We start from the raw sequence: 288358 nt of genomic DNA, 5'->3' as shown, positions 1-288358 counted from the left end.
GTACAGTAAAGAATCAAAGCGCATAACGTCGACACAGCTGAGGCTGGGCTCCGCACTAGAGTTCTATACAGAACTACTTCTTCACTGTTGGGGGTATATTTTTTTCCTACGTCTTCATGGCAGTAGATCAATAAACCACACACATTTTGTTATCAACAAGTGCTATACTAACACATCAAAAAAGTGTTACGTTACTCGGGTACAACTCAGCCACTGTCGTGATAACATAGTTAAATAAAGTATGTAAAAGACAAAAGAAGAATCTGTAAGAAGTGCGTTAACCTGGTAACTCCAAACAAGAATAGAATGAAATAATCTTGGCATGATTTGTATCATTATCTTCGGACTTTCAGTTAGCTTCTAGCATCACATCGGCTCCTCTCACTGCTTCTCAGGTTCTTATCGCAGAAGCCAGGGCTTTCAAACCCCTTCCCTTCTATGGTCTTCTTCAAGGAACATTGTCCTGAGGTCAGTGCCCCAAACTTCTTAGCATTTAGCTCAAGCCAATAAAAAGGAGTACGCCTTCGTTTGTAATGTCTGCCACATGCCTTTCTTCTAGCTTCAATCCTAGACTTCTGAATGCATTCAAAAAATAAAATAAGTGGTGTTTTTGCCCCGGACTCTCATTTTGTACTGGTTTGTGCATTAATGGCCACACTCTTAAGAACTAAAGCACCACCTGAGAATGTTCAATCTGACTATCAGTCCGGAAAAATTTCAAATCTGTGGTCCACTTTGGTGCACACACAAATAATTATCTCAACAAGGTTTTATTTTATTAATATGTGTGGTATTTTTTAACACTAGGAGATTGGATGTCAAGTTTTTTTTGTTTGTTTGTTTGTTTGTTTGTTTTTTTTAGATTTGTTTTGGAAACTTTCAAGCAAAGAAAAGTAGAAAGAGTGTAACACGCATCCACGCATGTTATCTATTTAACAGTTAACAGTCACATTTGCTTCGTCTTTCTTTCTTTGCTGAGGTGCTCGAAAGGAAATGACAGACACCACGGCATTTTACTCCTAAATACCCCGTTGTGCGCATCTCAGAGGTAAGGACATTTTCCTACGTAACCAGAATGCCACGGTCAGTCCTACAAAACTGACAAGAAGGCCCCGCTTCTGAGGCCATGTCCCACTTGGGGAGGCCGGGGAGAGGCAGAGAGAGAACCTGAGGCAGTCTCCATGCCCAGCTTGGAGCCAACCCGGGGCTGGATCTCATGACACTGAGCTCGTGACCTGAGCCAAAGTCAAGAGTCAGGTGCCTAACTGACTGAGCCACCCAGACGCCCTGGCCAGATTCTAATTTGCCTGTTGGAGATGTTACGATAAATCAAACACTGATACACACTGGGTAAAAGAGACGGTGGGATTTCGAATATATATTTTCCCTCCATAATCAGCGTGCATTGGGGAGCAAAGGGAGTGGGACAAGGGGCCACAAAACCCTAAATACAGTCACATAGTTTTAAATGGGCTTCTTTTGTCTAATTATTCAGTACAGGTCTACACAGTCCAATCTGCACAAGATGCAAAGGTGGTAATTTTCTGTAGAGTCCAATTCATTGAAACTCAGAGGGAAAAAGAAATCACTTCTCCTTCACTCATTTAGTTAAGATTACAATCCATCGGAGGAGGGGATAACTGGATTAGCTGGGTTTTTGAGGAGTAAGAAATAAAGAGGATTTTTTTTAGAGGGTGAGGAGAGGAGAGGCTGGGAATTGACCTGACATAAATTTTAAGTCCTGCTCAGTCATAAAGACCAGGGTAAAAGGTCTCTCTTGTCCTTTTGTAGGAAATAATCAGAAGGAGAAATAGATAAGCCAAGATTATCTTTTTGCTTCAATTCCGCCTGCAAACTACTTGCTTTTCTAGTAATGATCATGTATATAGGAGTCTCTCAAAAATCGATGTAAACAAAAGGAGACAGTCAAGGGTTTTGCAAGCTCTGACACTTGAAACTATCTCGGGGGCTATTCCTTCACAGTACTGAGGGGGAGAACACTGCTTGGAACATCCTGTCTTAACCTTTACGTTCCGCATCTTCCCCTTGTCCCTGAATCCACAAAATCACCTTAATAATGTGTGTGACGTTATTGTTTTAAAATTATCATTTTAGGGGCGCCCTGGATGGCTCAGTTGACTAAGTGGTTGCCTTTGGCTCAGGTCATGATCCTGGGGTCCTGGGATCGAGCCCCTCATCGGGCTCCCTGCTCAGCTCCCTGCTTCTTCCTCTGCCCCTCACCTACTCGTGCTTTCTCTCTCTCTCTCAAATAAATAAATAACAATCTTTTTTAAAAATATCATTTTAATTGATTTATATATGACTGCAATAATTAAGGACACACACACATTTTTTTCCCCACAGAGGTGAAACTGTATGGGGAACAAGATAAAGGTGTCTCTTCCTTCCATTGTAACCAAAGCACACCATATTATCCTTTTCTCCATTTCCCCCCGCTTTTTAAAAAAGGAACTATAAGAAATGTATAAGGAGACAGTATTTAAATCTGATAGTGTCAGAATTGAGGAAGGCATGGCCATCAACACTCAGCCATATGCCACCCCCTTAAGAACCTCGTTCTGAAAGACACGCCAACATGCCCATGTGCCCATTTACAAAAATACATGCGTAAAAATGTTTACACTTGATATGATAATTTATGTAGAGGAAGTCAAAGTGAGCTGCTTCCAAAACAGGACCAAAGGAAGTGTCGGAAACCAGAACTGGAAAAGAGTCTTCAATCTTTTCCTTTAGTCACTAAAAACTTTCCAGAAAGATCAATAGATAACTTAGCTGCTGACCACCTCCCCTTACCACTCTCCTGAATAAAGGCCTCAACGCAAGAAAAAAAAGGTAAATACGCAAGAAGTAAAAAGAGCTGTAAAAGATCTATAGTGATCCTAAAACTCAGAAGTCTATCCCTGACCAATGACACTGGCTGCAGAGCCCCCCAGGGCTGACCAAAACGGACAGCCAGCTGTGCCCACATCATCTCTGCTTGCCCGCACTCGGGGATGTTACAAGAAACCACCTCTAAATAACACATACTCATACATACACCGACACTACAAAAAACTTTAAATGCCTCCCAGGAAAGGGATTTTTTTTTTCCTCTAAAGAGTTACTTTGCCAGTGAAATTTACAGTACAAGCAGGCATCCCACTGCCCAAAGAACAGAATATCTGCCTCACCTACTCATCTATTGAACACACCGATTACCTCTACCCGCCTGGTACTAGAAACATTGGTATTTAAAGTCAGAAGGAGCCTTGGAGATCATCTAATTCAACTTCTTCAGTCTGCGGAGGGAGACAAGAGAAGTAAAATGACTTACCAAGGCCATGTGGCTTTCTGAACTGATTCTCTTCTCCGATAGATGACAAAGAGCTCAAAAGAAGGAAGTGACAACTAAAAAGCCAGGGATAGGGTAGAGAATACCTACCAAAACCAAAAGACTGAGGGTTGACCTTTTGGACAACTTTTCAGAAGAAGAAAAAGAGGCTGCCCATTTGCCCCGTCCTTCTTTTCTCAGGTCACTTGCTGACCACACACCCTGCGGAAGTGGGGGGGGGGGTGGTCACCCACCTGCCCCCTGAATGGTCTCCACCTGCCTGGGGTGGTGAGAAGGCGGGAGGAGGGACAGAGCAGGACATGCTGCGGGAGGTGGAGCCTCGCCAGAACCCAGGATCGTGACTGGATCCCTACAGAGGCTCAAGTATTGATAAGGGGGCTCCTTTCTCCTGGGGCCCAGAGCTCATCGCAGTGGGTAGCTGCAGGGTACCTCTAGGCAGAGCTGCTAAGAGTGACAGAACAATTCCTACAGTGAAAAGAAATGGAGGAAAGAGAAAAAAAATGTATATAATTTTTCATTGTTCATTCAGTCTCCTGACATGGGGCCTTCCTGTCTTCTGGTATTAACTTTAATGGTCTCGTTTAACAGAATAGCTCAAAAGGAGCTCAGCTGGTGCCTATTAGGATTGACCACACTCTGGACAAATTAGAAGCTGCCTTTAGAAATTCTGAGGGAAAATGTTTGAAAGGTCCCCCCACCCCCTTTTTAAAAAAGTCATGTTATAGTTGTTAGCATGTATTTAAAAAATTTTTATAGTATTAAAATCCTTATTCTAATCTCTTAAAGTAGTTGCTAAAAACAAAGAAATCTTAATGTGTAAGTTGTGTATTTCTAAAATATATTTTAGAAAGTTCTCTTGCTGCAAGAGGACTTAGAGCTCTCTTATTAAATCCTCATAGACACCTGAGATCCCTTACTTTCTCCTCAATCTGTATCTGTTCAAAAAACCTTATAGATTTTTTTTTTATCCCTGCCACACGGTCAATCATCTGTTTTCTGTCTGCACGAAACTTAAATTTCCTTTGAAGTCTAAATCGTGTGTCCAAGCATCCAACAGCCCTAACTTTTGAGAGACAGAGGTACTCTGTGTTTTGTTTTTTTTTGTTGTTGTTGTTATGTTATTTTATTATTTATTTATTTAGAAGAAAAGAAACCCACTAGACTATTAGGATTTCATTTGGGGGCATTAGGGCCAATGCGAAGCTTCAACAGAGGCGACATTAATTAAGGCAATAAAAAACTTGAACATCTTTTCACCTATTAAGTTAGGTTCTTAAAAGGAGATGAACTTTTAGAAACACAGAAGTTGAGATAGCCAAATATCCAACCTTGGCCCACGCCCACGTCTACACGTTGGCAAGATACCTCATTGCAGGGCATGAAGACAAAAATCCTTCTGGCTGTCAGAGATACCTGGACACACATCCAGGTGTAGCTTGGAACCGTGCTATCTTGTCAGTAAATACTTCTCTAATGTTCATCATCATCCCAAAAGACAGGTTGTCAATGCTTCAAGATGACTTATAGGTTACATAGGCCATTTTTCATATATTGTAGATATGGGGACAGATCCAGAAAAGAGAAGTGCCCAAAGTCACACAATCAACAGGCTTGAAAAACCCAGAATGTCTGCCTCCCATCCAATTCTCTTCTATGCCCTGGAATTTCACCTTTCCAAAATGTTTAACCACATACCACACATACCACCTCATTTACTCCTGTTAGAAATCTCTGCAGTAGATCGAGTGCCATCCTCATTTTCCAGACAAAGAAATTGCTATAGAAGTTTACACCAAGTCACTGCCAGATTCAGAATCAAAATGTGGTCTCTTGACACCGAATTGGTATCTGAAAACAACAGTTTCTGTTTAACTAACATGTACATTTGTACTTTATATATTATGATTTCTCTTTGGTTATCCCAATTTTTTAAAGAAGCAAACACAAATAAACATATAGTATTTGATTTGGAGATCAGACTAAATACAGTTACCATAAAAAAAAAGTTCTATCACTGTATCCTCCCTACTAAGTGTTTCTGGAGAATGTATTGATAGGCAAAGTCCCTTCGGGACCTACCATCAGCTGTAATCATGGCTGGGAAGTCCAACCCTGTGGGCTTTCCTATTTCATAGCGATCATTCAATACAGAAAAAAAAGCTATATTCTGAGTCATTAGGAATTTACCAAATGAAATTGGTGCTAAGGCCCACTGAGCCTGCGGCCAAGGTCGTATGTCCTCCATGGAGATAGAGAAGTGACACCTGAGGAGGGAGACATCGCCGTGCAGGCTTAATAAGCTCCACGAATGCGGCCACTGAGGGGTTCCAATCATTGACCATTGATCTCTTCTAGACTAAATATCCCATAATCTATGTTGGTTTGCCTGACATTGAAAACTCAGAAGCAGAGAAAATTGAGCAAATACCAAGGACAAACAAAAATACAATAACAGTAGCTTTCTTGAGGTACATTTAGAGATAATGAGCCAGACTAAACTGTTGCAAACAAAAACACCGCACGCGACCACAACTCGAATACCGAGACATTGTAGGACTCCATTAGAATCACTTGACACAGGCACCTGGGTGGCTCAGTGGTTGAGCATCTGCCTTTGGCTCAGGTCGTGGTCCCGGGATCCCGGGATTGAGTCCCGCGTTGGGCTCCCTGCATAGAGCCTGCTTCTCCCTCTGCCTGTGTCTCTGCCTCTCTCTATCTCTGTCTCTCATGAATAAATAAATAAACTTAAAAAAAAACAAGAATCACTTGACACTGCCCATTTGGAAAATTGTGATCATATAAAAATTACTATATTTTGTCAAGTAGTCTGGATAATTTGTTCAATGCAAAGGATTGCAAATAGGCTTTATCAGAATTGGCAATTACCTAGATCTTTTCAAGTTTGTGGACAGACCGAAATAAAGATGTTTCTTCACCCCTTCCATTTCTCCCACCCACACCCCCCGTATATGTTTCCCTCGAAAAATATGCCTGAGTAAATCAACTCCCAAATCCAGTAACATGGGAAAAGATTGGTAGGGATGGGATCATGTTTGGCCAAATAATTGCTTCATATCAATTACAAACATAGACTCAGACATTGGGTGGAATGTGGTTATGATATGAATGGTATGGGTTATCGTATCAGTAAAGATGAGTGACATCCTTAAATGCTCATACTGTATAAGCCCTTAATACTTTTGATTAAGCCAGTCAAATGGCATTGCAAAAGTCAACAATATTTGTTTGAAATTTTTTTAGACGAATCTCGGAACTTTTTAAGACAGGTTTGAGATAGCTCTGTCAATGGTGCTATGCAGTATCACAGTGTAATTAGAGCCATGAATACAATAAATATATAAAACCAAAAGAATGTAAATGTACGTTTCAATATATTCATTCATCTCTCATTTCTTCAACCATGGCTATCATACAGGTTAAAAAAAAAAAGGTTTAGAAAGTTAACACAGCTCTGGAGACTAGCTGTAACCCAGACAAATCTGTATTAGGACATAATGTTTTTAAGTGAAAGTAGCCTGAAGAATTGCAACAGGGAAGTGATCTTCTTGTACGTTTTTCTTGACATTTGTATTTGCACAGCATCTTTTTGGCGGGGAGAGGGTAGCTGATTTTTTTTCTACCTGTTAAGTTGTGAGTCAGTGCTCATCTGAATGCCTAACAAATCTTGAGAATTAAAAATGATTTTAAAATTCTAATCAGTAGTGACAGTGAAAAGTGATCAAGTCCAGAGGCATTGTTTGTTTTTGTTGATGTTTTGGTAAATATATAGCCAGTGAAAGAGATATAGTTCATAGTTGCCGGGCATAAAGCAATAATGATGTTACTGAAAATGCTTAAATCTTTCTTATTTGGGGTAAATTTCATATACAAAGTTATTTAGCAAAATGGAATATCACTATAAAAACAAGAGAAGCTGACAAAAAAAGAAAAAAAATTATTTACCAGATGAAAGAAAGTTTCATTGAGATGGGATCCAATTTCTTTAGCAATTAAAAAAAAATCATTACTTTGGGATATTTATTTTATGTGGCATGTTGCAAACGTTTTAAAAGATAATTTTATATGTCTTCTTATTTGGCATTTTTTGAAAAAAAGTCATAAGACAAAAACTTCTGGAATAATATTGGGAGTTTAGTATGACTTAAATTAAAACTAGTAAAGGGAAAATTTTGCCAGTGCTTTCAATTTTCTAATAATAATTTTAAAATACAGATAAAAATTTATTAGGCAAAATAAAAACTTCTTGAAAATTTATTTATCATGAGCAAGATTTTAAAGTTTAGCATTATATCAGAATTATGTGATAAAATTCTAAAGAGAGGAATATCATTTAGAATATCTGAAAATACATTTTAGAAATGAACTGAATTTATGTGTTAAGCTTTCATTGACAAAATGGCAAATTCTTTAAGGGGCCAGAATATCAGTTTTTTAATACTATGAAATTTTAAAAAGTTAATTAAAAATTACATGCTAACAGATATCACTATTAAAAATGTCTTTTAATATCTAGTGAATGCATAATGGTAAATAGTAATAAAACAGTAAAATGCTATTTTACTTTCCCTCTATGGCTCTTATTTCATAAGATGTCACTACGGATTTTTTGTGAAGTCATGTCATTTTATTTTAATTCGTAAATATATATGTATATATTGTTTTTAAAATGCAACTCATTGTGATCAAGTTTTTTTTTTTTTTTTTTTTTTTTTAAGCAAGGTCTGATACTTAAACATTTAGATAGCAATTTCAGGAGATACCAGGGCTTATCCCAAACATTTCTTTTAATGTTGGTATAATTCCATATAATCGCTATAAAATCAATTACTGTGTTTTTATAATGTCAGTACATCTGTCTGAAAAACCAAAAAACTTCACAGGGCTATGTTGCCTGGGTGATGCCTGACAACTGGATGGATGTTTGCAAACATCAGGTAGCTAGAACATATAACCTTTTAGCACCTTCTAAAACCAAGCTGTCCCTCTTTAACTTTCAAAACTCGTGAGATTAATTCATTAAGAAAGTAAAGCAAAGTAAATGCAACTTGTTAACCATGGAACTGAAGGTTCTAAAGCTGTATTAGACTCTCCCTCTTTACTGATTCTTTCTATGATAATTTTTACGTTCTGCAAAATACCCCTTATTATTATTATTATTATTATTATTATTATTATTGCCCTGTAGGATGTGTGGTATTTATTTCTGTATCAATGCAAATACTTAGTTTAGTAAGATGTGATTATGATCCATGTTTTGAGTTACATTTTGCATCAACACTGTAATCTGCTGCAGCTGCTTCATGTAAGTCTATGAGTTGGCAAATAGAAAGTTTAAAAACAGTGCTATTATTTTCCTAACGTTCTTGAAAACGTTACTTAGTATACTACAGGTCTTAGATAAAATAAAAATAATCCTTTTCCTTAAATCATTGTTTTAGCAATCTTCAAAAAATAAAATGTGAGAAAAGTTCAAATTCCCATAGTTTCTGCTTCTTGCTACTAGTTTATTTGTATGTAAAAACAAAAATGCACTATTTTAATATGCATTTTAAGAGCCAGTAAAGAAATATGTGACTAGTTCTCAAATGTATATTCTATCTTTAGAATTTACAAATAAATTGAAGTAAATTAAAGGTTTATATTCCTAGGAAAGGGGACAAAAATCTGAGCAGTAGGATACCAACTTTCTTAAATGTTTGGCATTCAAATTAAAAAATGTTATTCTGCTTTACAATTTTAAAAAGAGATTAACTAAAATAATTGAAAAAGTTTTATATATAGTTAAGATTGCTTTTGGTTTTTAGCAAATGCTTTTAAATAGAATTTCTATCCAGAATATATACTTTTCTATTGTTTTACAAATAGATATAATGCAGAGTTTTTTCAGTTCAATTTTTCAAAAATTCAAATAAAAAGTCCTAAGCAATTAATGCTTGCTTAGCAGCTCTTTGCTTTTCATGGAAATAAAACTTTTAACTAATGAACTTAACTCAGCTTTCTTTTAATATTGCAAATATCGGTATTTCAAAAATCAAGAATTTAAGCTGTTTTTAAAAACAAAAGAAGAATATTAAATATTTACAATAATTTTATTCCTAAGTAAACATAGTTATGAATTAGAAATAATTCATGTTAAAAATCAGATATTGCCTGTGATTCCTTATGGGAGAAAAATAAAAAATTGTATTGGTTTTTAACAGTATCATATGTTAACTATTAGTCCAAAATTGCTTATTTTGGTCTTTTTAAACCTTTTTTGAATTATTAAAGACAGATTTCAGGACTAGATTGACAGTGAACTCCTGTAGTTATCAATTTGCCTTCATCAAAATGTTTTACTTGGCAAGAATTTAAACAACGTAGTTTGTAAGGGTAACATCTTTTCTCTGTAACTAAGCTGTTTCTTTTAAAATAATGTCCCCATAAACATGTGATAAACTATCTTGCAGTCTTACAACATATTTATAAGATATGATTCCTATTTCCTTTATCTGTGAACTATAAATTAATTGCCAAAGAAATGGGTTATTTGTTAAGAATCAAAATTTAGTTTTTCAGATTATTTTAGAATGATCTATTTTTACTTTTATTTTTAAAATACATGAAGTTAAAAATATATAATTACATCATTTTTAAAGTAACCATTAGTGTTGGCATTTAGTGATTAAGGCCAATATTTTGCTACAGGCTTTATTAAAGCTTTTGTTAAGAGTTCAAAATATTTAACTAGCCATCTTTAAAAAAATCTTCAAATATAAAATTATACTGAAAGATCTTAAAATTTAAATTTGGAGAAATTTTAGTTTTTGGTTTTGTTTTCTTTCTACATTTTGTCAATCTAATATCACAAAGTTTAGGCTTTTTGTAAATAGATAACAGCCATTTCATGTCTCCTACTTGGAAACATTGTTTTGATAATATTTTTATTTGTAGAAGAACTGTCTTTTCAATTTTGCATGTGCCTGGAACTTTCTTATAACAATACTGGAATTAATGTGATTTTGTTGAATGTATTCCACAAATCTATATTTGCAGAACAAGTGAGATAAATAATAAGCATTTTAAAAAATATTCATTTAACTATTTCTGTTTTAAATATTATGCTTCTAATTTTCTAATAGGGCATATGACAGGTCTTGCCAGTACTCATTTCTGGCTTGAATGAGTTTCAAATTTTGTTTTAATTTAAATATCTGATATATTTCAGGGACTATTAATCTATCTGACTTTTGCCTTGAAATTTGCAGTCCAGTTCAGTTTTCTGTGAATATTTATTTTTTAAAAAATTTAAAGATATTCATACTGGGTTTAAAAAATATTTTCAAAAGATTATCTATCTTTAGCTGACTAGATCAATGTAATTACTTTTGAATTTCTGAACCTTTTTAATTTCAAAGCTTTGCTGTTACTTTAGCATTTATCAATAACCATCCCCGTGTGCACTAGACACACAGGTAATAATTCCTTTCTTGATTTATATTGTGTAATTCACAAGAATATACAAATACCACGTGAACAAAACCATAGGGTATCACCTGCAGTTGACAAATAGCTTAATGAGCTTCTTTTAACTTGTGTTAAATCTTGTCATCTCATCTGGAAAAGAAAGGGACTTGCAGGGTTAGTGTTGAGAAAACTTTTCTAGGGGTGAGAAGGAGTATTACTTGATGCAACATTTGTCTATCCTTCATAAAAATAACTTTAGATTTTCTTGAAAGAAGATTCTCTAAGAGTCTTACTTTCTTTTCCTTTAAATTACACACATTTCATTGAGGTTGAATGCACAGAAAAAAAAAAAAAAAAAGAAATGTTCATGAAATTTCTCCCTGACTTAAATCCTATGGTTTTCTTCAAACTCTCAGGGTAAAGAGCAATTATCTGGTGAGTTGATCAGTGAGGACAAACAATCCACATAGTTCAGTCTCCTTGAATCTTCTGTTTTCAGTGAGGGGATTTTTTTCTTCCCCTTTGAATTATCTGAATAATTGGTCCAACTCTTCAGTTCAATTTGCATGTCTAGACAGGAAACTAGACTGAATAAGGCTTGGAAGGACTGTGATTGTGGAAACTGCTTTTTTTTTTTTTTAACTGTATTTTGAATTGTAATTCTTACTATCTTCCACATGTCATCTCACCGGCTGCTTGCATCTGAAGCCTTCCAGAAATCTTGTGACATTTTTAAGCAGTCGTTATCTAGAAATATGTATATATACATGTTTTAAAACTTGCCAGGGTCTGTTTTACTTTTCCTCTTCTAAAAGCCTACCACAGGCACTTAATTTGTCACTTTTAGGCAGAAAAATATAAATTTTCTCACAGCCCCACCCAGTTTTCATGAACAAATAAAAATAACTCTTAAAAAAAAAAAACCTCTTTATATGAAAAGAAAGTCTTTATTTGTGTTTCTTTGAAACACATTGCTGAATGACTACTTAAAGGTAACTCTTTTTAGAAAAGAACAGAATGGTTTCATTTGTTAAATATGGCATTTATTCAATTACATTTTGGTGAAATCCCTTTTTAAAAAAGTTATTGATCATTTCATAAGAGAAAAATAGGCTGCTCCCAAAAATCATGTTTTTGTAGGAATACGCAAAAAAAAAAAAAAAAAAAAAAAAAGCCTAAAGCTTTATTCATCATTCTTCCAAATGGCTAATGGCAGACTGGAAAGAGTTAAAAATGTGATTGAATAAAGATGATCAAAAGGTGCAAACTTCCAGTTGTAAGATAATCACAGGGGGTAATGCACAACGGGATGACTAGAGGTAACACTACTGCATGCTATGTTTGAAAGTTACTAAGAGAGTAAGTCCTAAAAGTTTTCATCATAATTAAAAAATATTTTGGGGGTAACTATGAGTTGCCTCAGATGAGTTCAATCCCCTATGAAATGATGGATGTTGACTAAACTTATGTGGTAACCATTTTACAAATATATATGCCACGTGTTTATGCCATACACTTAAATTTATGTAGTACTGTATGTCAATTTTATCACAATAAAACTGAAAAAAAATCCAAAGTAAAAAAGAAAATATGATTGAATTAAAAGCTCTAATAAATGTCAGCTTATTGCTCCAATAATTGCTATTGCTTTATTGATAAAGCAAGACCATGCATGGAATACTTCATTTTCAGACATTTTAAATAAATTATGCTCCCTCCAGATGAAAATCTGGAAAGAAAAGCTTTAGCCACAAATCCAAAAACCATACACCTCTTTGAATTTTATTAATTAACTGAGCTTAAAACATTACTCAAGGAACATTATTTTTCTTTGCTGTTATTGTTGAGATCCACGAAATGGCTGCTGGGAAATACACTTTTTGGCATCACAAATGGGACCTGTTCACAATTAATCAAATTGAGCTAATCAAAAGACCAAAAAAAATTTTGAAACCAAAGAGGTTTTGATCATAAATGTCATAGAACTGTTAGACCTCATCCCGATGTTAAAATTCATGAGACTCCCTTCTGAAATGGTCCTATCTTAAAAGCCATTTAGGTTTGGATGCATCTAGATAAATTCTCATCAGCTTTTCCCCGACAAAACATTTCCCCAAAGGGATGAACGTCTTCATTTCTCATATGAGGATTCCTTATTCATGCCCTCTTTATTTCTCAAAGTGCAAAACTAGTACAATTAAGGAGAAAGGAGGGTAGGCTAGGAAGTCTGCAACATCACATTTCAGAAACATGGCAAATTCCACCAATTAGTTGCAGTTCATTTCTTTATAAAATCCGGTCACTTTCTTTATCATATATCCTCTTCTATTTATTTTAAAAATAATCCTCGGGACGCCTGGGTGGCTCAGCAGTTCGGTGCCTGCCTTCGGCCCAAGGAGTGACCCTGGGGCCCCAGGATCGAGTCCCGCATTGGGCTCCCTGTGGGGAGCCTGCTTCTCCCTCTGCCTGTGTCTCTGCCTCTCTCTCTGTATCTCTCTTGAATAAATAAATAAATAAATAAATAAATAAATAAATAAATAAATTCTTAAAAATAAAAGTAATTCTCAACGATCTGCCTAATACAATGAAAGTGATCCTCCAACTTCAGATAATTAAAGCTATTACTGAGTAGTTGGGACCCACAGGGCTCTGAGAAGTCAATAGGGTTTACTAGGGATTAAAAGAGTAAAAGAGTAAAACTCCTATCCCCCAAATGTTGTGCCATGCACTGAGCTGCCTCATCCGGCATCTCCCTTCCTAGGATAACCCATCTCAGGTTTACCCTTTCCAAGGACAGAGCCCATACAACTTCATAAAACCACTTCAAACTGTTTAGAGTGCAAACTCTTTCCTATTTTTGGACAAAAGGGGAAAGACTAGAGCACGAGCTACATAACTGGTTCTATGACTCAACTAAACCTTCAGCCAGAGGCAGCTTTGGTTTTCAGAAGGGAAGCCTTTACAATTCAGCAGATGGAGATCTGCTAAGATAACCCATAAGTAGGGAGATCATTCACTGTGGATCTTCTAGTGCAGCCCCAATTTCAAAAAATGTTATTCTTTTCAATAAAAAAGTATTAAACATGCACTGTAAGTGGTGCAAATTTATAAGTCCAAAAGACTTTTTTTCCCTCAACAGTCTCAATATTCAGGAAAAAAAGACATTCATCAGATAAAATATCACCATTTCTAGTTGGGGAATTATGTCACTATCAAGAATTTGGAGAATATCGCGACACCTGGGTGGCTCAGTGGTTGAGCATTTGCCTTCGGCTCAGGCCGTGATCCTGGAGTCCCGGGACCAAATTCTGCATCAGGATCCACACAGGGGGCCTGCTTCTCCCTCTGCCTGTGTCTCTGCCTCTCTCTATGTGTCTCTCATGAATAAATAAATAAAATATTTTTTAAAATTTGGAAAATTTTTCTTTACAATGGCTAGAACCATGAATTCTAAGTCTTCAGTCCTCAGGGTCCCCAAAGGGTACAAAATTGAGTAATCAGGGTATGAACTTAGGCGTTCATTTTGAGACACACTCTTGATTACGGTCTCTTGAATCTTTTTTTTTAATGGTTTTTTTTTTTAAGATTTATTTATTCATTCATGATAGACATAGAGAGAGAGAGAGGCAGAGACACAGGCAGAGGGAGAAGCAGGTTCCATGCGGGGAGCCCGACGTGGGACTTGATCCTGGGAGTCCAGGATCGTGCCCTGGGCTAAAGGCAGGCGCCAAACCGCTGAGCCACCCAGGGATCCCCATGGTCTCTTGACTCTTGATCTATCTGTTATTATATATTCATATCTATTGCATAACCCTAAAATAACCAATCAGTTCAATCAATTCCATCAGTACTATGGGAACTAGAACAAGGCAAGCTTGTTGTTTGACCCTAGAAGCTGTATGTACAAGAGACCCCATCTAGCTGGCCCATTTAGCCATGGCCTTCCTGCTGAGGACTGAAGGAAGGATTCTTGTTGATAGGCCAACAGAAAGAAGGGAAGGACCTCAGCCTTCTCATCTGTCTCACACACCTACCTGTCAACAGAGTTCTGACTATGGACATGAGTCCATATAGCAAAAGCAGAAAGCTCACAGAAGGTTTTCCCCTTCCGAGGAACCTACAAATCCAGTAGAGAGGGAATGTATGTTTGGACTTTGTGGCCCAGTCGGGTTTTATACATTTCTTAGAAGAACCGTATGAAACTCAAAAAAATCTTTTGAAAATCCTTGTTTTTTGTTTTTGTTTTCGTTGTTTGGGTTGTTTTTAGCTGAAAATCTACAAAGCATTTTGATCACCATGTTTCTAAATTTACTGTTTGTAAGGTCCCTTTAAATTTCTGTTTGAGGGACATGGGTGGCTCAGTGGTGGAGCGTCTGCCTTCAGCCCAGGTCACGATCCAGGGGGTCCTGGGATCGAGTTCCACATCGGGCTCCCCACAGGGAGCCTGCTTCTCCTTCTGCCTGTGTCTCTGCCCCTCTCTCTGGGTCTCTCATGAATAAATAAATAAAATTTTTTAAAAAATTTCTGTTTGAAAATAAAAATAACTCTGTATCGTGTATATTTCATTGTGGTGGTGATTTAAGGAACATTATGTCTCCATGTCATATAGACTCTGATCCTCTTATGTCCTACAAGCAAACAAACAACACTTTCTCGATTATTGTTAACCTACATTATTGTTCCTGGGGCGTTTGAGCTGAATTTCTGTGCAAATGTCTTCATAACTTAAATAAATAAGCAAACCAGTGCTGCTTGGCTCAGAGGTAACAAATAGACCAGGGCCGCTTCTTGTCTTATAGCTTGCCCCGCCTTCCAAAAACTGAAGCAGGATAGTCAGACCTGATTTATGTAATATACCATGCTTAATATTTTGATGGGATGTTGTTGAGCAAAATTATGTATTCAGGAAATTCTAAGTTGGTTTACAAAGAAAAAATATGCTCCAGTTTACAGACATTTGAAAATCCTTTTTCATGACCTTGTCAAGTAACTATTTTTTCATTTTCTCTTTTCTTAAATGGTCTCCTTCTAACAATTATACCAAGCGTAGGTGACTTCAGTGCTTTTACAAATATGATTTCTTGATCCTCAGGGTTAGTCCTGGTGGTGTTACCAACCCTTGCAGGGTTATTAAAAGTTCAGACCCTGAATTGAGACTGATGAGAATGTGTATCTCGGGCCTCTTAATTCTCTAGCTGTGTAACCTTGAGCAAGCTTCATGGCCTTTCTGAGCCTCAGTTTACTTATCTGTAAAACGGGGATGATAATAATACTTACTCCACAGGATTGTTGTGAGGTTTCAAGGAATAAAAGCTCTCAGTATAGTGGTTGGCACATAGTAAGTGCTCAGTAAATGTTGGTGTTTAAAGAGAAGGTGAACAAAGTTTAGAGACATTGATGGGTGTGCCCTCAATACGGCCAAGGCCAGGACCCAGGTTTGCTGCCTTCAAAGCCAATGATGAAGCCCTCTTGCTTTGTTTGCAGTGCAGCTGTTTTAAAGTGTGACTCAGCAATGTTCCTTACTACCTTCTGCCTACATTCTGATCAAACGATAAAGCACTCTTTCCTCTTAACCAGTGGACTTCAAAACCTTCCATAGATGCCTTTGTGAAAGTTAATGGACAACTGGGTGTTGTCCTGGTACGGGAAAATGCAGCAAGGTTAAGTCATAAAGGCGAATCACTGAGAAAACATATTCTACAAAGATGAGCTTCAGTAGTAGCCCATTGCCTGAGCAGGAGGCTGTGCTGAGAAGCAAGCCAGTGAGACTGAGGCAGGTCTCAAGGTCTTTACACCAGCATATTTTGGTCCTTTATAACGGACATTCTTAGTACACACGATCCAGCTATTCTGTTCATTTAAAAGGAAAGGTACCTTGGCTTGAACGTATGGCAAGTGCCCAGAACTCGCCAACACATATACCAGCCCCTTACATCAACAGATATATATTCTTTTCTCTGTTGAGAAAGCTTATAAATGAAGCTCCTGTTGGTACCGAGGTTCTTTGAGTTTTCTTATGAGCCTCTTTCTCTTGAGTTCTGAGTGGGGCTGTTCTCAAGAACAAAATCCCTCGTTACTGCTGTGCATCTCTGCTCCCAATGTGCCTTCTGAGTCACTTCAGTTTAATTTATTTACCCTTTGGCTGCCTTCAATGCACGTTTGAGCCTTACTGATGTTGGTGGGGACTATGTCATAATCATACGCAATAAAGCTGTGGTCCTCTATTTTTAACCTTGGAGGCAATACCATTCCATTTTAGAAGTTAATGTTCTAGGCTACTGAGCCCTAAATCCTAAAGATTCTGGTTGAGTTCTGATCCTGGAATCATCAGAAACTGATGGGGATGTTTCATGATTTCAAGTTCAGCATTTTCTTACATGGAGCTTTGCAAGTGATTTGCCAGAGGAGGGATGCTCTGTTTTGTTTCTGGAAGAACTAAAAGAGAGAGAGAGATGGAGTATAAGTGTACAAACAGAGCCAAAATTTACCTGACCCTTCAGGAGGACATTTTTTTTAGTTGGATATTATTATTATGGGTGACTTTCAAAACAATAGTTCCCAAATATTTAACCAAAAATGGATGATGCAAGGTGACTGGATTTTTTTATTTCATGAAATGTCAGTTGGAAGATATCTTAATATATACAATGTAAAAAATATTTTTTGGTTTTATAGGAGGCATAAGTTGTCAAGCACTATCTTAAATTCTTCATGAAATAAACAAAAAACAGCATCAAGTTTTGAGGTTTTTCTTCAATCAGCACAGGGGAAAATTTTTTAAAAATTCTAATCCAGGATCTCTGAAGATGACACAGATTTTAATGGGGAAAAATAATAAATATAAATAAAATCAAAGCTATTTTGATGTTATTTGTCTTACGGGAAAATTCCCTGGAACTTAGGCATCTCTTTAGATTCTTCCTTCAGTGGGAGACTCCTTCCAAAAAGAAAAGAAAAATAACAATTATATAGAATAATCGCAGAACTGTAGTTGACAAGAGAAAAAGGATATACTAGTTTTCTGGTTTTAAAATGGACCCAGGTGGGCAGCCTGGGTGGCTCAGTGGTTTAGCGCTGCCTTCAGCCCAGGGCGTAATCCTGGAGACCCGGGATCGAGTCCCACGTCGGGCTCCCTGCATGGAGCCCTTCTCCCTCTGCCTCTCTCTCTCTCTCTCTCTGTTTCTCATGAATAAATAAATAAAATCTTTGAAAGATAAAATAAAATAAAATGGAACCAGGTAGATCTCTCCAAACTCAGGTCTTCCTAGTAATTATGATATTATATTTCCAAATACAAACTCCACCTATTTTGTTTTATAAACTGTAATGTCTAATGCCGTTTCCATAGACATTACAAATAAAATATGATCTTCCTCGTACATGGCTTGATCCATGTAAAAAGATACTTAGGGAGATGATTCACTATTCAGAAACCTTGCAGACAGCAGAGAGAATAGACAATGGTCCCTCCTATCTGCGAGGACATGAGATTTTATGACCTGGAAAGATGTCAGTGGAATGGACACTTGAAGGTCCATACTAGCTGCCTGGCATGGATCCTGGCACTACTTTCAGCCCTATTCATTGCTGTCTTCCTGCTGGGCGCTGGGTGACTCAGGGGCTTGGTTTTGGCACACACAGACTTTCTCCTCTGAATTTCAAAGGCAGTTTAGTTCGACAGCCACTGAACAGAGTGGTTCATGACTCAGGGAACAACTGTTTGGTGGCCAAAGAGAAATGATCTTGCCATAGTAATTGCCTGCAATCTGCTATCTTCTTCCTTCCTAAAAATCTCAAAGACCACAGGAAGAACTCAGCCCAGAGAGACAGCAACTCTCGGGTAGAGAAGTGGAAACAAAATCCTAGAGAGACCCAGTGCCTCTAGTCTGGATCAGGATCCTCACCTACCCTTCCAGTCTGACCACTCCCTCCTCAGAAACAGAACTAGTCCCAAAGTCTCCTGATACAAATTACTAATGATCTAGGAAAGTGACATTTTTTTTTTTTTGCAACAACTTCCTATAGCTCAGGGAAGATGGGTCATCACGATCGTCACCTGGTTTCTCAAGCAGTCCAGATTAAGAAGATAGGCACTGAAAATCTCCATGAGTCACTCATCAACTTTTGCCCATATTTGAAGGTCAAGTGAATATCAAAAGCGATACTGACGGCCAGAACTGATGAAATGGACGATGCTAAGAGTCCAGGGTGGAAAAATGCCTGTCTCTTCTACTGTCAAGCATCTCTCACCAGCACCAAATCCCAGTGAGTTGTTTATTGCTCAGCAAGACTTAACATGGAATTGTTTTTCAGTCTGAGGACAAGGGAGGGAGAGAGGGAGTAGGGGAGAGACAGAATTCTTCTCTAATATGAAAGCAACATAGAGGTTAAAAATGTAGTTTGGGGGACACCTTGGTGGCTCAGCGATTGAGCATCCGCCTCTGGCTCAGGTCGTGATCCCAGGGTCCTGGGACTGAGCTCTGCATCGGGCTCCCCACACGGAGCCTGCTTCTCCCTCTGCCTGTGTCTCTTCCTCTCTCTCTCTGTCTCTCATGGATAAATAAATAAATAATCTTTAAAAAAAATGTAGTTTTGGATGCAGACCACCTGGAATCAAATCCCAACTTCTATCTATTAGCCTTATAACCTTAGGCAAGTTGTACAATCTTTCTACATTTCAGTTTTTAATCTGTAAAATAAGGACAGTCCAGGCACCCATGACAAAGGGTTGTTGTGAAGACTAAATATATCGAAGTATATGAAGCACTTAAAACAATGCCTTGACACATGATAAACATCAAAAATGTAGCTAATAGTGCAAGAAGAGTTAAAACTTTTTTAAGTTTTAAATTCCTTTAATGCTGAGTACAATTTTTTAAAGAATAAAGGTTTTGACCCTTCCAGCATGTCTTCCCGTCTATTCTATTAACTTGATCTCTTTTTCTCCTTTAAATATTTTCTCTCACTCTTACTCCTTTACACACAAATACACAAAAGCACACAGTCACACTTACAGGAAAAATGTTAAACCAGTTTGTAAACACCATCTTGAATTCCACATGTCACCTTGGTCATGCTATCAGTCTATTAAAAAAATATATATATATGATATAGCTTCACATGCCTTTTCAGAGATATCTCATTTCTCAAAGATAAAACTATAACTATCTAAGATGGAGGGGAATGAACAATTGGATATGAATCATTTGGTTGTGCTACAGACTTCCACCTTTAGCCATGATGGAGTAATTAGAGACAGACTAGTCCTCAGGCTGTAAACAAATATAATACCAGAGTCTTCACACTTCGGACAACAATCCGAGAAGGAATGTGATTCCTGAGCAAAGGAAAACACCGATGTCAGCTTCATAATCACCTGCAGCTTTCTATCTACAAATACCTTCTGCACTCTGGTGCACAAAGGGATAGTTTAGGCAAAGCAAATGATCTCACTGAGCTGATGGGGTAAAGACTGGAGTTCAGGGTTGCTTAAGTGGCTGAAATTTGTGCATCAGGTACCAGAGAGAAAGAGGCTGTAGATAAAGAGAGAAAGAGCTCCAGAAATATGCATAAAAATGTCCTTGAACACTAAATTACCGCATTCATGGAAAAAAGCCTGTGAGCCCTGGCAGAGAATTACCAAGAAACTGAGCTGACCAAAGATTCCACAGATTGCATAAGGCTTGGGGACATTAGAGATCTGACAAGACAGAACAGAGAGACCTTACTGCACATACTGGGCATTCTGCTGAGACCTCAGAAAGGCAAAGTCTTAGGAGGAAGGCTATTCTAGCTCTAGAATACAAGTTACTCTATACTCTCCCCAAAAACTTTAAGAACAAATCTCAAATGATCAAGCTCATCTGTGAGTAAATTAACCACCTGACAGAACACAGAACAAAAGACAACATTCTTTAAAGGAAGACAAATAAATCTACTTGCAACAATGCAAAAGCCACAATGTCCAGTATACAATAAAAACAAATCACTAGCTATTCAAAGAAACAGAAAAATACAACCAAGAGCAAAAAATAGTCAAAACAAAGAGATGCAGAGATAACAACTGATGCTGGAATTGGTAGAAAAGGTTCTCAAAACATATTAAGAACTTTAAGGAGAAAATAGACATAATTGGTGAACAGATGAAGAATCTCAGTACAGAAACAGAAACTATAAAAAATACCAGATGAAAATTCTAAAATTATGGTATCTGAAATAAAAATTTACTGAATTGATTTAATAGCAGATTGCACACTGCAGAAGATCAGAAAACTTGAAGTGCAGAAAGTTAAAAAAAAAAGAAAGAAAAAGAAAAAATGAAGAGATCTCAGGAACCTGAGGGACAACATAAAATAGAGTAATATAGGTATGACTGGAGTCATAGGAGAGAAAAAAGAGATTGAGTCAGGAAAAGTATTTGAAGACCCAATGACCAACTTTCTCCCTGTCATTTGATCAAAAATAACAACTCACAGATCCCAGAAACTCAAATCTCAAGAAGGAAAAATACAAGCAAAATCATACCTAGACACATTGTAATCATGTTGTTGAAGCCAAAAAGATAAGCAGAAAAAAAAATTTTTTTAAGTTATTTATTTATTTTAGTAATCTCCATGCCCTATGTAGAGTTCAAACTCACCACTCTGAGATCAAGAGTCACATCTTCTTCCAACTGAGTCAGCCAGGCACTCTGAAAAATCTTTAAAATACCCAGGGAATCCAATATGGAGGAACAAAAATTTAAAATATTGCTGACTTCTCATCAGAAACAATGAAAGCCGGAAGACAATGGAATGACCTCTTTAAAATACTCAGAAGAAAAAAAAAAACTTGCCAAATGAAAATTCTATCTCTTTCAAAAAAGTAATGGCCAAATAATGTCTTTGTTTAGAAAAACAAAAGCTAAGATAATTCATCACTAGCAGATTGGCAAGATTTGCACTATAGAAATGTTAAAGGAAGTCCTTTGAGCTGAAGGTAAATTGCATGCACAAAGGAGCAAAGAGCATCATATTTATGTAACATATATACATATATGTGTATATATGTATGTGTGTATATATATTTTTTATTTCCTAATTTTATAATTTCCTTAAAAGCAATTCTATAAAAATGTGGTTTATAATATATGTAGAAGTAAAATATATGAAAATATCACTTTATAAGATTCTTACAATATACAAGAAATAGCATATTAATTCATAGAAAAATATGATAAGTTAAGAATGCAAATAATAATTCCTAAACCAAACAGAAAAAAATAAAAATCAAGTAGTTTTATTAAAAGCTAATAGAAGAGTTAGGACAGCACTACAGAATACTAAATTATTATAAAAGAAGAGGAGAAAAGGAACAAATACTGATAGGACAAATCAAAACCAAATAACAAGATGGTAGACTTAAACCCAACTATATTAGAAATTCCATTAAGTGGAAATTGATTAAAAATTCCAATTAAAGGCTGTTATTTTCAGACTGAATAAGAAATTAAGATCTAACTATGTGCTAAGGATTCATGCTTTAAACATTAACAAACAGAAGAGTTAAAAGAATAATGAGAAAAGACATAATATATATATATGACACTAATTATAAGTAGGCTGGAGAGTGATATTAACATCAGGTCTTATTAACATAGATAAAAAAGAATATTTCATAATGATAAGAATCACTTTATTAAGAAGAAATAATATTCAATGAGTATGTGCCTATTACAATGCTTCAAAATACATGAAGCTAAAACAAACGGAATTAAAGAAAAAATAGACAAACCCATAATTATTGCTAGATGTTAACTCTCCTGTCTCAGAAATTGTAGAATAAGTAGACCAAAAATTAGTGAGAACATAAGATTTGAACAGTTGTATCAATCAACTTAACCTAATTAACACCAACTGAACACTGTACTTAACAAATGCAGAATATACTTTTTTTCAAGTGTACAGGGAATGCTCACCAAAAGAGTGCATATGTGGGGCCATGAAACAAGTTCAAAGGTTTATAATCATATATGGTATGTTATCTGACCACAAGAGAATTTTTTTTTTTTAAATTTTTATTTATTTATGATAGTCACAGAGAGAGAGAGAGAGGCAGAGACACAGGCGGAGGGAGAAGCAGGCTCCATACACCGGGAGCCTGACGTGGGATTCGATCCCGGGTCTCCAGGATCGCACCCTGGGCCAAAGGCAGGCGCCAAACCGCTGCGCCACCCAGGGATCCCACCACAAGAGAATTAAATTATGAATTATCAACAAAAGTTCTAAAATAGCTCCCAATTGAACTTTAAATGAATAATAATTTTAAAAAATCATATCTGAAAAGTCGTGGAATGCAGCTAATGTATGCAGCTAAAGGAAAGATTTAAAGTAAAAAAATGTAGGGCACCTAGGTGACTCAGTCAGTTAAGCATGTGACTCTTGATTTCAGCTCAGGTCATGGTCTTGAGGTCATGAGATCAACCCCTGCCTCAGGCTCTATGTTCAGCAGGGAGTCAGCTGGAGATTCACTGACTCCCTCTCTCTCTTCCCCAACTGACCCCTTTACCCCCTACTCTCCCTCCTTCTCTCTCTCTCTCTCTCTCTCTAGAATACATAAATCTTTAAAATAAATAAGTAAATAAGTAAAGCAAGAAGCTAGAAAAAGAAGAGAAAATAAAGCCAATATGTAGGGATAAGTAATACTACTACTACTACTAATAATAATAAAGATAAAAACAGGGGCACCTGGGGCTCAGTTGATTAAGCATCCGCCTCCGGCTGAGGTCATGATCTCTGGGTCCTGGTACCCAGTCTTGAGTCAGGTGCCCTGTTCAGGGGGGAGTCTGCTTCTCCCTCTCCCTCTGCCCCTCCTCCCTCTCATGCTTACTCTCCCTCTCAAATAAATAAAATCTTTAAAAAGATAAGAACAGAAATCAATAAAACAGAAAAACATCAATAAAATAAGAAAAATTTTTTTAAAAGAACAGAAATTAATAAAATAGGAAAAAATCAGAAAATAAAATATTAGTTCTTTGAGAAGATCAATAAACTTAATGGATTCCTAGTTTGATGAAGAAAAAAAGAGAGAAAATACAAATTATCAACATAAATAGTAAAAGAGGGGCATCACTATATATCTTTCAAACATTAAAAAGATAATACAAGATTATTATCAATAACCTTATGACAATAAATTGACAATTTACTTGAAATAGAATTTGTGTCCTAGATACTGATAGAAGACAAAACAGAAAATCCAAATAATTCTATGTCCTTTACCTATGGAAGAGAATTGAAAACTTTCCCCAAAGAAAACTCCAGAGAGGGTCTCACTAGTGAATTCTACCCCAAGGAAATAAGAACAACTTTTGTAATTCTTTCAGAAGATAGAGAGAAAGGGAATACTTCCCTATTTACTTTATGAGGCTAGCATAACCCTGATAATAGCCAAGGACATTACAGGAAAAGAAAATTATAATTAATATCTCTCATGAATGTAGACATAAATATTTAACAAAATATTAGCAAATCACATCCAACAGTATATAAAAATGATGCCATATTGTGACCAGTAGAGTGTATTCCAGGAGTTCGATATAGGTTAAGTATCTGAAAAATCAATGTAATTCACCACATTTACAAAATAAAGCAGAACAGTAACACGATCATTTTAATATACGTCAAAGAGAACTTAAAATTCAACAACCATTCATGAAAAAAAAACAACAACCGTTTTAGTAAACTAGGAATTAAGGAAAGTTTCTCAGCTAATAAAGAGTATTAATGAATAACCTACAACTAAGGTCCCTCACCTCACTAAATTCAGAAACAAGACAAGAATGTCTATTTTCACCATTTCACAACATTGTCCGGAATATCTTAGCCAGGGCAACAAAGGGGGGAGGGGAAGGAAATGAAAATTTAGGGGGGAAAAGAAGCAAAACTGTTGTTATTTATGGATGACATTTGTACCAGAACCAAGGATCAGTCCCCAACATATTACTGACCACGCCACCAATCACCAAACCACACGACCATGTAGACAACTGTCAGGAAATCTCCCTAATATTCTGGGCCTGACCTTTCAGGATTTGGGCCAAAACGAGGGCAAGCAACATTGCTAGGGAGGGACTGTTTCCTGCAATGGAAAGAGCTCTGGGCTAGAAGTGCCTTATTGCCTTATTGCCAGTAAGAAATTGCGGGACTTTGATCCGTTGCTTTCCTTCATCTTTGCCTCTATCTTCACCTGTAAGATGGGAAAGTTAATCATTTCTAACTCTGAGATTCCGATTTTGGTCCTAAAGAGGCAAATTTTGTTCATTAAGCTTCCAGCCCTAGACAAAATAAGGGAAGAGGGAGCAATGCTCCATCATTCCAGGTTCCTGAGAGAACAGACAGCCCAGACTCCAGGAGCTGTGTCACGAAAATATACCAAAGATACATCTGCTTCTCACCATCTTCCCTGTCATCTCTCACCTGCAAGAGGCTTTTAATTGGTTTCCCTTCTGAAATCTTGCCTTTCTTTAATCCACCCTCCACTAGCAGCCAAAGAGATATTTTTAAGAATAAGTCAGCATATATCATTCTTCTGCTTAAAACTCTCCAGTGGCTTTCTCATTGATCTTGGAATTAAACCCAAATTTCTGATGGGCTAATGAGGCCTAAATGGTTGTGGCTCCTGACTACTCTGACCTCACCTCTTACCCTTGTCTCATCTTGCTTACTACACTCCAGCTACATTGGGCCGAACTGTGCCCCCTTTGTGTCAGTCTTGTTTCTGCTCCATGGCCTCGGTGTTTATGGGGAGACTCTCCCCCTTATTCGGGGCCTGGCTGACTCCGCTTCCCTCAGGCCATGGAGGCCTCTCTCACCCACCCTGTACCAGGTGCTTGCCTCTCTGCCCTACTTCTTAACTCTCTCTCTCACTTCAGCTGTTTCCATTGTCTTCGTTGCTCAGTGCAGTCGGTAATTTTCCTACTTAGGCTTTATCTGCTTCCTTCACTAGGACTTCATCACTCTTGTTCACAGCTGTTTCCCTTTATCTGGAGAAGTGTCTATATTAGACGTTCAATACACCCTTTTTTTAAAAAAGATTTTTATTTATTTATTCATGATAGAGAGAGAGAGAGGCAGAGACCCAGGCAGAGGGAGAAGCAGGCTCCATGCAGGGAGCCTGACGGGGGACTCGATTCTAGGTCTCCAGGATCACGCCCTGGGCTGAAGGCAGCGCTAAACCGCTTAGCCACTCAGGGATCCTCTCAATATACCTTTTTGAATGAGTGAATGAACTCTATGTCTTGCTTGAGTTGTCACTGAACCAGCCAGCTTCTGGGTCAGCCCAGACCAACCCAGACCGTTCCAGTCTACCTTTCAAAGAAAACCAATGCAAATTTGTATTATGCACAATATACTTATTAAGCATCACTTAAGTCCTTGTTCTCTGGATGTCAAGAACAAAACAGGATTCCTATCCTGCAAGGAACACAATCTAATGATGATGACAGGCCAATCATAATAATCAGTATTAGAATATTATGATGTCCTAATCATTATATGACTAATAATTATAATGCCTCAAATTTTATGTATACTTTACAGTGTTCAAAGTATTTTCCTGTGAATTATATCATTTGATACCAAGAGAGTAGCCATCTTTTTCTGTCATTGTTTTCAGCCAGAAAGGAGTCAAACAAAGAAAAGATGATAGACATATCCTGACATAGCAGAAAGAACATGGGGCTTGGAATTCCCTAGAAGACCAATGTTCATCACTTTAAAATATAATGACAATAATAACAAACACTGCTTACAAAGAACCTACTATGATCCCAAATAGCACTACATTATGTCATACAATTAATTCAGGATCAGTATATAACAGGTGGCCTCGGGAGAATAACCTAGCCACTTTAAATCTCAATCTCTTGTCCCTAAAACAGTGAAAATTTATATGGTTACTGCCAGAATCTAAAATACAATGGGTAGTTGGTATATGTAAGAAATTGAAAATATTTGTGTTATTTTCAATAATTACCCCACACACATAGATCAAAGAAATAGTACAGAAAAACCCAGAAATAAACCCACAATTATATGGTTAATTTATCTTCTACAAAGGAAGAAAGAATATCCAATGGGAAAAAGACAGTCTTCAACAAATGGTGTTAGGTTTTTGTGTGGACAGCAACACACAGATTTATTCCTCAGTTACAAGGGTGGTTCAATATTTGCAAATCAATCAATGTGATACACCACATTAATAAGAGAAAAGATAAAAACCATATGATCATTTCAATAGACACAGAAAAAGCATTTGACAAAGTACACATCTATTCGTGATAAAAATCCTGAACAAAGCAGGTGTAGAGGGAACATACCTCAACCCAATAAAGGCCATATATGAAAAACCCACAGCTAACATCATCCTCAATGGGGAAAAACTGAGAGCTTTTCCCTTAAGGCCAGGAACATGACAGGGATGTCCACTCTCACCATAGTGCTGGAAGTCCTCACCTCAGCAATCAGACAAAACATAGAAATGAAAGGCATTAAATCAGTTAGGAAGAAGTAACTTTCATTATTTGCAAATGATGTGATACCATATATAGAAAAGCCTAAAGATTCCCACAAAAAACTGCTAGAACTGATGAACGAATTCAGTAAAGTTGCAGGATACAGAATCAATCTACAGAATTCCGTTACATTTCTATACACCTATAATGACACAGCAGAAAGAGAAATTGAAAAAACAATCCCATTACAATCACAACAAAAATAATAAGGTACCTACAAATAAACCTAACCAAAGAGGTGAAAGATTTGTCCTCTGAAAACTACAAAACACAGATGAAAGAAATTGAAGATGACACAATGAAATGGAATGACATTCCATGCTCATGGATTGGATCAACAAATATTGTTAAAATGCTATATTACCCAAAGCAATCTACACACTGAATGCAATTCCTCCCAAAATACCAACAGCATTTTTCACTGAGCTAGAACAAAGACCCTAAGATTTGTATGGAACCACAAAAAAACCCCCATATAGCCAAAGCAATCTTAAAAAAGAAAAGCAAAGCTAGAGGCATCAGATTTCTGGACTTCGAATTATATCACAAAGCTATAGGTTTAAAACAGTACGGTACTGGCACAAAAATAGACACATAGATCAAAGAAATAGTATAGAAAACCAAGAAATAAACCCACAATTATATGGTTAATTTATCTTCTACAAAGGAGGAAAGAATATCCAGTGGGAAAAAGACAATCTTTAACAAATGGTGTTAGGTATTTGTGTGGGCAGCAACACACAAAGGAATGAAACTGGACCACTTTCTTACACTGTACACGAAAATAAATTCAAAGTGGATTAAAAACCTAAATATGAGACTGAAACCATAAAAATCCTAGAAGAGAGCATAGGCGGCCAGAGCAACTTTTTTCTAGATATGTCCCCAGAGGCAAGGGAAACAAAAGCGAAAATAAGCTATTGGGACTACATCAAAATAAAAAGCTTCTGCAGTGATGGAAGCAACAAAACTAAAAGGCAACCTACGGAACTGGAGAAGTTTTTTGCAAATGACATATCTGATAAAGGGTTAGTATCCAAAATATATAAAGAACTTACACAACTCAATGCCTGAAACATAAGAAATTCAATTAAAAACTGGGGAGAAGACATGAACAGACATTTCTCCAAAGAAGGCATCCAGATGGCCAACAGATGCATGAAGAGATGCTCATCATCACTTATCATCAGGGAAACGCAAATCAAAACCACAGTGAGATATCACCCCCCTCACCTCCCCCACCCCCATCAGAATGGCTAAAATCAACAGCACAATAGGTTTTAGGGAGGATGGGAAGGAAAAAGACCACTTGTGCACTATTGGGGGAAGTAGTTCATAAACTGGTGCAGCCACAGCATGGAGGTTCCTCAAAAAGTTAAAAATAGAGCTTCCCTGTGATCCACCGATCTCCCTACTGGGTATTTACCCAAAGAACACAAAAATAGTAGTTCAAAAGGATACACGCCCCCCATGTTTACAGCAGCATTATTTACAATAGCTGAGATGTGGAAGCCACTCGTGCCCACAGGTAGATGCACAGATAAAGAAGAAGTGGTGTATATACATATATGTGAGAATATTATTCAGCTGTAAAATGGAAAGAAATCTTGCCATTTGCAATGATGTGGCTGGAGCTAGAGGATATTATGCTCAGCGAAATAAGTCAGAGAAAGACAAATACCGTATGATTTCACTCACATGTGGAATTTAAGAAACAAAACAAATGAGCAAAAGGGAAAAAGAGAGAGAGAGAGAGAGAGAGAGAGAAAGAGAGACAAACCAGGTAACAGACTTTTAACCATAGAGAACAAACTGAGAGTTACCAGAGGGGCCGGGGATGAGGGGGGGGGGTGTTGGGTGAAACAGGTGATGGGGATTAAGGAGTGCACTTGTCATGATAAGCATCAGTGATTAAAATAAAAACTTGAAAACACTAATTATCCCCAAATCAGATATTTTCGAGAAATCTGTTGGCAGCAAAGGCAAGTTGTGGCCATAGCCCCACTGTCACCTGCTCCTGAGTGGAGCTGCTGGGTGGCCGGGAGATCTGTATCTGTGCTAGCCCAGGATCAGTGAGGCCCCACACCATCCCTGGGAGTCTGCAGTTCTGATGGATTAAAAAATAATCACCATAAAATCACTAGCAACTCTTAAACATAGATTTCATACAGTACATTCTTAATTGCGATATTTTATCCACTTATTAAACAAATTAATGTCACTGAGCTGCCACAAAACTGGCCCTGAGCAAGAACTCATCACCAATCTGAAATCGGGGAAGGGAGGGCTTCATAAAAAAAAGTGTCATCTGAGCTGGACCTGGAAGGATGGGTAAATTTTGCCTATCAGTTAATGAGATTACTCCTATGGGATGAATAATTTGAAAGCAGAGGATAATACAAAATATTTGGGATCCCATCTACATGTTTCTAAAGTAGGTTTATCTCCCTGGCACTGTTTTCTTTGCTGCTGCTGCTCTTTTAAAAAAATGATATTAAAGAAACTTGCGTTCCCTGAGCAATTCAATTAGAGATTTTAAAGGGGTTTGGGGGAGTTATTTTTGGTGTCAGGAAGGAGACCCACTGGACCCACGAGCACACACGCCGCCGATCGAATAGGCAGGCGCTGTGCGGATAACAGAAAATCAAATACACCAGGCTTTAGGAAGGACCAAATTTCAAAGCCTTGGAACACTGGACTTCCCTAATGAACTTCCAAGAAAATGTGCTCATTGTCTGCCAAGGGGCAATCTCGGAAGTGCTAAAAGTGTGCCCACAGGAGGAACAACACCGTGTTCCTCCAGAAGGCCTGTATTCCCGGGTGGGCCCTGCACAGGGAAGAGGGCCGCGCCACTCTCCTGCAGGCCCAGCACGCATCCCGCCGCCCGGCAAACAGGAGAAAAGACCGCTCTGTTGGCGGCACTGATTTAAAGATGCCCAAGAACAAAAGTTTCTAGATTTCCCCTGCCGCTCCTGGTCCCCACGAAGCATCCTGTGTATCTGCTTCGACAGGAGTCCCGGTGCCGAGCCCCTGCCACAGGCCAGCGCCTTCTGTAACCAGGGCAGCGAAGTCGGCATCACCATTTCCATTTTCTAGTGAGAGACTGAGGTGCAGGCCCCTCAGCTAGTCAGGGCCCGAGACACAGCTTCAACGTTTTCTGCCTCCACCAGGCTTCCTTCTAAGTTCCTGTGTCTTCTAAGTGCTTCTTAAGGCTCCTGCTGAAACCAAGACTTGCCTAGACATCAGACCCCTCACACTGCATCTGCATCCCTGTGTGCTCCCCACTTCATCTTTAACAACAATAGTCATTAATCATCAATTATTTGCCAAACATTATGTCAGATGCTGGGGGTAGGGAAATGCATAAGACGTCCCTGGTCTCAAAGATTTCCTCATGTAGCAAGGACTTCAGTTTCATGCTGGGTACCTGTGACACCATATGTATTTTTTTAAAATTCCTTTATATCCGAATCAACCTAGCCAACAATAATCGAGCAATCCAATTGGCTAAAAGAGAAAAATACTTCAAAAAAGGAATCTTCTACGGGAAAGAGGTAGAAAAACCATAATCCAAATGGTTCTTTCTAGTAACAATTAGGAATCACAAACTCTTGCTACCAGCGTTGCAAAAAGGAGCAGATGAAAACATGAACTATGCAACAATAGGTAGTGGATTTAACTTTGCTGGATCTTGTTTTCTTTATGGGACTAATGGTCTTATTGTGGGCCCATCTTGGAGTTGCCATTAAGGATCATATCAAAATCTTGCTGATGGCAGCCATGTGGCTCCACCCTCCATTTTACAAATAGTTCCAGAAAGAGAGAAGGACGCGCTTAAACCCTCAGGGCTAGGTACCAGCAGTTCAGGATTGGAACGCTTGCCTCCTGGCCAGGCCGGGGGTCTTCTTCCTTAACCAGGGGTGCAGGGTGTGCAGGAGATTGTATACACCGAATGATATTCGTCGTACCTTACACATGAAAAGGTTTTCATTGTTCTAAAAAGGGAATGCACATATGTTACCTCTATTCTGAGATTCTAACACGCCAAGAGCCCCTACGAGGCAGATTCTATTATTTCCACATTACTGATGAGGAAGGTGTGACTCAGAAGAGCCATAATATTCCCAATATCACACAGCATGCAGCAGAGAGACAGAGCGTCATCTGGGCTTTTAACTCCAATCCACTACTCTTATAATTCCTACACATTGTGTGTGGGGCAGGCAGAGAAAGGGAACTACACACAAAACCTGCTTTTTGACGCCTCAGAAAACAGCAAGACCATCCTATGGAAGGTCTGGCTTCATGTGGAAATGGGATTCTCCCCCACAGAAGGGCTCTCCCCATTAACCGAAGTCGACCCCATTTCTGCAGCTCCCTTTCCTCTCCTTATTTCCCTTGCTCTGGCTCTCATGTCAAGTGCTTTTAACAGAAGGCCTTCCAAAGTGCTTTCCTACTTGGAACAACTTTTTTGAAAAGTAATTTGGCCATTAAGTTAGCCAAAGAAATAATTAGGGATATTCATAAAATTTAGCTACAGATATTTTCATTGCTGAATTGCCTGTAATGGCCAAAAATAAATTTTTAAGTTGAGAAATTTTCCAACAACAAGAGATTGGTTAATGAGCCTGTTTTTATAAAACAAATAAAACTCTACACAGAGGCACACACTAAGATGCTATCTCTGAGCAGTAGGATGATGGGTATCTTGTCTTCTTTTTGATTAAGTGTACTTCCTATGATTTTTTTAAGTTAAGAAAATTTCATTTTAATTTTTTCAAAATGCAAATGCCATACAATTCAATAGCAAAATAACAAACAACCCAATTAAAAAATGGGCAGAGGATCTGTATAGATATTTCTCCAAAAAAGACATACAGATGGCCCACAGGTACATGAAAAACTGCTCAACATCACTAATCATCAGGGAAATGCAAATCAAAAACCACAATGAGATGTCACATCACAGCTGTTAGAATGGTGATTATCAAAAAGGGAAGAAATAACAAGTGTCGGCAAGGATATGGAGAAAAGGGAACATGTGCATTGTTGGTGGGAATGTGAATTGGTGTAGTCGCTGTGGAAAACAATACGGACATTCCTCAGAAAATTAAAAATAGAACTACCATTTAATCCAGCAATTCTACTTCTTTTTTTTTTAAGGAAACAAAAACACTAATTCAAAAAGATATCTGCATCCCCATGTTCACTGCAACATTATTTACAATGGTTAAGGCATGGAAACCACCTAAATGTCCACTGATGGATGAACGCATTAAAAAATGTGACATATTCATATATGCACACTTAGGTATCTACACAATGGGCTATTACTCAGCCATAAAAAGGAAGGAAATCTTGCCATTGAGACGACATGGATGGACCCAGAGAGCATTATGTTAAGGGAAGTAAGTCAGACAGAGAAAGACAAATATCACGTGGTCTCACATGTGGAAGCTAAAACAAAAACAAAACCCAGAAACAAAGGAAAGCAACCTACAGAAACAGACGTAGGGGTGCGGGGTGGCGGGGCAAACAGGAGGGCGGTAACGAGGTACAAACCCCTAATCATAGAGTGTGTCCTGGGGACCCTGTGCAGCAGGGCGACTGCAGCTACTGGTACTAATCGTGTGTCCAGAAGTTGCTAAGAGGGTCGATCTTAAAAGTTCTCATCGTAAGAAAAAAACAACGTAGAACTGTGTGTGGTGACGCGTGTCAACCAGATTTCTGTGACCATCTTGGGCACCTGAAACTGATGTGATGGTCTGTGTCAATTGTATCTAAATTAAAAAAAAAAAAAAAAAGACCTGTTGACAAGTTGAAAAGAGAGCATGTGCTCCTGGTCATCCTCAGAGGAACGTCGCCTCACGTCCTGATGGTGCAGTCATCAGCCCGACCCGGGCCGGGTGGAAAAGAGAGCAGTGGGCTGAGCTGTGAGCTGTGGGAGCTCAGAGCTGTGGGCACGTCCTGGGCCAGGTGTGCCCCCAAGTTCTCAGGCCTGCACTGTACGGTGCTTCTACTATCTCACAACCAGCTCCTCCAGCTTGTCGTCCGTGTTACAAGCCTCACCCCAACCTGTGGCCCACGGCTTCTAATCTGACACAGGCTGGAGACTGGACTGTGAAGGTTTAGAGTCACTTACAAAAGAAATGCTCCTGAAAGTCACCGAGGAGGTCTACGGGACTGCGCAAATGTGCAGGCTCTGACGGCTTCCCACTTTTCAGAGTATTTTACACACGCATTGATTTTTGTACTATTGCTCCCCAGTTTCCACATCTGTGAAGTGGGTGTCTTCTCACACCTGCCTCCTATAAGCAAGGAAGTTACTATCTGTAAGGCACTTGGACCCATGTCTGGCACGTACCAAGGAATGAGTAAAATGCTTGTTCAAGAAAAAAAAAGTGATTAGAGTTCAAATAAAAGCACAAGGGCTCTGAATCAGAGCTTGAAGGGCCTTGACATGAATACACTGCTTGAGCCTTGGGGAATAACCTGCAAATCTATTCCTGTCTTATTGGAAACTTGTCTGGTTTCCTTCATAGTTCTCAGGACTGTTGCACCAGGTGGGGCCACACACACACACGCACACACACGCACACACACATGCACACACGCACCCCAGTGCGTATGCCCGCACACCCGTCACCCTTCCTCGTCTCTGTCTTCTGATCCCCTGAGTTCTCACAGTCAGAACATTCACAGAAGGAAGCAACGCACCTTGGGATTTGAGATCACTTTTCTATAATGAATCAAAGTCTCTGGATATCATAACAGCACGTGAATAACTACTACGTGTTGAACGTGCTCCTTTCTGAGCCAAGCGCTTTACACAGCAAGTCATTGAACCTGTGAGCGATGGTCCGCAGTAGGGCCCATCGCCGCCGTAGGGCCCGTCGCCTTAGGGCCTGTCGCAGTCCTGCCGGAACAGATCGTGAAAGCGCGGCCTGGAGACGCCTGGTAAGGTTCCCAGGGTCTCGAAGCGCAGCCACTCCGGACCGGTGCAGCGGGAGGAAGGCCCGAATCTGCAGGTCCTCCTATGGGGCCCCGACGGGGAGATGTTGACTAGACTCAGTCCGGGAAGGATGTGCCCACTGCGGGGCCTTGCATGGGCATCTCGCAGCCCGCGTCCTGGTGTCCCTGGCACAGCGCTGTGCTCCTCGGGCTGAGTGGCTGGCGGGCACTGGGCCTGCCCGGCTCTGCCCCTAGAGCCCCAAGTCCTGTGCCCAGGCGGCGACGGCGGAGGCACAGGCTGGGGAGGGGCCGGCCGCCCTCACGAGCCGCAGGGACGGAATCATCCCTGCTGTCCTCCAGCCGGAGTCACAGGCTGCACTGGCCTCTGCCACCCCGAGCCTCCTGCCTGCGGGCACCCGGGCTGCAGACACGTGCTTGGACTGTCGCGGCCGGTGGGCGCCATTGGGCAGGGCGGGCGAGGGCAGCGCCTGCCCTCAGCGGGGCGGCCGGGCCGTGTGAGCCCCCGAGCCTGCCCCTCACCTCGGCCCTGCCCCTCAAGGCCAGCTCTCTCCCAAACAAACAAAATCTTAAAGCAGAAAAGTAGGACTCGGAGAGCGGCCTTCCTGGGATGCTGACAAGCAGTAGGCCCTGCTCCCTCGAGGGGTTCGGAGGTGCCCGGGGCAGGCCGAGGCCTCAATGTCGCGACCCCTCCCCACCTGGGTCCTGCCCAGTGTTGCCGGCAGCCTCCGAGGCACACTGGGGCACACGGGTCCCTGGCCATCTCCCAACAGCAAAGACAACCTGAAGGCCGCCTGCGCCCTGGGCCACCACGGGGCGACACAGTCTGCAAAGAACACGTGCCTGTGCACACACCTCAGGGTGCAAGGCCCGTGGCACCCGGTTTCTCCAGAGGGGCCTGTAATTATGACAGGAGAATGAGCACCTCACATTTACGTAGTGCTTCATACCCTCCAACATGCTCTGCTTTGTTAGATTTCAAAGCCACTATTATGATCCCGAGAAGCATTTATTACAGTCCATATTTTATAAAAGACAAAATGGAGACAAAGAGGTTTAACAAGCTGCTCTAGAGGACACAGCCAGTTAGCCCCTGAAATGACCCTCGGAGGGGCACTTGGGGGGCTCAGTGCGTGAGCGCCTGCCTTGGGCTCAGGGGTCCCAGGATCGAGTCCTGCATAGGGCTCCCTGCATGGAGCCTGCTTCTCCCACTGCCTGTGTGTCTCTCTCTCTCTGTGTCTCTCATGACTAAATAAATAAAATATTTTTAAAAGGAAAAGAAAAGAAAAAGAAATGACCCTCAGATCCAGAGCATTTTCTACTACTCACCAAAAAATCAATCAATCATTCAATCCACTTCCGTCCCATGGGCCACCCAAGACAGAAACAGGATAAGAAGTGGCAAGGGATTCCAGGCCCATGTTCACGCGGCTATGTAATCTTCCAGTCCCCAGAAATCCCAGGGACTCCCAGTTCCTTCCTGTAACAAGACAACCTGCCCATTCTGACCACAGAAAACCCAGCCAAGTATGACGGTTGCCCTCCCTGGGAATCTTCCATATATGGCAGCTCCCGATAGCAAATCACGAAACTTCTTGCAAAGCCCACCCTCAGACAGAGCACCTGACTTGAGGAAGACCAAGCTTCCATTCTGTCTCAACACACAGAATTAAGGGCCTGCTAGGGCTTCGGCAGGGTGGGGGGTGTAGTTGTAATTTGCTTGTAATAGAAAATCGCATCGCAACTTCTAAAATGTTCCTGAAAAGTTCCCAACTTTAAGAAATTTTCAAATCACATCTAAGAGATAGAAGGAAGTTCACATAACTCAATTCAACACAAAGTCCAGATTCCTCTTGCAGTGTGAGCTGGTGCACATCCTGGATCCAGGAAGCTTGTGGAATCATGACAAGAAGGGTCCTGTATTTGGTGCGGGTAATGGATGGTGATGGAAACCTTAGCTTTAACTATTTTTTCCATTTTGGGTTTCAATTTTTTTGACTCCATCATTTTATTAACAACAGTAGCCACTTTCAAATGGCTTTTGTGCTCCTTAAAAAAATAAAAGCATGTTAAAAATCACAAAAACAAGCTAACGTACACAATTTTCAGGCAGGTCTATATTGACAAAATAGCAAAATTCCAACAAAAGTAACATGAAATAAAGTGGACCTTTACCCATATAAACCCATTAATGCTATTTTAACATTACTCTCTTTTGCAGAATAAAGGATATCTAGTTTAATTGAAGATTATTTGTCCAGAAAATTTTGAGCATCACAAAATTCAACCAGTCTAGGCCAAAATAAATATCTAACTATATATAATAAATTCTCAGTAGTTTCAAAGAAGAGAAATAAGAAATCATTCAACATTCAGAATTATTGTTTATTTTTAAATAATACATATTAATTTTTTTCATGTACAGTGTATATTATAAGGTAAGATGTACCTGGGAATTAATAAGGAGGATGAAACATGTAGTTGCAATATTACAATTCAAAATAAGCCTGTGTTACATAATAATGAGTTTTAAACACAAAAGCTTCACATTATTTCATTTATTTCAAGTATTTCTCCAACAGCATCACAATTTTTAATTGTTGGTCACGAAATTATCAGGTTAGGACATCAGTTACATGTCTCACTCTGTATTAACAGATTATGTCTACATTTTCAGAGGCAAATTTGGATTAAATTCTTATATAACTTTAACACTGAGCTAAAAATAAACATGGAAAAATATTGGTCTGATTATTTGAAGGATTTTTTAAGTTAGAAATAACATTAAAATAAAGTTTTATGTAAAACTTAGTATGGCATAATTGGGGCATAGATTTTATGTGATCCAAAAACCAAAAACTCAATCACCAAAAACCAGAAACAAAATAAAATAAAATAAAAACAAAATAAGCTTTTAGTTTTTAAGATTAAGCCATGAAATTTTGGAATATCAATAATAATTCTCCAAGTTACTTTCTATAACCCATCACTTACACTATCTTTCTTCAAGCTGGCCAACAAATGTGTGCTTTAGGAATACCAACAAATTTTTTGTTTCTCCTTCTGTATGCATTCTCCTACTTGGAATGAAATTTTTCCCAAATTAACATAAGTCCTTTATGTTTTTAAAAGGACAACAAAATACACAGCACCCTAACAGGACAAGATGCTTGGAAGCCACATACCAAATAACAAAATTACAACCTAAGTTTTTGGCGTTTTGTTTTGTTTTATTTTTTACTGCTAAGGGTAGTTTTAAAAATCACATTTAATAGCATTTTTCACTCAAGATTTGAAAGTTCACCAAAGTACGATTTTCTTCATTCATTATTGATGTGTATTTATCTCTGCAGAGGAAACATGGAATCTGATTAATAGCGAGGTATATCTCAAATATTATTATCCTTTGGACCAAGAAGTAAAAAAAAAAAAAGTCCTCAGGAGAAAGTATTAAGTGGTGTCGAGTAGCTGCACCTCCTTACATTGCTCAAACTAGGATTCTGCTAGTCTTGATGCCGAGAACTTTTCTACATCAGTTTCCAACAGTGGAGCTGAGTGGGCACTAAGCGTTCCACAGCCTCACATCCAGCCTCAAAGTAGCTGCAGAACAGCTTCCTGAAGGCTTTGATGACGGAAGTCTTATCTTTGAGGGATGCCTGAGCAGCTCAGTCAGTTGAGCATCTGCCTGGCCACCCAGGGTCCTGGGATGGGGCCCTGCATCATCGGGCTCCCTGCTCAGTGGGGAGTCTGCTTCTCCCTCGCCCTCAACCCCTCCCTCCTCCTCATGCTCTCTCTCTCATAAATAAATAAAAATCTTTAAAAATATTTTTTTTAAAGAGAAAGTTTTATCTTTGAAATGAAACAACCTCTCTAGGGGTGCACCTGTAATCTTGACCTTTCACAAGAATATTAGAACACAATGAACCTAAAGACTAGGCCAGAGGGGAAAACCCCAGATCCAGACTCAAATCTCTTTCCAGATACTGGGCTTCTACCCATCTACCTCTTGGTGCACAAGCCCACCATGACCACAGTCACGATGATAGAGCTGGAGGGATACATGAACTCAAATAGCCTAGAGCGATTCCTATATCCCAGTCTTTACCTATAGCTCTCAAAAGGTAATGGGTTGAATATTTGTGTTGTCCCCAAATCCAATATGTTCACATGTTGGAGCCCTAAACCCTAGTGATTAAGGAGGTGGGGCTTTTGGGAGGTGATCAGGTTTAGATGAGGTCATGAGGTAGGGCTTCACAGTGGGATTAATGCCCTTATAAGAAGAGACCCGCACTCACTCCCTCAATGCACATGCACTGAGGAGAGGTCATGTGAGCACACAGTGAGAAGGTGGCATTCTTCTACAAGCCAGGGAGCTGGCTCCTACCAGGAACAGAATTAGCCAAGACCTTGATCTTGGACATCTAGCCTCTGGAACGATGAGGAATAAATGGCTACTTAAGTCACTCAGTCTATGGTATTTTGTTATAGCAGCTCGAGCTGACTAAGACAAATGGTATGAATCCCTTTCAAAATAAAAATACCTGAGTCCTGTTATTCATTCATTTGCTGATTTATGGAACAAAAATGCACTGATGCTGCTATGTGCTGGGAGCTGCCGTAGGTGGCAAGGACACAGCAGTGTGTGTTGGGTGGGGGGGGGGGGGTGCACGGAGAAGGTGTCCAAGTCCTTGTTCTCAAGGAGCTTACATGCTTCCTCAAGTTATCGCCTCCTGAGACCACAGGGAACATCACACCAAATTAACCAGTTGTACAAAAAAACCCAAATGTGTGTGTGTACATTAATGATATAATAGATTCACACTGTACCTTGATTCTAAAGGGTGCTTGTGTTTTTAAAGGCATAACCTCCCACACTCAAGCTGTTATCTCACAGAAATGGAAATGGGGCACTTGCTGGGAGGAAAATATGAACTTTGTAATGATGCATCCTTGTATTTTTTAACTGGTTGAAATGAGCATGTCTTCATTTTGTAGCTAAATATAATTCCATATTTTTTAAATTTTACTATCAGCCCCTCAATATTCCTAAGAGATTTAAACAAGACAGATGGAAGTACGTGAGGTCCAGAGAAAGATCATGAGTTAAAAGAGAGAATCACCTCGCAGAAATTCCTTCCCCAATATCTAATGAAATAACAACAAATTTCTCTAGTAACAACTAACAAGGAGAGGGGCACAGCCAATACTATAAGGCTCAAAAAGTAGCAGCTGAGAAAGAAATCAATTCTGAGGCAGAGTCAAGCAGCAAAATGGCAAGGCTCCTAACCAGCCTGACTTCTTAAAAGCTCTGGTGATAAGTCGAGCCAATCATGAGAATTCTCACTTAGAATTCCAAACCAAGTGAGAAGTAAATTGAGGATATGCTAGTATTTTTCTTTCTTCTTCACAGGGAAGTAGTAGAAACAGATGCAAGCAGCTGCTTGAGAGAAACAGAGGCCAAGGAGGCTACTTCTGGCAGAAACGGCCACCACAGTACTCTGTCCTGAATGGGGCATCGATCTGAAGCCAGAGACCATTGATCCATCAGAAGGAGATCCACACCCCCGCCCCACAAATCAGATGCTGTGAATTCCGGTATAGAACAACTCATAAAATCTCCAAAGAGGGAGCAGACCCCACACCGTCTAACAAAGCTTGCCTTAGCCGAGTCCTCTCCGCTCCCTTGATCTCGGGCTGTAGGGAAAACTAGATAGCTCTGAAAGTATAGCCCCTAAGGAAAAAAATAAACGCTACTGTGAGGTGGTAGGCAAGACATCACTCACACTACAAGACTAGAGAGAAGATACGATATGCATGGAAGGGTCAAAGCATGATCAAGATAACAAGAAATAGAATGACATCAATGGAAGTAAATGCAAGGTCCACACATGCACGCATGCACTAACACAGCACGCAAGACACACAAATAACCAGCCTGGAAAATGTAACTCAAGAAAGAAAAAAATTCTTCGCATGTGTGTTTAACAAATAACCTAATAAGAACATGAGTTCACAACATAATAAAACAATGAGGGATGCCTGGGGGGCTCAGCAGCTGAGCCTCTGCCTTTGGCTCAGGTCGTGACCCCAGCGTCCTGGGATTGAGTCCCACATCGGGCTCCCCACGGGGAGCCTGCTTATCCCTCTGCCTGTGTCTCTGGGTCTCTCACGAATAAATAAAATCTTAAAAAAAAACTAAAACAGAATGAGATGAAAAAATCAGATCTAAGGAAACAAATGGATGCCAAAACATACCATTAGAAATTAATAAATAAAAATACCAAAGAACATCAAAGACAGAGCTGGAAAGAATAAAGAACTGAGATCATTATAATATATGCATATGGAAAAGTATGGTGAAGATAAATTAAAGCAAGTCAGGGAGAGAGGCCAATAGGCATAGAGGAGAAAAATGATTAATAATAATAATAATGATGATAATAATAATAATAATAATAAAATTGGTATCTTTAAAGCAGCAAACTCAATAAATACAGTGGGAAAAAGTATTAAAAGACCTAACACAAGAAAATTTCTTTAAAAAAGTCATATCCTTGAAAATAATGCCTATTATGTGCCAGGCACTATTCTATGCACTTGATACACATTAACTCAAATCATTCCGAAGGTTCAATGAGGTAGGTATTGCAATTATTTCCATTTTACAGATCAAGAAATGGAGGCATAAAGAGATTAGGCAACTTACGAAGGTTTTACAGCTAATAATATAAAGCCAGGAAGAATTTAATCTAATAAAAAGTATTTGCTGGGTTCTAGAAATACTGAATGTAAAACTCACAACACCAAAATATAACATCAAGTATAAAGAAAACACTTCTCAGACATTCAGTCAGAAAATGTAAATTACTTGCAAGGAAAAATAATCACGCTGACAGCCATCTCCTCAATAATATTCAATGCCAAAAAGATAATGGAGAAATAACTACATAGTTCTTTAGAAATAAGGTGTAACCCAAGAATAGAACGTGCCTTCAAATATAGAGGCAACATATATAAAAGAACTCAATGAAACAGTACCAATGAGTTATTTGGAAAGAAATAAACATGCTTTCAGTGAAATTTGGCCTATTAAACAATAAATTCAAATAAAGAACTCAAGGATGGAGAAGCTATGGTAACAAAAGGAGCAAACACTAGACAACAGCTATGAATCACGGCTATAGAGTAATACAAAACTTGATGATGTACAAACAATAATAACACAGCTAAATAACAATCACATATAACGTAAATGATAAAACTATAAAAATCAAAACGAGGGAAAAGGAGGTAGGAAGAAGAAAAAGTGCTTGCACGGCAGGGCATAAATCAATACTGCTTAAAATGAAATCACGTAGGGTAAAAAGTAATGGTGGCAACATGTTGAAGTACTTCATAATTTCTTCTTGGCCTTAGAAGGGATATTTTAAGAAATGATATTTCCCGTGAAAAATGAATGCTTCATTTGAAGTTTAGTAATTTCTTTTATTTATTTTCTTCTTTTAATCTAGGTAAAATTAAATGTAATAACTCTGTTTAAAACAGTCATATGATCTCATTTTGTACGAGAGGAATAGTATCTTTAGTGTCTATCTCCATCCATCCATCCATCCATTCATCCATCTATTATTCTATTTATATATGCCTAGGAAATATTTAAAACCACAAACTATTTTTATTTTTTATTTATTTTTTATTTTTGGGGGTGGGGGAGAGAGCAGAGGAAAAGAGAGAGAGAGAGAATATTAAAGGCAGGCTCCACTCCCAGCACAGAGCCCAATGTGGGGCTCAGTCTCACAACCCTGAGATCATGACCTGAGCCAAAATCAAGAGTCAGACACTTAACTTGCTGAGCCACCCAGGTGTCCCCAAACCACCAACTATTTTTAAAAAGCATATTCCATCTTTAAAAGCAAGAACCATAAAGTGATTTTTATATAAAGAAAGAGAGTTATGATAATAGATTTGGGGAGCTGGATGGGGCTTTTAAAATCTTGGTTTTTATATGGTGAAAAAAATAAACAGAAAGAGATTAGGTAGTAAGGGACACATAAGGGTTATTGTGATCTGAGCCAACGTTCCTTCCATTCTGTTATTCTGATTTCCTATTAGGAATTTAAACAATGCATGAAAGCATCAAAAAAGGAAGTTTATTTTTTTTAAGATTTTATTTATCTATTCATGAGAGACACAGAGAGAGGCAGAGACACAGGCAGAGGGAGAAGCAGGCTCCATGCAGGGAGCCCGATGTGGGTCTCGATCCCGGGACTCCAGGGTCACATCCTGAGCTGGAGGGAGGCACTCAACCGCTAAGCCACCAGGCCGCACCCCCGCCCCAAAAAGGAAGTTAAACAAAATCACACCAAGTCCTACCATCTAGAAATAACCATCATTACCAGTAGGTGAATAACATCCCAGAGAATTTTATCCAGATATCCAGGTATAAGAATCAGTGAATAGATGGATAGTTAAGCAGATAGGAATCATATCATAAAAATGAAATGAGATTGTATGTGCTATTTACTAACAAAAGGATTCTGTTTAATTCCTAAACCACGACATTAGCCAAAGTGATGTGAGACGGCAGACGCAGTCTTTCAACAGCCGGCTTAGGGCCCTCGCCCTGAAGTACCTTGCTTCCCGAGAGGCCTACACCGTCAGGCCCACGTGTCGACGCGACCCCGGGGTCCCCTCCACACACGGACACACGACTGGTGCCCTGATGCCCTACCTCATCCTGGGGTCTGGCTGCGTCTTGTCTACACCTGCAGAAGGGGCTTCCCTAGGCTGACTGGACAGCCCCCACTGTGACACGGAGGTGGCCGCAGGCAGCAGAAGCAGGGGGCTCCTCAGGCCCAGTGACGTGAGGACAGAGGAGCAGAAGCAGAAGGCGGCAGGCCCACGTAGCCCCAAGGGAGGGGAGCCGGGGGGTGGGCGGGGGGCCAGGTGGGGGAGACGCGTCACCTCCTGTAAGCTCACGGTTGGAGGGGAGAAAGGCCGCAGCTCAGGAAAGAGATGGCTCAGTAAACAGGTGGTGGAAACTGAGACTCACGTGGGGCTTCCAGGTGGGGCATCGGAGGGGCTTCCAGGGGGACGTTGGAGGGGCTTCCAGGTGAGGGGTCGGAGGGGCTTCCAGGGGGGCATCGGAGGGGCTTCCAGGTGGGGCACTTGGGGCTTCCAGGTGGGGCGTCGGAGGGGCTTCCAGGGGGGTGTCGGAGGGGCTTCCAGGTGGGGTGTTGGAGGGGCTTCCAGGTGGGGCACGTGGGGCTTCCAGGCGGGGCACGTGGGGCGCAGCAGCGTGCCCGCCGGGGCCGGGAGCAGGTGCTGTGCCGTGCGCCCGCAGCCCAGGAGGAGCGGACGGGCCCAGCCGCACCCCTGCCCCGCGGGGACACCCGCACCACCTGGCTTTCTAGGGAGCGCGGTGGCAGCGCCTCCCTGCCCTCGAGCAACAAAGAACGGCCTCGCCTAAGGACCCCGGGCACCTGGGCCCGCTCCCTCAGGGGCTCTCCCAGGCCCCCTTCAGTCTCAGCACCAGAGCTCGTCGCCCCGGTGCAGAGCCCTTGCGGCTTCACGACGCTCTGGAAACAGCAAAGTCCTTTGCTCAGCACCCACCTCCCTGCAGCGGGGCCCTCGCCACCTCCGGGAGGCCTTTTCCCTCCCCGTCGCTGCAGCCCCGGCTGCCGCCGCAGAGCATCTCCTGCCAGCTCTGCGCACCGTGCACCTGCCGCCGCACACCTGTCCCGTGCGCCTCCCGCGGCCCACACGCCTGCACTCACTGCCCACCAAGACCCTCGTCAGCCTGCGAGGCACGGCTCACACGTGTGAACCCCTGGGCGCCCGTCAGGCTAAGCGTCCCTTTCTTCCAGTGCCACGGCCATTCGTTTGGAGCTCTCGTTAAATTTAATATATTTTGCCTTACATTAATCGCTGTTTAAGACTTTCTTGATTTAAATCTGTCCTTACAGATAGTCAGTGAATTTACTGAACAGCTACTGTGGATGCCAGGTGTTTCCGTAGACATTGTCCCATTTACCCTCCTGTTGCTGACACGTGGCCGCGTGCTCACATGGCCCCACACGTGCAAGGTTCCTAAATGTTTGTTGTATTATTCTATGAAGGGGGGGGGGATGGTTTGATTTCTGAGCTTGGGAAGGGAGGTCCTAAATTACTCTCCTTTTGGAGAGTTAATGAAAAAAAAAATGGGAGAGAAAGCTATCCTGATCGACTCTGTTGGATGACACAGAGACAGGATGAAAAATACTTAGTCTTTGTGATAATTCTGTCTCCAAAAAAAATGCCCTAACTGGAAAACACCACCTTCTCTTTTTCTCCTTGTTTTCCTTTCCCTGGAAAGCTCAGCATCACGTCTCTATTCTACCCAGAGCCAGACTTCACTAGACTCGCTGGTTCTAGCCCTAGACCAGCAACTAATGCTCTGCGGACTCCAGGCAAGACAGTGTCTCTCCCTCTGCCTCAGTCCTTCCTTGTGTAGGATGCACAGTTTGGGCTGGATGATCTTGAGCGTCCCTACTAGTTCCATAAAATCCTAAGGTTCCATGTTGATGAGCATATACAAGATGACTTGGGAATTGGCTCATTCTTCAGGCCAACCTACAAACACCAAAATGTGGAAGATTATGTAAACAGAGCAATAGATTTCTCCCTGTGTGTGCATGCTTTGTGGATGTTTTCTGTGTGTGTGCACTGTGGGTGAGAGGTAGGAAGCTGTCAGTCCATGCACGTACATTTTCAAGGAATTTTAAAATTTATTCAATGAATATATAAATAGCAAAAACATTGCTTGGTTACTCACCACTAAGGTTTATCATCTTTGTTGCTGTTCTTAGTAGGAAACTAATGAGGATTAATTGTATTTAAAATCCTAGGTACATTACTCTGACCCTTGAGGATCACTTTAAAAATCCACAGACCTATAGAACTCAACGATCAACGTTAACAAATAAGTTCTCCTCATTTACATCTAACATCTGACTCATCATCCAGAAGGATCTTCTATTGAATAAATGATTGAAGATATCAAGTGTTGATTCAACTTCTGCATAGGGAGAGGGAGGATGTAACAATCGATTTTAGCCAGATAATCAATGAAAACATATCACTCACTGATTAATAGCCAGTTGATCTGGATTCAACTATTTTTTGTAAAACCATAAATTAGACTAGACCAAACGTCCTCTCAGATGGTTTTGGGGGGAAAGACACAGCTCATAAACATATACACAGAACAACATAAGCCCGAGAACCTTCACCTTGATTTTGGAGAAGGCCACCGCAGATCCCTGCCTCCCCCAGGATACACACGCAGCCCTCCGCCCCTCTGTTATCAGAGACCACCGAGAATCAACAGGGGCGTCAGCACTGCTGGGATCCAGGTGGGACTCCCACCTTTGTTATCACGTGTTTACTTGGGATAGTTTACAAGACTGTTCGACCCAAAGCTGCATCATAATGGGCCTCAAATGTACCACAGTGGTCTCAATAAAAAGGCTCCGACTATATGAGGATTATTAATTTGCTCTAAGTAAAAGGTATTTACTCTGCAAAGGAAAAAAAATCTTAAAAAAGAAGAAAAAGGAAAAGAAAAGGAGACAACACATTTTTTTGTTTGGATAATTTTGGATGGGGCTAGGTCAGCATAATACAAGATTCTGAAGAAAAAGGAACTATCTAGAAAGCAAAGAGAAAAGACAAATAAGTGACTCAGGTACCCTATTGGTAAAACATATTCTTAACACAAACCTAAGAGAGGCAGAGGTTCTTCTAATACAGAACGCTTCCAGCTATGAATTCATTCATTAGTTCATTAGCCCTAAGAAGCCCAAACCAAGCCAGGCCACAAGAAGGGGAACAGTTTTGAGGTCAATGTAGTTACATTGATAATGATTTAAGTTTTTCAAAAATAAAAAGGAATATAAAAATTAAAAAAAAACTATCAAAAAGAAAAACTAAATTGGTCAATAAAATTTTGAGCAAAAAAATCCAATACAGTATTTTTAAGACTCAAATTCCTCATACATGTTACTATCTTTTTAGTCTATTCAATGCCTTCCTAAAATCAAATATGTGTTGAATTTACTGAAAACTTCCCCCAAAAGAAAATTTGCTCTAAATATGGTTTTAATATATTAATAAAATAGGTTTGACCTTTTTGTTTGTTTTTGTAGAAATTGCTAACATTTATTTTTCCTGAAAGATTTCTTCCCCAAAGTTGTATTTTCTTAAACTTCAGATATTTAAAAATGATTACTACTTTTTCAAGGATTATGTCATTACGAGGGAGTAATTAGGATTTTAAAAAGTTAACCATCGTTATGACTCAGAAGGCCCTTAATCCAATTATCAGGGTGAAGGATGAATAGACCTTTTCCCCTTACGATTCCTGTTTCCAGTTTGGAAAAAAGAAATCTCTTTCAGAGAATATTGATTCCTAAATTTACCGAAATACGATGGGCAAATTTGACAGCAGTAAAATTTTAAGTAAGCTTGAATATCAATTTAAAAATACTTGTATAAATTTTGTTTTTATGTACATGTGCTCCTGTAAGAAGGCAGTGAGAGAGAAGAATTTCATATATTTATTATGTGTTTAAACGTAGCTCCAATGGTTCTCTAAATTTAATTTCCTATCATCAAATTTTTTTCTTTCCTTTTTAAAATATTTTACTTTTTCTTTCTTTATACTGCTATATATATTATTTTCTTTTTTTGGTCATTGCAATATTTTTACTAACAAAATCAGTAAATAATGGTGGTTAGAATACCGAAGGTCATAATTATATTCCCTATCACTTTCCTTCTAAGGATTCAAGGTGGTTTACTAGGAGAAAATAAAATCAGTGTTCTTTCTCTTTTTATAGGATTTAGAAATTTGACAGCTGTTTGTTTTTTTTTTTTTTTTTTACCGATACTGATGCCAAACCATTTTAGTTAGTGGTTATTCCCACATTATTGATGGGATTTCCCCCATATTCAAGGTTGGAGATTAAATTTTTATTTATTTAAAGATGTTTTGATTCAGCACTGTCAGATGCTGACAACTGCACAAGTCCATGATCAGTTTTTTTAAGGAGGCAAAAAGGGTTCTAAGGTTTAATTCAGAGTTGAGGGTAACTTTTGAAAAAAAGACTTCCCTGTGTCAAAAATAATGTCAATACTTAGCTTATTTATAGGGTAGACCCCACTTTAATTTTAAATGAAACTTAAAGGAATTTATATCTTCTGAGATACTAGTCAGACTAAGCCAGCATGAGACTATGTTTTAATGTTAGATACAAATGGTTAAGTTCTACCTTCTAAGTGAAAAAGATGAGCTAGTGTCTGCTTGTGATAGCGCACACGCGCGTGAGCATGTGCATACCTACACATACAAACAAAAATACCCTAATGAACTTAACATGTGGACGGATGTTGAGTCTATGATTTCAGGGTTTTGATGACATCACTGAGCTAAGATGTGGCAATAAGCTCCCCGTATCTTTCCTTACCCCATACTCTCCATGTCACTTATTAGCTGGGGACATTTCTCCCTTATCCTTTGAGAATCTTTAAGATCATGGCGTCCCTTCCTTACCTTCAGTAAATGTACATTAGCCTCAAGAGTGATGGCATCAAAAATACAATTCTGACCCCCTCAAAGAGAAAGAATTAACAGACATAGACTTCTCTTCCTGACTTCCAAAACCTCCATTCAAAAAAAAAAAAAAAAAAAAAAAAGGAGAAGAAAAGAAAGAAAGCTCTCCTAGCCATATTTTTTCCCATACAGGTGCATATTAACAGGCAACAGGAAGAGTAGGAAAAAAAAAAAAACCCTCATATATATGGAAAGATTGCCCTCGGGCTGTGCCTGTCAGACCAGAAAGTGGCAGTGAGAATGAAGCCAACAATTGCTCAAGAAATTTATTTTAATCACTTCAGGTCTCCTCTCTTTTCTGCAGCAGACACAGCATCTTTAAATGCAACAGGTTGGTGGTCACAATGCAAGGTATGAGAAACAATGAAAGACTTGTGAAATCTTTGAAAAAAAATTAATTTGGAGCAGTTCTGTGACCTGGGTTTTTATACTTTTCTTTGATATATGATTTTTTTGAGTTATAATCATTTCTGGATATTTCCATAAATTTGATTTAATTCTATAATATGACTCCTCAAGCAACTATCAAAATCTACTACTTTGACTTCTTATAAGGCTCTCCATGCAGCCTTAAATAAAAAATGAAAACCACAGCAAAAAATATTTTTGCCAAAAAGCAAAGCAGTAAATAACAGTCTCTATCCAGTGTCATGTATAATCCTTTTGTAAGTATAAATATCACAAGTGAAAGAACCTATTTTGATGTGTTATATTAAGATCTATAAATTTTGCAATCTATGAGCATATACAGAAAGGAAAAAGAGAGATGAAATCATCTTAGTGCTAAAATAAAAACCTACAATTTATGTTAGTTAAAAAAAAAATGCTCTCAGTTTAAAATTGTACCTGGAAAAATATCTTGATAACAATTATATTTCTAACTAAAAAGTTAACTCCAAAAAAGGTCTTATTTTCAAATTAAGGAATTGATTTATGAATAGTAGAAGACTGGCACACCTCCCAAAAATAAGCATATTAATGAATTATCACATATCTCTCTGGAAAGTTATATTTCCTTTGTGCCACATGAAAAATTGATGTTTTATATTCATAAATAAAATATATTAGATATTTGAGCTTTTTTAAATGATGATCTTCATTGGGATAAATTGTCTTTAGTTGTACAAGTTGACTATACAGAAATCAAACAAAAAACACGAAATTTCACATTAAATCTTAGATTAGCTGAGAGGTAGCTCACTGAGAAACAAGATTTTCAATCATAAAATGAAAAAAAAGGTATAGTTTATTTTTAAAAGTCCCTCTTCTTTTAAAAAGATTTTCCTTTCTCTCAGAATTCTAAAGCATCATTTAAAAATTTTAAGAAGCTAGTAGCTAATCCTCAGAAAAGCAATAAACTTTGTATTTTTAAAATACCACTTGTTATTTGAAGGGATAGCAACAGTTTTCATGACCACTTCATATTTAAATGTAAATATTTCTTATATAAAGCTACTCAAAACAGCTTTTTTTCTAGACAAACTCTCTAAAAGGTAATGTCAAGGGGGAAATATCTATGAATTGGAGGATTCTGTAAGCCTGCAAATACATAAAAAGAAAAAAAAAACCCAGATGAATCCTACAGCTTCAAATGTTTTCTTAACATCCTAATTTTTTTTAGCATTTTAATGAATAAATTTTAATCCAGGAAGCTGCCCATCAATAAGTATTTTTTTCTTTTCCTTAAAAATTTTATAATAAATGACTACCTCTGTGTTCCGTTACTTACATATGTTTTAAAATTAAAAAAAAAGAAAGTTAGGCATAAGGAAATTCACCAGAGGAAAATTATTTTCCCCTTTTATTTAAACAGTATTTCATTAAATGTGGGTTAAGGTTCAGAGGTGGTGGGAGTCTAAAGGATAAAGTTTGCAGGGCTATATCTAATTCACCCTTCCTTTTAAAAATTAACTTAACTTTCTGCCCCATAATCAGCTAAGAATTATAGAATTTTCCAGGCAATTTCATTTTGGTTCATCAAACCTCTACGTCTAGCAAGTAGGTATTCTTATCTCTTTTTCTTTTTTCCTAACCCAGTGTTCTTGCCACAAATTCAGAGGATTGAAGAAGACTCCTTAATTAATTAATTAAAAAAAAAAATCACTCACTCCACTTTGAAACAAATAGTGAAACTATTTCTCTACTTGATTTTTTTTTTTTTCCTCCTCCTAACCTAAGATCTGGGCCTGACAGATGAGTCGACCTGGGGATGGTACCTCCTTTACAGAGTTGATCTAAGTTACTTGCCTGTTGCGCTATTAAGGGTCCTCGCAGTTTGAACGACCAGCTCTCCTTAGAGGCTGGGAGGCCCTCAGCAAGATCCCCTCATGCCATCACTACTGGTTGAGCCCCGGATGGGTTCACAACTTCTGGAAAACCCCGGTATGATCCGAAGGTCTTTGACTTGAGACTCATTTCCTACTTCACGACACTTAGTGACTGAAAGGTCACCGCTTCCAACTTGTGCAGAGTGACATCTGGTCCTGGGTCTGCATGAGTGCCCGCGGGGTCTATACTACATTCCGGAACTACAAGGCCATGTGGTCACTGACATTTCACCTCCCCAACAATGTCGTTAGGAAGTAGGTACTTTAATATCCCCATTTCACAGATAAGGAGACTGACTTGGAGGCACAGGTGCTCAGGGGCACGCAGCAGGAAAGAGCAGAGCTGGGTAGTAAAGCCAGGTCTCAGCAGCCTCGAGGCCCATGACTCAACCGTTAGGTTTTACTGCTCCCTCAAACTAGGCTGCCTTTATCCTCTTCTTAAAAGGCTTCAAAGAAGAGGTGTGTAGACTGCGTGTGACATATCCCTGAGCTTTTAATTATGATTTTTTTTTTAGGGCAGCCCGGGTGGCTCAGCAGTTTAGCACCTGCCTTCGGCCCAGGGTGTGATCCTGGAGACCTGGGATCGAGTCCTGCATCAGGCTCCTGCAGGGAGCCTACTTCTCCCTCTGCCTGTGTCTCTGCCCCTCTCTCGGTGTCTCTCATGAATAAATAAATTAAATATTTTAAAAATAATAATAATTATGATTTTTTTAAAAAACAAAAGAGAAGAAAAGTCACTGAGTAGAAGCAATAGGTAGGCTCTGAGTTGAAATGGAGAGTCTGTGCAGGAGCCTCCAGTTTCTATGAAAAATTGGTAAAAAATAAAAACAAAAATATCTTCTTCTTTCTCATTGGGATGGCCTAAGATGTGCTTCGCAGGTTTGGGGGAAAGCTTTGGTCCTTCCATTCTAGTGCTACCCAGAAATATAGATACTACATCCCATTCTTCCTATAATCACCCCTCCAGTTTGCAGCCAAGACTTAAAAGAAATGCCTAATGGGACATCAAGTGGATCATAGGGAGGAAAGCAAAGATTTCTCCACCCCCCCACCCCCACCATGGCATAAGAAGAGACAGATTCTAAGACCATGAAAAGTGAAGCTGGAAGAAGAAAAGAATGAAGATAAAATATGTGTGAGAAGGAAAGAGAAAACATGATTTACGACAGCAAGTGGTGTCATCTGGTCCTGTCCTTCTGTTTCTCCTTTACTATGTCCTTGGTGGGTATCACCTAAGCCCCGAAAATTTAGGACCAGATAGAAGCTGAAAGTAAAAGGGGAATGGCAAGCATCCTAGGTGAATCGCTCATTCTCACTGAACAGAAAGTTAAAAAAAAAGAAGAAAAAGAAGTATAAAGAGAATGACTTGCAGGACCCCTGGGGGGCTCAGTGGTTGAGTGGCTACATTCAGCTCAGGGCATGACCCCAGGGTCCTGGGATCGAGTCATGCATCAGGTCCCCCCAGGGAGCCTGCTTCTCCCTCTGCCTGTGTCTCTGCTTCTCTCTGTATCTCTCATGATAAATACATAAAATATTTTTTAAAAAAAGAGAATGATTTGCAAAAATAATTGTGATAAATTCAATAGATTAAAAAAAAAAAAGAACTTGAAAGCAAGGAATTAAAGGGGAATGAAACCCCAAAGAGATAATCTTTGTGTAGGAATGCATAAAGTAGAGAAAAAGATTTTCCTATCAGCCCTTCTGATTTGCTCCCAGCCGGGTAATCCTGGGCACTGGCAGGCTGTGGGGCAAATGGACAGATGCTTCCAGAAAAGATTATCTTTTATCTGTCACTCAGGGAATAGCTCTGTCTCTATGACGGCTGTTTCTAGGATCTAAGCCTTATATGCCATAGCTATATGTGTCAAACAGAACAAAAAAAATCCCAATAATAATAATTATAACAACAGTAGCATCAAGAACAATGACCATTTATTGAGCACTGAGCAGCTATGAGGCACTTTCCATGCATGATCTCCTTTCATCTTCACCAGAACCTCAGGGTTGCCAGCACTATCCCCTTTTACAGATGAGGAAATGGAAAAACCGAACAGGACCAGTTTGGATGTAGACGAATTTTTCTCTAGTTAGCCTCAGCCGCAGCAACCTGCTGCCGTCCTGTTGGAGTAGCAACCGGGCCCTGCGGCCACAGCGTCCCCTTCCCAGGCTTGCCCAGGTCAGACCCTACTGGGCCCAGCCTGAGCCTTGGGCGCGCCGAGGAGCAGCATCTATGTCTCCCTGCGTCACCTTCTGGTCGCTACTGTGGTCACTGAAGGCCCCCTCCCCTAAATGAAAAAGCCGAAGACCTCCTCAGGGTGAGGAGGGATTCCGAGGGCCCCCCAAGGGAGAGGCCCTGAAGCGGTGGCAGCAGGAAGCCTCTGCCACTGACCCCTCCACGTCCCTTCTGAGGGCCCGGGCCTAGAGACTCCTGAGCTCCCCTCCCCGAAAACCTCAGTAACACTGGCTCCGGGAGGGAGGGGCGCCGGAAGGCCTGGTCGTGACCCCGGGGGCCTGGGGTCAGCCCCTGCTCAGTGGGGGCCTGCTTCTCCCCTTCCCTCTGCGGCTCCCCCAGTCGTGCTCTGTCTCTGTGTCAAATAGGTACATAAAACCTTACAAATGAAACAGCCTGCAGTAAGTGCCTGGACCAGATCCTATGCCCGGTGCTCAGAGCGCCACCGAGGTCCACTGTGGGCATTCAGCCCTTACCTGCCCAGCTCCAAGCCAACCTCCCTCCCTCTCCTCCCAGAGGACTTAGCCTAGAAGATGGGTACCCCTTAGAAGCCCTACTGGTCCTGGCTGGGCTGGGGGTGAACTTCTCCTCTGCTCCGTCCCTCAGCTCCACGCCTGCCCTGCCTTTTGGTCACTGTCTTTCTGTTCAACATCCGTCTAGCTGTTTGCAGTATTAAGAAAGTAATAGATATTTGTCCTCCAACAAAGGGGAGCCGAAGGTCGTGACAAAATGCCACAGTGCGCTACAAGGAAAAGAAAGTAGGTGCCTACAAGTCAAGTTGTGATGATGCAACCTAAGCCTCAACCCTTCGTATTGCAAAATGTAGAGAGACTAGCTAGGCAGACACATTTTAACTTGGGGTTCCTGGCGCCTAGGGAGGTCATGAACCCCCTGCAATTATGTGTAGGATATCTGTGTTGTTTTTGTTTCCCTTTTCTATTCTTGTTTTTCTGGGAAGAAGTTCCTAGCTTCATTGAGTTCTCAAAGGGAGAATAACTTATTTCTATCTCCAACGCCTGATGCGTAGTAGGAACTCAGTAAACCTTTGTTGAATAAATGAATGGATGAGGGAGTCTGAGCTCTACAGCATCTAATTTTATAGATGGAGAAATTAAAGCCCAAGAAGGGTACAGCTGATGTTCTGTGGGGTCCTGAAGCTGAGGAGTCAGAACCAGACAGACCGAGCCCTTTCAGTCCTCCGCACTGCTAGACAGTCCCGGTGCTTTGCTTTTGAACCTAGCTGTAACTTGTGTTTCATTTTTCTTCCTCTCAAACCCATTGCTTTTTAAGCAAAGCATCTCGTTTCCTAGCCAGAAGCTGCCCGCCAGTGCCTGTCCCAAAGGGGAAGATGCGGTGGGGGAGCCCACGGTGTGGGGAGGCCAGGAAAGGAGCAGCAGGGTGGTGTCTTGGGGAAGGCGCCCGGTGGCTGCTCTTCCTGGGTGCTGGGGCCCACTCCCCACGTCTCAGACCTGCTGTCCCTGGCGGAAGTACGGAGAGCTGAACCAGTGGCATCAGCTCCGGGCTGGCAGTAAGCCTTAGGCCGAGGCCGACCAGGCCCTACAAGCAGAGGAGGTGCAGCATTCTGAAGATGTCCGAGGAACAGGATCACAGGGTCCCGGCCTGGTCTGGAAGTGCCTTCTGAGGGTCCTCCTCACTTGGAAAGTGATTAGGAGACCCTGGCAGACTTGGAACTAGACCTTACTCCCCCCCCCCCCCCCCCCCCAGCAGCTCACAATCAGGCCCAGCAGGCAGGAAGGAAGAGAGCCCAAGGCCACCCAGAGGCAAGGACAAGGTAGAGGGGCCTGGGCCCAGAGTCCCTTCACTCTGGGGCAGTTTGTGAAAGGGACCAATCCCTTGAATCCTATGACACAGCACATTTCTCGTGCTTCCTCAGCAGACGGAGGCCAACATGGAGGCTCTGAAGAGCAGGCCCTGCCGGCAGAGACAGAGGGAGGAGCCCTGCCTGGCCTAGGGATGCCTCCAGAATGCTAATGGCCAGCAGAAGAAACTTTCGGTAAACTCTTCTATGAACCCTGGCTTCCTAAATGCAAGTCATTTTGGAAGGGAATCGTTACAATGCCCTGGGTTGTGTTTATTGATGACCTTATTATTTGGCAATGGTAGGAAAGATTTAGTAAAAAAGAAAGAACCCAGAGTAGACCATAAACAGTCGGAGTGCGAGCCCCAGCTGTGTGACCATGGTAAAAGCACCCAACCTCTCTGAACCTCTGTCTGGATTTATAACACAAAAGTATTGGTCTGTATACCCTCGATGGCTCTTGCTAACTTTTGCATGCTCCAGATTATATCTAAGCAGGAGATTTAACCCACTGACAGATTTTTTTTTTCAAACATGATCAGAAGAGGTTACCCGTCAGGCAAGAAAATCCCATCCCTGTATTATTTTCTCAGCCTTCTCTGCAATGCAACTGAAATATCGGTGGGGGAGGGGGATCTAATAACCATTTGGAGTGAACAACAACCCTACTGCCCAAAGACCGATGTTGTTAACTTCAGATCCTTACATTAAAAGGGGAACTTAAAGGGAGTTAGGGTCAGGGAAGGATTTGAAGACCTTGCCCTCACTTTACAGGGTAGGACTGTAGAGGATTCCAGTCAAATTTATTTCTTCTTTGAGTTCCACTTTCAAAATGTAAACATTCCAAACAATCCACGTAGCAGTCATTCAATTCATACAGCAAACAGGCCTGTCCTATAATCAGCTGAAGGTCTTGCATGCAATTTGCTTCTGTTCTGCCCAGAGCCTCAAGTCCCCCTCAAAGATTTCCGGCAATTTCCTACATTTTGCTCACGTAACATCCAAGGATTAGCCAGGTAGCTTGCTCTCTCCCTTACAAATCCAACAGCCTTGGACTTCCAAAATTCTCTGCCAAGCTCTGCACTGAATTCCCCCATACGAATTCACAGTAGGACTCTGAAGCTCAGAAAGGCAGCTAAACAAGAGCTCGATAGCAGAGGACTGTGCTGGTTAATAGGAAAAGTAAATGTATCGAGAGTTTAAAGCCTTACCCCTCAAAAAAAAAAATCAATAATCTAAAACTTTTCTTGCCTGTCCTATGCTCAACTTCAGTGAAGGAGAAAGAACTCAACACTTCCATTTCTTCAGAGAAACTGGGCTCAGCAAATAACCTTGCCAGGCCGTACCTCCCTGGGGCCTCGAGAGGTCAGAAATAGCCCAGGAGGTCGGGGGTGGCAGGGGACCATATGCCCCACTGAGAAGTCCTGCACCCCTCAGTGCTGGGGGCCTGCACACACCCGGGCCTAAGTCCTGCCAGAGGATAAAACAGGAAGGGGGTCGTCTCGGGGGGCACTGTCTTTCCTAGTGGCCTCTGTGATGGGTGGCTTTCTTTGCCAAAAGAAGCTACTGAGGACTGTCCCCAAGCACTGGATCCCTGACTTGCTGTGTCGCATCGCCAAGTGAGCAGAGTGTGTGGGTCTCCTCGGTTGTGCCCAGGCCAAGGGGCCCTGGGCTGGGGTGTCTTTCACTCACCTGGGACTCGGGTGCTCATTCGTTCAGACTTGCCAGTCCCTGAGGCCTCTGGGACTCCCTCCTTCCATGGCCAACCCTCGTGTAGACCTCCGGCTGGCTGGCTGTCAGGACAGGTCTGACTACCTGAAAGGGAAAAAGATGGGGAGGGTTACTCTGCTGGCTCAGGAGACGAGTGACAGAGCTGGGGGGCAGGGACATTTCATGGGAAGTCAAGGAGGGAGCTGCAAAGCAGCGATGCTGATGCCCCAGGAGAGCTCTCCAGGGATGCCTGACAAGCACCCGGGTTGGAGAAGTCTCTGGGACAAAGGAGGTCTTGGCCTCAGGTTGCAGCAAGTGTGCCCAGGATTCTTGGATTCCACCTCAGCCCCTTCCTTTGCCTCCAACCTCAGGCAGCTGGGCAGAAGGACTCAAAGCAACCTCAGGTGTTGGGAAGAGGACAGAAGGGCCAAGGGGGAAAACATGGTTGTGGTCACAGGTGCCGAGGAGGGCGGAGGACTGCAGGTGCACCCTCACCCCCCCCCCCCCCCAGCCACTAGAGGGCACAAGGCCGGAGTGGGGTGGGGGTGCCTCTCCGTGGTGCCTGCACTCCTTCCTTAGCTCCAGAGACAACCTCTGGCCTTGCTCTTCCAGCACAGCCAGAGACTAAGCTGGCTGAGGGCTCCCTGGGGGGCTGCGGGACCCCTTGGGCAGGGGGAGGGGACGGGGAGGAAGGGTCTCCCGCAGTCACCCGACCACCCGCTTCTCCATAGGGGCGTGAGGCCCACATCAGGTGGCAGGGCCTGGAAGTTTCCATCAGGCCCCTGGCTCACCGGGTGACGTGGCTGTTTTCAAGAGGGGTGTGCATCAGCCGGTCGAGGGCCCTAAGCTAGCACCCCCCCTTCCCAGCAAGGCGGGGTGGGGAGGGGGAGACCCGGCCTCGGGCTACGCCTCCGCCTGCAGGAGGAAGCAAAGCGGCCCTAGGCCCCAGACTAGCCCTTACTGCGGGGGGCGGGGGTCCTCCCCTGGGCGCCCCGCGGCCGGCCCAGCCCCCCCCCCCCCCCGCAGGCCCCCAGACCGGGCGGAGGGCGAGCAGCGGGCGCGGGCTCGGGAGCTGCGGGCGCGGCCGCCTCGAGGCAGCAACAGTTGTCGGGCTGAGCGGGGAAGCCGGGCCTCGCTGTGCGCACGACGCCGGCCAGCCGCGGCTCCCGAGCCCCCGGCCCCCGCCCTGCCCCTGCCCCTGGCCCTGTCCCGGGGCGGGGGGCGCGGGGCCTGGCCGCAGTGACCCCGCAGCGCGGCCCGGCCTCCGGGGCAGGTGCGCTCTCCAGGGCCGCCGGGCCCAGCTCTGCGGGAGGTCGCGCTCCGGCGGGGGGGGGGGGGGGGGGGCGGGGGCTTCGGGCCGGGCAGGGGGCGAGGAGGGAGCCGGAGCCGAGGGGGAGCCCGGGGGACCCGGGGCGAAGCTGTCCTTAGGCTAAGGCGGCCCCTGCGCGCATCGCTCCGCCGCAGCCATCGCTCCACAGACGGCCCCGGCGGAGAGGCAGGGGGGAAGCCCCCAGGGCTTTTGCTCTCGCTCCATCTCCTTTGCACATCTTAGGGCCCCTTTTACTCTCTCAGGAAACGCAAGCAGGGAGGGAAAATCTCCTTTATCTGGGGAGAGGGGCTCTGCGGCAGCCCTGGAGGCCGCCGTCCTCGCCCGCGGAGCCTTCCCGCGGCGCAGCCGGGAGAGGGTGGCCTGCCCAGCACGCCCGGACTCCCAGCCCTCGGGCCTCCCGGCACACGGCGGAGTCTGGGTGCCCGGAGCGGCGAGGGGCACGGGGCTGGGCGCTCGAACCGCGGGGCAGCGGGGGCTGGGGCGCGGGGGCGGCTCGGGCCCTCCCCGAGAACGCGAAGCTTCGCGGCCCTCGGGTCTCGGGTTCCCCCATCCCTAGACTCATCCTCTACCCGTGTTCCTCCCTGTGGGCGCCGGCCAGTGTCTGTGTGTCCTTCTGGCCCAGTCCCTAAGGGCGTCTAGCACTGTCTCTAGCTGGCGAAGGACACGGGGCGCAGAGCACGGGGAAGGCCTGATTTGTGCCACTTGTACCCCAAGTGCCAACGACTGCAAGGGGAGGAGGGGGACCCCCAGGCGATCCTCAGCCCTGCAGCTCCGCTCCCCTCCCCAGGACGGGGCGCCTGGAGAGGCCAAGGCAGGGCTGCTGCTGCTGCTGCTAGGCTGCGGAGTCGGGTGCAAGCACATCTCTCCAAGGCGCCTTCTCTGCGGGGCTTTCCCCAGCTTTCGCCTGTTTTACCCCCTTCCGTGCTACTTAGTTTGGAAAAGGATGAGATGGAAGAGACCTGAGGCTGCCAAACGCCCCAAATTAGGTTGGAAGCAGGTGCGGGGGGTAAGAAGAGTGCGGGAGCGGGCGGCGCCTGGGTGTTCTCCGTCTTTCGGAGCTGCCCAGTCCCCGGCGGCCGCCGCACCTGCGGGTCCCCCACGCCGGGGCAGAGGGCGCCGAGGGCCTCCCGCCCCTCGCCAAGGGCTTCCCCACCCCTACACTGCAGACCCGGATCATCAGGGCGAAAACGCCCAGGACGTGTCCCAAACTGGTTCGCATCCCAGCTACTGACTTGGCCTTCAGACCGGGTCCCTTTTCTTGCAGGGGGTGGACAGGGTTATGCGGGGCGTGGGCAGGGGCGGGGGTAAGACACAACTTCTGCAAACTTTTATTGTATTTTAGCTTCTTTCCACTTCTCGGGAAACACACGCGCACCGCCTGCTTCCCATTCCCCCTATGATACAAAGTCGATGTAGAAGTTGGGGGCGGGGGACCCGCGCGGAGGACGGGCGGGTGACCAGTGCCCCCCGGGAGCGCGGGGAGGACGCGAGGGAAGGAAGGGACCGTGTCTTCCGTGGAACGCGGGGAAAGGGCCGGGAAGGCTCGGGTCGAGCCGCTGCGGGAAGGTGCGGGCTCCGGCCCTCGCTGCTGGCCGCCGTCCTCTCGACGAGCGCGCCCTCCGCGAATGCTTTTTGGGGTAAGGGCTTCCGGCTATCGAGTTATGTACAGCAAGCCCAGACCGCAAAAAGATTCGCGAAGGGCAGAGTCTGCCGGCGTCTTCGGTCCGCCGCCGCCGCCGCCGCCTCCAGCCCGGGGTGGCTCCGAACCCGGCGCCGAGCCCGCCGGCCTCCCCTGCGCGCTCCGCCGCGGTTCAGCCTTCCCGCCCCGCGCGCGCCCCGCGCCCCCCGCGCCTCCTCCACGCCGCCCGCGACCCCCGGCTCGGCCCGCACAGGCGCGAGCCAGGCGCGTGGAGGGCGAGGAGCGGAGCGCGGAGGGGAACCAGGCACCCCGGCGCCCGGCCTCCACCCCGTCCGCGCGCGCGGCGCCCCGAGCCTCCCCGCTGGGCCGGCCCACCAGCCCGCGGCCCCCTCCGGGGCTCCGCCAGCCCCGCTGCAAGGTCGCGCATCTCCGAACAGGTACAGTTCGGATTCCCCCTGCGCCCGCTCCGGTCCCTCCTAGTCCCCCAGCCGAGGCTCCAGCCGTGACTACAGGCGCTGCGTAAAGAGAAAAACTCCCCCAGAGCACTAAATAAATACAGACCAGGCCGCCCGCTCATTGGTGCGGACTAAAATCGTCACCCACCAATCAGAGCAGAGCTCACATTTCCCTTTTTTTTTTTTTTTTTTCCAGAAGGGGGAGGGAGGGGAAAAAAAATATTTCCATTTCTAATTATTCAACAAAACCCAGACTGGAACACGTTAAAATCTTGTTGTTGCAAAAAAGCTGGCCGGGACCCCTACCTCCCCCCCGTATCCCAGCCCGAGTGAGGGGAGGGGTGCAAGATACAGAGCAAGGGAGGGTGAAAGAGAGAGAGAGAGAGAGAGAGAGAGAGAGAGAGAGAGAGAGAGAGAGAGACCTCTCCCAACGGGATCCAAGCCAGAAGATGCAGACAGAAAACGACAGGCAAAGATGAACATAAAATAAATCCAAACTCCACGATAGTCAAGCCTATTTCTAGAAAAATGAGAATGTCTCAATCTCCCCCCCCCAAAAAAAAGTTCTGAATGCTCAAAAGCGGTGGTGAAGCTCCTCCCTCTGCACCCTTCCCCAGACCCGTCTAGATATGGGGTGTCTCGTGGCCCACTCGCCTCAGCTGCCCTTGCGCTGCTGCAGCCCCCCCCCCTTCCTCCCCATTCTGCAGATGGCTGAGGGGAACAACAAGGGACGAGCCCCTCGCGGGTCGCCGGCTCCCACAACCTCGGGAGATTCCGGCCTCTGCAGAAGGAAAGAGCGGGGAGGGGCGGGGAGGTGGGCGATCTCTGGCGTGCGTCCTCCCTGCTCCCGCTCCCCCTCTCCCCCGCGGCCCCCGCGGCCCCGCCATCCATCCAAACTTTGAGGGGCTGCCCTCCTTCCTCCCACCGCAGCGCCGCCCTTCCCGCGTCGGCTCCGGCGCGCCCCCCCGCCCCCTGTATCCAAGAAGCGCGTGGGCAAGGGAACGTTCCGAGCACCTCCTTCCCCAACGGGAGTCTCCCTCCGCCCCCGCGGGGGAAAACTCAGCCAGGGTGGGATGCTGCAAACAGTGCAACAAAGTTGCCATATTTGTCCCCTGCCTGCCCGGGATCGACGTGCGGCGGGCGCGGGCGCGCACACACTCCTGCTCGGCACGCCGGGGACGGGCGCCCCTGGACGGAGTAGCCCGCGTCCCCCGGCGCCTGTAGAGCCCCCTCCCCGCCCCTCCATCCTGCTCCATCCTCCTCCATCCCGCTCCATCCCGCTCCATCCCCGGCCCAGCACCCCGGGCACGGCCGCGGGAGACGCGCGCACACACGCCCCCCGAGCGCTCGGGGGGCTCCCGGGTCTGCGCCCGCCCCTGCGCCGCGGGCCCACGCGGGGAAAAGTTGCGCGCGGCCCGCCTGCCGCCGGCGCGCCCCCCCCCGCCCCCTGCCCCGGCTCCTTACCTGGGCCCGGGGCCCCGGAGCGCGCCGGTCCCGTCCGCACTGCAGCCGGCTCCGGGAGTCCCTTCCGCGCGGCCCGCTCCCCCCGGCCTCCCCGCCCCCACGGGGCCCGCCCGGCGGCGGACCGGCTCTCCAGGTAAGTATATAAGTTACTGTACTGTGTGGGAGGGTCACGATCTCGGTAATTGCCGCTCCCCGAGCTTAACCCCTGCGTTCCTGCCTTCCTCCAACTTGTTGAGGACTCGTCGGGCCGCGGGCGAGCGAGCGAGCGAGCGCGCCGGCCGGGAGGGGGGCCGGGGGCAGAGGGGGAGAGGGGCCCGGGCCGGGCCGGGAGAGCGAGACGGCGGGCGGCGCCTCCAGATGCCCCCCCCCGGCAGCGGTTCTCATTGGACAGGTCTTCCCCCCACCCCCGGCTCCCCCAGCTCGCCCCCCCCCCCGCCGTCTCCCATGTAGGGGACGTCTCCAGGCAAAGTCACGATTCCTTCTCAGTTCGGAATGAACTGTGACTAGAGCCATGACGCAGCCAGCGCGCATTACTCACTTTTTGCAGTCACGACTTGGGAATCCGTGCTGGCTCCAACCAAAATTACACCGCTGCCATTGAATTATTTAATAGGATCCAGTCCGGGGGTAAACTTGTGCGTTGTGCCGAGGGATGGGGGAAACGAGGACAAGAGGCATCCCCCCCTCCTGCTCCAGGACTCCTGGACCCCCTCCCCTCCCCACCATCACCCCTGCTCCACGTGCTGCAAGTGTTTTCTTGCGCTACTACCCCTCACGGGCCGGCTGCTCCACCCCCCCCCATCCCCACCCCCAGCTAGTTTCTTTGCAAATGTGCCAGAATTTGTAAACACGACCACGCAACTTTGGGGACCGAGAGGGGCGAGGCTTGGGGGGGAGAAAGGAGTGGGTCCGGGTGAATGACGAGGCCGAGGGGTGGGCCGAGAGCTGCGAGCAGCTGTGGTTGGAGCTGAATTGCCCAGGCACCGTGTGGGCTGCAGCGTTATTTGTGTTATTCTCTGCAACATCAGTAACAGCCCTTGTTACTATTGTGAGTCGACGAATACTCAGTCTCTCTCGCCGGGGAGCCTTGCAGAGAGGGACTGCTCCTGGACTAAAAATAACTGGACCCACCCTCTTTATTTTCACCCTGAGGGCTGCGCCTTGGGTGCCCTGCGTGGGGGTCAGGTCACGGAAGCCAGAGACTTGCTGCTTTAGAGCGGGGCAAGGGGAGCGCAGAGCATCTGGGCTCTCCTCCTCTCTCGCCTGAGGGCTATCCCCTCCCCAGATACTTACCTCACCATCCCGAGTTTATTTTTTTTTAATTATGTAGAAAATATCCCTGTATGCAAACAAGCTTATTGCAGATCTGCAAGATTCATCCCCCCCTAACGTGTATGGCCCACCTTTGTGGGCCAGTTAGAGGATGCATTCTTTATTATTCCTGGCGGAGGACTTAATCAGTATGAATGTCTTTGTGTGCGCGTGATATTCATCCCCCCTCTGGCCTCTGATAACCTTCCTCCCTCCTCACCTGTCTGGCTACAGGTTTGGTCAAAGTGTCTGGAGCTGACTGCAATGAATCTCACTCTGGGTCAAGCCCATAACCCCAGGGACTTGACCGTCTCCGCAATAACATTTGGCGACTTGGGGAAGAACCCCCCCATTCCCCAGGTTCCCTCGGAGCCGGTTTCCAGAAGCCCTTTGGCTTTTGACTTTAAGGCGCCGCGCGTCGTTCCCAAGCCTGGATTCTCTGCGTATCGCACCAGCAACTCCTGTGCTTTGGTTTCTAATTCATTCATTCCACAACTCATTTGGGGCTCCTGTGACTAGGACGCGAAGGAAGGGGGGATAGTAAGAAAAATGCCATAATGCACAGACATATCTTTACACACCTTACGGGGGAACTGCAGGATGTGGGGGACATGAAGGGGGAGGCGACGAGGGTCCGAATATTGCAACCTATAGCCTCTTATTTTGAGAGTCACCATCACCGGAGAGAAATCTTTCAAACCCACTGGCGGGAAGGTGCGGGAGCCTGGGAATGGAGACCCAGAGAGGGACTGGCCTTTGCGAAGAAAGCTGGTGATCAACCGGCTTTCGGTTCCTGGAGCGCTGGGCCCTGGCTCATCCTCGAATCTAACACTTGGCTCCCCCCTCCTTTAATTTTTTTTTCCCTTTCCTTCCCACTCACCCCTCCTTTTCCCCAAAGCTCTCGCCGAAGTCACGACTCTCCCCTTTGAACATCCTTAACCCGCTCCTTTCCGCATCCCTCTCCCGCAGCCGGGGCGGGTCTCCCCGCAGCTGGCGCCAACCCCGCCCCCTGGCGCTCGCAGCCGGGCTCGCTGCGGACCGAGGGATTTTCAGCACCTGCTTCGGTGGACAGCTGCCGCGCCCTGAGCCGCGGGGCCGGGCTCCCGGGCCTCGGCTCCCAACCCAGGGAAGCCTGTCCAGGGAGCAGAGGTTGTCCCCCTCTTTACCTCCCGGCCCCATCCATGCAATTTTAATCTATATCACATCGCCTCCATTAATCTCGCAGCGAGATGGTCCATTAAGTGGGATCTGGGCACCCTTTAAGACTGAGAAAACCGGGAGGGGCGGGGGGCAGGCGAGAAAACCGGGCTCAACAGCGCCGACCCATAAAGAGAGAGGGAGTTGCAGCAGCTATTGATTCAGAGATTCGTCAGGGTGATTCCCGGCTCTGCAAGAATTCCCCCTTTCAGTTCCTTTGCATGCAGCCCCAAATCCATTATGTACACACACACACACACACACACACACACACACACACACACACAGCTATGCCCCTCACCCTCCACTCAGTCCCACCCTCTTCTTCAGAAAGGGGTAGAAAGGCAGCCAAAAAAAGAACCCCAGAGCATGCACAAAGTAAGCCTCAGCTCATACTCACAGTCTGCGGCATGCACATGACATAATATTACTTACCCAAACGGGAACTCCTTAAGAGAGGGAAAGAGAAACATAGAGGGAGGGAAGAGAAAGTGGAGACAGAGAGGGAGACAGGAGAGAGGAGAGGAAAAATCCAACAATTAATTTCCAGACATAGTTGGGGGGGGCAATGCGGTGATGTCCAGGTTTTCTTCCACCCGCGCTGGCTTTTTATCCAGTACAGCCCTCGGTCTATTTCTGGAACACGATCAAACCCTGATGCTATTTTTAGCAAGAACTGAAAAAACCTCCACACACAAAGGCATTTCGCTGGAACGTTACATCCAAAACATTAAATGTGCATTAAGCGCCCCCTCCCCACTTGTTTCTGCACCACCAGACTCGCTTGCATTACTGCAGGTGATGTTTTTCAAAGCGGAAAAAAATACCCAAATATTATGTTTTCCCACCCTCCCGTTAACTCCCGTCTGCCTCTGCCTGTTGCAAGCTCCTTGCAGTCTCCCCAGCAGAAGGCTTTGGAGTGGTTGTATTCTTTTAGAGCTGCCTGTCTTCATTGACCAGATTCCCTGATTGCTGGGGGGCGGAGGGGGGGCGGGGAAAGGGGGTGCTTAGGCCCCTTCCCCAGAGGAGCTTCCCAAGCAAGCTCTGGAGTCTAACGCTATCCACGATGGAGATTCCCAAATGAGGGAAAGGAGAAGAAGCAGAAGGAAAAAAAAAAAAAAAGAGCTTCCATACCCTTCCCACGTTTCCCACCCATGCTTTGCAAAATCGCGCTGTGTTTGCAACACACCGCCTTTGGAAATGTATATTTTGAAAGCTGCATGTGCGTGCGTGTGTGTGTGTGTGTGTGTGCGTGTGTGTGTGTGTTTTGCGTTCTAGTAAATTCACTACGAGAGGGCTGGAGAAAATAGACTCCTGAAGGCAGCGCGGAGCAGCCGCCTTGAGTCTCCTCTGCCAGCCTGCGTCAGTCAGGAGCTGCTGACGTCACGCGCAGATTCTCCTCTTCGGTGGGTCGGCTTCGGCCGGGAGGAGGCTCCCGCTCGCACTCGGCGCTTTGTGCTCAGCGCGGGCGGCCGCCACCCGGGCGTGCTGGCTGCTGCGGCCCGAGGGCGGGCCCCCAGCTCGGCGCCTCAGCTCGCCACAGCTCAGCCCCAGCTCGCCCTAGCTCATCTCCAGCTCAGCACCCAGCTCAGCATCCCAGCTCAGCATCCCAGCTCATCCCCAATTCATCCCCAGCTCGCCCTAGCTCGCCCCAATTCATCCCCAGCTCGCCCCAGTTCATCCCCAGCTCGCCCCAGCTCATCCCCAGCTCGCGCCCTAGCTCATCCCCCAGCTCATCCCCCAGCTCGCCCCAGTTCATCCCCAGTTCATCCCCAGCTCGCCCTAACTCGCCCCAGTTCATCCCCAGCTCGCCCCAGTTCATCCCCAGCTCTCCCCAGTTCAGCCCCAGCTCGCCCCCAGTTCAGCCCCAGCTCGCCCCCAGCTCGCCCCCAGCTCATCCCCCCACCCGCCCGGGACCCCCCGCAGCCCCGCGCGACCCGGCGGCGGCGTCCTTTCCCCGCCCTTCGCCGGCGGCCGCGCCCGCGCAGGCAGCGAGGGCTGTGACTCGGGTGGATCTGGGCGCCGGTGGGGCAGAGCGCCCCGGCTCCGCGAGTGACGCAGGCGCCAGCTCCTAGGGCCGCGCGGTGCCCCCGCTCTCGCCTCCCCCCGCCCTTCCCCCTCTCCGGCTCCTCTGCCCACGCATCCTGCTTGGTCTCCCACGGAATCGGCCAGCTGCAGCCTCCCAGAGCTACAGACAGACAGACTCCTGGGCAGGGACAAGCGAGCCTGCAGCTGCACGCGCACACGCACACGCGCGCACACACTCCCCTTTGTAAATGGCCAGCAGCGTTTAGGGGCTCCCCGGGATGGGGGGCGGCTTCCCAGGCCCTGGGCCTCAGGAGTCACGGGGGGGGGGGGGGGGGGAGAGGGGGGAGGGCCGGCTCGCTGCTGCAGCCTCACCCCCTCCTCACCACGCAAAAAGGGAACCCACCTCCGCAGATATCCTGATGGCAGGGGAGTCGCCAATAAACAACTTTTGTTGAATGGTGAGGGAGGAGAAAATTCAACAAAGATGCAGATGCTCAGTCCCCAGCGACATGACCAGAACTTTTAAAGACTAGGTGATGGCTTACCCTTTCTCTCTCTCAAAGACCCACAAAGAGACCTTTTATTTTTTTCTTCTTCTTAAAATAATATCCCTGAAAAAGGAGCCCAGTAGATCAGTGCTATTTTTAAACCTATCCGAATGGAGCTTGTTTCCTGAGGGTGACAAAGTGTGTGTGTGTGTGTGTGTGTGTGTGTGTGTGCACTCACACGCCTCGGTGTGTTGGTTCTGAATCTGAAGGTTTCAGCAGAAGACCTGCCACACCTCAGTATGACAAAGGGTTTATGGATTGGCGGACTGATGGAAGTGGGAAGAATTCCTGCAAATTGAAGGATCTGAACAAAATCACACCCTACAGGGATTACCCTGCCCAAATCTACACAGCATCCTAGACCCAACTCACATAACCCTTGCCTGGACAGGCAGGGGGGACACTGGAAAGGAGAGACCTGGCTTGGTACCTGGTTTATCACCTTTATTCACCCTCATCCTTAACAAACCACTGACAGTGGTTTCCCTTGATGCCCATAAACAGTCTTCCAGAGGTTGGTTACCGCTACAATCTGGGACACCAGGCCTGGGAGTGATCATGGGTGGACCTTCCATCAGTGTGACCTTTAATACCCTATCTTCTCCCTCTTCACACCTTCCTAGGCTTCACCCTAGCTTGCCTCAGATATTTTGATTTAAGCTTAAGCCCATGGTGTACCCTCAATTCCTGTCTGTGGATTAAGTTCTGCCTATGAACAGAGACAGAGGGCAGCAGCCCATCAGCAGCTTCTTATTTTTAGCTCCACGAATGCATGTATGAATGCAAGCTAGAATGGGGCTGCAGGGGGAGGTGTGCAGTCAGAAGAAGTATCAATGGGAGGTAGGCGGCCCTGGGCGTTGCACTGAAGGTGGCTTATCACATGGTATCATGACATGTGGCCTGATGGACAGGAAAGCTTCCCTATCACGTGGCAGCAGCATTTCAGGGCAGCCCTCTTGGAGTCATGAAAACGCCAGGCTAAGGATGATTCTAAAGGCACAAGAGTGGGTAATGTTTCTGGAGACAGGAGACTAGGTATGTGCAAGCATTAATTCATATAAATGGGCACCTTCACAGAGACCATCTAATTCCTATGTAGAGAAGAGACCACTTAAAATAACGTGACCTACTTACTACGGTGGTTGGATACCATCGTGTCTATGTTGAGATCAAGGCAGGTTCATTTGAGGTCACGGCGGGGGTCCCTTGACATCTTTCAGCAAACCCTGACTCTAGCTCTACCAGACAAGGTAGACTTGGAAGTAGAGGAAATGTGCTCAATGTAGCAACCAAAACTGTACTCCTCGAGCTTTAGTGGACCTGTGGACTCAGTGTCTCCCCCTGCCAGAGGGCGCCCCTCTGCCACCACCCGGTTTTGCTACTGGGATCAAGCCTCCTGGTCAGACTGCAGGTGGGGGTGTGCCTAGGAAGCTCAGCAGAAACGTTTGCAGAGACTTAGTCCTCAGTAGCCAGCCTCCTCCATTTCTCCTCCGCGTCACTCGAGCCCCTTTGGTACACGCCTGGACTAGAGCTCGTTGGTGTCCTTGGCTTTCTGAGCTCTCCCACCACCTTTTGCTAAGTGCCATGGTGGCCAATGCCTGTCCGAGCATTCGAGCTAAGCACCTAGGGAATTCATGGACTGATGTGGAACCTCTGCACACGGAAAACCACCTTCTGCACCGCCAACCCATTCCTGGGCATCCCAAGCATGAAGACGACTCATTTCCCCTTATTCTCCCAAGAGGGCCGGTGGGGAGGCTGTTGTCACCAAGCCCTTGTAAAGAACCAAGTCTCCTTTCTTTCAGGGTCAGTGAAGCCCAGAAATGTCCTGCCTGTGTCTCTTGTCTCCTCCCCAAGCACCAAGAAAAATGCCAGTAAGTAAAGTACTAGGTTTAGAGAAGGAAAAAACTGCAGGTCCCAGGGGATGAACCAAGGGGAGTGATTCAACACCTATTTGCCTAAAGGTGTTTCCCCGTGAGGGAGTAGACCTATTTGAACCTAAATAAGGGATGGAGCAGAGGAAAAAGAAGCCAGTGGGTTTTGAGCACCAGCACTGTGACAGACACTGTGCTGGGCACTTTTACATAAATGATCCAATACTTGAGGCAACTGTATGGGTGTCATCACAACAATGTTACCAACCCAACTGGGTTTGTTGAGTACAGAAATCACTCCAGAAATATTAGTTATTATTCTTCCCAATTTAAAGCTAAGGAAATGGAAACCAGGTAGCTGAAGTGACTTGTCCAAAAGCCTTAAAGCTTGGAGTTGGTAAAACTTGGTATCCGATAAAAGTCATATCTGCGTGGCTCCAACACTCATGCCTGTACCACTCCATCATGGGGCCTCTATTCCAGGACCTGGTCTCTTATATCCCAGTTCTAGGCACCATTGCATAGAATTGCAGATGTCTGGGACTTTCTTAGCAGTGGCCTGAATAATGAAACTGATTCATTCTCCCTTTGCCAGGAGAACCACCCCCCTAAAAGGCCAATCTGTGCATGAGAAGAAACCCCCTCCAAGTCTACCAAGGAAAGCACCTGCTGGCTCAGCCTCATCCAAAACTCAAGAGATCTGTCCAAAGCCAGCCAGTGTGGAGAGGAGATGCAGCAAACTTTACGTCCACCCAGCCATGTTTACTCCTCCACTGAGGAAGCCCTTTGCGTGGCCCTCGGAGGACTTAGAAACCCCCCAGTCCAGTCTTCCAAGAAAGCTGTCTTTAGGGGATAACAGCAGTAAATATGCATTTGGGTTGGCCAGTGATCCAAGTCCTCCTTCCCTCCTTTAGAAACTGGCATCCCTGCTCATGTTTCCGATTCTGAAAACTTCAGAAGCTAAGGCATTAGCACCATGGGGGAGATGAGCCACAGCATGTGTAATGCAAGCTGTTCTACGACCCCCTTCCCCTGTTAAGTACGTGTTTTCATCACTTACCCTGATCGAGGTACATTCAGTCTTGGGAAATACTTCTTAGAAGCCAGCATATTTGGAGGTCTGAGAGTGACATTTTTAGGGACCACTTGCACGCTGGAAGAAAGGGACTAGGATCCCACCACCAACCCCCATTTTTTGTGTTGCCACCAGCATTCAAAATTCTCAGCTCTCCACCTCCAAACAATTGCAGTGTTCAACTTCAGAACAGTTAAGACACTATCTCTTCTTCGCACACCTTCACTATCAAGGAGCAAGCTCTTTCAAATGCCTTCTTCCCTCCCTACGCTACTCTGCTAGACACCCCGGAGAACCAGATGATAGGGTTTCCCATGCCTTGTCAGATGAAAGGCACATTTGGGAGAAGGGACTCAGAGGGTCACCCAGGAATATCTAGAGTGGGTTTCATGGTGAGGATCTAAGCAAAGATGAGGAAGCCAGAGCAAGCACACGATAGGTGACTAAAGCTACAGAAGTAGTGTGGGGTAGGGCTCAGGATGCCAGCATGCTCTAGTTTAGCAGAGGCTAAATAGAAGAGGACCAGAGCTTGAAAAGCACAGACTATAGGGGGGAAAAACTCTCTGAGGGGTGCTTCAAGATGCCTCTGTGAGTTTGGCTTTAATTTTGTGGTTGATAGACCGTTGCCTACCATACGTGAATTCGGTAGGTGGGAAGAGCTCAATCACGAGTTCATGAATTAGCTACACTTTTTATCTTTTCACCATTGAAAATGCCTTGAAACTAGCTGCTTGGATCACTATATCTGATAGGCCAACAGGAAAAAAATGGGCTCCACACTTCTTTAATTGGTAGTCCAGTAAATACAGGCTGTGGCGCAGAGCAAGAATGCACTAACATATTTGCTGGACTGGCCAGTTTTTTTGTACTTATTGGCAAGGCTATGAGTTAAGTAACAGATTGAGTCTGAATCATGTCATGAGACGAGAGATTTGCAGCTCACCTGTGAAAACCCGGCATCTTCCATTAGCTCTGGTTTACCAATAAAAGTGGAAATAAAATGAGGTGGATATGATCTCTAGGTACGGTGGGTTTTCCAAGAACCACACTTTTTGTAGTGATTGTCTTTGAGAGGGAGAGCACAATGACCTCAACAAATTCTGATTTGGTCAATCCTGGGGTCTGTTTTATGGATGAGATTAGCATTGTGAGGCTGGACCAACATCTATCGCTTGGCTGGGGATCCCTGAAGGGCATTTGGGTCAATAAGAAGCGACAGCAGACAAATCTTACAGCCTAACAGGGTGGATCTCATGACCACTGGGCTTCTAGACAGTGCTGGCAAATGTCACTTACCTCACCATCCAGGAACCTGTGGTTCAGAACCCATGAAGAAAAGCCTTGGGCCTCAAATGAGAATGTCTAGAGTGAAGCCATCACAATGTGGTAAAATGAAATGCAAATTTAATTGGAGGGGAAAAAAAAGTCTAGATGATTCCATCCTATGTTCAGGGGCAGTCCAATTCTGAGAACCTTTTTCCTTCTTTTCTTCCTACCTCCACGTTCTCAGTCAGTCCACACAGTCTTTCACTATAAGCTCTTTCACTATATCTGACTGAGATGAAGGGATTTCTGGTTTTTCCTTCTAGTTTTAACTACGTCACACCCCGATACCTTGAGTACCTTCATTGAGTGTGACTGCTCGGGCAGAGAGTCTTGCACCTTCACATTAGGATGGGCTGTGACTTTCCTGACCTAGGGACTGACAGCTGGGCTTCTGGGCATGAAGCGGGGGTAGGAGAGAGGGGAAACTAACGTGAGCCATCTGAATACAACTCAGCAGGGAACTTGCCAAACAGTGAGCAAAGCCGCTGCCCATGGAATGGGAGCCTGGGAGAAAGCAGGGTGGGTCGTGAATGGAAGAAGAATGGTGATCAGGACGGGGTAATTATGGCGAAGGGTTAAGAGGAAAGTGAATGTAAGCGGCAACATTGCAGAAAGCACGAGGCAAAGGATGAGGTGGGTCCTGGGTGTCTGAGGACTGCTTTGAAAACTCATCTGGTCTCCTCTTGATCGCTGGCGCTCCTACAACAAGCAAGAATGAAAGGGATATGGTATCAGCAACCTACAGTTCATCACTCACAGTTCCCTGTGAGCACGCAGTTCCAGGCTCTCCCCTCCCCTCCTTCAGTGATACTAGTTTGCCTTCCCTGGAAGTAGCCTGGTCTGGGGTGGGGGGTGAGGGGGGCAGATCCTCAGGGCTACAGTTAGATAAAGGGATACTCAGCCTTACCAGCAGATGGCCAAATAGGAGTTCGCTTCAGATTGGCAGGTCGGGACCAACTTAATCACCAAGAAGTCACATTTCTGGCAAAGCAGAGCTTGTGGTAGTAACAGGCCATCCAGAGAGACCTGCTTCCACTGGTAGCTCAGGGCCAGGAAGTTACATCACCGACAAATATTTTTAACTGCACCAGTCTCTTTAAGACAGTGACAGCACCCAGAAGGTGCTGCGGAAACCCTACTCTTGGATCTGCTGCATTATCACCAGGTACCATTCTGATCCCATTATGACATCAGTCTGCCTATGGGAGAAGGGGCAGCCGGCAGAAAATCGTGAGGCAGGGGTAGAGGAGGCAGGTAAACTGGGAGTGGCTGATGCCCCATTATGGAGATTCAGAGATACAGCAGTGAAATTGGGGACCCAGCACCCCACCCAAAGGGGAACGGGAATCCTGTGACTCACCCACATCTCAAATCCCCAGAAGGAACCAATGTGGAAATGCTTTGAGTTTCTTCTGCATTAAGTGAAAGAGTTTACATCTTTGCATGGTACAGGAGAGTTGAAATAATATTTGGGATTCTCTCAGGGACCTAGATACCTTTGAAATGGGTGTTGGTGAGAGACAAGCCTTAAGAAAGATAAGTGGCCATGGAATTTCTAATTCCCAAGTGACTCAATATCAAGGGAGCTTAATTATGAGCCAGCTTGAAACAGGGAAAGCAGTGACTCAGGCCAGGATCTATATGTAAAGATCAACGACGTGGCTCCACTGTCTTTATTTTTTGCAGTTAAAAAGCCCAGTCTGGACCTCGGTTTCAACCTGCGTCAACCAGAAAGTCAGAACGAATGCTGTGAGTGAAGGTCTGGTCCTGACTCTGCCATTTGCTCCTACCCCAAATCTGGAACATGTCACTCAATATCTTAAATTCCCAACTTCTATAATGAGCATCCTGCTACCTGCCTTACCCACCTCACAAGATTTTATTTCTAAAAATGTAGGTGTGAACATGTCCCACAGATTTAAAAAGGCCTCACCGCTGTAATGGGAATTCTTCTCAGGCACCGTGGTAGTGACCCCGAGTTCTTCAGTCCGGGCATCACAGCGAGAGCATGGACTGGGCAAGCACCGTCATGTACTCAATCGTCTCATGCGCTGAATTTTTTTTTTTTAAAGCCAGGTCGAAATGCTCTAGAACCCAGGGATTTTAGGGAACAATCCCATAGCCAGGTATCCCCTATTATATTGGGTGGTGAGAACAAGAGCCACTTCTAATTTCCCGTGGGTCCCTTGGTTCTCGCTTCTCTTTGAGTTTTCACTCAGGAGAATCCTAAGAACAAGGAGGGCCCCTCAGGACATCTGCTGGGCTCTGGTGGTGCCAGGAACTTACTTCACCTTCTAGGTTGTGGCTGCCTTATTTGTAAAAACCCCGCCACACGTGGTTGTGGTATTAAATGAGGTCATACAAGTAAGATGCCTGAGCACTGCGATGGCACCCAGGGAACGTTAGGTGAAATTATTAAGGCAGCAGAAGAGGCCAAGCTCTGGAGTCTCATCTTCCTTGGTGCCTCAGGATACCTTAGTTTCTCCTGGGTTCAAGGTTCCGAGAAGCTCAGATGCCTCAAATGGATCCCCACCCACAGGGCAGGGCTGGAGGACCGCTAAGGAATTTCTACCAAAGCGCCAGTAGAGGGAGCTCCCAGGTAAAACTGCTCTTCTCTAGTCTACATTTGCTTCATTTCTCCCTAAAACAAATCTCTGCCCAGAGGCCACAGACTTTTTCTCTACCAGAGACCTTTTTACTGAGAGAAAACTAGAGTGCTCAGCAGAAGACCCAGGCCCAATCCTGCTCTCAGAGAGCCCAGGAGTTCTTGAACTTGGGAGGCACATTGAGTCCCATTTGGCAAGGTTCAACTCTTGGGCTCCAGGTACAACTTGGAATAGAAAGGACAGTTCCTGTTGGGGCTGAACCAAGGAGATCTGGGGCTGAGACTTTGAGGCTAACACTTCTCTCACCCTTGGAATTTGGAATGTGCTCTAGCTTTCCAGTCCCCCTCTCTCCACAGATACCTAGAGTCATAGGCACTGAAGGACCTTTATATTAAACTTGTTACGAGGCCGTCATGAAGCCTGGTCACTGTTAAGCAGCAGGGTGAAGGAAATAGTCCTTGCCTGCTATTAGGAGCCTTTAGACCCAAGTAGATGAGAAGCTAAATGATGGACACGGCATGTCTTTCAAAGACCTAAGGTGCTGCCGGAAAGGGGCAACATGGATTCTGCTGAGGATCTGAGCTGAGCTTTCCCCGTCCCTTCTCTGCTCAGATTCTTCAAGTCAACCAGGTGGCCCACTCTCAGGGCACGAGACCTTTCTTCCTCACACTTAGTTTCTGGCTCACAGTTAATCAATGCAATAGTAGGAGCCCCAAGAGATAGTGGGAGATATTTCTAGACTTTCTTACAATTAACATTTGCTCACAGCCTGATTTTGATTAGCAGTGGCCTCATTTCTTTTAGGGTACCCACGGGGCTCTGTGCCTCACCTACTTACAGGATGATACATAACTTAGGAGGAACCCAGAATGAGGCAATGAGACTTGACATATAGGAAGGTTACATATATATGAGGGCTTCCTCTCCCTCCTTCTGCTGGCGTGATATCAAGATTAACTATAGCTAATATTTATTGAGTATTTACTAATCTCAAGTACTGTGCTCATAGGTAAGTAGACCCCATTCAATCCTTACAACAACTGAGTGAAACAGTTCTTATTGCAATTTTATACCATTTTATAGTTGAGGAGCTGAGACTTAGGCTAAATAGCCTGCCCTAAGTCAAACAGCTGTTAAGTGTAGTAGCTGGTATCCTGAAATACAGGGCAGCCCCTCTTTGAGCCCTACCTGGATTTTCCAGAACAGACAAGAGTGGAGTTCCCTTTGGTATTAGAAGTTTCCATGAGTACGGGGAACCTGGGCACACCTTAAGTCCCAACCAGGACTGATGGAAATATCTGATGTTCCTTCTCATTCCATTGTTTCCTTTTCATAGGCCACGTATGACCTGTCTCACGAGGAAGAATTACCACCAGGCTGAAGCAGTTCACCTCCTCTTCCCTTTCTCAGATAATCCCTTCGACACTGGACTAAACCGTAGAGGACAACAGGGACTCGTTACATCTTTGGCAGATGCGTCAGACTTCTATAACTTGGGATGAACTGAATGACCAACATCTGGGGACCTAGTTCAAGGATAGAATTCTTTAGGGCTCATGCCTGTAAGGAAAAGGCTCTTTGGGAACTGCCATTAAGAATAACCTGGGGGAGAGAGAGGTAAACTATGGATTTTATCAGCAGCTCTCAAATCATGACTTCATCAATCCTGATCTGTAACTTTGTTGGGCTCTATTTACCCAACTCTGCTTAAGGGTTAGTGTTGGCCCCTTTGACATAGGGGCTTGGACCATGTAGAGCAAGTGCAGGCTGCAGAGCAAACATCACAGGAGGTACTTCTCATAATCCTAGATGACAAAGACCCTGCCTTCAATCACCCCATACGCTTGGCTGCTACTACCCACCCTCCTCTTGAAGTCAAGACAAGGAAGCTGTCCAGTGAGAAGGTAGGCTTCTGATGACATGGAGGAGAAAAAAATGAAGGAGCTACTGCCTTAAAGAGCCTGAGAACCACTGGCGACAGGAAGAAGAGAGGACTCAGGCCCAGTCTTGTCCTTTCAGCTCCATGTCTCTAGGACTGACACCAAATGTTTTGACTCATGGAATAAGTTGCTGCTGCCGGCCACCAGTAGAAGCAAATACAGAGGTTCTAATGGGCTTCAAACGATATGATAAGTTGCAAATCGAAACACAACTTTGGTCTGGATTGTAACTCGGGAGAATTATTAATGTTTTGATTGGGTCTCAGACTCATGCATACAAGGGGCTTATTACGATTAGGGATTTATGGTCTGGTTGACTTCCAGGCCTTGAAATGGATGCACCAAGCCCTCAGCAGGGACCAGACCAGCCTGCATCATGCTGCAACCTGGCTTCATGTGCATCCTGCTTAGTTAGAGAGTATTTATATTTTCCTTGAACTCCCCTTCAAATGCCTAACAGTCCCCCACGAGGGATTTGAACAGGTGGGATATTAGGGACAGAGATGCCTTAAGAATAGAGGAAACGCTAATAAGAGCAAGAATCCAACTGACCGCTTTTCATACACCAGGCAGTGTCCTAAGCTCTTCATATGTATTCATTTACTTATTGTAACCACAGGAGGTGGGTACGATTATTATCCCCATCTCATAGATGGAGGAAACAGAGAGGTTACTGAACTTGTCTGAGGTCTCCGAACTATTTAGTAGGCAGGGTTTGCATCCAGGCTCCCTGGCTTGTGCTCTGAGCCTCTCTTCTTAACAGAAAGATCTCCGAAGTGCTGGGAGGGGCTGGGCATGTATAGGTCCCAGGGGAAAAGGAATCCTTATTCAGTCTTGCATTGTATTTGCTGTCAATTGTCTCTGGAGTGCCAGACATCGTGGGGACAAGTGGGCCCAGGGAAACCTGTTGTCTGAGGTCTGAACAACCACTGACCCCCTGCATCCCACAACCATAAAGGAAGACTGGTAACAAGGACAAACTTTACATTAGACTCATACATGCTTATTCTTCCAGATGCCTTAGGAGCTCCGTAAGGACAAGAATTCTTCAGCTTGCTCTGAGCAGCACTCATGATATTGCATAAATTATAGGTCTGGTCAACTCTGACCCTTGCTTCAGAGATGAGGTCATGAAAGGCCAAGTGAATCACCTAAGTTCTCTAGGTTAGGGCAGCAGAACCTCGACTAGAGCCCAGCTGACACCTGCTTCCGCCAATTAATCACAGAGTCTCTGAAGACCAGGGGACAGACAAGATAATGTAGTGGTCGCTGATGAGTACTGAAGCCCCTACCTTCTAGGGGGGGAAAAACCCAAAGGTGTTCCTTTAATCTGTGTAACAGAAGTAAAACCTGGAGGGAGGGTCACCTTGCCCCAGGTCACAGGCCAAAGGAATGACCTCATTGATTTCTGCTCCCAAATGTTCAGCTCACCAGATTCCTTGAACACAATATAGGTGGTAAAGCTTTTAAAATTCTGAGAGTTTATAAATGTAGGTTAATGTAGAGTGGGAGAAATCCTCATGCCCTGGTGGAAATGACTAACAAAGGAGTTTTCAGGGAGGGCTAGTGGCTATTTTACTATTCCTTAAAAAAAAAAATCCTCTCCCTAAATGATTCATTTTCCGAATATGTGTAAATTCAATATAGAAAAGTAAGTAGAATCAAATATCCCTTGTAGTGAACTGGGATCCTAACTCCTGTCCTAGATTGAGGCCCCTCCTTGGAAAGCAGATCTTCCCAGGCTCAGTGGTTCTTTAATACCCAAGATGTAGTGGTCAGGGTAAATCCTATTGTTCTGAGACCCATGAACCCTAATGTAATCATCTCATGAGCTTCAAATAGGATGAACTGCCACAAAAGCCTGGCTCCCCTCACCAAATATACCAAGCGTCTGGAACAAAAAAAAATCAGGGTTTTAATGGATGGAACTTCTTCTATTTCAAATGATATATCCACACCAATTAACATGCTCATATGAACACATGGATGAAAGGATTCCTGACAGAATGAGACACAGGACAGAGGAATCTGGAACAGGGAAAGGAAGCCTGTGGTGGATTATTGGTCAAGCAAGGGCTTTGTAAGTTCCTAAGAACCTAGGGTTGGTAAAGGTCTTACCAAAGGAAGAATGTGAATTGCTAACAGCCTTTTTTTACCTTCTAGACTTGCCATGATGGCAAGAGGGATCCATGTCTTAATTATCTCTGTATCTTCAGAGCCTAGTATATGACATGCTGTCTAGTGGACCCTCCATACATTTTTGTTGAGTTCCCAATTTTTCATGAGGCCAAGAGGACTGGGTAAGGGGTTACTTTCTTCTGTTCTCCACTAGGAATGAAGCCACTGAAACTCAAGATCTAGAAGAAGAGTAGAAGGTCATACTTGCCTCCAAGGCATCCCTGAGGGACACTCACAATGCCCAAGGAGGACTTGGAGATTTGCCCCAGCGGATAGTAGGAAACTCAAGTCTTGCCTCTGGGCTCCATCGAGCCAAACACAGATAATCTTCTCACATCTATACTGTTGAGGTCCAGATCTGTGCTAACCACAGACTGAGCCCCTCTCCCCCTACCTGGATGTCTCCTCTTTCAGGACTGGGGAATACTGGGAGAAAAGAACTTACGGGCTTGGAGTTGAAGCGAAAAGTCCAGGAAAGTTTCCCAGGCCTCTCCCTGCCTTAGCAGTATCAATGGAGAAGAGTTCCTTTGGCTATCAGAGGGTAAGGTGGGGAAAGATGGATTTTACCCAGCATCTCCCAAGAAGAGTCCCAGCGTATGTGGGCAGGTCTAAGAACAGCCCTGATATCTTCACAGAAGGAAGAATCCACCCAGGAAAGAAAAGCACCTGGTGGAAATGCCACAGCACAACACGCCATGAGGAGATGCTCCCACCACTTCTCTGATGTTTCCTTGGCTCCACCAGGGACCAGAGGTACGATCATGAAAACAATAGTAAAAGAAATAACACTAACTCAGTGAGTCAGCATCATACATTATTTTTTTGTTTTTGTTTTTTTGTTTGTTTGTTTGTTTTTTTTATGATAGTCACACACAGAGAGAGAGAGAGGGGCAGAGACACAGGCAGAGGGAGAAGCAGGCTCCATGCACCAGGAGCCCGATGTGGGACTCGATCCCGGGTCTCCAGGATCGCGCCCTGGGCCAAAGGCAGGCGCCAAACCGCTGCGCCACCCAGGGATCCCAGCATCATACATTTTTGAGGTAGGTACTGTTATTTCTCAAATTTTAAATGTCAAGAAACCGAGGCTTAGAAAGTTTAAATAACCTGTCATAAGTCACATAACCAACCAAATACAGGAGCCAAGACCTGAACCCAGGTCTGTCTGCCTGCAAACCTAGACTGTATTCAGGAAACTGTGAGAGTCCAGCCGACCAGGGACTACCTCCCAGAGTCTACCTCTGCTGAGATGGGAGAGAGAGGAAGACATGATTTAAAAAAAATTGTAACCTCTGCTTATGGGCACACACAGCCCGGTGCAACGCCTATATCACATACGTGGAATACTCCAGAGTGCTCTTGGACAAGCTACCTAATGTCTCACTTCATTCTCGATGGGGTAGGTATTACAGTGTGAATACTCCCATTGTTCAGGCGAGGTACGCAGGCCACAATGAAGCTAAATAATTCGTCCAAGATCACACATTCCCTTGCTTGCTTGAATCTATGTGGTCTGAGGCCGAATCCTTGGCTCTCTCAACTGCAGCACATACCACATATGCCATAATCACGAGACATGCTCAGAGTCAACTAGTGTTTATTAAATACGCACCATGGCCCAAGCACTGTGCCGGCCTCTTTCACAAACAGTAAGTAATTATTCATCGATTGGCCTTCCCGTCCACTAACTGGGCTGTTGCTGTAGCAGCTTCCAAGTCCCATAAAGGTCACAAAAAGCAGAAGAGTGATTCCTTTCCCTCTTTTCTCTAGGTACTCCTAGTAACTTAGTCTAAGCTAAATGTCTCACAAAGGGGTGTTCTCTCACCTAAAGGACCACGCAAGAACGAAAAACTAGATTAAGGCTGAAAACACAATTCTCAAAGCCCCTGAACCCACGATGGAGGGTCAACGGTGTCTTTGTTCCCTAGGTTGGATGCATTTTTAATGTCATCTGATTTCCACTCTAGTCCACCTCACATTCCTGAGGTGTCCTCTAGCTTTGCTCCTTCGAGGGTAAGGAGGCAGTTGACGACAGAAGGGAAAATTTCCTTTCCATTACGGTCCATCAGAATAACATAGGACTATCTCCCTCTTGACTCTTTGAGCCTTAAGCCCGACTTCTACATCGACGTCAGTTGAACCTACTGCCGAAGTCATTTTTGAGAACCTGCCGTTAAATGATTAGCACCGTTATTCATGAAGCAAGCTAAGTTTTATTTTATTCATTTGTAGACGGTGAAATCTAGGTACATATCAGGCAAAGGGTCTGCTTGATTGGAGCCAAGCTCAGAAGTGGTGGGGAGGGACCGGATGGCTACTTCATTTCCAGGCCGGGCTCTAACCCAAGGCTTCGGCAGACTCAGAAGGGATCAGCAGATGACTTCTGTCTTCCAAGCTGTGATACTGTCACCATGAACTGGTGGGCTTTTCACAGAGTGGGACTTGGTTAGAGGAGAAGACAATCCCAATGCATCAAAAATGGAGGCTGCTGAAGGATCCTGTTTTTTGTTTTTGTTTTTTTTTCTCCTGCAGATGGGATTATTGCCTTGATGAGGGAGCATGAGCAACAATGTTCTCGGTCCAGTATCTGGGTTACTTCTCACCTCCTAGGCTGGCTTCTTGGGTGTGCAACTTGTGTGGTCATACACGGCCCTGGGCTCACAAGAGCTTCATGCTTGGTTTAGTACTCTAACGTCATTGTCTTGAAGTTGATAATTTTGCCTTTGAACTTGGGTTTTGTAAGTCAAGTCTGTGGGACAGTGGACAGTGTGCGGGTGGAGAAGATATGTGCCATGGACACGCTCCCCGTCCCTTGCTGCCCGATAGTGCTGGCGGTCCCTCGAGGGTAGAGAATTCCAGTGGGAGCTCAAGAGACTCAAAGCCAGGGAGACGCAAGTCTGGATGTAAGTGGGGGCATTGACGGTACTGAGACGTAGGGCCGCTTGCTCCAGAACTCGCTTCAAACGCGGGAAGACGGCAGAGGGGTCCTTTGCAACACTAGGGGACAAGGGACCCTAACACATAGTTTCTTCTTCGCATCCCCCCCCCATATTTGTCAACCATCTATGGCGGAAATGATGATGTAGGAGGAAAGGGAAGGACTGGACAGCTAATAGGTCGTTTTCCCCATCAGGGAGCCCAAGTCAGAGAGCATTGGTAGAATGTTTGCATTCAAAAAGAAATAAAACCAGTTGAGTACATTTTGTTCAATGTTTCCGTCACTCAGGTAAGAACAGGATACTTATGCATGTACGACCGATGAAATACGAATTGCATAATCCTGGTGAGTCTGCAAAGAAATGCTCTTGTGTAGCATGCAACAATATAAAGATGGATGGTAAACTTCATGCTGATAAGTTGCATTTTAATTTTTTATTTAGCACAGTAAACAGCCAATAAAAAACATGACAAATTGAGAGAAACACTCGAGGAAAAAAAGTTTTATGTTTTAGCACCTCTGTCAGCGCTTTTTTTCCTGCTTTTTGAGCAAGGAGCCCTACATTTTCATTTTATACTGGGCCCCACAAATTATGTAGCTGGCCTTGCTCCTGCCCTGATTTTTCTTTTGAGAAACAAAGGTGAAAAAGACCAAAAAACCCCCAAAGGTGAAGCCCCGGGGCTCATGCAAAGCGCTGAAGGGAAAAGCTGCACTTGGTTCTTCTCCTGATGGGCAGACGGGCGCTCGCGGCGGGGCCTGCAGCGCTGAGGGCACCGGTGCTCCTGAATGCGTAGGAGACCCAAGGCCGGCGCAGGGTCACCACGTGCACTCAGGGACGTCAGACCCGCCCTGAGCGGGGACAGCAGGTGGAGGCAAGCGCATGGGCAGAGAAGTCCGTGTGAGGCACACACTTGCGCCCCTGGGGGTTCCGGCCCCGCAGGCCCCGCAGGCCCCGCAGGCCAGGGGGCACCTGGCACCTGGGGGACCGCGACGGGCGGCTGTGCCTGAGCCTCTGGGGTCCCTGGGAGGTGCCGTGGGTGGCCGGGGACACCGAGGAGTTTGGGGGCCCGGGAGGACCCGCAGGGCTGCCCTGGCCACCCGCTCCTCACCCTTCCCAAAAGGGGACATACATTTGATACATTTGCTGACTTAGGTAAAGAACAGAAGTGACTGCCTTCTGAGAGGAATGACGCCAGGGACCCTAGTGGTCTCCGCGGCCGTCGAAGGCTGTCCCTCGTCTTCCCTGGGCACAAGATGGGGGGCAGTGCCCGGGCCGGGGCTTCCATGGCCGTGGGCAGTGGGTGGGGCGCACTGGCCCGCTCTCCCTCCTCCCGAGGGGGTCCTCAGGGTCACAGTCGGCGCCCTCTGCTTGCTTAGCCCGAGGCCTCAGGCCAAGAGCTGCGTACCCCGCCCGCCTCACCTGCCTGTTTCGGGGTCGCACGGGGGGCGTTGGGGTTACCCCAGCTCTGAGGGCTCGCTGGCCGGGGTCTGACCTCCAGGCACCCTCCCCCAGCCTCTGCGCCACCCCTGGCTGAGGAGACTCCCTCCTCGGTGGCCCAGCCCAGCGCACCCTGTGCTCCAGGCCGCTACTCGCCGCTTGACAGGCAATCGGCACCCAGACTCCGGCAGCGGGCCCAGTGCAGAGAGCCACTGCCCATCGGCCCCCGTGCTCCCTGGTGCACTGCCCGCCAGCCTCCGTGCTCCCCAGAGCACTGCCTGCCAGCCCCTGTGCTCCCCGGAGCACTGCCCACCTGCCCCCATGCTTCCTGGTGCACTGTCTACCAGCCTCTGTGCTCCCCAGAGCACTGCCCACTGCCCCCATGCTCCCCGGTGCACTGCCCTCCGACCCCCGTGCTCCCCAGTGCACTGTGGCTCCACAGTCAAATGGTGCCCCCACGTCTGTACTTAAAGGCTGTGTGGGGGTGCATCCCCCCCCCCCCGGAGACTTGTGTTCCACCTCCCAGAAGTGGCTGCTCTTCAGAGTGGAGGTGATTCAGCTTTCCTAGAAGATCATTTGTAGGGAAAAAAAAATACAGTACTACCGCTGAGAGTGCTGCCTGCTTCCCTAGATTAAAAAAAAAAAAAAAACAAAACCACCAGCCACCCTGCTCTCGACACATGGAATTCCCATTGACGAGGCTCGGCCAGCACCAGGCACTGGATTTTTCCCATGAAACATAAAGCGCGGAATGAAAGGTGCGGGGGCGCCCAAGGCATGACCTCCTTTTCAGCCTTTTCTACTCTCCGGAGGATTTGAACCCTGGCCCCCAAGGTCAAATGGCTGATGTTCAAAAGTGACCCCCCGGCTCCGCGTCTCTCCCCCAAGCTGCTTCCTAACAAAGAAGGGCTCGGGCCGTACAATGAAGCCCTGCTGGATTTACCCCGTTAGAGAACGCCTGGAGTCTCGGCCCAAACTCGTCTCCCAGGAGAGCCACCTGTTGCCGGCCACCCTGCGGGGGGCGGGAGAGCGCAGCCGGGCCTCCCAGGCACCCCCACCCGCAGGCCCTGTGCCCCGGCAGCAGCGGGTCCCCTTCGCGCCCGTGGGGACCCTGCACCCGAGGCAAGGAGGCCGCCTGTGCGGCTGAGAGGCCCTGGCCGGCGCCCCCCCCCCCCCCCCCCCCCGCCTGCGCCCCACCCCCACCCCCCGCGCGCCCGTCCAGCCTCTGCGGTCCTCAGGCTGCAAAGTTTGCCAGGCGCCTTTTCAGGCGGTTTTCCTCTCCCCTACCGGCCCCAAGAAATCATGCATAAAGATTTCCCTCTACAGGTGGTTGTGAGCTGTAGCAGGTTTTGCTCTTGCAATGGAAATGTGTTTTGTTTCTGTTTTTTTAAATTTCATTTTACCCACTAGTGGGGCTTTAAAATTTTTTTTTTCCGATCGCACCCATTAAAGAGTTAGCATTTTCCCCAAATCATGAGAAGAGAAATTAAATTCTCTATGCAAGAAATGTTACCACTACCATCACCACTGGCGGGCCCTGCCTGCCTCTCCCCACGCTCCCCCACTTTGCTCTGACTTCATGAAGCCCTTTTTTGCAACTAAATTTTCATGGGCAAAATGATGACAAGAATGAAGACACTTGGTGAATGAGAATCAATCCAAAATCGGACAAAAGTGGGAGAAGCACCTGCCCACTACAGCATCCCCCTCCTCGACACCCCCCCCCCCACAAAACATTAGGATGGGGGGGTGCGGGGGAGCATCCTCTCCTCAGTTTAACACCACAGGCTCCTCTTCCAACTGGTCTGCCTCCTGCAAAAATCACATACACACAACCACAGAAATCCTGCCTGAGAAGTCTAGGCAATTGGTACAAATATAATTGTTCAGTGAAAAAGGCAGTAATCATGGCCAGTCACACAGACCTACTCCTCCAAACATCCACCAACTGACATCATAAACTTTGCAGAAGCCAAACACAAGACAGTGCACGGTAGAACCTACCTTGGCGAGCTCCTTCACTTTTTGTGCAAATGTTCCCCTCCGCGCGCTCTACATAGATTTCTAGGGAAATTTGGAAGGACTGGTGAGGGGGTGGGTGGGGTGGGGGAATGAGGGTAATATAAATAAGGAAGCATTCTAAATGCACCACGCAAAAAGCTCGGGATTTCACGTTCTGTGTCTGCACTCTTCCCGGAGCAAAGCAAAACAGTTCGCGTTCAGTGCCAGACTTGGAGGGAGAGGGAGAAGGGAGAGGGAGGGGGAGGCAGGGAGGGGGAGAAAAGGAGAGGAGAGAGGGAGGGGGAGAGAAAGAAAGAAAGGGTGGGGAAGGCTGAAGGAGGGAGAAGAAAAGGAGGAGGAAATGAGAGGGATGGAGGGTGAGGAGAGGGGAGGTGAGCGAGGAGGGAGGGGGAGAGAGGAAAAGAGGGGAAAGGAGGGGGAGCTGGAGGGAAGGAGAAGGAGGCAGCCCCCCGCCCACGTGCCCACCCCCACACCTCCAGGCACCTCCCGAGTAACTGATCAGAGCAAAGAACTCATCGCCCACGTTCAAAAACCGGGCTTGGGGACCGAGTCCCCATGCACACGCTCCCGGGATCTATTTATAGACAGACCCTAATAATATGCATTGCATTCTGAACGTAAATGTGTGTGTGCACGGATCACATACAGTCCCTTTGACAGGTATGATATTTTTTTTTTTTTTTTTGGCACTGCAGTGCGTCTGATTGTATCTGTGTGGATTTTCTTCTTTCTTTTTTTGCATCAGGAAAACATGCATCAATTCCGAAGGCGTTGGGTGGGGGCAGTGGTGGGGGTCTCCGTGCTACTCAAACCCTGGCTTCCCCCCCTACCCTCGCCCCCCCCACCCCTGCAAAACTGGGATATTTGCAGAGTTGGGGCTGTTTGAAAAGGCTCCAGCTCTGGCTCCGTGTAGCACGCCCAGTTCCAGCAGTGTGTGCTATTGACCTGCATTGACGTCAGTGCGTCATTAGGTCTCCCTTAGAAACACTGACTTTCAAAAATAGTATCAAATTAATTCAGTTGGAGCCTGGTGAAGAAAGGCTACTAGCTGGAATCAGCCATAAAACTCCAGAATTTTCAGCCCTAGATCTCTGCTTCTTTTTCTAGGAGCCAAATAGGAATCAGATTGTATGGAAAATGCCATTGATGGGATTTTTTTTTCCCTTAAGAAAAGGGACCAAATTAGATTGCAAAACCCAGAACTCCTTTTTTTTCCCCCTCCCCTCCTTTCCCCTCTTTTTTTTTTTTTCTGATCTAAAAATAACCCCTTGCTTGAGCTGACTGCGGTATCTTTTGTGTTGCAGCTCTCTAAAAACTGTTGTTTGGAGAGTGTGGTCCCAGGGAGGGTGAAACTCAAGTGCAGATATCGATCTATTGTTATTTGCAAAGCCAGGAATTAATTTTAATAAAACAGGTGCACCTTGCGGTGGCAGTGGGTGAGAGGGAAGAGGGGGCACCGTGGCAGAGATTTATGCCATTCACACTTCCCTGCTTCGTTTTTTTTCCAATTCATCTTTTTAAGATATAATTCCCACCCCACGTGTCTCACGTGGCCTTTGACCAGCACATGCAACCCCCATTCATACAAACACAAAGCACCAGCACATCCACACTTGGCAGGGACAGCATGGTCATGGGCAAAGGCTCCTGGACGGTCCTTCCCGCGGCTGCTTGGCAGAGGGGACCCAGCCGCGGCCCACCACAGCCGGGATACACGGCGCCAGGGGGCTTCACGGCGGTCAGTGACTGCATTATACGATTCTGCATTTACTAAAAAACCTCCCTTTTTATGGGGCACGACTGCGCCCTCCGCAGAGCCAACCATGCCGCTCCCGCGTCCGACCGCACGGTTTTGTACACACCTGTGAACGGTCACATACGTGACTGGAGAGGGGCCGCCCCGACAGAAGCGAGGTGAGCGAGGCTTAGCGACTCGCAGAGCTTTGGCGCGGCGCGGGGGGGCGTGGATATTAGATTTTTCTGTTCTCGGAGGAGGTAGTTTACGATAGTTTTGCAGAGTCTTCGTTCCCCACATTTCTTGCTCCCCAACCCTTTCTCTCTGACCCACTCTCCTCCAAGGAGCTGCACTTGGGCCTCTCGGTAATAAGAGGATTTGGTTTCTCTGACCCATTCAGTCTTGGGCCTCTGCTGAGACTGTTAATGAGGGGACTACTTAGGACCATTGTGCACAAGGGCCCTCTGAGGAGGCCACTTGGATGGCAAGGGACGAGGGGGGCCTTGGGTGGGGGACAAAGAGAGCCCAACACGTATTTAAATCATTTGACCTAAAGCTGAGCAGGCCTTAGATATTTTTGGGGGTACACCCACCACGTGGGGTTTCCATTTCGTGATTACTCAGTCCTCTGTGCTTATCACGGTTTCCTACAAGACTGAGGACCTTTCCCTGCAGTGTGGTTGACGCAGAAGGGGGTAACACGTTGTCGACCTCAAGCGTGTCCAGACCACACTCCTACCACGCTGGGCTGGGGTCAGCGATGCGGGGGCCACCCGGGAACCACCCCCTGCCTGCGACTCATCGGCCCCTCGCTCAGCCCCAAGGAGGAGCGTTAAGGGCAGGTCAGGAGGCTGTGGGGCTAGAGTTTATCTGAGGACACTTTGTGGTGTCTGGAGGAACCTTCAACTAATAGCAGACTGACCACGTGCCCTTGTCTTCCCCTCCTTCCTTTCCTGGGGGTTCAGGGAAGACAAGGCAACAGCCCGTGGTTCATGCTGTCGCAGCAGCAGCAGCAGCAGCAGCAGCAGCAAAAGGGCGGTGCTCTGAGCAAATCCAGGGTTCCCCTTCTCCCCCAGCCCGGCACTTAGAGACTGTGGTGTAGACACTGATTGCTGGATGCTTCCAGGCCGCCAAGCACCTGCAAGCCACCACCCCAGCTCGCGAGGGCTCCCATACACACTTCATCTCAAATGCATTCATTCACAGAAACACACAGTCATTCATGCACCTGCACACGACCACACTCATTCATATTTTAGCCACAACTGCAGCCCCACATTCTCCTGCAAAGGCCGGGCGAGCGTACACAGCAAGGACACGCCTTCAAAAGGCTGCGCTCCACCCTCCCGGTTGCACACGCACACATGGCCTGCTGCCTCCTTCCTGGGGGGGGGGGTGGGGGGGCAGTTCTGAAGTGTGCAAAATCCTGGCAGGAGTAGGTTTTCGCCGACACGGTAGACTCCCCGGCCTGTATACACACCCGCTGCCCTCGTCCACGACTAGCTCACAAAAAGATGCCCAAGCGCTGGCACAGCTGCAGCCACCCAGGTGGACGAGGGGCCGGCTCTGGCCCTGGCCCGGCCTCCCCCCGCCCCCAGCCTGGAGAATAGGGGGCCGAGGCAGGGGCTCGCGGCGCCACCTGGTACTGCGCAGGCCCAGCTGGTGGCTCGGAGCCCGTCCTCTGGGCCCAGGAGCAAGCCCTGCGCAGAGCTGTCAAGCGGCGCCGCGCCAACACTTGGCCTTTCGAGGTCATGAAGGTCCTTGCTGGGCTGCGCACCAAGGACGAGAAGCTGGGGTGCCCCCTGGCCCCTCCAGAACCACCGTGACCCTCTGCCCCCAAGGTGACCTCTGTGGATTATCGTTAAGACTCTGATCTCTGGTTCGGCCATGGCGGGGAGGGGGGGGGGGCGGGGGTCCCTGGCGGGGAAACTGAGGACGGGAGGGAACACAGTAGGGTGTTCAGTCCCAGTCCCGTACCTCCCCCTCCTTCGGGCTATGGGTGGTCTGTGGCCACGGGCCGCCACTAAAAGCCCCAGCTCCTGTGGGGTGGCCCTCGCCGACAGCTACGGCTAGAGCCCTAGGCGGCAAGTGTGAGCGTGTGTGAGTGTGTGAGTGTGTGTGGATGCCTCCCGACCTGCCAACACCCTAAATCCACATGCTGCACGGGCCCTGGGGGCGGCCCGCGCACACTACCGTGGGAAGGCCTGCGGATGCGGGTAAGTGGGGCTCGCCTCACGTGCCCAGCGCAAGGTGGGCTTTCCCCGTGGGCTGCGCGAAACTAAAGGCCAGCGGGCCGGGATGCTGCGGAGCGAGCGGTCCTCAGGGGCCCCGGGAAGGAGCCGCAGGTTAGCGGCGCACCAGCCTTGTCACCGTGGCCAAGTCGCCGGACTGCTCCAAGCCTCAGTGGTCCCCTATGTAAAGTGGGGATGAAGCAGCGCCAGCCCATGGGGTTGTTTCGCCCAACACAGCACCTGGCGTCAACCGCAGCAGGTGTCAGCCGGTCACCGAGAGTGAGCACGCGTTCTACGAAGAGCCCACGACGGGGCACCCGGGACTTCCAAAGGCTTTGAACCAGGACCACCAATAAGACACTCACTTTGTGGCACAACCTGCAGACAGACGGACAGACACACACGGGTCTGCGCACAAACTGAAAGGCAGTTGGCCTTGCAACTTGCAGCGCACTTTGCTATTTCGTTCGTTCTAGTTCATCCAAAAAAATGCGGGTCATTGCAACGTAGGGGGCAACAGGGATCCGGGGGCCTTCCAGGGAGCTCTGTAATGGACACTCACTTGAAGGTGACCACATAGAGACGGTCTCCTGCCATCTTCCAAACATGTGTGGTCACCTTAGCAGCGGGACACCAGTCGCAGACGCTCCGCAGACGGTGAGGCTCGCTCCAGGAGCACACTGGGCAGGGGCCGGCCGGGGAGCCTAATGCGCAGAACCCGGTGCTTGCTGTGCGGCCCCCCTGGTTGGCCAGCACCGTTGGGGTCACCCCCGTCTCAGGCGGAGCACCCAGTGCGCAAGAGACAGGTCTGCCCTCCGTCAGTAAGCAGGACACATATTCCTGGCTTCAGGAACCTTCCCTTCTCATGATCTTGACAGTCACCAAATAAACGTGCTGAGCCTCAGACGATGATAACGCATCTTAAGAAGAAAGGAGGGAAGGGAAGAGGGGCTGGGAGGACCACCTGTCCGGGACCAGGCAGTAAGGGTGCCTGCAGGCTTCCGAGCAGAGGCCCGACGCGCGGTGACCCCGGTGACTCCTATGGGACCCGCGCCCCTTGAGAGGGCGGGCAGGTAAAGGCTCCGGGGCACAGGGAACGAGTTCCAGAAGCAGGAGGAGAGCCAGGGTGGCTCGGCCTAGCACGGGATAGGCCGACGGGGCCGGATGACAGGGCCCGAGGAGTCATGACAGATGTCACCATAGGTCTTCACCTGCTCCTGGATGTGATGGAAAACCCCTGGAGGGGTTTGTGCTGGAGGGAGACACGGTCTGATACAGGTTTTGAAAGAGTCGCTGTTGGGGCTCCGTGGAGGACGGGAAGGGTCAAGGCGGGCAGCGAGGCTGGCCGGGTCCCCTAGGGGCGGGGAACGTGGGCAGCCCAGGCAGCGTACCCGGTGCGGTGGCAACTGGGCAGCAAACGACATCAGGCCGCGGGCCGAGCTGGCACAGAGCTGCGTCCTCAAGGACGGCGGGCGGGCAGGGCGAGGGAGGAGGGCGCGCTCCGGGGGCCAGGAGGCAGGGGTGCGGGGGCGGGGGGCAGGGGCAGGCCCGGCTCTGCAGGGAGCGTCAGGCCCCGAGGGCCGCAGTGGCCACAGTGCCTTGGGCCCTGCTCGCTCCTGGGCTCCGCCTCCGGTTCCCTCGACCCCTTGCACCGCGGCCCGTGGGCGACCCCGAGCAACCCCGGCCTGCACCGCCACCCCAGCGCCCCGGGGTGTTCCCTCCCCACGCCCCCCCTTCCACCAAGCGCCCCCCCAGGTGGCCCCTGCGCCTCTCGAGGAGCCCGGGGGACGCCCCTACACCCGCTTGGGTGCCCCGGGTCGCCTCTCCGCCCCCAGGCCTGCGTGCACCCACAGCGGAGGCGCTGGGGGGGACCCGGGTCGCGGGTGGGCGAGGGCGCTGGGGGTGGGCGAGGGCGCTGGGGGGGGACCCCGGGCGCTGGGGGTGGGCGAGGGCGCTGGGGGGGGGGACCCCGGACGCGGGTGGGCGAGGGTGCTGGGGGGGGGTGACCCGGGTCGCGGGTGGGCGAGGGCCCTGTGGGTGGGAACCCCGGGCGCGGGTGGGCGAGGGCGCTGGGGGGGGACCCCGGATGCGGGTGGGCGAGGGCGCTGGGGGGGGCTCGGGTCGCAGGTGGGCGGGGGCGATGCGCGGAGGGGGGAGGCCGCCTTGCACCACCCGCGCCTGCCGCACGAGGCCACCCCAGGTTCGGCGGCAGCCGGGCGGCGAGGGCGGGGGTCCCAGGGCCGGGGTGCAGGGGCGGGGGGGGGGGGTGCAGGTGCTTCCAGGCGCCGACGGTCCCGCCTCGGCCTCCCTCCCACGCGTGGAAACCGCGCGGCGGGGGCGGGGGCGGGGGCGGCGGTCACGCGGGCGGCACGGGGCCCTGCGCCGCGGGCACGTGAGGGGGCGGGGCCTGCGCCCAGGATCCCCTCTCGCGGCCGCTTGCGTAGGAGCCCGGCCCCGCCCCGCCCCGCCCCGCCGCGCCGCGCCGCGCGCGCCGCCTCCCCAGCGAGCCCCCGCGGGGTGGGGGTAGGGGCCCCCCGCGACAGCGCCCCCGGCGCCCCCGCCCCCGTGCGTCCCGCTCTCCCCTCCCCGGGTGCTCGGAGCCGGGGTGTGTGTGTGTGTGGCGGGGGCCCGAGAGCCCCTCCCGCCGCCCACGCACCCCCCCCCCCCCGCCCGCCCCGCTGCTCTGGCTCCGCTCGTGACTGTGCTTCGTGCCGGCAGGTTCCGCAGCTTGCGCGGGAGGCGGGGGTGGGGGGCCGGGCCTGCGGGCTCCGCTCCTGCCCGCCCCCGCCCCCACCCGGGCCCGTCCTCTGCGCAGGACGCTGTCTCCGTCCTGCACCCGGTCGCCCCCCGAGGGTGAAGCGGGCCCGTCCCTCCTCCTGGGCTGCCCCCCCGCCCCCGCCCCCGCCCCGGTGCCCACGCTCGCTGGCAGCGGAGGGGACTGGGCGACCCACGGCCGGCCCCGCAGCCCCTTGGACGCGCACGCTCCGGGAACAGCAGTGGAAAAACAAACAGGAGCCTGCGGGAGACGAGCCAGCTCCGCAGCCTGGTGTCCCCCCCCCCGCCCCCGCCCCCGCCCCCGCGGGTCCCCGGGCACGTGCACCCCCCCCCCCCGCCCCAGGGCAGCTCTTGCGGTTTGGACGCACTCGCTGGCCCTGGTACCGGGGACCAAGGCCGGCTCGGTGCGGCCGCTGGGGCGCGGGGCCCCTGATGCAGAGCTCCAGAAGGCAGCGTGGGACCCGCGAGGGGCAGGGGGAGTCCATCCTGCTCAGTGAGGCGGGGTCGGCGCCCTCTGCGGCGCATGGACCCCCTGGAGAGAGCACCTCGCCCTCTGCCAGCCGGGCGGACGCTGCAGCCCCGCAGACGGACGGAAGACACCCGGTCTCCCAAGTGCCAGTGGCCTGGGCTGCAGTGTCCCTGGAACCGAGGCCACGCGGCCGCCTCGTGACCTGGGCCTAGGGAACCCCGGGTTCCAGGGACACGTCAACAGGCTGCGCACCAATGCCTCGCGGACAAGCTGGCTCGGCCCCCACGGGAAGTCTAAGCCGCCGGCTGGGCCTCCCCGGCCCCCCTGTGCCAGTGCCCGCTGGGTGTTGGAATCTGGGTGCTTTTAACATTTTTAACATTTAACATTTTTAACATTGGAAACGTGAGGACGTTCTTCAAGCCAGTGACGCTCCGGGCCGACTTACTCGGATTTCCCGTTTCCCTGGATAGCACAGCAACTTCTTTGAGTTTGATTTCATGACCTGGCACCTGCTGGAAGGGGGGCTTACGTGCAAAGGGCCCCAGGAGAGAGCTTCACTGCGTGGAGAGCAAAGGACGGGGTGAAGCTTTAGGATCCTTTGACCACGTGTTCGTTCATTCGTGATTTTGGGGGGGGGGGGGTCACCGTTCCTAGGTGTAGGGAAGGAAAATTTTTCTCCTACCTTTTAAGGTTCCTCTGCCTGGTCTAAGAATCAAATTGACATGGGACAGATGAACGGGGGGAAATCACATTTAATTGTGTACACTTCGGGCGTCCACACAGACCCAAGGTTCCAAGACAGACAAAATGGGGCGTCTGTGTCACCTGGAAGTAAGGAGACCGGGGTAGGGGCCTGGGGCCTCAAGGGGGAAGGAGTGCAATTCACAGGAAAACAAAACGGAGTACATGTTTGCTGAGCCAGTGTGTGCTAGAGCTTCCAGAAACAGTGGGACATGGACTTTGATGAAACAGACGTGGCTAGGTTCTTCCTGGCTGCCTTCCTAGGTCGTGTTAGGATATCCGATATCCCGGGTGATAGCTCTCTTCTGCGAGCAGGTCCTCCCGAAATTCCTCCAGGCGGTGGGGGAAGGTCGAAGTTTCTTCCTGAGTCTTTTTTTTTTTTTTTTATTTGTGATAGTCACAGAGAGAGAGAGAGAGGCAGAGACACAGGCAGAGGGAGAAGCAGGCTCCATGCACCGGGAGCCCGACGTGGGATTTGATCTCGGGTCTCCAGGATCGCGCCCTGGGCCAAAGGCAGGCACCAAACCGCTGCGCCACCCAGGGATCCCCTCTTCCTGAGTTTTTAGGCCCTTTGTGTCTCCAGCTGGAAGTACTCTGCGTAGTAAAGTGGCACCTTGTGGGGCAGCCTGCCCTTCACGCCTACACCTGCCTCGTGCAAAGCACTGGGGAAACCTAGTTGAAGTGACATGAGCTCTTACGGGGGGGAGTGTGGGGGCCACTGGAACTACAGTGAATGATTATACCGCAGTGAGGCCACTGAGATGGCTAGGGTGCTCCTGAGATGCGGTAAGGGCAGAAGCTGCTGACCTCTGCCCTGGGGACCGTCCGCACAGCTCGGTGACTGGGGCCTGCAGCATCACCCGCAGCTTCCAACAGGCGAGGTCCACCAAGGTCTCCTGCAGTTCTGCTTCATTCTGGAACTGCAGGTAAAGGCGCAGCCCTGTGGGACTGGCTGATCCCAGGGGTGGAAGGAGAACACAAATGGGAGAGGCAAGTAGTGGTTTCTGTTCCAGAGTGTCCCCCATCCTAGTCCCACTTCTCTGGCCAAGGCAAGTCGTGATTAGGCTGCCAGTAAATGGAGCAAGACTACACTCTTCCGCTCGGGGAGGCCAGTGGGGAGGAGCGCTGAAGAGACGGGCCAAACACACAACCCGCCGCAGCCTCCCAGGTTGGCGATGCTTAGGCTGAGAGCAAAAGCACATTACAGCCGGGCGGTGGGCCGACAGGCAGGAGGGGATGGTCTGCGGTCACGTAGGCCACAGTCTTAGAGTGACAGCACTTCGAAGTGCATTCAGGGCAAGCCGGTCACCTGCCATGCGCACTTCCTCCTACATCTGTGTAGAGTAGGGCAGTATTCTTCACCTACCCTCCCTTCCTCTGTGTGAATCTCTTCTTAGGGGCTTGCCCCCCTCCCCCCGCCCGGCCCTGTTTCAAGGATTGTCAGTGGAGAAAGGTGCTAATTGATATGGTGTGTCTTCCTGGAAAAAAAATGGGCCCAAATTACATTCTGGAACTATTAAACCGTGTATAGTAGTTAGACCTTGGCCCAGAACCGGCGTGCTGTTAGGTCCCCCTACGTTCCTTTGGCCAAAACAAGTCACTAGGCCAAGTCCAACACCAATGGGGCAAAGAAATATACTGAAAAAAAAAATCCAGCTCTTCTCGGTGTTGCAAAAAAAGCAAGATCAGCAACGGAATTAGGGCCACTCCAAATTTCCAAAATTCCATCTGTATGGCCTTAGTTACAATCGTCCCATGCTCATGTGAACATGCATGAAAAGGTTCTGCTGGGAAAAAAATCACGTATCAAGTGCTTTCCTCTAACTTCCCATTTTCCTAGTCCTCGCCTTCAGATTTCCTCCAGATTTTTCTAAACTATCTGATTCCCTCCCCCCGTTTTTGAACCTGTGAGGGCTCATCCAAGAGCTGTGGCTGGTGTGTATCCACAACAGGTGCGTGCCCACCTGTAGGGAATATCGCAGAAGGCGTTCTTGCTGGGTATGGAAGACTGGGTACGGAGAGATTATCTCTCGAGCTCGTTCACATTCTAAAATATCCAGATTCCGGGTACCTTATGTTAATTTCTGACCTAGGTAGTTGATTTGTGGACCCAGGATTTGATCCGTGAATCTTTGATCTCCCTGTTTCCCACGCCCTCATTTTGGGATCCATCAGGCATGGGACCCTGGGCTCATACGCCAAGAAGACCACTGTTCTGTCCTCCCTGGGGGAAGCCATGCGGAATAGGAACTGCAAGCATGCAAGTTTCCTAGTCTCCACAGTTCTTTATAACACTTCTCTTTGCCTCTGCACAGCTTCAGGTGCGAGAACAATTCCAGAAACAGTCTTCTCCATCCTTTCTTTGGAAAACATACATTTATCTAAGAAAGAAAGCACAACTCTCTATTCTCTATTCCAGGGGCTCAAAGCCCTCAATGGCAGGAAGTTCTGCTCAGTATCTAACTCTAGCCTCCGTGGTTAAAGGCCATCCTTTCTCCTTTCTCATCTTTCACATCTTTGCATAGAGTGAAATCCATTTCTCATGTTGCTTTTATGGAAACCTATTTGTTTTGTGGTCCCAGAAAAAAGAGCTGGTATTGTTTTCTCTTATTTCATATTTACAAAGAATCACAGAATGAGTGTGATCGTCCCCATAGGCACGCGTGGTACCCTGAACATTGCCTTTGGAGCCAGGCTGTCTGGGTTCCAGTTCCAGTTGTTCTACTTACTGGGTGTGTGACCTTGGACACGTCCTCAGGCTCTCCTGTCCACAGTCTCCTCGTATGCAAAGTGTGACTATAGTAGCACGTGTCTCACAGAGTTCTCTTGAGGGATGAGTTCATACGTGGGGGGCTTGGAATAGTGCCTGGCACATACATGCTCAGCAAGTGTTACCTATTATTATCCTTCCTTAGCGATGTAAGACTTGGTCATTGTCCTCAACCCAGACCCCAGGGAGGAACGTGGCACTGACCACGCTGGGGGCGGGGGGTAGCTCTTCTCTTGTCTAAGGTGGTGAGGGGATATGGGCACTTGTCGGAACACACGGAGAGATGGGTATAAGGGGGTGGATTAGTATTTAAGATCTTCCTAGCAACTAGAATTTATCAAAAAAACATTAGTTAAGTAATGGGCTCCTCTGCCATCAGAAGCAGGCAGGCATATCCTGAATGCCCGGCCAGATGCGTGGCATAGGAAATTCTAGAATTTGAAGAACAGACGTTGTAAATGGTTAGTCCAGGGACTGGATCTCACTGCAAAGGTGTTTCATTTGGGTCGCAAAGTAGTTCTTAAATGAGTTGCCAACAGATTAGGAGATTTTTGCTGAACAATTTAGATTTTTTTTGTTTTTGTTTTTGGTTTGGTTTGCAGAGTTGGAAGGCCTGGCAACTTGAGCCTCCAGTCCTGCGTGGGAGTCGTGGGGCTGAGCTGTGGCTACTCCCTTAAGGAGCCCGCTTTGCAGGTACGCAGGCCGCCACCTCCGTCTGGGCCTTCCTCTCGCACTTATGGGACTCCCTGGGCTCCTGTGTATTTTTGAATTTACGGCACCTGTGGCGGAAGGTTCGCAGGGGAGGACAGATGGAAGGCTGTCACCTTTGGGAGGGGCCGACCCCGGTGACCCCGTCCTACTGCTGGACTGTGCGGCGCGGTTCCCACCGCAGCACACACCATCCCTTAAACAGGCCTGCCTGCGCCTTGCTGAGCCCGGAGATTAGCACTAGGAGCCCCGAAAGCAGACCTGGGCTCCGGGCTCCTCTGTGACGGGCTGAGGGAAGGCGTCGGTGTCCCCTCCTCACTGTCCACCAAGCAGCTCTCGCTCCCGGCCCCCGTGAGCCTCGGGCAGCCCGGCCCCGTAGGTGAAGGCCCCGTCGTCGCACGCCGGGAAAGTCCAGGTCCCCTGTGCTGCCGGCCCTCCAGCTCGAACAGCCCTGCCTGTCGGCTCACAGGCCGGAGGCGGTGTCCTCCTGCCCGGGACAGTGCCTTAAGGGCGAGCGTGCGACGGGAACCCCATACCTTGGGGGTATATCTTTTTGGAGGGGCGGCTTCATTTCACAGGCACAGTTGATTCAGTCATTGGCCCCAGGGATTAACCCAAATTCCAGCCCCGCAAAGTCCCCAGAAGTCAGGCCGGAGGGTCCGTTCCAAGCCTCTGCATGCACGTCGGTTCCCCTGGCCGTCCAACCTGGCCCCGAGCGGCCCTCCCTGAGTCACCTCAGTAGCAAGCTCACGGGGGCTTCTAGGGGGCCTCGTAGGGATACCAGTGCTCCTTTGACATTTATTTTTATCACTGAGGAAATTCCAAGGGTTTTAGGAGCTCTGTGCCTAAAGTCCAAATACAGCTCTCTTATTGTCAATCACAGTACCACATCAACATTTGAGTTTTTTTGTGGTAAGATACACGTTTATCATTTAATGTACGATTCAGTGGTATTAAGAACATTTATGATGTTGTGCGACCATCGCCAGCATCCATTTTCAAAACCTTTTCATACCAAGCAAACTCCGTACCCATTAAACAGTAACTCTGCACTTCCCCTGTCTTCCAGCCCCTCCGGGCTACTGTCTATTGCTTTGAGTTTTCTATTCTAGGAACTTCAGGTAAGAGGAGCCTTGCAGGGGACCCCCGAGTCAGCGCCGCCTTCGGCCCAGGCCGTGACCCGGGGTCCCGGGATTGAGTCCCACGTCGGGCTCCCTGCATGGAGCCTGCTTCTCCCTCTGCCTGTGTCTCTGCCTCTCTCTCTCTCTCTCTCTGTGTGTCTCTCATGAATAAATAAATAAAATCTTTAAAAAAAAAAAAAGGAGCCATGCAATATTTCATGTTGGACTTATATTTCATTTAGCATAATGTCTTCAGAGTTCATCCGTGTGGTGGCAGGTATCAGAATTTTATTCCTTTTTATAGCTAAATAATATTTCGTTTTACCTATGTACATTCGGTTTACCCGTGCACCTGTTGGTGGACGCTTGGGTTGCTTCCCCCCTTGGCCATGGTGAATAATGCCGCTGTGAACATTGGTGCAGAGCCATCTGTTGGAGTCCCTGTTGTCAGTACTTTGGGGTGTTTATGGCCCCAAATTTTTTTAAAATTAAAAATTTTATTTATTTATTCATGAGAGACACAGAGAGACAGAGACACAGGCTGCCCAGGGCAGTGGAGCGAGAGGGAAGAACCATCACGTAGAGAAATAGGGGGAGAATTCAAGTCTATTAGTGACAATTTGTGAGGGACAAGGGGAGCGGGGAATTTAGGATGACTCCCAGAGAGCAGGGTTCAGGGTGTGAGTGGACCTTAGTGACGTTCGTAGGACAGGGACATGGGGAGGAAGAATGGATGTCGAAGATTAATTCTGTTTGGACACGTTGAGGTGGAGATGTCTGTAAGAGCCCGGCAGGAGTACGGGGTGGAAAGGACCGTCCGTGCACCCTGGAAGTCAGGGGCGAGGGCCGGTCTCCAGTCGGGTCCGGGACTGGCAGTGGTTGAAGCCTTGCGCTTGGATGGAGTGACCTCGTATGGACTTTGAGTGGGAAAGAACATAAGGCTCACAAAAAGCCTTGAGGAAAGGAGCTCGTCCATGTGCACGAAAGGAGGAGCCTCCTGAGGCGGCGGTGCAAGACCGAGTCGATGGTCCCGGAGAGGGGTGCGGCGAAGGTGTGGTCGCGGGGTCACGCGGGACAGAGTCACAATATCGTAGGGGACAGCGGTAACTTGCCGGCCCCTAGGAGACCAGGGTAGAAAAGGAACAGGAAGGACGCACCGGCTGAGGCAGTCGGGCGGCACTGGGGTCCCTCCCCGGGGTCCGCTTCACAGAGTGGGGGCAGCGAAGGCTCAGGAGCTTGGGCCGGGGAGCGATGGGCCGGGTGGGGCTGGGGTGGAGGACGTGCCCAGGACTCAGGAAGGTCGCTGGCCGGGAGACCTCAGCTGCAGGGCCCGAGGACTGGCCGGCCAGGGCTTCTCCATGGGAAAGGCCTTGCAGCGTCCAGGTGAGAGAACAGTGACGATCGGGAGAGGCCAGGGGTACGGCAGGGAGAGGGGTGGCAGGGGACCACAAGGCTGGGGTCAGCGCAGGGGGAGCGCCCCGCGGGGAGGCTTGCAGGGCGGTGGGGGCGGCTGGGGGACCCGAGAGCCACCTCGGGGCTGCTGTCCAGGGTGTCCTCCCCCGGGATGTAAAAGGTGCTCCAGCTCTGGGGGCCGCGAGGGGTGACCCGGCCGGAACAGAAGGGGGCTAACTGGGAGCTTCCAGAACAGTCGGAGTGAGTGATGGCGGGCCAGACCCGGGGCCGAGGCACCAGGGATGGATCCAAGGCGTCTGTGAGGTCTTGGGTTTCCACGCCCCGCTGTAGAGGAAGGCACATTCCCCTTCCACGCTGCAGCCTCAGCCTCATCCCTTCCCATCAACCCACTCACCCTCCCACCCCCTCCATCCGTCAGTTTATCTAGTTGGAATCAGATTTATGCCCAACCCAGAAGTGCCGATTCCGACAAAGCTAACAGGTAGTCACAGACTTTCATCCTTGAATGATGGGTAACTGGCAAGAATCTGCATTTTAGTCTTGAATCTGGAAATAACAAAAAAAAAAAAAAAAAGAATCTGGAAATAGCCGAGACGCTACCTACACCGTCCACCTTCCGAGGAGGGCCCCGCGACCACAGCGCTCTTTCACGCGTGCGGCTTCGTGCGATTATCCCAGCACCTGGTGACCCGGGCGTACACGGGGCTACGCTGTCGTTCCATAGCTGATGTAGGTCTCAGTCGGTCCCGTACCACTGAGACTTCAGTTGTAGTTACAGGAATTTCCAAGTGCTTCGGTACCGAGTGTATTCACAGCCCACCAGAGGGAAGGCGGTACATTCAGTAATAATACTCGTGACGGTTGTGGGCAGTCAGGCCCGGGGACAGCAGGCTACTCGGCTGGGAGGAGGCCAGAAGCGACTACCTTAGCCTTGGTAGTAATTCTTTCCTTCAGCTCTACCGGGGTATAGGTGGCATAAGAATTCTATATATGTAAGGTGTTCAGTTCGGTGTTTTGCCATATATAGATGTTATAAAGTGATCGTCACGATCAAGCTGATGAACATATCCATCCCCTCACAGAACTAGGATTCTCCTTTCTTTTTTGTGAGCACACTTCATGTCTGCTCTCTTAGCAAACCTCAGGTATGCGATACCATGTATCATGCCGGCCTTGGCCTCTCCGGAACTTATGTATCCTGTACGATTGAAACTTTGTACCCTTTGACCAACATCTTCTTATAATCCCGCTGCCCCCCAGCTCCTGGCACCCACCGCTCTACTCTCTGCCTCTACGATTTTGACAATTTTAGATTCCACATATAATTGTGACCATACAGTATTTGTCTTTCTGTGTCTGCAGTATTTCATTTAGCATGATGCCCTCCGGGTTCCTCCATGTTGTCACAGATGGTAGGATTTCCTTCCTTTTAGGATTTCCTTCTTTTATGGCTGAATAATATTCCATTGTGTGTCCCACCTTTTCTTTAACCATTCATCTCTAGTCAGACGTTTAGGTTGTTTCTGTATCTTAGCTATTGTGAATAACATGCTTTCATCCTGCATCCATCCATCCATCCGTCTGTCCATCCAACCATCCACCCATCCATCCAACCGTCCATCCAACCAACCATCCGTCCATCCAACCATCATCCATCCATCCATCGTCTGTCCGTCCATCCGTCCATCCAACCATCCATCCAACCATCCACCCATCCATCCAACCGTCCACCCATCTGTCCAACCATCCATCCATCCAACCATCTATCCATCCGTTCATCCATCCAGCTGTCCACCCATCCAACCATCCATCCATCCAACCGTCCATCCATCTGTCCATCCAGCCATCCATCCATCCAACCGTCCATCCATCCAACCGTCCATCTATCCATCCACCCATCCGTCCATCCAACCGGCCATCCATCCGTCCCTCCGTCCATCCCTCCATCTATCCAACCAAACATCTAACCATCCATCCATCCATCCATCCATCCATCCATCCATCCATCCATTCCTCTAACCATGTTAGGCATCAGAAGTTGGCCAGATATGGTACAATGGAGACACCAGATCTAGAATAACACCTGCAATTGAAATCACAGTGTGATTTCCGTTACACAATCTGCCATTGTTCTCCAACCCTAAGATATACCTGCGGGAGCCCAACAGCTAAGTCACTGAGGATGAGATGGGGACCACCAGCAGCTTGCTAGTAAATGGGCTCTCAGAAAAGAAAAAAAGGCCTGATTTAAAGTGTTTGCTGGTTCCGTGGTTTCAGGATTCCCGACACGGCCAAGTTTAAGCTCCCAAAGTGACGTCCCTGAAGTTGAAGTTGGGAGGTGATGTTAACAATCATCACAGTTCTTAAGAATAAATGAGAATGATGCCAACTGGTTCCTGCGGGCTCCTGTGAGCTGACGCCAGCGCATCTGGCTCCGAACTCGTTTTCCAAGTGTTGTGTGGGGCACTCACTACCTTGCGGCTCTCCTAGCAACTGGCTCTGGTCTGGGCACTGTTGTGTGAGCGAGAGGCCCAGAGGCCCGGCGGGGGTCTCCCCTCGTCCTTCCCGCCGCCGGCCCTCAGGCCGCAGGTCAGGGGGCAGGGGTGCCGGCTCTTAGGCCGCGGGTCGGGGACAGGGGACAGGTGCTGCCTGTCACCGAGTCCGGGCCTATTTTCCTGTCTGCGGTCAGGAGGGAAGGAACCGCCACCAGGTGGACGGAGTCCACGGACCCCCTGGGAAATACTTCGGCCTCAGACTCCATCTATTTCCTGACTTCCACAAACTATCCCCCCCACCCACCCCCAGCGTACTTACGGGGCACCTGCTGTGTGCAAGCCCCTGCTGACCTCTGCAGGCTTGGCTGCAGGACGAGCTGACTGGGCCAGGCTGGCGGTGAGCAGTACGGACTGTCGCCTGGGCTCGGAGGCGGTCACGGTGGAGCCAGGCCAAACCCACATCGGGTCCTGCCCCCGACGGTTCACGTTTTGGGCTGCATGCCTTTTTGGTAAGAGCCCCCTTCCACGTGCGGCCGGGCCCAGGCAGCCGGGGTGCTGATGGCCGACGGAAGTGGGGAGCTGGGGTGCTGACAGCCTCCCCGGGCTGGCGGCACAGCCTGGTCCTCGCCTGGAGCCGGTCCACCAGACACTGAAGGGCGCGGGCGCGGGCATGGGCTGCAGCCTCCAGCTCTGCTTCACCAGCAAGGATGGAGCAGCCAGAGACGACCGAGTGCTAGTGGAATCCCCCCAGGCCGGGCCAGCAGCAGGGGCCCTGCGGCGGTGACCAGAGGCGGCCCAGCCAGGTCCCAGGCCACCCCTACCCCGGGGATGCGGGCAGAGCAGTCGGCAAGGTGACCCCAAGGCCTGTGTCCCCTCCTCTGCCTCTTGATGATAGAGGCCCCGGGAGGCCTCCTGGGGCTCTTGGCTGAGTCTGGGAAGAGGTGTCCTGGGGAGGGGGGCCTGCTCTTGGGGCCATCTGTCCCCGGGGAGGGGACCAGGGCCTTGGCTGATGGACACTCTTCCCTGGTGCCCTCTCCTCCTCTGCAGCCTCCGCAGGCTGCCTTGGGGTGGGGTGGGGTGCTGCAGGCACAGGTGAGGGCCGTGGGGGGGTTGCTGCCGGTACAGGTGAGGCTGTGGTGCTGCGGCTCCAGGCTGCCTGCCTGGGCCTGGGCGCTGTGACCCGCTCTCCGTGGGCGACGGCCCCCTCTGTCCACCCGGCGCCCACCTGTCCGTGCACCGGGGCACCCCAGTTCCTGGGAGCCCCATGTCCAGGGGATGATCCAGGTGCATGTGCACGCGAGGGACAAGGTCGCGAACGTTGCCGCTGGGAGGGGCCCCTGGGAGCAGTGGCGGTCCCAGGCCTGCAGACGGTGACACCAGCGGGCACCTGCCCAGGCCTGTGCTGCTGCGCACGGCTCCCCGGCCCAGGAAGGGCCCCCAGAAAGGGCACGGCAAGCGGAGCCCAGGGCCCAGCGGCCCATCCACTTGGGGCCCCCAGGGGGCACCTGTCTCGGTGCCATGACCTTGCGCTTGAGGCCCTTGGGATGCGCCAGGTAAGGGGGGGTAGAGGCTCGGCGGCCCTCCCCTCCCCTCCCCTGTAGCGGGGCACCCTGGATGGTGGCCAGTGACCGCCCCAATGCGCTCTGCTCACCTCGGTTGGTCCTCAGCCTGGTGTCCAGCTGCCACCTGCAGGACTTGAAGGGTAAGGGTGGAAGCTGGCCTGGTGCCTGACCCCTGGGGCCCGGGCCTCCCCGGCCGTTGCCGACGGAGGATCCGGGGGGGGGGGGGGCCTCTGGCTTCCTGGACATGCCCGCAGAGGCCCCAGGCTCTCCCCCATTTCTACGATGGTGCACGGGAAGGCGGTGCTGGGCCCTCCTCCCGAAGGGTCAGCGCCTCTTTCCAGTGGGAAGCGGTACCTCCCTGAAGGGGCTGGGCACCTTGGGACCCCCGGCTCCCTGACAGGCCTGCATACGAGCAGGGAGGGCCTGCCTTCCCCGGAGGATGTGAACTCTGCACGAAATGGGAGCCCACTCCAAGCCAGTGCGCCTGGAGGCTTCCCCCCCCCCCCCCCCCCCCCCCCCCCCCCCCCCCCCGCCAGCCCTCGGGAAGAACAGAACTCCTGTGTGTTGGTAGGTGTGCGGCTCCCGCCAGGGCCCCGTTCCCCGGGGAAGCCCCTGGATTTCCTCGGGGAGTGGTCACCTGCAGTACAGAGCTGCTGTCTCCCCCCTCCTCGCCCTGGGAGCCGTGGAGCACTCCCGGGGGCCCCCACCCTCCACCTGTCACACGGCAGCTCACAAAGCCTGAGGCCTTCAGGCCAAGACGCAGTGCTGTTCAGCTCCATAGAGGGCCGGGAGCGGGGGACGAGGCCCTGTCCCCCAGGTTAAGTATCAGGACCCTGTCCCCCAGGTTAAGTATCAGGACCCTCAGCCGCCTACCTGTGGGACGGTAGGGCCCGAAATCATCCTCCACAGTGTGGAAACCCCTCAGAAAGTGACAGGAGGGTGTGTTGGACCTTGTAGAGGTCCCAGGAGAGACCGGCTCAAAAACTTCCTTTATAGGGTGGTGTCCTCAGCCCCAGGTGCTTGTGGGATTACCTCAGATGTTAATTCCTGTTGAATAAAGACACAAGGGACACCTGGGTGGCTCAGCAGTTGAGCGCTGCCTTCAGCCCAGGGTGTGACCCTGGGGTCCTGGGATCGAGTATGGCATCAGCCTCCCGCAGGGAGCCTGCTTCTCCCTCTGCCTCTCTGTCATGAATAAATAAAATCTTTAAGAAAAAATTAAGGACACAAGATATGAAACATATGAGGAAGTCTAGCACCACTCATTAATCACCTCAACAGCTTTCTCTGCTCTACCGTGTATCAGGGGTTAGAGATACATCAGGGTACAAGACAGTTAAAAACTTACTACACTGTATGCTGACTCCCTTGGATTTAAATTAAAAAAGATAAAACCTTTGCAGTTGGAGCTTACTTTTAGGTTGGGAGAGATAGACAATAAATATGCACAGCAGACTTGGTAATGATTCAAGTTATGGAGAAGTAAAGCAGGAAAGGGGATTAGGACATAGTGGAGGCCGAGGTCACAATTTAAAATATCATGACCTGGGAAGGCCCACATTCATGCGGAGGTGAGTCAAAAGGGGTTTTTGGTTTTTGGGGGAAGAGCATTTCAGATAAAGGGAAGAGCAAAGGCATATGCTCTGAGGCAGGAGCATGATGGAAGTTTCAAAATAGGAGGTCAGTGTGGCTGAAGAGTAAGAGGGAGAATAATAGATGAAACCAGAGAAGTGAGCAAGATCGGTTTTTTGGGTAAGGCTTTATGTTATTGCAACTCATTTTTTTTTTAAATATATTTTTTAAATTTTACTTATTTATGATAGGCACACAGTGAGAGAGAGAGAGAGAGAGGCAGAGACACAGGCAGAGGGAGAAGCAGGCTCCATGCACCGGGAGCCCAACGTGGGACTCGATCCCAGGTCTCCAGGATCGCGCCCTGGGCCAAAGGCAGGCGCCAAACCACTGCGCCACCCAGGGATCCCCTCATTTTTTTTTTAAGATTATTTATTCATGAGAGACCCAGAGAGAGGCAGGACAAAGGCAGAGGGAGAAGCAGGCTCCATGCAGGGAGCCCGATGTGGGACTCCATCCTGGGTCTCCAGGATCGCTCCCTGGGCTAAAGGCAGGCGCTAAACCACTGAGCCATCCGGGTATCCCCTACAACTCACTGGTTTTAAGAAGAGTAATGACAAAATCTGGCTTATGTTTTAACAGGAGTTATAATTACTCTAGGATTTTTTGGACCCGATTAATTAGAAGCAAGGAACTCAGATGCGAAGACCAAAGCTAGACAAGAATCTTTGGGGAGCATAAGGAATGGTTTGGGACCATGTGAAGATCTGGGGCAGGCAGTTGGATAATGAATTTCGGGCTAGCAGAGGCGAGCTGTGCTTGAGGTAGGATCTTGGAGGTCGTAAGCGTGGAGACAGGATCTGAAGCCGCGTAAGTGGATGAGATCACCCAGGACGTGAGAGGATACAGAAGAGCAGAGATTCACCAACTGAGAACCAGGGATCCTCAGCGTTCTGAGGTCGGCAGTCCACATGCCCAACAAGCAGAATTCATTCCTGATGAACAAGAAATAATAGTGATTTGAAAAGTAAGAATCTGAAAATGTGTAGGTTGTTAAAGACTCGCGGCCACAGAACCAGGCGAGGTCACAAAACACAAGCGGGTAGAGATGATGAAAAAGAGCCACACGGAAATCCTACGAGTGAAAGACACCATCACTGCCACAAGCATCCCAAGGGACGAGCAGGAGACTAGACACAGCTAAGAGCTGGTGAGCAGGACGACAGAAGGGAAGAAATCCACCAAGGTGACAAACAGGTAAGTCTCTTCGGGTGGCATCTCTGTTAAATGCTCTCAAGGGGCTAGCTCCTCACCTCCCAGGCCAGGACTCCCTGTTGGAAGCAAACGTGAATCAGGGTCTAGACTTGGAATAAGACTCTTAACATGAAGGAAAGAGGAATTTCTAGATCTGGGCGGATTTGCTGGCAGGACTGAAGACCTCTGCTGACAAGGGCCGACGTCCACCAGCAGGTTAGCATGCCGGCCTCCACAACGCCTACCTGGATCAGCTGCGCATCAGTGCCCACCCAAGGGGCGGGGCCCCGGCGCTCAGACTGCTCCCCATCCCGGAAGGTCGGGCATGCACCGACCCTGAGCACGTGCTGACCGTGCAGCCTTCCCAGGCAGACGCAGTATGCAGACAGGTCCACCAGCCACAAAAACCAGGGATGGGCCGTTTCTCTGCTCATCCTGCGGTGGTGACAGAGACCACCTGGGACTCGAGCGAGTCAGAGCCGGAGCATCGTTGGCTTCTGGGCTGTCCACCTTAGCCGGGTTTGAGATAAAAAAACACGCTGTGGACCTATTTTGCTCATAAACAACTTTTATTTTTGTTCTCAGTATGTGCCCTTGAAGATTCCAAAATGTCTGGAGTTTCTGATTCTCCTGGGACCAGAGGTAAAAGCCTTGTGCGGAAACACTCAACCTTGGCGCATCGCTCTCTCCTGAGGAGCTAAGCTGGAAGGCCTCAGGGAGAGGAAGCGGACACTCACACCGTATTCCAAGATGGGTAACACAGCGAACAAAGAATTAGTAAAACATAGACTCAGTCTGTAGAGGGCTTCAAATATACATATTCTATATATATAAACCTGTTATATAGGATTTCAACTTATTGTTTCCTTGTGACTTGTAATTAAAGTACAAATGATATAGATGTTGTACACCGCTGATTTCCCCTTCTCGGCCCCCCTCCCTCCCCAACATAAATAACATTACAAAGGTCACGTGATCCTAAGAGTTTTTGTTGTTGTCAATATTTTGTTTTAAAAATCATTTCCCCTTCCTCCCCTGCAAACTACCTCTGAGAGTTTGTAACACAGCAGCCGGGAACGGACACGACTGGGGACGGCATGGATCTAACGCACAGAGCGCACGACGCGGCTTCTCACTGGCACCAGGCGGGCTTTGGCAGGTCCCACGGACAACAGAGGCTAGGCGGGAAGTGGGGCAGGTGCGGCGCTTTCGTCCTCCGCCAAAGAGGCGGCGGCGGCGGGACCACCGAGAGAAGCCCTAAAGGCATCGAGGTTTTGCACAGCTCCAGAAACGTCCTGGCTCAGTATTTACACGGTTATCTTTCTGCTGCATTTTTCTTTTGAGAAATTTGTGTGTCGGAGTTTGGCTGGGGGAAAGAAGCAACTTAAAAACCCAAAACGAACCAATTCCCACTTATGTAAAAGTCCCGTTGTAAGTCTTACCCAGTTATTTTCACACACATCATTAGATACTGACAATGACTGGGTTCTTTTCTTACTCTTTTTTTGAAAAGCATGAGAAGAAAGAGGAGAGAGCTAGGGAACGAGGGAGGGAGGAGGGAAGGAGGGGTACCCTAAGGGGAGCGCCGTCCCTTCTTCAGCATTAGGTGACACTGGATGGTCTGGATTCGGTTCTTGGCCGGGACGAACTCAGGCTGCAGCTTCAGCGTCGATTCATACCACACCAGGGCCTTCTCAAACTCTTCCTGTGAGGAGCAAGGGACAGACATGAGACATGCTGCCACTGCCCGCCTCTGAACGCCACTGTTTCCTCCGCGCTGGTAGCGACCCTGCAGCGCCTCCTCAGCAGGTCCCTATCTCTGAGGAAGCCGAGGCCCGGCAGGAGCACCACCTCCAAGGTCCCCACCACACAGACAGTGAGGCTGGAGCCCGGGAGCCCGGGGAGGGGGGAGCCATGCACAGGCTGGACGCGGGGGGCAAGAGTGGACCAACACTACTGAGCTCTGGCCGCGGGCCAGGCCCTGTGCCTCCGTCTCATCTGCACAGAAACCCCGAGAACTATGCCTGCCAGGTGCTCCTCGTTCATCTGCCTGCGTTCCCTATTATAGCTAGGGAGCTGGAAGTCAAGTGTCTCAAAGTCACTTACTGTAGAGTTTGAAACTGTTTTCGGTTCTCCTGAGCATTTAAAAATATGAGCATCATTTGGAAATGATCACTGTCATACTGAAGGTGTTCATGTTTGGCTGAGACCAAGACTTTTTTTTTAAAATTTACTTCTGCCATTTTGCTATTTCTTTTTCTTTTTTCTAAGATTTTATTTTATTATCCATGAGAGACACACAGAGAGAGAGAGGCAGAGACCCAGGCAGAGGAAGAAGCAGGCCCCATGCGGGGAGCCCGACGTGGGACTCGATCCCGGGTCTCCAGGATCAGGCCCCGGGCTGCAGGCGGTGCTAAACCACGAGCCACCCGGGCTGCCCCGAGTCCAAGACTCTCAAAGAAGAGCCCAAACCAAACGGTTAAATGACTCCTTCGGCAGAATTCCTCGTTCATAGTAGCAACTTTCACATTTACTGGAGACAAAAATAGATTCTTCAATTTTAAGCAGCAGAGGGAAATCTGCACGTTCAGCAGCACCTACCTGGCCAAATTATACTCGCTGCCTTTCAAGTCAAGGATGACATGTAAACTTACAGCATCAAGTCACTCATTCTATTAACCTTTATGGAGAGAACCTTGGGAAGAGCCCCGTGTGGGACGCAAGCTTCAGATGAAAGTGCGTGGCACGATTCTCATGTTAAATTCAGCTGTGACAGCTTCTGGGGGACCCCTGGGGTTTTAGATTCTGAAATCAGGAGCTGTTCCTGACCAGAATGAGGGTTCTAGACGAGGGCTTTGCCATTTTCTCTGTAGTATCGCCACGAAACTAGTGGCACGTCATCGCTCATTACATGTTCATACACACACCTCGCGTGTGCCGAGCCCTGTGAAGGGCTAGGAACAGAAAGATGGAAGGTGTCTTTTTCCTGAGGTGCTCAGTGTCCGGGGGGAGAGACAGATACTTAAAAAATTATAAAACAAGGTGAAAATATGGTGGAGACATGCACAGGGCCTTGAAAGTGCAGTGACAGGTATGAAGCCGAGCCTGAAAGCAGGAGGGCACGAGTGCTGACGTCCACGCGGAGTGTTAGGTAAGGCTTTCTGGAACAGGTAATGTTTCCAGAAAACTAGGTAAATCCGACTCTCCCGTTAGTGTTCAACTTACCGGGAGGAGCTACACAGTTGCAAATACTTAGATTTCACTAAGTGAAATAAGTAGTGAATTTCATCACTATTTTCTTTTTACTTCACAAACCCCTCAGCCATAAAGTGCCCTTTGGTGGCACTGACGATGGACAGACACAGGACACACAGGAACCTGGAGGCTGTGGACAAGGTCACGAGAGATCTGAAAGCAGAGGTGCGCCCAGGGGACAGCAAGTCCCAGGACCAGGGGGACAGCCAGACCCACTATCGGGGACAGCCAGGCCCAGGACCGGGGGGACAGCCAGGCCCAGGACGGGGAGACAGCCAGGCCCAGGACCGGGGGAACAGCCAGGCCCAGGACTGGGGGACAGCCAGGCTGAGGACCGGGGGGACAGCCAGGCCGAGGACCGGGGGGACAGCCAGGCCCAGGACCAAGGACAGCGAGGCCTAGGACCGGGGGGGGGGGGGGCGCGAGGCCCAGGACTGGGGGGACTGGCAGACCCAGGACTGGGGGACAGCCAGGGCTGCCACACGCCCCTCCACGCTCACCATCGCCACGTAGACGTTGCCCAGCGTGAAGTGGTTGACGGCGAAGTGCGGCGCGATCTCCACGGCCATGGTGGCTACTATGACAGCGTCGTTCCAGAGCCTGGCATTGTGCAGGATGTTGGCCAGGCTAATGAGGGGCACGTCCTGCGGTGGGAGGACAGGGGCGAGAAGGAAAGGACGTGGGTTTTGGGCTCTTGTGGCCGGGCGTCCTGGTCACAAAGAGCACGGCCAGCTTTCCCGGGCAGCCTCTGTGGTCCGCTTGCTCGGGGCCCACGCAGGGCTCACGTGGGAGTAAACCGGCGTGTCACTCCCTTCAATGGGCAAGTCCTGCCTCAAAATACAAGGCAGGAGAGTCAACCGAGTAAGGAAGCTGCTTAGTGAAGGCGCTGGTTTGCACCGGGGCAGGCCGTCCCCGGCCAACACCGTCCCGGGCCACACTGGGATGCCTGCTGTCGTACCGAGTGTCTGTGTTCACCTGTGAGACACAGAGGCAGACACCCCGGCGGAGGGAGCAGCAGCTGCCTGCGGGCCCAATGCGGGACTTGATCCCGGGACCCGGGGGCCCAGCCTGGGCCGAGGGTAGAGGCTGTGCCGCTGGGCCCCCGGTGCCCCTCAGAGCATCGAGCGCAGGGCCCGGGCATCCCGTGCATGAAGCGGCCTCCGGGCCCCAGCCAGCCTGCGGACCCGCAGCGACAACCGGCATTTGTGAAAAGGTCGAAGTGACCCGGAGCTGCAGGGCCTTTGTTTTTGTGGAGAAGGATGAGTCAAGGGCCAGGAGCGGCCGATCACCGGACGCCATGGAGGCTGCTTCGGGTCTGGACGCGAGCGGCGGTGGCAGCGAGGCCCCCAGGCCCCGGGACAGGCTGCGCGGCCGGCATGCCTACAGGGCCGGGCCGAGGTGGGCATCCTCAAGGCCCCCAGGCCCTTCCCACTCGGGCTGAGCACAGGAGCGCGGGAGCGGGGCTGCAGCTCACCTTCATCTGGTGTGGCGCGTAGTGCAGGGCCTGGCGGAGGCAGTCGATGGCCTTCTTTCCTTGGCCCTTCACTCTCCAGTAGAGGGCCGCCATGCTGGAGAGCACCCAGGAAGTCTGGTTCTGCGAAGGGACAAAGGGATGGGCGGCGAGGCCGGGGCTCAGCAAGGGGCCGGCGAGCCCCGAGGCTCCGAGCAGGAGCACCACCCGGGGCCGCCGGCTGGCTGCGTCCCCCCCAGCGTGAGGACACTGCGGCTCCGGGTCTGAAGGTCTGGCCCGAATTCACTCAACTGCACATGGCAGCTTCCTTCCCGCGCGTGTTCTTTTGGATTTAAATTAACTTATTAAAAAAAATTCACTGAACTTTTTGAACAGGTAACTCGTTTGCATGTTTCAAAGACCAGAAATTACATGAAGTTGTAAGTGAAAACTCTCCCCCTCTTTCCTGTCTCTATTGGACACAAGGAAACACTATTTTACTTTTTGGTCCTATGGAACTTTCTAGGATTTCTTTACAGGTTATGTAAGCAAATATGAATATAGGCTTATAATCCCCGCTTTCTCTATGAGGCAACGTATTACTTTTATGTAAGAGGTAACAATCATTTGCACTCTGTTTTTTTTTTTTTTTTTTTAAGATTTGAGGGACAGAGAGAGAGGGAGAGGGGCGGGAGAGAGGGAGAGAGAGAGGGAGAGAGAGCGTGAGCCCGAGCAGGAAGGGCAGAGGGAGAGAGAATCTCAAGCAGCCTCTGCTGAGTGCAGACCCAGATGCGGGCTCAGGGCTCGGCCTCCAGGTGCTGAGATCGTGACCTGAGTCGAAACCGAGAGGATTCAACTCCAGATGCAGACACGGGGATACGCGTGTCATCAGCACACACCGCTCCCCATACGCTCACGACAATTTAATCACCCACCAGAAGTACCTGGGTCCCTGTTTCCTTACAGCCTCACCACAGTCTGTTAAACCCTTCGACTCCATTAGGAGATAAAAAATGGGGTTTAAATATGCATTTCTCTTACGAGTGGAACTGACCACCTTTCATGTTTGACAGCTCTTTGTATTTCTTTTCTGTGAAGTATCTGTTCTTACATTTTGTTCGCTTTTCTGTAAGGTCTTTATTTCATCTATTTAAAAAAGTTCCTTATATACCTATACGTACTAGGGAGATTAGTCCCTTGTCTGTGGTATGAATCACAGATACAGTCCCTCAGTTTCCTGGAGTCTGCCTTTGGACCTATGGTTTTTTTGTGTGATGTAGGTTCTGATTTCTACATAGTTCAGCTTATTGATTTTTTTAAAGAAGATTTTATTTATTTATTCATGAGAGGCAGAGACACAGGCAGAGAGAGAGAAGCAGGCTCCATCCAGGGAGCCCGATGTGGGACTCGATCCCCGGTCTCCACGATCAGGCCCTGGGCCAAAGGTGGGTGCCAAACTGCTGAGCCACCCAGGGATCCCCAGCTTATTAATTCAGATCGCTTCTGGATTTTCAGTTGTAGCTAACAAGATCTTGCTTACTTCACAGTTATCAAGAAATTTTACCATGTTTTTTCCCCTAGAAATTTTTATAGTTTCATTTTTTACATTTAAATCCTTGATCCCTTTGAAATTTAACTCGGTATAAAAGACAGAGATCCAATTTTAATTTTCCCAGGTTACTAGGTTGTCTCAATGAGACTTAACAAATAATTCATCTCTCTTCCCCCAGTGAGATGCTACTTTTACCATATACAAAATTTCAGTACTTAATTTAGGTCTGATTGTGGATTTTCCCGTCTATTTCATTTGGATGGGTGGTCTTTTACTCCCAGCCATTACAGATGAAGCAATCAGAAAACTTCCCCTGCTTTCTACCTTCTTTCTTTCTTCCAATCTAATTTCTTGGTGATTTAATCATTCTTCCTTGTCAGGGCATACAGTATTTACATTCTGTTCTATCACCCTATTCCCCACGTTTGTTTTCCTATTGGTTGTGCACTTAAATACATTAATTGATCACTGACATTACTTTTGGGTGGCTTCCCCAATCATCTCGTGGTTGGTTGAGGTTCAGCCCAATACTGTTGGCAGGAATGGTACTCTGAGATTGTTGGCATGGGCTGCACTGCGCTCCACCAAGATTCACAGGTTGAAATCTCAGCCTCTCATACCTCAGGATGTAACTGTATTTGGAGATAAGGTCTTTAAGGAGGTAATTAAATTAAAATGAGGCCACCAGCGTGAGGCCTTAATCCAGTAAGACTGGGTTTATATGAAGGATTTATAGAAAAGGAAGAGACGTCAGGGTCCTGGGTGCGGAGGACAGTGGGAGGCTAGCCACCTGCAGCCGAGGGGAGCCTCAGAGGAAAGCTACCCCAGGTCCCGGGCCCGCGGGCTCCACAATGGGTGAGAACACATTTCCACCATTTCAGGTACCCCGTCTGTGGTGCTTTGTTATGTTAGCCCTATGTGTTCAAAACTTTGTCTGCGGCCTTCGTACCTGCAGGACTGCTGGCTGAATGTAAAGCCACGGCTCATTCTTTCTTTCTTTGAATAACGTGTTGGCATCGTTCCCTCACCTGCCTCCCAGCATGGAGGGCTGCTGCGGAGCAACTTGAAGCTGCCCGATTTATTCCCCCTTCTTAGGGACTTCGTCCTTTAGACTGGCTTCTCAAAAGGATTCTTTTTCAAACTAAAGTTATCTTTTTTTTTTTAATGCCAATATTTCATATATACGAAAGAGCATATTTATATAATTATCTACACACATAATAAACGATTACATAAACATACTTATGCTGTAAAACATAAAATGACTGTCCCAGAAGCTGCCACCCTAGTCAAGAATGAACGTTCTTACACTATTCCCACCTCTTGCCTTTTCTCCAGAGGCACACACTGTCCTAAAAGCTGTGTTCATTATTCCGTTGCTTTTTAAAACACTGTTCCATCGCTCACACACATGCACACATATTTGCTTCAACGGTGTCATACTCCGTGTACTCCCTTCCTGTGCATTACAGAAGTCATGTAATAGTGTGAAGGAGTCTTCTGGGACTTGAAGTTCTTACTCAACACTCTATTTCTAGAATTCATCCATGTTGTGTGTACCTTTAGCTCATTCAATTTGCTACACAATTAAATGTCCACTAAGTGAACATACTGTAATGTATTTATCCATTTTCCATAGATGGGGGCTCTGAGTTACTTCCTGTTTTTAGGTTTCCTGTTGCAAAATAATGTGCAGAGTTTCTCTAGTCTAGAGTAGATACCTGGCGGTAGGTAGGACTGCTGGCTTACAAGACATGCAAATGTCCGACTTAACGAGGGAATGCTAAGTTGTTCCCTAAAGGTACCGGAACAGTCTAGCATCCCGTCGGCAATGCTCCTTCTTGCTTTGTAGCCTTTCTACTTCTTGGTATCATCAGTTGGAGTTAAAATAGCATCTTAGTGCAGCCTTGGTTTGCATTTCCTGATCATTAGTGGGACTGGAAATTGTTCCTTGTGTTTATTGGCCACACATATCTTTTTTCAAGGGAAACCTCTGTTAATATTTTTTTAGGTATCTTTTTATTTTATTATTTATCTTTCTTATCAATTGGTCTATATGTTCTGCATGTTAGTCCTTGTATGTGGAACGTGTTATACATACTTTAACTCTGGCTTAGCTCTTTCATTTAAAAAATGTCTTTAATTTTAAAAAGTTTAAATTTTAATGTAATTGAATTTATTCACATTTTCTTTTCTACTTAGTACTTTAATATCCTAAAAAATCATTTTATATTCCAGGGCCAGAATCTCCTACATTTTACTCTAATTTTTAAGGTTTTTGTTTTTGATACTTGAGTCCTTGGTTCACCTGGAAATCCTTTGTATGTGTAAGCTATGAGGTGAGGATGAATGAGCTCAGCAATCCCCTCTCCCTATTGGTCTCTCCATAGTCCTGTGAATGTCAGAGTATGCTTCAGGGCTTTCTATTTAGTACCCCCTTGTCACTATTTCTGTTTATCCTTGAGCACATGGCATAATGGCTTGTTTTATAAGTTTTCATAAAAGTAAGGCAATTCTCACCACCTCATTTTTTTTCAATAGTGTCATGTCTGTTTCTTACCCTTCCTTGTAAAGGGTTTTTAAGTACCCTAAAAAAAAATTGTTGGTATTTTGATTATAGTAGCATGGACTCTATAAATCAAATTGGGGAAAACGGACATGCTTATGATGTGTGTCATCTTATCCATGAACATTATAGATCTCTTTATTTAGGTATTTTGTAATACAACTTTCAATAAAGTTGTATCACTTTATGCAGACAAGGCTTACAAATTTTTGTAACATTTGTTACTGGGATCTTTATATTTTTATGATGATGGAAATTCATTTTGGAAATTATGTTTCCTAAAACTTTTTGCTGCTGTATAGAAATTTAACTTACTTTTATTGACTTTATAGGCAGCCATCTTGATAAAAATGTTATTATTTCTAAAAATTTGGGCAGCCCGGATGGCTCAGCGGTTTAGTGCTCCCTTTGGCCCAAGGTGTGACCCTGGAGACCCGGGATCGAGTCCCACGTCGGGCTCCCTGCATGGAGCCTGCTTCTCCCTCTGCCTGTGTCTCTGCCTCTCTCTTTCTCTGTATCTCTCATGAGTGAATAAATAAATAAAATCTTTAAAAAATTTTTTGTAGTCTTTTGGGTTTGCTATGTATAACATAATTTCTGAATAAGATTTTGGTTTTTTTCTTCCTAATACTTATGCCATTAATTTATTTTTCTTGATTTACTGTACTTGCTAAGACTTTTGGTACAAATGTGAGGAAAAAGTCACGTAGGCATTCTCTTTCATGATTTCAAAGAATTATTTTAAATATTTCTCCATTAAGAATCATCTTTGCGGGACACCTGGGTAGCTCAGTGGTTGAGCGTCTGTCTTTGGCTCAGGTCGTGATCCCTGAGTCATGAGATCGAGTCCCACATCGGGCTCCCCGCAGGGAGCCTGCTTCTCCCTCTGCCTGTGTCTCTGGCTCTGTGTCTCACATGAATACATAAATAAAATCTTAAAAAAAAAGAATCATCTTTGCTGTAATATTTTATTGATTCTTCTCATCAGATTAAGGAAGTCCTTATCTATTCTTGAATTTGGATTAGCTTTAACATCATAAATGGTATTGTATTTTATCAAATGCAATCTACTGCATTAATTTCATAATTTTAATCCTTTAATTTGGTTGATGAAATAAAGATTTTCCTAAAGTTAGACCATTTTTGTATTTCTGGGATAAATCCAACTTGATCAAGGTGCATCTTGTAAAAGAAAAACAGACGCCATTGGATTTAGTCTGTTAAAATCTGGCTTATGGTTTTCACCTATGTTCATGAATGAGTTTAGAGCATGATTTTTCTCATAATGTCTTTGTCTAGTTTTGTTTTCAAGGTACACTAGTCTTGTCTCAAGCAATCAATTGGGAAGTTGTTCCCTTTTCTGCTGTCCAAGAGAATCTATTTATATTGAGATTGTATATTTTTTAAAAGTTTAGAATTCACATGTAAAATCAACATGTGAATTTTAATATTCTTTGTAAGAATTTTTTTTAGCCTATTTCTTCAACTTATTTGAGTTATAATACCCAAATCAATTTGGGTAATTACATTTTTATAGAAATTTGTCTTCTTTACATTTGTTTTCAAATTTACTGGCATAAAATTGTTAACTGTATCATTTTCTAATTCTTTTTAGTTTTTTAGCTGTAGTTTTGCTTCCCTTTTCCCTCAATATTGGTTATTTGTGGTTTATTTTTTTCTTGATTAATTCTGCCCAACTAGTGCTTCAAAGAAACAATTTTTGGATTGTGGATCTCCATTCTATTTTTGGTTTCTGTTTCATTGATTTCTGCACCTAACAACACAACTCAAAAAAGAAAGAATCAAAAACTGGTAGAAAATAAAATATGCACAAATTCAGAATTGTAGTTGTAGATTTCAACATGCTTCTCAATAACTGATAGAAGAAATACACACAAGAAAAAAAATCAGTAGAAATAAAGAAGAAACAAACAATATTATCAAACAACTTGACCTAAATGACATCTCTAGAATACTCTAACAGTAGTAGTACTCTTTTCTGAAGTACATGGTACATTTACCAAGGCAGATTATATTCTATAATATATAAATATATTATATATTAATATATTATATAACTATTAATACTTAAGATATAATGTCTATATATAACAAGTATGAGTAAGTTTTAAAAAATTTAAGTCACACAGATTATGTTCATTTACTGCAATGAAATTAGAAATCACTTAAAGAAAGAGATCTGGAAAATGTCCAATAGTTGGAAACCCAAATAAAACACTCCTAAACAACTTACAGATCAAAAAGGAAGCTAAAAGGAAAGTTATAAACTATTTTAAGCTGAATAAAGATGGAAATATGACAAAATTTGTTTTATATACTAAAAGTACAATTTAGAGGGAATTTTTAGCATTAAAGACCTACCTTAGAAAAAGCAAGGGATCAAATCAATAAACTAAGCTTCCACATCAAGAAACTAAAAAAACCTCAGTGAATTAAATCCTAAGCAAGCAGAAGACAGGAAATAATAAAGATATGAGCAGACATAAATGAAAGAGAAAATAAAAACAATGGAAAAATCAATGGATCTAAAAACCTTGAGTTCTTGGTTCTTTGAGAAGAACAATAAACTGAATAAATTTCTAGTCAGTCTGATCAGGAAAAAAAAAGAGAAAAGATAACAAACTATCAACACCAGAATTACGAGAGCATGTTACTACAGATCCTACAGATCTTAACAGAATGAGGAAAAAACTATGACCAACTTTATGCTAATAAATTCAACAACTTAGATTAAGTGGACAAATTTTAGAGATACAACTAACAAAACTCACTCAAGAAGAGATAATTTGACTATGTCTATTAAAGAAATTGAATTTGTTGTGAGAAATCTCTCACAAAGAACAATCCTGGCCCAGATGGCTTCACTGCTGAATTCTATCAAATATTTAAGGAAGAAATAATATTACTTCTCTATAAACTGTTCCGGAAAAATACGGTGGAGGGAACACTTCTCAATATACAGAGTGATTATTAACCTAATAACAAAACTAGACAAAGTATTACCAAAAAAGAAAACCACAGGCTAACACACTTCATGAATATAGATTCAGACACTAATTGGCTTATCAACAGTGGGGAAAGGTATTTATTTATTTTTTTAACACTTTATTTATTCATCAGAGACACACACACACACACACACAGAGAGAGAGAGAGAGAGAGGGGGGGGCAGAGACACAGGCGGAGGGAGGAGCAGGCTCCATTCAGGGAGCCAGATGTAGGACTCCATCCTGGGACCCCAGGATCATGCCCTGGGCTGAAGGCAGGCACCAAACCACTGAGCCACTCAGGATCCATGGGAAAGGTATTTATGTTGGTATCTATTAATTTTTAAGATTTTATTTATTTATTTTTAAAAATACTTTATTTCTTTATGAGGACACAGAGAGAGGCAGAGACACAGGCCGAGGGAGAAGTGGGCTCCCTGTGGGGAACCCGATGTGGGACTCGATCCCAGGACCCTGGGGTTACGCCCTGGGCAGAAGGCAGTCGCCCAACTACTGAGCCCCCCAGGTATCCCGGTATTTGTTAATTTTTCAGTAGATCAATGATTTTTGCTTTATATATTTTGAAGTTATTTTATTGGGTATGTGTAAGTTTAGAATTGGTCTTTCTGGTGAATTAAATCTTTTATCATTACATAGTCCTTTTCTGCCCCTAAAATTTTTTTTTGTTTTGAAATAGATGTTTTTAGGTAATTAATATAACTATACCTACTTTCTTTTGATTAGTAAGTATTGGGTGCAGCTTTTTCCATTTTTTTCAACTTTTATATTATGTTTTTGGTATGAATTAAAACGTGGTTCCTTTTAAAAATTTCCAATTTGACATTTTGTGACTGTTACATTACAGAATTTTTAAAAAGATTTTATTTGAGAGAGACCGTGTGTGAGCACATGAGTGGGGAGAGGGGCGGGAGGAGCAGCAGACTCCCCACTGTGGGAGGGAGCTTGATGCTCTATCACGGACCTACCCCCCTGGGACCATGACCTGAGCTGAAGGCAGATGCTTAACCAACTGAGCCACCCAGGCGTTCCTTGTTACAGATTGTTTTTAAGATTGTTTACTTCTTGACTTCTACTTCTTATCTTTTTTTGCTGCTGTTGTTCTGATCCTTAAATGTTGCTTTTTTCCTATCTCTTGATTTTTTTGGGTCCTCTTCTTCCTATCTTCATTATTTTATCCTCAAAGGTTTGGGATCCGTGCTTTCTTTTTAACAGTGAACCTTAATTCTTTACTCAATATTTAATGTAAAATCCAAGCAATATATTCATTCATTCCTCCTAAACACGAAGAGGCCTTTTGAACACTGTAACTCAGATCAACTCACCCTCAGATACATATTGTTTTGCATGGTATTCCCCCCCCCCCCGCATGGTATTTTAGTTCAGTCATTTCTCTTAAAAATCCCACAAATTATCATTTTCTACAGACAATGTTTGTTTGGGTTTGCATGCCTGTATCACTATTTGCTTGGCAAATCTTCTTCTGTCTCAGACAATCTTTCTTTGGCTTTCATACAGAAAAGTTCCTCTGGACAGGGCTCTTGCTAATAAACTTTTTCCAGTTACCTTTATTTTTATTTATTTATTTATTTATTTATTTATTTATTTATTTATTTTTAATTTTATTTATTTATGATAGTCACAGAGAGAATGAGAGAGGCAGAGACACAGGCAGAGGGAGAAGCAGGCTCCATGCACCGGGAGCCCGATGTGGGACTCGATCCCGGGTCTCCAGGATCGCGCCCTAGGCCAAAGGCAGGCGCCAAACCGCTGCGCCACCCAGGGATCCCTCCAGTTACCTTTAAATGTCTTTATTCTTCTCTCATTGTAAGGTACGCAATTCTAGGGGGCCCAGTATGCTTTCAAAACTATCATCTGGCTTAGACGGTTGCTATGAGAGAGAGGCTATCTTTTTAACTATCCCTCCTCTGTAGGTAATCTGTCCTTTCTGTCTCCATATGGGCAGAGATCTTTGTTGAAATTTTTCTTCACTGATCTATCCTAAGCCCTTAAAAATATTTGGCACACAGCAGGCCTTTCTACATATCTGTTGAATGAATACATTCATGTACTCATGTTGTGGTGTTTATTAAGTGATCAGATGCAAATCCAAAATTCTATAACCTGCTTTGTGGTACTGTGGCTGGAACTCTGCAAACCGTATTTCTCCTTTGCTAGCAGGCTTCCTGTTAAGGTCTGCAAACGTGCACACAAGGAGACTGGAGGCAAGAGGAGAAGGGACTATGCTTTCTGCTGGCGTGGTGCTCCTGTCAGTGTCACTGCACTCCCAGGCTCAGCCTCACTGTATCCCATCCGCAGCCAGGCTACGTTCCCTCTTCAGAAGCAGAGGCTCCACTTGCCAGAACTCCTGTGAATGCCTAGATTTAGAAGACCCCACTGCCTGCTCATCCTAGGGGTGGGACACAGGCCCAGCAGTTGGCACCACTGGCTTACCCCAGTCAGGTGTTTCCTTTTCTCCTGTTCACCCTTCCACAACAATGTAATCAATTGTCTATTTACTCTTCTACATCATACATACCTGATGTCCTTTCTGTTTTCCTGACAGTACCTTGACTGAAATAGGTGCTTTTAAGATAGCTTTGTCTTTGCTGTTTTACTATGATGTAGCTAGGTACGGGTTTGTTTTTATTTATCCAGCTTAGAATACAGCATGCTTCCTGAATCTGCTGATTCACTTATCTTCTTGTCTCTATAATATTTTAGGTAATTTTTTTATACAAAGCTTGCAATTCACTATTCGAGTCTAATTCACCCCATGAATATTTGGCCTAAATAAATAAATATATTTTTAGTTTAAGATGTGTCAATTTGTTTTTTTAACTTCCTCATTTCTGATATGCTATTTTCTCAGCTGTGAAATAACATTTTAAAAATATTTCATAATGAGAAATTTCAAATATATACAAAAGAAGACGACATTGTTAGAACTTCTATGCACTCATCATCCAGCTTCAATGCTTATCCACTCATGGCCACTTCTGATTTTGTCTAAACTCTCATCCACATTAATTTGAAGCAAATCCCAGACTTCATATAATGTCACCAGTAAATTTTCCAATTGTACTTCTAAAAGACAGAAACTCACATTTAAAATATAAGATTAATAAAGTTTGCTTACATTTTGAAAATTGTTTAGTATCACCAATATTCCTATTTTCCTTTGGTTGTCTTATACAAGTTCCTTTGCTCTTATAATGTTGCCATTGGTTAATGTATTCCTTAAGTCTCTTTTGATCTCTAGGGTTCATCCTCATCTATCTTTAACATTTCTATAGAAAAATGGGATTATTTATCTTGTAGTTTTCCACTGACTGGACTCTGCTGATGGCATCCTCGGAGCTACTGAACAGGCTCCTCTGTCCCCTGCATCGTTAGTTGGCAGTCAGAGGCTTGGCTGTCTCGGATTTGACTTACTGAGAAGGGGTGGTGGCCAAACACTTTCACAGGTGGTAATGTGAACTTCCAACGGTACCACACACTGTCTGAGCGTACTGGTGAGGTAGCAGCGAGTGATGATCACTGCCAGATTAGTTGGGAGCAGCAAAACTGTACTATGCTAATTTCATCATTTTCAGTTAACTAGTTGGAATATTACTATAAAGCGTAAAGAGATTTTTTTCCTCTCATCAACTCATCATTTACCCCAAAGTACAGTTCATTTAGAAAGGAAGGAAACATGCTTGTTATTTTCTTTTTCCATTAAAAAACAAAAACAAATCTAAGTTGTTCCCATGCATCATCCAAGACCACATCCTTCATGGTGAATTTGAGGGTATAAATATCATTTAATATAGTTTTATAAATGTGATGTGTTTCACCCACTCAGTTGCTTTGAGTTTTGCTGCTCAAAGTGATCCATTTTTGGCCAATAGGAGCATATTCCAGTTGGCTCAGAGTTCTTCTGACACAACGTTTGTTGACTTTGGGAGCTTCTCTGCTTTCCCAGACTTGGTAGAAGCCATTTCTCCATGGAATTCTGGTTCCTTTTAGTGCAAAATGGTATCTAAAGATCGACATCTGGGTGCCAAGTGTGCTTATAAATACTGGGTTACTCACTAATACTAGTTTTTTCAGCAAATTAAGGAAATGTGTAAATATATGAGAAAGTTTTACCAGTATTTCTAATTCACAACTATAAATGTTTTCTTAACATCCTCATTCTCACACTTTTCTGTCCTTCACCCATACCTAACCTCTAGTTCTCAACATCACCAACAAAATTACTCGTTTATTTTGCATTGCATACACCTATAATCTCAGGACAATATCAATATTAACAATACTATTACTGAAAACAAATAAGGTTTTCTTTTGTGCTTAGAGTAAATCCCATTGGGGGGATAGTTAAACAACTATCTTTTAAAGTCACTTGGAAAATTCCCCTTGATGTGGTTAGACCACCAACTGGATACAGAATGGGCTCATTTAATTTTACTTTTAATTACGAATTGCCTTATTAAAATACACAGAGTATTTGTTTCCAAAGTCAAATAGAAAAGATAATGTAGACTCAAGGAAATCTAGCTTCATGCCGAGTCTTTCTGATCCAATTTCCTTCTTCCCTCAATGGAAAAATCACTTAAAAGTATTTTTAAAAGTTACTATTCCATTTTAAAATGTTTCTCGGGATCCCTGGGTGGCGCAGCGGTTTGGCGCCTGCCTTTGGCCCAGGGCGCGATCCTGGAGACCCGGGATCGAATCCCATATCAGGCTCCCGGTGCATGGAGCCTGCTTCTCCCTCCGCCTTTGTCTCTGCCTCTCTCTCTCTCTGTGACTATCATAAATTAAAAAAAAAAAAAAAAAAAAAAAACCGGAAAGAAAAAATAGAAGAACATGAATTACCAATAAATCTGGAATAGTGCTTACCGCTGGGAATAGGGCATTGGGACAAGAAAAATAAACATGGGAGGGGGCTTCTGAAATATATACAATGTTCTATTTAAAAAAAAAAAATAAAAAAAAAAATAAAATGTTTCTCTACATATATCCCTCACCTTGCCATTGTTTAAAAAGCAAAATAGTAATCAGAGATAATGACGTTTTCCACTTTTCTTTTTTCCCCACTAGGTATATCCCGGAGATTATTTCATAGAAGTTTACAGAAATCGTCTTCATTCTTTTCGACAGCTGTAAAAGACTCCATTCTGTGGACCTTCACACCCAATAAACATCCGCGGAGGACTTTTTATTTAATCAGTCTCCTGTTGCACAATTGGGTTGTTTCCAGTCTGCTATTACAAATGAGGCTATAACCAACAGCCTTATCCATAGGCTTTCTTACATTATTTTTTTTTTACCATCTTAGAACTAAGATTCTTGAAAGTTGGCTACATGGGTAAATGAACGTATAATTTTGCTAGATATGGTTAATTTTCTCTCCATAAAGGTTATTCCATTTTGCATGTCCACTACCAATGTATGTATAGCAGTTCCAATTTCCCCACAGCCTTACTGAGTCTACCAAACTTGTGTATTTCTGCCAATGTCATTGACAAGAAGTATCTCAGTGTAGTTTTGATTTGCTCTTTTTCTAGATTTTGAGATAAAAGCATAGATCATTAACTTTTTTTTTTTTTTTTAAACTAATATGCCTATTTAAGAGCTAGAAACTTTCAGGGCGCCTGGGTGGCTCAGTGGTTGAGCATCCGTCTTCAGCTCAGGTTGTGATCCCAGGATCCGGGATCGAGCCCCACATCAGGTTCCCTGCAGGAGCCTGCTTCTCCCTCTGCCTGTGTCTCTGCCTCTCTCTGTGTCTCTCATGAATAAATAAAATCTTAAAGAAAAAAAGGCTATAAACTTTCCTCAAGCACTGCTTTAGCTGCATCCCACAAGTTTTAACATGCTATACTCATTTCAAAATATTTTCTAATTTTGCTTGGGCTTCTTCATGGGTTATAGAGAAATGTACTGCTTAATGTCACCAAAATCGCTGAGGATTTTCCATCTATCCTTTTGCTTCTGATTTTTATTTTAATTCCACTGGGGTCAAAAAATATACTATAAATTATTTCAGTATTTTAAATTAAAAAAAACATTTTATTTATTCATGAGAGACAGAGAGAGAGGCAGAGCCACAGGTAGAGGGAGAAGCAGGCTCCCTGTGGGGAGCCCGATGTGGGACTTGATCCTGGGGCCCCCCGATCATGACCTGAGCCACAGGCAGATGCTCAGCTGCTGAGCCACCCAGGTGCCCCAGTATTTTAAATTTTAATTGAGGCTTAATTTATGACTCAGGTTATGATCAACCTGGTAAATTGTGTGCATTTTTTAAAAATGTATTTTTTTAAAGATTTTATTTATTCATGACAGACAAAGAGAGAGAGAGAGAGAGGCAGAGACACAGGCAGAGGGAGAAGCAGGCTCCATGCAGGGAGCCTGACATGGGACTTGACCTCGGGTCTTTAGGATTACACCCTGGGCCGAAGGCAGGTGCTAAACTGCTGAGCCACTGGGGCTGCCCTAAAAAATGTATTTTAAGTAGGCTCCATCCTAACTCGGGGTTTGAATTCATAATCTAAGATTAAGAGTTGCATGCTCTACCAACTGAGCCATATGCCTTTTCTAAAATGAGAATTGTATTAGTTTAATGCAGCTTTACATAAATGTTAGGTGAAATTTATTTTATTAGCAAGATGGTTGGGGTGCCTGGGTGGCTCAGTTGGTTAAGTGTCTGCCTTTGGCTCCGGTCTTGATCCTGGAGTCTTGGGATGGAGCCTCGCATTGGGCTCCCTGCTCAGCAGGGAGCCTGCTTCTCAGCTCCCACCCACGGCTTGTGCTCTCTGGCTCTCCTTAACTGTTAAATAAATAAATAAATAAAATCTTAAAAAAAAAAAAAAAAGCAAGATCGTCCTCCATATATATATTTTTAAAGATCTTATTTAAGAATTTTATTTATTTATTCATGAGGCACACACAGAGAGAAGCAGAGACACAGGGAGAGGGAGAAGCAGGCTCCCTGTGGGAAGCCTGATGTGGGACTTGATCCTGGGACCCCAGGGTCACGCCCTGAGCCAAAGGCAGACGCTCCATTGCTGAGCCCCCCAGGTATCCCAAGATGGTCTATATTTTTACTTTTTTTTGCCTGCTTAATTCTGCCATCTACTTAGAGAGGTTGGTATCTATTATGACTGTAGATTTATTTGTTTCTGGTTAGATCTGCCGATGTTTAATGCTTGTCTTATATAATTTGAAATTATCCTATTGGTTACAGAGTTTTACAATTTTCTATATTCCTGGTGGACTGACCACTGTATCATTATGAATTGTCTTTATCTGTAGTAACGGTTCTTGCCTTAAATTCCACATCGTGTGATGTTAGTACAGTTAAGCCAGCTTTCTTTTGATTAGTGTTTGTATATCTTTTCCCCATCTGTTTAATTTCAACCATTTAATATCTTATATTAAAGTGTGTTACTTGTGAACAGCACATAATTGGGTTCAGTATTTTAACCCAGCCTGATAATGTTGGTACTCTAATTGGAATACTTAGTTCTTTGTATTTACTGTCATTACTGATATATTATACTTATCTCTATCACTTTATAATTTATATTTTATTGTACCCATTTTTATATTTTACATATAACATATATTTCTATCATATTCCTTTTGTCTTCCTTTCTTGCTTCTTGGCTGAATTAATCAAATGTTTATTATTCCCTTTTTCCTTAACTATACATTCTTTAACTGTTCTTTTAATGGTTAGCCTAGAATTTCCAATATGGATCTTTAAATTATTCCAGACTAAAAATATAAATTATGACTTTAATTTTACTACTTTCCTGATAATGCTAAAGCCTAACACCCTGCTCATGTGTATTCACAGGAAAATTAATCTCATGTTAATCTTTTAGCTGTGTTCCCCTGGAAGTCCAATAAAGGCAGCATGTCAGCTATGTTACCAGGCAACACGGTTAGGGTACAGATGACCTGACCACTGCAGGTGGACTGGGAGGACTGTGACGCTGCTTGTCCGCTGATGGAACTCTTGGACTCTAGGCCCATGAGACTGTTGAAAAAGGTACTGGTTCCGACATGGAACTTAGGAATTCTAAACCAGGGTTGTTCCCATACTCACTCATGGGGTCTTGATCCCTTATCCCTGAGCTGTCACTTGGGGCAAGGGGCAGATAACTGTCTCTGGGACTGCTGCCAGGCTGCTAGAGGGACTCTTGGAAAAACACATGAAAGGCTGTACTGCTGGCTTACTGGGTTTCTATTCCACCCTCCTGAGTGAAGGCGAGCCCACATGTGCCGTACTGAGTTATGCGAGTATAAAATACTTATCTACTGGCCCTAAATCCACTGGCAGTGGATACTGCAAAGTGGTAGCAGCAGCGGAAGGGACTTTCACATCCTTGGTTCAATGTGGCCCAGGCACTGTGACATAAAAGAATGCTCAGGGGGATGCAGATGAACTGAAGCCTCAGTGGGAGCCAACTTTCTCTGAGGCTGATCGCAGAAGTTTGACAGTGGTGTGATAGAGGACAAATCTTTCCCTTGTGGGACTGGATGAGAGCAGGGTCAAACTTAGGCAGAGAAAAACTGCCCACTCCCCCTGCACCGGTCCATGAAATGGAACTGACCAGAAGCGCAGCTGCAAGTGGGCTGGCTGGCAAAAATGGCATTGCCTTGGGGTAGTTGATGCATTTGGGTCAAACCAGGCACTGACGCCTGGCAGGGGGTGGGGAAGAGCTTGAGCTGGACTCCGTGTTTGTGACTGGGGCGGGACTAGACAAGAGCGTGGAGAGGCTGGGTTGGCCACAGATCTAATCAGCATGGAGTGGTGCCCACGAGCCCCTAGCTGGGGAAGTGGGGAGAGAAGGGGGAGAGCTACTCTGCACCAGCACAGAGGTCAAATAGGGCTATGTGGCAACCTGGCACACGAACCAGCTGCACTGGCAGTGGCAGCTGCATGGTGCACATGTGGGGTGACAGAGGTTTCTGAGCATCACATGTGGCAGTGACCTCAGTTGCAACCTGGGGCAGCTTCCCGAGGGTTCTGATGGTGCGTATGGATTTAACCCTAACACAGGGACTGACCAACATCCTCTGCTGACACTTAGTGCAAACTAAAAACTCCCCAGGGAGACAATTATAGATGGGCTTTTGAAGAAATAACAAAGGATAAGGACTATTTTAAAATAAAAAAGCAAAAAATAAAGCAAAAAAAAAAAAAAAAGTTGGAAGCAAAGAGGATATGGATATGTCCTTGTTCTTCTGTGAGCAATAAATGAGAAAGGGGTGCTCTGCTTTGTCACCTCTGTCATTTTCTAAGGTCGTAGTTTGAAAATGTGATCTTTGTTCCAGCAGCATCACCCCAGCAACTTATTAGAAATGTCCATTTTCAGGCCTGACCCTAAGCCCTACCAACTCAGGAAGCTCAGCAATCTGTTGAGTCTAAGAAGCCCTGCAGTTGATTCTGGTGTACCCTAAAGTCTGAGAGGTATTGTATTAAAGTTAGAAACTCAAGGTCATAAAGGTTGGTCTGTGAGCCCCAGTAGAAATGGTTTCTAGATTAGCCTTCTAGTTCTATTTCCCTGAAGACCTAATAAAGGGGGGATGTTAGCCATTACCAAACAGGAGAGTTTATGTAAAAATGATCTCAGTTGATAAACTGTATCTGGATGAGAAGAACTGGAAGTAAACTGTAAAAACCTCACGGAAAGGCAGTTTTGAGTTCTGAGCGTCACGGTTCTTATAAACAGCGATGCCCTTTCCAGGACCCAAGGGGTTTTCATAAAAGATACTCAATTTTGTATGGAGCTCAGGACATCTGAGCCAGGCTTGCTCCCACAACGTATCATTTGACTTGTTCCCTTGCACCTGAACTCTTCCCAGCCAGAGGACACGGGCACGCACTGCAGCTTTCTGGTCATTGGATCCCCCTTTCCTAGGCAGCTGCCTGGCCTTGCCCTCTCAGCAAACCCTCTCTGCCCTCAAGGACAAAAGCAGGGTCTCGGTGTGAAGGCCCAAGAGCGGGGATGCCCGCAGGTGCTCCAGGGGCCGGGCCTGGGCCAGAGCAGCTTTCCCAGACGGTTCAGTCCCAAAGGCCTCAGGGCAGGCTGCAGGCCAGGCCGCTCTGCCCCCCCCGGCCCCGTCCACGCGGGCTCCGACCAGGAAGATGTGCTAGCACATGGTAGCCTAGGCGGTGATAAATACCTCAGACGTCCTCTTGCAGCAAGTGTCTGTAAATGTTGTGGTTATTTTCTATCTTACATATTCTCGAATGTTTATATTTCAATAAACCTCTACCTCTTCACACACACATACACACACACACACACAAAAGGCAGGGAAGGGTGGTGGGCAGAGAACGGTCCCTGGACTACGTAAGGCCTCACTCTGGAGGTACACACTGGATGCTGTTGCACTTTCTTATCGGAAGAAGCTACTGCTGTTGCCCTGTGTGGTCATACTCATTTGTATTTAATATTTACCCTTTCTGTTCTTCTTTGCTCTTTCCTGTTTCCATCTGGGATGGCTTTCTTTCCACCCGAAGAAATTCCATTAGTGATTTTTAGGACAAGTCTTGTTGGTAGCATTGCTCAGCTCCTGGTGGTCTAAAATCTTTATTTAACCTTCATTTTTAAAAACAAGCACAATTTCCATAGAGAGAAAAATGCTCAGATTTTAAGTAAAACACTCGCTTTTGACTACCAAAGACATGAATAACTTCCAACACTCCAGAAAGTCCTTCCAGGCTGCTTCCCAGGCAACCTCTGCCCCCACGAAGCAACCACTGATCTGACTTCTATCAACACAGGAGAGTTTTGGCTGTTCTAGGATTTCATGTCATTGGGAATCGTACACTATGCATGTTTTTTGTGTCCCACTTCTTTTATTTGCAAGTGAGCTTCATCAGTATGGACGTTGGATCCCTCCAGCTGAATTCATCGTGTAAATACGGCACGCTTCATCCATTCTACTGACTGGCGCTTCACCGTTTCTTGGCTATTATGAATAAATCTGCTGTGAATGCGTTTTAACAAATATTTTATGGACATGTATTTTCATGTCTCTGTGATAAGTATCTAGTGGTAAAATCCCTGGATAGTGTATGCTTAACTTTTTACTAGCCTACCACACTTTTCCAGAATGTCTGGACTATGCTACACGCCCACCGGCGACACGAGAGCTCTGGTTGCTCTGTGGCATCTTCAGCCTTTGCCGTTACCACCAACCTTCCTCACTTTTGCCCTTCTAGCACTAGTAGTGCTTCCTGCTTCAAAGTCCCACTATGTTTTCTGATGAGTGTCACTGTATCACCTTTTTTTATTGTTTGCTGTGGTATATTATTTTCCATCTTCACACTTTCAATACTTTTGTACCTAATATTGAAACTGTTTCTCTTATGAGCAGCATACAGTTGGATCAAAAAAAAAATCCATTCCATACAAAATGCTTAAATTATAAAATCTTTTTTACTTAACTACTGATATGCTTGGGTCTATACTTCCTATTTTACCATTTGTGTTCTATTTTTATGTGCCTTCTCCTTTCCTGACTTTCTTGAGATTAATCAAACGTTTGTATTATTCCATTTTCCTTCTATTAAATTACACTGTAAAACCTTTGTTAGTAGTTAGCCTAGAGCTTAAAACTGTATTCTTACTTATCACAGTCCCATGCAAATTATTACCTATAGTACTCGCTGACACCAATTAAACTTTAGAACTTTTAAACTGCATTTATTTCCCTCCCATCGTCTGTTATTGTTACCATGAATTTTAAGTTCCACGTAAAAGTGAGGCGCCCCAGGGTACTGCAGGTATGATTTTGTACAGCTACTGTTCATTTACATTTTGGTTCTTGGAGTTCTTCATTCCCTCTTGCATGTCGACATTTCTATCTGGGATATTTTCCTGAGAACTTTTTAAAATTATTATTTCAGTGCAGGCCCACTGGTGCCAGATTCTCTGAATTTCGTTTCTTTGAACTCATCTTTATTTTACCTTAATACCTGAAGGACTCTTTGGCTGGCATAAAATTCTAAGCTTGCAGTTTTTCTTCTTCCAGCTTTAAAGATCTTGTTACACCGGCCTCTGGCTTCTATCATCTCTGTTGAGATGCTGTCTGTCTCACTCTTCCCCTGAAGGGACCCATGGTGCGTTAAAGATGGCCATGCATTCTTTGTCACTACCAGCAGATGGAGGACGTTTCCCCTGCCTTTGATTTTGAGCAGCCGCTAGCACTTGCTTGGACGGAAGTGGTGCTGTTGGTAGTTCTGGCTACGCACAGGCTCTACGAGGCCTGCGGGCTTTTGCTTTCACCCTTGTGGAGTCTGGAGCCCTCAGGTAGAAAGATCCAGCTACCCTGCCGGAGAGATAACCTAGAGAGACACTCCCAGCGGCGCCCAGCTATTCCAACCACTCCAGCTGAGGTATCAGACCTGTGAGTAAAACCTTTGGTGGCCAGCCCCTGATAAGTCTCCATGTGTCTGCACTTGCACGAATGACTCCAAGTCAGACCAGAAGAAATGCCCAGCTGAGCCAACTCAGACTGCACAATCTTGAGCAAGTAACAGTTCTGTCTGAAGCCAGTAAATCTTGGGGGTGGTTTGTGAGACAGAAATGGATAACTGAAATAGTGTTTGCTATCCAGAACGGACTGCTGCCATAATAGAAACTTAGCACCTATGGTGTCAGTTCCAGGCCTGGGTTGAATACAACCACTGAGCAGCAGTGAGACTCTTAAGGGAGGCTGAACAAGCATGGAGGAAATCGCTGTTGGAGGCAGGAGAAGGGGCAGGCTTATCTATTGACAAAACAAATGGTGAGGCTTTATCTTGGAATACAGAAAAAATACCTAACAAAGTTGTAGATCTGGCCAGGAAGACTTCCAGGAAGAATGCTAAAGTGACAAAGAGTTTTTTGAAAAATCCTCTCAAGTAGGGTATTAAAAGAGAGAACTTAAACAAGAAACTGTGCAGTTCAGAAATCTAGAAAAAAAATATTTTCAAGCTGGGACTTGCAGGGTTTGAAAATGAAACTTTTCAACTGCCAGTTGCCCCAATCAGCACGAGGTTTTAAAGTTATAGAAAAAAAAAAATCCAGAATGTTACTAGTAAAACTATGGTCTTGGGGTCAAGTTCCAACCAGAAGCACGGCAGTAAGACTCTTTGTTCCTCCTGCCTCAGAAGTATGTAAGTCCAGATGTAAGCATCTAAGACACTCTCAGACAAAAAGTATCTATAAATCTTAAGGGTATTTACACCCTGGACTCCTATTCCAGGCAGAGAGGGGCCTTGTTGAAGAGACATGGGGTGTGGGTTCTGTCTGGAGTGACTTACGGTTTGAAGGTCCACAAAGTTTTTTAAAGGAGTTGTGCCAGTTTGGACTATAAGGGAGAGAGAGAGGTGGGACGCGAGATGAGTGAGCTCTTCAACTGCAAACACAGGCCTTTCTTACGGAAAAGAAAAGACTATTCTGAGAGAAGGGTCAAGTATTGAAAAACAGATTAGGGAACAAGACTATTCTGAGAGAAGGGTCAAGTATTGAAAAACAGATTAGGGAACGTAGCCCGGGAAACCAAAATGGGCCATTATCAAGGAATATTCCTTGTAACTCAAGTCATCAGGGGAACTGTTGACCTATTGCCAGATGGGGTTCAGAATCGACAGGGAACAGTGGTCACTCTGTCTTTCCCATTTCTTCTCTTTTAGACTGTCATGACTACCCTGTTCCTGCCATACTATTCATGTCGTGTTGGAAGCTGAATTGATTCTCTCAATCACTAGATTATATTACCGCTTTAACATTATATACTAATAACATGGTTAAGAGATACTTAACCATAAAGTAATTCACTTTAATTAAGAAAAAACCTAATTACATAAATATCACACAGAAACAGATGAATATTCTTAGAAACTGTGTTATATGTTCTCTAGGCTGTATGAAAATGCATTCGCAGGTATTTTATTTCATGATTTCAAGAGAAGACATTTAAAGTTGTGTTTTCCACCCACAATCTGAAATACCAAATATTCTTCACCACCAGAGGAACATGTGACTTATATCATCTACTGAGATGCCATGGCTCCCAGTACTGCCACCTCTAGGTACCCATGCTAGAGTAAAGAAGGCAAGCCTGATTAGGTAGGTTTGTTTCATCATGGAAGGTAAACAAAGCAGCCAAAGAGAGTACTAGCCAAGTGATGGAAAAAGTAATGGAAAAGTGATGGAAGCTTTCAGCGTGGGGTTATTCGACGTCATCACTTTAGCTACCAAGTGCTGTGTAACTAACGGAAGAGGTAAGAAGAGTCACTCAGTGGCAAATATTTGGGGAAAGTTAGAAGGTGGACAGTAGTTTCCAGCTTTCCTACGGGGTGACTTACCTTTTCCAAAACTTTGGCAATTCGCGTGCCAATCTGTTCGAGTGACTGCTGTGGATATTGGTCTTTGCCAAGGTTTTGCAATACCTGGTGTAGGGAAAGATGGCAGGTGAGAGCAACGAAAGGAGCAGGATCTAGGTGACACTGCTGACGCTGAGCTGGATAATACAGCACAGAAGCAAATGGTTGCTCTGGGGGGTACGTGCTGTGGTCCTGCTGGAAGGACACTTTGTTGAAGACACGTGTCAGCCATTACAGCATCCTTTCGGTCCCCTCCCACTTAACAAAAGCTACAGACACGTAAAACACAGGCACTACAACATTAGAAAATAGAGTAAATAAAGAAAATTAAAACCATCTGTAATCCTGTCACCCAGACGCAGCCACCATTAGTATCTTACACTTGTCTTCCAGATATTTTTCTGAAATACTATGTGCATACACATACTACTTCTCACAGAGTATGGGATCCCAGTGCATACTATCACCTATATTTTCACATAATCTGAAGAATTCTTCATGTCAATACTACATTTTCCTTGGTAGCTCCACTATATACTATGCTGTATCTGTACGTTTATTTAATAAGTCCTCTATTCTTAGATATTTGTGGTATGTTTCTCCAATTTTCCTTCTTGGCATACTGCTTGCTAGGTATATGCTGGGTCTGCTCACCTTCCTTGCCTTCTTAAGAATGCCAACAGGATGAATAAGCCGACCTAAATGTTTCTTACAAGAGCACCAGTCTGATGGCAAGCAGAATGCTATCTACCTTGAGCTGCTAATCAGAATTAAAATTTGCTGGCCATTAAAAAAAGCATAACTCAATCCCATGACCTGAAAGAAATTAGGCCGGGCCTAAAGCCTCGATGGCAGTCGGCTGAAAAGGCAAAAAGAATATGGCCTGGGCACTGGGCTGCCCTGCACCATCACTGTGGGCCTAAGACTACAGACGGGCTGAATAAAGCTGAGCACTCACCTCTGTTAACTGACTCTCACCCGTGTAGTGCAGGCTGGCTCGGTTGGAAACCCCGTGTAAGTGGTCCAGCGTGTGCATGCTCGTGGGAAGATTGCCGTTGCAAAGAGGCTCCATCGCTGGCTGCTGTATTGGAGTGGCAAAGTCTATGTGTTCTGTGATGCTGAAAAACGGAGATTACCCCATTAGCCATGGAAAATTTGGGTGGGTGGGGGCAAGAGTTTTAATAATCAGCTGATCGTAACTTTAATATGTTACCAGGACGGTCTGGAACCACAGAATCACACAGTGAAGAGACTTCAGATGTCATTTAGTCTGATGTTATTTACTACAAGCGTCCAGTGCTTAGCAATAACTATTTGTTGAATGAATGAGCAGAGATCACAGCCCAGGTCAAAGGAGCGGTGTTGGAATCTGAGTCCTGAACTCAGTGATTTCCCAGTCCACTCAAGCTGCTTCCTTACTATGTACCATCTGTCTGGTTTGGTCACTGCCACTGGCCATGTTTTCTCATTGAGGAAGATTTAAACCAGGTGGGTTTTATTCTAGGACTTCTCCTTCCAGGGTACAGACAAGTGATAAATACCCACAAGTGGTTCCTATCTTTTACTTTCCCTTTATGCACAGAAGCACACCCCACAGAAAAAGTTACCTAAAATTTAAATAGTAAACTTGATTATTTTTTAAAGATTTTATTTATTTATTCATGAGAGACAGAGAGAGAGGCAGATATACAGGCAGAAGGAGAAGCGGGCTCCCTGCAGGGAGCTCGATGTGGGACTTGATCCCGGGACCCTGGGGTCACGCCCTGAGCTGAAGGCCGATGCTTTAACTGCTGAGCCACCCAGGCGTCCCTAAATAGTAAACTTTAAACAGATGTAGCTGTTCAATGCATCTCTGCTTTAAGATGTAAGTCCTTTTTGTCATCCCAAAGTGGTCATTTTCTTGCTCTATGTAGGCTAAATGTTACACGCTAGCATATATGCTGATATGGCAAAGTGGCATGGCCAAATTTTATTTCTAACTATTTAAAGGTTTCATATATTAGGCAAACATTCATTCGTTATTTACTCAGAGCCTACTATCTGCCACACACCAGAGCTATAATAATTTACAAGACATACCCAATCCCTGCTGTTACGGTATTCATGGTCTAATGTGTGATTCAATTATTACAGATGATATAAAAGATGCAAACAAGGTGCAATGTCAGTACACTAGGGGTGGGGGTTGTATATATTTCCCCTCTGCTGATGGAGGAAGGAGGTGGTTAGTGAAGGATTCCCTGAGGACATAAGATTTAAGTCATGACCAGAAGGAGGAGTGTGAATGAAGCAGGTGGGAAGAAGGTGGAGGGAACATCACCGCATGCAAAGGGACACCAGGTGTGACGGCCCCGACAGGAGGGAAGGTGGAGGTGAGGACAGAAAGACATGTAGTAGCAGATCACGAAGGGCTTTATGGACTATGGAAAAGAGCAATAAGAAGTTATTAGAGCATTTTAAGATTTGACTTGTATTTGAGGAAGGAGTCTGAGTACTGTGGGGAGAAGGGCCTGACTAGAGTCAAGTGTGAATGAAGCACGAGGCCCAGCCAGGAGGCTCCTGAGTGAATCAAAGTGCAGACGATGGTGATCTGGTTTAAGGGGGCAGCAATGGAGATGCAGAAAAGCCTAAGGCTTTGAAAAACACTCAGAGGGTGGAAGTGGTAAGAATGGGCAACAGACCGGGTCCAAGGGTTAAGGGACAGGGATCCGTAAAGATGACTCCCAGGTTTCCAGCCTAAGTGCTGCTAGAACTATCCACTAAGAATAAGAAACAGGAAACACACAGAACAATGATTTTTTTGGAAGAAGAGTGGACAAAAAAATTAGAAGTCTGGTTTTCCTGAGCTTGAGGTGTCTCACAGGTATTTAGGCAGAAGCCAGGAAGATAACTGGACAGATGCGTTGAGGAAGCTGAAGAAAAATCCAATCCGGAGATTCAAATTTGAGAGTTGTCAATATACTGGTGGTGATACAAGTTCTGGAAGCACGTCGGTCTGACTGGGAGTGATTCCAAGATAAGAAGGCTTACAGGTAAATCCTGGGGAGCTCTTAAAGGGTAGAAAAGGAGCCAGCAAAAGAGAATGAGCATCCATGGAGGAAAAAGCAGTCTTGCTCAGCACGTGTCTTGGTAGGTATGTGTAAATCTGGGTTTGCGCTGGCTCCCCTTTGAAGTACACAATGTCAGTGAGAAACCACAGGTTTTTCTGTATCAAACTAAATAAGTCACACATTTCTGGAGAGCTTACAATGTGTGGGTGAAGGCACCGAGGAAGGAGGGCACATTCAGCATTTCCGTACAGTGAGCCGCGTCCACCTGCAGCCGGTGGTCGGCCTCAGAACCACCGAGCCTAAACAGGACAACTCTTCTAACAGCTGCTGACCAGGAAGGGCAACCTGAAGTCAACTGAGGCCCAGTGGGTTCGCTGGTACACAAATGCCATGAAGGAGGGAGAGGTTTAAGATACTCACTCAATGTTTTTTGAAGAAACTGCAAGCCAGGTACTCACGATGGCAGTCAGTTCTACCCAGCGGAGTTTGAGGCACTCGTCGGGGCTGGGCCATCCCAGACTCTGGTAGTCACGCTTTTTTCCTAGAAGGAAAGTATGTCATCAATTGACACAACTGCAAAGGAACAGAACCCACAGTGTCATACGCTGGAGATTACTTCACCCAGGCTGGTGTACTTGGAGGTGCCATTCTTCTAGTCTTTGGGATTTTCACCACCTAGAGAATTAAAATCCTGTCATTCATGGCAAAGGGAAGAAGATTATCTGAATCAAGTCTTGTGCTCAAAGACTGATGATGAAGTCAAAATAAACGAGTCCTTCGTTGGATTTAACACCGATCAACGTAGAAGCTAAGATATTCTTCAATGTTAACATCTTACCGAATTTCATTTTTACCCCTCTATATTTTGATTTTACAAAGACAAGTCCAACTGAGAAGGGGCATGTGCCACTTTGATTTTATAAAGACAAGTCCAACTGAGAAGGGGCATGTGTCACACTGCCAGGTTCTTCATCCTGGCAGTGTGGACACTGAGGCTGGTAACGCTTTGTTATGGGGACTGCCCTGTGCATTGGAAGATGTTTAGCAGCATCCCTGGCTTCTACCCTACAGGACCAGTAGTGCCCTCCACCCGAGATGATAACCAAGCTGTGCCCTGGGAAGACAACAGGACTCCTGGTAGAGAACTACTGCTGGAGAGAAAAGTGGCAGATGGGGAATAATGATGATACTGAAAGGTGATCATTTATTTCCAGAGCATTGCTACGTACTGTACATCCACAGCCTCATTTCTCAGGTGGGAAAATGAAGGCACAGAGAGATCACCTGGCTAGTAGATGGCAGAGCTAGGCTCCAGATCAAGGTCTGCTGGAGTCTAACATGTATGCTCCCAATCACCACACAGTTTAAAGATACACTGGGCTTTTAAAGCTCTGTTAGTTGATACCTTTCACAGGTACTACCTTTTGTGTGTAGGTCCTTTACTTAGATGGAGTCCTCAAGAAAAGAAGAGAACCAAGTCTTGTCCTGGAAGGGGTCTTCTGCAGGACTTACAATTGAATAAATGGACAGGAAGGAGAACTTTGGTTCTGTGTGACTTTTTTTATAATGTAGGAATTTACCAGTAACAGAAAACTGAGGTATAGGCAGGGCTTTATTTTTTTTTTATTTTTTATTTTTTTAAAATTTTTATTTATTTATGATAGTCACAGAGAGAGAGAGAGAGAGGCAGAGACATAGGCAGAGGGAGAAGCAGGCTCCATGCACCGGGAGCCTGATGTGGGATTCGATCCCGGGTCTCCAGGATCGCGCCCTGGGCCAAAGGCAAGCGCCAAACCACTGCGCCACCCAGGGATCCCTAGGCAGGGCTTTAGATTTAAATAAAATAGAAAAGAACAGTTTGGAAGAGTTTCAAATGAAGCCCGTTTAAATGAATTAACTGAAAGAATGAATCCATAAGTTTCACAATAAAGCTTATTTTTCTATTATGTTTAAGAAATTCACTTGAAAAACATTTATTGGGCATCTACCATAAGGGACTGGGAACTGTGTCAAGACACTAGGGATGGTGGGGAATAACCCAGCCTGCCCTTGGGTTCACAGTCTAATGAGGAAGGTACACATAACCAAATCCTAAGATACAACAGGATGATGCTAGAGTGAAGGTACAGGACAACTGCAGAGGTGGAGAGCAACTAATTCAGCCTGACGGTACCAAGGAGGGGAAGGCATGCGGAGTCTGAGGTTTGGAAAGAGTGATATTTTAGCACTGCTGAGGTGGCAGGAGGGCATTCCAGCAGAGGGAACAGCATGTGCAAAAGCAAAGGGTAAAAATAACAGCATGAGGGCAGCCCGGGTGGCTCAGCGGTTTGGTGCCGCCTTTGGCTCAGGGCCTGATCCTGGAGACCCGGGATCGAGTCCCACATTGGGCTCCCTGCATGGGGCCTGCTTTTCCCTCTGCCTGTGTCTCTGCCTCTCTTTCTCTCTGTGTGTCTCTCATGAAAAAATAAATAAAATCTTAAAAAAAAAGAAAAGAAAAAAATAACAGCAATGAAGGACAGAGACAGGCTGGGTGTAAAGGGTCTTATACACCACAAGAAGAAGTTCGGACTTCATTCTGTGGGCAACAGGGAGCCTCTGAGCCCACATCTCTCCATCTTGTCCTCAGGAATATTCTAAGAGACTCTGTTAAATCTTTGCTGAAATCTAGATAGGTTTTATTTATGGCACTTCTTGGTCTTTTAGTCTAGCAGCCCTCACCAAAAAAGGAAATGAAATTAGTTACACATTATTAGTTTTGATAGTTTTTAGTAAATCTACAATAGGCCTTATTGATCTCCAGTCTTCCTCATAGGCTCACAAACTATTTGTTTTATAATTTGCTTTAGAACTTTGCCAGGATTTATCATGAAGCTTAACTCTTGGTAGCAAAGAGAATCCAGATTTATTTGAAAACCAGGATACTGAACCTCTCTGGCCATCTGTCATCTCTTCCCAGCCTTAGAACTTTCCATGTTAGTGATAGTAAGTACTTCCACGATGTCATTTGCAAGTACATTCAATGTCCTACACGGGCCCATCCACTTGAATCCATTTAAAACCACATAAGTGCTTTCCTAGCTTCTGAACTATACCGAGCTTTATTTTTCACTTTTACAAGAAATATTTAGTTTTTTTTTTGCTTGTAAAAGTAATGCAGGAATATAAAACATTTAGAAAATGGAAAAGCATATAGAAGGAAAAGAAATCACCCATATTGCTATCAGCATCCAGAGATGACCACTTACATTTTGGTATATTCTCTTCTATACTTGCATCTATGTACTTGTTTACTTTAGTTTCTTTCATCAAATCTAAGAGGTTATAAACTGTAACATGTACATTATTTTATATAGTTTAAGAAAGAAAAACACCACCAATTATTTAAAATCTCATCAGTTGTGGGATCCCTGGGTGGTGCAGCAGTTTGGCGCCTGCCTTTGGCCCAGGGCGCGATCTTGGAGACCCGGGATCGAATCCCACGTCAGGCTCCCGGTGCATGGAGCCTGCTTCTCCCTCTGCCTATGTCTCTGCCTCTCTCTCTCTGTGTGACTATCATAAAAAATAAAATTTAGATTATTTAAAAAAAAATAAAATAAAATCTCATCAGTTGTAAGATCTCAATTGCAAAGATATGGAAACATGAGCAAGTGTAGTCATAATGTGGTCTATTTACTATTTTACAAAAACTGAAGTATTCTCTCTTTCTGCTTTTTTATAAACTGCTTTTGTTCACTTACTAAATTACAAGCATCTTGGCTGCACAGTACATAGCATGGACATTATGTAATTTATTTAGGCAATTGCCAACATTTAGGTGGTTTACAATTTTTTATTATGATAAATGACCCCGTGATCAATTTTTGCACTTCTGTCTTTGGCACCTTTAAGAGGATTGACCCAGGGTAAATTATTGGAAGTAAAATCCTTGGTATATTTTTAAGTTTTCTGATATATATGGTTAAACGATCCCAAAATTCAACTCATTAACTCTGTGTATTGCACATTTAAATACAGTTTGATAAGCAAAAAGGGCATGTTGCTGTTTGTGTTTGCATACCTTTACTAGTGAGGCTGAACATTTTCTCACATTTTCAGTGGCCAACTATATGTATATGTATATTTGGCGGAATGCCTATGTACTTATACATATCTTCCTGAAATGCTGCATTTTTCTTTTTTGTTTTCTTTTTCTTTTAAAGATTTTATTTATTTCTTCATGAGAGACACAAAGAAAGAGAGAGGCAGAGACACAGGCAGAGGGAGAAGCAGGCCCCGTGCAGGGAGCCCAACGTGGGACTCGATCCTGGGACTACAGGATCATGCCCTGGGCTGAAGGCAGGAGCTAAACCGTTAAGCCACTCAAGCATCCCCAAATGCTGTATTTTTCATACTGATTTGAAGATGTTCTTTATCTTATTTTTTAAAAAAGATTTTATTTATTTATTTGAGAGAGAAGAGCAAGCGAGCACACAAGCAGGGGCAGGGACAGTGGGAGAGGGACAAGCAGACTTTATGTTGACTGGGGAGCCCAATGTGGGGCTCGTTCCCAGAACCCTGAGATCATGACCTGAGCTGAAGTCAGGCACTCAACTGACTAAGCCACCCAGGTGCCTCTGTAGGTCCTTTTTAGACGATATTGATATTCTGTGCTTATCACATATTCTATAAAAATATACAAATAATCTACAAAAATATTTTGTTTCGTCATTTGCCTTTCTATTTTATGGTGTTTTCTGGTGCTGGAATTATTATTTTCTTTTTCTCTCTGCTTTAGGAAGTCCTTTTCCACCTGGAAAGTATATAAATATTCATCTAAATTTTCTACTTTTATGATTTCATTACATTTACTATTTAATGGAATTTTCATTTCTATAACGACGTATTACATTTTGAACAGCCTTTTCCTTGCTACAGAAGACAGATTTAGTAGAGGAAGCACTGCTTTCTTTCTGTAACCTGTTAACACATGCTGTCACCCTTAAATAGTAGAGCTACTGCATACTGTCAACTCCAGTCATGACAAAACGTCTTTTTTGGTGTCCTTTGTATTTCTCACAAGTAACAGATCACTCTGGGATTTAGCCAAGCTGAACCCGTTCTTTATATTTTATTATGTGCCCCCTGCTTCCAGCTTTGGTAAGTACACCAAATTGAATAAGAAATGTCTTCATGAAGTTATCTTGAGTTTTTGAAGTCTAAGATAATGAAAATATCCTTTAAAAAAAAAAAAAGGTATTTTTTAAAAAGAAATTTGATCACTACTATTTCATTGCTAGAAAGGAAAGTCAACTGGGTCCATGGCAATGCGCCTGAACTTAGAGTCCCAAGGTGCATTTCAGGACAACTATGAATCCTAAAAGTACATGACAAATTTTGCTATATATATTTTTTTTCCTGGGAGTAGTTTTAAAGCATTTATCCAATACTTAAATGAAATATTAAATGTTATTATTTATTGAGTCCTCTGTGGCCAGTTCATTTAAAGCATTTTACATGTATAATTCCTATAGTCCTCCCAACAACCCTGTAAGATGTGATCATTATCCCCATATTAAATTAGTCAAAAATCAAAAGGATATTTAAGCTCAAGATGATAAGCCCAAAAGGCAATGGCAAAAAAGTCAAGTAATGTCAAAACAAACTTTTTATACAAATGATTGTTTCTTTGTTCGCTTAGCCCCATTACCTTCTCATCTGATATCCCTCAAGTCACAAACACATCCTTAGTGAGAAAGGAGGCAGTCAACTCTGAAAAAAGAAACTGGCACATTAAATACTCAAATTTACCTTGTGGCCCAGGAGATGCCACCTTTGGGCCAGTGATCTCCAGGTTTGCTTGGTAATGATGCACATTTTCTGCTTGATTTGGTTCTACCTTTTTCCCAGGAGTTTTCTTATGATCCCCTTTGGGTTTTTTTACACGTTTCACCTGGAATGTTATCTGGAAAATGGAGACATGTTGGGGACAAGTTAGACCAATTATCAAATCTGTAAGGGCTGTGGATACTGGTGGCTTTATAAGTAATCCTGGGGCGCCTGGGTGGCTCGGTTGGTTAAGCATCTGCCTTTGACTCAGGTTGTGATCCCAGTCCTGGGATCCGGCTCTACACTGGGCTCTCTGCTCCACGGGGAGTCTGCTTCTCCCTCTGCTGCTCTCTTTCTCTCTCCCTCACGAATAAACAAATAAAATCTAAGGGGAGGAAAAAGATTAACCAGTCCTAGGGGCATCTGGGTGACTCAGTTGGTTAAGCGTCCGACTCTTGATTTCAGCTCAGGTCAGGATCTCAGGGGTGTGAGACTGAGCCTCGCATTGGTCTTCACACTGAGTGTGGAACCTGCTTAAGATTCTCTTCCTCTGCTCCTTCCCACCGCCTACCCTACCGTACCCGTCTCATTTGCGTTCTCTTTCTAAAAAAAAAGAAAAATGAAGAGTAACCAGTCCTGTGCTAGAGCTAATTCTCTCCTTCCGTTTAACTCTTACAGTTCTAAATGAAAAATGTTTCGTGAAATAAAATAATCTAGCCTTGGAAGGCGTATAGAGGAAACCGAAAATGAAGATGTCTCAACTGGGCAGTTCCAAGGGTGCAAGCTTTCCGCGCGGTTTGACACCCTTCCACTTCTGCCTCCTGCAAGAGCCAGCAGTACACAGGGGAAAGGCTTCCTGCAGTACAATGCCCATGTGAAGGCTGGCCAGGGGCGGGGGGGGGGGGGGGTAGGGATTAAAGCGATGTCACCCTCCTAAGAGAAACATCACACTTTGAAGCCCCCACCTCCACCAAGACCTGGACTACAGTTTGGTATGAACTGAGCTGGCCAACTCTCACCCATTCTGTGGCTTCATCATCTTCACTTCTGCAGTCTCCGTAGCAAGAGCTCCTGGCCACTCCATCCTGGGGCCCCTTCTTCAGCACCCGTATACCCTGCAAGTCCAGACGCCGTCCTTTCATCTCCAGTGCACCCCCAAAGCCTTCCAGGGGCCATGCCTGTTGAAATTCGTCCACCAAAGCCAGTATCTCTTCAGACATTTTTGTTTCATCTGAATTCTCCATCTCATCAGAACCATTGCTCTCCTCAACCACTGTACCTGAAATTCAAATGCCCGCATATCATTAAAAATTACATAGTCCTCACTCGAGTGACTCCAATCTTGCTGTTTGAGTACCTCTGGCTCCGCTCAGAGGAAATTCTATAGCCCACCTTCACAAAAATGCCAATCATTACCCTCACAATGCATCATAAGACATTTTTGCTGTGTAGCTTTGTGAAAAGCTTGGATGAGAACAACAGGAGCAGCGAGGTGGCAGGCAGGCACTGATTATATCACTAGTGGGCACAAGGATGGCTATTTAATAGACGTATTATTTTGGGGAAAAAAAAGACCCACTTGCTTTAGATGTAAGACAGATGGCAAAAATGAAGTTTATTATGATGTTTTTTATTGACTATGTGGGATTCTTGAAGTTTTATTCAAATAGCATATGACATATCATAGCTCCATGTGCAGCCCATACAGTCTATCTGCCTTAACTGAACGATGATTTGCTTAATGGGAAATTATCCGAATTCTACATTCAGGCTCCAGTTTTCATTAATAGCTGGTATAAGAAATAGTAATGGAGCCATATGATGTTTTTCCTAAAATGGTCATCAAGACATGGTTTGTTATGTTGCTCAAGTTTCTAATGTAAAGACTTCTACAGATGTTTCCCAGTGCAATGGCCTAGAAAAATTATTTCTCCTGAGATGTCAGTGTTTCCGTTGTTATACATTAAACATCATACAACCCCACAGGTTTCCCTCTATGCCTAGATAACTAGAAAATTTAGGGCAAAAATCTGTCTGAATTTCTTAATAGAATGTTTTTCCTTTAAAAACAACAACAACTTTATTACTTAACTTTTGCTATTTTGAGTTAATAGCTGAATCTTATATTGTGTGTTCCATGAAAGTCATGTCCAATCCTTTCTGGAAGTAGACAGAGTAGAAAAACAAATAAAATGGAATGCCTCCTTTTGTGACATGTATCTACTGGACCGCCTGATTGCTCACAAAATGCCAGTCTACATTATCCCTTTTGAGTTATCCCAATACCCTTCAGTTGGTAATTCTGGCTTGTTCAGTGATTTAGAACCTGGTAGGAATAAGGCCAAGGTCAGGAATAATCTCATATCCGTGTTGACAGACCGATAACCATAGTGAGTAACCCACCTTACAAACGCATAGTGCTAGTCTCTGGGGCGGCATGGGGTCAGAAAGGTGGCTGGCCGGCAGGGCTGAGAGCAACAGAAAGCTTTGAGCCCTACTCATGGAAGGTCTGCTGTGTCACTCTTGGCTCTGGTGGCATCTCTATCTTCCAACCCACTTTCTATTCCAGAGTGTGAAGGTCAGGCTGGGAGTACCACTAGAAATCTGTTATTCTTTCTTAAAAAAGCTCTAAGGCTCCACCATTTGTTAACAAGTGACTTTGAAATGTACTGCTGTTCTTTCAAATAAGTTTCCTTTTAGGTTTTTTGAACGAACCTGCTGGTTTTTCCTGATTGTTATCATTATCATTACTATTAATGAAGTTCTGAAACAGCCTAAAGTAAAACAGGAATTTGCAAAAACATTTTCTTTAGTATGTTCAGATAAAAATGGTAACTGTCTAAATTATGTGGCAAATAATGTAAATGTGGGGTTGACAAAGAGTTCTAATTTTCAGTTTCTGTTTTGTTTACTACTATATCCTGAATGTCCAACACTGTACTGGACACTGAAGAGGCACGACTGTACAATGAGTTAATGGAACTTGGGAATAATTTGGTTTGTGAGGTTCCTGAGGATCTGCTGCTCTTACCTTTGCCTTGTCCTTCTGGTGACTCAGGACTGTGTAAGCTCTAAGGTTTGCCTTGTCGTTTTTAACATGGTGTCTGATACACTATGTGATTTACAAACTCCTCAGTAGCTAACTCAGGAAAACAGCTGGACAAGGTTGCTATAGGGACCCCAAAATGCAACTTAATTAGAAGAATTGCCTGCTGTCTGACTCATAGCAACAGAGTTCTAAGTTTTCCTGTTATTTTAGCTTCCTCTCCTTCCTTCTCCTGTGGCCACGATGGGATTCCTTTGCACCTGGTTCTGAGACAGGAAAGGTGTTTTGATAGATCTGGCTGCAGCCAAGAGTGTGGGCTTAAAGGAAAGTGGCTTTTGGCTAAAGGTAGACTGCAGGTAACTAATTCCCCGGTGTACAGTTAGAGCCACATACAGATGCTGTGTTTGGAAGCCTTATTTCCATTCAGTAACTACTACTATTTACAAAGCATTCTAAATACATAAAAGTTGTTCAGTTGCAAAGAGTTCTGTAAGCCCAGTTCCAAAGGTTAATGCTCCCCTACACCTATACCATATGGAATATTTATACCATTACTAAAAAGTTCTTCGAAAAAGGGCCTTTGATTGATAAAAACTGGTATTCCAATCAAGAGAGACTATGGAACTTGCTGCAGGCTTTTGCTGCTGGCAGCCACTAGTCCTTTCAAAGGCTGTAGGGGTTAGGGTAGTAGCAATTTCTAAAGAACACCACTAAATAAAGGTAAGGAATGAGGAGATCACAGATGTCCTATGAAACAATAAACCAAGCTTTATTAATTTAGAACCTAATTATGTGCCTATCTCCATGCTATGAGCTATTTGGTGGTGGTGGTGGTGGGACAAACAGACTCTGAGGAATTAAATACAGTTCAACAACGAGGGGTTTAGGGACGCCAACCCCTGCACAATTGAAAATCCACATATAACTTTTGTTTTTCCCAAAATTTAACTACTAATAGCCCACTGTTGACTGGAAGCCTTACCAATAACATAAACAGTCGATTTACATGTATTCTGTGTGTTATAGGTATTATATACCGTATTCTTATAATAAAGGAAGCTAAAAAATGTTATTAAGAATAAATAAGGAAGAGAAGATATACGTCAAGTACTGTATTGTATTTATAAAAAAATCTGCATAAGTGGATGTGTGCAGTTCAAACCTGTAACGTTCAAGGATAAGTGGTATAATCAAGTTGGAGACACAAAACTATATACATTAAACAATCAGAGAACAATTACATTTAAGTGTGTGTGTGTGTGTGTGTGTGTGTGTGTGTGTGTTTTTCCCAGAGGAAAGCACAATGGAGTGTGGTTGCAACATGCTTCCTAGAGGAAGGCAGATGAGGCAGGAATTAGACAGGCAGAGAGCCTAGGAGGGCCCCCCCCCCAGAGGGAGGAGCCTGAATACGTACACTCTCATACCTGTATGTACACACTGATGTGTGCATAAGGAAGGCAATATGTGAAGGCACGACTAATTTCACATGAACTAGAACAAAGAATGTTTATAGATGATGTCAGCAAACAAGATACTTAGGGAAGGTGGGTGACATTGAGAATGTCTGGGAAAATCAGGAGAGGATTCATCATAAAGGGAACCTCTTGTTTGCTGGGCAGAAGAATAACAAGATGAGAGCCATAAAGTGGTATATGAAGGCCAGAGTGGTAAATCAGTTGGCATAGTCGGGGTGGAGAAGGAAGACGGAGGACAGAGACCAATGAGAAAGGTATTTTAACAATCTCTATATAAAATTAGATAAAGAGAAGTTGGCTTAGGGTGAGGATTATAAAAGGGGGATATTAAAAAGGGAGGAGAAAAAGGTACATGAAGAAATCTCAGTGGAGAAAAATAGAATTTGGTGGTTAAATGGATATAATGACAAAAAACAGGGTAAGCTCAAAGATGATTTCAAGATTTCAAAGCCTAATATGAAACAGGGACTTTTTTACTATATGAAGTTTTAGAATCTGTGAAACTGAAAACAATGCTATCTACAAAGACTATGGAATTAGGAGAGAGCAACAGGACATATCATGTTGGGGTTTCAGACCCTCATTTATTCATGGAAGCACTTGTGGCACGGGTCCAAAAAGGTGCTGAGGGCTCGGAATAGAACAACCCATGGAGCTTATGGCCTAGGATAGAATGGATGAAGGAACGTATCTCCATACGTTGTCTAATTCTGGAAATATGAAATTCAAGTTTGGAGAGAGGTCTGGACTATAGTGGGATCTAGAAGGTTTTACATTATACTTGAAGCAAAAAGAAAAAGCAGAATTATTAGGATTGTTGCTTGTGGGACAGATGGTATAATATAAACTGAAATCAGAAACCGAGATCCATCTCTCTTATTATTTTATCTTCTTTAACATGTACCATTTTTACACTGGAAAAAGGAGAATAAATATTATGATGTGAAGAGACTGTGAGCACCTACAGTGAGGCTTAGATGAGTTCGTGCTTTTTTCACTTGGATGAATCCTATCTCAGGGTACTAGGAAAACTTATAGTTGAGTTTGAGTCCTGTCAGGTAATTTGTCAAGAATCACAGGGACAGGAGAAGTGCTGAGAGATGGTGAGAAGCATATGCAGTCCTCAAAAAGGAAATGAAAAAAAAAAAAAAAAGAAAGAAAGAAAAGATGAAGGAGGAGGAGGGGAAAGTGGGGGGAAACAGAAGGAAAAAAAAAAACCCCAGCATAATCTTGCGATGTTCCAGACACACCTGGAGATTCATGGGTAAGTCTGGGTACCACAGTTTAAGAGATTTTCAAAGCAGAGCACACTGACAGAACCGTGATGTGGTCAAAGTGTCCAAAACCATATTAAATGAAGAACTGAAGAAACCAAGGTGATCCCATGGAAGGAATAGTAGCTGATATAGCACAGAAAAGAAATCAGGCTTGAAAATTTTTTGATAGAAAGATTTTTCTTTCTTTTTAAAACATTGTATTTTATTTTTTTTACAAAGAGAGAAAGACTATGTGTGAGTGTGGGGGGAGGGGGAGAGAGTCTCAAGCAGACTCCAGGCTGAATTCAGGGCCCGATGTGAGGCTCCATCTCTCCACCCTGAGATCAGGGCCCAGAGATCATGACCTGAGCTGAAATCAAGGGTCAGATGCTTAACTGACTGAGCCTGGAAAGATTTTTTTTAATTCTAGAGAGATTACTTTGAGATTGGAGAAGGTCCTAAAAGCCCTAACTGAAGCTGTTCAAGAAAATAAGGACATTTAGCTGAAGGAAGCAAAAACACATGGGGTAGGGTGGGTAGGAAAAGAATCATCTTCAAATGTGCTATTAACGAGAGAGACAAGACTGACTTTGTTACCTTCAGAGGGCAGGACCGGAGATGAGAAGTCACACTCTAGCTCCATATTAGGAAAGACTTGTGAACAGTCAGGAAAGAAAAGAAGAAAGACTGAGCTCCCTGTGCCTGGAGCAGAAGCCAAAACCCACACAATGATTTGTGAGAGTGCTACTGAGAGGGGATGGAGCACCGAAGATGGGTAAAATAAAGTGACTGTATTGGCTAAGAAACAGTATTAATAATCTCGGAAGAGAGGTTTGAATCTACAAGAGTTTTAGGAAGCAGAGAACGAAATGAAAGGTGAGTCCTACATTCAAAACAAAACAGACTGACAGTAAACAGAGGTAAAGATCAGACGTTTGGAGAGATGACCAGAAAAAAAAGTCCTTCCTTCAAAATTTGACTCAAAACATCTCCAGAAAGTCTTATCTGATTAATGCCAACAGGCTTGAGTTCTAGAATGTGGCTGCTGAAGGCAAGCATTGCACATTCTACCTTTGAGAATGACACCACAGAGAAATACGTCCCTGTCTCACAAAGAAAAAGAAAATCTTTTGGGATTTGACAAATTTGGTTTCAAATAAAGACTCCACTACCATACTACTATGGGCAATTCTGTCTTGAGTTCTAGTATTTTCTTTAAAAGGCAGTGATGTGGTTTTGAAGTCCCAGCATAAAGCTGTAGACTTCCCTAAGATTTCATGCATAAACAATGGCACACTGTTTAAAGCCAGTAATCACAAAGCACAAAAGGCTTAAATGAAATCACTCAGACTAAGGTGCATAAGAAAATGATTCACTTTGGGGAAGAAAACAACAAGTCATCAGTTCTCATTTGCACCAGTGGTACTTTTAGCTGGGTTAGTACAGTAAGAGAAAACTGGGGATTTTGAGAAGATAACCCAGAAACACAAACAGATCATCTTTTCTGTAACAGCTCTTGTGCAAATGTCAGGGTTCCCTTTAAGTGAACAGATGTTTATCGAGCAGAATTTGTGTATGTGTACTCGTGAGGACTGTAGCTCACAAGCTGCCTCTAAGTCGGGAAGCGGAGTCACGCCTACGTGTGCAGAAGTGAACATTTACTGAGCTCCAACTGTGGACTGGGCTCTAAAAAAATGTTTCCCTGTTATTTCACTTAAATACTAATCACTGGAGGCTTTTTTGTTTGTTTGCTTTTAAATTAATGAGGTAAGGGAAGCTCAGAAAGATTAAGTAACTTGCCCAAGACTTAACAACTAGTTGGTGGAGGTACAAGGACATGGTAGCAGCACCTCCGACTAGAGAACCTATGCTCTTCCTTCCACATCTAAGGTTAAGTGAGGAGGAGTTTTGTACTGTGTGATGAGGTAGTAAAGCAGTGGTTTTTCAAATGTTAATCAGTGACAAAGTACCAGTCTTTAGCAAAACGAGAAACAAAAAAATGTATAAAAAGTTATAATAAACACACACACACACACACACACACACACACACACACGTCCAGATACGAATTTCTGGAGTAAGTTTGCTGACTGTCCATTTTTAAAAAAGACTTGACCTTTATTCTGAGATCACCTTTGCACTTTTTGACATTAAATTTTCTTTGCTTTATAAAATAATGTAACAGGAGTTGCTAGTTTTCTTTAAAAATGACCTTACCAATTAAAAAATAAAGTTCTAGTCCACCAACCTCCTATTTCTGAGACCCACAAGGCAAAGCGCACAATGCACGGGGTTACAAGACCTGAGGATGAGTTTTAGTTATTTTATCTATTGACAGTCTTGGACAAGGGACTTAACTTCTCTGAGTTTCAATTTTCTCATCTGTAAGATGGGCTTGATAATAATATCTATTTCACATGCTTAACACATAGTTCGTAAGTTTGTAAATTATATGTAAGTGCTGCTGAAGTGAGCATATGTTTGTAAGTTGTAAAGTATCACAGAAAGGTAATGACTACCATAAGTTTATGGTTACTGGAAAGGGCTTAACTATTATTAGTATTCCTTTAAATTTTCCTCCAAAAGTAGAACTTTCAAAAATTCTTTAATATCTATACATGGCTCTTATTTGTAATACACGATTTGCATTGGGAGTTTTTCTCACTCTGATAACCACACTACAGAAAGCCCGCTGGTATGAACACACCCACATACGATGAATGTAGTGCCTGTGGACTTGTTAGTACCTAGGGGACAGAATTTAGACCTACGGCGGAGGAAAGTGAGTACTGGAGAGTGAAACTAGTAAGAGTCATCATCATCCTCTGGATTGCATTAGCCGTCTCTAGAGGAATCCATCCTGAGAGACAGTCCTCCTGATGCTGAAAGGACCTGGAAAAGACCCCGTCTCAGCCAGGGCAACCACACGGCCTTTCCGGTACAGGGATGGGATGGAGCTCCATGGGGAACATTGCTCCATCTCATCTGTGGCGATTCTGAGTTAATCAAGCAGCCTCATGACGTCCACTCAGTTGTGTGGTTACCTGATGTCTGACGGAGACATGAGGCTGCCAGGCACCAGGGAGGAGTAGCTCCCTCGTACATGTACAAACTGCTTATCTAGTCTAAGAATCCCTCTCTTCAGAATTGGTAAATGGAAATTAGTTTCCTTAAAGCCCAACGATTTCTGACAGAATTGATGAAACCACTCCCCCCTTTGAGGTCTAGCTTGCTTCTCTTAGACATCATTTTTTTTTTTATATATACAATACCACTTAGAAGGAAACATAGACTTTTAATTGCTAAATATGCTAATCCAACATACACAGGAAGGCAAATGCCACATTTGATTACTTTAACAAAGATTTACTGTACCCAGAAATATAGTTATATAGGACATGATATGTAAGAAGTTCACAGGCTGATGGGAGACAAGACACACAAGCACTCACACTGCACCAAATATGCCTTGACAAACAGTGGGAACTGACAGTGTACTGGAGCAACTAAATGCCCACAGACCTTTGTGAATGCTCCACAGAGGAGATGACATGTAAGCTGAACCCAGGAGATGCGTAGGAGCTGTCCGCATAAAAGAGTAGGCAGGGGCCATCCCCAACCTGTGCAGACACGGAGGCTCAAAGGGCATGGCGTGTGCGGGAAATGGTGAAAGGTTATATATCCTGCTCTGTAGAATACCAGTAGATGGTACACTTGGGGACAAAACAAAGGGCCAACCTGCCTCATATCCCACACTATGATACCTGGACTCTTCCTATAGGTAACAGAAAGCCATGGAAAATTTTAAACATAGGCCTTACCTGATCAGATTTGATTTTAGAAACAACTCTTTGGACACACAATATATTGGTAACAGGGGTTGCTTCTGTTTTTAAAACTGTGTACCAATTACATGTACTATCTCTCTCTTACACATACACACACACACACACATACTCCCCTCCACACACAGACTGACATAAAGGACTAGATACGAGGACCTCAATTATGAAGCTACTGCAATTGCCCAAGCAGAAATGGAGAAAGTCTGAGTTCGGGCAGTGGCAGAAGGAATAGATGAAGAGATAAACAGATGCGACAGGTCTTGGATAGAGTGGTGACTGGGTGAGTTGTGATGCCATTAACAGATAGCAGAGACAGAGGAATTAGAAGCAGTTTAAGAAACTGGGTGAAAATGAAGACAAGTTTAATTATGGATATGTGAAATTTGACATGCCTATGGCCCACTGAGATGGAAACTGCTAAAAAAGTGGAAATAAGAGTTAGAGTTGTAGAGAATGTCCTAGCTAAAAATAAAGATTTGGAGTCATTGTTATACTCGAAAGTATCTGACACATCAAGAGAGAACACGCAGAGGGTTAAGAAGACGGATAAGAAAAAAAAAGGCCAAGGTTAAGATCCTGGGTAACCCAACAAATAAAGGGCAAAGTAAGGAATGAGTGAAAGACATTGAAAAACATGTGCTGAGGATAGGAAGAGAGCCAAGAGCAAGTGACACCCTGGAAGCCAACAGAAGGAAGAGAGTTTCAAGGAGTGGGGAGTTGTGCAGAGATCCAAATAGAGCAAAGCGGTGAAGCAGGATGAGTACTACAAAGTCAGTCATTTTGGCAATTATGCATCGACTGAAAACGTCAAGAACTGTTTAGCACCGCACAGCTCTAAATGTGGTCATAGAATGGAATTTGAGGAGAGGGCCTGGTAGGTATGTCTGTTATTCCAAATCTATAAATATTACTGGCTTAGTGTAAATACAAGTTATTTTGCTTTTTTCACTGACTTACTCAGTAGACTCCTGATATTGAGAAGAAAGACTGGTATGTAAACGAATCAAATTTGTTCTAACAAAAGAAGACATGGAGGCGAAAGAAAAAAAAAAGTGTAAAGAGCTTTTACACGACAGCCTGTCTTCCACCTCACGCCTGTGGGTCACTCCTGTGACCCTACAAATATAATGTATGGCTGTTAAAAGAAGGAAACTACTGAGAGTAGAGAAAGGCCTAAATTCAAAGCTTGAGAGTTGATTTTACCCCAGAAACACAGCTCAGGTCAAATCAACTTACTTTCAAGTCTAAGGGCATCTGAATCCCTCCCTGAATTCTCAACAGAGAGTACGGGCTCCTCCTCTGTTCCTGTCTCTGGGGGTTCTTCTTCGGCAGCATCCAGTGACTGTGAGTTGTCAAAATATTTCTGTTTGTCATGGCTGTTGTCCAGGGTTTTCTCATGACAATCACCTCAATGACAAGAGACACAGAGATAGCATATTAGAAACATCTCTCTTAGGCAGTCCCAGGGCTCAAGGTCTCCAAATATCAGGAAAAGCAAAAAGATGACAGGGTCAGTTTTTCTCCAGCAGAACACACAAAAGTCAGTGAGCTGGAGCACCTCGAGCCAGATCATAATTGTGACTCAAGATTTCACAGTGAACTTCAAGTGCTACCCTGCTAGGCTATGGTAAGAACCAAGTGTTCGGGAGTGGGGAGGAAGATTATGACAACAAAGATCAAGTCCCAAGATCTCATTTCCTTTATAACGAACGACTGTGAAATGTTTCTTTAAAAGTGTGAAATATCACAAAACAGTAGTTTTCCTTCTATTTGCCTTTCAAAGGTGGAAACCGCAGGTTAGTGCCCGAGTAAGCTGGAGACAGGTGGCCTATAGCAGAGAAATGGAGCATCCACTCTTGCACCGCAGCTTACAGTAGAGGTGTATCAGAAGGCAAAGGTCAGAAAATAAAAAGCAACGACTTGAAGTGGGACGGGGTGGCAGGGACCGCAGGTTTCTGGTGCAGTATCACAGAGACATGGACTTTTCTTTTGGAAAACAAAATTCTGCTCAGGTAAAGAGCTACTTTAGCGTAAAACGTCACACGTGGAAGGTAACCGCCGCGCTCTCTGGCGCTTTCTGACGCCTGTCACGGCCTGGCCGGGGAGCCGGGCGCGCAGGCCCTACCGGGGCTGTGTGTTCGCGCGGACCGAGAGCCGCTAGCCCGCGCGCGGGGATGTGCTACGAGGCTGTGTCTGGGGTGGCGGCGGCTCGCCGGCTGCACAGGGCTCCCGGCCGTCCTGTCTTACGTCCGCCGCGCGTCACCGACGGTGCGCCCCACTGGCAGCCACAGCTCTCCTCTCACGGGACAGTCTCCGGTGTCCGAGTCACTCCCTCCTTCACCACAACATTCACACGTGCTCGACCTGCTTATTTTTAATAGAAAATGGTCTCAAAGCAGTGTCCGCGCCCAGTTAAACTCGCCCGCAGTGATGGCCGTGCGCGGAGTCCTTGGTGGATTCGGAGACTCCCTTTCAGAGTTCTCCTCCAGGAAAGCACTTCCCACGTCACCCCTGCTGCTGCGCCAAGAAACCACAAGGGCCTCCGCCTCTGTGCCGACGGACCGCGTCTGGAGGAAGGGGTCCCCTGCACTTCCCGGTCCCACGCGGCGGAGGCAGCAGGCGGCCGCGCTGAACAAGGTCACGTCGGTCACGTGGGAAACCGCAGTCTTGGTTTCCGAGGAGCGCCAGCTCCCAGCTCCCAGGCTGGCGAGCGACTTGGGAAGAGGCGAACACAAGACAACGGGAATGGGAGGCGGCGGACCGTGACGCGACGCGCTTCAGAGATTAAGCTTTGAGCAGTGACACCTGAACTCTGAGGGACTTAAAAACAGGGAGGTACAAGGAAGGGAGCCGGTCTCTGTGGGGTGCTCCGGATTTTTCTCTTCTCCTTACCCTTCAAAGATGCCTTGGAAATGACGGAGCGTCATTCCACGGATAAGGAAACAGTCTCGGTGAAATGAAGTAACTTGCCAAGGTCAACCCGTCGGTAAGCGGTGGGCCTGGGAGGTCAGCCACCCTGTCGCCTCCACCGGTCAGTGCTACCTCTTCAGCAGAAAAGAGGAGGTGGCACCGTCCGGGGGCGGGGGGGGGGGGGGGGGGATGACGTGCTGAGCAAAGCGACGGGCACGGGAGTTCTTATTTGAGTTTGGGAGATGAAGAGCAGCGCAGTCTGCAAGATGGAAGGCGTGTGTGTGTGTGTGTGTGTGGGGGGCGCCCCTGGAAGCCTGACACGTAGGACGCCGTGAACAGGCACAGTCGCTGTGGTTTTCCAAACTCCTCTGTGAGAGAAGAGAGGTAGAGGATTGGTTTCCACTAAGCCTTCCCCACCCAGTACGCGCAGGCCAGCACGGGAAGCTAAGCACAAGAGCATTAAAATAAGGCGGTGACACCAAACAACTGTACACACCCAAGTGACTAGAATTTACTATGTAATTGGGGTATAAATACGCATCACTACCAAAAACACAGAGGAAATGATGACAATGATTTTCAAAGCGATGTTATTCCCAGTGACTGTTCTCCACTCTCAGCTTTGGGGAGTTTGCCTCCAGAGCATCGTGCACCTGACACAGGTTGAGAGAAGCAACGTTACAAAAGCAAAGGACAAACCTTTGACACCAGGACCCAGTGAAATTCTGTGTTTTCTGCAGCTGACTTCCTCCTCCAACCTCTGCCTCTCCTATTTTTCTCTCTCACTCGCTTCCCATTATAAAAATTTAATTGGTTTCATCTTTTTAAATGTCTGCAATATTTAAAAATGCCTCATAGGTAATTTATAAGCTATGATGTGCATAAGATCCTGAAGCTAAAATTAGTCCTCCTGCATGACCTCAAACCCAGACGCCCTCTCGAAGCAAGCCTTGTGCATTCTAAGAATGTCTTGTCCTCCAACTCAGGAAATTGGGGCCAACATCGCAGAGAGAGAGGGCAAGAGAGGGGATGGGGGAGAAGTGGGAATAAAAAGGAAGAATATGACGTTTACGTTATATTTGTTGCAAGTAGGCAGAATCAAAATGATCGAGTAAAAGCTACGCACATTAAGGAGTCACTTTCATTTTCATTAACAAGTCCGAATTTAATATTCTTAGGCTGACACTTAAAGACATACTAGTTCAGTGTTCTGTTGTGATTTACGTAATCATCTAGGCCAATAATCAGAAAGTCAAATTGCCTATTTTTAAAATTGCTCCTTACGGTTGTCTGAAGAACGGAAGCACTTCACAAGGAAAGTTTCTATTCTGTGAGCTGCAGGAGAGGTCTACTCTAGCTCAAACGGGAACTAAAAGAGTTGCCTACATGGAAAAATGTCACTTGGCTTCCCAGCAGAGGTGGAGAGGATGTCCTCATTAAAGAAACACAAGAAAATGTTGGAGAAAGAAAAATGGAAAGATACCTAAAAAGTAACAAGTCATCTTCCATGCATATGACTCTTAGTTTTTGCTGATGCAGAAATGAGGAGATTCTGTGGCTTAGACTAACCTTGAAAGGTACAATCTTTTCTTTTTTTTTTTTCCTAAAGAACTACATGATTTAAATGAAATGCTTTAGATAACAAGGTCCCAAGTGAAAATGGAAACACTTTTCTGTGCTTAATGCTCTATACTTGCTTGCAAAGCATTCAGCATCTAATTCAAATCCTGACAGTTTGGTTTTTCTTGGAAGTAGGCGACTAAACAGCAATACCAACAGAGCATAAAAACTCTGAGTAGGGTATTTCTGATTCTGGAATTGCTAGGAGATCTTAGACATACCAACATCCTTTTCTGTGGCTAGAGTATCACCTGCATAAATTGAATTATTAATATTAACCTATCCTACAAGGGTGTTCTGGAAAACAACTAAATATTTAATATATTTTGTCAAAGGCATTAAGCCTCCTAAGGCAAAGGCACAATTTATCCTGTGGCTAAACAGGTTTTCAGAGTAAACGAAGTTCTTAGGAACTCCTAGTATTATTACTAAGGCTATGGAAATCTCCTGTTTTCTGATCATTCTGTTTACAGAGGTCCCCGAATACTTATTTTCTAGAATTGGGCAGCCACTTACTCCTTAAAAAAAATCCTTACCTTCTGAATCTCGTAAGTTGGCAAGACATTCCTGGTTGGGTACTTTCAGACCCTTCAGGATTAGTTGTAACAAAGAAATGCCACAAATAAATTCAGAGGCATCAGAACTTTGGAAGAGCCAAGTAATGAGAGCTACTCAGCAGAACTAATGAAGGGTCATGTTCTTTTCGCCTTAGAGCACAGAGGAGCCAGACTAAGCAAGTTGTGATCCATGTTCCACTACTTTCTAGCAGTATACAGCAGGGCAAGGTACTTTTACCCTTTTTGTATACCAGTTTCTTCATCTGCAAACTGAGCTTCGTAGTAGTCTCCACTCCACATTGTTGCGGAGATTAAATGTGAGAAGCGAGACCATGAACTAGCACATCGTGAGCTATTACTGTTCTCTGGAAAGCTGCAAAGGAATAAATTATCCCACTGTCATCTCTTTCACCAAGGCCTTTTAGCTGCAGCCTAACTCAATGTCTGGTATGAGCAACTGGCTCTAGAAGTTATCAGGGGAGCTGCCTAATTTCAACTGTCAACATTCGTGTGTGTGTGTGTGTGTGTGTGTGTACACGTGCGTGTAAGAGATGATGAAGGCAGCAGGCAGCACAGGGTTCATTTCCACCCGGCTTTTAGAAGAAAACAGCAGTTAATTCAAATTAAACTGCCTGGCGTATCTGAATCCTAAAAATATTTAACACACTTAGAAATTTGTCTCAGTCTGCTTTGTGCTCTCTGAACTCACTGCCTTACAATGTGAAAATGGATCATAGATTTTATGTTCAGTTAAATCAGCGCTCACTCTCCACACTCCACAGTTCGGGTTATGTTGCGACATTTTAAGAAGACTTGCTCCAGTTTGCCCTCCAATTTTTCTTGGTCGAACATACTTTTTCCCCTTACAATAAATGAGTCTAAGATTCCTATGCTTCCTATTACATGATGATTTTTCTAAGACATAAATAAACTGATTTGTAATGGGAACTAGAACTTGAATTTGGTGTGGCCGAAGGCAAAGCAAGAGATGTTAGAAAAATGGCCTTTGTAAACAGTGGAAGATCCTAAAGATATTCCTACTATCCCTGTTCTAACAGGATTATATTATACTCCGAAGTCTCCATTCTTAGGCTTGTAAGAAAAGTTACTTTATAGGAGGCATTCTGGTACATTCAGACAAATATAAGGTACCTTGGTGGAAAATACAGGTAATACTGTCCTCCTAATAGACTTGAGTGACTTTTTATAGTATTTTTCTTTCTCCTTACCTTTCTACTCAACTGCACTCAAATTATGCAGCTATAATAACCTTTTCCCCCTATATATAGGTAAAACTGTGAGTGTTTTATTATAATTTTAGATACCTCATAACTTCATGGTATTTATTTCCTAGTAAGATAATCTTTCAGAAAAGGTAGTAAAATACATCATGAAGTGAACAAAAGTGTACCTTTCAGTTGCTCACCATGCTATGCAAAAATCACTTTCAAAATATTAGCAGGAAATGTTAACTGTGGGTGACAGGTGGGGTTTGGTACCACACAAAATAACAGGTCTATTTGATGAAGAAAGAAACCTTTCTGGGAACAAGTATCTTTATGATTTCTACCTCCAGAAGTTGTGACAGAGGTCCTGTAGACCTAGTTCCATGAGGAACATCCCATGGTATGAATTCAAATCCGACCTTCGTTGCAGCTTTCCCGTACACACTTGAGCAATCAACTTACTGCTCTGTGTCTAGGTTCTTTATCTGAAATAAGAGGACTCCTGGGACACAGCCCTAGTGAAAGCACCTCGAAGAGGGGCACCCAGAGCTCCTTGGGTCTGGCTGAGACCTAGCTTGCTGATGACTGTGCCTGAGGCAGCAGTGAGGCTGCCTCACCTTCTCTGCCTTGTGCTGCCCTCTACTCAGCAAAGACAAGAGAAATCACTTCAACAGAAGTACTGGCTCCTTAGACTTGTTCTCATTCAGCAATTACTGCCAAATGAAATTCGTTGCAGGAGGTTTAAAGTAATGGTTATGTACTGGTTGACCTTAAAAGTGCAATGCCAGAAAGAAAACAGACCATATTAAAGATCTGAAATCAGCACCTTCAGAATTGCACAGGCTTTCCCTCCTGGTGAGGTGAAGGAGTCAGAAGCAAGTTTAAAAAACTAAGAAAAGTCTGTGACCTCAGATACAAGTCAGTGTGTGTGTCTGTTTTCCTTTTACTAAGTATTACAGAGCTGAACGCTATCGTGAGGACCACTCAGCCCACATATGGAAATCCACATTCAGAGCTGCACCGGCTTCTGCAGACCTATACACCAGCCTCCCTTTAGAGGAGAAAAGGAGAACAGGGTGTAAACTTGGCCTCACTGTCTTCCCACGTGGCCTTCACTTTCTTAAGTGACTGTGGCAGAGAGGGCAAAGTCAGGGCCAGCTGAGGCACAGACACCATAACCTGTGGTCTGTGGAGGAAATGACTCCAGTGAATGAATCCAAACTCTTGGCAGATACCTTTTCCTCTAGAAATGTGAAAGATCAGACTGGATCTCTAAATAAGGGAACTGAACCTTTACCACAAGTTTACTGTGAAAGATTTTCCCATGCAGAAGGTATACTGAAGAAGAAAGCAAGTTAACTGCCACAGCTGCTAGTAGTAGTAGCAGTAGTAGCAGTCGTCGTCGCTGTGGTAGTCACAATATTAAATTGAAATCTCTGGTTTAGTTAAGCCAAGGCAAATTTGTTTCAAGCAACTGTGCAGGGGGGAAATAAACCCAATAGGTTTTCTCTAACTTACTGATTTACCCATAAATGACAGTTTTTCCACGAGGGTCAACAAGGACATTTGTGACTTTCGTTAAATAGAGTGCTTACAGAGAGTGAGGGAAGTCAGGCTATAAGACGTGTCAGCTTCTAGTGGACAAGAGACAATGTAATTCCTTTTGTCTTCTCCCTCCTATGGTATGGGAACTGCAGACCTTTAAAGAGGATCTATATCTAAATATGTACATTGAGTGGGGGTTTGGTGTAAAGCATTCTGGGTAAACAGTGGGTAGACACAAATTGCTCTTTATTACTAGGTCTCCTTAGCAGTTCAAACTTGAAACAGCACCAGCTAACCTGCCATTTAAGTACATTCTACGTGCTGAACAATTGGGGGGGGGGGGGGCGGGTTGCAGACTGCATGGTGGGCCCGAGTATGAAAATGAAAAAAGGGCTGGTCCCTGCTCTCACTGAGCTCGAGAGGCCTTGTAGGAGAGCTGCCTCTCATACACAGATGACTGTAATGGAAGACACAGGAACTGAAGGAGGGCAGGTAGAATGATTAGTTATGGATTACTTATAATCAAGGGATCCGGCAAGGCAAAAGTGGGCCTTGAAGGATGGGTAAGATTAGGGTTTTTGTGGAGGGGAAGGGCAAGATGGAGGGTGAGGAGAAGAAGCTGGAGAAAACATGAGGAAACTCATGGATTGAGGAAAGCGGGATGTGGGTAGTAAAGAAAACAGGCCATCCACACTATCATCCTCGCATATTATGGTTTGTTACGATTTCCACGGACTTTGCCAGAAGCAGAATGATATTAAAGTTTCATGTGGTCACTGAGCTTAAATTCAGCACATCTATTTGAGTCAACCACACGCACTTGAGTTGGTTTCACTCAGCTTTTAATACTTAGAATAAACCTACAAACAGGTGGTAGGGGGAGGGGCTTAGATTACCTAGGTCCCCACAACCTTTGGGGTTTATCATTTGCCTCCTCATTCTCTTGCTCCAAGTGAATGGTCACCTGCTGACGTCAAGGAAAGGAATCTAGCAGGAAAACTGATCGATCTTAACTCTGGTCCTCTTCCTCAAACTACAAATGGGGTCACAGAGACATGCATAGTGGGGAAGGGACCTACTGGCAGAAGCACTTACTTGCTGGGCATATCAGCTTGGCGTTTTTCCTATTGCAAGGGTACTGGGTTAGGTCGAGGCTAATAAAATCTCAAAGCTACTTGGTCTTTTTTTATTCCTCAGGGTAAGTGAATTATACTGATGTCTTTCAATGAGAACTCAAGACCCTAGTTATTCCAGAATCAATAAGGACTTGAACCTCATATGTGAAAACAAAGAACGTTAGCAACTGTCATTTTCATTGGTTTGGGTAGTGAGTAGGACATTTAAACCAAGGTTATTTTTTTTAAAAGGCCACTTCAGTTCCTCTACCATAGAGCATTTTAAGTAGGGCCTTGTGAACTCCAGAAACAAAGTTCCCTAGTTGCCTGACTACAGATACCACTTCGTGGGGATGTGATTAAGACAAGTCCCCTGAATAGAGCATGGCTAACTCTAAGTATAGACAGCCAGTGCACTAAATCAAGTAGAAAGCATAGAGAAATAAATGGTGGTTCATACTTTTTCCTTTTGCTTTATGTTACCAAATGAAAGTCACCTGGAGGCATTCACCTTGGCGGCCACTTTGCACGTAATAACATGGTTTCTAAGACTTTACTGTTTTCCAATTCTTAACATTTATGCTTTTTAGGCAGTGAGAGAGGTGGTGAATTAGTTTCATTTTTTTGTTCATGTTAGGTTTTTCCCTAGCTATATTTCACACGGACAAGGGAAACATGGCTAGGTTATTATAGGTGCAACAGGAATAGGAACGTTTGATCAACACCTGGTACACTATCAACTGCTAGTGACCTCCAGCTCTTTTTCCTGAAGTTTGATATGCTTGTTATTTTTTTATAATAATCACTTTGGATATATGATCTGACTGGGTTATTAATCAATGCCTGATAGCTAAAGAGATTTAGATTGCTTTGAGTCTGGCAAATTTTAAGTGGCAAATTTAGGCTTGTTGTTATAAAAAGTAACTGAATGAGAAGACAAATCCAAAGCTGTGATCTCTTCAACAGCCATGAAATTTTGATTTAAATTTCTCCTGCATTTTCAAGATCATAACTACATAAATCTTGGTGGTTAAGAAAAAGTAAGAGATTACTGAAATTCTCTTGGTGAAAGAGCCTAGTATGTTAGTATCAAGTACTTTTGACTCCTAGTAATAACAACACTGGAAGAAAAAAAGAGGAAAAAACCAAAGCATTCCACGTACACATACAGATGCCAGGTATCCTCAGTCACATGTATTTCAAAACAAACTAACGTTTGTTTCTAGTGATTATCAGGTTCAACTGCTTTATTTCCATTGGGCCATGAAACTGAGTAGACATCATTCAGTGATTACATTTGTAAAGGGGTTTAAAGATTTAGTGCTCATTGTGTGAAACAAAAATTTCAAAACTCGGAATTCATTTCAACTAGTTAGCTCATAGAACACATAAGAACTTACTGAGGCACAAATCACTTAAAAAAAAAAAAGCGCCCATTCTACCAATGCAGAATGGACGGGAGTGTGTGTGTGGGGGGAGCGGGGGAGGGAGAGAGGGAGAGAAAGAGAGAGAGAGAGATCTGCATTTAGAATAATCTTTTTGAATGGGGGAGGTCATGCAAACGTTTTGCTGTATGATTCGGCAAAATCTCTCTAAAAACATGAGCAACGATGAATGGAAGTTGAAGATTTAAAAAGAAAGACAGCAACCAATGAAGTATGCCAAACTTAGGACTATGAAGTTCCTATCAGGAGACTGATGTACAGCTGCAGTGACAGAACATATTAAAAATGTCTTGTTTGGGGATCCCTGGGCGGCTCAGCGGTTTAGCTCCTGCCTTCGGCCCAGGACGTGACCCCGGGGTCCTGGGATCGAGTCCCGCATCCGGCTCCCTGCATGGAGCCTGCTTCTCCCTCTGTCTGTGCCTCTGCCTCTCTCTGTCTCTCATGAATAAATAAAATCTTAAAAAAAAAAAGTCTTGTTCAACACTTAATAAGGGTTCGATAAAACAGACCCCATCTTGCTCATCCTTCGTATGTTCTTGTAGGTGTATAATCACTTCGTCCATAGTGGCATGGGCGCAGGAAATCACAGTAAGCTCCTGATGTAGAATGGAGCCTACATACAAAGAAAGATGTTTATTTTTTTTTAAACAACTGTTTTTTTTTTTAAGATTTTATTTATTCACAGACACAGAGAGAGAGAGAGGCAGAGACACAGGCAGAGGGAGAAGCAGGCTCCATGCAAGGAGCCCAACGTGGGACTCGATCCCGGGTCTCCAGGATCACACCCCACGCTGCAGCTGGCGCCAAACCGCGGCACCATCGGGGCTGCCCCCTCCTTTTTTTTTTAAAAGAAAGATGTTTAAATATAACTTCCAACCCCATCTGTAGATAAGTGATCATAAAATATGATTAATGACGTCATCAGTGGGTATTCTCACACTACGCACAGAGCAGAAAGGAAGCAGAACTGTGCTCTGAACTAAATTTAGTACCCAAAAAATATAACTGACTTCCTTTTGGAGACTCAAGATAGTCACCCTAATACTAGTTGAGACCATTTGCACACCTCAAGTGTTAAGCTCTGTAATTCAGAGATATTATACATTTATTTTTAGATCAATGAATAAAAAAGTATTCCATAACTGAGTAACAACCTCCAGCGCCATCCCATCCTCTCTGACATCAAGAAGTGTTACTTAAGTGTCTATAGTGACAGCTCCGTTGCTACCCTTGGTCTCGGTCCTCCTGGAACATCAGACAAGACTGCAGTGATTCAGTTCCCACAGGCCACTGAGAGTAAAATCACTTGCTTTGTGTGCACTCCATGCTGAGGCTTGGAATACCCTCCCGATGGGTGCCCTCTTGCTTCACTCACCTGGCAAAATTTTCTATTTTATTCCAAAAATAGTTATTTTCAATATTTCTAACAGGTGAATTTTTAAAAATCTTCCTTATTTGCATCCTATTATTAATGTGTTTCTAAAGAATGTTTGTTGGTATCATTAACTACTTGCTTTAAAGTTATTTTAGTCACTGACTGACAGGCTGAAACATGAGGTATAGTTTAGAAACTGTGCCAAAGCTCTAAAAGTAAGAGCTCATTTTAACACTTCTATTATCCTAAGCTTTATTCTTGTTTTAGTGTAGCTATCTCCCCATTTACAAAAAATACTTTTGATAAAATGAAGTCACCAATGACTTTCTAAACTGTTAAACCCAGAGCCTTCCACACTATTCATCTGCCAACTACTGCTGATTTTTATGTAGGTACCAGCACATTGTTTACATAATGTTTCTCTTTAGAGGGACTCTGTTTAATCTTATATTGTGTTAAAAGGCGAAAAGTAGCACTTTTCATAAACCAGAGGTTTGATGTGCTAGTTATGTATTTTTCCTAATGCCCATCAGAATAAACCATAAATATTGGGACGCCTGGGTGGCTCGGCGGTTGAGCATCTGCCTTCAGCTCAGGGCGTGATCCGCAAGTCCCAGGATCGAGTCCTACGTTGGGTTCCCTGAACGGAGCCTGCTTCTCTCTCTGCCTGTGTCTCTGCCTCTCTCTGTGTCTCTAATAAAATCTTAAAAAACCCATAAATATTAAAATTATTTAAAAACGTTAACCTAAGTCCCACCTGAAAGCTGGTGCATTCTTGTGATATCTATATGACACTTGGGGAACCGACATGGGACAGACTATCAATTTCTTCTTCCTTCCCAAACTGTTCTTCTGACCTTCAGGACCTAGCTGCCCCCTGGCTTCTCAATACCCCTCTACTCCTTCACTAGCTCTGCTCCTTAAATGCTGTATTTTCTAGGATTCCATTCTTGGCCTTTTCCTCTCACCTTGCACATTCTGAGGGAGCAGAGCCATCTCTAAATGAACCTGTCTATCCAGCCTTATGTCAATGTATAAATGCTTTCTTTTCCGTATTTTCTCTTTTAATTAATGACACTGACATTTATGCAGTTACCAAAGCTAGAAACTTCTCTGGTCAACTCCCATTTGGGGCCCACTGCCAGCATTATCCACAATACCCTCTGCCTCTCTTCACTCTGATCTGACTACTGGCCTCTTGTTTCACTGAGAAGCAATCAAAAGTCCACACCTATACCTATATATTGCCCCTGCTCCTACCTAAAGACAATCCCTACCCTACATTTGTGCCTCGGATCCCACCTCCCAATCTACTCAAGAATTCTGCTTCTACAGTTGGCTTCTCTCTGTTTTTGAGTCTTTAATTTCTCCCCCTTTACTGGATCAGTCCAATGCAAACATTCTGCAAAATTTCTGTTTTTAGAACAAAACCAGAACCAAATTTATCTTTAATACCACATCCCTCTTTAACTTCCATCCCATTTTTCTGCTTCTCACTACAGCAAAACTTCTTGGAAGAGTTGCTGGCCCTCTCCACCTCCTCACCTCCTTCATAACCCATTTCATACAAACTTTTAGAAGACTGCCAACAACCTCCATGTTCCTAAATCCAATGGCTTATTCTCTGTCCTCATCCAACTCAACCTCTTAGGAAGCAACTGTGTGGTGCAACAATAGTGATATAATCGACTACTTCTCAAAACACCTTCTTCATTTCTGGGACAAGATACTTGCCTGATATTACCAAGGTCTAGCTTTCTCTTCTCAGCCTCTTAATGTTGCCTGGAATGCCCTGGTAATTCAGTGTTGACCTACTTTCCTTTTTATACTAACCACTGAGGTAACTTCATCCAAGCTCATGATTTAAAACACCACCCATAGGCCCATGGCTCATAGATTTTCATCTGTAGCCTGGGGCTCTTCCCTGACCATCATGACACTCATATATCTAATTGCCTCCCTAATACTTGCACTTAGACATTTAATAAGCAATGGAAACTTAACACTTATAAAACCAAACTTGTTTTTCTCCCTAAACCTGCTCCTTCCTCAGATTTTACTATCTCTTTAAACAGCATCAATGGTGATTACAAATCTTATTAAATAGCAACAGTTGCTTAGGTCCCAAATTTAGAAGTCACCCATGACTTCTCTTTCCTTCATTTCCCACATTTCCTCTGGTAGTGTCTTGTTGGTTCTATTTTCAAAAATGCATCCCAAATACAATTATGGCTTCTCACCTCCACTTTCACTTGGCTGATCCAAGGTAATACTATCTTTCACCCATATTTTTGCAACAGCATCTTAACTGGTCTTCCTGCTTTTGCCCTTACCCCATCACTATCTATTTTCAATACAGCAGCTAGAGGAAACCTGCTAATATGTATATCAGATCGTTTTTCTTCTCTGCCCTAAACCTTTCAAATCATGTATCTTTATCTTAGAATAAAAGCCCAAATTATTAGAATGGTCTGCAAGGCAGAAAACATATGGTTCTCTCCTCCTCCCATTCATCTCTGCTTTCAGAACTCTTACAAGTCCGCTACAACCATACAGGCCTTCTTGCTGTTCCTTGCAAAAGCTTTTGCAACAACTACTCTCTGCCTGCAATGCTCTTATCCTGTATGTCTGCATGGCCTAAACCCTCACCTCTTTCAAGTCTTTGCTCAAATGTCACTTTCTCAGTGGGGCCTTTTTGAACAGTCCACTTTGAATCTCACTTGACCTCCTGCTCTGCTTTCCCCTTAGCACTATCTTCTAACATATTAAATAATTTCTTTATTATATTTATCATCTGCTCTCTGTTTATCTCCACTATAATGAAGCTCCCTAAGACCTGGAGGGTTTTTTTTCTGTTTGCTTCTAGTTCCTAGAATAGTGCCTGGCACACAAGAAGTAATAGTTGAATGAATGAACAACTAAGCCACACTCAAGTTTCCTCTAGGCTAAAAGAAAACATTCTCTTGCTTTAGAAGGTTATATCTACCATCCAAATTCATTTTTTTCTTAAATATTATTTGGCCGGGTTAACAATGTATAATAACTGGAGGATAATTGTGAAAAGATCTTAGGCAAGGGCCATAAGGCTCATTCCTTAAAAGAAAAAAAAAATTTTTTTGTATATAGGACAAAAATTTCACATCAAAAACCAGAATGTACTAAAATGAATAAATATATATATCCAATGTCTTTCAGAAACTGAAGTGTAAAGCCACTGTTTATCAGAATTTGACTTACTGTCCTAAGTTCTTATGAAAACCAAAGGTAACCATGTTGTTCATGAAAGCTAAAATGCTGGGAATCCCAAAGATAAATATTACCTACTGAGATAATAATGCAAATACAGCCACCAGATCTGTGTACAATCCAAGGCTATAGGGCAATCTAATGACACAAAATTCAAAGATGACTTGCCAAACTGAAAGGGACTGTTTCAGGTGAGCTTTTAGGATTATGACTGCCCCCATAATCTAGTTCAGGTTCATGTTTTATACAGGGATGTATGTATCTGTTTTGAGTGATGATGTAAAAAGTACAGTGATTATACCACTTTTATAAAAATATCTTAAGAATCTACAAGTACAAATTATTTCAGTCATAGCAGTGGCATAGTTATGACTTGTTGGGAGTAACAGAATTATGCGCAAGAACCACACTGGCCTTGGAAGGCAAAGGATTCAGATTTTAGTCTCAGCTCTACCACTGAGTAACACTTGAGTAACTCAGAATCTTTGCTTCTAGATTCATAAAAAGGGACCTTTTCTTCTTCCTCCTTACCACATTGATACCTGTCAAAAGATTATCTGTGAACCAAATAATTAAAGCCCTTTTTAGTAAAGAAATATAAAAACCTAAACAAATTACAATACGTTACATTTGGCTTTGTTCCAGAATATGCTTGCATTTTAGGATTTTGAAATCTGTAGTAAATTAAAGTTTTAATTCTTTATACAGAAATAAATGGAGTGATGTCAACTAGGAGCATATTAAAAATGCTATAAAAACTGGATCTTTAAGATTATATCTTGTTTTTTAAAGCAGACACCTTCATTAATTTTTATGAAGAATGTCATAAAGCAAAAGTCCTTAATTGCAGGTAGCATATGCTGGATAGTCCACAGGAGGGCAGCAAAATGCAAGGTTTCTTTTTCTTCAATATCTAAACTCCAGATAAAATTGCTTTAAGCTACAAGTTATAAATCTATAGATATTTAGGTTCAAGAACAGATTAAAACCATAGATAATGAAACAAATTATAAAAGGAGATATGATCTAGGTAGATACTACCATACAGAAACACTGCAATGACCACACAGGACAATCCTTCTATACACTGCAACAGATATTAAAGCTCACATACATGATTTGGAAATTCTTTTATTTTTTTTTCTCTAGTGGTGAAAGTTCTCATATAAATAATTATAGAAAAACCTGCATAAAATTCTAAGTCTAAGCATACTGGATTAAAGTCTGAGTTCTACTGTATAACATTCATCCATCATTTCTACACATCTGGGTCAATATTTTTAAGGGGGTATGTGTCCTAGTGAATTATGAAAAGACCAGGGAAATTGTAGATTAGATGCTTAATTATATTCAGCAAATATCAATACCATTGCCAGTGGCATACCTGTAAGCATCTCATGTAAATGAAATCTAATAAATATGACCTACCGTTGGTCTTATGTTTTCTAACAAAAAAACATAATACTGGATGAAAAATACTAAAAATAAAAGTAAAATCATACATACAGAGATATAATAATAATAAAATAACCTAGACTACCTAAAGAGTAAAAAAAGTCTTTGTTAGATATAACTTTTTGATTTGCAAATTAATGAAGCTGAAGGAAAAGTATTTAGAAAATATTCTGGAGTGATAAATACTTGGAAAATCCATTACATGTATTTCTGGACTTCTCTACAGATTCAATATTTAATCATTTTGCTTATATTGTTATTAAAACTTATTTTCCATTTTCGGTCCTTAGAGAAGATCATCATCGTTACTTCATGAAGTTTCATTCTTTGTGACATCTTTATTTTTTTCCAATTAAAAAGAAAAGTTCCCTATTTTTAGTGTTGGGCACTGAAAAGAACTTACATATACTCAAAAGCACTGGAAGCTTATTTAACAGATTTCATATTACTTTAAAAAGAGCCAAGTATGTTGTTATTGAAGAATGAGTTTGTTAATAAAGTGGCACATTCAGTTCTATTTAAGTTAAATTGTAAAATAACAAACCAAGAAATGTGGTAAAACAGCATGTATTTCATAACTGCCAAGAGAAATGTTTAATCAAAACTGAAAGTGCTGGCTTCTCTTTTAATAGTCAACTCAGGAGGAGACAATTTAAAAATCAATCTATTAAGTTTTCCTCCCCAGCCTCTTTGAAATTGGGGTAGTGACATAAAACTACCTATAAAACAGAAGAATTTCTTAAATGCTATTCAAAGGAGAGAGAAAGAGATTATGTCAAGGACATGCTATATAAGAACATAACACAGCTCAACACATGGCAGTCAGTAAAATGATTTCCAGATTAATAAATTTTTGGAAAAACTGTCAGATTTTTAATTATGCATTGACAAGTTTTGCTAAAAGTCTTTATAAGTGGAAACATTTTATAAGATTATGTATTTTTAAGTTGAATGAATCAGTATTAAAAAGGTAATAGAATACATGACCCGTGCAGACATTCCAAGAAACTTAAACTGAAAATCTATGTGAAAAATTCCAGGATCACTTATGAAAAGCAGTAAAATACTTGCTCGTGTTAAACCCACTGCCTACAATTTTATCATGAAGTTCATACTACTCAGGCAGCCCTGGTGATGCAGCAGTTTAGTGCTGCCTGCAGCCCAGGGCGTGATCCTGGAGACCCTGGATCGAGTCCCACGTCAGGCTCCCTGCATGGAGCCTGCTTCTCCCCTCTGCCTGTATCTCTGCCTCTCTCTCTCTCTGCATCTCTATGAATAAATAAATAAAATCTTTAAAAAAAAAAGTTCATACTACTCAAGAGATTATACTATATTATAGCTGCTATAAAAATAATTACTAACATGGATCTTTAAAGAAAACAATTTGTTGAGGATTAACAATAGCTGTCAGAAAAACTAAGAAAGGCTTTCTACGAGTAATTAGTTATTTTTGATCTTGAAGAAAAGCTTATCTGAAAAGCTTTTAAACTGGTAGCTTTTCAAAGAAACTTTCACAAGAGAGTGACTTAGGTTGGAAGGGAGTAAGGGCAGCTGAAATTCGTCTTTAATACAAATCAGTATGAATTCCTTGATTACTATATGGAAAAAGAATCATAAGCCTTGTTAATATCTTGAAAACTTTATACTGTCATAATAAAAACTTCAGACAGATAATGTGTCACACAAGTAAGTTAACTTTATGAAGCTTATTTCAATATTGCAAAAATGAAAAAACAAAAGGTAGACAATCATCTGAGGATATAGAAATGGTCATTATTCAGAGGTTTTCCTCTTTTTTTCATCAACCATTTAGTAAAGCTCAGAGATAGCTAGAGGACATGAAACTGTTTACATTTTCAAATATAATTTGTTCATGGTTTCTGTGGAGATACTTGTTGCTTTGAAGTTGCAGCTTTTCAAGGCTGGAACTTGGCAAAGCAACTGTGAATGCACAGGATTCTGGTGGAAACAAGTAATGCAAAAACACTGTCAAAGAAAAAAATCAATATTGAAATGAACTCAGTATTATCAATGAAACCGTAAACTTAGAAAATGCTATCGCATACATTTCCATCCATCAGGGGGTACCAGTGTTTACTGAGGTGTTAGCAGACGGTAGATTATCTTCTAAGGTAATTAATTGAAACATAGAAGGGCTAAATTAAAAAAAATATTAATGAGCTTTTGCTGAAACAACTAAAAAAAAGTATTCCTTCTTCCCTAGTCAAATTATTTTCTTTTATTGTACTGGATCTAATAATAGTAATAACTGTGGGATACGTGGACAACCAAAACTACAATACTACAACTTCATAGATTTGTTTCAGGTTATTAGGTTCCTGAGCTAATTGAAATTATGCTCTGGGGAAAAAGCGCAAGACAACTGAATTTTCTCTCTTGACATGAGTGACATAAAATGAAATCCTAAGCAAAAGCATGTAAAATATTACTACAGAAAAGGCTTTTTAGAAAAGGATCACTATATCTATATCTATATCTATATCTATATATAGCATGTAAAATATTTTAAAAAGCATGTAAAATATTACTACAGAAAAGGCTTTTTAGAAAAGGATCACTATATATACACAATTTTTCTTTTCAGTAATAAGGAAATCAAGAGAGGCAAAGGAGATGACAGCATGTAAAAAATATAACGGACTCTACTAATAAAAGCAGCTCATCAAAAAAAGTGAAATTCTGCTTACAAGGCTGTTGTTACATCATCTAAGGAATTTAAAAGACCATAAAATATTTTCTGAAATTATGTGAGAAGATAAAAGATCCATAACTCGCTCCTTTAAGGCTGAAGTATTTTGTATCTATTATGAATTTCTAATGGCTTACTTTTACCCAACACCTATCATGTGATACGGATCTTACTAAATCCTACCAAGGTCTATGGGACAGATTTTCCCTTTCATTTTATAGATGACACAAGTCAGACTGGGTTTTGAAATACAGTAATGGCAGAGCTAGGGCTCAAACATGAACGTGTAGGACTCCTGCACTGCTAACACACTGTCTTAGGCTTTCAGCATTCATGCAAGAACTCTAGTTTAGATTATGTTCAGTACCCATCCACAACTGAGCTACAGAGTTATGTTGCTGCTAGACTTTTTTTGGTGTCTTCACTAAAGAAATCATGCTCTGATACTTAAAAATATAAGCACTGCTTGTCATTTCATTAAAATCCTAAGGCAGTCTTGTACAGTGAATCTGGAAAACCAGTTTGAGGGATTTTTTTTTTCCCCTTAAATGAAGGAGATGGACTGATGGTGCTCTGCTTGAATATTACAATCTTACTGGAACATTAACAAAGCACCTGCTGTGTGTGTTCTATCAATGCAAGGTTCTGAGGATCCCCATTTATGTAAGCCTTACCTTTCATAATTCACATCAAACTTTTTTTATTCTTATAGAGTGAAAGTTAAGTAAATAACTAAATATAATGGCACCTTTAAGGAGTTCTAACTGATGAATTTACAATAGTTCAGATACTAACTCAAAAAATTTTTTTGACCCAGATGGACACACTTATGCACACACATATACCATGGTGGCTGTGGGACAAAGTGGAAGAATGCAAGAAGAGACCACTTAATGTCAGGGGCTACTTGAAAGGTGCAGTCAGGATCTGGATCACTTTCAGTGAAAGGCAAAGGGGTGTATTTCAGTGAAGGAGGAGAGAAAATCTGCTTCAAATCTTACTGTAGACTGTCTTTATGTATAGAAAATATATCCTTTATCATTAATATTGGTCATCAAGAAACACCACAGATTTTGGGGAGCAGAAAAAAAAAGTCACAGTCTATCAATCTCAGTTGAATCTACTTTAGTTAGCCTTTCTCAACTAGGCTTCTGGGAGAGAGTTAAGCACAATATCCTAAGGCATCTATATGGTAAGTAATGAATTAATTTCCTCCCATACATCTAGAATTATGCTAGTTATGTAAAATCCCTGGGGAAAATGGAGAAAATCATTTTCTGTGTTCTGTTGATCAGAACATGACCCCTGGTTAAGCTCGTCATTTTGCCAACATTTACCAGTTGCTTACCACTGCAAACAGAAGAGGTGATGTTGTATAGGAAAGGATAAAACTGCATACAGCGTATCAACTTCAGGCTGTTTTCACATTCTGGGCATTTGGTGGTTAATTTCAAAGCCTGTCTAAAGGCCTCAAGTGCCCCACTGATATTCTTCAGAGCAAGGTAAGCATTTCCTAGGCTTAAAAAGGTCAGGGGCTGAAAAAAAAAATCAGAAAAATGTTAGTGAATTAATGTTTTCTGAAAGTTATAAAGCTTTTAAAGTATATGTCTTTTGGTTTCTTTTAGGTTATCCCATAATAGTTAATGGCTGACTGTCCATTTTATTTATATCAGCCAATTCTACACTATAACAATTATTTTTACCTTTTCACTAAGATACATATACATGTAAATGGTGTATAATATACACTAGTCTTAAGTGTACAGTTCAAAGAATTTTTACATGTGTATATATCCCTGTAACCACCACCCATCTCAAGATATGAAACATTTAGAATGTTTCTAATACCCCAAAACATTCCCTTGGGCAACCCAACCCTAATCCCAGATGTGACCACTGTATTGATGTTCTATCATCATACATTAGCTCCACCTGTTCTTAAAATTCATATAAATAGAATCAACAGCATGTTCCTTTCCATGGATATATAATCTGTACCCTCTTGCAGATTCTTTCACTCAATACAGTATCTAATGTTTAAGAAACTGAATGTTTTTTGTGTGTCAGTTTTTTTTTTTTTTTTAATGATGGGTTACTTCTATTACGTGAACACACAGTTTTGTTTATCCGTTCTCCTATTGATAAGCATTTGGACTGTTTCCAGTTTTGGACTATTTTGAACAAAGCTACTACGAACATTCTTGCAACTATCTTTTGACAGATGTATGTACTCTTATTTATCAGAGATATCAGTAAGAGAATAAAAGGCAACGATGCACAAAACATTCCAGATTACAGAGGCACAATCTAAGTAGCTCTAAGATTACATTTAAAATTTTACTTAGTGGCTTATTCCCAGATGCAAAATTAAAGCCCATACTTAGATTTCAAAGTGTCTTTAAAAGTGTTTACTCCTATGGCTAGAATGATGGCTGTGCAAATATCTTGAGATAAAGCTAGTTAGTATTTTTGGGAAAAAAGTGAATTCTCATCAGTTCATCCAGAAAATAACTACTGAGTGTTTACCAATGTTATAGGGACTGGGGATACAGCAGAAAATAAGAGAGTCCCTGCCTTTGTGGATGTTTTAGTCAAACGTCACAAAACCATCGGGGTATCACACAAGTATGAGAAGAATGTGATGGAGAAGAGCATAGCAGGGAAGAGATGTTAAAAGACCAGAGTGGGGAACGCAGTACCATTTAAAATAGATTAGGAAGCAAAAGACTTACTGAAAAGTTAGAATTTTAAAGGATTTTAAGGAGATGAAGCAAATTATGAAGAATCTTGGTGGAGTATAGTATTCCAAACAGAGAGAACAGAAAATGCCAAGGGGCTGAAGTGGGAGCATGCCTAGTATGTCCAAGGAACTGCAGAGGTAAGCAAGGCTAGAACAGAATAAGCAAAGGAGTGATTTCATGGGGATGAGGTCAGAAAAGTAAGATGGTCGAGCGGGACCTTCTACACTAATATAAATTCTTGTCTTTTACTATGAATTATGTGGAGAACCATTGTGGAGATTTGAACAAATGACAACATGTGACTTTTTATGAGGATCTTACTGACTGCTGTATTACTAATAGACTACAGGGGGACAAAGCCAGAAGTAGAGAAGTTAGGCAGGGGGCTAATGAAATAACTCAGAGAAAAGATAATGGTGTATTGGATCAGACAGCAGTGGAGATGATGATAAATAGTACAATTCTAGGTGTATTTTGAAAATATCAGCAAGGTTAGTTAATAGACTGAATTTACTCTGGGAGAAGGAGAAGGAGAAAGCTCAAGTTTTCATCCTGAGCTACTAGCTTTACTGTTTCCTGAAATGGGAAAGACTGAGAAGAAAAGACTGGAACAGTATAAGTTTAGTTTTGGCCTTTAGTTTTAAAGTGTGTTTTAGACATTCACATGGAGATGGTCAAGTAAGCTGCTGGATAAAGCAGTGTGCAGTTCAGAGCAAAGCTGACAGGTAATTCAAGAGGGAAATGCTAGGGCTTTCAAGATGTGCTGGAACAACTGGGTATCTATGTGATATGAACTTTGATCCCCACTTCACATTACAAAAGATATTAACTTGAAATGGATCACAAACCTAAATGTAAAAGTTAAAACTACAAATCATCTAGAAGAAAACACAGGAAAATATTTTAGTCCATTTGAGTCAACTATCTAAAGACAAGTAGTACAGGGGTGCCTGGATGGCTCAGTCGGTTGAGCACCTGCCTTGAGCTCAGGTCACGATCTCAGGGTCCTGGGACTGAGCCCTGTGTCTGGCTCCCTGCTCAGTGGAGTCTGCTTCTCCTTTTCCCTCTACTCCTCTTCCCCCTTCCCCAACTTGTGCTCTCTCTCACTCACTCACTCTCTCAAATAAATGAATAAAAATCTTAAAAAAAGACAAGTGGCAGACAGCAAAAACAAAATAGAATTAATTGTTCTCAAATTTCTTGTAAGGATACCTTAAACTTAACAATAAAAACCAAAAAGAGAAATGATGGGCAAAATTAAGGGTATTTTTATTTTTAAAAGACAAAAAGAAAATATTTTTAATGTATGATAGAGTTAAAGACTCTGTATAAAGAGTTTGCATCAAATTTTAAAAGTTAAAAAAAAAACCTAAATTCTAACAAAACAAACGAAATGCATACACAAACTTTTAATTTAAAAATACAATTAAAGGGATGCCTGCTGGGTGGCGCAGCGGTTTAGCGCCTGCCTTTGGCCCAGGGCGCGATCCTGGAGACCCGGGATCGAATCCCACGTCGGGCTCCCGGTGCATGGAGCCTGCTTCTCCCTCTGCCTGTGTCTCTGCCTCTCTCTCTATCTCTCTGTGACTATCATAAATAAATAAAAAATTAAAAAAAAAAAAAAAAAAGGGATGCCTGGCTGGCTCATTTGGTGGAACATACAACTCTTGATCCCAGGTGTTATAGGTTTAAACCTCATGCGGTAATCAAAAACTTATATTACAACACAGAAGTGAATTTTTTAAAAGTAAACTTGTTTTACAAGTGTTAAGTCAGAGCCAGTAGGACATGGCCAAAGAATGTGAGCTCTGTGGCCAATCTCCCGGAGTTCAAATAAATCCAAGCTCTGAGACTTTTGGTAAATCTCTCTATTGTTTCTTTATCTATCAAATGGGTAAATCCTATCTCACAGGGTTGTTGGGAGGGTTATGTGAGTTATCACACGTAAGGTGATCAATCAGTATGGTGCCTGGCTCTAATAAACAATGTTAATAAAAATTAGCAGTTAATTCAATTGCCCAATTCTGGAGAAGCTACACATGAAATGAATACTTTCCAACCTTGATGATGGCAACATATATGGTCCTAAATCTTTTGGTAGACATCTGGCATTTTGTGTCAAAGCCATCAAAATATTTATTTTCTTACTGACTTAATAATTCCACTGCTAGCAATCTTTCCTAAGAAAATCACCTGGAATTCAGAAAAAGCCTTATGCAGAAAACCATTACTGATAATAGCTAAGCATTATCAGCAACCTAAACATCCAACAGCAGAGGAATAAGCTGTGATACATAAATTCATAAGCAGCCATTATTGATGGCTAATAAAAACTATGCGGTACACCTTTTTTATATGGTGAAGTTTTAAAGATCACCAGTGCAATAGTGTTGCAACACTATGAAAGATCTGAATAGAAGAAAAACTGACAGGAATTATTTCCAAATATTGAGAGTTGGAAGTGGGGTGCTGATTAAGGTGTATTTTTGTGGTATCTATTCTGATCCACTGATTTATCTTTTTATTATTACTGTAGCACCACAGTATTTAACAACTAAAATTTTAGTGTAATTTTCAAATACAGAAAGGCAACTCATCTCTAAAGGAGCTCTTTATTCTTCAGAAGAATACTGCCTCAGTGCCTTGGCTGGTGGCAGTGGAAAATGAAACAAGTATCGGGGGAACACAGCTGTGTTGAGCCTTCCCTTTGGGTGCCCAATCATCACATCCCATATATAGCATCTGTTACCACTGTACCTGCACCTGGCACACAGCAAACATTTGATAAATATCTCATATACTTCTTTGGCACCGAGCCTGCTGTACAGTATAGCAACTGTAAACTTTGGCTTAAAATCTACTAGTGAATTTGTGTATTTCAAGGGAAACTCTTCACAGGCAGTATTTTCTTCTCATACTTAAAAAATTAGTTTTGAGATATCACAAATAAACCTCAACCACTCATGCACACTTCTCCTAAAGTTTCTTTGGACATAAAACTTATAAACATGTAAACACCAGGTATAAGAGCAATTTAATTGTATATTTATTATAACTGTATTTCATCAAACCTAAGATGTCATCAGTTGTAACATGTATCCTTATTTCAGAGATTTTAAATTTTGAAAAAAGAAGTTGTACCTTAGAAACTGTGAACTAGAGTAATTAACTACACAGCAGTGATTAACTCCACCGGCTGCATGTGGGAGGTTTGGGGCACGAACATTAATTCAACTATCTATTCTTATCAATGCAACCTTTAAACTGTGTTCTGGCTTGATTGGTGTAAAGATATCTATAAATTAAAGTTGTAAAACAGTGTAATATTAAGCAGCAGGCATACTGTGATGAGTAGGATAAAGAAAGACCCAGATGTTTCAGACTGACACAAAAAAGTGAGAGTATATTTTAGCAGCTATGCCATTCCTATCTAAACATAAGTTCCTAAAAATAAATTAACCACATAATTATCAATTTCACTCATTTAAAATAAAGAAATGACACAAAAAAGAGAACTACAGGCTAATATTTCTGATGAACATACATGCAAAAATCCTCAAAAAAAACTGAATCCAACAACAAATGAAAAAAATCTTTTCCCACAATCAAGTGTGATTTATTCCTAAGATACAAAGGGGTTCAATATTCACAAGCCAATCAGTGTGATACATCACATCAGTGAAAGGATAAAAACTGTATGATCATTTCAGTAGACACAGAGAAAGCATTTAATAAAGCAAGACATCCATTCATGATAAAAGTCCTCAACAAAGCAGGTCTAGAGGGAACACAACCTGAACATAATAAGGGCCACATATGAAAAAACTCACAGCAAACATCTTTCTCAATGGGGAGAAACTGAGTTTTCCCCTAATATCAGGAACAAGACAAGGGTGTCTACTCTCACCACTTTAATTCAACACGGTACTAAAAGTCTTAGTCTCAGCAATTAGACAACAACAAAAAGAAATAAAAGGAATCTAAATCAGTAAGGAAGAAGTAAAACTATTTACAGATGATTTGATATCATATATAGAAAAGCCTAAAGACTCCACCTAGAACATTACTAGAACTGTTAAATGAATTCAGTAAAGTCCTAGGATACAAAATCAATGTGCAGAAATCTGTTGCATTTGAACATACTAATAATGATGCAGCAGAAAGAGAAATTAAAAAGACAATCTCATTTACAACTGTACCAAAAATAGTAAGATACCTAGGAATAAGTCAAAGAGGTGAAAGACCTATGCTCTGAAAACTATAAAACACTGATGAAAGAAAGTGAAGAGAACACAAACAAATGGAAAGACATTCCATATTCATGAACTAGAAAAACAAATATTGTTACAATGTCTATATTATCCAAAGCAATCTACACATTGAATACAATCTCTATCAAAATACCAATAGCATTTTCTGCAAAACTAGAACCAAAGAAATCCTAAGATTAACATGGAACTACAAAAGACCCTGAATGGCCAAAGCAATTTTGAAAAAAAAAACAAAGCTGGAGGCGTCACAATTCCAGACATCAAGTTATGTTACAAAACTGTAGTAATCAAAATAGAATGGTACTGACACAAAAACAGATATATAGATAAATAAAACATAATAGAAATCCAGAAATTAACCTGTAATTATATGGTCAGTTAATCTTCAACAAAGCAGGGCAGAATATCTAACGGAAAAAAAGACAGTCTTTCAACAAATGGTGTTACGACAACTAGTCAGCAAATAATAAAACCGGACCACTTTCTTACATCATACACAAAAATAAACTCAAAATGGATTATAGACCTAAATGTGAGACCTGAAAAAATAAAATTCCCAGAAGAGAACACAGGCAATAATTTCTCTGCCAACAGCCAGAGCAACATTTTTATAGATAAGTCTCCTGCAGCAATGGGAATAAAAGCAAAAATAAACTACTGTGACTATATCAAAATAAAAAGCTTCTGCACAGTGAAGGAAACAATCAACAACACTAAAAGTCAATCTATGGAATGGGAGAAGGTATTTGCAGATGACATATCCGAAAAGCATTAGTATCTAAAATATATAAAGAAGTGATAAAACTCAATACCCAAAAAACAACCCAATTACAGAATGGGCAGAAGACATGAACATATATTTTTCCAAGTAAGACATCCAGATGGCCAAGAGACACATAAAAAGATGGTCAACATCACTCATCACGAGGGAAACACAAACCAAAACCACAATGAGATGCCACCTCACACCCCTTAGAATAGCTAAAATCATTAACACAGGAAACACTAGATGTTTGGCGAATATGTGAAGTAAGGGGAACCTTCTTACACTGTTGGTGGGAAAGCAAACTGGTGCAGCCATTTTGGAGAACAGTATGGAAGTGCTCAAAAAGTTAAAAATAGAACTACCCTATGAACCAGCAACTGTACTACTAGGTATGTATCCAGAGGCTACAAATACATGGATTCAAAGGGACACATGCACTCTGATGTTTTCAGCAGCACTATCGACAACAGTTATGGAAAGAGCCCAAGTGTCCATCAATAGATGAATGGATAAAAAAGATGTATTTATATTCAGTGAAATATTATTCAGCCATCAAAAAGAATGAAATCTGGCCATTTGCAATGACATGGATGGTGTTAGAGAGCATAATGTTAAGTGAAATAAGTTAGAGAAAGACAAATACCATACGATTTTACTCATACGTGGAATTTCAGAAACAAAACAAGCAAAGGAAAAAAAGAGAGAGAAGCCACGAAACAGACTCTTAGCTATAGAGAACAAACTGATGGTTACCAGATGAGGAGGTGGTCGGAGGGATGGGTGAAACAGCAGATGGGGATATTAAGGAGTGCACTTGTTGTGATGAGTACCTGGGTGATGTATGGAAGTGCTGAGACACTATACTATTCTATACAACTATAGTTGTACACCTGCAACTAATATAACACTCTATGTTAACTACAGTGGAATTAAAATTTTAAAGAAAGAAATTAAATATGCTTAAGACATACCCAGGAGTAAAAAAGGGAAGACAGAAAAATATGATCAGCATGATTCTACATTTGCACAAAATAAATCAATATAAAAAAATAAACACATCAAAAATAAGACAAAACAAAATCTGTTTTATGCCATCTCAAATTATGTAAACTCTACTCTGATAAAAATATGAGATTTTTTCATGAGTTTTTTTTATGCCTTCCCCAGAAAAATAAAATTGTACCCTGAATTAGAGTTACCCCCACATAGTACATGGAACTACAAAGAAACATAAAACCTCACCTCAGAGCTATTAATGGCCAAAGCTTGAAGTAGTAGCTTAGTGGCATCAAGATGGAGGCCATAGTGAATCAAAAGGTTGGCCAAGTTCACAAGAGGAATGTCTTGGTATTGAAGTGGAGCCAAATTCAAAGCCCTCTGAAGACAAGCAATAGCAAAAGTGCTGTTTCCTACTGCTCTCCAGTAGAGTCCAGCTTCATTGAGTATCAGCCAGACGGGGGCATTTGGCTGAAAAACCCAAAATACCTCCAATTAATACAAGAATATGGTACTAGTTCTAACGAGGATTTTTAATGCATGCATTTTAACTTTTTATTACAATTACTAAGCATTTAAATTTCAGATGTCTAAAGTAGGTGACTTACCTTATTAATAGCGTGAAATAAGAATGACCCAATTTCTTCTTCTGGGATAGTATAGTTATTAATACGGGAAAGTAAAATCTGAAAACATCAAAAGGAATACTGACTCAATTGAAAATAGTAGGGAAGACATTTGAAAGAATTCTATAGATAGCAGTCTTTACTTGAGCTCCTTGGGAACACCTAATTTGAATAGGTATTTATAGTCATCAATATATATAATATATGAGGTCATCAACATACCAACAGGTGTTGACCTGCTTGCATGAATGCCCTAGTTTCCTTTAACTAAAACATGTTAAGGATGAGCACTGGGTGTTGTACTATACGTTGGCAAATTGAATTTAAATAAAAAAATTAAATAAAATAAAACATGTTAAAAGATATATACCACATATACTACTATTAAGGAAATATACCATATCCCATTAAAGTCAACCTAAGTATCCGAAATTAAATGAGAAATTATCCAGAAGACAACAGCATGTAATACCTGATGAACAGAAATCTTCTATCTTTCCTAGCTGGAAAAGCACCAGATCCTTAATTACTCTATATTCTAACAACATGTGTATAACTGTGAGCAACTCTAAGGTAGGGATCATGGTCTATTTATCTTTCCTAGCATTCCAAACAGTGCCTGGCACTTAACATTTTTTGCCTCAGTAAATGTTTGTTAACTGTAAGTAGTAACTGTTGAGAGTTTTAAAATTAAGTTTTTAAAAAGATGGTTGTGATGGTTTGTTTTCCCTGCAAAAAAGTAATTTTTTCATTTGCATCTGTAGAATTGTATCCAACGTAGAATTTCTAGTCAGTAATAAATTCCCAAGGACCTTTTACAAGGCCAAAGTGGGGTTGGTAAGGTCAGAAAGAGAATCTTCAAGCTTTTGATTTATACAAACTCCTGGAGGCTTAGAGGATGCAAAGCTAAACTGAAGTGCTCAGAATGGCCTCCATTATGTGTTGCTCATCTCTGTAGCGCTCTTAGAGAGTGCTCAGGTGGTCTGCTTAAACAGCAGCCCTGAAGCACACGTTCCTGGCACTCCTTCGATAGCATGAATGTCTTCTTAATGATTCCACCAATTCTTTAGCTCTATCCTTGGTTTTAGAAACTTCAAGTTCAACAATTGCCTTCTATCAATTTTTTGTTCCACCTAAGAGGCTTGTGAAGTCACCCAGAATGGACGGCAATAAACACCAGCCTAAGTGAGCCTTACTTTTCGTGCATGGTCATCTGGCATTTTGGCTTTCAGATCCATGCGGACCTCTAATTCTTTGACTAAGTAGGACAGAGTCTGGCTTTTTCTGAAGTCAGTTATGGAACAGTCAGGGGTTTGGGCCTCTTCTTCTGAAGAATAATCATCACTGTTGAGTTCGTGGATCCTGGCACAAGAAAAAGGAACAAGATTCATATTTTCAAAGTTTGGGTGATTTCAAGATAAAGACTTAACCTTTCAAGTCCAAGGTTGGTGCTCTCAAAGAACTGCCAGATGACAATCATGCAGAATCAAGTGCTTTGCCAAATCCATCAGCACTTGCCTGAGTCCTTTGTTTTCCGGAGGCAGAAAATACGTTGGCAGTTCCCCGCCAATAGGGACTCTAGGATAGCTTTCTGCACAATCTGTTCTTTTAGGCCAAAGAATATGCTGTTTGTCCTAATAAAGAGAGAAAGTGTCTCATAAATTTCTTTGGATTCAATATTTCAACATGCTAAATAAACTTTTAAATATAAATATAGTAGCATAACTGAACAATGTAGTATTTTAAGATAACGTAGACACTGTGGTAGACTCTAGAATATTCCTTCTACTGAAGAGTATTAGTCGAAGTCAGTAATTCTACCTGCTTTACCATAGACTGGATCAAGGCCGGGAAGGCCTAAGTTGGCTAAATATAGTGAGATATAAGGAAAGGCTTGCTTGAGGCTTCTGGGAAAGAGTCAGTCTTAGTCTCTTATGCCACATAGCAACAAAGAACATGGTGCTCCAGCTGCTGCTGGCTGTCACCTCATGACCATGAGGAAGACAAGCTTTAGGATAAAACCAATACTATGGATGGCAAATTGAAGAAAAGGAAAGAAATGGGTCACTGATGACATCACTGATGCACTGAGTCAACCAAACCCAAAGTTTGCTCTGATCTCTGGACTTCCTGTAGTATGAAGCATATTTTCTTTTAAGCCAATTTGAGGGAGAGTTTCTGATTTATACCTGAAAGCATACATAAGCTTATAAAACTGGCACAGAAAATTACTTTTCCCTGAACTAAGACCTTTTCTTTGCCAATGTCAAAGTTTATCAAATGTTTTGATTTGTAAAATGTTCATTTTCTAAAAAAAAGATTTTATTTATCCATGAGAGACATAGAGAGGCAGAGACACAGGCAGAGGGAGAAGCAGGCTCCTTGTGGGAAGCCTGATGTGGGACTCGATCCCAGGACCTTGGGACCCCGGCATCATGTCCTGAGCCAAAGGCAGATGCTCAACCACTGAGCCACTCAGGTGCCCCAAAATGTTCATTTTTTTAAACATAAGTAACACACATCAAAGGCTTACTAAACTTAAATCTTGAAGCTATCAAACTTTGGGAATTTATATTACACAGAATTAAATCTAAGTGGCTATATTAATTGTTAGAACAAAACTCAATTAAATTCTGAAAATTTAAAACTAAATAAAAAATACATGGTATCCCCATGGGCTGACATACAATTATTTCTTAGCTAGCTCAGAAACACATATTTATTGGGGCACCTGGGTAGTAACTCAGTTAACCATCTGCCTTTGGTTCAGGTCATGATTCCAGCAGGGTCCTGGGATCAAGCCTAACATTCTCTCCCTCTGCCACACCCTGTTTGAGCTCGCTCTCCGATAAATAAAATCTTAAAAAAAAAAAGAAATACATATTTATTAACTTATTATCTGTATCATCTGATAGAATGTAAGCTCCAGCAAAAAGCTTGCGTACTATTTTCACAGCACCAGCCTGACACACAGATGGGGGCTCAATAAAAGAATGGTGATTAAAAAGTGAAATATAGCTGACCCGTGAACAGTACAGCATTGAACTATGCAGGTCCACTCACACGTGGATTTCTTTGATAAATACAGTGTAGTATTATAAATGAGTTTTTTCTTCCTCATGATTTCTTTTTTTTAAAGATTTAATTTATTTTTCATGAGAGACACAGAGAGAGAGGCAGAGACACAGAGGAGAAGCAGGCTCCATGCAGGAAGCCTGATGTGGGACTCGATCCCGGGTCTCCAGGATCAGGCCCTGGGCCGAAGGCAGGCGCCAAACCGCTGAGCCACCCAGGGATCCCCTCCTTATGACTTTCTTAATAACATTTTCTTTTGTCTAGCTTCCTTTATTCTGAGAACACAGTACATAATACCTATAACATAAAAAATATGTGTTCACCTACCGTTTATGTTCTCAGTTAAGGATTCAGTCAACAGTAGGCTATTAGTAGTTATGCTTTTGGGGAATCAAAAGTTATATGCAGATTTCTGACTGCATGGGGGGTTGGCTCCTCTAGCCCTCATGTTGTTCAAGCATATACTTAGGTCAAGTTTAGAAACTTTCTAGGGTTGGTAATTATACTCAGAGCTCAAAGTTCTGGACTAAAATCAGTGTCTATATGCCCCACTTGATTGGGAAGAAGACCTCAAGGCAGATCCTGTGTCTTGCTAATCTACTATCTGGCAGAATGACTTCTGTTTAATAGAAGTTTAAGTGTCTGCTGAATTAAGCCAAAAGGTGAGCCATATTAATGAAAGTGAGGGCCACTACCTTCAGAAATCTTGTCTGAGAAAACTCCCTCATCATCCTCTATTCACTTACCCTATATGCATCAGAATCCCTGCCCCAGATCCAGAGAATGGAATGGGCTACGGGAGAAGACTTGACCAAATCACTGATATCACTCTGATTTGCCTGGACATCAAAATTCACAGACATCATACTGGAGGTTGATGAATCCTCACCAAACTAGAAAATGAAAAGACAAGTTTAATCAAATTGGAAGCAGAAAAGAAGTTGTGACTAAGAGTTAACCCAACCCAAAACATCAGTGAATACTCAAACCCAGTAGGAAATCTGAAAGTCAGTAATAAAGCAATCAGATCTTTGCATTTTCAGAACTAGGCCCCAACCCTATTCTCTCAGAAAATACACAGTTAGCAACCGTCAGTCAAGTGTGCCACTGGAGTACGAGAAAAATGCTATGGATTTCCCCCTCTTCTTTACTTTTTTAATGCCCCTTACTTCCTTTCCGTGATTTAGTCTCTTTTAGGTTTAAAGATGAGGTGATTATCCAAGAGGTTTGACTCATTATTCCCTTCCCCTATCTAGACTAAAGTGATCGCTACTCTATAGAATTAATGTGCTGTGGTAGAAGCAGGGAAATTTGAGAAAGGGCTTTCAGGAGTTTAATATAGCTATGTTTCAGGTACTATAACTATTAGACAACCAACTCCAAATATAAATCTAGCCTTCCTCCAAACGAAGGTAAATCAATATTGGATACTGTTTCGGGGATACCACAATTCCTGTGTATTTCTAAAACTTTGTTAGATGGGAGGGAGTAGATAAGAATGGATTCTTTGAATATATAGCAGAGATGCAATTTATGGAGGATATATAATATTAAAGTTACCCTGGTACAGGGGAGTCTTCCATGGTCTCTCTAGAGATCATCATGATATCCAGGCGTTACCTTGGTTTCAGTCTGTATCATTTAAAAATATTATTCCTTTTTTTTCCCCTTAAAATAATGCTTGGATAAAAGACAGGGAGCTATAATCTCAGAGCTAGAAGTCTGATCTCCTTTTACTGTGTTTGAAAACTAAACATGGGATATTCCTAGTTGACAAAAATCATGGGAAGCTTATGGTCCCTATTACTACTTTCCCCCTCAATGTCCTCCTAATTTTTGCTTCTTTTTCTCAATGAGGTCTGGTTTTTTTTTCAGAATAAAGAGTACTAATTCTTCATGGTTTGTCCTGCTACAAAACCTGTTCTGACCTAGTAATTATTTTAACTACTTAGCTCTGGAAATTCCAGTATCTATGATTAAAGACGTGATAGGTTTCAATAGGATGGGATAAATTTTACTTTATTTCCAACATCCTTTTGGATGATATTTGGAACTCTGGTTGTGCTTACTATTTATATCAGCACCACTTAGATACTATCTGGTATCATTATAAATACGTATTATTTCTTCCCAATTGTTTGGGCTAGGATTGTATGTGTGTGTTTATGACTGCATGCAAATATATGTATATGTACACGTTGTATATGTATGGGTATACACAGAGACAGAAAGAGAAAACACCCTTGGCTCAGAGCAGTAGTGCTTAATAAAAATTATCCATTGATCATGATCATTTTGTTAATGTTTTCAGTTGAAGCAACATAATTGGACTGATGACTTCAGGAAAGAACATGGCTACTCTTTCCTAAATTTTGAATTGCTAGTGTTACTCTAATAAGTTAAAAGGGAGAGGAAGGCTTTGAGTTAAATACTAGTAACAGCCCAAGCTAGCTCTTATGGTAAAGGAGAAAAGAAACAAAGACATATGCAGCTAGTTCTTGGGGGAACTAGAAATGTCATGCATGAAGTAACTGAGTGCTATACGAAATCTGACTTCACAAACATACTCAAAACCTTAAATTAGTTACAAATTTTGGGGATCAAATATACAAGGAATCAAGGAGGGAAAAGCAATATTACTCTTAGATGCAAAGTTATAAGAACTAGAAGAGACCAAGAAAAAGACCTGAACGTAATCCACATTTTCAAAAATATCTCCACGATGGTAGCGCACAGGTTGGTCCCATTGGCAATGTAAACTATGCTGCTGGTTGACCAGACGACATATCTGATGATTTCCTGGAATAAGGAAAATTAGAATTGTTGGGAAAGGACAGCACTGCCAACACGATTTCTTTGGTCTGAGTCATTTAGTTTCAGAGCCTGGCAGAGAGCCTTTATGAGGTAGGGGGAGAGGGGGAGAAGGGTGGCAGCAGGGACGACATTCATTAATCGTTAGCTAAATTAAATCATTTTAAAGAAGCCTCCATTTCTCCACCTATAAAAAACAAAGGGGGTTCACTAAATCACCAAAATATCTTCCTGTAAGTATATTCTGGTTGTAGGGTAGTACAGAGCAAGAAGTAAATAACCCCAGGAACTGAACATACGCTTTACACTCAAAACAGCCAAGAATGCCTGTTAGGTAGATTGTAAATGGACTTTAAATGTTCACAGCTAACGCTCAAAGATTTAAGAGGCCTTCTAGATCAATATATTTATCAAGGGAGAAGTATATAACATAAAGGATTCTATTAATTTATTATTTGGTGTCAGCTGTTAGATCGGCTCCCTTAGGGTTTTATCAGAAATGAAACATTCTGGATATAACCAAGTCACTGATATCCTGCCAACTCAAGTGCCCTTGGACAATGGTTCTATTTCTAAGTCATGGACCCTAAAATATTTTAATAAAAGCTAAATGCCCTCTTCCAGAAAAAAAATTGTGCACATACATATTACTTGCAGGTAACTTTGGAATCAGCCTGAAACTAATCTATTGACCTAGGTTAAGAATTCCTGCTTGAGACAAATTCTAGCCTAAAATCTTACTTCTAAAATAAAATATTTGTTTTTTAAGGGAGCAAGAAAAATAAGAGAGTCAGCCTTACTGCCAGTGTTGGCTTGACAGTGTGGTTGCTTTGTTTCTAGGGTGTGTCTGGCTTGTTTACTTGGTGTAAGGCCATGTTACTCACATTGTGTTTTCAGACCAGCAGCAACAGACATTAAACAGGAGCCTGTTAGAACTATATAATCTCAGGTCCTACTACCTCAGACCTACTGATCCGAATCTGCATTTTAACAAAATCTCCAGGAGAATGGCATATATACTAAATCAAAGTAGGCCGAACAACTGTAGTTAAGAACTCTAGGATCTGGTCAGCCCTGGTGGCTCAGTGGTTTAGCACCACCTTCAGCCCAGGGTGTGATCTTGGAGACCCAGGATCGAGTCCCACATCAGGCTCCCTGCATGGAGCCTGCTTCTCCCTGGGCCTGTATCTCTGTCTCTCTGCCTCCCTCCCTCTCTCGCTCATGAATCAATAAATAAAATATTTAAAAAAAAAAGATTAAAAAAAAAGAACTCTTAGGATCTAAAAGATTTAATTAAAAAAAAATTTTTTTTTAAATTTTTTATTTATTTATGATAGTCACAGAGAGAGAGAGAGAGGCAGAGACACAGGCGGAGGGAGAAGCAGGCTCCATGCACCGGGAGCCTGATGTGGGATTCGATCCTGGGTCTCCAGGATCGCGCCCTGGGCCAAAGGCAGGCGCCAAACCGCTGCGCCACCCAGGTATCCCTAAAAGATTTAATTTTTACTTTAAAATGTGAATTAAGAAAAAGCTAGAGATCAAACAAGCTCCCCAGGCCTGCTGGTTTACCTGCTATGATGACTCAATTTTAAGACCGAGGGAAATCAAAAACATAACTTTATACTGCTTTAGGGCTACACAAAAGTTATGAAAGCAGAGCATGCTAGAAGTGAACTTCCTAACCCGTCTTTAATTATTTGCAATCAATACTTACCTAATTGTGCCTCTTTTGCCATCTGTGTCTCATGGATGATATTTCTTAAGATTTGTTCCTCCTGAATCAGCTTATGTTTTTCTAGGATCTCCTGCTGTCTCAGGTAGTGGTCATGCTGTTTTTGGTATTCTTTCAACTCATTCAGTGTTCGCTGGAGGGATCTTAACATTTTTAACACCAGGAAAAAGTTATAGAGCTTTAAAACTGAATTTTTAAACCCAACTTACTGCATACATTTTCTGGTCCTTAGCAATAATTGCGATTTTTTTCCTTTTAACATACAACACAAATTTAAAAATAATGGGGCAAAAGAAATCTATTGTTTTGTTAAAACTTAGAGGCAAAAAGATGGATGCAAAATTCTTCCCTTATATATGACTATCTTGATATTAAATGCTGTGTTGGACTGGTCAGGTACCCAAAAGATACATAGCAACATACTATAAATCTTTACATATTCAACAACTACTTCCCTTCACAAAGTCTGTGTTAGTTCCACTAATATTCAAAGCCACCTTTTCATCATTTCTTTTGATTCTACGTAAAGACAAGGTTAAGAGAAAGGGCCAAAAGTACCTTGCTCCTTGGGTTTGTGGATTTGGGGAGAAACCACAGAAAGCTAGCTTAGAAAGAAATATTCTCTACCACCTGCTATCAGTAAATCAGCTGCCTGATTATATATAGTCACAAAATCCTTTCGTCCTATTACATTGTAACATATGGAAATTTAGGAACTGTACAGATGATGTAAAAACCAATTTGCTCAGCCAGGACAAGTTCTGATCAGGTGTAACAGAAGCCAGGCATAAACAAGTAAGCGGTCATTCCTTCCTTTTCACATTATGCTTTAACTTGATTGGAAAATAAGCAAATGCAATAGTTTAGTGAGTTTCAAATCTCCATTTAATTCTTTACTAATCAAAGTTGCCTCAAAACACTGAGGCTAATTCCATAAGAGAAGAATAATTCACTGTGAGTTATGTGAAGTTTCCTAACTACCCCTGCTATTTATGGAATCAAATACATTTTTTTTTTATTAAATATACTATAAGGATGAAGTTCAACAGAACTTCATCACTGTGCAATTTACAGAAATCTGATTAAAATATGGGCCAAATGTTTCTCAATGTTACTTAACTAATATAACATTAGTCCAACCCTAGCAGCTAAAGGGGAGAAAGATCAACTACAGCATGTAGAAGTGATTTTACCAACAATGTATTATATGGAAATTAAAACGTAACGGAATTACTGAGTACCAGGCAGTACACCCACCCCAACTTACTAAAGTAATCCATGGTCAAAGCGTAAAGACCTAAATGACAGAGTTTCCTGCAAACATGCTCTAGTTCTGGAATTCATACTATTAAAAGATTACTCCACACAACCTCTGAATTGTGCTAACCCTCCTGGATCTGGAGAAAAGGGATAGGATTAGCATAGTAAAGAGGTATTCCTAATTCTAAGGAACCAACTGACACTTACTTATATCACCTACACAGGTCTAACCTAAGGTTCTACAGTGCTAGGGCTTCAGTGAAATTTTGTCTCCCAATTACCTATGTTGAGCTTCCAATTTCTGCTCGAGTTTCTGCTGACATAGGACAGCATGCTTCCTCTTTATAGCTTGCTCAAACCCAGGTTTGGCCTGCAAAGCATGGTCATAACAGAGCACTGAGTGGTTATACTCTCCCAGCATCTGAAGAGACAAAAACAAACACACACACATACACACACATAAGAGAAAAAACGTTAGCCACGGCGTGGTTGGATCGTCCAAACCCCCTAATGGCTTACAAGACCATATTTATATCTCATTCTACAGTGAACATTATTTTTGATCAGTGCCCAATTCCACCACATAAGATATACTATAGATCGCTTAACTAGAAAATATTGTTATCTTAAGAGGTGTACTCTGCACGAATTTAAGACTCCTATCAATTTAATTATTTTTCTTTTTTCTCAAGAGGCTAGGACAATTAGGCTATATTATTGTGTTAAGGTATTTTCCCCCTCATCATTTCATTTCCATTCCCTTTTCCTTGTTCAGACCAAAAGAGGAAGGGAAAAAAGGCATTTTTTAATTGAAAATAAAATTTTTTAAAAAGAAAGGAAAATAGCAACTGGTCTGGCTTATGAAAACAAAAAGTTGTATTTACTGCATATATATTTCCCAAAGTGTAATAGCTGGTGAAGAAGTCACTGTCGTCCAGAGCTGCGTGGACCACTACAGCAGCATCTGCAGAGAAGTGCGCTCTGTGCAGAACATTTGCCAAGTTGACCAGGGCAATGTCTTTATTGTGCCTAAAAGAGAAGGAGAGGCACCAATTAGATGTTAGGAGAAAAGCACGTGCTCCATGATTCTGTGTAACTATTTGACAAGGGAAAATTACATTTGAAGTTATTGAACTTAGAAAAATAAGTTTGAGTGTACTGACAGATGGAAAAAATAAGTTAAGAAAAATCATACCGTTACATTTTTATAACTTATGCTGCTTATTCAATCTGATAACTACAAATTTTGCCACAAAAATAAGGTCTGGCAGGCATTTTATGACTTTAAAATGAGCCCTAAATGGGCTCATTATTTGCTTTGAGAAAAATTTAATTTATGCTAATTCCTCCAGGCAAGGTCCTTATATTTAAGTCTCAAGTGAATCAGAGGGCGTCTACATTATATATCCTTTCCTTAATGGAAATCAGAAGAATATTATGCTATTATCACTGTAAACTCTTTGACATCTGCCATTTTTTGGTGATGGGACTAAATTCTTTCAACAGGGATAGAGGAGAGTCTAAGTACAACACAATGCTTCTTCATATCACTTTCTTATGTGGAGAATCAGAAGTCCAGAAAGGGAGAAATCTTACCTGGAAGAAAAGTGAAGTGCTCTCATGGCACATTCCACTACTTGATATGGCTCATTCTTTATTCTCCAATAAAATGAAGCCATGTTATACAGTACCCATGAGGATGAATTCTAGAGATTAAACAAATAAAATGACAATGAAACACAACTCAACACACCTTCTTTGATTTAGAATGTGCAAAATGAGCACCTTTACTATTCTGTCTCTTCTGAAATTTAAGATAAAGAACAAGACATTCCAGCAGTGAAGAAGCAGGGGACAAAGTGCCAATAAACTACACTTGTCACAAGAACATCCTGATCATCAGTTGAGCAAGTAAGCACCTTCAGGTGTCATCTCCACAGAGAGACCATTCCACTCCAAGCTCTTGTTCCAAGGGGGGAAATTAAGCTGAAAAGCCCACCGAGTGGCCCAAACTTGTTGGTTCCTATTTCAGGACTTTAGAAGTTATGACCTAACCTATTTAGAAATGCTGTTGTTCTAACATGAAATTCCTGAAATTGACTAAATTTCCTATTTATTTAAGTATCTGAATGAGGGTACATATATAAATAGCAAATGACAAGCTATCCGTTTAGTAAAAGATGAATTTTCTTTTGTCATCTGTATTCACAATACAAATCTTACCTGCTAAAAATTATGTCTTTAGTATAGAGTAATAAGTGTATTATTTAGTGAAGTTAAATAGGTTTGTTCCTTCTGCGCCTTGATTTTTCATCTCATAACATATACTATTTTTCAACCACACAGAGGTCAAAACAATGAACTGGACCACGACCACATAAATAGTTTAAGCCCATGCAGAGAAGTTTCAAATTCAGCATGGCAAAAAAAAGTCATATAAAGTTTTTTAAAAGTCATAAAGTTTAAGATATACTGAGAAAAATATTTATGACACCACTGTTTACTATTTTTAATACATAAAGAGCTTTAAAAAGAAAGACAAAAATACAAGAGAAAATATAAGAGAACATGGGCCAGAAACATGAACAGACAATTCAAAAACACAGAACAATGGTCAACTAGCACGTAAAAATGTAAAACTTAACAAAGAATATAAATCTAAAAAATACAAATTTTCCTTTTACAAATATGCAAAGATTATAAAGAATGCCAAACACCATATTAACTTCAGATATTAACTGTAGAAATGTTAGGTGAGCACAGCATTTCTGGGGGACAGTTTGACATTTATGTAAAAAGCCTTAAAAATATGATTACCCTTTGATGCTTACAATCCCATTATTAAAAATTTATCTTAGGGGTGCCTGGGTGGCTCAGTGAGTAGGTTAAACACCCAACTTTTGATTTTAACTCAGGTTATGATCTTAGGGACATGAGATCCAGCCCCATCACATCAGGTGCAGAGCATGGAGCCTACTTAAAGAATCTCTCTCTCCCCCTCTCACTGCCCACCACCTCCTTACCGTCCCCGTGTTACTCGTTCGGTCTCTTAAAAAAAATTATAAGATTAACTAAGTCTTAACTATAGAGATGTGTAAAAATAAAAATACAAAAGACTACATTATAAAACAGTAATTATCTGAGTTTTTTACTTTCTCTTTTATAGATTTTTTATATAGTCTGATTATTTTTTCACAAGGACAAATTGTTTTCTTTAAAAATAGTTATTTTAAAGATTAAAACGAAGTGTAAATCTCATTAATCAGCCCTAAGTATTCTACTTTCAAGGGATGTATACAATTTGGAAGTGATGCAGATGAAGGTGTAACAGTATGTGCAGGTGGTTAAGGGATATGTCACATCCTTTCAGAACTGACTTATGACTTGCTTTTCAGTCTGTTCTGATAACCTTTGAGAACGTTTTTTTTTTTCAAATCAACAATGCTTTGATTTTTATCTCTTATGTTCAGACTTTCTATCATGAGTTGGGTCAAAAAAATTGAATAAAAATTCTATATGAACAGGTGATAACACCATCATAAGTAGAATATTCTGTATATTATAGTATATTGGAAGTAAAAGAAAAATATATCTTTAAGGAAGAATTTTTTCTATAAGATTTCTCATAAAATTTCCCCCACAAATCTATAGATGTTTGAATGTCACTGTTAATACCTTCACCTTCTTTTGAACACAGTTTTTTTCCTTGGCTCTTAGGACACCACATTCTTCTGGACACCCTTCTGGATCTCTTTGCTGGCCTCTTCCTCTTTGCTTGACAGCGAACCATGTCCTGACCAAGGACTCAGACTGGCCTCTTCTCACACTTCACTTTCCTCCGGATGATCTCATCCAGTCCCATGGCTGCGAACAGTCCCTACGTCATTGTCCTCTACTATATATCCAGCTCTGGCTCCTTCTGGAGTTCAAGTCTCTCTCACCTAGCTATTTCAAATTTAATGTGGCCCCAACAGACTTTATCTTCTCTTCCTGCTTCCCAACCCTGCTCCTCCTTCAAGTTGCTCATGCCAAAACTTCAGGAATTATCCTTGATTTCCCTTTTCCCTCATTCCCCACATCTAACTCATCAGCTTCTAAACGTTTCCTAAAATAGTTTAAGTCCCTCCCTTTCTAATGCTAACCACTTAGTCCAAACTATGTCATCTCTTTCCCCAACTACTGCCAGCCTTAGAACTGCTCTGTTTTCAGTTCTGGTCCCTTCAGTCATTTTTCTATACAAGTTTAAGGGTATGTTTTAAAAAATATGAATTGAATTATGTCATTCCTCTGCTTTAGCTTCCCAGCACTCAGGTCTCAGCCCACAGAGTCCTCACCCTAACTTTCAGAGCCTACACAGTCTGGCCCTGGTCACCAGGCTCTAACCTTATGGACCTGCATTAATTTTAAGTCACCTGTTACAGACGAATCTTTTGTGTCTCTCCCTGCCCCCCTCCCACCATTTTTATGTGGAAGCCTTACCCCCAGTGTGACTGTATGTGAAGACAGGGCCTGTGAAGATGTGGTAAAGGTTAAATGAGGTCATAAAGGTAGGGCCCTAATCCAATAGGGCCAGTTTCCTCATAAGAGGAAGACACTCCAGATCTCTCTCCCACTACATACAGAGAAGGGGACATGGGAGGACACAGTGAGAAGGTGGTCATCTGCAAGGCAGGGAGAAAGTCCTCACCAGGAGCCAATCAGTCTGCACCTTATCCTGGACTTCCCAACCTCTAGAATTATGAGAAAGAAGTTTCTGTTGTTTAAACCACCTAGTCTGTGATATTTTATGATGACAGCTTGAGCAGACTACACTACTGATCTCATTAAGGCTTCAGAGCCTTTGCCTTAGCTTAAGAATGCTCTTCCTTGATCTCTAACTTTGGTCCCTGTCATTCAGATGTTAGCTTAAACTTTACCTTTCTAGAGATGACTCCAACTGTTCAATCTAAATCAGCCACCCAATTACCCTGTATTTTAATTTTCTATACAGAACTTACCACTATGATTTTTTTTTTTAAGATTTATTTATTTATGATAGACAGAGAGAGAGAGAGAGAGAGAAGCAGAGACACAGGAGGAGGGAGAAGCAGGCTCCATGCCGGATGCCTGACGCGGGACTCTCAATTCCAAAACTCCAGGATCGTGCCCTGGGCCAAAGGCAGGCGCCAAACTGCTGAGCCACCCAGGGATCCCCTATGATCTACTTTCAACTTAACCATCCTCTGAAAGATATTTTATTTTATTTATTTATTTTTTAAAAGATTTTATTTATTCATGATAGACATAGAAAGAGAGAGAGAGAGGGAGGCAGAGACACAGGCAGAGGGAGAAGCAGGCTCCATGCAGGGAGCCCGATGTGGGACTCGATCCCGGGACTCCAGGATCACGCCCTGGGCCAAAGGCAGGTGCTAAACCGCTGAGCCACCCAGGGATCCCCTGAAAGATATTTTAAATACTACATCAGTTTTACCCTCTTACTCATCAAGTTCTGGGGATGAAATGTGTTACATTATCTTCAGAAAAACAAGATGAAGACAGTAACTTAGCTACAAAAATCATCAAATACATGTATATATAATGTATTTGAATAAACTCTATGCAAATGTTAGCTTTCATTTTATGTAGTACCATTACAATACTGCTTTGTGGGCGCCTGGGTGGCTCAGTCAGTTAAGCATTTTGCTCCTGGTTTTGGCTTGGGTTGTGATCTCGGGGTTGTGGGATCGAGTCCTACATCTGGCTTTCACAAGGGGTATGATGTCTGCCTGAGATTCACTCTTTCTCCCTCTCCCCAGCTCTCATGAATTTGCTCACTTGCTCTCTTTCAGATAAACGAATGAGTGAATGAATAAGTGAATAAATAAATTTAAAAAATCTTAAAAAAAGAAACTAGCCTGCATTTCATGGTACTCTTCAGGTGCAGAGTTAAACAAAACAAAACAAAAACAAACCCTGTTTTCTAAATTTCTGTTATGCTGAATGATATACTTAATTTTTTGGGTCCTGTTATGTAATTTCCTATTACATGTTTTTATTTTTTTAATTTTTCTTAAATTTTTTTTTAAGATTGTATTCATTCATGAAAGACACAGAGACACAGGCAGAGGGAGAAGCAGGCTCCCTGTAAGAAGCCCAATGCGGCACTCAATCCCAGGACCCTGGGATCACGACCTGAGCCAAAGGCAGATGCTTAACCACTGAGCCACCCAGGCATCTCATGTTTTTAGAAGTATATAGTACTTTAAAAGAAGATTATAAGACTTTATTGTTGGTGGTGATTCTTTTCTTATCCAAAGAATAGCGATGATCTAGAAACTGTAGATAGGTATTTCTTTTTTTTTAATTCAGATTTTTATTATCATAAATTTATTTTTTATTGGTGTTCAATTTGCCAACATATAGCATAACACCCAGTGCTCATCCCGTCAAGTGCCCACCTCAGTGCCCGTCACCCAGTCACCCCCACCCCCCGCCCACCTCCCCTTCCACCACCCCTAGTTTGTTTCCCAGAGTTAGGAGTCTTTCATGTTCAGTCTCCCTTTTTGCTATTTCCCACTCATTTTTTCTTGTAGGTAGGTATTTCAAAGGCGCTAACGTTAAATTTTCTTTCACATTCAAAGTATACAACCTACCCTACAAGCTCTGTTGCTTATGTTGGCTTATAATTTGTTTTTTCACAAGTCAATTTAATAAATCTTTTGGCATCCCTTCCTAAAGGGGAAAGACGGCCAATATTTCTCCTTAGCTTTGAACCATACAGTTTATATTAATGTAATCATATTTAAAATCACTCTAGAAAAAACAATCTAGGCAGGTTATTTTCTGAGGAAAAAAAGACCTGCGCGCAAAGAGTCTCTGGCTGTTTCAATCACTGATGACGTACCTTCTGCAGGCCTTCGTGAATGAGGTGACCTATGTCATCTATACTTCTTCCTAGTCGTTTAGATAAATATGTGAAGATTGGATCTTCTTTAGGTAGTAGAGGTGCAGAAAGATTAACTCTTTCTTGTACACCCTGAAGAGAAGAAGAAAAAAATTGGAAAAAAACAAAGCACAGATACAGAAAATGGAGATCATAAGACAAAAGCTCACAATTAACTCAGTATCTTATAGGATTTCTTTTAAAGGAGTTTTAAAAAGTTGGATCTGTTTATAAGATTATAAAGCTATTTGGAAGGGGAGAAAAAAGAAAAATATTAACAAGCAAGAAATTAAATTACAGAAAAAAATGTAAAAAAAAAAAAAAATCCCAAATCTCTCTACTTACTCGCAGGTGTTGAAAAGCATGTATGCTATATGGCAGTTCTAGAATTTTGGTACAATCAGGTTGCTCAGGGTCTGGAGGGACAGGAGATTCTGTGTCTATATAATCTTCAGGGCTAAAATCAAGAAGCCGACAGCAATAAGTGAACAAAAGGTGAAAAAATGTCTAATTTTTCCCTAATTGAACTATGCCATCATAGCGTCTCATCTTTACAACCATTAGTCGTCAACATTCAACCTTCTTCACACAGCTACTCCTGGAGTCAATATTTTAGGACTTTAACTTAAGGAAATAAATCAAGAGAGAAAATGGGAGACCAAAGAATGTTAGGATTATGAACTTTTTAAAAGCTTTTTAATATTCTTCTTAGAAGGGCAGCTCGGGTGGCTCAGCGGTTTAGCGCTGCCTTCAGCCCAGGGTGTGATCCTGGAGACCCGGGATCGAGTTCCCCATTGGGCTCCCTGCAGGGAGCCTGCTTCTCCCTCTGCCTCTGTCTCTCTCTCTCTGTCTCTCTCATGAATAAATAAAATCTTAAAAAAAAATTCTTCCTAGAAATTTAAACCAATTTACATTTCTGTTGACAGCCTCTCCAAATTTTTACCAGTTATTGATTTTTAAATATTTTTTCCAATTTGATAGGTGAAAACTATCTAAATGGTTTACTTATTTGATCTTACTGAGAGGTTTTCCACATGTTTATTGGCCATTTCTATTTCTTTTACTATAAATTGTTCAACCATCTACTGTGGTATTATTTTAAGTTGATATTTAAGAATTCTATGTGCAGTGTATTTTGAACTTTCAAATTTCAATAAATTCATTTGTCATCGAAGCTTATTCTCATTAGATACACAAATTCCTGTTGATCTGAGAAAGGTCTATTCAGGAAAATGTTAATTGTATTTTTGGAAAGAGATTTTCTTTACCTGATGTCTTTGCTTTCCAAAGTTATGTATGTGCCATCATACAGATCGAGGTCCCCTAAGGGCACCTTAGCTTTGATGCAGTCTGGATCCTCTTTATTATGTCTCTGTTCCAGTCCTGTATCTCTGTCCTCATTCTCTTCTATATGAATTTTTTGAGCAACTAATTGCTTCTGTTGAGAAGACAACAAGAACACAATGGATTTTTCTAATATTTCATTCTAGATACCACATAAGAGAAATGAGAATTTAATGTGTTGAAGTCAGAGAATCCTCTCTGAAGGAAGACAAGGATTGCGAACACAGCAGTCTCCCCTTATCTGTAGGAGTATATTCCAAGACTCCCAGTGGATGCCCGAAACTGTGGATAGTAGCAAGCCCTATATATACTGTACTTTTCCCCTATACATTTATACCTGTAATGAAGTTTAATTTACAAATTAAGCACATAAGAGATTAACAACAGTAACTAATAATAAAATAGAACAATTATAACAATATACTGTAATAAAAATTAAGTGAATGTAGTCTCTCTCTCTCAAAATATCCTATTGTACTGTACCTGTCCTTCTTGTGATACTGTGAGATAATAAAATGCCCAGATAAGATGAAGCGAGGTGAGTGATACAGGCATCGTGACACAGTGTTAGACTATTATTGACTTTCTGACTATAGGTCAGAAGGAGGATCATCTGCTTCTGGACCGCAGTTGACCCGGGGTAGTGTAGTAACTGAAACCACAGAAAGTGAAACTGTGGATAGGGGGAATTAATTAGTTAATATAAATAAGCTTCTCTAACAGGTATCCATATACAGAAAGTTACAGAATATGACATTTACTACAGAATTCATAATATGATCTCTGACTACCTATAAGGCTGCATCTGTCTACTTAACTTCCCTGACACAGAATGGCTCAGCAATTAAAACTACGTTCAATTGTCCCCACATATTCAGTCATTCAAGACATCCAGCATGTTGATACTGCTGACTGGAAAAATTTCCCCTAATGCCTTGTACCCAGGTGAATTCCTGCTACTCACATTTTTTTCCCCAAACATATAAAGGAATTACTTAAAAACCTATGTTTCCATTAACCACATCTATCATATGATAACATTTGCCACACTCATTTCAGATTTTTTATAAAGGAAAAATAAAGTAGTTGAAACCTTTCTTTACTGCCTTCAAAACCCCCCCTCCCTTCCCAAAGTTACCACTATCCTGAATTTGTTTGATGTATCATTTCTGTATATAACTTTACAAAATATTACTGTATTACCCTTATTCTCTTAAAATATATCTATATGTATCAATATATATATATACCTCCATACATGTGTCCCAAATCAACATCTAGCATTGCTTTGCAAGTTTAAAAATATTATGTAAACAGTATCACACTATGTCATTCTACTTCTTATTTTTTTAACTTTACATTGTGGTTTTGGGATTTATCTGCAGTGATCAGTATAGCTCTAAACTTTTCATTTTAGCAGATGTATAAAAACACATTTCTCCATTCTTCTATAAACCTTTAGGTTGCTTCTTTTATATCTTTTTGCTATTAAAAATGCTGTGACGTTCTCTTATAAAAGTCTCTGAGCACACGTATAAAAGATCCAGCAGGGGTAAAAATGTGGGAAACAGGGGTCATTATAGGATGTACATTTTCTGACTTGTGCATTATTAATCAATTACTAATCAATCTGCCTTTCAAAGTTGTTATAACTGCTAAAATTCTACCAGCAAATTGCAGTAACATCCATATCCCCACAAACTCAGCAACATCATACTTTTTAATTTATGTGAATTTGATGGGCATTAGCTGTTACAATTATTGGGGTAGACTGTATTTACTATTAATGAATTTGCTGCAACTCCTTCCAAAGGGTTGTACACTCACTGTTCTGCTGAACTCCGGTGTGGCCAGTATAACTTACTTTGACAAACGCTAACTTGAGAAGTGCCATTTAATCCTCTGTTGGGAAACATTTTTAGCACCAGTGTATGCTTTACTATGTTCTTTTTTTCCCTCAGGTACTGAGAATGGCAACATGCCAGGCAGTGGCTGTTGTGTCAGCCTGGGTTCTGGCACTTGGACCAGAGTGACATTTAATATGACCTTATTGTTTTAAGCCATTAAGATTACCGGGGTGTTATTAAATGATCTGTTTCCACCTGCTCATTCCCTCCGGACTCTTTTCTTGTAGGTAGGCTATACTACATACTGCCCTATGACTTGGCCATGTGACTTGATCTGGACAATGAAATTTGAGTAGAAAGGGTGTCACTTCTAAGTAGAAACTTTAAACAGGTTTGTGTGCTTGGTTACTCTTCCTTGAGCCTCCACTTTCCCCCATGACATAACACTGAGATTTTTGGGGCTGTTTGTTGCTAATGCAAAAGTTGTCATATATTGCAAAATGTAGCCTATCTTAACCAATCCAATTATTAATGTAACTGAACATATTTTCATGTTTGAGATATTTTATAACTCAACCTTCTAAGTCTGCCTATTTTTCCCGTTTTTTTTTTCAATGATTTCCATAAATTTATGAAGAGTCTGTAAACTCATTCTTTATCAGTTATATGTACTGCAAATATCTTCTCCCAGCTTACAGCTTATTAATTTTGTTCATGGTGTCACTTGCTAAAGAGAACCTTTTAGTGTTAAGATGCTTAGAACTATGAGTTGTTTTCTTCTGATTTGTGTTTTTAAGGAATCCCTCCCTATTCTAATGTCATAAATAAAATATTGATGAAAAACTTAACAAAAAATAAAGAAAGGGCAAGCACTGGAGTAACAGAAACGTAATCTACAGTTCTAATTCTTGTAGTTTATTTGTTAAAGAAGTTGGGTTATTTGTTCTGCAGAGTTTGCCAATCTACAGGATTTTGCTGATTGCATCTCCTAGGTTCATTTAACACATCCCTTTCTTTGTCCTCTGTATTTCCTGAATATTGATAGCACAATCCAGGGGTTCTTAACTTTTTTGTGTTATAGATTTCTTGGCAGTCTGATGAAACCTGTAGACCCCCTTCTCAGTCATCTTTTAAATATGTAAAATAAAATACATAGGATGATGAAGAAAACTAATTATACTGAAATAAACAACACTGGAAAACATGATGGTAGATTCATATTTCTTTTGGCAAAAGTACTTGAAAGGTAGCAATACTCTTAAATTTCTAGTATGTTTGCCCATATATTTTCCAACAGGATTTTAATTTATTCAGTTACTTTTACCTTCTCCTAAACATGACAGAAGAGTCTAAGCTTTTAACTAATCACTGAACGTGCCTCAACTCAACTATATATTATTTTTATTTGGCTTTACCTTTCAAAGTGCAAACAATAAGTAAGTGTAGCAACTTCTTTATCAGTACTTTTACTCATTATACAGCCTATGCACATCTACTGGGTTTACTTTTTCTCTTGTAGAAGTACATCTTTGATTTTTTTTTTTTTTTAAAGTGAGAGTCTGTGGTAAGTAAACTCCGTCTTTGTCAGAAAACATTTCTGCTTTGCCCTCACTCTTGAATGATGGCTTAAAAGAACATAAAATCCTAGTTTGGTTGTTTTTCCCTTAGGACTATTGAAGCCATTCCTCCACTGTCTTCTGGCACCTTAAGAAGTCCATCTAGTTGTCACTACTTTGTAGATAAATAATATTCGTTTCATGGCTGTAAGTCTGTATTTCACTGACTAACAAATTTATATCTCCAGCCTGTACCTTTATCCCAGAGTCTCTACTACCTTAATCAAAAACTGATGGGGTCAACATTTTTCATTTTTGTTTTCATCAACATGGTGAATGGCATTTTCCCCCTTCTCATACTCCCATTGAAGTCTTTTTATATTATATCATACTGTCTCTTAAAATAGAATGGCAATAAATATATACAATGTGTATATGCACCTGAAAATAAAAACTATTTTCTGCACCACTGCATTTTTTGAACACTGTGTTTACATAACAGATAAAGCTTCCAAACATGAAGCTGTATAAATATACTTATTGTCTTATTCCTAGTTTTTCAAAAAACTAATACTGTTTGTTATTAAGTGAAATCTATGATAGAAAAAAATAGGTCAGACTTTATTAGTACTAAGAGATTTCAAGTTTTCAAGGCGCAAAGTGATTAATGCTTTTGCTTCATCATAAAAACACAAAATAAGATGACCCTACTTGGGAATTAATAAAAAATACATCTTTAGAGAGTACTGAAACCATTTTCTTTTTGTATTTACCCAAACTCTCCAAGCATATGCACAGAGATTATTCCTTTTCATAATTGATGAAAAGCTTATACATGGAATCTCTGGTTCAAGGATATAGTCAGTCAACAATCAGGCAAAATCCAGGTTAGTCTGTTTCTCTTACTTCTGCTCAAATGTCACTCTAATTAGATGTTTTTAAAAATGTGATTTGAAAGTAATATATTCCTATGAAACTGAGAAGAACTGGGCTTAAGAAACAATGTGCTTTCATTTTTCTTTGAATAAATAGCTCCTGTGAAATGCAACAAGTTTCAGCTGTATGTCACATTCCCATTGCCTCACCTCCAATTCTTTGAGGTAGTTAACTGTTGTTTCTTGTCTCATTAATATGACTAAGTCATGGGGATGCTTCAAGTTCATTGGTGAATCCACCTGCAAGCAAGCAATAAATAAAGCTCATATTTCATCAACATTTGCTTGGATTCATAAAGTTTCCTTTAATATGCTTTAAATTACTGTTCAACCACCATTATAATCAGTGTTAGGTGCTCAGTAAAACTCAAGGAGTACTTCAAAAGTGACCGTGCATAAATTAGAGCAAAGAGAATGATACGTATAATAGCTGCCCCTTGAATTCCAACATTAAAGAGTAAGCTTTTGAAGCAAATATTCTAACTTGGTCAGTTATATAAAAAAAATATTCAGGAAGAAAAGTATTTGGCAATGAATGATAAGGTAAATTCCTCAAAAAGATAATCCACACCTAGAATAATAAAAAAGGAATTGTCTTGACAGAATATTCCATTTCTGAACAGGCTTGGAGTGATAAAAGGAAAATACTAAAAGCACCTATTTTTGAAGGCTATCTGTAGAAGCCATAAATCAAAGTTAATATAAAATAATCTTGAGATTTATTATTTACAACTCATGTTCTCTGGAACATAAACAAGTGACTATGTTGTGGAAGATGTAGGGAAAATGAACCTCGTGCTAGTAGCAGGCTTATAAATTTGTTCTTGTTGTCTATCAATAAAGGAAAAGAGAAGGGTGCCTGGGTGGCTCAGCTGGTTAAGCGTCCGACTCTTAATCTCAGCTTAGGTCTTGATCTCAGGGTTGTGAATTTGAGCCCTGCGTTGGGCTCCACTCTGGCCGTGTAACCTACTTAAAAACATAACAATAAGGGAAGAGAGAAATCCACTGTCTAAATGGGATACAAAGGGCATCTGGGCGGGCTCGGTTGGTTTAGTGGCTGCCTTCAGCTCAGGTCATGATCTCAGGGTCTTGGGTTTGAGCCCTGTATTGAGCTCCCTGCTCAGCAAGGAGTCTGCTTTTCCCTCTCCCTCTGCCTGCTGATCCTCCCTGCTTGTGCTCTCTTTCTGTCTGTGTTAAAATAAATAAAATAAAATAAAATAAAATAAAATAAAATAAAATAAAATAAAATAAAATAATAAAATAAAATAAAATAAAATAAAATAAAATAAAATACAGAAAGACTAGATCTATGGTCATGGAAGGATGTTCACAATGTATAATTAACTAAAAAGAAAGAATAATAAGTATACTATGATATTTTAAAGAAATTGCATGTATATATTTTTATAGAAATAGGTATACACATGCCTCTATACACACAAAACTAACTTTACAGTGGTTTCTTTTGGGAACTGGGATAAAGAAGAGAGGCCCACTCATGTTTTATATACTTGTATATTTTTAAACTGTTTATAATGCATACATAATACATTTAAAATAAAGAGAAAACAACACACGTGTGCACACATATACATGGGTTTTTGAATTTCAGAAAAATCTGACAGTGGCCTTGGCATCTAAGGGATGAGATAAAGTTCCTGCTATTCCATGGTGCTAGACTGGAGCTGTCAAATTACATACCAGCCCTTCAGGAAGTTCCACTTTGAGAAAAAACTATCTTTTGGTAACCTAAGAAACTGGTATCAGCTTAACTAATCAAATTGAGAAATAGTTTTTAAAAATTTATTTATTTGAGAGAGCAAGCATACAAGAGAGCCAGTGGAGCAGCAGAGGAGAGAGAGAAAATCCCCAGCAGACTCAACGCTGAGCACAGAGCCCAACACCGGGCATCATCTCATGACCCTGAGATCATGACCTGGTTTAACAGACTGAACCACCCAGGTCCCACTACAGCTAGTTTTTTAAGCAGGGAAGGTAGGCTTGCATAGATCTTGGTGATACAAGAGCCTATTAAAACAAATTTTTTTAAAAGATTTTATTTATCTATTTATTTAAGAGCTGAGCCCCTCTTCCCCCCAAAAAAATTTTTTTAAAGAGGTAATAAGAACATGAAATAAAGTTGGACAGTTGTTTTAATAATATGCATTAAATTGTACAATGTTAGGCGACTACAGATAAAACTTATCTGCCTTTGCTCATTCAACCATCTCACAAATGCCAGGGGAAAAAGAGATGCTAGTCCAGAGTAACTTCCATACTTTCATTGCAATTATTTGAACTACATAATTATTATTATTTAGTTATGAATACTTATTATAGCCCATGGTATTGCTTTTAAGATGAGATCCCTTCACCCCTCCCCTTGGCCTTCCCATTATATATTGGAATCTATGTCAGAACTAGACTGAATATAAAAGGCACTAAAAATAAAATAGCAAGGCCTATAGTATTTGACCACCTGAGATGCAAATCTCCTTTATCAAACAAAGCTAGCAAAAGCCAACAAGCAAAATGCTACGTTTATCTCAATAAGAAAATTTTGCTTTTCTTTTCATAGTATTTGAACATATGCCCAACAGTCAAATGCAAGTGGGATAGGGAAAGCTACTATATATAATGGGTTGAATATGGACCGATTTAATTCCAAAGCCTGTTGATCTTTTTTACAACACGGAATATATTACACCACACTGTAATTTTTACAGAGAAGATGTAAAAGCTACAGCCAGTGGCCAGAGTGCAAAAGAACTTTTCATAAGGAGGCCAAAGAAAGTCTGCTTACTTTGCTACTTTGTCCAGAACTTGAAGAGGTAGCTATTTATACATGATCTATAAGTATTTCTCAACAAGATTTTAGGGAAAACAACAACAACAAAACCAAAACAAAAAAAAAACAAAAAAACAAAAAACAAAAAAAAAAAACGGGGTAAGGGAAGGAATGCTGGAGTATGATATCCCAATTCCAAAATACCTAAACAATCTGTTCACCTGATATTTGGAGAAACTCAAGAAGAATAAAAGAATGAGATAAATGAAGATTTACACTGAAGAAATACTGAACGCACAATCTTAGTTTTAGATTAAAAGGATACTAATCAGGGCTTTATCATATTTGCATAGCATGGGATTGGCCACCATTCAATTGTGAGGAAGTTCTTTTCATTTCCTAGAAGCTTTAAGTTGAACAAAGATACCAGAGCTAAAGGAGGTATAAAGATAAGATTATTAGCAGAAGGAAGGAAGGGAGCCCAGACAGCTGTGCTTCTCTTTTTGACATGGCAGCAAATGGCATGGATCTTTGCCAGATAGTGTTGGTTGCAGATTTATAGCCTGACATGTATTTTTACTGAGGTAACCTCAAGTTCTTAAAATTTAAGACTTTAAAATTATCTTTGGCAAATGCCAATCAGCTTGAATTTCTCCCGTCTTGAATAGTTCCCCTGCTTAGGTTACAAAGAGAGTTTATTTGTGAAGATTACAATGTCCATTCAACCAATAAAGGTTTATTAAGCCTCTATAAACCAGGCCCACTATGTCAATATTTGAAGCCTATGTATTCCAATTTTATACGCAATGTGGATGCCTTCAAAATCTTCAGCATTTAGAAGAGGCTGTTACCAGCCCAGGAGCAAAAAGTGACAGGAGTTAGAGAGGTAGGTTAAAAAGGACATGACACATACATTAGATCTCAAAGCACCTTATTAGGGTTTTTTTTACAAGGGACAAGCAACCCTGCAAACTTCTGTTACTTCATAGTATAATAAATGATGGTTGTAATGACCTGAATCATAAAGAAAAAAGGAATTATTTTCAATTTGTTCTACTTAAGATGGTGAAAAGTATGAAATATATTTTAGAGCAAAGTTTATACTGCAGAGAAAAACTGACCAAGTATTTGAAAATTGGCTAAATGGACTTGTATTACACAGAATGATTCATTCTCTAAGAGTTCTCAACTCAATTTCATTTTCCTCTGGATACATTATATAAGTACATGTGTCCAATTATATATAATGGCAGTAAATATCTTACTAAGTTCATTTGCATAGATTTCAAAATTTGCTGCTGTCTCTATCACTAATACCTACGTGTCTAATCTGAAGCCCTAACTCTTGTGAATTTAGGAAATTCACATGGTAACAGAGGGAAATGTTACAATATAACAATGATTACTTCACTGCCAAATCAAATAAAGGGTGAATACTTTAAACTTAAAATAACCAGGCTAAGGATATAAACATTTTTGAGTTCTATAAGAGCAAGAGTGAGTCCCTCACCACTGGTCCTTTATGACAGGAAATTGAGTGTTTCCATTATATATTAATTCCAGCTCTCATATGCAACTTATTCTTCACATATGCTGGACATTTTTACCTGTTTTTTTTTTAAATACTTTATTTATTTATTTAATTTATTTATTTATTCATGAGAGACACAGAGAGAGGCAGAGACACAGGCAGAGGGAGAAGCAGGCTCCTTGCGGGGAGCCGGATGTAGGGCTCAGTCCCAGGACCCCAGGGTCCCGACCTGAGCCCAAGGCAGATGCCCAACCACTGAGCCACTCAGGTGTCCCTTGCCTGTTACTTTTTAATGGTATTCAAATAAGTACATGAGTGTAGCATGACTGAAATCTTATAATACACCATACCCATTTTTTAATCATTCCCCGTAATTAGAAAGTAGAGATGGATTATTTTATTTTATTTTATTTTTAAATTTTTATTTATTTATGATAGGAACACAGTGAGAGAGAGAGGCAGAGACACAGGCAGAGGGAGAAGCAGGCTCCATGCACCGGGAGCCCGACGTGGGATTCGATCCCGGATCTCCAGGATCGCGCCCTGGGCCAAAGGCAGGCGCCAAACCGCTGCGCCACCCAGGGATCCCGAGATGGATTATTTTAAATCTTTTATTCAGAATTTTTGATTTATTGAGACTGTATGATGGAAAACATAAATAAAAATCTTCAAAGCAATGAAGATTTTACTTCTACCTTAAGTGATCCCACTAAGTGGGCATTTATTGTTTTTGCATTTTAGTATCTGCAATCCCCTTCTTGTGGCAAAAGCCTTGCTTGGGTGGAAGCATCCTTCCCCACATGGGAAGCCCTAATCAGTGGATTCCTTTCCCTTGGTCATAGTGATTATTTCCGAGAAGGGGCATCAACCCAGTGGTCAGCTGGTTCTAAAGAAACTGTAGTCTAAAACTTTTGTTTGACTTATGGGAACTAGCCATCTTGTAGTCACAGGGTGTCTGGGAATGGGGTTAAAGAAAGAGAGAAATGAAGACAGAATAAACCTATCATGGCTATAGGCTGTTTCAGCCCTGGATCAGATTATCGGCAGCACTTAGAATCTGTTCAAACATTCCAATAAAAATTTTCAATACCAAAGTCTTGATGGTATTTCCAAACTTTGGTGAATTTTCTTAGGCCCTCTACCTAGGGTATCTTCTTACCCTTGTGGCTCTTTTCAGACTTCCTATCCCTTTGCACGTGCTAATTATCCTACTTGGAACACACATCAATCCTTATGTTTTTGGTGAAGGCCAAATGACTGGGCTCAAAGGACATTTCTTTTGTGAAGCCACATCCTTTTCTTGAGTTTCCACAGTACTCTTTACACACTTCTTTAAAAGTATTTATTACATTGTTTAATTACTGTATGCCTGTCTCTCCAAAAATTTTTTTAAAAAAATTTCTTTCTACTTCCAGTACTTAATATGCTTTCGGGTACATGTTAGACATGAACACTGTTGACTGCTTGTTGAAGTTGTCTGATGTCACATTTGTTATAGAATCCATCTCCATTGGGATTATCATTCAGTGATGACTATCTGCAAAGGAGGCAAAGTGGCTAGGCCTCCAGGAATCATGAAAAAATAAGTCCTTGACAGGTCTATGACCAGCTGTGTGACCTTAAGCGAATCACCTTCCCTATGCAGGCTTCCATTTCCTCATCTATAAACTGAGGGAGGATCTAACCTGATGACTCTAAAGTTCCTTATACCTTTTACATCCGTCCTCCATAAAAGATTTAACACTACCATAAAAGCGTCACCTTTTGCCAGTCTCACATCACTGAAGCAATCTAATGTTCAAATGAATGAAATGATCATTCTTCCAATTTGCCCATATAAATTTGCACTCACTGTAGGTGGGGACTCTTTCCAAAGCTGTAGCTAAAACCTTCCTTCCAACTGTCAATTTGTCAAATTAAACCAAGGTTCCAATTAGCAGTGGCTATTTATTTGAGCAGTTAGGTTGTTCATTGTATCATAAGCAAAATTAGCTCTCCCTCTCCTTATGCCACTTAAGCCTAACAAAGTTCAATTGAAAGAAAAATCTCTTTTCTGATCATAAGCTAAATATATATGTTTTTACAGTAAAAACAAACACATTATGGGTAATTTAAGGAAGGAAATTAAAATTACTCAAAATGTCACCTTCCGAGATATCTGCTGTCATATAATTATGTCAGGATAACTTCTCTGCCTGTTCACACACACACACACACACACACACACACACACACACACACACACATAGTAATTTCCTGGCTAACCAGGAAATTACTTTGCTATTTTATGCTAGAAATCACTGCTGTAAAACACCACTGAATAAAGTTCAACTTGATTACACACACACACACACAGAGCTATGTAGATAAATATTTTTACAAAAATGGAATATTTACTATATCCTTCCCTTTTCCACTCTTTCCTAAATTTTATCAGATTTCTTTCTCAGGAATATAGATCAACATCACCCTATTTAATGGTTAATATCGTAAAGTTATTTATCCAGTTTCCTACTAATTAAAAGTTGGGCTTTTAGTTATTCTGCGTTTTTAACAATATTGAGATGAGTATCCTTATAAATTTTTTTGATTGCTGCCTAATTATTTCCTTCCTAGAAAAGGAAATGCTAGGTTCACTTTTAAGTTTATATTTTTTTGCTAGGTTTTCTCCAAAACAGCTGAATCAACTTAAATTTCTAACAAGTCACGGAGTTTCTAAACACTCAAGAACATAGGGAAAAGGGTGAATACATTTTAATATCTTTGCTGGCCATAGATTTTTCTTCTTTTGTGTGCTTATAAAAAAATCTTCCTCATTGGCTCACTTTAAATCCATCTCATAGTTTACATCACAATTTTATGAATGATGGTTTCTAGAAGGGCAGACTCTAGGTGATTACCTTCTTGTGTTTTCTGACTCCTTCAGCAAACACGTATTTTTTTTTTTTTAAGTGCTATTTACAGATCTTGTTAAGATCAAACTTTTGAGTGCTATACATGTATTTATAAACAGAAAATAACTGTAATGACAAATAAGCTTAGGTCTGAGGAACAGTCTTGTAGCTTTTCCTTATATATTCATAAAGAAAAAAACTCTTCTCCCATACGTGGGGAGGGGGGGCAGGTAAAACACTTCAAACAGGTAATTTCTTTTGTATTTTCTTGTTCCTTACCTTACTCTCCTCAGATTTTTATCTTTTTCTCAAATCGAATTCACTACCCTTTTCAAATGACTGCCCAAAGAACCCTCACCTTTGTGACCCCTGTCAGGCGAATGCAGGGGCAGGTAAGATGAGTTCAGAGGGATGGAATGAGGGAGACAGAAGTCTGGTGCCTGACTCTGCGTGTAATTCTTTCTTCGGGATTCAAGTCTAACCACCAAGAACCAGCATCTCCCTCCTGGTCAGGAGAAGTTCAAGTTCACAAACAAAATACTAGACCAGCCTTGGCTCTGGAGAGGGACTTACATGGGCTCCTGGCTATAATAATTTTCAAAACTTTAATATATGAGCAGATCTTTTACTAGAAATACTTAATATCAGACCAATAAAACATTATCATTATGAACTGTCAGGATTTGGAAATATTTTTGTTAAAGATGACATTTTTGCCATTAGGGTACTTGTATAATATGGTGTTTTTTTTTTTTTTTTAAGATTTTACTTATTTATTCATGAGAGAGACAGAGAGAGAGAGAGGCAGAGACACAGGCAGAGGGAGAAGCAGGCACCATGCAGGGAGCCTGATGTGGGATTCGATCCCAGGACTCTGGGATCATGACTTGAGCAGAAGGCAGATGCTCAACAGCTGAGCCATCCAGGCATCCCTATAATATGGTGTTTTAATGAGAAATTAAAAACAGCCTCAATTTTTTAATCAGATACCAGGTTATGAAAACTAATATAAACTTTAAACAAATGAAAATACTGAATCTTGACCATCGCATGATTTTTATGGCCTTATAACTATATTTTCTGAAGTTCTACCCTCAGGTTTTAACTTCTCATTTCCATAGCTCTTGGAAGATAAAGCTGTAAATGCTTAAGTGCACTTAAAACAATCTAGGTATTTGATGTATATCATACCTAGATTGGATCATGTACAGTGTTGCAGCCAATTTTTTTTACACACTATTTACTTATTTATGAGGGGGGGGAGGGAGAGAGAGAGAGAGAGAGAGAGAGAGAGAGAGAGAGAGAACAAGCAGCAGAGACAGAGGGAGAGAGAATCTCAAGCAGACTTCATGCTGAGCACAGAGCCTGACGCAGGGCTCGATCTCATGACCCTGAAATAATGACCTGGGCGGAAATCAAGAGCCAGACACTTAACCGACTGAGCCACCCAGCCCCACTTTGCAGCCAATTTTATGAGAACATTCATATCACACAATCACCAGGTCCTAAACTGAAAGCGAGTTAATAACCATTTTCAACATGAACAACTTCTTATAAAAGTGCTACCAGTCTACATGTTCTGATTTGTGTCACCAGGAAACATACAAATGACAAAATGAATAAAGTAGACAATTTAGAACTTTACAAGGAAAGAAAATGAAATGCTGGATCAAGACTCAAGAGTCATGGATATTTCTCATTGGTGTATTTATGATATTCTTGTAAACTTAAACAGAAAAAAGTTGCTGTGCAGTTAGAGCTATTTTATATTTAACTCAGAAGTGACTCTCATTCCAGTAGCTGATATTTATCAAGTGCAGAATAATGGCCTGACAAAGATGTCCATGTCCTAATCCCAGAACCTGGGACTACTCAGGATACATGGCAAAAATTAATTAAAGTAGCTATTACTTTAATTAAGACAGAGACTATAACCTGGTTATGCAGGTGGGCCCAGTGTAATAATCACAAGGGCCCTTAAAAGTGGAATAGTTAGGTCAAAGAGAGAGAGAGAGAGAGAGAGAGAGAGAGAGAGAGAGAGAGATGTGCCTAAGGAAGAAAGGTTAGAGAAGGGGACCAAGAGCCAAGGAATATGGGTGGCTTCTAGAATCTAGGAAAGGTAAGGAAATGGACTCTCCCCTAGAACTTCCAGAAAGATATGCAGCATACTGTCCCCTTGATTTTAGCCCAGTGAAACATGGTTAGACTTCTAACCTACAGAACTGTAAGATGATAAATTTGTTGTTTTAAGCCACTAACTTTGTCATAATTTTTAACAGCAGCCAATAGAAAACTAACACAAGTACCCACAAGTTTCAGACATAGTGCGAGGCTTAATGGTCATAAATAAAACATGTGAGAGCCTGAAAATTCTTAGATGGATACTGTGGACTGAATTGTGTTTCCCCAAAATTATATGTTGACGCTGTAACCTTCAATGTGATGGTAATTGGAGATCGGGCTGTTGGAAGGTAATTAGGTTTACATGAAGTCATGAGGTTGGGCCTTATGACAGGATTGGTGGCCTTATAAGAGGAGACATCAAAAGCTTGCCTTCTCTTTCTGCCACGTGAGGACACAGCAAGAATGCATCTGGTCTGCAAATCAGAAAGAGAACTCTCACCAAAACCTGATTACTCTGGCACTCTGACCTTGGACTTCCAGACTCCAAAACTGAGAAAATAAACTTCTGTTGCTTAAGTCACTCAGTTTATGGGATTTTGTTATGACAGTCAAACTAAGATTTGTTAATTAAATATTGGAAAAGGGACACTAAAATGAGTGCCAGAAATTGAACCTTAATTTTATCATTACTCAGGTGATGGCAAATTCAACAGCCAGGAATTTACTTTGTTTTTTCATGCTAGAAATCACTGCTGTTAAGTCACCACTGAATAATGTTCAACTTGATTATTCATTACACAGTAGTAGTATTAACACGCGGGGAGGGTGGGATGGGTCAGCCTGACTAATCTCTTTTACTGCAATCCCAACAAGTGTGAAGTAAGCATTAATGACAAATGTTTAATGTTTCTATGAAGATAACCAAACTAAAAGTTCCTTTTTGTTCATACTTCCACTGATGGCTACAATACTGTTTCACTAAAAGCGATGGATGAGGTAAAGGGTCTTTCACTAGAATGGGATTATATAAACAAAATTTGACGTATCCCAAACACTGTTGGGTATGTTCAAACACTCCTGATGCAGTCCTTTAAAAGGAGGATTTAACAATATCTAAGAAAATTAAATATATATTCTCCAAACCAGGAAATTCCATTTTAAAGAATTCATCTTACAGATACACTCAATACACTCACAGAAGTTCACTCACTGCAGTATTGTTTGATAGTAAAAGTCTGGAAATAATCTAAATGCCTATCATTAGGGAACTGGTTAAATAAACAGCCATACAACCAAATACTATGCATTTTTAAGGATAAAGAGAGTAGCTTTTCATTTCTGACAGATGTCTACCTCTTATCAAGTGAATAAAAGCTAGTCATGAGACAAAATATTTCCAGTTGTGATTTTTTAAAAAATCTATATGAGGGTTTGCACATGCATGGGAACTTTCTGGAAGAATACACAAATAATTCTGTGATTACTTCCAGGAGGAAGAACTGTGAGTAGTTATGAAACTTTCACTTTCCATTTTATGTCATACTAAGTAGCTTGAATAAAATATTTTGAACTATGATCATGTATTTTATAGTTTTAAATTCAATTATAAAATAAAAAAATTGGTATTTTATAGGTAAAACTAAAGGAATATTTTTCTTTATATTGGTAGTAATGCTTAGCAGTAGAGATGCGATCTGAGCTGGAGTTTACACACTGCCACTTCCTATCTGCATGGCCTTGAGCAAGGAGTTTAACCATACTTAGCCTAAATTGCTTTACTTTAATAGAGAGGTCAATACCAATACGTCTTACTGGGTCTCTATGACAATAAAATGAGATGTGATTATGAAAACACTTGGTCAAGTGTTCAGTGAAATAGACAAGAAATTTTATTACTATTAAAGTTAACTGTTCTCTTCCTGTAAGTGGCCTGAGGTGATCTCTGAAAATGGTTCGCTATTCGCTTGACCCAGAAAACCCTTCAAAATCATGCAAATTAAGAGGTTCAAATCTTCATGGTCACTTTAAGAACACAGGTGAAGCTGCCCAGGCCATCAAGGGTGTGCATATCTAAAAAGCCACCGAGTATGTGAAAGACATAACTAACAGAAGCAGTGGGTGTCATTCCATCACTACAATGCTGGAGCTCGTAGGTGTGCCCAGGCCAAACAGTGGGGCTGCACACAGGGTAAATGGTCCAAGAAGAGTGAATTTTTACTGCACATGCTTAAAAATGCAGAGAGTAATGCAGAACTTAAGGGTTTAGAGGTAGATTCTCTGGTCATTGAGCACATGGGGGTGTTAAAGCCCCCAAGACGTGGTGTAGAACCTAGGGGCTCAGAGTCAGATTAACCCATACATGAGCTCTCCTGGCTGCATCGAGAAGATCCTTACTGAAAAAGAGCAGATTGTTCCTAAACCAGAAGAGGAGGCTGTACAGAAAAAGATATCGTAGAAGAAACAAAAATTTATGACCCATGAGTAATTCTGCATAGAACAAATGCAAATAAAAATAAAAACAGGAAAAGAAAGTTACCTGTTGACTTTATTCTAATTAGAGTCTCTTCCATGTGACTCCAATGCAAACTCTGTGAAGGCAGGGACTGTATCTCCCTCACAGCTGTATCTCACATACCTAACACAGAAAGCATTCCCATATGCGTTTAATGAGCTAGCTAAGCCTGCCAAATGTAATGACACACAAAAAGCTCTCGGCAAATTCTTGCTCAAATAAAAATGTTCCTGACTCCATTTGACCACTTTTGGCATGTACCACTCTCTTTGAATTTTACTAAAGATTAACAACCCTCTCAATTCCCTACCAAGCAATTAGACTCAAGGTAGAAAGGCTGATGGGGGAGGGGTCTTGCCAGTCACCTGATTTCAATTTAAATAACTAAGTGCCTCACTGGGTAAGTGAAGACTGAAATAAAATGTTAGTAAAAAATACATGAGTTCTTTTCAAAAGTTAGACTCATGAACTAGTTAAATAAATATGGGAAGCTCAATTTGATCTGTCCAGTGAGAATTCCTGGTAGCAGGTCTTGAAAACAAGTATGTACTTTATAGCTTATATAAAGCTGTCATGACGGTATAGACTTTTAATAAATGCTTCTTTTGTACATGCTTAAAGAAATGTCTTTTTAAAAAAAGATTTTTATTTATTTATTCATGAGAGACACACAGAGAGAGAGAGAGAGAGAGAGAGAGAGAGAGAGAGAGAGAGAGAGAGGCAGAGACACAGGCAGAGGGAGAAGCAGGCTCCACGCAGGAAGCCTGACGTGGGACTCAATCCCGAGTCTCCCGGGTCACGCCCTGCCTGGGCTGAAGGCGGCGCTAAACCGCTGAGCCACCGGGATGCACTAAAGAAATGTCTTAATGTTAAATGACTTACCTAAATTTATACAATATTCAATAATTTAAATAATGCCACAATCTCAAAGTTCTTTGAGCATATCATCAAAGGTATGTATGTTGAAGAGATAATATATCCAAATAGCCAATTGGAATTTAGGTTATCTGAGGCACCATTTTACAACTCTGGTTTAGAAATGTTACATTTTCAGAGAAGTCTTAGTTTGTCTAGACCTTTCACTTTTAACAAGGAGAATGAAAGAACTGCCCTGCCCCCTTTAAAGTAAATGCACTGTGGAGCGCCTGGGAGGCTCAGCCCATTAAGCAGTCAACTCTTGATTTGGCTCAGGTCATGATCTCATGGGTCATGGGATCAAGCCCCAGGTCCATGCTCAGTGCATAGTGTGCTTGGGATTCTTGCTCTCTGTTCCCCAGCCTCTGCTCACACACACGTGCATGGGCGTGTGTTCTCTCTCTCTCAAATAAGTAAATAAATCTTTAAAAATGATTTAGAGTAAATGCACTGTGCTTTCTCCAGACTACTAAAAATGATGGTGGCTCATCATTGTGCTGATATGCAAGAGCTACTACTAGGGTGAATAACTGCTTGCACACATACATACCCGTACTCTCCCCTTCTTTCATGTATTCAATATTTCCTGAGTGTTTATGGTGCTGTAGGCATACGGTTTCCTCACTGAACATAACAAAGTTCTATGAAAGAGTTAATATTCTCATAGAAAGACCGGCAATAAAATATATATTATGATAGAGTCATTGGTGCTATGAACAAAAAGAAAGCAGTGTAAGATGATGTGCTGGAAGGAGATGGTGTTTTAGATAATGTCAGAAGATAGGTGATATGTGAACAGAGACTTGAAAGAGAGGCGATGAGCCATGAGGATGTCCACAGAGATTTTTCAAGCAACGGAAAAGAGCAACTGGGTGCTCTATAGAGGCCAGTATAGCTAAAGCGCAGCACACAAGAAGGAAAGTGGTATTTGGGGCAGAAAGATGGCCAGGGGCCAAGTCCCAGATCTTGCAAGGGCCTTACAGGCCGTGGTAAAAACTCGTAAGTTTTATTCTTAAAAGTATAATGGGAAAGCACTGAAGGTTTTCTGATGCTCTTTGCTTCTCTTCCTCTACAACCCTTGAAGGAATGACAGGACCAAACTTACAATCTGGGGAGAAGAGACTCTATGGGGCAAAAGTGGAAGCAAGAAGACTGGTTAGCAGGCTACTATGCTTAGGTTTAAGAGGAGGATGAAGACAGTCGAGACTAGGGTTGCAGAAGTAAGGGTGGAAAGACATGGCTTGCCATAGGAGACATTCTGCAAGTCAAGTTGGCAGGTTACTGGTAGAGTAGGTATGAGACAGAAAAATCAAGGAAGATTCTGGACCTGAGCAATTGGGTAACAAGTATGGTGGGGTGGGCAATATAGTTCAGCTTAGGATGTGATGTATCTGTGATGTCTAGTAGACAGCCAAGTGGAGATGTTGAGTGGGCAACCGCATAGGAGTCTGGCGTTCAGGGAGAGATGCAGGTATGATCTGGGAGAACCCTCAGAACACACAGATCCCCTTTTATGCCATGAGACTGCATAAGATCACCTGGTGAGCACATCAGTACCTAAGACTCATGAAGAGAAGAGGAATTCAGAAGAGAATGAAAAGTCATGGCCAAGGATATAGAAGGAAAGCCAGGGGGGTATGTCCCGGAAGCCACAGAATAGTTCGTTAAGGTCTGAGGACAAGTACTGGCCAGGGTGGGAAGTGGTTGAGAGAGAGAACGGAGACCTGAGCACTGAATCTAGCAATAAGGCAGGCCCTGGGATACTGTGACAAGAGGTGTGTGGATGAAGGACTGCCTGCAGTAGCTTTCAAAGAGATCTATACAGAGAGAGCCCATGAGCACAAACAACCGCCTGGAGGTGCTTGACTGTAAAAAGCCACCCAACAGGGGCATTCCCCTTGCTTTGGCCTCCATGGAGTCTAAGAAGCAGGTAGGGCTCACACCCTGCTCCCTATGCTCAGGAGTGCAGAGCTGTTCTAATTTTTGACCTGACATGCTGGCAAGCCCTCTTATTTCTCACTGTCAGAGCGCCTTCTGTTCATTTCCACCAATGCTGCTTCTAAACTGCAACAACTGCTGAACCCCGCAGCTGATCCTAATCCTCCCTCAACAATGCAGCTGCCATTTCTCATCCATCTCGCCTCTGCCCTTTTTGATGATTATTTTCTTGTCTCTTGTCACCTCTCCTCATTTTTCAATGCCTGAGCTATAAAGCTGACCTTTTAGATAGATCATCAGTGATAAAGGATGATTTCCTTTGCATACACAATCTTTTTTTTTTTTAAGAATAATTTTTTTTTTAAATTTATTTATGATAGTCACAGAGAGAGAGAGAGAGAGAGAGGCAGAGACACAGGCAGAGGGAGAAGCAGGCTCCATGCACCGGGAGCCCGACGTGGGATTCGATCCCGGGTCTCCAGGATCGCGCCCTGGGCCAAAGGCAGGCGCCAAACCGCTGCGCCACCCAGGGATGCCCTGCATACACAATCTTACCACAGAAGACAGGCCAAGAGTGATCTCTCGAAGTATGGCTCCTCTCATGTCCATACGGCATCTTTTCTGAAGGCCTAATGGCTGACTCACTGAGGAGTTGCTTGGAGCTTTAAAGATCTTCCAGGAGGCTGAGGCCTCCACAGAGAAGACGGATATGGCCTCTCCAGGCATGGAGCATGTAGTAGCCCAGCAGGGCATTTACATAAGTAAAGAGACATATGGCATGGCAAATGCCTTTCTTAAGGAAATAGAGGATATTATGAAAGCACATAGAAAGAACAGCTTATTCAAACTTGGGCATTAGAAGCTTTCCTGAAAGTGATGTTTAAGTTGTGAAGAGTAGTGAGATTTCAGGGGAAGAATGTGTGCAAAGGCCCAGAGGCAACTGAGAACAAAGCATAGCTGGGGACAGTGACAAATGTTAAATATGGCTAAGGTGTATGTGTGTGTATTCTCTGGTGAAGGTGGGGCACTCAAGAATGAGCAAAGATAAGGCTAGAGAGGAGGGGCCAGATCACAAGACACATTACAGAAGGACCATATCCTGGGATACCACCAAACTAACTGCTCAAGGTAGCTTCCCTTGGGGAGTGAGAATGGGGAGAGGTACTTTGTTACTTCAAATACTCCCATAACAATAGGCATTTATTTTTACAATGCCACACATGACTTCTGTAATTCAAATCTGTAACTAAAACAAAGAAGGCTTTAAAAGGTTAGTCTAATTGCACTGAGGAGAATGGATGGGAAGCAGGACAAGACTAGGGCAGGGAGGGCAATTAGGAATCAGGTGGCCTGAATTAGAGCCACAGTGGTACCTTATTGGGAGGAAAATGTAATTAGAATAAAATGGAAAGATATTAGTAAGGAATAAAGGAGACAACCAGATTTCTGACTTGGGTGAATGGGTGGATGGTGAACAGTGGGATCTTTCATTCAATTTGGAAAAAGAGGGTACGACACAGGTGTAGGTAGGGTAAAAATGAGTTTAGGTTTGGTCATATTAAGCTTGAAGTACCGAGAAGACATTCATACGGAATTAAAATTATAGAGGTACTGATCTATAACCCTGGAGAAAAAAATGTGAGTTACAGAAAGAAATGTGACTATTCTCTGCCTATATATGGTAATTTAAATCCTGAGAAAAGACGAGATTGCCCAGGTATATGTAAAGAGTAAACGGCAGCTCCGGTGGTGCAGCGGTTTAGCGCCGCCTGCAGCCCGGGGTGTGATCCTGGGGACCCTGGATCGAGTCCCACGTTGGGCTTTCTACAGGGAGCCTGCTTCTCCCCCCTGCCTGTGTCTCTGCCTCTCTCTCTCTCTGAATAAATAAATAAATCTTTAATAATAGTAATAAAGAGTAAAAACAGAAGCTGGATATAAAGAAATATATAAAACTGAATTTCTCAGAATGATCTGTGACCCATCTGTATTAAATAATCTCCGGAAGGGTTTGATAAAAATGTAGAATTCTTGGCCTTACCACCATTTTGTGGCCTGGGAATCTGTATTTTAAGTAAGCACCCCAGACTACTTTTGTGCAAAGTAAAGTTTGAGAACTGCTGATCTAGAAAATGAGTGGAGGAAGAAGAGCCAGGGAAAAGGTGGGGAAAAAGGTTAAGAAGGAACTGTGTTCTGCTCACCCCAATAAGAAGTGAGAATTTCATGTCACAGCCAATGGAAAAGTATGTATCTATCAAAGCGCAGTGGGCTGCTGAAAAATAAGCAGTCAATAAATATTTGTTCAATAAATAGTTGTTCAATAAATATTTGTTCAGGGACACTTGGGTGGCTCAGCAGTTAGTTGAGCATCTGCCTTTGGCTCAGGTCGTGATCCTGGAATCCCAGGATCAAGTCCCACATTGGGCTCCCTGCATGGAGCCGCTTCTCCCTCTGCCTGTGTCTGTGCCTCTCTCTCTGTGTCTCCCATGAATAAATAAATAAAATCTTAAAAACATAAAAAATAAATATTTGTTCGATAATAAATAACTGGGATAAGTACAGTTATAATTTATCTCTGTATATTTATAAGCACCTATTAACTACTAGAAGTTTAAACAAAGTTAACACCTGGGTAATTTATAAGAAAAAAATAACAGTGGGAAGTCTTAAAAAAATGAATGAGAATCACTTTGATGCCAACATGTGGGACAAATTGCAAATGCTTAGCAGGTGCCTAGGAAGTTAGTGAATAAACCACCATTACCTCTCAGGTCCAAGTAAATCTCTGAAATGTATAAACATGGAAACAACAGTCTGTGACAAAAAGATGGGCTCAGTTTTGAAAAGTACCAGAATAGGGCAGCCTGGGTGGCTCAGCGGTTAGGTGCTGCCTTCAGCCCTGGGCGTGACCCCAGGTCCTGGGATCGAGTCCCATGTCAGGCTCCCTGCATGGAGCCTGCTTCTCCCTCTGTCTGTGTTTCTGCCTCTCTCTGGGTCTCTCATAAATAAATTAATAAAATCTTGGAAAAAAAAAAAAAAAGAGAAGCACCAGAATAAACTTGTCAGCTTCATAGTGTCATCTGGATGCCCTCTCCCAGATTAAGTAATTACTTAATGTCAGATCCAAATTAAACCACTCCTTTACTTATAAGCTATTGAGGACCAAGAGATAAAGATTTAGCCTGTTTGTCCAACTACATCTGATAGCTCTTGCTCAAGTCACATTTGCTGAAATAATTGCCTATCAAACACTTCTTCTGCCAAGGTTGCTAGGGTTTAGGGCATCAGTTTTGTTAGAAATTTCATTTGTTCTAAGCAGTTAAAAGGATCTGTACTCTAAACACATCTGCTTGACAGAAGGCAAAATGATTAAATAACCCCAAATTAATTCACACCTATTTTTGACCCTCCCTCTCCCAACCCACTCTCAATTTAAAGTCACTAAACATTCTGCCGAGGTAAAGCAAACTAGACAAGACTTTTACTTCATCATTCATGTTTTTCCTTTTCTTTTCTTTTTATTCCTTCATTTCTAGGTATTATGAAAGGGGGGGGGGAGCACTTTGAACTTACTGAGTACAAAGTGCTCACCTGCAAGCTCCTGCAGATTTTTACTTACTGCGATGCTATTTATTAGTTGTGTGACTTTGAGTAACTTTCTCTCCTGAGTTATACTATATATCCCTTAAGAATTTTTTCCCAATCTAAAGTTCTATGGTTTTAAGATTAGAGAAGAGGGAAACAGTAGCCAAGAAAAGAAATATTAGGATGTTTTAAGAGTTGATAATGATTATACTCTTTATTTAAAGTTTTAGACCTCCACTTATGAAGAGAGACTATCCAAAGGCACAATTTTTTTACTCAATTCAAGTACTACTTCTTGAATTCAATAAATCTAAGACAAACTGGTAACATTTCAGGAATTCATCTGTTAGCTGGTAATTTAGCACATGAAACACTTTTTTCCCACAGAAATGATGTAATACATAATGGTTAGGCTCTTAGGCTAATTCACAAAAGTTCATTTAACCTTCTATTCAAGTGACTTTCCAGACAGTTTTGATAAAAATAGAAAATAAATGTTGCCATACTAGTAATGAAGAAAAAAATAGAAAAAAGGAAACGAAAAAAAAAAAAAAAAACCCCACAAAATTTATCTTAAAGCCTATTCTTCACAATGAAATCAATCAAATGATCCATTGACCTGGTTACGTATAGATCCTCCTAATATCCATATTATAATAGCTCATTACTTCAGTCCACGGACCCCAGGGATCCTTGTTTCAAGAAAGCAAAGTATTCAGGTACAGGGGACAGTAGGGAATCAGAGGTATGCCAAAGCCCAAAGTTGGGAGAGAAGCATAAAGTTGAAGAGAAGAGGAGCACCTTTTCTTAGCTGTTCCCTGTCTGCAATGGGAAAGGAACTTAGAGACCAGAGCATTCTCTCACATTCCAGCTCTAGGACTCCTTGCACGATGCTCTGGGGAGATCAGTGGCAGTAAACACAGAACCTAAAAACATGTAAAAGATGCTTCCCAGCTCAGGCAGGGGCTGTGGAAAGGAGCAAATTCCCTGAGCTGCCATGCTAAGTGCTCCTGCCAGAAGCAACCAGGGCTGTGACAGTGAGGAGGCCGCTGCAGGAATAGCTGCTTCCTTGCTCTGATGAGGCCCCATTTCAACCTCCTCACAGATCTAGGTCTTCCAATACATTTGCATGTTCGCAAGTCTGTAGTCCGTAACTTGTGGGTGCCTATCTTTATCATTTGCTAAGGCTTGAAATAGAAATACCAAACAAATGTTCTCCTCTCCTGGGAAGAACTGCTCAATGTACTTAAAACTTTAACTATAGTGATGTTAAATATCCCTATGTAAGTCTATACTTGGGGCAATTCAGATTTTTGACTCATAAGTACTTGTGCAAGTTCACTACGGAAAACAATTATCTATGATATGTAATTTGGACAGGTTCAGATATCAGTCAATGGGTTTCAAAAGGTATTTGCCACTTTAATATTCTATGATTGCTCTATCAGTGTGCCCTTAGCCCTCTCCCTGATATTAGACCACTTTAAAACAAAAATCACACTTCTGCTCTCAGATACTACAACCAAAAACCAGAAGTGAGGAATTTAGTATGTCAGGTATATACGTATGTATATAATACTGTGTGTGTGTTTATATATATATAATACACACATATATAACATATTTAGTGTTTTGTTTCTGAACCTATGAATAGATCTGCAGTATATCCAAGTCCATATGCTAAAGGGATCTTTCAATTCTTTAATAAATATTTACGAATATGAGCATTAATCACAAACTAAACTGAGGTTTGGATTCTGCCTACGTTCAAGTTATTGCCAAGACAATGTATGTGCAGCCACCTGTGTGGCACTCAGAAGCTGATCACCTATTCAACTCTCTTAATTTATAAGTGTTGTTTTTCCCTCAGATTAAATCTAACTTTCCTTCTCTAGCCTCTTGTTGTTGAGGTTTAATTTTATTTTTATTTACTTATTTGAGAAACAGGGAGCACTCGAGCGTGCATGAGCTGGGGGGCGGGCAGAGGGACAAAGAGACTCTGCTGAGCTCGGAGATCATGACCTACGCTGAAACCAAGAGTCAGTTGCTCAACCAACTGAGCCACCTTGGCAGCCCCCAGCCTCTTCTTGTTACACTGCAGACATCAACTTTATTTCTTCTGATATAAAATTTTGCGGTTATCAACTGAATATTGTAAATGCTATACAGTAAAGTATTGGGAAATTCACTGAAAAAGAGAATTGTTGAAAGCTTGTAGTAAAGGAGCCTTACTTTCCTAACTTTAAGGCTACTTACTGCAGGGGTGACTGGGCAGGCAGATTTCCAAAAGGGTCTCCAGATTTCTCCCTTTCTCAGGCGAATCCTCAGTATCCCCTACCTTTCCCTACTAAAACATAAGTATCCAACGTGCAAAGAGAAACAATTCTTTTCTTCTTTTTTTTCTTTTTAAAGAAACCAAACCAGGCTCTACTTTTCCCGTTGCAATACTCAGCAAATAATACATTTCTACCCGCTTTCACTTTTCAGATGGGCTACTTCCTCGGCTGAGCGGCAGGGCACCAAAATGGGAAGGAGAAGTCAATGTCATAGCGTATAAATAGCTGTGGCCAAAAACAATATTGCAGAAGAGCCAATAGGAGAAGGGCTCCCCAAATTGCAGCAAGGGTGACTTAATTCCACGCATCCCTTCACGAGGGCCTCAGGGACGACTATCATCAGGAAACAAAAGACAAGAGGGTGGGGGAGCCAGGACTCCCTAACGATTTCCAATGTGCTGTTAAAGAAGTGAACCTGCAGTGTTTTCTAGGTTTTTCTGAAGACGCACACCTATCTTAAATCTCAGATGGTAAGGCCACGAAAGAGGCATGTCTTCCAACGCAAGTTAGGCACAGAGAAAAAGCCACCCCGTGGGGAGTCAGTCCCCCACTCACCAATACTCGACACCGACTTTTAAACGGTTTTTTGGCTCATTCACCATACTTGGGGTGGAACCTGCCATCAGGAGGCAGAGCTACACGCGAACCTCAGTCCGTGCAAAAGCCGACCTTGCCCTGGGCTCCGGTGCTCGCCAGCTACACGCCCTAAGGAGCACGCCCTCGGAGCCGGGGGAGGCCCCCGCCCCCCCCCCCCGAGGGGGGACACACGAGTCACTCGCTCCACTGCCTGAAGGTCCGCTGGACTTTCCAGGCTTTGCTCTCAGGCGCTGCGCGTCCTTCGGGTCCCGGGATTCCGTGGCGGAGCGCACACGCGCGCTGTGCAGGCAGCAGCAGCGCTCCAAAACAAACAAAAAAATGAAATAAATAAAAACAAACAAAATGTGGGCAGTCATTAAGTTAATGTAAGGAAAGCCTGCTGTCCTCGGGGCGGTCCGTCCGTCCGGGCACACGCGCCTCCAGGGAAGCGCACGTCCCCCCGGGGCCAGGTGCAGAGACCGCGCCGAGTGCGCGGGGCGCTCCCCGCAGAGCCCAGGCGGCCGGGGTCACGGCGGTGCCCGGACGGGCTGCGGCACGTGGGGGAGGCGGCGGGGACCCCGGGGGCCCAGGCGGTCACGGAGCCGGGCCCGCCACCTGCTGCCCCTGTCCGGGGAGGGCCGTGGAGGGCCGGGGCCGCGACCCACAGCGGCCGGGATAACCCACGAGCGCTTCCCAAAGCCCGGACACAGGCTGTCCCCGCGCCGCCCCGCCGCCGGAGGGCTGGGGACCGCGGCTGGCCTGGGCGGGGCCGCGCGGAGCCCGACCTGGGCATCCCCCCTCCCCGGGGCGCGGGCGGGCGGGCGGAGGGGGCACGCCCTGGCCGCTACCTGCTGCTGGATCTTCCCGTCCTCCGTGACGACCCAGTGCGTCGTGGCCAAGGCGCCCCGCGCCGCCACGCTCAGCAGGGCGGAAAGGCTGAGGAGCCAGCCTGGGCCGGAGCCCGGCGGCAGCGCGCACCGGCCGCGGGGCCCTCCTGCCGCCGCCATCTTGCGCCCCCGGCCCCGCGGCTGACCCCGGAAGCGGAAGCGGGCCCCTGCCGCCCGCCATGTTGGGGAGGTCGGCGCTGGAGGAGGAGGAGGAGGAGCCGGGGCGGCCGCTGGCTTCAGGTCGGAGACCGCTCTTCTGTGGCTGTTTCCTGCGCGCGGTGCGGCCCCACGGCGTGGGAGCCCGAGGGGGCTGGGGTGGGGGGAGCCCCCGCCGGAAAGAGCGCTTCTGTGTGCGGGGCCAGGCGGGCCTGTATGCGCGCTTAATAAAACCGAGGCTCCCCTTTTATCTCACTGCTATTTCCGGCGCTGTCCTGCAGCCGAGAAGGAAGCGCTCGGGGAAGGGCTGGGCGCCGACCCGGGCGGTGGAGCGGGCGTCCCTCCGGGGGGGCGGGGTCCGGGGGTCGCGGGGGGCGGGGCGGTCCAGGGGTCGCGGGGGGCGGGGCCAGGGGTCGCGGGGGGCGGGGCCTCGGGGGCCGATCGCGGCGGGCGGGGTCCCTGGGGCGCAGTGGGCGGGGTCCGGGAGGTGCGGTAGGCGGGGCCAGGGCGCGAGGTGGGCGGGGCCTCGGGGGCGATCGCGGCGGGCGGGGTCCGGGAGGTGCGGGGGGCGGGGCCAGGGCGCGCGGGGGGCGGGGTCTCGAGGGCGCTGGGGGCGGGGTCCCGGGGGCGCTGGAGGCTGCCGGGGGCGCTGGAGGCCGCCGCCGCCGCCGCCGCGGGGTGTGTGTGTGTGGGGGGGGATGGATGGGGAACCACAGCGAGGTGAGGCGTACGCGGTGACCTGTCGCGTGCAGGGCAGCCGTCGTGCAGCCCGAGAGCCGCACACGTTCCTGGGCTGCCCTCCTCCCCGCTGTCGGTGTCCCGCGCAGGCCCGGGGGTCGCGGGGCCGGGCGAGGTCGGCGGAGCCGCGGCCTTGGCACCGCCGGGCGGACTTAGGAATGCACATTCTGGGGCATGTGCATGTGCAGAGGCGACCCCGGGGTCCTGGGATGCGCCCCCGCCGCGGGCCCCGCGGGGAGCCTGCTTCCCCTCCGCCTGAGCCTCTGTGTCTTAGAAGTCAATAAAATCGTTAAAAGAAAAGAAAAGACCGACAGAAGCGCGCACCTGGGCCCCCCTCCCGCTCCCGGCGGAGTGCCTTCCGGGGCAGCACTTCCTCGGGCTCCCCGCCTCCGGGTGTGCGGACCCCGCCGCTGTCCGCGCCCCGAGGCGCCCGCCGGTGCCCCAGCCTCGCCGCCTCCCGCGGAAGCAGGGGCCGCAGCGCTGCTCTTCGCGTTTGGTCTTTTATTTGAAAGTAGCTTCTCTTAGAGGATGGAAGCCACGGACATTCTTGTCTTACCCGCTCTTGGCGTCTAGAGCCCTGCTCGGCGGCGGGTGGGGAAGTGCAGCCTCCGGGCAGCGTGCAGTCCGGGGGCGGGGGGGCCTGGGGCGCCCTGGGTGGGACCTGAGGGGGCACTGGGGGGACACTGGGTGGGCCCTGGAGGCAGTGGGGGGACACTGGGTGGGCCCTGGGGGGACACTGGGTGGGACCCGGGGGGGCCCTGGGGGCACACTGGGGGGGACCTGGGGAGGACCTGGGGGCAGTGGGGGGACACTGGGTGGGACCTGGGGGCACCCTGGGGGGACACTGGGTGGGACCTGGGGGACCTTGGGGGGACACTGGGTGGGACCTGGGGGGACACTGGGTGGGACCTGGAGAGACCCTGGGGGAGGTCTGGGGGGACACTGGGTGGGACCTGGGAGGACACTGGGTGGGACCTGGGGGCAGTGGGGGGACACTGGGTGGGACCTGGGGGGCGCAGGGGGACACTGGGTGGGGGCTCTGGGGGGAACCTGGGGGGACCTGGGGAGACACTGGGGGGCCCTGGGGTGACCTGGAGAACCTGGGGGGACACTGGGGGGAACTGGGGCGATCTGGGGGGCCTAGGGGGCCTAGGGGGACACTGGGCGGCCGAAATACCGGTGATGGGTGCGGAAGGGTGCAGGCGCAGCAGAGAGCAGCTGCCTGGGGAGGGCTTGGAGTGGGGGGCTGGGGCCCAGGGGTGGGGGACCCTGCGGGCGACAGACAGGGAGCCATACAGGTGAAAGGGGGACTAGCGCCAAGAGTTCCTTGTATGGGGTACCTGAGCGTCTAGGCACGGGCAGTAGGAAGCGACCCCGAATTCTGGAACACAGACGTGGGGAGTCAGTGTCCTAGCTCTCAGCGCCTTACCTGAAGGCCTAGACGTCAGTCCCCTTACCTGTCTGACGCTGCAGAGTCGAGGCACCGTCGTTCACTACGTGTGTTCAGTGATTTCACCCGCAGCAGCGCCGCCAACCCGGGAACTGAGCTGAGACCCTGTAGCTAATGCGGGGCTGACCTCCGGCCCAGCTGACCCTGGAGCCTGAGCATGGCTGGAGGGGGTGAGGAATCCGAGAAGCCCCGACATCACAAACGTGCCCCCTCGGCAGTTTCTCGGACACGCAGGGGTGTAAGGCTGGGACGCGGCGGGATCACGGCCGCCGCCGTAGATTTCACGGCCACGCGCGCCTGCTTTCCCTGCCTGGGGCCCCGCTGCGGGGATGCTGCACTAGTGTCCTGCTGTGGACCAGACCAGCGGTCTCCTGCGGACTCCGTGTCCCCCAGGGATCATGTAAGGCTGGGCGCCTCCTTCAGGCTCTCAAAGTCAGCCCTTTGCCGGTGTGCCCGGTGTGCCCAGTTCCCTTGCTGGCTGCTGACTCCAGGGCCGCCCACCATTCCTTGCTACAGTGGCCTTCTCATCTTGGCAGTTAGTCCCTCAAGGGAAGCGCGAAAATCCCCACTGCGACTCTTTGTCTTCCTCCATTTTTGATCTCTGGGCTCTGACTGATTGATTGATTTATAGATTTTATTTATTTAAAGATTTTATTTATTCAGAGAGACACAGAGAAAGGCAGAGACACAGGCAGAGGGAGAAGCAGGCTCCATGCAGGGAGCCGGATGCGGGACTGGATCCTGGTCTCCAGGATCACGCCCTGGGCCACAGGCAGATGCTCCACCACTGAGCCACCCAGGCATCCCTCTAGGCTCAGATTTAAAGGGCTCATGTGATTAGATAAGATCTATCTGAATAATCTCACTTTTGATTAACCCAAAATCAGCTAATTTGTTAACCTTCATGATGTCTGCAAAAATCCCTTCTTGCTGTGTATCATGATGTATCACAGGCATGATGTAATGTTCACATGTTCTGGCCACATTCAAGGGAGGAGATTTTATGAGGACAAGGATCACTGGTGGTCACCATAGAATTCCGACTGCCTCGGGTCCTGGCTGCCAAATTCTGCCCCATTAGTCTTACTGAACTGTTCTAGGCATTGCACACTACCACATAGCAGTGCTTCTGCTCATCCTGTTCCCGGCCTGAAATCCTTTCCTTGCTTTCCCTTTCCAGATCTATTATAAGGTACAGCTAGTCTTCTGGCAGGTATAAGGTGATCTTTCATCATGGTTCTGATTTACATTTTCCTGATGATTAGTGATGGTGAGCATCTTTTTGTGTGTCTGTTGGTCAACTGCATGTCTTTTTTTTTTTTTTAATGTTATTCGGGTCCTCTCTCTGCCCACTTAAAAAATATATTTATTTTTGTGCACATGTGATGGAGGGGAGGGGCAGAGGGAGAGGGAGAGGGGAAGCTGACCCCCTACTGTGTGGAGCCCAGTGTGCATCTCCATCCCACAACTCCGAGATTCTGACCTAAGCTGAAACCGAGAGTGCTCAACTGACTCAGCCACCCAGGCGTCCCCCTCTACCCATTTTTAAATCAGATTATTTGTTTCTTGTGTTTTTTTTTGGTGTTGAGTTGTGTGAGTTATTTATATATTTTGGGTATTAATGCCTCAGATACATCATTTGCAAATATCTTATCTCATTCAGTAGGCAGCCTTATCATTTTGTTGGTGGTCTCCTTTGCTGTGCAAAAGTGTTTTTTTTTTTTAATTTCGGTATAGTCCCAATACTATATTTTTGTTTCTCTTGCCTTAGGAGACATACCTAGAAAGTGGTCTTGTTTCAGTCTTTTGCATGTAGCTATTTCCCCCAACATCATTATTGAAGAGACTGTCTTTTCCCCATTGTATATTCTTGCCTCCTCTATTGTAGAGGAGATAAGAATACTGATAAAATGGGTTTATTTCTGGGCTTTCTATTCTGTTCCACTGACCTATGTGTCTGTTTTTGTGCCAGTACCATACTGTTTTTAATTATTACAGCTTTGTAGTATGTCTTGAAATTTGGGTTGGTGATACCTCCAACTTTGTTCTTTCTTAAGATTGCTTTGGCTATTTGGGGTCTTTTATGGTTTTGTGCAAATTTTAGTATTACTTTAGCTCTGTGAAAAAGATTGTTGGTGTTTTGATAGGGATTGCATTGAATCTGTAGATTGCTTTGGATTGTATAGACATTTTAACAGTTCTTCCAGTCCATGAGCGTGGAATATCTTTCTATTTGTTTATGTTATCTTAAATTTCTTTCATAAGTGTTTTATAGTTTTCAGAGGACAGGTCTTCTACCTCCTTGGTTAGGTTTATTCCTAGGTATTTTATTCTTTCTGGAGTAATTTTAAGTGGAATTGTTTTCTTAATTTCTTTTCCTGCTACTTCAGAATTAGCATATAGAAACACAATTGACTTCTATGTATCCTCACTTTACTGAAATCATTTTTTACTTATAATAGTTTTTTGGTGGAGTCTTTAAAGTTTTCTATGGATAGCATCATGTTATCTGCAAATAGTGACAGTTTAACTTGTTCCTTACCAATTTGGATGCCATTTATTTCTTTTTCTTGTCTGATTGCTGTGACTAGGACTTCCAGTACTATGTTGAATAAACGTGGTAAGAGTGGACGAGCTTGTCTTGTTCCTGATCTTAACAGGATATGCTCTTAGTTTTTCACCATCGAGTATGATGTTAGCTGTGGGTTTTTCATAATATGGCCTTTATTGTGTTGAGGTATGTTCCCTGTAAACCCAGTTTGGTGAGAGTTTTTATCATGAACAGAAGTTAAATTTTGCCAAATGCTTTTTTCTGTATTTTTTGAGATGATCATTGATTTTTATCCTTTGTTTTGTCAATGTGGTGTATCATATTGATTGATTTGCAAATATTGAACTATCCTTGCATCCCTGGAATAAATCCCACTTGATTGTGGTGACTGATCCTTTTATTTTATTTTATTTATTTTATTTATTTTTTTTGTGACTGATCCTTTTAATATATTGTTGAATGCAGCTTGCTAATGTTATGTTGAGGATTTTTATGTCTATGTTCATCAGAGATCTTGGCCTGTATATTTGTTTGTTTTGGTAGTACTTTGTAAACTCCTAATTCTTTTTTCAGTTATATATTGTTAGCATCTGATGTCAGGAAGCATTTCCTATATAAATATACTTGTATCTTCCAGAAAGCTTGGTTAGTTTGACTTTTACTTACTATCTCTATAAAGTATAGAATTTTTGAAGCTAAGAATTTGACAATGGTAAAATGAACTTTCTGGATTATTTCCTCCTTTGGGCCATTTTATCCGAAAGTTGCAGAAAATCTCCATAAGATTTTATTCCTTAGAGAAAATACAAGATATAAATATACCTGAGAGAGTTAACATTCTGTTTTAAAATCTGTTTACTGAGGGACACCTGGGTGGCTCAGCGGTTGAGTGTCTGCCTTTGGCTCAGGGCATGGTCCCAGGGTTCTGGGATTGAGTCCTGCATCGGACTTCCTGTCTGGAGCCTGCTTCTCCCTCTGCCTGTGTCTCTGCCTCTCCCTCTGTGTCTCTCATGAATAAATAAATAAAATCTTAAAAAAAAATCTGTTTACTGAATATCTTTTGCTTCTTGGTAAACCAACTTAAATTTTAGTGGCTTAAATGTTTAATTTTAAAACACAATTTAGTTATGGCTGCAAGGGCTATAGAGATGTATCTCCCCAATAGCTATATGCAAAGTGAACAGGATTTTCAAAAGGGGAGGCTGTGGATACCTAAATATAGTAATTTCATTTAGAAATAGTTTGCCAAATAGATCAAGCAGTCTGCAGCATGAGGACTAGATGGATGAGGCCAAATGTCCAGTCAGCCCAGGGTTCTAGTTCACAGTGACACCAGGGCTGCTCTGATGGTCAGCTTCAAATGAATTTTCCTGATACAGATTTATCATACATTAATTTATTAAAAGCCTTGCAGCTGTTAATATATTTGGGGAGGACAGTTTCTATGGGGTAATTGTATTGTGACATCCATTCTGTAAGTAGCTGATGGTCATCCCTGCCCCCACCCCTGGATTTTATTTCCACATACTCTCAAGTTTCAATATCCTCATTTGATGACAAATCCAAGTTCATTCTATTCAAACCTTTTGTAAGTTTGTGCTTTTTTGACCTCATCACTTTATTAGCAAGCTAAATTTTAGTTTTTCCTCATAGCAATACCATCCCCTCCCCTTTTTAATTTGGTCTTCTCTGTTCCTTTTCTACTTATTTCTTGAGAAATACCAAGTGGAGCTGTATGTAATATTCTATCGAGGCCTTGTCTCAGATCTTGTTTGTAATATCAAGTCTTTATGACTAGAATTTTACTGGATTTTCTTATTTGTGATTGTATTAATTAGTTTTAGAGAGTAAATGTACAACTTCTAGGTATCTACGATTTCTTAGATTTTTGATAAATTAGATTTCATTAGTCTAAGTTTTAGTTTCTATCACAGTTGTTAGAATTCAATCTCATTTGCTGTTTTCCACTCACACAGAACTGCTTTGAGTTTTTCCTAAGGGTCCTAACATGGGGAGATCATGTTGCCTGGGGAGCACACAAGTGGATGGTCCCGTACCCAACTTGGAGGAAAGGCTAGCTTCCTGGGGACAGTGAAATCTAGTCTGATCTGAAAGATGAATCTGTTAGCTTGATGAATGGGGGTGGAGACTGGGGGGGCGGGGGGCGGGTAACTGATTTTCCAGACAGAGGGAACATGCTTCAGGATCAGAGAGCACAGTGCCCTCTGAGTTATTGAAAGTAGTTCCTTATCATAGATGAGGAATTTAGGAGCCCAGCGATTGAAACTAGGAATCTAAAAGCTTTAGGATAGCCCCTGGCCCTCATTTTTATTGTTTTATTTTAGTGCAGCCTGGTGCTCTTAAAGCCAAGTGTTCTGCAGGTTTTGTTGCTTCCATCTCAAATGCTTTTCCCCTGACATCTTCACTAGGCTGGCTCCAGATCATCATCCAGGTCTCAGCTCAAAATGTTTCCGGTTTTTTTCTATGCTAAGTCACATTAGAATGCTCGTTTTCAAACTATTCCTTTCTGAAATCGGCTTATTTATCAGGCCCTGCACAATATGATGTGAGCTCCCATGAGTTTGCCTCTGTTGTTCACCACTAAATTCCCAGAGTCTAAAACACTGCCTTTAAGTTTTTATTGAAAGCTTACTATGTAGCAGGCGCTGTTTTAGGTAGCTCTGATTATCAGTGAGTAAATACAGAAATCCTTACCTCTGTGGCCTTTGAGCCCCATTACATTCTATCAGGGAGAGACTGAATGAACATTACAAGCAAACTGTACAGTGTTAGAGGTTCGCAAAGGCTCTAGAGGCCATGTGGTAGGGTTAAGTGGGATTTGGAGTTTTGGCAGGACAGAAAGGGGTATTGCAGTATTTAAGATTCCTTGAGAAGCTGATCTTTGAGCATCTGAAGGAGAGAGACAAGTCAAAATCCCTGAGGCAGGAGTGTCTTTGCCTAGCCTCTAGGAAGTTAACTGACTGGGGCAGTAGGATGGGGAGGAAGGATGGCAGCTGAGGGCAGGGATGAAAGGCCATGGCAGTGTTTTTGATTTATATTCGGAAATGAGCCACTGAACAGCTTTAATAGGAGTGGATCTCTGCTGTCATGTTTAGAACAGGCTGTAAAAGAGTCAAGTGTAACAGCAGGGAGATCAATTAGAAGGCCGTTATGAAACTCCAGGCAGGAAATGACGGACACAGAGATTTGGCCATCTCGGCATACATGTGCCAGTAAAGCTGTTGGCCTGGATGTAATCACCAGGGGAATTATCTTTTCTGATCCATTTAAATTTTGGCATTAGGACACTCCTACCCATTCTTGGTGCCTTCAGGAAGACTTTTAGTAAAGACTGGTAGTTAAATTAAGAAGTTCCGACTTGCTTTATGTATTAACTTGAAGATGGAAGTTACTTATTTCATAATGATTTGGCAAATATGTATCTGATGTTTTGCTTCAATAAAAATAGCCAAATCCTTTTTTTTTTTTTTCAGAAGAGTGTATCGGCTTTTAAAAATAATCTCCAAAAAGAATTAAAGATAATTTGCAAGACCAAGCTCCTTGAAGGCAGAGCCATAACTTGTCCATCTTTTATTTTCATGGTCTGATACACTGCTTGGCACAGGAGAAGCAATCGATGTTTAATGGAGATCCAGGAATCTTATCATAATCATAACACATCAAGACACAAAACAAAATTACAAAAGGAAATTTATTTCAAAAGCATAAGGGAACATTTACATTTGAACAAGGTGATAACAGGTGTCTTGCAAAAGAAAAAAATTCATGGCATGAAGTTTTTCTTTCAAATTTTTGAAGCAAAAATAACCTTAAGTTGTTGTGCACTATTGCCTTAGGAAAGGTAAAGGGAACAATGAGGTGGTAAAGAAAGGAACACAGTCAACTCAGTATCAAACTTGAGAAAGTAAAGTCACTTCTGCTCACCTCTGAGTTTACAAATATGCTTTAAAAAAGAAATAGAGGAAAAGTTACATTTAATGTTCAAATTTATATAACTGTAGTCCCAATACAGTTTCTGTACTTGAAATGGCTTTAGGCCACGGCTGATGCCTCTGAGGTCCAGACTATCTGGTCACAGTTTTCAAATGGCAATTCCATGTTCCTATGTCTGCTCAGATTCCAAGGGAGCTTAGGTTCAGCTCATACTCTTTTGGAATGTTTTAGAGATTATTGCCACCACTCCATAGTCAAGCTGACCAACTTCTTTTGCTCACTTGTATCATTCTAGTCTTTAAAAATATTTTCCCCATAAACATGTGCAGTAATTCTAACAAAGGGGTGTTACTTTTTTCCCCAATGTAGAGGTAACAGTAATGAAGACACCTGCATTAGAATCACAAACTATTCCTCAAAAAATATGTCAAACTACTAGAAAATGTCATTCAGGCATTGAATTTGAATAGCAAACTTGGGGAGGGAAGATTAACTGTGGAACAAAAATATATGAAACATTCGAATGCAGAGCAAAGGGCCTAGGCTACTAAAAAATGCCCATGACATTAAACACTCCACAAACCCCCGTCTGTTGTTTTAACCTAAAGGTTCTATTAGCTAACTTATACAATAATTTTGATTAATAACCTGAGAAGTTAAAATCTTGAAAGTGGCAAAAGCAAACCGAGAGAGCATCCCTTGCTTATTGGTACACCATGTTTTCAAGTCACTTTTCCTGGGTTGCCCTGGTTATTAAATCCCCAAATTCTAAATTATTCTATCTCATCCTGTAGAAACCTATATGTACATCAGATTCAATATTTTGGCTGTATTTCTCCAGCAGGGATCTCCAAATTTATCTTTGAAAATGCAGCCTTTGTTTATTTTTAGTTTTAAATAACAATAATCATGTAAGTGCAACTGACTCAAAATCCCTCACTACTGGGAGGAAAACCTAGGCAACAAGTTAATAATGGATTCAGTCTCAAAAGGATCATCACCGTGTCAAAGACTACCCGTTCCAGGAATTTTAAAAAAATGATTTATGTTGTGTAGTCAAGTTTCACAGCACGCATGTATATATACACACACATATGCACGTAGGCTTATGTACGTATGTATATTATACATACACATTTCTATTCAAATAGATCCCATAGTCAAAAGTTTGTATCACAACATATGGAGAAGAGTTAAGTAAGCAGTGCAAAGCAACCTACTTCCTCCTCAAAATGCAATGTCATTTCTACATTTTAAGAAAGCTGGTATTTTGCTTTTATAACACTAGGTAGAAAATGCCTAGCAGCTTTATTATAATTAACAATGAAAATAAAATGTTAATGATTGACCATGACTCTTCTCCATATATTGGGGGGGGGGGGGGAAGGTAGAGGAAATCAGTAACCTTTCAACTGATCATCTTTACCAGTTATCAGAAATAGACTGAATTTCATTACATTTTAGTCTTGAATAGCTTTCAGTAACAAATTACCAAGATGTTTGAAAGTAAAAGATTCACAATATGAAGTCTGAGTAATGATGATATTGCAAAAACAAGTCAAGATCGTGGACAAAGCATCCAAAAATATCACTGTGGTTTTTACCTTGGACACAACCATGGTCTGTTACAAAAGTAGATCATACATACAAAGGTATAAAGAACATTAAGTTTTTAGCTGAAGGCAGCAGTCCTTTTAAAGGGACATCCCCGGCAATCCAATGAGTAGTAGAATTTAAGTATATTAAGCTCATGACAATGCTGAAGAATGCGATGTCTTATTCAGTAGAGTCTTCCCCGACTACGATTTCCTCGTGCTCCCCAGCCTCGGCCACCTCTACTTCCCCTGAAGGCTCCTCTCTGCTCTACGAAAAAGCGAACAAGGGTTTAGGTCCTGCTCAGGACTTCATGGCACAGCAGAAACAAGAAACGGAGCTCGTAGCTTTGAGTGTAGCAGTCGGCTCTATAAAAGCGGCGCTGGTATTATGCTAGTCTACAAATTCAACCTGTACCTAAAACCAGGGCAACGTATATACTAAAGCACACACGGCAAGTTGTCAAAGATGTTCAGAGTTGGTACCCAATTAAATGTATCCCACTACCAAGATATCTCAAGATGAAAATGTTATGACTACATTTCTTTGTTCTTTATTTTGATGCCTATCACTACTAAAGATAGTTAAATGATAACAAATTCTTATATTTAATATGGAATTAGCAAAAAGGCCATTGGCCTTCAAAAGATCGTGCTACAAATGCAAAATGTTTTAAATTATCAATGATCAGTTTTGAAAAATTAAGCTAGACTGAAGAACGTACTTTTCAAATGCAGTGAATAGGCAATTTGTTATGGTCATAATATTTCAAGCACCTGGACTCACAAAAATGCAGATATAAATGCCAACAGCTTTTCTCACTGCTTTAATCAGCTGCTCAGAGTACAGCCAGAAAGGTGATTATGTATACAGTGTTTAGATCACGGATGTAAATTAAGTGTATCTTTTGCAGAAAAATTAAGTCACTTGTGTCACAGAGTAGAATGAGTCTTTGATTCATTCATTGGTTACTCTCTTACAGCTCCAGAGAAATATTCCTTAAAGGAGTCTTTCTTTTCTGGAAAAAAAAACTGATTAAAATTATCAGCCAGGTTGGACTTTTTATCATACGTAACAAAGAGTCTCAAATTTCTAATTCCAGAGATCAAATCTCTTCATTGAACTTTCAAACTTCCTCACAGTAGCAATCCTGTTAGGAGCAATAAAAACCACCTGGGATTGCCAGTTTGGATCCATAATGTCGGATGCTTATAAAATTCCTATTAAGCCCATGTTGCAATCTTTCTTTTTGCCATTATGGCTAGAAATATAGTTACCTTATTTGGGTAATGTTTTAATCTTTTTTTTCTTTCTCCAGCAACCCTGAGTTAGAAAACTAACTAGACCTTTCCCCAACTTAGCCAATATTTATGTTTAACAGAATGGGATCTGACTCAAAGTCATCTTTCATGTCGTGGCACATTCTCCTAAACTGAACACTTTGAAAGCCGTGTAAATGAAACCACCATATTTATTACTCCCTGAACATATTCAGAAAATCATAGGTGGTCTGAGGGTAAGATGCTCCCAGTAACTGATGCAGGAACTACATCAGGGAGTATGTAGGCAGTGAGACTTGCATTCTTTTTACTGTTTAAGACCTGGCCTCATCCATGCATATGTTGGCACATTTCCTCCCAACTGTACTCATTATAAAAACCTTCATTTCAGTTAATTTAACAAACCACTTAACAAATTAACATCTTTATAGATATCATTATTACCTAGAAGCTGACTACTAAAATTGTTTTTCAATCAATACACAGAACTGAGCTACCCTCAATTGTTCAGCTATATCTAGTGAGTACGTTACCCACACTGTAAAAACATGTTGTTTGATATGGTTATCTTTTCTGTGCTATTTCTTTTGGATCTGCAAGAGATGCGGCCATTTCTACAGTTTAGGGAGTCACCAAATACTCTTTTTGAAGGGCTCCATCCTGAGGCACCATTTACTCTGCACTTTCAGGATCTTTGCAGTGGTTTCAAGCTTACATTACTAACTTGAAAAACCACTGCTTTCAGTTAAAATTATACTTTATTTTTACATTCTAAAAAGGTAAAAGATGAAGCACACAAGTCACAAAACATAGCATGTTTAGTACTTCTGGCTTACTGGACAGCTCTGTATGCAGGAGGGAAAACTAACCATGAGTAGGTGTTTGTAAATACTTTGATTGAAAATGCACCAGAAAGTTAACTGAGAGACCTTGATTAGTAAAGCGATAAATCTGGATAAGGAAAAAAAAGTCTATATATGCCTGCCTATACTCAAAGATCAAACACAAAATCTGGTTCCTCTTCCATGATGATTAAGTTCAGGCCTGTGACACCGGCACCATCTATTTCTTTCACTGTAATAGGACAGTATAGTAATACTACCTGGTTTTCTAATAACCAAAAAGAATCAAGTTCCTAACCCCTCAGCATACATGTCTTAAACAAACAAACAAAAAACACAACAAAAAACCATAAAGCCATCCAAGCAGTCTTTAGAAAAAACAAAACGTGAGCTTGGCTGACACAGAAAAGTGGAATTACAATGATCGTGCCAAATGTGGTTAAGAAAATCCAAGCATTAAATGACAGAACACAAAACATGTTCTCCCCTCCAATTCTGAGGCATTTTTCTCATCTCTTTTTCACATGCACTATGTCACCGGATTCTAAGACCAGGCAGGCAATGAGCTTCATAGCGCAGAATCCTCATGGAACCTCCAGAGTAACTCACCTGCCTAAGTGACAACACAATTCTCTTTGTATTGCCATAGCTCCTAATTTCGTTTAACTCAAATGAGGCTAGTATTGAGAAAATAGTTGATTTTAAGAATAATTCTGATAGACACCACATTAAATCATACAAGTGAAAACAATCTTTGTTGCAATGAAGTAGTAGAATCCTTTCCATTTACAAAATGTTTTCACAGATATTCTCTCCCCCCTTTTTACTTGAAGTTTTTAAGAGTTCTGTGTTTCCCTATTTTTCAAGTAAGAAATGAGGCTAAGAAATGCATATTTACATAACAAGTAAAAAGAACTCAGTGATCTTTGAGTGGAGTGGAAGGGTCATTTCACAATCTAAAAACTGCCTTTCTATAATCTGCTCAGGTATTAAAGGAATTTAGCTTTTGCACGAAGCCTTTAATGTCATGATTATTTTACCTTGGAAATGATTATAAAGAGTATGTGTTTCAGAATGTGCTTTAAGAATAATTACTGCAGAATTAATTCTGACTGGTAAGACCAGTCATAAGCATATGTGGTTGTATTATTAACCTCGGTCGTCTTAAAGCAGGATCAAGGAGCGGACTTGGTGATATTTTCATCCATTCTTCTTTGAAAGAATCTATGAGGGTGTAAGTCAAATGAGCCAAACCTTGCTTCTTCCACAGCAGCGGGAGAGAAAGGACTAGTGGGAAGCTTTCCTGGCACCAATGGCTAACGCGGAGAGGGAGTCTGCACTCTGGGCAAGATGGAGAGACTGCAACAGGACACATCTTCCTTGCCAGATGACACTCTTAAACATTTGATTCCACTTCCATGCCTTCTCCTTTTGAAATACTTAAGAAGATGGAAGGACAAGCAGGAGGCAGATAAGGTCCAAGAGGGATCATTAAGATCACCACATCTGTCAGCAGTTGTATCTACTCCCGAGGGATAATGCACTCAATGTCTTGTCTTGAAGTTACAAGGAAAACCAAGAATGGATGCTTCATGCCAACTTCCATTGTTTTGTTCCTTCCTCTGAATACAAGAGGCATATTTTTCTAAGTTCTTTTTTAAGTATTGCATGCTCAAGTCAGTGAGCCCACCAGGGAGGGTTAGATAGGAACAGGGGAACTTGTTACCCCAATAGCTCTAGTTCCCCTAGCTAACTCAGAAAAGTCCGTGGAAAGAGGTATATGTTAGTATAGATCATTATTAAAATCAACTATGACACAATTTCTGCCTAATTTCTCATATTGCTTGTACCCAAACGGAAACGCTCACCATAATTAAAGTTGCCCAAATTGCTGCTATATTTCCCACTAGGAGGATTATATATCTGCCTGGCATCCCTTTTTGGTCCTGCTGGAGATTTCTTGGGTGGTGAACCGGAAGTTGTATCTTCATTGGCTCTCTTTTGCCTACAATGGTAAGAACGGCAATAAAAAAATTCTATTACCGGACGCTATTAATACACTTGTAATTTAGTGTATCAGTCACAAAAGACATCCTAAAGATGATACTCACATCAGAAAAAAGGAAATAACTTTTGAGTTATCAAATTAACTGTGCCTTAGTTATACAGACAATACCAGAGGGCATTTACAAGGCTTTAAAATAATCTGGAATATGTAGCTACAAAGACTGTAAGGTCAAGTGACTGAGTTTGTAAAACTTGTCAGAAGTCTAGTTATGTCATAGGAACACAGACAAGCCTGAAAATTCCAGGGTTGTATTCCACTAGTTTATTCCATACATACTGCAATTAGACCTTATATCTTAAGTCATGCTTCTAATACTCATACTTTAACATCTTACTAAGATTATTTAACTGATAAGGTACCATTTTGTGTAGTAAATGTAACAACTGAATTCAGGTTTTCATACTTATAAATCGTGAATATTAGAATACTTAAATCTCTTTTAAATATATCTTACCCAATTTCAACCTTCTGTACAGGTTTCCAGGATAATGTTACTGTGCTTTTATAAGAAGGAGGAATGTGGAAGAGATCCTGAAAAGACAAAATAAGACAAGATTTTTAATATATTTGGTGGTATTGGAGGGAGGGAGGGAGTGGTGGTGCGGGCAGGAAACATGGAGACATCTTAAAGACAAACTTTAGGAGAGAGTAAGCTCTGATCTATCTTTCCTGTTCACCTAAAAAAAAAATTGCAAGAGAAAAAACAAACACAATTATGTTTACAAATTGCACCTATTACACTTCATTAATGTCATTTTGTGTACATCACCTTCAACTGTAGCTAATTTTTTCTTTTTTTTAGATTTTTGCACAGATGCAGTCACCAAGGTGCTTTAAGGGAAAAAGAATGGTATAATCTGCATTTGCTTTTGCAGACTTTTAAGTGGTTAAAAATTTGAACACAATTAGAAAACTAAAGACCTGGCTAATCATATTCCTAAAGATCTATAAATTACCAGTAAGGAAAAAACTCACAAGATTTAAATATGTTAGTATGTGGTAATGCAAATGTTTGCTGAATTTATTTATTTATTTATTTATTTAAATTTTATTTATTTATTTATTTATGATAGTCACAGAGAGAGAGAGAGAGGCAGAGACACAGGCGGAGGGAGAAGCAGGCTCCATGCACCGGGAGCCTGATGTGGGATTCGATCCCGGGTCTCCAGGATCACGCCCTGGGCCAAAGGCAGGCGCCAAACCGCTGCGCCACCCAGGGATCCCTGTTTGCTGAATTTAAATGATAAAGTAATCCAGAAATGAAATAACCTAATATGCTATCCTCAAAACTTGGATTGTCTAAACATATTTATTCTTAGTATTTTGCCTAACATTTACCAGTTTTTGATTTCTTTTTGAAAGATTTTATTTATTCATGAGAGACACAGAGAAAGGCAGAGACACAGGCAGAGGGAGAATCCGGCTCCCTGTGGGAAGCTCGATGTGGGACTCGATCCCGGGACCCCGGGGATCATGCCCTGAGCTGAAGGCAGACGCTCAACTGCTGAGCCACCCAGGCGTCCCTTGTTTTTGTTTTTTGTTTTTTTTTTGAAGATTTTATTTATTTGAGAGAGAGGAAGAGAGAGTAAGCAGGAGCAGACTCTGCACTGGGGGCAGATCCCCATGTGGGGCTCAGTCCCATGACCCAGAGATCATGGCCTGAACCAAAACCAAGAGTTGGACACCCAACTGACTAAGCCACTCAGGTGCCCCATTCTGATTTTTATATACAGGTAAAATTTGATTGAACTGTGTTCTTGGGCAGCCCAGGCGGCTCAGTGGTTTAGCGCCGCCTGCAGCCCAGGGCATGATCCTGGAGACCCAGGATCGAGTCCCACGTCAGGCTCCCTGCACGGAGCCTGCTTCTGCCTCTGCCTGTGTCTCTGCCTCTCTCTCTCTCTCTCTGTGTCTCTATGAATAAATAAATAAAATCTTAAAAAAAAAAAAAAAACAAACAAAAAAAACTCTGCTCTTTCCACAGTTAAATATACTAATAAAAAGCACCTTCTACTACATGAAACTGAAGTCTATTATGCCAGATAAAGGTAGGGAATTAGTCAGTAGTAAAGTCCTTTGGATCAAAAACACTTGAAGCTTCTAACTGTACTGATTTAGCATATGATACTGTTATTAAGGAAGGGATTTTACTGTATCTAAATGAGAAAATTGGGATGCCTGGATGACTCAGCAGTTGTCTGCCTTCGGCCCAGGGCATGATCCTGGAGACCTAGGATCAAATCCCACATTGGGGTCCCCTGCAGGGAGCCTGCTTCTCCCTCTGCTTGTGTCTCTGCCTCTCTGTGTCTCTCATGAATAAATAAAATCTTTAAAATAAATAAATAAATAAATAAGTAAATAAATAAATAAATAAATAATCCTATTTGTGGTAATCATTTCACTGTATATGTATGCTAATCATGTTGTATACAGTGACGTGTGTAAATTATTCCTCAAAAAATCTCACATTTTAATATATGAATTCATGGTCTGAAATTACTATTTTTAAGTTTGAAATAAGTGGTGGCTATGATTATGGGAAGAGCTCAAATGTCCACTGACTGATGATGGATAAAGATGGTGTGTGTATGTAGCTACACACACACACACACATATATATACACACACTGGAATATTACTCAGCCATCAAAAAGAATGAAATCTTGCCATCTGCAACAATGTGGGTGGAACTGGAATGTAGTATGCTAAGTGAAATAAATCAGAAAAAGAAATATGATTTCATTCGTATGTCAAAATTTTTTTTAAAAAAAGACTTATTTATTTATTTATGATAGAGAGAGAGAGGCAGAGACACAGGAGGAGGGAGACATATGTGGAATTTAGGAAACAAAACAGAGACAGGGAAAGGGAAGGAAAAATAAAGTAAGATAAAAAATAGGGAGGCAAACCATAAGAGACTCTAGTTAAGATGGATGAGCTATGGGGATCCCTGGGTGGCTCAGTGGTTGAGCGTCTGCCTTCAGCTCAGGGTGTGACCCCAGGGTCCTGGGATCGAGTCGTCCATCGGGCTGGGCTCCCTGCATGGAGCCCGCTTCTCCCTCTGCCTGTGTCTCTGCCCCTCTCTCTGTCTCTCTCATGGATAAATAAAAAAAATCTTAAAAAAGAAAAAAAGAGGGACGACCTAAAAGAGTGATGGACATAAAAAAAGACACTTGGGGGCACCTGGATGACTCAGTTAAGCATCTTCCCTCTGCTCAGGTCATGGTCCCCGGGGCCTGAGATTGAGCCCTTCCTTAGCAAAGAGCCCAATTCTCTCTGTCCGCCTTTCCCTCATGCTCTCTCTTGCTATCTATCTCTCACTCAAATAAATAAATAAAACCTAAAAAAACAAAGGCACTTGTTGGGATGAACACAGGGTGTTTTACGTAAGTAATAAGTCACTAAATTCTACTCATGAAACCAGTACTACAATTATGTTAACTAACTGAATTTAAATTGAAAAAAAAAAATAGAGAGTAAATGGTTTCTATTATAAACATTTTCTCAGGAGATAAGAGTATTCATACCTCTTCTTTTTCCATGACACTCACCCCTTACTGTTTCACTGTTGCATTCTCTGAAAAGTTTCTTTCTCTTCTGATTAAAAGTAATTATTGCATGGGGTTTTTAATTTTTACCAGATTAGTGTTAGGGTTTACCATTAGTCCTAATTTTGTTACTGTCAAGCTTTGTGCTCTAGGTGTTAGAAATATTATTTCTTTTTTCTACCTGGCTATAATATTGTTAACTTCTAGGAATAGATGATGGTTACTTTGTTGTGATCTCCCCCTCCATTGTCTTTTGTTGGGTTAATGGATACCTGGGGAGGGTAAATAGAGCTGAAGGATATTATGCTTTAATAGTAAGGTAAGACCTTAGCCTACAGTACAGAAAGCTCTCAATTTATTACATAGACAGTTAACAGAAAAGACCACAGGGAAACATTTCATGGGTCACACAGGCTCGTCCATCCTTAATGTAAGCAAAGCAGGGTTTTACTGGCCATTTGAAAGGAACTAACCACTAGAATTTCAATCAGTGAAATTTCTGAGTCTAAATGTCTTTGCTACAATGCTTTGGGCCACAGAAAATCTGCAGGCCTCCTTTTGTTTGCAGTGTTTTTGCAATAACTTTTAAATAAAACAAAATATATGACTTTATGATAGCTACAGCAATGGCACTTGGTATTGTAAAAAGCATAAAGCCTTAAAAGGCCAAACATCTGGAATACAATGGTATTTCCCCTTTAAAGGTACCATTAAAGACCTAAAGACACATGGATAGCCTCTTGCAATTTCTAGGTAGCTGGAAGGACTGGGTAAGAAAGGAATGCTAAAAAAAAAAAAAAAAAAAAAAAAAAAGGCAAAAAAACCCAAAACCAAACAACCCCCCCCCCCAAAAAAACCCCAACCCACTTACCTTGATTAAAACATTAATATTATTTGTTATTTTCAGTGCAACAACTTTAATCTTGTTCTGCAAAAGGAAAACAAAATTAAAGTGCCAATAACTTTTATGAAGCATATCCCATTCCCATATAGAACTAGAATAATTACACTTCTTTTTCAGGATCATTTCTGCTTATTCCCACTTCTAGACTCTAAATGAGTGTAGAGATGGCAAAGAAAGCAAATAATCTTTATGTTCCCTTGACAGGTTAGAACATTAAAGTGTTATCACCATTTATCTGAAAGAAATGAGTGAAGGACAGCTCAAATTCACATAGGGGTTGTTTTAAAAGTCATCAGCTTAAGTTACAGGAAGACATAATGAAAATTTACTATCTCATTAGAACTGGGATGAAGATTGATCAGAACAGGTGAGGTCGGAGAAATGCAAAAATCCCAACACAAACACACATATAGTCTGGTACAGAATTGGCAATTTAATCTTTTTTTCAATGTAAATTGGTATTTGGTTTTCAAAAAGGTAAAAATTAAAATATCACAAACGTCAATTAAATATTTGAACAAAATGTACTAATGAGAGCCTAGTGAAAGACTGGTATGTATCTAAGTTTGGTAACACTTCACAAACTTGGAAATATTTGAAATATTTCAACAAGGATAAAAATATAGCTTAGCAAATAAATAGGCAGACACTCTTCTAACATCATCCTGTTGTCTTCAACAAAGACTTGTATTACCAGTTCAAATACAGTCAAATGTTACATTTCAACATAAGAATCGAGCCTGGATATGTACTATGTGCTGGCTATTATAAAAAATTTCCTTATAAGATAAGATGTGACCCAGTATTCTTACCTCTTCTGTTTTTAAGGCCTCGCCTGTTTTACCCTGCAGAGCCAAGCGAAGTTGTCGGATATAAACCTGCAGACCCCGTGCAAAGTACTGCAGCCTAAATAAACAAGCATTGGCTAATTAGCAAATCACTTTGTCAACTCTGCTTTTAAACAGAGAATCTTCTACTACAGCTAAATGTTCTTAACTAGTAAAGATAATTTTTAAAGGAATTTTAAAAATTATCAATATATGATCACAAGAGATATGTAAATAAGTGAAATAAAAGCAGTTTACCTTTACCAAAAATGCGAGTAAATCCATACTCAACCTGGCAGGGAAAGATTTGTAACACTGTTCTTGTTATGTCAAAATGCAAAGCATGGTCAGAGTGAACCAACTTCAGGAGCCAAGGATAAGAATCAGGTGGCCTGGGTTCTACTCTTTCAGTGGCCAACTGAAGGTCAAGTGACCTTAGACAAGTCACTTTAACCTCTATGTATTTATCTGCTAACAAGGGATGTGTTTGACCCTCAAGGTCTAGTTAAAAACCAAACCGCAGATTGGAGAATTTATTATAAACACACATAAATCTCAAAGACTTCAAAGTAATACCTTTTTCAAGTGAAGGCAGTATATAGCCTTCCAGGAACTGTGCTTAATAACCTGGCATCATTTTTTAATTTTTGGAGTTATTTCTTAACTTGCTGCTTCTGATCAAATGTTTTACCAAGTATTAAACCATTGTCTTACCAAAGAGTAGAGGATGGTAACAGACGATGCAAGTGGCCAAGCATTTCAAAGTTTAAGATGTGAAGTTGTTAATAAAATGATTCAATATGAAATGTGTTCATGGAAATAACGTATGATTTCTCTAGTGTTGCTCCTCTAGAACACTCTAAGACATTAACCACGAGTTTACAGAGTATCCACGATGTGCCAGGCACCGCGCTCAATGAGGCAGGTGCTGTTATCATTTAAGTAACTGCTGAGGAAGATCTGGAAGTTAGAGAGGTTGGGAACCTGCTCAAGATTATAAAGCAAGTGAGGAGAGTGAGTCTGTTTTTGAAAAAGTTCCTTCCCTGACCTGGATTTGTTATGCTACAGGTTTATATACATTCCTGTTTTGAGGGTGTTCCATTTTGTCCCACGGGGTAAGGCAGGGTTGGGAGACAGCTCTTGTAAAAGGAAAAGAAAACCAAGGGAATATCAAGATAGCCATCATCTTTGCCAACGATCGGACCACTTCAATTATACATCACCTAATTTTAAAATCTTTCAGTTTTTCTGCATTTAGCTTGGCTGTTAAAAAATCTGGAAGTTTTCTGCCCAGCTGGTGGAAGCTGTACAACAAACATTCCACATAGCTGAACTGCAGCTTGGGTTCTTCATTACCAGCATTCTCCCCATTTTCTGCTTCTTCTGGAGGGAGAGGCATGTACTCCTAAGAGATGAAAATATAGAGATATTTGCAATCTGCTATAAATGCTCTAATTATAAACATACACTGAAGTAACTGCAGGGCATGCTTTTAAGGCATGAAGCATTAAAAACTACCAAAATCAGAAATTTAGGTAAGCTATCCCTCCTACTTTTTGGATCAATGATCTAGCCTCCTCCACATTAGATAGCTGCTGCTACCACCACCACCACCACTATTACTACTATTATTACTGAGAGTGAAGTAGATAACCTTTATTAAACACTTATACAAATGAAGGAAGTTCTGAGTGTAGGTAATTTTTTTTTAAACATTTTATTTATTTCTTCATGAGAGACACAGACAGAGAGAGGCAGAGACACAGGCAGAGGGAGAAGAAGGCTCCTTGCAGGGAGCCCGACATGGGACTCGATCCTGGGACCCCGGGGTCATGCCCTGAGCCAAAGGCAGGCGCTCAACCACTGAACCACCCAGGTGCCCCTGTAATTTTTCTATGGTGAAACAGTAAGCTGAAGAATCAGGATTCAATCTAGATTTGCCACCAAAAGCTGATGCTTTTAACCATTTTATTAAGCTAATTCCAAAAATGTTTTATGAACATTTTCCTACATTGTTTGACTCTCGTTACATTACAAGTACTGCCAAATGCATTCGATACCAGTGCTGTGAGCCCCTGGTAGGGGTTACATGTCTGGAAGAGCTCCAGATGCTGGATGACTCCATTCATCACATTACAGGTCTAATGCTTATCACTCATTGTGTCAGGTATACAAGTGCTTACATCCAACAAGGAAATCACTTGGTGATGCTGAAAATGATTTTAGCAGATGGCCTATTTTCTCCAAAATTATGACCTGAATGACTTTATTTCCTAGCAGCTATAGCTACTTGGCCTTGTGCAGCAACCTGGAGCAAATGTGAAAAATATTTTGATAAAGGAATACCAAAAAGATCTAGTATAAAAACCATGTGTTATTTTTTATGCAAAGCATCAACAATAAAAGAAATGCCAAAGATTTTCTTTTAAAAGTAGAGAACATGTGGCCCGAACAACTAAAAACACCTGCTAGAATCATTCTAATTACTCCACCCAATCTGAATTTCAAAAGTTGGTTCTCTAGAAATTACACCACACTATTAGACTCTGGGATTACACACTGACTATGCCATAAGAAAAGAAAAAAAGTCCTTACCAATAACTTGTCAAATAGTTTCCTTAAATTTGTTTCTAGCTTTTCCATGTCACCACAAAATGAACTCATTTCTGCCAAGAGTTTCAATACCTAAAATACAGAATTCACTGTTAATAGCATTTTTTTTTTTGAATGAGCAAGGGCTGTAAAATAATGATTCTAGGTAACTTTTTAAGACTTTCTGCTATAGCTTAATATTGTACTATGAAAAGACACTTAGGAAAACTCTTAACAGCAAAGAATTATTTACATTTAGAATGGGCTTCATTTGCTATTAAAGTTAGTCTCTGGACACTAACTCAAAGTATTGGTAATTGCAAGTATTCTTGAGGTCCATCTCTCCATCTCTCCTTTACTCAATCCCAGTCTAATAAGCCAAACCCAGGACATCTGAAGCAAATGACAGTGTCCATACACAGTGGGACTCTTATGTATTCCAAAAACCTATGAGAAAATGGCACATACATTTCCACATTTCAGCTCAATTCAACAATCATTTTTTTTTTTTTAATTTTTATTTATTTATGATAGTCACAGAGAGAGAGAGAGGCAGAGACACAGCGGAGGGAGAAGCAGGCTCCATGCACCAGGAGCCCGATGTGGGATTCGATCCCGGGTCTCCAGGATTGCGCCCTGGGCCAAAGGCAGGCGCCAAACCGCTGCGCCACCCAGGGATCCCTCAACAATCATTATTAAGTGCCTTTCAGAATCAGACTCTGCACTAGACTCTGGGGCTATGGAGATGAATCAGTTAAATGTGAGATAAATGTGAAGTGTTACATGTGCTGTGGAAAAAAAGTATATGTACATTATAGTTCAGATACAAGGGAGAGAGAGTCATCAACTATACTGGAGTAGGGATAAAGGATATTTTGTGTTAAGCCAGTTTAAATCTGATTCTATCAATTATGGATAGAGACAGGAACAGTCATGAATTAAACACCTTATTTAAAGGTATTAAAGCTACAAAGAGAAACAGAATCATGAACACTACAGGCAGTGCTTTCCCAATGCAACAAACTTTCATTAAATTCATAAAGCATTCCTGTGTGATTAACCCTGAGACAGATTACTAGCTAGCTCTCACACCTTTACTCTCTTAGAATCAGGTCTCTACTTTAGTGGCTTATATTTATGTTAAAATATGGGAATGCCTTTTTAGTACTAAAGAAGACATTTTTCTCTTACCTCCAACTGTATATCAAGACCCTCCACTGGGGTAGTCAAGGAACTGAGGTTGGGGAGAACCTGCTCACAGAAGTAAGTCACAAACCTTGTGGAATGCACATTTTTCTGTAAAAATCCAAAGAACAATGAGTTGTCAAAAAAGGGGGCATAGTCTTTCACATAGAATAGTATATTATTTAATAAATGCTGAGCATGACAACATCAAGTACTGTGCTATAAATACAATACAGTGCATACCCCAGAAGCAACCTTTGTAGGCAATATACACTGTTGCAAAGTAACCTGGAGCACTGGGACATCTATCTGTTTTCCTCAGTAATGTCAAATTTCTGGGGATATTTTAGCATTGAATTTTGTAGATTGTTCAAAAAGGAGGAGAAAGGAGGAGTGTTTTTCAAATGATTCTATGCACATCCTGGAAGACTCATGCCCAGGGGAATCACAAAGCCAGAGATAAAGAGCATATTTACCTAGGACAACAATCTGTTAAAAATTTTTTTGAAAAAGCTAAATTACTAAACCAAATGCTTTAAGAACTCAGCCAAACCATAAAGTATGATGCAAAATCCTCTAGACTTTAAAAATGTCTCTAAGCAAGACCTTAAAGAAATTTCTTGTGGTTTTGGGATCTCTCCAACCCCACTAAGGCCTCCATAAAGTAATATTCCCTCCACTGTGTTACTACTTTATGCAAAAGTTTGTGGAGAACGCTCAAGGGAGTATCTACAGAAATACCAGCTTCAAAAGAGTAATCAAAATACCAAGTGTGTAAAACAAAGAGCTCACAGAGAAGAGGGGCACCGCCTGCCGAGTGCACTGTAAGAGCCTGTCCACACAGTCGGGGTCCGAGGGGTTGAAGGTTTGTTCTAGGTCAGCCTGTTCAGCCACCAACTCTACGAGCTGCTGTCTTCCACTCACTGTCTGTAAGCTTTTTAACCCAGACAGTATCTTCATGAACAGGACAAATTCTTCACCAGTCACATCTTCTAGGACCTAGAAAGAAGTAATTTGGAATTATAGTACTATTATCACTTCAATAGGAAAGAAAGAAAAAAAATAGCAAAGATCAATATTGAAACAGTCTAAGGAATTTACTTCAGTTACTGAAGTCAGATTACTATTAATATTTCTGAAATACTGATGAGAGGACAACTTTTAGCTTCAGTCAATTTACCTTTAGAGTACACTATGTATGTGTTCTCGGTGGGGTGCTGCACGGTCTCCAAAAGGGCAAAAGTTGGTTCCTGGAAAATTGTACTTTTTTCTTATTTTAATGGATAAAGTACAGATACACAAACTATGCATAAATAGATATATCTGTGGCATTAGAATTTCATAGGAGAACGGCTAAGAAAAATCAGTCTAAAAAGGCTCTTTTGGGGGGTGGTAAGCAAAAAAAAGTAGAATTCTGTATTCAACTGTCAAATCAGATTCAATTTCTGGTATTTAAAAGCAGCTCGGTGGGCAGCCCAGGTGGCTCAGCGGTCTAGCACCTGCCTTTGGCCTGGGGTGTGATCCTGGAGACCCAGGATCGAATCCCACGTCGGGCTCCCTGCAGGGAGCCTGCTTCTCCCTTGCCTGTGTCTCTGCCTCTCCCTCTCTGTGTCTCTCATGAATAAATAAATAAAATCTTAAAAAATAAAATAAAAGCAGCTCGGGGAACCTGGTTGGCTCAGTAGGTAGAGCATGCATACATCTTGGGGTTGTAAATTCAAGCCCCACATGAGGTATAGAGATTAAATAAAATCTTTAAAAATAAACAAAAGCAGCAATAAATCAATTAATTCACATTAATATGGCAACTGTATACAAATTAGGAGACCATGCAAGTCTTAAGTGCTTTGCAGGAGTAGGTCTTTTTTTTTTTTTTTTTTTTAAAGATTTTATTTATTCATTCATGAGAGACACAGAGAGAGGCAGAGACACAGGCAGAGGGAGAAGCAGGCACCCTGCAGGGAGCCCGATGGGGGACTTGATTCCCAGATCCTGGGATCACACCCTGAGCCAAAGGCAGACAGACTCCCAACAGCTGAGCCGCCCAGACATCCCCTGCATGAGTAGGTCTAAGCCTTTCTGTTCACAGACCAAAGAAACGAGCAATCATAATGTACCCCACTGTTTTACTAGCTGGGGCATGGGTGAAATGTTGATATTCCCAGCTGGATAGCTGCTCCATTTGCTCTTATTGAAGAAATCTTATTAGTAAGCAAGTCAGTGGTACTGTTAGAGACAGTTGAATTTTCCTGAACATATATATAAAAGCAATGATTTTCAAACTTTGGCACTTTATGAGTGAAAAGTTAGCTGTGACACATCTTGCAAATCTTAGTATCTCTAACTACACTAGATGCTGGGAGCACAAATAAGCATGGTATCCTGGGCTACAGTCATAAGGGGTAAGACAAAAAAGCAGACATTTCAATATATTTCCTTGTCATTTTGAAATGACCCAGAATACTACAGAAGAATATCCTAAAATTGGGGAGAGGAATGGAAATTAGGTAAAATTTCCTGAAGGAAATGATTTGTACAGAATCCTTAAGAATACATATATTTGGAGGGTAACACCATGAGAAAGATTTAAATGTGATCACATCCCTTTAAATCAACATGCTGATTCATCATTAGTGGTGACTAAAGTGCAAAATATAAGAAAAAGCTTGACATTCTGTGGTGGTCCTAATGGAATATATCATTTTATACATAAGCTACATACAGCATTAATGAATACTGCTAATTTCAAATACACTCTTTTGTTTTAGAGAAGTCTTGCCAAATGATGACTAAAGCTTACCTTTTTGGATTCAGTTAGTATAAGTTCCTCTACTTCCTTTGTTAAGACTTCATCTGGTAAAGTCTTAAGTTTTGTAGAAAGGAATTTGATTGCCCGTTCTCTAACAATGTCCTCTCCTTGAAGTATTTGGCTAAATAAGCCACCTAAAGTCCCTGCAAGACAAAACACTCGTGTGTAGCAAGTCAGTTCTATATCTTAATAGAGTTTTCCTGTTTAACTCATTTAACAGTATTTCTTTTCTGGTGAGTTAATAAGCATCCTGAATATCACGGCTTCTGGCTAAATTAGTTAGAAATTTCTACAGCCCCAACCATAACAGTAATCACATGCAATTGTTCATGGATTCAGAATCAGCTTGAGAATGACTTTCTTTTTAATTATTATTAATAAAAATAAACTAAGGTATTTTATTTTATTTTTTAATTTTTATTTATGATAGTCACAGAGAGAGAGAGAGAGAGAGAGGCAGAGACATAGGCAGAGGGAGAAGCAGGCTCCATGCACTGGGAGCCCGACGTGGGATTCGATCCCGCGTCTCCAGGATCGCGCCCTGGGCCAAAGGCAGGCGCCAAACCGCTGCGCCACCCAGGGATCCCTAAACTAAGGTATTTTAGAGAATCTCTTTAATGTGGGAAAGGGAGTCTTCCAACCGATTTCTAATGGAAAGTTGTATCTGTTTTTGCAATTACTTCTGCTGGTTTTTTGAGTCACAAATATCTTTACCAAGCAGCTTTTTTAAAGAACACTTACAGCTTTTATGAAATAGATCTGTGGGTGAATCTGACTTTAATCTTTAATGAATAATGTCAATTATTGTTATTTTTTAACACATCAAGAACAAGTGGGCCCTTACCTTTTGCATCCATCTTAAATATACTTAACAGGGCGTTGTTCACTAAGTTAAATTCTGCAGAGTCATCTGGATAAAGAACAAGTAGTACAATGTATGAATGCAATGAATGAAAAAATACTTGCTTTATTTTCAGATCTAAGGTTCAGCATAGTTTCTCACAGATTATATGGAAAGCAGACATATAACTAAGCATTCTTCTCAAGTACCAAGAAAACATACCTTGTATCAGGGAAAGCTTTATGTTAAGATAGTACAATTAAGAAAACTACAGGAAATTGGGGAGAAAAATCATGATACATCAAAATTCCCAAAAGAATCACTATGTCTTATAAGCAGAATTAAAAACAAATAAAAACATTAGGAATTTGGTAATCCAATAAGCTTCCTATTACTGAATGAAAAAAAAGAATTTTAATTTCGATTAGAGGTAATACTCTTCAGTCACAAAGAAAAAAAAAGCTAAAAAGAGTCATTTTTTCCAAAGACAAGTTATATTTAGATAAAAGAGTAATAATAAGAGAATTCCTTACCTGTCTGCAGAAGTTGGGTTAGTATATCTGCCACTCGGGGAAGATTTTCTCCAGTGGCAAACTGAGGCAGCTCTTTAATTGCTTGCCGTCGAATCTGAATATAATTTCAAACAAAAAATTAACCAAATATTATCATCAACAGAGACTTCTAGCAGTTTTAGAAATAATTTACTCCAAATTAATATTCAAGCTTCACAGTATAATTAAAAGTGTGGTAGGAAGTGATGTGAAATACAATTACCTGATTGGAACAAATCAAAACCACAATGAGATCCCACCTCACCCCAGTGAGAATGGGGAAAATTAACAAGGGAGGAAACCACAAATGTTGGAAAGGATGTGAAGAAAGGGGAACCCTCTTGCACTGTTGGTGGGAATGTGAACTGGTGCAGCCACTCTGGAAAACTGTGTGGAGGTTCCTCAAGGAGGTAAAAATAAATCTGCCCTACGACCCAGCAATTGCACTGCTGGGGATTTACCCCAAAGATACAGATGCACTGAAACGCCGGGACACCTGCACTCCGATGTTTCTAGCAGCAATGTCCACAATAGCCAAACTGTGGAAGGAGCCTCGGTGTCCATCGAAAGATGATGGATAAAGAAGATGTGGTCTATGTGTACAATGGAATATTCCTCAGCCATTAGAAACGACAAATACCATTTGCTTCGACGTGGGTGGAACTGGAGGGTATTATGCTGAGGGAAATAAGTCAATTGGAGAAGGACAAACATTATATGGTCTCATTCATTTGGGGGAATATAAATAATAGTGAAAGGGGATAGAAGGGAAGGGAGAAGAAATGGGTAGGAAATCTCAGAAAGGGAGACAGCACATGAGAGACTCCTAACTCTGGGAAACGAACTAGGGGTGGTGGAAGGGGAGGAGGGCAGGGGGTGGGGGTGAATGGGTGACGGGCACTGAGGGGGGCACTTGATGGGATGAGCACTGGGTGTTATTCTGTATGTTGGCAAATTGAACACCAATAAAAAAATAAATTTATTATTAAAAAAAAAAGGGCTGTTGAGTTTAAATATGATCATTCATGCCAAGGCCAAGCAGGTTGTCAGGCACATAGAAGAAACTCAATAACTATGTGTTGAATAGATAATTATTCTAAAGAGTGTGCAAAGTAAAAAAAAAAAAAAAAAAAAAAAAAGAAAAATTACCTGATTGGAGTAGATAGGTTTTGAGATCATAAACAACAGTTTATATATACTGATTACGGTATAGCTGTTGGGCCTTTACTATCTTTAGGCATCTACTACAGATGGCTAGAGTGGCAATGACCTATCCAGTAACTGTATTTACTTTAGAATTCCCAGTATAGAAACGAACTGGGGGTGGTGGAAGGGGAGGAGGGCGGGGGGTGGCGGTGACTGGGTGGCGGGCACTGAGGGGGGCACTTGACGGGATGAGCACTGGGTGTTATTCTGTATGTTGGCAAATTGAACACCAATAAAAAATAAATTTATTATTAAAAAAAAATTAAAAAGAATTTTCAGTATAACTACTTAATACAACATAGATTGTATTAGATTAGATTGTGAATAGATTCTGTACTTAATTCCAAATTTGTGGTCTTGATTTAGTTTGAAATGAAAATGGATAGAAGTTGTATCTAGCGAATTGTGCATAAAATGTTGGCAATTCACTAATTTCATTTGAAAAGTCAGGAGGTGATAATTGAAAATTCTTAGGAACATGTATCAGCAGCCAGAAATGCTGATAGTTAATTATATTTCAAGGAAAAACGATTTATTCATATTCTAGTAGTCACATGTAATGATTACACAGACCAATTATTATTATTTTTTCCATGCATAGGAGTTAGGGGTGTTGAAACTAACCCCTATGTTATATGTTGTAACACTTAATATTTTAAATATCTAAGCAAGTACAAATTGAAAACAGTCTAATTTCATGTGCACAATGTATAATAATCCATGAAAAAAAGTGATAACAGATAAGCAAAACATTTTGTGATTCTATGCCTTTTTCACAGTTGAGAGGTGGTGAGAGAATACATTTTCTTTCCTTTTTTTGAGAATACATTTTCTTAAACATAGATTTAAGTCTCAGTATGGCATCATGCCGAACCACACTGCAGTATTTCATTGTGCACTGATATGACTGGTGCTTCAATTACATTAGCTGCACAGAGAAAAAGTCTGAAAATGGCAAGTGAGACATCTGAAAGCTTGTCGAAAGCATCAATCATAAACTTACTGATACATCTTCATCCTCACAGAGGTCTAACTGTGCATTGATAGCAGAATCAGCCAATTCTGGAAAATGTTTAAAGAATTTCGGAATAAACTGGGCTGCTAATCTTTTTTCCTTTGTACCACCTTTCACACCATCTAGTATCACTTGATAGGCATCTTTATGCTGAAAGAAAGAATAAAGCAGAAAAACAATTTTTAAGAATGGGAAGCTAAACAAATTTGTTTGAGTCTGCTGTAAATTAGAAAAGTTTTACATAGGCTAAAAAGTAGGGCTTATTTTTGGAGTTTTACTGCTTAAATTGGACACCTATCTTCCTACCATCTTCTCCCCTGCCCCCTAAGCATTATTTGTCAAATGGGGAAGAGAGAAGGATGACTTGAATTTTAAAGCAAGTAAGTTTGTTGACACACCAACGCTTCCTTCATACTAGTGATTTCTGACCCTGACCTTGTGACCGTATCATGGTTTAAATATAATGAATGTTATCGAATTCTCAAAGAATTGTGTTACATTTACTTAATCATATTCATCTGATTGCAGTTAGCAATGATGAAGGTGGAGAGAATACCATCTTAAAATTAAGCAGTAACAGGAAGGTTAGGAAACTTTTTTAGTTTCATTTATTTTATAATACAAAACGACAATTGATTCTAGATAGTCAACCTTGGATTAAGATAGAGTCTAATGTCACATATTTAACTTTATATTAGAATAATACATTCAAAACGCATTGGTTTCCTTTTACTTATTTATGAGAGAGAAAGAAAGTGTGCATACGCACGTAAGTGCACACATGCATGCACACTGGAGGTGGGCAAGAGGGAGAGGGAGTCTCCAGCAGACTCCATGCTCAGTGCAGAGCCCAGCAAGGGGCTTGACCTCACAATCCTGAAATCACGACCTGAGCTGAAATCAAGAGTTGGATGCTTAATCGAATGAGCCACCTGGATACCACTCATTTGTTTCCTTTCAAAAAGAAACTTCAAAAGTGCTTCTCTCAGATCCTCATGATGTGAAGAGTCAACAAGTTCCCAATCCCTCTTACACTCTTACCACCAAACTAGTCCTTTTCTTTTTTTAAAAAAATATTTTATTTATTTGTTCATGAGACACAGAAAGAGAGGCAGAGACACAGGCAGAGGGAGAAGCAGGCTCCTCACAGGCAGCCCGATGCAGGACTTGATCCCAGGACCCCGGGGTCAAGGCCTGAGCCGCAGGCTGACGCTCCACCAATGAGCCACCCAGGCGCCCAAAACTAGTCGTTTTCTTAAATGACAATGAGCAGGCTGGCAAAGAGGAGTAATAAATCCTGAGATTATAGATATATTTTCTGTTCGGACATAAGGATAAAACTTCTAATTACTGAAATGCATTAAACGTTATAATAATACCAAATGTGCACTTAGTGTTTTTACTCTGTTCAACACAATGTTCTAACTGCTTTGGACGTGCTTTAGATACTTCATGCCACCAAAAGGAAAATAACCAATAAAAATCCAATGGATTATGGAATTGCCCAAACTTTAGTTTTATAGTAACTTTTCTCATGGACAATACTATGTTAAGTGGAAAAAAGTAAAGCAAAATGCGAAGTTATTTAGGTACAGTAGGATCCTAATTAAGAACTTTACTATAAAAAATAGTGTTCTAGTATCAAAAGGCTATGGTCACAATGAGACCTTTTAAAGGCATAGGTTTTAATATGTTCTGCAAAAATATTAGATTAAAAGTTCAAATACTATCAACCTATCTAAAAAACATAAATTCTAAAAAGTAGTTCTAAAAAACTAAAATTCAACTGATTGATGACTCCTTTTAATATCTTAAACATAACACCAACTCCTAAATAAGAAAAATTTCTCTGAATTAATTTGCTTCTTCATGAAATGCAGAAACAAAATCAGTCTTCAGGAGTTACTACTTCAAAAGTATATTATGTGCTTTTTAATGCAAAGGTTTGAAAAATTATGGCTAACTTCTCTACCACTGTACATTCTGTGGTTTCCTCAATCTCCCAGAGAGACTTCATAAAATCGCAGTTTTAAACAGTTTTGATGTCCTTACTTTTTGCAGGGTATCAAATCCAATTTCCTTTAAATCAAATAAAGCTTTATAAAGCCTTTTGAAGAAATTCCTTACGTTGTCTAAAATTAAATGAAGAATCCTTACTTCGAACAATTCTCTTGCTAAGAAAAAAAAATCTGAATAGAATAAAAAGAAATCATTAGCAATATGTATTCAAAGCCTACTGGGACCGAGTAATGCCTTGTATACATGCCTCACAGAAATCCTGTGATTTAGGTGTTACTACTCTCCCTAGATTTTGCATGAGAAAACCAAAGCTCAGAAAGTGAAATAATTTGTCCAGAGCTAGCTACATTGCTAGTCAAGTAGCAGATCCAGACCTGAACATAGTTCTGATGGGCTCCAATCAAGACTTTTTCCCAGTACCAAGCTTCTTTAAGTTCTGAGATCTCTGTTAACAACAGGAGAGAGGAAGAAAGAGGAAGATCCTTGCCAGATCAAGGACCATAAAAGGTAAAATCTGGGTCCTAAATACAGCCTCCATACAGGCATGTATACTGACATACAGCATCCCAAACACAGCAAGTGCTTTGAAAAGTTAAGCATTTTAATATATTCAAACCAGAAATCAAAGTTTCTACCGCTGGTAGGCATCAGTTTTATCAAATAATTTCTATAAATGTTACGAACAGACTTCAAACTGATTACCCTTTATAGAACGCAAAATAAAATGCTCTTCTTTGCCAGTTCTTTGTCTTCAACTGTAGTGTAGTGACAAGACTTTTTACAAAATCTCCCTAAACTTACTACTTCCAGTTTTCAAAGCAGGAAACAAAATATAAGGGAGATCTTCAGTGATTACAGTGATTTAGTGACAGGCAGACTGTAACCATAATAAAGTGCCCCAAATACCACATGGTACTGCTTATTTTTTTTCTCCTACAACACAACAGTATATTTCAGCTAGATAGATTCGTGATCCTAATAAGTTTTAGTTGTAAATATTTTCATGCATCCTGAAACTACATATTTGTGTGTGTTTTTAACAGCAAATTTACAAAGCAAACTCTAAAGAAATCACTAAAATATTTTCAAGTAAAAAGCTACAGTAAGATCCACGTTCAGCAGATTTCTACAATAAAAAAATTTGTGACAGTGATTGTCAAAACACAACCAATATATTTAAGTGATCAGTGACATGCCAGGTAAAGCCATGTTTGAGACCAGGATGCAGCTTCTAAGAAATAAACAACTGTTTTCTTTATTAAGATTTATTTATTTGAGGGGGGAGGGGGCACGCTCGTGAGCTGGAGTGGGAGGAGGAGGAGGAGAGGGAGACTCTCAAGCAGACTCTGCCCAGCACAGAGCGCTACAAGGGCCTCGATCTCACAACCTGGAGACCATGACCTGAGCCGAAACCAAGAGCTGGCTGCTTAACCAACTGTACCACCCAGGCGCCCCTAAACAATTATTTCAGAGAAGGAACAATGTAGTTTCAACATATTTCTCAAGTATCACATAAAAAGAAAACAGATAACGCAAGCTTTATTTATTATTTTCTTAACTCAATAAACCTAGTTTGTATGTAATGTGGCTGACATACAGATGTACAACATAATGATCGGACAGTCCTACGTATTAGTGCTCACTACAATTAAGTGTAGTTGCCATCTGTCACCATCCAACATTATTACATTATTGACAACAACACTTTTACTTATTTTTCAGAGATTACCAACTTGGCTGGTCTGTGATTTTAGCTAACCATGTAAAAAAAGGCACCAAGAGTGCTATTTCATGAACTTACAGAAGTCCATCCAGCCTACAATCTTCTGTGAATAGCCAGTATACTCCCAGGTAAGAGAACAAAGGAGAATTTGGGAGTTCTGGCATTACTGAGCTTAGCTCAGCCTAACTGCCCTGGTCCCTTCACAGGGGTTTGGCTTTTTTCTTTTTTTTAACTTAAAAAAAAAAATTTAACTACATAATACAAAACTAAATATATCTACATTTAAAAATTAAATAAATTCGCAAAAATTAGAAACAAATGTAAATAGTGGACCACAGCTTGCTCTATTATGGCCATTCGGGTGCTCTAGGCAGAGTACAGTGGGAAGGGGGTTGGGGAGTAAAGGAACACACAGCCGAGGAAGGAAAACTGAGGAAGCAGTAGCAGAAGCCGAGTAGGGGGAAGGGGAGCTGAACGGTAGGTGGAAAACAGGAGCTACAGGAGGGAAGACGACAGGGAGACTGGAAGGTTTTGAGGCACTGTATTATGCTTCAGTTAGAATTTATCACTTGCTATCCTTGCTTATTAGAAAACACACTCATGCTTTAAATATATGATGTGAGCGTATAAAGTTCTCATCTTCATTTACATTATGTACGCACAGTAATTACATTGATGTATGATTTATTATATAGCACATTACATTAATTGTGTAATTATTAACTTTATTATTAATATAATTATACTTGCTCTTTCTCTGAATGTACTTCTACTTTAAAGAAAAAAATGTCTACTGAAGAACAAGGCACAGTGCGAGGAGAGAGACAAAAAAATGAGTCTTAACCTCAAGACTTTATAGTTTAGTAAGGGGATAAGAAAAGTCCTCAGGGAAATAAAATACAAGTCTCAAGTACTATAAATGAATTCACAGTGCCAAGGAGGTTCATCCAGAGAAAAGATCTGATCTGTTTGAGGAAAATTTGCCGATAAACCTCGGAGAACTTGTGTTTTTCCTAATATATTCAGAAAGCATTACTCTCAAAGGAGTATTGGCAGTAGCAAAGAGGGCACTCCCTTCATGGCAGCAGCACGAGCAACTTGGTACTCAGCTCTTTGACAAAGGATAAAAATAAACATTAGAAGTTCTAGACTAAAAATTCAAATATGGTCTCCGAAATGTCCAGATAGGTACCTGCTAGGAAATGACCCTTGACTGTAAACCTTGTAAGTTAAATGAAAATCAGGGTTTGGTACACTAAGAATGTAAACTCTCATTAAAAAATCATCAGGGGCGTTCCTTCCATTAAGTTGGCTCTTGCTTTTAGTTAAAATTCACATGCAATATCCTGAAACCCACTATCTTTTTCAGTGTGCAGTTTTAGGATTTTTCTCTAAAAAAGGAAAAGTTATTCCACAATAGAGCAGAATTAGTAGCCACTACGATTTGGCCAGCTTCAGTCCTCGCAGAATTCAATGAGGCTGGCAAGTCCCTGCACTTCATTATGCACAGGTCTTTTCGTCTCAAACAGTTGCCTGACAGCTGTCACTGCAGTGTCATGAAGGTGCCGATCTCACATCCTGCTAAGGAATCATGCTAAAATTTTAGCAACTAGCACAGTGTTTAGCACGTGGTAGGCGCTCAAAGAATGTACTGAATAAATGAAACTGTGGGCCTTCACTGAAGCCTGAATGAAAAAGCCCCTCTTCGTTTTTTTTTTTTTTTTTTTTTTACAAACTTGTCTCTTAAACGCTCTTTCCAAATTGAAAGCAGATTTATGCCTTGAAAAAGACGTTTCTTTGAACGTCTTGAGGGAGAACTCTCACTCTTACCTGATATTTAAGATTAAAGATGACACTAAAAGGAAGACGTCAGCCACTCTCAAGTATTCAGGACGGATCTGTGAAATTCCAGTTTGGATTCTGTTTGCCCTAAGACTCTAAGTAGGTGGCTGTCAACTTTTTTTTTTTACTATACAGCAAAAAGTGAGGGCGCAGGTATGGGACATGACCATGTCTACTGCTTCTAGTTTCCCTGAAAAATTCCTGACGTACGTCTTTGGAAAGGCATATCCACAAACTGAGAATCACTGTTCTAGCTTCTACCTATCTCCTCAGCTGATCCGTGGTAAAGTCAATTTCAGGAATAGTTTGCCACGATCTTCCTCAACTCTATCGCAATGAAGGAGAATACCTTCACTGCTAAATCTTGCTAGGGACAACGACGACGAAATCAAAATATGATTGATGATAGGTTTTCCAATCTTGTCTTACTGGGCCGAGAATTCCTCCCTGGGGGCTGACCTACACTCACCTGTCCTACATCCTACAACACGCCCTTGGTACATTTCTCACTGACACCCTCAAACTTCCCTAACAGATGGAAATAGACAGGGGAGGAAAGTAACCTGGTACTTTACGCTGGTGAATCTGCAACTCTGGGGGAAGCTTAAGGAAGGCCCCAACATCCCAACTCCGGTGGTGGTGTTTGGCTCAGAAAGAAGTTACCTGAATTACGTGTGTCCAGAAAAAGGGGGCCAGGAGGGCCGGGTCAACGACAGGACCTGCCACTTCCCACTCGGTCGACAGAGGAGCAGGGGAATCACACCGGGTTCTAAGCACCCAGAAGGCGCGGCCTAAGATCTCTAACAACACTGATCAGCCGCACTTCTGGGAGAGCCGCTTCTTCTCCACCAAAACACACCGCCCTCCCAACCCCGTAAGTTCAGTGGACTCGGGTCCCTGAAAACTCGCAAAGGAGCCCAAGTTTGAGCCCACGCTCAAACTGTGTCTTGGGGACACACTGCGGGGGGCTCCTGTGGCGGCTGTTTACAGCTGCCTGTCCCCCCCCCACCCGCCCCCGCCGGTCTGTCTCCTGCACAACACTTTGGGGGGGCACCCATCCTTCTTATTCACCACTTCCCGGGGGGCACCCATCCTTCTTACCACCTTCCGGGGAGGCACCCATCCTTATTTATCACTTTCCGGGGGGAAGGGGGGCACCCATCCTTCTTATTCACCACTTCCGGGGGGGGAAGGGGGGCACCCATCCTTCCTATTCACCACCTTCCGGGGGGCACCCATCCTCGTTCACCACTTCCTGGGGGGCACCCATCCTTCTTATTTATCACTTTCCAGGGGGAAAGGGGGCACCCATCCTTCCTATTCACCACTTCCCGGGGGGCACCCATCCTTATTTATCACTTCCCATGGGGAAGGAGAGCACCCATTCTTCTTATTCACCACCTTCCGGGGGGGCACCCATCCTTCCTATCACTTTCCAGGGGGAAGGGGGGGCACCCATCTTTCTTATCACTCTCCGGGGGGCACCCATCCTTCCTATTCACCACCTTCCGGGGGACACCCATCCTCGTTCACCACTTCCCGGGGGGGCACCCATCTTCCGCACCCTCCTCACTCACCCCTTCCCGGGGGGCCCCCCCAGCACCCATCCCCCATCCCCCCCCAGGGGCGCCCGGGGAACTCTCCAGGCCGCAGCCCGCGCCCCGCTCCCGCTTCCCCCGACCCGCGCAGGGCCGCTGTTGCTTCGCCGTGCCGCGGCCCGAGAGCTCCCGGTTGGCTGGCCGAGGGCGGGGCTGCGCGGGGAGCAGCGGGGGGCGGGAGCGGGGGCCGGGCTTGGGGGCGCCGCCGGAGGCCGCGGGCGCCGGGCCCTGCAGGCCGCGGGGACCCACCTGGCCCACTTGCTCCGTGGCGTCGGCCAGAATGCCGTAGTTGCGGTAAAGCTCCTCCACGCTCGGCATGCTGAGCGCCAAGCCCGGGCCCGTCGCGCTGTCGTCGCGCTGGCCGCCGCCGCCGTCCGAGCCCGCGACCCGCACCCTCACGCCTCCCGCCGCCGCCAGGGCCGCCGCCGGTCACCGCGCTCAGCCCGGCCCCGCCCCCCACGTCTGCGGAGCGCCCGGCGCGCAGGGAGAGGCCTCCACGGGCGGACGGCGCGCCGCAGGGGCCGCGAGCGCCCCCTGCCGCCCGGCGGTGCAAAGGGCGGCGGCGGCTCCAGCCGCGCGGGCTCCTGGGAGCGGGGGGCGGACTCCCGGCGGCGCGGAGGGCGACCCCGGGATGCTAGTCGGCTCGTGGTCCACACAGGCGGCTGGGACGGTTCCAGCGGGGAGCCGCAGAGGGCGAGTCAGCTCACTGTGTGCAGAGCACGCTCCCGCGGTGGTCAGCAAACACTTGGGCTCACACGAGGATCGTCACCGCGGGGGCGCCCCGGGGGGGCTCAGCGGCGGAGCATCGGCCCAACGCTCAGGGCGTGACCCCGGGTCCTGGGATCGAGTCCCGCCTCGGGTGCTCCCTCCTCTGCCTGGGTCTCTGCCTCTGTGTCTCACGAATAAATAAATAAAATCTGCTAAAAAAAGAATATTAAAATAAGTAAATAATAAATAATAAATAATAACAAATATGAAATATAAAGAAATAAACAAACTAATAATAAATGGATATAAAATAAATAAATAAGTAAATAAATAAATTAAATAAATAAATATAAAAAGGGCGCACAAGGAGGAATTGCTGAGGTTTGGCTCGGTTTTGTTTCTGACAGATGTGCTTAGAGACCTGGGCTGCCGAGGGCCTGGCTCTCTCCGTCCCCCGAGCCTGGGTCCCTTTGGAGGACCCAGTGGACTCCCTTTGGAGGACTCCGGTGCCGGTGGCCGGAGATGCCAAGCCTGCTGCTGGAGGCGTGCTGAGCAAGTCTGGCTCTCCTGGGGCCGCAGGGAGGAGGTGGGGACCTGGGGACCCACCTGCAGGGAGGAGGTGGGGACTTGGGGACCCACCTGCATCCAGAGCTGCTGCGGGAGCCAGGGGGCGGGCCCTGCGGCTGGGAGGTGAAGGGCCATCCAGAGGCCCGCCCCAGGGACCTTCTGCCTGAGAGTGACAAAGCCCCGTGACAAGGGTCAAGGGCAGCAGGGACAAGGCGGTGATGGAGGACAGTGAATCAGCCCCTCCTGGAGGCCCACAGGGTGGCCCAGGCCTGAGACCTAATTTCTACCCATGTCTGGAGTGGAGCCCGGTTCAAGACCTTTCTTCTTTTTTAAAAAAGATTTTATTTATTTATTCATGAGAGAGAGAGAGAGAGAGAGACTGAGGCAGAGAGAGAAGCAGGCTCCATTCAGGGAGCCCGATGTGGGACTCGATCCGGGGCCTCCAGGGTCACACCCTGGGCTGAAGGCAGCCCTAAACCGCTGAGCCACCCGGGCTGCCCATTTCCTTCTTTTTTTTTTTTTTTTTTTAAATAAAGATTGTATTGATTTGATAGAGCGCACGCGCGCGTGCGTGCGCTCGCGCAGGCGGGGTAGGAGCACAGGGAGCCTGACTCAGTCTCCCTCCAGGACCTCAGGATCGCCACCTGAACAGAGGGCAGCCGCTGAATCCCGGAGCCATCCAGGCGCCCCCAAGCCCTTCTTAGGTACCAATGTCCCCTCTCCTGGCTCCCCTACTGCCTGGGAGGGCTCAGAGACGCCTCCCAAAGCTAGGGATGCGGGGCAGAGGGGCAGGACAGGAAGGAGGCCCCAGCTGGAGCAGAGACCTGATTGCAAATCAAATTTGGCCTTGGGGTTCACTCGTTGGCATGGACAGTTTCATTTCTGAGCTGAGGACTGTCTTTTTTTAAAGATTCTATTTATTTATTCATGATAGACATAGAGAGACAAGCAGAGGGAGAGCAGGATCCCCCGGCGGGGAGCTGGATGAGGGACTCGATCGGGGACCAGGGGTCACCCCTGAGCCCAAGGTGGACGCTCCATCGCTGAGCCCTGGAGCCTCTCCTTCAAACCTAATCTTCCCTGACGTTGCAGGCAGCTTTATTGAGCAGCACGCCCTGTGTCCTCGGTGGCCCCGCGTCCTCGGTGCCGTCTGTCTGTGGGTGAGCAAGCCATGGCCATCGGGCTGCTGAAGTCGTTCTCACTCCTCGCGGACTCGCTCCTGGAGACGCCTTACACCATTTACAGCTCGCTCCATCTCCGGCTACTCACGGGAGCCAAGGCCTGGGCCGGGCGGGGGTGGAGGTGGGGAGGTGGGGGGGGGGGTACTAATGACTCGTCTCAGAATAACCAAGCTGTGCTTAGCCAGGACCAGCTCCGACAGGCTACCGAGCGGATTCATAGAGCTCCGTGGGCAGGAACCACCGTGCCACCTCCAGTCCAGACGGACCGCGACCCGGAGGGATGCACGCAGGTGCCCCCCCATCCCCAGCCGGCCCGGCGCTGCGCTCTCCATTAGGGAAGCACAGGGTCTCCCGGCCCTCCCCAGTGTGCACCGCCGCCTCTCACCCCTGCCCCGGCCCCGACCTGCCACCTCTCACCCCTGCCCCAGCCCCATCCATCCCACTACATCCAATCAAGCACAAGTCCCAAGTCTGCTCCCGAATCTGTCACACATTTGTCTCTTGTCACCCTTCCTTCTACCCCAGGTCAGGCCCCATCGCCTCAGGGTTGCGTGGTGGTCACAGCTTCTTTAAAGGTTTCCTTGTGGGGCGCCTGGGGGGCTCGGGGTGAAGTGTTGCCCTCGGTTTGGGTCATGATCCCGGGGTCCTGGGATCTCCCAGGAGCTGCATCTCCATCCCCCCCAACCCCCACACCTGGCTCATGCTTGCTCTTGCTATCTCTCTCTCTCTCTCTCAAATGAACGGTCTAAATAAAAAAAACCTTCCTTGTCTCCAGTGTCAGCTGACTTTACTTTTCATAATTTTGAGTTTTTCCTTTAATTAAAGTAGTATAAGAATAGGGCACTGTCCTAATACATTCAAATAATACAAAATATTTCCCATTAAAACGAAAAGTTCATCTTCATATCTCTCTTCTCTAGAGAGAACTATGGCCACCAGTAGGGTTTATATTTTTATAGGCCTTTATATGCAATATGTAGTTTTAAATAAATATAAGTAAATAGTAGCACATTGCACATTTTGTTCTGTGCCTGGTTTTGGTTACTTAGCATGTGTTTTGTAGATCTTCCCATGACAGTAGTGCCTACTATTGAGGTATCACAGTTTATTTATCTGTTTCTTTAGGGGCATCTGGGTTGCTTCCCATTTTTCATTACAACAAACTCTGAGAAATGGGTGACTTTTAGGGGCAGCCCAGGTGGCTCCGTGGTTTAGCGCCGCCTTCAGCCCAGGGCGTGACCCCGGAGTCCTGGAATCGAGGCCCACGATGGGCTCCCTGCGTGGAGCCTGCTTCTCCATCTGCCTGTGTCTCCGCCCCTCTCTGTGTGTCTCTCATGAATAAATAAGTAAAATCTTTTAAAAAGAATGGGTGACTTTTATTTCCTTCCTTGTGCTTTTCTATCTTGCCCGGTTTTTCCAAAATGAGTTCCATAATTTTACGTATATCCTCTTTCTTTGTCGCTGGACCTGTGAGTAGGTTCAGAGGTCATTTTGTAGAATTCCCTCTCTCTAGTTACAAAGGCAAAATCAAGTCCCAGGAAAGAGACTCAGCTTGGGTCACATGCGGGCTTGGGTCCAATGAGTTAAGGTCAAGAAGGCAACGGCTTACAGCGGAAACAAAGCCTCCAGGGCCCATGGGTGCAGACAGGGGAGGCCGGGACTGTTCCCAGGGAAGGGCGGGTGAGGAGGGTGCTGCTCTCTTTTGGGGGGAACTGCGAGGGCATCCTCTGCCAATGGGAGCATTTAAAGGGCATCTGGATTCCATTCCACCAAGCTGAGTGCTTGAGTAGAGGCTGGGTGTTGTGCCCTGGCACCCACAACTGTTTACTGAGGACCTCCTGCGAGTCGGGTACTGCTTCGGAGTGCAACCGGGCCGAGCTGGCATGACGCTTCCCTTCTGGTAGAGGGCGGGCGGTGATAGACTAAATACTCAGACAAAATGTATTTGCTTTACCGCAAAGCAATAACGTCTCAACATTTAGTACCACCAGCCAAGGGAAAGTTTTCATGGGCTGGCACTGTGTCATGTCACCCATGACATAGTCTGCAATGAGCCCTACGGGGCACAAAGAGGCCTGGACAGTTGTCTGATTTACCAGGTTCCCCAGAAATTTGCGGTGAACATCTTTTCCCGTTTATTGTGCTTCTACAACACTCAATTCTTTCCAGCCTGCATTGCAGCTATTTGTATACACCGCCACTAGATAATAAAAGTTGGGACTATTTATTATCGAGCAATAAATGTTAAATAAATGAAGGAATGAACTAAGGAATAAAACAAATTCAAGCTTTTCCGACCAGTTTATTACAGTATGGCAAGTGCTCCTACAGATCCCTGGGCAGTAAGAAGTTTGTACTTTGCTTTAATTTTTATTATTTTATTTTATTTTTAGGCAAACCATTCCCTCTTTCTCCTTCCCTCCCCTTCCCTCACCTACCTACCAACCAGTGGCATTTGCCCTTGTCAATTGTGACATGTCCAGGGCCCTGACTACCTTTGAATCTATTTATTTTGTAATTTTGAGATTGGGTTTAATCCTCTCTTAAATATATGTTGAGAGGCTTAAGGGACCGCCCCCCTCCCTGCCATTACTTTATATGCCCTGTACTTTGGATCAGTCTGAGAACTTACATTCTGAGAGCTTTTATTTTAATTAATTAATTAATTATTATTATTTTTTTATTTTTATAAATTTATTTTTTATTGGTGTTCAATTTGCCAACATATAAAATAATCCAATTCCTGTCTTCCAAGGAGGCCTTTTTCATTCTAGCAAAAGAAAAGATCATGGCTCCTTAGAGATACCGGAGAAAGGTTAAGGGCTGGCTCGGCCTTAACCGAACTAATGATGATAACAACAGCAAATCGCCATTGAGTGTTACTGTGTGCCTAATACACACGCGCTGCAGCAAGAGCCAGGCCTGCATCTGCCCGGTTTCATCCTAAACACCGTGCGGCACCTTAACCTACGACGACCCTGCCCAAGGCCGCTTCTAGCACCGTCCCCATTTAAGAGACGGAGAAATCAAGGCGCCTGGTGGCTCAGTTGGTTAGGCATCTGCCCTCGGCTCAGGTCATGATCTCAGGGTCCTGGGATCGGGCCCCTTCTCCCTCTCCCTCCGTCCTCCCGCCAATTTGTGTGCACGCTCTTTCTCAAATAAATAAAGTCTTTTTTTTTTTTTTTTTTTTTGAAACAGAGAGCTATGGAGAAACCAAGGCACAGAGAGGTTAAATACCTGCCCAGGATCACTCAGCTGGCAAGTCACAGTTGTGGGGTTCACACCCAGGCTTTCTGGCTCTGATGGCTGTGCCCCTGACCACTACACCCTCTGCCTCTTGGTTAAATGTGTTTATTTCTTAGACATGTTAAGCCGTGCCTAGAGTCTTGCGGTTCTCTGTCAAGGCACATCCTCCTCATCCAACTCGGGTCCAGTCAGGGGCGGCTGACGTGCTGCTGATCGTAAGCAGGTCAGGCCGTGGAGGAGATTAAGTGGAGCAGTGGATGGCCATCCCAGGCCCACGTACGGGCCCAGGCTACATGAGCTCCCTTCCCTTGTGCCGTTTTAAGATCCTATTCATTTGTGTTTCGAGAGCCAATGGTCTTTGGTTACTACTCCACGTTGGTCTCCGGAGGTACCTGCACAGGTTCTGGGGGCTCCAAAGCCGACACACGTCATTTCGGGGACCACCATTCAATCCACTGCACAGGGTTGAGAACAGGTGCTTGGGAGCCAGCCCTGATTCTGGCCATGCTGCATCCTCTGTGGGAAGAGACCCTTCAAGGGAGGGTCGATGAAAGGGTCATCGTCCTGCAAATCAAAGGCGAGGGATTCCTCTCGTCTCCCTCCCAGTGTCGAGAAGATGACAACCAAAGCCGCCTTCCTTTCCCTGAAACTGTAGTAAGCTTGCATGCATCAGAGTTCTCCAGAGAAACGGGAGCAACAGAATGTACACACGTACACGTGTGTTATAAGGAAGTGGCTCGCATGCTTCCGGAGCCTGGCCCGGCCAGCTCAGAGGTCTTTCCCACACGTGGATGCTCAGGGCAGTGCAGTCCAGCCTGCGGCAGTCTGCAGGGGAATTTTTTTCTTACTTGAGGTCGGATTTTTTTTTTCTGGTTCTGTTCAGGCCTTTAACTGATTATACGAGGCCCACCTACATGGCAGAGGGCCATCTGCCTTATTCTGCTGATTAAAATGTTAATCCCATTGGAAAACACCCTTGTAGATACACCAAAAAGGAAGTTTGAGAAAATATGGGGGCATTCCGTGGCCCTGTCCGGTTGACATATGAAATTAACCGTCACAGGGCTTGATTTACCACTTGGTCCTGCAAACATCGGTTGGGGACCCATTGGGTCACAAAGCCCAGGAAAGGTCTCTGTTTGCGGTTTATACAGGGCAGCGTGTTTCATAAATATAGTCTCAGACCAGTTTCTTAATCACTAACCAAGAGTGAGAGGACAGCCAAAGGCAAAGTTGAATTGTTTAGGTCCCGACGCGCAACCTACGGAGGGTCAGCTCACTTGCCCCCACTGCCTGCCACCTGTAGGAGCGCAGCAGGCCCACAGGTTACCCAAGGGGGTCCCTGCTCCCGAAAAGCAGTAGAGGGAGACTCCGTAAGAGGTTACCAGCACTGGATTGGAACCCTAACCCAGGAGGCCGATCACACTTTGACCCCTGTGAGTTTCAGTAAGTCACTAAACTGTTCCAAACCTCAGGGTTCCCACCTTGAAATGGGAATAAGAATTATTCCACAGCGGAGGGTTGCTGTAAGGTGAAAATGAGAGCACGTTCCCTAGAGCCTGGCACATAGTGATGGCCCAATAATAATAATAATAATAATAATAATAATAATAACGACAACTGGTACCATGCTTTGACATGCGCCCAAGCATCCCCACTTACAGATAATATGACTGAGGCTGGAGTAAGACCAGGACAGGCCAATGCCAGGAGTGTCTATTCTTAAAGATTCTTTGCCAAGCAGCCAGTTCATCTTACTCCCTCGGCCTCTTTTCTCTATCTTCAGGTAAGAGTAATTCCTACACGAATGTGTTGTGAGGATTGAAAGGATGTCAAGTACTTTGGGGATGAGCAACTTGTTTTATTTTAAGGAATTTCGGCCTGTGCTTCAGTTATCAACAGCTGGCATTACTTACTTCGTTCTTTTGAAAAAGCCTTGCAGTTGAACACCGTGTTTTGCAAAGTGCTAAAAGCTCTGGAAATTTGCTCTCGATTTCTTAAATAAGGAGTTTGTAAAACTCAGAGAATTGAGAATCCCTCCCTAAGCTAAAGAAAGTTTGCTTTGTCTCAAGTGGGGCGCCTTCTGCAGAAGGTCTTTGTTTGCAGTTTATACAGGGCAACGTGTTTCATAAATATAGTCTCTCTTTTTTTTTTTGTATTTAAGATTTTTTAAGATTTTTTTCATTTGAGCGTAGTTGACACATGAGGTTACGTTTGTTAGCCTCAGGTGTACAACACAGTAATTCAACGTCTCTCTACGTCATGCAGTTGCACATGCGCAGTCCCCACCTGTCACCCTACAATGCTCTCACTGTATCATGGACTATATTCCCCATGCCGTACCCTTTACTCCCATGACTTATTCATGCCATAGCTGGAAGCCTGTATGTCCCGCTCCCTTTCACCCATTTTGCTCATCCCCCACCCCTCCTCTTTGGCAATCATCACTTTGCTCTCTGGACTTATGGGTCTGATTCTGCCTTTTGTTTATTCGTTTGTTTTGTTTTTTTTAGGTTTCACATATTAGCTAAATCACATAGTATTTGCCTTTCCCTGTCTGACTTATTTCACAAAGTACAATACGCTCCGGCGCCATCCATGGTGTCACAAGTGGCAAGATCTCATCCTTTTTCACAGCCGAGTAATATTCCATTGCATATAGACGGCCACTTCGGCTGCTTCCATACCTTGGCCACTGTAAATAATGCTGCAGTAAACATGACGGTGCATATATCTTTTAGAGGTAGTGTTTGCATTTCCTCTTAGAGTTAGTGTCTTCGGGCAGTTCAGGTGGCTCAGCGATTTAGTGTCGCCTTCACCCCAGGGCCTGATCCTGGAGTCCTGGGGTCGAGTCCCACGTCGGGCTCCCTGCACAGAGCCTGCTTCTCCCTCTGCCTGTGTCTCTGCCTCTCTCTCTCTCTCTGTGTATCTCTCATGAATAAATAAATAAAAATCTTAAAAAAAAAGAAACAGAGTTAGTGTCTTCATTTCAACTGCAAACACGCTTAGTATTTACTGTAAATACCCAGTAGCAGGATTATTGGATCATATGGCATTTTACTCTTGATCATCAGGACATTTTTGTGAATGAACAGTGAACAAGGCACCGTGGAGCCTGGGGCTGCTCCCACCTTCCTGGCTTGGATTGCTTGTTTGCTGGGGGGCGTGGGGGAGCAGTTCTCAGAGGGTGGAGAGCATGTGAGAGAGGGAGGGACAGTCGCTGAGATGACGCAGCATCCGCTGCCCATGATCATGGTAATGACAATTCCAAAAGTGACACTTGGCACCTCAAGCATTTTTTCTATACCTTGTGCTGTTTTTTTTTTTTTTTTTAAGATTTTATTTATTTATTGAGAGAGACACAAAGAGAGAGAGAGAGGCAGAGACACAGGCAGAGGGAGAAGCAGGCTCCATGCAGGGAGCCCGACGTGGGACTGGATCCCGGGTCTCTAGGATCACACCCTGGGCTGAAGGTGGCGCTGAGCCACCCGGGCTGCCCCTGTGCTAAGTGTTTTCAACGCAGGATCTCCCCTTTCCCCCTCCTGGTTTGTAAAGTACAGGCTTAATTCTGTGCCGTATCAAAGGAGGCAAGAGGTGACATGAATTTCCAGGCTTATTCACCTTGATTGCAGACAGAGGTGGGATTTGAACTCAGTCAGATCCACCTGACTGCAGAGCCTGAGCTCTTAGATTCTGCAGTTTTGCCTTCTCCATTTTTTTTTTTTTTTTTGCCGTGGCAGGAACTGAAGCCAATGGAAAAAAAAAAACTCTTCCCCCCCATTTGCTTCCCCCCCCATGGAGGATGAGCAGATGCTGTGCTTCTCTACTCCCTGCATGCTCTCCATTCATTAAGCAGAACGGGCCTACTGTGTGCAAAGAGATGAAGGGAGCTAAACAACATGAAAACTAAAAAGACAAAACAATTGCCATAGACTGTGGCGGCGGGTGCTGTGATACAGAAGGACATGGGTGCATAAGGTGCAGGGGGTGGGGAGTCCCAGACCTCTGGATGAGGGGCGCCTGGGGGGCTCAGCGGTGGAGCCTCAGCCTTCAGCCCAGGGCGTGATCCTGGGATCCCGGGATCGAGTCCCGCATCGGGCTCCCCGCATGGAGCCTGCTTCTCCCTCTGCCTGTGTCTCTGCCTCTCTCTGTGTGTCTCTCATGAATAAATAAATAAAATCTTAAAAACAAATGAAACAAAAAGGCCTACAGGAGGAGAAGGAGCCAGTCCTTTGGAGAGCGGTCCAGAAGGGGGGGATACTCGCACGTGCTAGCTCACTTACCTTTCAGTATCTCAGCATAACTGGGGATAACTAGTAAAAGCAGGATCGTGAGGGTTTCATGAGCTCGGGTGAAAGGCGTGCATCGTGGTCGGCAGCTGCTGAGCGCCTGGTGTCCACCATCCTGGCAGCATCAGCGGTGCGAGCTGCTGAGTTCCCAGGGGCTCGTCTTCACCTGACGGCCCTCCCTCTGGGCCTCTGGTCCCCGGGGGGCGGTGGCACGAGCCGTTTCCATCCCTCCAGGTGTCAAGCCCCGTCCTGAGACTCAGCCCTTGGACGCTTTCACCAAAACAACCAACCAACCAACCAACCCGCACCTGCGAACAGGGAAGCACTAAACAAAGGCCTGTGAAGAAATGGCAAAAACAACTGTGTTCTGGTGGAGGATGCTAAGTGTTTAAAGGCCCCTTTGCGGGGCGCCGGGGGGCTCAGCTGGGTAACCCCTTTGGTTCGGGTCATGATGTCAGGGTCCTGGGACGTGGGCTCCCTGCAGGGTGGGAGTCTGCTGCTCTCGGGGCTCCGCGCCCCTCCACGCCCCTGCTCCTGCTCCGTCTCTCCCTTCCTCTCCCAAATAGGTTTTTAAAAATCTTAAAAAAAAAAAAAAAAGAGAAAAATTAAAGCCCACTTTACTGAAGACCTGGAGATCATGTGACGTTAGCATGGTTTCCTGAGTTTCCCCTTTCCTTCTGCGGCCTCTCTCTCTCTCTCTCTCTCTCTCTCTCTCGCAGACTAGTTTCTCACCCACCCCGTGCGTAGAGGCTTAGCTCATCTTTGTTGCTTGAGCATGTCACAGACGCGTCTTCTCTGCACCCACAGCACCTTGGGGTGTTTTCCCCAAACTTAGGCGGTGCTGTTACTAGGAAACCTGGTTTCCTTAGGCTCAAGCTTGTGAGGCTGTAGGAACAGGTACCTCTGAGAGCTCAGTGGCCCCAAACAAGAAAATATGGATTTGTTGTCTTTCGGGGGTTTGTGAGACTTTTTTCGGGGGGGGGGGTAGCTGACACATGATGTTATATCAGCATCAGGCATACAGTGCAGTGAGTCCACATCTCCGGGGTCCGCTGCGCTCGCCACAAGGGTAGCCACCACCTGTCCCCATGCAACAGGACATCATTGACTCGATCCCCGCAGATGTAGGTTTGGGTGACCTTTTAGGGCAGCCACCCTGCGTACGGAGGCTCTGAGTCGCACTCTCGGTCTGCGTGCCAGCCCGGAGGAGAGGGCGCGGGAGGGCGCCCTGCCCACTTAATGCTCCCACTCAGGACACCGGTGGCCGCATCTCAGGGGCCGCAGCCAGTGAGATGTTCTACTGAACCAGGAGGAGCAGAGAGCTACAAGCCTGGCTTGTGCCCCAGAGGAGAGGGCAACGGGACATTGGCCAACCGCGGTCACGTCTGCTGAGAAGTCGATCTTGACTTGATGCAGAAAGGGGCTCGTAGGGCAGGCTGGGAATCTAGCACCCGGCCTGCAATCTGGGCCCCTCGCCTCTGGAGGAGGCGCCGCCGCTGGGGAGCCAAACGCCTGTCCAGAGCGTGTGTCCTGAGATAGCCACCACCTGCCACCACCACCGACGCTCCGTGGGAGTCGGCCGAGGAGCTCCCACTTCATTCGCACCAAGTGTGGTTTCGCTTCACAAACGGAACACAGTGGAGGTGCAATCCTTCGAGTTCCTTTTTGCGGGGAACATTTCATCTACATCGAACTGAGTATTCGGAGGGGTCACATCAAAGCGCTTCCGTAGCATGTAAAACACAGAAGCTCAATGCATCTTCACTGCGGGGAGTCAACACAAGTTTAGCTTTTGTGAAAAATCTGTCCGCGGCTGACTTTGAGATGAAGGGCCGGGCAAATGCAATCCCTTGGGGCCGGTCTGGCCAGCGGCGGGGCCATCAGGCCTCTGTCACCAGTGCACAGACAAGCCACCCCCAAGCCAAGCCCATTGCACCTGCTGAGTATCACGCAACAAACGGCGCTGAGCACCAGTGTAACCCATGCTGCTGTGTGCCCATGGACCCCCCAGCCTTCTTCCTGGGCGCTGACCTTGCTCGTTGCACCCTGGCTCACGCGTGTGACCGGCTCTGTCTGAGCCGGCAGGGGCCCGCTGGACACTCGGCACGGGGCTGGTGCCGCCAGCGTGTGGGGTCGTGTGGTCCCACCTTGTGGAGGGTGGAGCACGGGGAGATGGGGGCTCTGATGGCGGCCTCCCTGCTGAGCCCCCCGTGGCCCCAAGCCGCCCCCCTGGGGGCCGGAGCCCAGGAGATCAGCAGCAGCAGGACACGAGAAGGGCCGTGGCACCCTGCGGGCCTGTCCCGGGGGGGCCATCGGGGCTGCCCACCACTCCGTCACGATGGCTCGGCTGTGCCAAGGCTGGGCGAAAGCAGCCACTGACCACATGCAAGGGATACACATGGCCGTCTTCCAAGAAGACCGCATTCTCAAAACCACACGCGGCCCGCTGAGTGTGGCTGGTGGCCGTGCTTTCCGGGTCTGTGCTGGCAGGAAAGCACCTGCCGGCCTTCCTACCCAGGCGTCCTCACTCCTGGGCACATCCCTCTGCGGTGACCTCACCCTGGCAGCTCCCGGGGGTGGGGGTGGGGGGTTGCCCTCATCCTCGGCCTGGCCCTGGAGGATTAGCAAGTTAGCCTCCCTGAGCTGAGAGGCCGCAACGGAAACGGTGGGGTAGGGGCCAGCTCCCCGGTTTGCAGTGAGTGGGGGAGACTCTGCTCCCGCCCCGGGACCCCAGGCTCCGCCAAGTCTGGGCAAAATGACTTCAGGCTGCATGAGAGGCAGTTGGAGGTGATGTAATGAGGCGTCCTCGCCGGGGAGTCTCGCCGTGTCATTAGGAAGACTCAGCTGTCCCCTCAAAGTGGTGGCTTCTGACCCCCAATCCTCAGATTGCTCAGAAGCCCTCAGCTTTCCTGGAACTTCTACTGGAATTCCTAGAACTCTAAGTAATGGTCTTCAAAAATCAGAATTATTGCGTACAGAAGGGTTAATCATCAAGGAGCTAGAGAAGCTGCCCCGTTACTGCGCTGGCAGCGCGGCCCAGGCTGGACTCAAGTGCCCGGAAGCAGATCCTGCCCCCCTGACCTTGGGCAAATCGCTGGATACTCTCAAGCCCAAGTTAACTCAGTTATAAAACGGGGATAATAATACCCTTCACCTTTATGATTTTTGTGATGATTGGATGATGCCATCCATGTAAAATAGCTGTCACAGTGCCTGGTATATGTTAAATATTCAGTAAATTGCAGCTTTTATAATTTTGACCCATTGCCAGTCAATCCCAGAGAGTTTCTGAATTCTGTAGACTCTAATAGAACGCTCGTTCTAGGGGCACCCGGGCGGCTCAGTCAGTGAGGCATCTGCCTTCAACTCGAATCATGATCTCAGGGTCCCGGGATCGAACCTCGCATCGGGCTCCCTTCCTGGTGGGGAGTCTGCTTCTTGCTCTGCCCAGCTGCCCCTCCCCACAGCTCGAGCTTTCTCTCTTTCTCAAATAAATAAATTTTAAAAAAAGAAAAAAAGGCTTTATTTTATCTCCTGAACTGTTCTAACCACCCTAACCTGTTTATTTGCCTTAAAAAAAGGGGGGGGGGGATTAGGTAGCTCGGTAATAATCTCAATATAAGGGGGAGGTAAGTGAGTTTGAGGTGTTAGGTTTTCTTGTACGGTCCCGATTATCTTTATTCTTGCCCAACAAAGTGGTAGGAGACACATGCCCCTGTCTCAGCCTACAGGTCCGGAAGACAGGGGCAGGGGCACAACCAGTACAAGACGTTGCTAACATTTAAGTGTCGCAGACAATTTCGCAAGAAGCATCCTGAGATGTACATGAAACAAGCTCACTGGAAAGTGCTCTCTGGGGGGACAGCTATGGGGAAGAGGAGGAGCAGGAAGGGACAGGGGAGCAGTCAGGGTGGGATTGAACCCCCACAGAGGTGTCGTTGTCCCACCAAATGGCCAGGCGCCAGGTGGGGGCCCCCAGGACGGCCAGGACATTGGGCAAGGCCGCCGTTGTCATGTCCTGAGAACGGGTGTCGGAGTGAACCCAGCTGTGAGCCTTCGGGGGTTGCCACTGCATGCTGGAGGCTTGGGGGTGATGTGGGTCCACAACACATCAGTGTTCACGGTACTGGCTTCCACGGAGTGCCAGGCGGGTGCTCCGGGCTGCCCCCCACATCCTTCCTCCAACCCGCAGAGCAGCTCATGAACGCAGCTGCGATGTGTCCAGTGCCGCCTTTTTTTTCTTTTTTAAGATTTTACTTATTTATTCATGAGACAGAGAGAGGCAGAGACCCAGGCAGAGGGAGCAGCAGCTCCCCACGGGGAGCCCAACGTGGGACGGGCAGGACCCGAGTCACACCCTGGGCCGCAGGCGCCGCTGAGCCCCCAGGGGTCCCTGTTCAGTGTCCTCCAGGTGTCGCTGGTTCACAAGCTCCAGGTCACGTAACTTTCCCGATGGCTCATCAAGGTTGGAATCCTTGGTTGCATCTGGTGGAAGAAGAGAAAGTCAGACGAGGAAACTGGAAGTTTTCCAGTTCCAGAAAAGGCGGCCCGGAGCTCGGCACAGGAAGGCCCGGCTGCCGTCAGGGGCCCTCAGGTAGCCCATGGCCCAGGCCAGGCCCAGGGTTGGTGAGGGTGGCCGCCCCGAGGGTCCCAGCCAGGGGGGCTGGCGGGAGGGAGGCCGTCCTGGGGACAAGGGGGCCCTGGGGGCAGCTGAGGTGCAGCTGGAGGTGCCTGGGCTCTGGGGCCTTCAGGTGCTCCTGGGGCGCCGCTGAGCTGGTGGCTGGGGGTGTCCAGGGGCCCCTGGAGCCCTCCCCTGGTGCTTGGTCCCCTGGCCTGCTGCAGGGAGGGCTCCCGCCCCCGGGAGCTGGCCCAGGCTGGGGGAGGCAGCAGGCTCCGGCCCGGGGGAGGGCCGGGAAGTGCGCCCTGGAAGTGCACCGGCTGCGCCGAGCATGGCAGGCGGGCTGCGGGCCGCGAGGTGGCGCCCGGCCTCCACTCCCGAGGCCACGGAGGCTTGGTCCTCCCCGCGGAGCCGGGAGTCGGGAGCCAGGAGCCGGTGCTCTGCGCCCAGCGAGCCCCAGTCCTCAGGTCCCTGGGGGAGCATCCGTCCACACTTGCAGGGCCCTGCCGAGCGAGCGGGGATCCTGCTCACTAACGGAGGTAACGAGGGGAGGGGACTGTTTCACTAGCTCACTACTGAGGGTGAGCAGCTGCCCAGGTGAGCAGCTGGAGGGACCTCAGGCCTCTGACGACAGCTCTGGCCTCCGCCTGTCCGCGCTCCATCAGCCCCAGCGTTGGGTAGTGGTGACCCCGAGTGTGCGCTGTGTGCCAGGCAGCGGCAAGTCGTGTGTAAGGTTTGCTTCAGGTAAAACTCAGACTCCCCCTCTCCCCCCAAATACCAAATGTCAGGTGATGGATGTGTTAACTTTCATAATATAGACGGGTACAAGTGACCACATGGTACTCTAAATATCCTGTCAATTAGAACAGTTTATTTTATTTTTTAAAAAGTTTTTATTTATTTATTTATTCATGAGAGACAGAGAGAGAGGCAGAGACCCAGGCAGAGGGAGAAGCAGGCTCCATGCAGGGAGCCCGACGTGGGACTCGATCCCAGGACTCCGGGGTCATGACCTGAGCCAAAGGCAGACGCTCCACCTCGAGCGAGGCCCCCAAGTGTCCTGATAACTCAGTTTAAAAGAACTCCTAAGACCTGGTGAGATAAGCACCACCACTCTCCCTCATTTAAAAAACAGGCAGGGAGAGACAAATAGCATATGATCTCACTCGTGTGAAATCTAGAAAATAAGGCTCTGGATACAGATAACAGATCGGTGATGGTCAGAGGCGGGGGTTCGAGGTTAGGCGAAACAGGTGAAGGGGGGCAGAAGGTTCAAACTCCCAGCTGTAAAATACATAAGCCCTGGGGATTTCCTGTACAACCTGGTGACTACGGTTACTAATACCGTATTGCGTATTTGAAAGTTGCTAAGAGAGTGGATCTAAATGTTCTTGTCTTAAAAAACAACAATTTGGGGGCAGCCCAGGTGGCTCAGCGGTTTAGCGCCACCTTCAGCCCGGGGTGTGACCCTGGGTCCTGGGATCCAGTCCCACATCGGGTTCCCTGCATGGAGCCTGCTTCTCCCTCTGCCTGTGTCTCTGCTTCTTTCTCTCTCTCTCTGTGTGTCTCTCATGAATAAATAAGTAAAATCTTAAAAATAAAAATAAAATAAAAGCAAGAAGATTGAGGGATAGAAAGGCTAAATAATTGCCAGGTTACGGTTAATAAGAGGTGGGACAACTCTTCCTCAGTGGATGGTCAGAGGCCTTTAAGATTGATGCCACCTTTTCTGGAGATGCTGAGAGAAGCAATTCTTTAATCCGTTTATTTGTACTTTTGCTCAGTGTTTCTCTCCTTTTCTAGTCCAGCATCTGCCAATAGAACTTCTTGCCACGATGCAAATGTTCGGTCCAATATGGCAGCCAAGGGCCACTTGTGGCTTTTGAGTCCTTGAAATGTGGCTCATGAAACTGAGGCACTAAATTTTATTTTATTTATTTATTTATTTATTTATTCATTTATTTATTTATATATAATCTAAATATTTTATTTTATTTATTTTTATTTTATTTTATTTTATTTATTTTATTTATTTTTAAATTTATTTTTTATTGGTGTTCAATTTGCCAACATATAGAATAACACCCAGTGCTCATCCCATCAAGGAGGCATTAAATTTTAAATTTTATTTGTTCTTAATTACTTTAACTTGAGGTAGCCACATGTAGTTATTGGCTACCTTGTTAGAGGGTAGAGCTCTGGATGGTTGAGTGTTCACTGAGGCCTGTGCCCTTGGAAAAGGGCTGGATAAATATGTTTCAAGTGAATGAACGCACGAGTCAGCCTCTGCTTGTGGGAAGCCTTGGGGTCTGAGCTAGTTGGAGGTGTGGGTGCAATTTTCAGGAAAGAAAGGAGAAGAGGAGACAATTAGGTTTGCAGGCATCATCCAAGAGGGGAAGTCAGCCTGAAACAAAAGACTGGGGACCACGTCTGGAGTAAAACAGAAAGCTAAGGAACACCGGTCATCACCCCAGGTGGCTGTATTTTATTTTTCGTTCAATGGTTAGGAATCAAGTCTCAAAGTGCAAAGGAAACTGGGCTTCATGGCGAGGACCCCGAGGAAGGGAGGGGCTGGGGAGACTGTATCCCTCATTACACAGGGGAGAACCTAGGAGGTAGATGGGGCGGCAGGACGATTGCCAGGCTCCTGGGTTTGTATCGGAGGGAAGGGAACAAAGATATCATCCTAGGGGGTTAATAGTCTGGAGACTCAATTAGGCCACCAGGTGTAAACTCAGTTCCATTCATAATCCTTACTTTGGAGTTAAAATCCAAGAACTGGTCCTTCCATTTTCCTATGGAGTCTTTCTTCCCTAAGGCTCCGGCTCTCTCTCTTTCTCTTTCCTATGGACCTAGTGTAAATTCTTTATCGTCATAATCATCATCATCATCATCATTATCTTAAGCCATTGAGCGTATCCTGAAACCTAGGGTCTAAGTGAATTACATCGTCAAATCCTTCAACAGAGGGAGATGCTCTTAGGTCACATTTACTGAGCACTTATTATGTACCAAGTCCTCTAACTCCTTAAATGTTCACAACCTCTCTGCTCTCCACGGGCAGGTGCAATTATCACCATCATCATCATCATCAACATCACTCGATTTCCAAATGAGGACGCTGTGAATGGAGGGGTTGAGTAACTTGCCCAAAACTATACGGCCAGGAAGCAGCAAAGCCGGGGTTTAAATCCTGGGCACCTGGGCTCTGGAAATTATATCGTACCGTCAGGTTCTGAGAATTACCCTATAGGTATTGACTCTTCATCTTCATAGTAACCCTATGAGCTGGAGAGTTTAATGATCAGGCCCATTTTACAGGCGAGGAAGCTGAGGTTTAACGAGGTTCGGTAGCTTGTCTCCAATCATACAGGGAGTTAGGGCTGGCGCCAGGATTTGAACCCAGGCAGGTGGACTTTAGTAGTCACGCTCAAAAACCAGGTGGCTGGAGATACTGGGCTGAAGAGTGTCCTCGCACCCCCCACGAATGTCCTTCCCAGAACCCCAGCACGTGATCTTATTCGGACCTAGAGTCGTTGCAGATGTAACTGGTCAAGATGAGGCTATAGGGGGGGACGTGGGCCCTCGATCTGGTGGGACTGGGGTCCTTTTGAGTAAGAGGAGGAGAGGCACCCAGAGGCATGGGGTGGGGGGACACGTGAAGGTGGAGGCTGACACTGCGGTGACAGGTCTGCAAGCAAGGATGGCAGCAGTGGCCAGAAGGAATCTCCCCGGCGGGTTTGGGGGGCCGCATGGCCCTGGGACGGCCGGGGGCAGAGCAGGCCATTGAGGGCCCTTGGTTCCACCTGCCCTAGGAAGCCAGCGCAGTGGGGGTGTGTCCTGGGCCGGGGGACCGTCATGCAGCTTGCTGATCCGCCCCTAGAGGCTGAGGCCCCAGGTGTCCCCGAGAATGAAGGCGGACCACGCGTTTAGTGGGCGGCGGGCGAACAGGCCCGAGTGCAGGGGAGGTGCCCGAGTGGCTGCCTCAGTGTCCCCTGCCTTCTCATCCCGTCGGAGGGCGGACGGCTGCTTGGCTCTGCGACTGCCCACACTGGTTAGGGCCCCAGCTTTACGGCCAGGCTCCCCCAGCCCCTGGTGGCCTTGGACAAATTCCTCACCGGCTCCCCGCCTCGGTTTTCCCCGTCTGCAGGAGTGAGGGTGGTGAGCCTTCAACCCGAGTGCTGATGTGAGGCTTGAATGAGACACGACAAGGAATGCCCCCGGCCCTTGGGTTGCGCTGTCCTGGTGGCAGATGGCAGAGCCATGGCGGGACGGCAGGGCCTCCAGCCCGGTGGCTTCTGTCCTGGGGCTGGGCTCGGGGCTGGGCTCGGTGATCAGAGGGCTAAACCTACAGTGACCGAGGTTTCTGCGGGCCCATCATCCACCCCCTTTTTTTGGCCCTTTGCAGATTTAAGAGCTGGAAGCAAGTAAGTACTTGCTATGCTCTTTGCTTTCCTGATCCAGTAGGTGGCAATCAGCCTCCGTCATCGTCCCTGCATCCCGCACAGGGGGTGTCCTCAGGGGGCCACTGGGAGTGCTTGAGGCCCTCCAACTCTTAGGAAGCACTAAGCACCCCTCGGGGCACAAACAGACCTTCATGTCCATCCCAGAGGGGCCTTCCTGAGCTTTTCGGGTGATTTCCAGGCCCAACACAGCAAGCACAGATACAGAAGTCATAGTCGCACGAGACCCCTTCTATCTCATTACCAGAAAGCGGGGGATTATCCTGCGGTGGATTCCTGGTCCTAATGGTTAAGGAGCAGACCTCGTGGGGTTTTGCACAGTGGCATCTCCCCAGCTCAGTGAGGCTTTGATCCCCAGCGTGGCACACCGCCCACCCCCCCCCCCCGCCCCGGGGAGCTCCTTAGCCCCCCCCAGGAGTCAGGCCCCCTCCCACACCTGTCCCACCTGCATGTTGGCAAGCCGCCAGGTGATGCCGAGACTCATTCAAGTTTGAGAGGTTCTGGTTCACAGCATCTCCGGAGAAAAGGGTCCCCCCCGCCCCCCAGCCCAGAATGAGCTCTCGCTGACTCAGCCGAGAATAATTAGCCAGCGTGGCCATCAGGTGTCCTGTCCCCACGGCGTCCTCACTCCCCGAGGGCCTTAGAGACCTCGTCCTATGCATCAACCCCGGTCACTGGGGGCACAGGTGTCCTGGCGGGCACAGGACGAGGCATGAGTTCAGGGCTCCTGAGGCCACCGACACCGGGCTCAGCGCAGCGGCTGGTCCCCCCCCCCCCCCACCACCCCGCACCTGCAGTGTCAGCCCCCATCAGGGCCCGGCCCGCGTGGCGCCCGGCGACTGCCCAGCGACCCTCTGCCCTCCCTCGCTTCACCCCATTGCGTGGCCTTGGGGGTCCCCCGTCATCACAGGGGCGGGTGCAGCATGGCGGCGGGGTGCTCGCACAGGCGCCACAGCCCCGGGCCTTTGGTACGTGCAGTTGGCCCCGAGCAGCATGAGTCAGCTGGCACAGGCCTGCGTGCAGGCAGATTTGTGTGTGTGTGTGTGTGTGTGTGTGTGTGTGTTTATAAGAACAGTGCTGCTAATGTATTTTCTCTTCCTTATGATTTCCTTCTCTAGCTTACTTGTAAGAACACGGTGTATCACACGATGACATACAACATACGTGCTAAACGACTGTCTAGGTTGTCAGTAAGGCTTCCGGTCAAGAGGAGGCTGTTAGCAGTTAAGTTGTTTTTTTTTTGGGGGGGGCGGGTTGTTAAAAGTTATATGTGGATTTTCTTTTCTTTTTTTTTTATATATGTGGATTTTCAACTGCACAGGGGTTTGGTGCCCTTCATCCCCCGCTTTGTTCAAGGGCCAACTGTATATTGTTGTAATTGTCCTATTTTTTTTATTAGTCATTGTTCATTCATCTCTCACCGTGCCTTATTTATAAATTAAAAGTCATCCTAGCTATGTAGGTGCGCCACAGGTGTATCATAGGAAAACACACAGTATGCACAGGGTTTGGGATAGTACCTGTGGTTTCAGGCATCCGCTGGGGGCCTTGGAATGTCCCTCCCGTGGATGAGGGGAGTGTGCTCTCTCTCCTAGAAATAGGAGCTGACATTCCGTCCTTGCTACGTCCCAGGTCGTCGGCTACGTTGAATTTGCTGGTTCCTATAATGCTCCTTGCAATTCTAAGGAGCTGGTACTATTATGGTCACCATTTCACGAACGAATGAACTCAAGAGTGGAAAGGTGGACACACTGGTCCGAGGCCACGCCGCTGCTAAATGTGTGACTGATCTGGAACTATACCCCAAGCCAGCAGGACTGCAAGCCTGAGAGCGTGACCACGACAGCTTAGGTTCCCCCTGGGGGTTGCATGAATTCCTGTTATATGTGCTATTTTAAAAAATTTGCCTGCAAATTATTATTAATTTATTTTTTTAAAGATTTTAAAAAAAATTTTTTTAAAGTTTTTTTTAAAGATTTTATTTATTTATTCATGAGAGAGAGAGAGAGGCAGAGACACAGGCAGAGGGAGAAGCAGGCTCCTTGCAGGGAGCCTGATGTGGGACTCGATCCCCGGTCTCCAGGATCAGGCCCTGGGCTGAAGGCAGGGCTAAACCGCTGAGCCACCCGGGCTACCCTTGCCTGCAAATTATAATCTACTTTTCAGTAAATCCTTTTTTGAGCTTAATATTATTAATTATTAATAAATCAGGACAGTGTCTTCCCCGATGGTTAGTCTCTTAGTGCTCACAGGGGTTTCCTATAGTGGCCATAGGTGCCCTGAAGTGGATGGCTGCAAACTACAAAAATGTGTTCTTTTCCAGTCCCGGAGGCTCGAAGTCTAACATCAAGGCATCAGCAGGGCTCTGCTCCCTCTGAAACCCATAGGGGAGAACCTTCTTCATTTTTTCCTTGCTTCTGGTGGTTTGCTGGTAACCCTTGGCGTTCCTTGCTTTGCAGCTGCCTTGGCCTTCACTAAGCATTCTTCCCACTCGTGTCTGCGTTTTCTCTTCTTACAAAGACCCCAGCCATAAATAAAGGATATTTCTTGGCTAACGGGCCCACTTGACTCTAATATGCAGTCATCTTAACTCATTACATCGGCAATGATCCTCTATCCAGATAAGGGCACGTTCTAAGGCACTAGGATTAGGACTTCAACATCGTTTTTGGGGGCGGGGGGGATACAACTCACCCTATAACAGCATCTCCTAAGGTAGAATAGTGGCCAGGCTTGTGGGTTCCAGGACCAAAGTGCCAGGGTTCCAATCCCGGTTCTGTCACATAAGAAGCAAGTTGGACTAACTGAGCCTCACCTTTCGCCTCTGTAAATCAGGGGAATCTCATAGGGATCTGTCAGGGGCTAACACACCTAAAGACCTACCTAGAACGGCGTTGTAGTAGAAACTGCAGGCGTCCGTCCCAGATCCCTCTACAGCCGGTGTGCCCGTGCCCACCAGTCATCAACAGCTCACACCAGCAGCCTTCAATGGAGAATCGTCCTCGGCTGCAGGACCCACCATGCTGAGGATTCCCTGGTTCACTGACCAAGGCTAGACTTTTTCTGAGACTTTATCTCCTCTCTTTCCTAATGTTTACTCCCTTGTAGATCCTTTCCGAGAGCACGGCCTCGAGATGTCCTGTGCGTCCGAAGCCCTGCCTCGGCTTCTGCTTCTCAGGGACCCTGTCTGACGTGAGTGCCCGGGATGAAAGCATCGGGTTGATGTTGTTATCATTTTTAAGGAGCCAGGAATTAACCTCCCAGTCTTCCTGCCTTTTCTGTGATTTGGTACCGCAACTATGTCTACTGTTCCTGCCACTAATCTTGTAATGACAAGAATGGTCAAGGGGCACCTGGGCGGCTCAATGGTTGAGCGTCTGCCTTCGGCTCAGGGTGTGACCCCGGGTCCCGGGATCGAGTCCTGCTTTGGGCTCCCGCAGGGAGGGTCTCTCTTGGAAAAAAAAAAAAAAAAGAATGGCCAAGTTCTCCCCATTCACACTGATGGCTCCGGGGCTGAGAGGGTCTAGGGGAAGCTGCTCCGTCATTGCCTCTGGCCATCTGGCAGAGCGGGTGCCGACCCCAGTGCTTCACCCCACCGGCACCCTGGCCTGCTAGGGCTCTTCCTGGCTTCGGGGGTCAGCCCGTCTCTTAGCACTTGCTACTCAGTCATTTGCAAAGAGAGCAAAGTCTGCTGTGTAACAGGATGGGGGTGGGTAGTCACTGTTTGCACATCAGGATGTCCCCTCCCCCTCCCTCCCTCCCCTCCTCTTCCTCCCCATCTCCCCTCCCCAGGGCTCCCTGCCCCCCCAGCCGGGTCCCTGCCTAGGCCAGACGCAGACAGCAGCAGCGGTGGCGGGAAGCGGCCACTGCCTGGCCCCTGTGAGGCAGCCTGCCTGTCCTCCTGGCCCTGGACCCCGCCGGGCCACAGGTGAGCTTGTCCCCTCTAGAGACGCATTCGCCCTCTGATGATGGCTTCAAATAATACATTCAGAGCAAAGACTTTTTTTTTCAGCTCTCCCACATCCTTCATCCTAGTATGAGGCTGTCCGCTGGGCAAAAACTCAGTGTACCTTGAACGGTTGGGCTCTTTTTTTAAAAAAAGATTTTACTTCTTTATCCATGAGACCCAGAGAGGCAGAGACCCAGCAGAGGGAGGGGCAGGCTCCCTGCGGGACTCGATCCCAGGACCCCGGGTCACACCCTGTGCCCCCAGGCCTGCGGCCCTTCCCGCCGCCTGCTGTGCTCCGCGCCCCGGGGGGGTGGGGGCAGCTGGGAAGGCTCTGGGTGCAGGTGCCCAAGCTCACCCACACACGGTTTCTAGAGGTGACCCTATGCTTCTTCCCAGGACCCGGGGAGCCCATCTGCCCGGACTAATGGCTACAAGACACGGGAGCGCAGCTGGTGGGGAAAGAGAGCTCAGCAGCCGGGGAATCCGAGGGGCAGCGGCGACAGGTCCTAGAAACCTGGGACCTGACAAGGGCCAGACGAGGACCAGGACACCACCAGCCCTCCACTCCTTGTCTTGCTGTCTCCTGCTTTCTTTCTGGACACGGTGGCTTTGCCCTCCTGTTTTTTCCTTCCCATCAAGGGAAGCCGTGGTGACCAGTAGCTCTGCCGTGTGTGACCCTCTGACCTGGGAGAAGGCTTGATCACACTCTGACCTCAGGCTTCCGAAGGTGTCTGCTCGGTTGGGGGGTGATGGGAGGCTCAGCTGGGCCCCCAGAGCCAATCAGTCATAGCCAAGTGGGTGAGGCACAAGGATGGGCCCTGCTTGAGCCAGGGCCCCATCCAGGACCCAGTATTAGTGCTCATGGGGTCGGGCTCTCTATGAATGTGGCCACTCCGTTATCAACGTCTCAGAGCTTTCATGTAGGGAGGGTGGGCAGGGAACGACATTTCCATCAGGAAGCAGGTGCCACACAGACCAAAAGACAGTAATCTTCCTGTCCGGGCTAACCCTGTCTCCTCTCATTGCATCTCACATGCATCTTCCCCTCAGTGTTGATCCTGAAATGAGATATAAGGCAAATCTATGGGTTTTTTCCCCCCAGTTTTTTCCCACCACCTTTCCAAATACAAGACAATAGAAGTTGACAAAAATATGTGGGGAAAAAAAATCCAGTTGAAAGCATCTCATTGGACTGGTCAAACTTGACAAGGAGAAGCATAAATATGTACCCTGCTATATCCCCTAATTAATTCACTCCTTGAATTAAAAAATAATATATTCTTTACTGTTGAGTTTGTTCATCATTTGTGCCCATCCCAACGGGTTATGGTTCCGAGCTCTTTCACCCGGTCTACCCTACAGTCCTCAGAGGTCTCCGCCTGATACTAACATCTTTACATCACCGGTGGGATGTTAGAAATCTCCTTTTTTCTTCTCTTCATAACAACTCCTGGAGCACCTGTGTTTCATAAAGTAAATATGAGTTATTTTTACTATGAAACCCTGCACCTTCCGTTCCTCCTCCAGGTTTACGTTTGTGGCTTTCCTGATGCATAGGGATGTTCTTCTGGTTCCAGTGATGGTTTTATCCCATTCGTCAAAGGATGCACACTAGATCAGCAGTCAACAGAATAATAACCATAATAGCATCAATACTTGCAGAGGCTTGCCAAGGTGCCAGCTACTGTTGGTTTTACATCTTTCAACATACATGATCCTCATAACAACCCCGGGAGTTTGGTACAATTAATGTTCCTCCTTTGTAGGTGGAGATGGAATTGAAGCATCCTGTTATTCCGTCTCTTAAGTGGCCAGACACTGTTAAGAGATTTAAGATCTTTTGGAAAAACTTGTTCTACTTCCTCAAATACTTGACCTATCTGTTGAATAAGGACTGATTGGTTTAATTCACAGTGTCTGTTTTAACATAAAGAGTAGAAATGAGGGGGTCCCTGGGTGGCTCAGCGGTTTGGCGCCTGCCTTTGGCCCAGGGCGCGATCCTGGAGTCCCGGGATTGAGTCCCATGTCGGGGTCCTGGCATGGAGCCTGCTTCTCCCTCCTCCTGTGTCTCTGCCTCTCTCTCTCTCTCTCTCTCTCTCTCTCTCTGTCTATCATAAATAAATAAATAAATATTTTTTTTTTAAAAAAAGGAGTGGAAATGATCCTGGAATGATGTCCTATTAATTTTGATTAGTTACCCTCAGATTCAACTAGTATTTCTTAAGTGTCTGCTATGTGCTCTAGACGTTTGCTTGATCCAGGAGTCCCGTGAAGGGGAGGGGGTACAGTCTCTGTTTCATAGGTGAGGGAACTAAGCCTTAGCTGGGTCACAAGATTGCCAAAGTCACGTGCTCATGGATGGGCAAGCCAGTGTTCGGACCACGATGGACGAGCTCAGGGCTCGCCGTCACGCTGCTTAGTGAAATGAATTTGTGAGCTGTTTGCCAGTTGGCCAAGCAGACTTTAATAGAGAGGGGAGGTGGGGGGTGAAGGGCATCGTGTCCTTACCGGAGGAGAGGTGGGATCCCGTGGGGGGTGTGAGGGGATGGGCGTAGGAAGAAACCAGGGGGCAGATGGCATAGGCTACCCTAGAGTGCCAACCAGTTCTCTGCCTTCACTGCCCAGAGAGGAGGGGAACGTTCCCGTAGCTGACGTTTCTGGAAAGGTTTTGGCGATCAGGGTGTTAATCCTCTGTGTAGTCACAATTATGCTGTAACTACCAATTATGGGAAAACTCATCATTTTACTGTAATGTAATTACATTAAATAGCACCAGTCATGTCAGTGCAAAGACTGGGGCAGCCTCTAATTATCCACTGCACCCAGACACCTCAGCCTGGATCGGGAATAATTGGTGTAATGCAGTTTTGCCTTTTGGGGTTGGCCTCAGTTTTCCTCGGAATAAAGCTTTTCTTGTCTTCTGATCCTCGTGTGTGTGTGTGTGTGTGTGTGTGTGTGTGTGTGTGAGGTTTAGCTGTGCTCATGGTCTGGAAGCAGATGATCTGTTAACGTGCCCAATCTAGGTGTGACTTACTATTTCCCTCAACAAGAAGGGGGGGAGCTCCTCTTACAGGTGGCGAGCCCCCCGAGGAACGGGATGACCTTTATTCTTCTCTCACGATTGCATGTGGGACAGAGAATGAGAAGAGTTGCCACATCCTGAATGCCTCCCTCATGCCTGGACGTGCCAAGCACTTTACATATGTTTTATTTTTAATTCTCAAAACAGCTCTATAAAGGAAATACTCAAATCTCCGTTTAATAGAAGAGGGAGCTGAGGATGAGAGACGAAGCAAGTTGCCCAAAGCCAAAGAACTAACACTAACAAGCAGTAGAGCCCAGCTTCATGCTGTGGCCAATGCCCGTGCCCTCTCCACTCCTTCCAGAAGGAGGCTGGCGCAGATGGAGCCAGGCTACACACATTTGCATGTGACGCTGGTCCTTGACTTTCTGCTCTATTTCGTCAACTTCTTCAGAACTGGAGCTCCAGCTTGCTTGGTTTCTAAAAACACCTCTTTCCTTCCTACGTGATAATCCAAATCTTTTCAGGGTTTGGTGATTGTGTGTGTGTGTGATGTGTACATTTTTAAAAGGTCGATCGGTCGACCTGAGGATATGAATGAAGATCCTCAGGGAAGACCAAGGTCTTCAAAGGAAAAACCGAACTACTGTGAGGTGAAGAGACCCAAAGGTATGATAAGGCTAAACACGGCCTTATTGTAAAAGTTTCTTTGGTGTTTCGATGTGGGAGTGATCTGATTTAGAAATTAGGGGAGTGCAGCAGATGTTGGGATTTGCATTCACTTGTAATAAAGTGAATGGGGTGGAGGCCCTGGTGGGTTTTCAAGTTATAACAGCTGGGACCAGTCTGTTGTATTTGCAGACACATGGTGCTTTGCTCGGTCCTCGATTGATTTCTTCTCACCCTAGAGGCAGCAGAAGCAAGAAGAGGCACCCCCGATTCAGAGATGGAGACCCTGGGATGGGGGGCGACGAGAAACCAGATTTACCTTGGGAGGGCATCAGCACAGGTCACTGTCGTGAACTGAGGTCCTGAGAGCCCCGCCTGATGGGTTGGTTGGTTTGTTCATTCATTCATTCATTCATTCATTCATTCATTCATTCATTCATCCGCCTGATGGATTTTAATTAACCTTTAACAGAAACAGATATCCTTGCAGTGGAGGTGAGCAGCTCCAGGTACCAGATGTGGGATTTGGAGCTTCCCCCAAAGGATGAGCCTCACCTTTGCAGATGAATTTTCTGTGCTTCTATGAAGCATCCTCATAGAGGCTTTTTATTGGTCCCTGTGGAATCAGGGAAGTTCGGCTTTTCTGCCTGGATGTTACGCTAGTCAGTGAAACTGCAACAGGGCTTCTTCATTAATATCTGGAAGAGAGAGCTGTTACTTTGGAAAAACCCTCAAGTGGCTTCACGGAGAGGGTCAACTGGGATGTACCCCCCACTGGAAGACGCGGAGGAGGATGAAGCTGGAGCCCAGAGGACAGAGTCCTTCAGGAAAAATCCAAAGCATAAAAGCGACACCAGTGGGAGCACTCCCAGCACCACCGTGAGTAGTTATTATAGTAGTTACTGGAATAACCAACTATCCAGAGAATGACATGGAGTTTTCAGGGTTAATAGAATTCCCTCTACATTTTGATCTGAATTCAGTTTTTGGCCTTCTTTTCTATCCTAAAAGGAATCAATGCTTCTGATAAACCTCAAACAGCTGGAAGGGATATAAAATAGGAGACGCCCTCCCTCCCCCTAAACCCTCCATATCACACCCTTTAGGACTAACAACTGTAGGCGATTTCTTGTGTTACCCAACCAACATCATTTTAAGTAAAAGCAAGCATATATTTCTGTGTGCATGATTCATACTTGTCCTATATTTCCACAGTTATATTTTGGTCATTGTTCTGTATCATTAACCATAGACTTTACTTTGTTTATGAAAAAGTTATTACAAATTGTTGCTGTGCACGGAGGCACTATTATTTATTTTCATTTCTTATCAGTGAACATTTGAGTGGTGGTCATTTTTTTTCTTTATCATTTTTTAAAAAAAATTGTTGTCATTGCAAATAATGCCACCCTGCATGCTTTTTGTATGAGTCCATTTGAGAAACCCAAAGACCAGAGCCAGAAATACATTTAGAGATCGACAAATTCAAGTTCCTTTATTTGCAGGTGAGAAAATGGAGATCAGACAAAGAAGAGAAGTGACGTTCTCAGGCTTATACATTCTATTATGGTTTGGCCATGTATAGAACCCTGGTTTCTTGACTCCACAATCTCCTGCGTTCTGGAATTCAGATAAAAAGTGACTATTGTGCGCTCACTTGGTTAAGCATCTGACTCTGGATTTTGGCTCAGGTCATGATCTGGGGGGGATGTGAAATCAAGCCCCATGTTGGGCTCCATGCTAAGCATGGAACCTGCTTGGGATTCTCTCTTTCCCTCTCACTTTATCCCCCGTCCCCCCTTCTCTCTCTCTAAAAAAAAAAATGACTGTTGAATATGTCTTGAAATAAATACCTGTAGGCTGGGTTTGCCATTCTTCCATTATATAGTTTTCTGTTGGGGCTGCTGCATATGGATGTGCATGTTGTGCACCTCACTAAAACACCCAGACTAAGAGGCAAGTGAGGCCTGAAATCCACAGTGAGCTCTACTTGCTAAGCCCTGCAGTGGGCCTTGGTGCTGCATCAAAATGATTTTCCCAGACTGGACACTTTTCTCAGAATTACCCCAGAGCACCTCATGGGCTAGTAGAGAGCCTCATTTCTGAGATAGATACTTGACTCTAGATCAATAAAGCAGCTTATTTTATCTTATGCAAGGATGCAATACCATTTATTGTAGTAGAAATAGATTTCCAGTATTGTTCACACTCTCTCATCCAGTCTTCCGCGTGGCTGACAGTTTGCATTCGATAGATAATTGTGGAGGATGAGGGCTACCACATACTATCGTGGGTGGGTTAAATGTAAGAGCCGAGTGTGGCAGACAGAGAGGACTCTCATGGGCAGAAGGTCTTTATTTCTTTGCGGTTTGGTATCAGCTTTCCGGAGCTAATGGCGTTCCTGTCTTGTGAAGCGATTTGTCCCAGTTGGGGTGAGCCTATTTTTCAGGTAAGTTGTAGCTTGAGCTGCACACTCCTCCCTGCCTATTCCCGCTCATAGTCCCCGCTCTGCCTCTGAGCCGCTAGCCTTCAGGTTCATGTCACAAGAAAGCTGTTCAGCTAGAGACTATTTACCCCAACAGCTCTTGCAAAGTTAACTTACTTTTTGGACACTGATTCTTATTTTGGGTATAACGACTCTTATTTTTTTTAAAACTCAAAACGCACTAACAAATGCTATAAGGGGTGATACTCCAGCATTACAGTTACAGGCAAAGAGACACCAATTCACTGTTTCAACGGATTTATTATTCTGTGTTAATTGTTTGGATATCGTTGGTCAGAATGAAGTATACTCAATTTTTCCCCCATTAAAATGAATAAAAATATTGTTTTATTTAATGACTCTCTGCATAGCACGGGATTTTCAGGAGTGAATTAGAGTCATTAAACAAGAATAGGTGTAATGGATCACGGCCCGTTGAGATCAGGGGCCATGGCTTTTCATTTTTACGTCGATGGTGCTGCAAACAAGCATGTAATAGGTCTTCAGTAGAAGTTTGTAGGATGAATGAATAAATCCTTTTTACAAAAGTGCAGGGGAGATATTTTCGAATAGACACTATTGGGATTGTGCAGCATAACCTCTCCTTTTCAAAATGGAAATGTTCTTTTTGGCATTTCCTTATTTGAATTGGCTGGGAGCGATGGAGCAATCCTACTGCAAATGGAGGTTGGACATGCACATATTTGTTTT

The 288358-nt window shown here is 44.0% G+C and overlaps 3 protein-coding genes and 1 long non-coding RNA gene across 6 annotated transcripts; 1 reads left to right on the top strand and 3 right to left on the bottom strand.

Annotated features, from left to right (window-relative positions):
- The first annotated feature begins 61032 nt into the window (after positions 1-61032).
- Positions 61033-80395, top strand: LOC140599063 (uncharacterized). The gene is made up of 5 exons (XR_012001746.1): positions 61033-61098; positions 74267-77589; positions 77684-77801; positions 77915-78088; positions 79578-80395. It is a non-coding gene; the product is annotated as an uncharacterized lncRNA (long non-coding RNA).
- A 19825-nt stretch (positions 80396-100220) lies between these two features.
- Positions 100221-102510, bottom strand: LOC112914609 (uncharacterized). Its single transcript, XM_025991701.2, has 2 exons — positions 102337-102510; positions 100221-101595 (listed from the first exon to the last, which is right to left on the bottom strand). The coding sequence occupies exons 1-2, from the start codon at positions 102361-102363 to the stop codon at positions 100597-100599; spliced, it is 1026 nt and encodes a 341-aa protein (XP_025847486.2). The 5' UTR covers positions 102364-102510; the 3' UTR covers positions 100221-100596.
- Positions 102511-104839: 2329 nt separating this feature from the next.
- Positions 104840-221310, bottom strand: TTC17 (tetratricopeptide repeat domain 17). Of its 2 annotated transcripts, XM_072759181.1 has the most exons (25): positions 221123-221310; positions 199229-199318; positions 194665-194834; positions 193742-193853; positions 193358-193489; positions 188071-188180; positions 187359-187503; positions 186756-186895; positions 185197-185357; positions 183358-183470; positions 181418-181564; positions 179115-179230; positions 178793-178958; positions 177579-177656; positions 177217-177441; positions 169545-169731; positions 150229-150399; positions 140390-140649; positions 139353-139506; positions 133986-134106; positions 131474-131633; positions 130498-130581; positions 109019-109138; positions 108045-108188; positions 104840-105994 (listed from the first exon to the last, which is right to left on the bottom strand). In XM_072759181.1, exons 1-25 carry the CDS (start codon positions 221279-221281, stop codon positions 105863-105865), a joined length of 3597 nt encoding a protein of 1198 aa, XP_072615282.1. In that variant the 5' UTR covers positions 221282-221310; the 3' UTR covers positions 104840-105862. The 2 variants fall into 2 exon arrangements, with proteins under 2 accessions (XP_072615282.1, XP_072615281.1); XM_072759180.1 differs by lacking the exon at positions 150229-150399 and having other exon boundaries at positions 221123-221308.
- Positions 221311-229750: 8440 nt separating this feature from the next.
- Positions 229751-258897, bottom strand: API5 (apoptosis inhibitor 5). 2 transcript variants are annotated; one of them, XM_072759183.1, is made up of 14 exons: positions 258700-258897; positions 251257-251418; positions 249030-249123; positions 248500-248565; positions 247647-247798; positions 245639-245845; positions 244853-244957; positions 243665-243754; positions 242293-242474; positions 241055-241148; positions 240210-240266; positions 236248-236324; positions 235594-235730; positions 229751-231873 (listed from the first exon to the last, which is right to left on the bottom strand). In XM_072759183.1, the coding sequence occupies exons 1-14, from the start codon at positions 258766-258768 to the stop codon at positions 231791-231793; spliced, it is 1575 nt and encodes a 524-aa protein (XP_072615284.1). In that variant the 5' UTR covers positions 258769-258897; the 3' UTR covers positions 229751-231790. The 2 variants fall into 2 exon arrangements, with proteins under 2 accessions (XP_072615284.1, XP_072615285.1); XM_072759184.1 differs by having other exon boundaries at positions 229751-231868.
- Positions 258898-288358: the final 29461 nt, after the last annotated feature.

This window comes from Vulpes vulpes, chromosome 5 (genome assembly GCF_048418805.1).
Source record: "Vulpes vulpes isolate BD-2025 chromosome 5, VulVul3, whole genome shotgun sequence".
NCBI lineage: Eukaryota > Metazoa > Chordata > Mammalia > Carnivora > Canidae > Vulpes > Vulpes vulpes.
This window is presented reverse-complemented; position numbering and strand designations above follow the sequence as displayed.

Bases quoted from the DNA above. Each gene is read 5' to 3' on its own strand.
- LOC112914609 (XM_025991701.2), bottom strand. From the start codon at position 102,363: ATGATTTCGGGCCCTACCGTCCCACAG. The intron at 101,596-102,336 runs GTAGGCGGCTGA...TTACCCTTCAAG, and splicing joins CGGGCCCTACCGTCCCACAG to TCCTGCAGGTGGCAGCTGGA.
- TTC17 (XM_072759181.1), bottom strand. From the start codon at position 221,281: ATGGCGGCGGCAGGAGGGCCCCGCGGCCGGTGCGCGCTGCCGCCGGGC. The intron at 186,896-187,358 runs GTAAATACAACT...TTGTCTCTTCAG, and splicing joins CTTTGGGAAATATATATGCA to ATGCTGGGAGAGTATAACCA. The intron at 139,507-140,389 runs GTGAGAGTTGGC...TCCATTTTCCAG, and splicing joins ATGATGAAGCCACAGAATGG to ATAACATTCCAGGTGAAACG.
- API5 (XM_072759183.1), bottom strand. From the start codon at position 258,768: ATGCCGAGCGTGGAGGAGCTTTACCGCAACTACGGCATTCTGGCCGAC. The intron at 248,566-249,029 runs GTAAGGAATTCT...TTCTTTATCCAG, and splicing joins AACCCAACTTCTGCAGACAG to ATGACTCTGCAGAATTTAAC. The intron at 242,475-243,664 runs GTAAGGACTTTT...TTCATCTCTTAG, and splicing joins AACTATTTGACAAGTTATTG to GAGTACATGCCTCTCCCTCC.